Source organism: Paramormyrops kingsleyae, chromosome 8, assembly GCF_048594095.1.
Source record: "Paramormyrops kingsleyae isolate MSU_618 chromosome 8, PKINGS_0.4, whole genome shotgun sequence".
Classification (NCBI taxonomy): Eukaryota; Metazoa; Chordata; class Actinopteri; order Osteoglossiformes; family Mormyridae; genus Paramormyrops; species Paramormyrops kingsleyae.
The window spans coordinates 4017225-4301158 of NC_132804.1; the positions used below are offsets into that span (position 1 = coordinate 4017225).

At 43.3% G+C, this 283934-nt stretch overlaps 13 protein-coding genes, 10 long non-coding RNA genes and 5 other non-coding genes across 49 annotated transcripts; 16 read left to right on the top strand and 12 right to left on the bottom strand.

Annotated features, from left to right (window-relative positions):
• Positions 1-371: 371 nt before the first annotated feature.
• LOC111834581 (band 4.1-like protein 1) lies at positions 372-57959 on the bottom strand. 11 transcript variants are annotated; one of them, XM_023794043.2, is made up of 27 exons: positions 57807-57959; positions 45164-45580; positions 32353-32489; positions 31450-31617; positions 28292-28396; positions 26144-26186; positions 25399-25474; positions 24570-24788; positions 24066-24153; positions 23779-23931; positions 22624-22721; positions 21942-22117; positions 20452-20651; positions 18916-18951; positions 18195-18230; positions 17383-17532; positions 14598-14684; positions 12304-14106; positions 10614-10664; positions 9553-9903; positions 8233-8361; positions 7563-7637; positions 6002-6061; positions 5529-5624; positions 5189-5269; positions 4690-4806; positions 372-4444 (listed from the first exon to the last, which is right to left on the bottom strand). In XM_023794043.2, the coding sequence occupies exons 3-27, from the start codon at positions 32470-32472 to the stop codon at positions 4439-4441; spliced, it is 4524 nt and encodes a 1507-aa protein (XP_023649811.2). In that variant the 5' UTR covers positions 32473-32489; positions 45164-45580; positions 57807-57959; the 3' UTR covers positions 372-4438. The 11 variants fall into 11 exon arrangements, with proteins under 11 accessions (XP_023649811.2, XP_023649810.2, XP_023649812.2 ...); XM_023794042.2 differs by lacking the exon at positions 45164-45580; XM_023794044.2 differs by lacking the exon at positions 45164-45580 and having other exon boundaries at positions 20452-20648; positions 57807-57958.
• A 4436-nt stretch (positions 57960-62395) lies between these two features.
• Positions 62396-63844, bottom strand: LOC111834563 (uncharacterized). The gene is made up of 2 exons (XR_002836034.2): positions 63809-63844; positions 62396-63601 (listed from the first exon to the last, which is right to left on the bottom strand). It is a non-coding gene; the product is annotated as an uncharacterized lncRNA (long non-coding RNA).
• Positions 63838-70845, bottom strand: LOC111834562 (uncharacterized). The gene is made up of 5 exons (XR_002836033.2): positions 70684-70845; positions 69553-69698; positions 66789-66863; positions 65968-66114; positions 63838-63869 (listed from the first exon to the last, which is right to left on the bottom strand). It is a non-coding gene; the product is annotated as an uncharacterized lncRNA (long non-coding RNA).
• Positions 70846-85112: 14267 nt separating this feature from the next.
• On the top strand, positions 85113-96382 carry LOC111834560 (bactericidal permeability-increasing protein-like). 2 transcript variants are annotated; one of them, XM_072715006.1, is made up of 16 exons: positions 85113-85200; positions 87066-87176; positions 87585-87699; positions 88469-88600; positions 88683-88838; positions 89039-89102; positions 89219-89279; positions 89499-89590; positions 89854-90030; positions 91112-91171; positions 91265-91432; positions 91515-91582; positions 91678-91720; positions 91841-91904; positions 92802-92878; positions 93021-96382. In XM_072715006.1, exons 1-16 carry the CDS (start codon positions 85182-85184, stop codon positions 93087-93089), a joined length of 1476 nt encoding a protein of 491 aa, XP_072571107.1. In that variant the 5' UTR covers positions 85113-85181; the 3' UTR covers positions 93090-96382. The 2 variants fall into 2 exon arrangements, with proteins under 2 accessions (XP_072571107.1, XP_023649758.2); XM_023793990.2 differs by having other exon boundaries at positions 93048-96382.
• Positions 96383-97605: 1223 nt separating this feature from the next.
• Positions 97606-122014, top strand: LOC111834559 (bactericidal permeability-increasing protein-like). The gene is made up of 17 exons (XM_072715005.1): positions 97606-97655; positions 100553-100663; positions 101453-101567; positions 102056-102187; positions 102278-102433; positions 108056-108119; positions 108718-108778; positions 108963-109054; positions 109294-109470; positions 116484-116543; positions 116637-116804; positions 116886-116953; positions 117036-117078; positions 117162-117245; positions 117453-117516; positions 120255-120331; positions 120460-122014. The coding sequence occupies exons 2-17, from the start codon at positions 100561-100563 to the stop codon at positions 120499-120501; spliced, it is 1506 nt and encodes a 501-aa protein (XP_072571106.1). The 5' UTR covers positions 97606-97655; positions 100553-100560; the 3' UTR covers positions 120502-122014.
• LOC111834565 (uncharacterized) lies at positions 116362-123613 on the bottom strand. 2 transcript variants are annotated; one of them, XR_002836036.2, is made up of 4 exons: positions 123437-123613; positions 120428-120525; positions 118486-120316; positions 116362-118133 (listed from the first exon to the last, which is right to left on the bottom strand). It is a non-coding gene; the product is annotated as an uncharacterized lncRNA (long non-coding RNA). The 2 variants fall into 2 exon arrangements; XR_011992514.1 differs by lacking the exon at positions 123437-123613 and adding an exon at positions 122264-122644.
• Positions 123614-124399: 786 nt separating this feature from the next.
• On the top strand, positions 124400-137262 carry LOC111834561 (bactericidal permeability-increasing protein-like). Its single transcript, XM_072715007.1, has 16 exons — positions 124400-124466; positions 127575-127685; positions 130654-130768; positions 131230-131361; positions 131444-131599; positions 132022-132085; positions 133161-133221; positions 133415-133506; positions 133755-133931; positions 134734-134793; positions 134887-135054; positions 135137-135204; positions 135305-135347; positions 136189-136252; positions 136474-136550; positions 136720-137262. Exons 2-16 carry the CDS (start codon positions 127583-127585, stop codon positions 136759-136761), a joined length of 1422 nt encoding a protein of 473 aa, XP_072571108.1. The 5' UTR covers positions 124400-124466; positions 127575-127582; the 3' UTR covers positions 136762-137262.
• A 2319-nt stretch (positions 137263-139581) lies between these two features.
• LOC111834564 (bactericidal permeability-increasing protein-like) lies at positions 139582-149322 on the top strand. Of its 2 annotated transcripts, XM_072715009.1 has the most exons (11): positions 139582-139703; positions 139873-139926; positions 141301-141419; positions 142003-142113; positions 143680-143794; positions 144937-145068; positions 145161-145316; positions 147123-147186; positions 147311-147353; positions 148734-148810; positions 148960-149322. In XM_072715009.1, exons 4-11 carry the CDS (start codon positions 142011-142013, stop codon positions 148999-149001), a joined length of 732 nt encoding a protein of 243 aa, XP_072571110.1. In that variant the 5' UTR covers positions 139582-139703; positions 139873-139926; positions 141301-141419; positions 142003-142010; the 3' UTR covers positions 149002-149322. The 2 variants fall into 2 exon arrangements, with proteins under 2 accessions (XP_072571110.1, XP_072571111.1); XM_072715010.1 differs by lacking the exon at positions 139873-139926 and having other exon boundaries at positions 139588-139703.
• A 5990-nt stretch (positions 149323-155312) lies between these two features.
• Positions 155313-161029, bottom strand: LOC140592231 (uncharacterized). The gene is made up of 4 exons (XM_072715008.1): positions 157920-161029; positions 157444-157537; positions 157086-157173; positions 155313-156969 (listed from the first exon to the last, which is right to left on the bottom strand). The coding sequence occupies exons 1-4, from the start codon at positions 157969-157971 to the stop codon at positions 156439-156441; spliced, it is 765 nt and encodes a 254-aa protein (XP_072571109.1). The 5' UTR covers positions 157972-161029; the 3' UTR covers positions 155313-156438.
• Positions 161030-165904: 4875 nt separating this feature from the next.
• Positions 165905-175232, bottom strand: cdk5rap1 (CDK5 regulatory subunit associated protein 1). Of its 3 annotated transcripts, XM_023806358.2 has the most exons (13): positions 174677-175232; positions 174460-174563; positions 174339-174373; positions 174144-174244; positions 173783-173993; positions 173548-173668; positions 173069-173299; positions 168045-168142; positions 167858-167913; positions 167430-167560; positions 166440-166589; positions 166200-166340; positions 165905-166084 (listed from the first exon to the last, which is right to left on the bottom strand). In XM_023806358.2, the coding sequence occupies exons 1-13, from the start codon at positions 174948-174950 to the stop codon at positions 165995-165997; spliced, it is 1743 nt and encodes a 580-aa protein (XP_023662126.2). In that variant the 5' UTR covers positions 174951-175232; the 3' UTR covers positions 165905-165994. The 3 variants fall into 3 exon arrangements, with proteins under 3 accessions (XP_023662126.2, XP_072571113.1, XP_072571112.1); XM_072715012.1 differs by lacking the exons at positions 173069-173299; positions 173548-173668; positions 173783-173993; ... (2 more) ...; positions 174460-174563; positions 174677-175232 and adding exons at positions 169417-171080; positions 171355-173060; XM_072715011.1 differs by lacking the exons at positions 165905-166084; positions 166200-166340; positions 166440-166589; ... (8 more) ...; positions 174460-174563; positions 174677-175232 and adding exons at positions 168526-171080; positions 171355-171475; positions 172403-173060.
• A 261-nt stretch (positions 175233-175493) lies between these two features.
• Positions 175494-179589, top strand: ghrh (growth hormone releasing hormone). The gene is made up of 6 exons (XM_023806376.2): positions 175494-176544; positions 177033-177123; positions 178410-178514; positions 178766-178870; positions 179085-179213; positions 179339-179589. The coding sequence occupies exons 2-6, from the start codon at positions 177041-177043 to the stop codon at positions 179424-179426; spliced, it is 510 nt and encodes a 169-aa protein (XP_023662144.1). The 5' UTR covers positions 175494-176544; positions 177033-177040; the 3' UTR covers positions 179427-179589.
• Positions 179590-179995: 406 nt separating this feature from the next.
• Positions 179996-190462, bottom strand: rpn2 (ribophorin II). 2 transcript variants are annotated; one of them, XM_023806371.1, is made up of 19 exons: positions 190444-190462; positions 189974-190056; positions 189106-189293; positions 188828-188923; positions 188320-188495; positions 187640-187715; positions 185687-185821; positions 185179-185355; positions 184962-185080; positions 184743-184848; positions 183438-183529; positions 183229-183343; positions 182874-183068; positions 182681-182767; positions 182508-182603; positions 182262-182337; positions 181766-181895; positions 181373-181466; positions 179996-180639 (listed from the first exon to the last, which is right to left on the bottom strand). In XM_023806371.1, the coding sequence occupies exons 2-18, from the start codon at positions 189984-189986 to the stop codon at positions 181415-181417; spliced, it is 1929 nt and encodes a 642-aa protein (XP_023662139.1). In that variant the 5' UTR covers positions 189987-190056; positions 190444-190462; the 3' UTR covers positions 179996-180639; positions 181373-181414. The 2 variants fall into 2 exon arrangements, with proteins under 2 accessions (XP_023662139.1, XP_023662140.1); XM_023806372.1 differs by lacking the exon at positions 181373-181466.
• Positions 190463-191082: 620 nt separating this feature from the next.
• Positions 191083-200757, bottom strand: mybl2b (v-myb avian myeloblastosis viral oncogene homolog-like 2b). Of its 2 annotated transcripts, none has more exons than XM_023806363.2 (15): positions 200630-200757; positions 198731-198827; positions 198476-198547; positions 198228-198320; positions 197795-198015; positions 196523-196658; positions 196299-196343; positions 195909-196124; positions 194518-194790; positions 194209-194351; positions 194005-194104; positions 193758-193865; positions 193437-193547; positions 193223-193354; positions 191083-192361 (listed from the first exon to the last, which is right to left on the bottom strand). In XM_023806363.2, the coding sequence occupies exons 1-15, from the start codon at positions 200647-200649 to the stop codon at positions 192233-192235; spliced, it is 1896 nt and encodes a 631-aa protein (XP_023662131.1). In that variant the 5' UTR covers positions 200650-200757; the 3' UTR covers positions 191083-192232. The 2 variants fall into 2 exon arrangements, with proteins under 2 accessions (XP_023662131.1, XP_023662130.1); XM_023806362.2 differs by lacking the exon at positions 200630-200757 and adding an exon at positions 199479-199771.
• Positions 200758-202646: 1889 nt separating this feature from the next.
• Positions 202647-207678, bottom strand: ift52 (intraflagellar transport 52 homolog (Chlamydomonas)). Of its 2 annotated transcripts, XM_023806359.1 has the most exons (15): positions 207532-207678; positions 207079-207233; positions 206881-206968; positions 206558-206687; positions 206372-206447; positions 205767-205838; positions 205477-205603; positions 205265-205348; positions 205081-205149; positions 204850-205004; positions 204609-204696; positions 203750-203858; positions 203450-203595; positions 203205-203275; positions 202647-202901 (listed from the first exon to the last, which is right to left on the bottom strand). In XM_023806359.1, the coding sequence occupies exons 2-14, from the start codon at positions 207195-207197 to the stop codon at positions 203225-203227; spliced, it is 1314 nt and encodes a 437-aa protein (XP_023662127.1). In that variant the 5' UTR covers positions 207198-207233; positions 207532-207678; the 3' UTR covers positions 202647-202901; positions 203205-203224. The 2 variants fall into 2 exon arrangements, with proteins under 2 accessions (XP_023662127.1, XP_023662128.1); XM_023806360.1 differs by lacking the exon at positions 203205-203275.
• A 647-nt stretch (positions 207679-208325) lies between these two features.
• On the bottom strand, positions 208326-213348 carry srsf6b (serine and arginine rich splicing factor 6b). The gene is made up of 6 exons (XM_023806366.2): positions 213134-213348; positions 211968-212101; positions 210357-210478; positions 210056-210258; positions 209653-209730; positions 208326-209570 (listed from the first exon to the last, which is right to left on the bottom strand). The coding sequence occupies exons 1-6, from the start codon at positions 213238-213240 to the stop codon at positions 209117-209119; spliced, it is 1098 nt and encodes a 365-aa protein (XP_023662134.1). The 5' UTR covers positions 213241-213348; the 3' UTR covers positions 208326-209116.
• Positions 213349-216032: 2684 nt separating this feature from the next.
• Positions 216033-221716, bottom strand: acot8 (acyl-CoA thioesterase 8). Of its 2 annotated transcripts, none has more exons than XM_023806369.2 (6): positions 221574-221716; positions 220827-220963; positions 220501-220726; positions 220227-220384; positions 219128-219319; positions 216033-218889 (listed from the first exon to the last, which is right to left on the bottom strand). In XM_023806369.2, the coding sequence occupies exons 1-6, from the start codon at positions 221654-221656 to the stop codon at positions 218774-218776; spliced, it is 912 nt and encodes a 303-aa protein (XP_023662137.1). In that variant the 5' UTR covers positions 221657-221716; the 3' UTR covers positions 216033-218773. The 2 variants fall into 2 exon arrangements, with proteins under 2 accessions (XP_023662137.1, XP_023662136.1); XM_023806368.2 differs by lacking the exon at positions 221574-221716 and adding an exon at positions 221263-221477.
• An 848-nt stretch (positions 221717-222564) lies between these two features.
• On the top strand, positions 222565-224166 carry LOC111840976 (uncharacterized). The gene is made up of 4 exons (XR_011992462.1): positions 222565-222704; positions 223132-223266; positions 223610-223735; positions 223984-224166. It is a non-coding gene; the product is annotated as an uncharacterized lncRNA (long non-coding RNA).
• Positions 224167-229232: 5066 nt separating this feature from the next.
• LOC111840973 (uncharacterized) lies at positions 229233-229749 on the bottom strand. Its single transcript, XR_002837558.2, has 2 exons — positions 229514-229749; positions 229233-229426 (listed from the first exon to the last, which is right to left on the bottom strand). It is a non-coding gene; the product is annotated as an uncharacterized lncRNA (long non-coding RNA).
• Positions 229750-233342: 3593 nt separating this feature from the next.
• Positions 233343-242824, top strand: LOC111840977 (uncharacterized). Of its 3 annotated transcripts, none has more exons than XR_011992517.1 (4): positions 233343-233579; positions 234041-234178; positions 234371-234493; positions 234584-234768. It is a non-coding gene; the product is annotated as an uncharacterized lncRNA (long non-coding RNA). The 3 variants fall into 3 exon arrangements; XR_011992516.1 differs by lacking the exons at positions 234041-234178; positions 234371-234493; positions 234584-234768 and adding exons at positions 242097-242234; positions 242427-242549; positions 242640-242824 and having other exon boundaries at positions 233345-233579; XR_011992515.1 differs by lacking the exons at positions 233343-233579; positions 234041-234178; positions 234371-234493; positions 234584-234768 and adding exons at positions 241449-241652; positions 242097-242234; positions 242427-242549; positions 242640-242824.
• On the top strand, positions 239440-239550 carry trnal-caa (transfer RNA leucine (anticodon CAA)). The gene is made up of 2 exons: positions 239440-239477; positions 239505-239550. It is a non-coding gene; the product is annotated as a tRNA-Leu (tRNA).
• Positions 242825-247491: 4667 nt separating the features above from the next.
• Positions 247492-247602, top strand: trnal-caa (transfer RNA leucine (anticodon CAA)). The gene is made up of 2 exons: positions 247492-247529; positions 247557-247602. It is a non-coding gene; the product is annotated as a tRNA-Leu (tRNA).
• Positions 247603-249498: 1896 nt separating this feature from the next.
• Positions 249499-250868, top strand: LOC140592173 (uncharacterized). The gene is made up of 4 exons (XR_011992463.1): positions 249499-249704; positions 250149-250286; positions 250471-250593; positions 250684-250868. It is a non-coding gene; the product is annotated as an uncharacterized lncRNA (long non-coding RNA).
• Positions 250869-255539: 4671 nt separating this feature from the next.
• trnal-caa (transfer RNA leucine (anticodon CAA)) lies at positions 255540-255650 on the top strand. Its single transcript has 2 exons — positions 255540-255577; positions 255605-255650. It is a non-coding gene; the product is annotated as a tRNA-Leu (tRNA).
• Positions 255651-257536: 1886 nt separating this feature from the next.
• LOC140592174 (uncharacterized) lies at positions 257537-258893 on the top strand. Its single transcript, XR_011992464.1, has 4 exons — positions 257537-257752; positions 258194-258331; positions 258524-258646; positions 258735-258893. It is a non-coding gene; the product is annotated as an uncharacterized lncRNA (long non-coding RNA).
• An 11027-nt stretch (positions 258894-269920) lies between these two features.
• On the top strand, positions 269921-270031 carry trnal-caa (transfer RNA leucine (anticodon CAA)). Its single transcript has 2 exons — positions 269921-269958; positions 269986-270031. It is a non-coding gene; the product is annotated as a tRNA-Leu (tRNA).
• Positions 270032-271891: 1860 nt separating this feature from the next.
• On the top strand, positions 271892-273309 carry LOC140592175 (uncharacterized). The gene is made up of 4 exons (XR_011992465.1): positions 271892-272155; positions 272610-272747; positions 272940-273062; positions 273151-273309. It is a non-coding gene; the product is annotated as an uncharacterized lncRNA (long non-coding RNA).
• Positions 273310-278651: 5342 nt separating this feature from the next.
• trnal-caa (transfer RNA leucine (anticodon CAA)) lies at positions 278652-278762 on the top strand. The gene is made up of 2 exons: positions 278652-278689; positions 278717-278762. It is a non-coding gene; the product is annotated as a tRNA-Leu (tRNA).
• Positions 278763-280645: 1883 nt separating this feature from the next.
• Positions 280646-282026, top strand: LOC140592176 (uncharacterized). The gene is made up of 4 exons (XR_011992466.1): positions 280646-280864; positions 281309-281446; positions 281629-281751; positions 281842-282026. It is a non-coding gene; the product is annotated as an uncharacterized lncRNA (long non-coding RNA).
• The last annotated feature ends 1908 nt before the right edge of the window (positions 282027-283934 follow it).

Below are 283934 nucleotides of genomic sequence, written 5' to 3' on the forward strand. Positions count from 1 at the left end.
GGAGCTAGCAGCCGTACCTCAAATATACTGCTGCAACAGTGGAGAACTGCTCATCTTAAACGTTGTCTTTTTGCGCTTGTTAATTGAAAAACAAGCATGCAGAAATATGGCTTTATGGTGGAGACACAATCGGATTTAGATATGCAAACCAACTGCATGTATAATCAGGGGAATTCAGCCATGCCGAAAGCCAATTTAAAAGACGAAAACGCAAATCTCCAGCAGGTGGCGCAAGCATAAGTTTTCATTACGGTACATTGTATCATCTCCTCTCATCGAAAAAATCTTATTTCATTTTTAAATTATTTTTAAATTATTTTAACCTCATTTTGAACTCTCCAGTACAACAAATGAGTAATAAAAGGCAACCATTTCATTAAAATTTATATATTTGACATCATTCACACAACTGTATACTGTTCTGTTATTTCAAAATTAATATGTAACAAATAGAACATGTCAAACCTCAAACCTGTGAACTGACAATAGTTTTTTTGGCATAATACTTGAGTCCATTAAAGTTAGACTTTTTCCATTTCTTTTATTATCTATGTTACAAAGCTAGACTATGCGGCGGTTTGAACAAAACACCCAATCACATTATCATAGACTCTCATATGGTTGCATTAAAAAAACATCAGATCTTACTCAAATGGAGACAATTATTAATGTATGCAAGTATGTATTTATTTATTCCACTTAGACTCAATGCAAATACAGAAAACACACACCACCAAGCACTAGGGGGCGATGTAGAGAAAGAGGACTCTCTTAGAAGGTAGGAGGACTGTCAGAGAAGAGAGCACTTCTAATAGCCGTGCACAGAGCCGTGAGGGTCGCATTTGGATTCACTCAAGTCTACTGTCTCATTTTTTTTAGGCAAACAACTGTTTCAATCCAAATTCACTGAGGTCTGGCCACTATCATGTAAACCCGACATACTGTGTAGCAAACCGTGTGGGGGCATCTCGTAACTGTCAGCAATGATACGCGCCGCTCTCCCATCATCGCACCCCGTGGCATTTAACCCAGCCTAGTCTCCACGTATGAAATTGTTCCATCTATCTTCACAAGCCAAAGCAGGTGCTCTAATCCACTGGCGGAAGCAAAAGTGCTAAAGAGCCTTTCAACAGCTATCCAGGTTCAACAGAGCTGATAACAAGAGGCCCCTTCACAGATACGCCACCAGGAAATCTCCAAACTCTCACACCGTCGCTTCCGCAGCCTATTCTGCCAAGGCGACGGCAACTCAGGTAGCTAAGCGACTGATTCCGTACCGTAACAGAACCAGCCAGCAACGACTGATTCAAATGAGCCAGAGGAACGTTCTCTGGACAAAACGCAGCTAAGTTTACCCATGAATCAATTTCCCCACAAGCCAATAGTTTAAAAAAAGGAACCTCATCAGCATCGTGAAACAAAGAAAAAGCAGGGGATCTGTCAGCAAGCAGAGGGGACCGTACTGGGGGGGGGGATAGTTCTGGGCCATGAGGAGAGCTTGATGCGCTGAGGTTGACTGATTCAGTGATGCTATGTACACAAAGATAGCCTGCGTTTGCATAAATGAGTAGAATAACATTTTAGTTATTTGGAAGGGCCCTAATTTTACTCATGAAGCAAAACTCTTGCTATTATAAAATAACCCAGAGAAATGGACCTGCTGTTTTTATTTAAGCAAATAAAACTCATAACAGTTACTACTGTAGGTGGATAATGATTAAGTGAAACCTAGTTAAACAAATCATTCAATGGGATGTCTGTTTGCTCTGCAAGTGCTTTCATAGTTAGGCTCAGGTATATATTTCGCTTAGCTAATTGATGTAAACAACGGTGTCTGTGAGGTAATTAAATGTATTTGTTTGTACAAATTCAAGTAGGTATTTCAATAATACCTTAGATTAGCCTCTGCTCATATTCCACCCTGTATTAATTGTTGTATTTTATGCAGACAGTAAAACTACAGAGAAAATAAAATCCCATTTACCATTTCAATTCAAATGCTTAACATAATGAACTCACTTAGCCCTCACTGGCTATCACCATGTATTTTCAGGTACATATATTTAATGCAAAACAAAGCTCTTGTGTTTTCGACACAAGCCAGTATCCAGTCACAGAGAGGGGAAAAATCAGGCACGTTTTTCAAGAGACAACAAACAACGCTAGAATCTGAGACATCTGTACAGTATCATTGCTGACAGTGATGCAAGCAAGTGCCCTGACAGCAGTAAAAGGCTCCAGTGTTATTTGACCAAAACATAGGAATCAATAGCTAATTAGATTAGGTTGTTTCAAAAAGAGAAATACAATTCAATAGCATGTAATATGAGTCTGTAGTGTATTCCCTTTACCGGTTAAGCTCCACAGAATGAGAGGACAAGGAGGAGGAGAGGAAGAGGTGATTCTGAAACCGGCTGTGAATATGCTTATGCGAATGTTCATTGTCAGTACTTTGAAATCCCAAACCAGCAGGATTGTTTTCCATGTAAATTTTCCCATGGTTTAAAATCTGACAAAAAAGTTACTTAATATTACAATGATACCACCAAAATGAGCCAGAGTTATTGCAACAAGTGATACTGCAGGCAAATTTAGAACATAGTGTGAGTGTTCTCTGTACATTGTTTAAAGTCACAGTTCAGCCTGTGTATGTACAAATGTTAGTAGAAGTGGTTATGTTTGTACTACGTTTAAATACACAGCAACAGCAGGGCCGTGGGTCCTGAGCACAGGTGAAGAAATATGTACTTCTGGGTGACATGAGAGTGACCCGGAGGTCCCTCTTAAAACTGCTGACTTCTCTGTCCCACCAACTTACAGCACGGATGGTGCAAACGCCCCAATGTGCTGGGACTCCTGGTGTTACCACTATGCGGACGATGAATAAGCAGGACACAACGTGATGCTTTTCAGGGAAAGAAACCGCAGGACTCATTCTCTCTTATAAATACCATTTCCAAATTCACACATCGCAATGTAAAACTAATGAGAATCAGCTAAGGAAAACTGACTAAGGTACTGTCTAAAAATGTTAGGGACAGGATGCACAATGGACTGCGATAAAAGACAATGAATATCCAAGATGTGGGTAGAGGGGGAAGGAGATAGGGACTGAGAGAGGAACCCAGACGCAAACCACGTCCAAAAAAAAACAGTCTTCGGGTTTCCTCCTTTCAGTGGCTGTGCGGCTCTGCCTTGAGTCTCAGATTATAAAGAAGTCATCTTGTCACAAGCTCAGCCCAGCCTTGCTGATGTCTGATGTGATCTTCTACTGCTGTGGCTGCCACAAACTTTTTTTTCTGTGAGCCCGTCCAGGCAGAGAAGCATCAGGAGTAGCCACACCAACTGCCACCTAATGCACCTATGCATCGCTGCTCTTCTACCAATCATGTTTTGTTTTGAAGACCTTGTCAGGATTTTCTATCATACATGCATACAGGTATGCAAATCTAATTTGGTACATACATTTTTTTACCGCTGACGAGCAAATACTGGACATAAATTATCAAAAATGTTTCAAAAGCAAACAGGATTGTTGTCAAATTGATGACAGCAAGCATCAAAGCTAGCTGTAATGATCCTCCCATATTACCAAGTACCCATTTGGGACACTATTCCCATGCTTCATGCATGATGTTAGCCTGGGTGGAGCAGATGGATGTGAGATAACTGTCATATTCATCCATATAGTCACCCCCCTACGATAGGGCTAAGAGATAGATAACTTTTGAGAAGTTCAAGCGTCCTTAAAGAAAAAATATGAAAGCTCACGATATGTCACTGAAGAATTCAAGAATAGATTTTCCCAACCCAATTCGGTCATTTCGCTATAACAGGATAATTCATTATTCAGCTGAGACCATGTACAATACTAAGGCTAAACAGGCTAAGGCCAAACAATCTTTAATCTTTAAACAGTGAGGCCTACAAGATAAAATGGAAGCAGTCGAGTGTCTCTGTCAGAAGGCTGGCAGATCCGGGCAGTGCTCCACTCCCAGTCTAATCCTGATAGCAGTCAAATCGACAAGAGTAAAGGCGTATTTGCATCTCAAATGTGGGTAAGATTTCTGAAGGGCTGAAAACGTATAGGCTGTTCAAGTAGACTTGTAGGGTAAGCACCCCTTGAACAAGTGTAGAACACGCTGAGTTGAATGTAGGTTTCGGCTTGCAGGGGAGAGCTAAAGTGTCTTTGACATAGTCCTGCAGTCGCTTTTGGCAGGGGGGATAGGAGAGGAAATATTTTCAGCTGGGGCAAAGACGGGTGATTTCTGGGTGCAGGTAATTTTTTTGACTTGGTGCAGTCCTCTTGGGAGGGCACAGCAGAGAGTGGAGGGTGTTGTATGGTGTTGGATAAACCGCGGCAGCCTCTGAGTGGTTGTGAGCCGCGCTCCATTCCTGTCCCCATTCCCAGGAGCCCATCTGACACAGGTGCCAGCGATCAGGACTGCAGGAGAGGAACACACAGATACCTCTGTTTTACACAACAGGAGCTACCCAAACCTCTGGCTGTAGCTCTTCTTGTTTTGAAAGGGCAGACATTTCTATGTATGTTTCGATTGAAAGTAGTCTCTCTTATGTTGCCATTCCTTCAGAAGTCATATTGGTCAATGTTTTTAAGGTAACTGTCTGATCTTTTGGAGCGAGTGAAATAACATTTGAAGTTGGCGGATGCAAACTGTATTGGCATACCTCAGATTTCGTTCGTTTCTCTTCAGCAGACGATTCTGTTTCCCTGACAACTACAGCCTTAGTTACCAGCATGTCGGGGTGCTGCTGCCTGGCTTCCTGTATTGCAATGGCGAGGGCCTAGGGGAAAAAGTCAGGCAATGCTATCAACATCCTGGAGCAACTGTCCACTTGTGACACACTAAGCATGAACCATGGTCTATGGGTAAACAGACACAAAAGCCAGCAGTGGGAGGTAAAACACTTTCAGTTAGTTGTGGGTTTGACAGGTGTCGGTCGTTTTAAAAAAGGCAGGGTAATTGGATGAGGTGGGGGAAATGGGGGGGGGGGGCAATGTCATTTGACAAGACGACTGACTTAACTTCATTGTGCCATACTGATCGTCATTATATAATACTTCTTGCATTTCCATGTCATATGGTTCTATTCAACAGCTCTTCCAAAAGAAGTCTTACATGCTCATTAACAGTCAATCTCCAGAATTTCTTTAAGAACATCTCACCTGATCCTGGTCCACATCATCATCTCCTGTGATGATAATTCTCTTCTCAATCCTAGTCTCTGAGTAGCCCCCTTTCACTGTCTAGAGCACAAAGTATAAATTCGAAACATCCTCATATTTAGCAAAAATGACAATCACATTAAATAGATTGTACAATCAAAGCTCAAAGATAAGTTTGGACTTGCTAAACTCTGGACTTTAAATTGCCACTTTGCACTGCAAAGTCTTTTTATTGTCGATAAACCCAGAATTGAATCCATGCAGCAAATGTCCCAGTCCCCAAAGCACCCATGTCACCTATCTGTGAATTATTAACAAGGAGGACACAAGCAGTCGTTACCTTGGTAACATGAGTCGTGGTTGCTGAGGTAACATTTTCTGCGGCGATGGTGAGAGGGGAGATCGTGGCCTCCCTTCCCACAGCATTTGACTTTACCTGCAGAAGGGCCACTTTGTTGAGTCACACTATTAAAAACTTTCATGTTAAATAGTGGTTTTAGCATTGCATACTCACTTAAAGAAGTTGTGCTTTAACCAAAGGCCTGTTTAGAACTAATTTGATTTACAAAAAAAATTGTACGTTTATTATGACTCACAAAGATACCAAAGTTTAAATTTGATTGAAGTATGAATTTTGAGAAAACAGTAAAAGTACTCTTCAAAAGTATATATTCAGTAAGTCACTTTGCATGACTCCTACTCTGTCATGCGAAAAAGCTATTAGACATGAAAGCTTATGGAGTGTGCATCTGTGTGTGTGTGTGTGTGTGTGTGTGTGTGTGTGTGTGTGTGCACAGGCAGTGTTGCACTCACAGGGGAGACACACTTAAAGCCAGGGGAATGGGGCTCTTTCCCTCTACTCACGCCATGGCTCTGCAACAACAATACAGCCAAATATGTTACAAGACACCCATCTAGTGGTTACACAAGCTATTGCAAGTGAATTCCTTAAAACGCCTGCTTGTCAATCACTGATCTTCTACTTTACTTCCTTTACATTCCCTTTTATAACCTGGATGATATCTGAATAACTGTATCATTGCATTACAATTTTCCTTGTATGTTGGCGATTGTAGTTGTAACCCGATGTTAATGTTAATTTTTGTTACTTGTTAAAATATTATTCAATATGAGTTTAAAATATCAAATATTATTCAATATTATTATAATATTTAAACTGCTTATCTGTGATATTTATATATATAGTTTTCATTAAAAGTATTAGGTATGCAATGATATCAGACTATTTTACTCACCTGATACGGGAAACCAATCAACAGCCAGAGCGAGGTCCGGGCGGAAGAGCGCGAAAAAAAAATCAGAAAACGAGGGATGAGAGAAGGAAGAGTCACGAGCGACAGATGTTGCAATAAAACTATATCCTCCTGAGACCCCACCCATTCATTTATGTCCATTGTAGTGGACATGTTGTTTTTGCATCTATCTTTTCACTGATGTAAGGAAATATATTTATTCCTGTTGTATACTAAAAATTAAAAATAAAAATAAATTTGAAAAAATCTAGATTGTAAGATGTCTAATTTCCTCCAAAGACAAAAATCCTATAATTGAAGGATACTTTCAATTATATACTAATTATATAGGTATTTCATATCATCACTATTTCATATCATCACTATTTTTCAACATTTGTTGATCCAGTTGGTTATGACTTAAAGGGTGATGAGGCCTACTGTCATTTAACTGTTTAACCTAAATGGTGTGTTTTTAGTATAAGCTTACAGGTAAGCTAACAGATAAATCAGTGCATTTTAACGTTCTTGAGGGTCGCTATAAATAACATTTATACATTTAAAACAAACAAAATAATTGAGTTAAAGAACTGGGGGTAGCGCCCTCTGACGTTAACGGCCATTATGGGGCGCTGCATCGTTAACAGGGGGCATTGCGATCAAGGCATCCCCAGCCCTGTGCTGTATTCTGCTTGGGATAGGATCCAGGCTAGTATTGGATGAATGGATGGATGGATGGATAGGAGATTAAAGAATGTATTGTTCATGCTGCTCAAGGAATTTAGCAAAGACCACCTATCCCATTTGGTGATAGGTCCACTTTATTCAATTCTGGCAAGCTGATTTCATTATTGAAATTTTAATGAATGATATTGCTGCGATGTAAGCAAGCTCTCACTGCCTACTGCAAAGATACGGCAAACGGCACTCGCATGTCAAAGAGCCAGTGATGGACAAAATTATGCTTCGTGAACCATTTGCTGTATTTTTTGACCCCACTAGATGGCGCTCTCTGTTCAAAAAAGGCACAAAGTAAAGCAGGAGCACCACCTACTGGGGTCAAAATACAGCAAATGCTTCATGAAGCATCATGATAGGCTAAAAAAATAAAAACAACTTGCCAGGTCATTTACAGACTCCAGAGGCTGTGCGACGCTGGCGCTGGACACTTTGGACTCCTGCAAGCTGCTGCCCTCCTGCACCAGTCACACATAGATAAACATCACACTGAGCTCCACCACACAAATCGGCTCCCTAGAGATACCAAACTGCTACCTGCAAACTGTTGTTTAGTGTGTAAGTACGGCAGAGATCATACTCATGTATCATAGATGAGAGCTGGTAATTAAATCTTAATTACAGAATTGCACACAAGCTTTATGAAATGGGCCTGTAAATAACCAAAGTGACCAGATGTTCCGTTTTTATTGATTAATTTCCAGTCAATTAACAATCAGCAATACTATCTGTTGATATTGCAGCAAAATACAGTGCATTGTCAAGCTGCAGTCTAATACCTAAGTAGGACTGATCTTAATTAATCAATTTTAAACAAATAGATATTTAATTTAGCTTGCCATTGAAAGCATAATGAAGATTAAAGTCAGAATTATTAAATTATGTAAGCTATTATTATCCATGGTATAAGCCTCAATCTTATCACAGTCTATCTATCCAGCTTCATCTTTTAGTTATTAATGTTTTTTAAATATTTCCCCTCGATATTTATATGGAAATTCACAGCTGTTTGTTCATTATTTAACTCTCAGCTGTGACTGAACTGTGACTCACCTGGTCTGAACTTTCCATTCCGTCAGCAGAAACGTCAAATTCACTGTCCGGAACCCCTGCCTTGGGTTCAGTCCGCCTTAATGATTTTGCTGTGCTAATAGCAGTGGGGTCTTTTTTGGCAACAGGGGGCTGTGGGGGAAAACAAAACTATTGATCACTACATTATCTTGTCTAGTTTAAATCCAAAGTACTACAGTACCATACATATTTGCAGGGGAAAAAAAGGCCTTAATATCAGGAAAACTCAAGGGCACTCGTCCACTTTCAATAATCATTCATCCAGCGATGTGTCACAGTCAGCATGAGGCCATATCCTATTGAGCGAGATGTATAAGATAGGGAGCATCTGACAGGACAGCAGCCAGTCGCAGGAAACACACTGTAGATGCTAATTAACAGATTACAATACAACTTTCTAAATGTCTCCTTGTAGTGTGGGAGAAACATAGAATCCCTGAAGAACTATGCAAACATGGGTTGAACATGTTAACTCCACACACACATATTGTTATTCATTGTTTTATGGAGACCATATCTGTGGGCATGACCATAATCCAAACAAGGATAACCTTAACACAGAGAGGCTGGTAGCCCTAACCCTGTAGGTAACCATGTTACCATAGGACAGCATCTTGAGTCAAGCACATAATTAGCCCTAATGACAACTCACTACAAATTCTCTATTACATACAGAGTATTATTTATCAATCCATCCATCTTCTAACCGCTCATCCTGATCAGAGTCACAAGGAGTATTATTTAGGTGCCACAAAATGTTTAAATGCTGAATTCAATATATAAAAGTACAGTGAAAACAGGGTTGATTAGGCAGATTTGTATCGTTTACCCAAGTATGAATACTGTACGTTAACAAAACAGTATTTTAACAACACTATGACACCCTTTTCAAGGGTAGGAAGGATCATTCAGTGAAAACATTTAGTGCACACTCGTAAACAACTCATTAGTCTAGTTTAAATAATTTTTTGTTTTACAAATTCAAATCTGTCTTAGTGTAACAACATCAAAAGCTTAACAATGAATGTGTAACGAAAACAAACAGGATGTATTAAAAATGAATGTATAAAAATAGGGTGGAAAAATATGTAATTTAAAATGGCATGCACAAGTAAGTTTTTTTAAGTCAACAAACAAAGAAAATAAATAAATAAAAAGTAAATAAATAAATTTGTGCTTCTTCTTGGTGGGGGGTGGGGGAAAACTGGATGGTTCAACAAAAAAGTGCTGAATGGATCCAGATCACGAAGATCACTGGCAAGGATGGTCCTAGGCTTGGAGCAGTACTGCTGAAGGGTCTACCTCATGGGGCATGGATTCTTCAGGATGCATGTCTTCAGTAGGGGATCTGTCCTGCATGCCCATAAGACGGGCTGAGTAGAAGCGTGATGTCTCCTCAAAGTCCTCCCGTCCAACATCAGGGAGATGTTCCCTCTCACCAAGCTCGGTCATGCCCCGGGAGAACTCCTCCACACCCGAGTGGAGGTCCATGACGACAGTGAAGTCAACCTCGGCCTCCAGGCTGGATGTGGAGCTGACTGTAATGCTCGAGGACTTGCGCTCAATGCCTAGGTGGGTCTCCTTCATGTAGAGTGTCTCACGCTCCTGATCATCTTCCGAGGCGGAGCCTGGCCTTCTCTCCCAGGGCTCTCTCTGGACAAGGACAAAGTGACACAGAGAGTCCAAAGACCAGGTCAAATATCTGACCTAGCAGCTGTTCAGAGATGACCAGGGAACAAGAGATGGCAACGAACAACAAACAGGGCTTACTCCTCTGAGTACAAAAGCCCATAATTGGTTTCACCCATCCTTGTAGACTCTTCATAACATCTGTTTTTCAAGTTGTTAATCGATGATACATAAACAAAGGGTGAAAGTTACATCACCCTGCTGTGAAGCCTCAATGTACATTCAGTGAGGAGAGAATAAATGAGGTCTTATTGAGGACAGTGATGAGATGCAACAAATAGCACAAGACAGCTTCTCTCTCTTCCTGTACATCAAGGAGAAAAGGGGGTTTTCATATGAAGAAACGTGCATACATTCAAGTTGTAGAGCAGGTTTTTCTTTAAGTACTATTTTAGACACAGCTCTTAGAAATGGTTATCATAGACATTCCTAAAAATGAGCTATAATCATCAATTATGGTTAAGAGATGACGCATGCAAGACGAGCAGAGTGCTTTTCATCATGCAAATGGAGAGATCGACAAGGAGGAAGCTGACAGAACACTGGGAGCTTGCAGGAAGTACATGAGGTATAAAGGTGGTCAAGCACGTGTTCAGACAATATGATGGTGTAGTGAGGGATGGAAAGGATGGGTTTGAGGTTATGCTCTTAAAATCCAAGGAAAAATGAGAAACCTGCACTTCATCTAGAGGTTCTTCATGAATGGCGGGAGTAGAGGGGGGTTCCTGCAAAATGAGAAGGAAAAAGCGTCCCAGAGTTACTCTAAGCTCCCGCACATTAACTGAGGGTGAGAATCGACAAGCTTCCTGCTACTGCTGATGTGCATAGGGGATTTGCTACTAGAAGACAGGACAAGCATGCTTGGTTTAATGATGATATGACTGTATAATGGTACTGTACCCAGACTCCGAACAACTCCAGCCGCAACCTCCCAAATCCATAATGATTCTGACGGTAGGTCAAACAGAATCATGATTCATAATATCAGTATCAAACACAGTAACATACCTTGACCAACTTTCATGACCATACGTAGTACATGCAAATGGAACACTTACTTAGGCAAACTAAAGAACAAGACTCTAACTACAATCCAGATGAATGTGTCCGGCTAATAGTTGGGTGAATACAATTCATGAGATCAGTTTACATCAGAAAACTACATGTTGACATGGTTGGTAGAGAATCACAAAAAATACCTTCACATCCTAAATCAAGTCCACAAATTCATCGTGCTACACTAAGCAGATTTAAACAGGGTGACTTAGTGGTGACACAGAAACATGAGTCTACTTCTGTTTCTCAGCCATGAAAGACCTGCCTTTTCACTGCAGCTGCTCTAAACAGCAACGCGCACTGGGCACCCAGAATGGAGCTATTTGTCTCATAATTTGCCTTGTAATCACATGCTTGCCCTAACCCTAACCCTAACCCTAACCCAAACCCTGGGCTGCACCACTAAATAGAAAGGAAAAAAGAGGAAAAACTCAAGTCCATTACAAGGTCATTAATGTCTGTTTTTATCTTATCCTCTATGAAATATGACCCATGTACCATATCTTCAAGAAAAGGAAGAAGGTGATTTTAGCCGCTTGTTCTTCGTTTAGCTGTTAATGACTTGAATTGACTGTGTCGGATTTGTTTGTTGGTTAATTTTGGCATAAATGCATGTTACCACAAGAATATACGACATAACCATCTATTGTTTTCTGGCACATTCATCCCATGATGCACTAGTGCTGAAGCATGCGGCAATCACAGCCTATTCAGACCATCTACATACACGCAAAACATAAGTCAGAACCATCCTCTGCTTATGCATCTCGAGCTCAGAGTACAGCAAAGGAAATAGGTCAGGATGACCTCACAGCCATGGCAACGGGCAGAAGTCTTTATTTCCTTGCAGCCCTCAAGGAACATGAAGACTAAATAAGTACTTGTCAAAGGAGGAGCCGGAAGGAAAGAAAACTTCGATTGGGGTGAGTGGAAGGGGAGACGACGGCAAATGCCAAAGCATGGTAACTGGATCGCTAAAAGACGTGGTGTTCTGTCTTCTACCATTAAACAAGCAGTCATTATATGGGTTGTTGTGGCGTGCAGGAGGACTGTGGAGTAAAGGGCACAATGGGAGAACTGGTTCCAGAACTCATGAGCGAGGAATGTGCTGATGGATACTCTATGGCATCAGCTAATGAGGCCGAATCCAAAATGTGTGGCTTAACCTTTGCCCTCCCTTTGGCACATAGGTCATGTGTATGTTCAAGTCAATAGAAACAAGTAAGGAATGGAGTGCACTACTTTCTGAAGCTCATGCGATGTGTTGCTTCCAATGAGTTAAAAAAAGTGGATGCAGAGCAGAGTTACCGCTTGCTTCTTCACGGCTGCCTCCTGACCGATGTCCCTGCAGCGGCTGTTCCGTAGGATAAGCCCCGACTCCCTGGCTTTTTGGGTTTTAAGTGGAGGTGCTGGTGGAGCACTTTTGTGAGATGCTGACGACTTTAAGCTGATTGCCCTGCTTTCTGTGGGGGTATCGCCATCACGTGAAGGGCCTTCATACAGCAGATGGATCTGTTTGAAAGTCTCCATTTCAGGAGTGACTGTCTTTTTAACTGGCTTCACTACACCCTGTGACAGCCTTCCCTGCATGTAGAGGGGGACATCCTTCTCCTGAACATTGTGAAAACCACCAAAGTGCTCTTCAGTACACTGCTCTTCAGTTGTGATCAAACCACTATGTACTGAAGAGGTCACAATGTTTTCTGCAATTTTGCTTGTGTCAATAACTTTCTTTGTAATTTCTTGAATTAATTCTGTCTGGTGACTCCTGCTCTCACTGTCCATATTTGCTTGGATATCTGTAAACATTTCATCTTTACAGCCAGAGTTCTTTACTCTCTCAGGTTTTAAAGGAACAATCCTTGTTATTTCAATGTGTGTGTTCCCTGTTATTTTATGCACTTGCCGTTTTTCCATTTCCTCCAGCTGCTCCTCTTCAATTCTGGCAGTCCAGTCCTCTTCAGAATCACCTGTTCCCGTCGATGCGATACTAACAGTAATTTCCGGTTCTCTCTTCATTATTTCCTGCTCCTTATTCTCTACCACGGACAGCTCCTTCTCCACATAATCTAAATGAGATTTTCCTCTCACTTCCTCCAGCATGTTTTCTTTGCTCTCAGTAAGTTGACACTTTGTTGACATTTGATCATTTTTCTCTTCTTGTTCTGATAATGTACTAGTCTGCTGCACATCAAACATCAGGAATGCCTCCCCCACCTCCTCTGCTCTTCCAGGACAGTATTCAGAAGCCACGTCATCTGCCATATCTTTGGTTGTCTTCTCCTCGGTGGTCTTCTCTGTGTAATCCAAAATGGCTGTTTCCATTAGGTGTTCATCGTCTTCCCCTGCTTCATGGCCTCTTTCCTTTTCACTGCCCAAATGAATGGTTACAGGAGAGAGAGACTCATAATTCTCCCCGTGTCCTACATCTTCTGCCGTCTTCATATTCATCTGCAAGAGCATCCCCTCAGACCCCTCCTCTTCACCGCATTGGGTTAGCCCATCATCTTCACTTGGGATTGGCAATTCTTCCAGCATAGCTCTTGAAACAACGGGGCTCTCATCACTGTCTGATCTTTCAGAAAATACACTTTCTTTCTCATACACAAATTCAGGTGACCATCCCAGGTTCAAGCTCTGAGGCCTGTTGTCTCTGCGCACTCTGTGAGAAGCTCCTCTCTTTGTCCTCTCTTTAACAGAGGCCTCTCTCTCCTTCTTAAATGCAATGTTTTCTGCAGAAAGTGACTTAACTTGGGATTTCTTTTCAATGAATTCAGATCTGGCTTCAGTTTCAGAGAAAACATTTTCATTTTCAATATGACCACTGTTCTTTATCTTAAATTCTACAAGTTCTGCTCCATCATTTCCAGAAGCTAATGGCGATGGAATACTGTCCATTTGGACTTCCTTATCTTCGTCATCTTCACCTGTAACCTCAATAAGGATCATTTTCTTAGCTTCCCTGTCTCTATCCAGTTCTTTTTTTCTTTCCCAAAGGGAATCAGCAAGTACAGGAGTTGTACAAGGAAGAGGTTTGCTCCGTTCCACTTTTGACTCATGATCCTGTTGGCTAGCATCTTGTTTTTCAATCAATACCCATTCCTCTGAGCCCTATATATTAATATAGATTAAACACAGTTAGATTTGTGTTCCAGAGTTTTTGCGCAAGCTGTAAATCGCAGTCTTCAACTCGCTTTCAGGAATAATGCTTAATGCCAGTGTCAGTGCTAAAATTTGAATTAGTATATGCTATACCGCAGAAAAATGTTTACTGAAAATCTTGGGTACCTAATTAAGAAAAAGCAAATAATGTAAGAATATGCATTGCTTACCATTATATAAAAACACTTCCATACCTTTGTACGTCACTTGCTATTTTGCATTATTTCAAATGAGGTTTTTTTTTTTTGTTAAATCAACTGATTGCTCACAAGTGTATTATACTTACAAATGGCCTGTCTTTTGATATATATAACAAAATTGTATTCAAAACCTGCTTTAGCCACATATAACCACCCCGGGTTGCTGATTAGCTGCCGTGTCATTATAATGTAGCGTATGCAAAGAAAGTAGCAAAGAGAAGTACAAGAGAGAAGAGCAACCTCTGGAGATGCCAGCACAGTCTTCTGGATGAAGCCCTCCAGAACGTAGCCGTTCACAGGCTCCTTTCCCCCTGCTCGTCCCGATCCCTGACGGGGGATCGAGCAAAACCCGCCAGGAGAGGGGGAAAGAGAGAGGGGGGAGTCATCGTTAGGGCCTAGCTAATTCCCAGTGTTGTATTCTGCTGCTTCCCTTGCTATGGAGAAATTCTGTTTTTTCTTTTATCTCAGACAAAAACAAGCTTTGCTGTATTAGCCTGTCAGAAAATCCCAACCCCAAAGGCAACATGAGTAATGTCCAGAGACAACATATAGAGAATTTCAAATCTCTTCATGGTCAACCTCTTAATTTTTAAACAATAACAATGATCTTAAAACAGTATTTTTGCATCAAAAACTCAACACTATCTCTTACACTCTAATTACAATAACAATCTTAATGCCTGGTTTGAACATATATGTCACAGTTAAAGTAACTAAATACAAGTTCATGGCAAAAAAGCAAGTGAGTTGCTTGACACTTGTGATGAATAAATCTTCATATCACCTCATTTTGTTCTCCACTAACAAAGAGACTCGTGTCTGTCATGGAACATGAATTTATAAAAACATTGATTTCTGTCCTGAGGGAACAGACCTGTTATGTAACAGGCAGCTTCAGATTAAAGTGCTAAAATGCTTCTAGGGTTTTAGCGATGAAGTCAAAACTGCATTTTCATATGCAAGTCAGTGATGTTTGGAAAGAGGACTATTACGCAAAACAGTTATGAATTATACATCAGCCAAACTATTGAGTAATGTTAAGAGGAGAGCTTGGTTCCAGAATGAAGAGGCTTTTTTAAAATACATAAACACTATAGCTAGACAGCTGCTATTCCACTTTCACGCTTCTTCAAGCAGCCCCCTAGTCTTCACTTACAAACTGGGCAATTAAGCATAATTTTCAATGCACTTGAGTCGTCACAAAAACAGTTGAGTATGAAATATTCATTAGCCAAACTTCTTAAACACCTCTTTTTGACTTGCTGCATTACTGACTAGTTCTTCATTTGCATATTTCCATTTGCACTTGGACATGCAAAGTGCAGTCAGCACCTCAGTTTCCTTTGTAGTACAAGAAACAAATGACCAAATCCTGATAGCTGTTAATACAGCATTTTCACACAACCTCAAGTAAAGAAAAAAATCCCTGTAAGATATGTGTGCACATATGAGTAATGCCTACAGTACACAAAGCTTGAAACAAATTCATATTTCTGACCTCTCTGGTGTATACCACACTGATTTTTCATATTTACTGAATATTTATCGAAAAGAATGAAAAATAAAATTATGATTACATAAGTGTTCTACTTCATACCAAATGCGACGGTAATTGTAACTTAGTTTACCAATACAAATGAGTTTCTGCCCCTGCTTGCTGATTTTTTTTTTATCCCTGTCAGATGGCTAATTTAAGTTCAAGAACTTCCTACAGATGAAGCTTGAATAGGAAGAAAACAGCCCTGGCGACCAAATGCAGCAGAAATCACTGAACCAATGATACTTGCATGGATTTAGCTAAGCTGTGAAAACCATTTCTATAGGGTTTGAGACAAAACACTAAAGTGATACCGCAAACATGGCTGGAATGCAAAGGAAAAAAATCCAGCAAACATTATCAGTAACCTGAAGCATGATAAAGCTTAAAGACTAAAGGAACTAAAGGAAAATGGATGTGGATGGGAAAATCCTACTGACCCGAACACTAAAACTAAAACTCTAAACACTGAAAACATGGACTTACATTGAGGTATATGTACTGTATATGCATGTACATTGATAAACCTAAATTGTATACTATGGAATGAAGTGCATTATGTAACATCTTCATGTAACTAAAACGCGAAGAGTAATGTGTCAAACAGTTAAAAACCTGTAGTTTGTTTGGTTTGTAAATCAGCTGGATCCTAAGTTGATTTTATTAAAATGAGAAATATACAACATTAGCTCACTATTCAACTATGCATTGCTGAAAACAGATTTAGCCAGAGTGGGCACATCTTTGTGTATTCATAATGGTAGCGAAAGGCACACATTTACTATCCACACTAATTGCTATTTTATATTTCAATAAAATATTTATCTAGTTGGCAACGTGTATTTATCTAGATGTCTGCAAGTATTAGCCTACTGTGCACTCCCACCACACTAAAACAGGCCAGTCTCAACCAAGGGCATGTCCCTCCAGGACCAAATTGCAGTAAATCTTTATATCAACAAATGTGAGATATGGAAAAATGGAACTACCAGGAACAAGACAATTCATTTATCTGCCCCATAAACACAAATACAAGTCTATGATCCATATCATAAAAATGTGATGGATGGTTACCAAACACAACGGTACATATGCTGGAACAAATCAACAAAATTGCCCGATTATTAATGATGCACGAAACCATAGCTTTTTAACCACGACACTACCCCTGCTGTTCCATGGCATGACACAGGCAGTGCAGTCTTCAGGACAGGATGGCACACAGATGATGGGCAAAACCCAGACAAGAGTAGCTGTGTGCATTCCATCTAGCAGCCTCTGCATAGTGTATGGCTGATCTAGAAACACTGGATCTATGCTGGCCAGGTGCAATGAATAAGTAAATCAGAATTGAGAGCAGCTAATGTAAAGTGGATAGTGGACAAAATTCAACCCCAAATGTTCCAATGCAGTTTTGTGTTGTCGTATGTGTGGTTCCCCTCCTGCATGCATTCCCCGCTTCCCCTCGGACCATTTGCCCCGACTCACAGCCTTTTTCTCTGGGGTGCTGCCTGGAGATGCCCCCGACAGGCGCTTTTCCCTGTGCATCAGCTTGCTGTTGGGCTCCTTCAAAGCCCTCTTCAGCTCATTGATACTGGCCTGGTGCTTCAGCAGGACGTCTTCCGACTTGTCCAGGAACTAAGGATGAAAGGCGTTGGGGTGATGGGGGGACCGAGGGAGACGGAGGTAAAGCGAGAAAGAGGAACAAGAGAGGAGAAAAATACCATCAGTACGCTTTCTCATGTCACACATCATTCCGTGGATCAAAATAAGCAAGTTGATGCAGAGGAAAAGCTGAAAGACCAATGGCAGACATCATGGAAATAATTCTGTTGATGCAATGAACTCTTGCTGTTCGCCAAGACAGCAAAACATTAAGGATCGCTGATGTTAATGTTTGCTGATACTGGAACTGAGTCCCTGTCATGCGTCATGTGAGACTCCCATAAAGTTCTGCTGAATGACCTAGCCGCCTTCTGAAAAACATTCACAATCATTCAAGAAGTCAAAAAAAAAAAACAAGCCTAAAATAGGATAAAATGAAAGAAAACTAAATAAAGCACACATCTGAATAAAGCACACTCATCGTGCTTATGCATAACACCAGGTATTTTTCCTACTTAATTAATCTATGATCACGTGCTTCAGTCCATGAGGGTGTAAGATAAGATGAATGAATCAAAGAGAACTGACGAGGGACAGGCAGAACCATATAAAACACAGACGTCCCCCGGACGAGCGGAGATCAGAGTGGCCGACATGAGACACTGGAGACAGGTGCCAAGAGGAGAGGGAAATACCTCCTGTTTGTGTCGAGGAGTCGACTCCTGGTCCGACTGAGGAGGCCGTCAGGGATGGGGTAAAAGTGTAGTTGGGGGTTTGGGGATGGTTACAGAGATAGAGAGGGAAAGCGCAGGCGGTAAGTTAAGGGAGCAGGCAGGCAGACAGGCAGGCAGACTCAGGAGGGCATGGAGACCCACGTGGATGCGTAAGTCAGCAGGCGTACAGTGTGATGGGAAACCAGGCGGGATGGACAGTGAAACACATTCATAACCTAAACATTTGAAAGGTAAGGGGGTACGATTTCCCACACAAATTAACGATATGCAGAAAGCTTAAAAAAAAAAATCACAACTATACTTGTAAAGGCAGTCTTTGCTGTTAGACATTAAAAAAGTCGTTGAAAGTGATGAATTTCCAGTAAATGATGCTGCATTGTACCACAGAGATGATGTAAGGTAATTTTGAGGCAGACAATAGAGTAAAGAAAATTACGTAAGGCATCGATTATTACCATATACACATTTTCTTTTTTTTGTATCTGGAATACAGACCAAAAGTAGATTTGGAGTAGCACACATGGTAAAAAAAATTATTCAGCACTAATTGATTAATTAAAACTAGGCAGTAAGCATGAATTCAGATCCAAACGTTCCTTAATGATGATAACAGTGACCACTGACAATGGAGAACCACTGACTGACAAACAGATACAGACACAGGTCACCAGGGACTAGGTACCTCCTGTTTAGTGTCAACTAGTGACTCAGCATCCTCCTTTTGTCAGCAGGGGGGGTTTAAGAGAAAATGTTAGTTAATTAAAAGCACATACAGAAATTTAGAGCTTAAAAAACAGGAAAGAGTCTCTTGTAGGTTTTGACTTGTAGCAGAGAGTTGTGAGTTAGTCTGGATTAGTTTCAGAGTGAAGCAGGAGATGTACGGAGGAGGGGGGGTTAGTCTGATGCATTCTCGCTAAGGATTCACTGCAAATCCAGAGGGACCCTACTGCAGATTATGCAAAAATGTGTCAAAATGAGCCTGATTAGCTAATTGATCTGATCACCCTTGAGGATAAGTAACTTACATGTGCTGTAATATGGTCACCACAAAACATAACACTTACTACTACTAAAGACTATAGCTATATTATATCTACATTAAAAGCTTTCTGACAGAAGGGGAATAAGACACAGATACTGTAAGGCTCATCCTAAACCGAAAAACAGCCCATCTTGGTTCTGAAAGTTTTCATCGTTGCCACATTTCACAGGATAAAATACACACACTCGGGAAATGACAGTATCAGTAATGCACTTGGGGACTGAATACTAGGGACGTCCAGAGGGACAGACCAACAGCATGTACCTTGAGTTCACCTTGTACCATTTCTGTTCCCTCAATCTTTGATAGTCTACTCATGAAATTAAAAGTACTCCAAACTCACAAAGGCTCACACAGAGTGCCTTTTTACCTCTGTATTACTCTTTAATATGTGCTGCCCTTTCGTTATTTCACAGGAGACGCATATCTGTAGGATTGCGACCATTTTCATCACTACAGTAAAAGTGTGAGCTACACTTAAACTGACAGAACAGGTTCTCCTATTATAACCCACTTAAACAGAAGGGAGAATAAACATAAATGATTAATGAAATTAATGTAATAATGAACTACAATACATTCACCTGGGACAGACCAGGCCTGACAAGCAAGATACTGACAAACTGGAATGTTAACGTCCATCAACAGGGCAGGTACTTAAAGAGGGACATGAGAAGAAATTTCTATTAAGGTACAAGAAATTGATCCACAAATGCATTATATTGGCTGGCAAACAGGAAATGAGGCTAGCTGATACACGGTACACATCCTTCAGAATGCAGTTATCTGTTTTTCAGTTTGACATCGAAACATGGGCAGCCATGAAGCTCACATCACCCCACGGGAAGCCCTCCACTGCAAGGTCTGTCGCGTGAATCAGGAATCAAGATACGAGGCAAGAAGAAACAAATCTGAACCTCGAAATGCAGCAGTTTTCTCTTGGCAGTTTTCTTCCCTTTTCGGGGCCCTAAGCCATCTCTGATTAGCCTAACTGTCATTTGTTATCTCCCTTCCTATTCTGACAGGCTGATCAAATAGGGGCCCCCTAGTGGCCACTGTGCTGGATGCAGCCGCTTATTTCACTTATGCCTTGGAGCGGCGCTGCGTGTAAGTTTGATATTTTCAAAGGGCATTCATCAGCATTACAAAGCGAGGTCTCCGTTAGCTGCTATCTACCTTGAGCTCCTTCTTCCTGGTGGGGGTGATGAGGCCATCTTCGTCCTGACTGGGCTCCTGCAGTGTGTCTGGCTCCGGCCACCGGTCTGGTTCGAGCCCCTGCTCATCTGCGGACAGGCAGCGGGTACGCTCGCTTCTGCTGCGCCGCGGCGCCCCCTCCTGGCTCTCCCCCAGGGCTGAGGCTGAGCGGGAGAATTCTGCTGGTCAGAGGTATGGGGAGGATAGGGGCAGGTGAGGGGGTTGGAGGGGGCACGTGTTTGCCAAAATGAGCATGAAGCACAACACCATAAACATGCTGCTGTATTCTGTAGCACCACTCAGTTGTGGACTGGTAAACACGTTAATATTTCTTTGCTTGTGCGAAAGTTCATTTACTAGGAAAATTACCTTCTTCTGAGCTTCTGAGCCCAACTAATATACAATTATGTTGTGTCATTCCACTTTATAAATGGGTTTTAATACATAGGTGAGATGTATTGCATATTTGACCGAAGAACACAATGTACAGCACAATGCTCTTCACAATGTACAGCATAACTAGAACAGTACTGCTGTCATTGGTGGCTGTGCCCGTGTGACAGTAGAACGCCACATGAAAAAGATCACAGCAACCTACTGGAACCAGAGTGACACAAAAACTGGGATGGAACTTGCTTGGTTAATAATTACAGTTTTTTTTTTTTTTTTTAAATTCACACTGGCACAAGCAGAAATAATCAAAACTTTAAATCACATTTCGTTCAATCCCCCACTCTGTCAGCTGATATAAATGATTTTCTTCAGGGTGATCTCCATCTTGTCAAATGCCAGATGTAAAGGAATGACAAATTAGAATGAGGACTAGCACCAAATTACAGTTTCACTCTTCAGACACGTTAAAAGAATTATTCAAATGAAGTTCAAAAGCATATGTCATTTTTATTCCTTTTGTAGCACCTTCTTTGAGAGCTCCACGCATTGTTGAACAGAACACACAGCTACGCATAGTAGAGGCCATCTATTTCAACTGAATACAACTGAATAAATGGTACATTTTACAGCTAAAAAATCTTAAACAAAAAAGAATAATTGCATTGCTTGCTCTAAAACCTCAAAATTCCAAACTGAATGGACAATGGAAAAACAAACCAGAAATTTAAGCCAGTAACTTACAGAGTATCACTTAGGACAAGAATCAAAGGATAAAGGATAAAAGAGATGTAAACATGTGAGCTTGATTCACTCGATATTACAGAGACATTGATGATTAGACTCTCATCTGTTGTATGTAAATCTCAAAAAAATCTCATCAGAAATTCTGATCAGCTCCAGCACAGTGGGTCATCCAGGCCTAAACAGGACTCTCATTAATAAATTCTCAAAGCAAATCATTAGATGGATCAGTCAGTCTGAGGGGAGATTAGTGTGGAGGAGATAATGATTAAGGGTTTTAAAGAACAGAAGGGCCGCGTGGTACGGAGGGAGGGTCTGACAGAGATGCTGGTACCCACCTCCGTCCATGCTGCGAGAGAGGAGATACCTCCTGCTGGCAGAACGTTCAAAGTGTGGCGCAGGGCGGTCAATGAGGGCACTGGCCTGCCGGGTCTGGGCCTGGGTCCGGCCACTGTAGCGGAACTTGGAGCCCATCACCAGGAAGCCCTTAGGTGGGGGCTCAGGGGACACCAGCCTGAAAGAGGGCAGCAGACCGATCAAATCCTGCTTAAGGAAATGTCATATGTATCTCACTGCTGTCAGCTGCCATAAAACAAACGAAAAGTTCAGTTTTTTCAACTGAAAAAAAGTGAACTTTCCTCTCTGGGAACATTCTAGGCCTTCCCACACATAAAGTCCAGGGTCAAAAATTAGTCTCTCTCTCACACACAATAAATAAACCCAAATCCTGAAACAAAGAGATTAATCCTTACGGAGAATTTCCAAAGCGGACAGAAGTCTCAAAATAAAATGATGGCACATATTCGAATGCACCCTGATCAGTATCAGTATCAATTTGAAGATGGATGGACATAAAAGTGCATATATTGTCGTTTGCTGTTCCATCCCTGTACAGAAGGTGGCAGCACAGTTGCTTTACCTGAGAGACTAATGTATAACATGCAACCAGATGGTGCACTGTGTAGTACTATTAAGTGCAGTGAGACCTACTGACCAGAAGGGGGCGAAAAAGCTCTATACCTGAAGAAGGTGTGGTGCTCAATGCAAACTTTCCACAGCCTCTTAGCAGCGCGATGGTTAGGCAGCTTGAAGCCGATGGTGCTCTCAAACTGCTCGTACTGAGGGAGGGGAGGCAGAGGGAGAGAAAGGGCCACTCTGAGCACTATATATGGCAAGCGGTTCATGATTCAGCATGCTGGGTCAACCTCGATCTAAATAAGGATGACTGAATGTTTGGATCCATCCCACCCAGGCTGAATCACAGACCATTTTATAAACAAAATGAAAAACAAAATTATAAACAAGCCGTTTCATAAACAAGAACTATGGGAAAATATTTATAGCAATGCCTATAGTACACATACCTAGCACAACGATGATTCTCTCCAATTACTCATTTCCGTTCATTTTTCATCAAAAAAAGTCGTCTTCTAAATACTTAAGTGAGGCATTATAAATACAGTTATTGACAGTGAAGGTATGAGGATGAGGCACCTCAAATGCTACTTGAGTGTTTCACCCAGAAGAGCAGAAAATGATTTGGTTCACAAGGGAAACAAGTGTGGTCAAATCAGTGCCGTAATCAAGCCATGGATAAAGGAGCAACACTCCATGTAAAGAATGCCAATTTTCCAGTGGCTTGTTCCAGCTCAAATCCCAGCCCTGTACTTCCCAGTTGGGTGCAGGGGTTCTGCAGGGCCCATCGCTTTCAGCTTTCAGAGTCCGGCGTGATCATGGAACTTTAATGCTAATGCATGAGTATTTTTTTTATTTTTTTCTGCTTGTATACTGGAAGTGCTGGTCACTGCAAGCGCAGAATAAAATGCCTTCTTTATCCATCCCCACACAAGAACCCTGTGTGTGTGCTGTCATTGCTCTGAGCCAAATGAGCGTTCCTCTCCCGGCCAACCGAGACAGTCTACAGAACTCAACTGGCACAGCTTTCACTTATAAGGACCACAAGTTCCCGCTCACTGGTTCTGCATTTCCTGCTACAACTGCTCCGTTTCCCAAGACTGCAAAGTGCTGATGCCCAGCCCAACCCAAATAGCTGCACAGCTTCATGCGTGTGAATATTTTCTGCATTGCTAAAGGATAATAACATGTTAGAGAGTTTGTTGCAGTTGCATAACACTCCTGGGTGTCATCACAGATCTTCCCGCCTACTATACTCACCTCTCCCGGACGGATCTTGATGTAGAAGTTACTTCTTTTATAGGAGATCTTGAGGATTTTGGGCCAAGCGAAACGATTGATCCGCAAACGGTCCCGGTAAATCAGCAGCCCATTGGCACACACTCCCAGCATGATCTCAATCCCTTCTGAGTCCTGAAGGAGATTAGCAGAGGGATGAGATGTTACAGGAAAGGAATTATGGGGTAAAGGGGCATCATTAGCAGAGTGGTTCAGCAGAGCAAATATGGTATATTGCAATGCTCATATAACACACAAGGCTTGCCTACCTTAGCATGATGAAGATCTACACCATACATGGACAGTTTCTTGGCATTTTCCAGGAAGTTAATCTCTGCCTCGGCAGGAGTCATTCCCCTGAGCCAGAAGATGCAAAAACAGTTTTGTAATATTTCTCTAAAAACACTCAGGGCAGTGGGCCAAGAATATTACCATACGGTCAGGTCAGGTGTCAGGTGTCAGGTGTCGGTATCACCTAAGGTGAGTACACCTTACTATCACTCCGCCACAGCCAAGACAGATGTTGCGACATTGTGAGAGTATGTGTGAGTATGACTGTGAGTGTGGTGTGACATTGCATGGGGCAGGCATAAGGCCAGGACCAACGGGACACATCAGAGGAGGTGAATCAGCATCAGGACGAATATCACTGATCCTTTGGCAAACGGAAGGTGACAGGAACCGGAATAAATGTACAGCAGGCCTGGGCTCCGGGTCCCTACGGTTAAAGCCTTGTTCTTTGCTGCGGACTGGGTAACATGATGCCAAATGACCTGTAATTGCGGTGTAGTTCCATCACCCGCTCCTCCAGCTCCCGTGTCTGGTTGGGAGCGAAGTGGAAATCGCTGACGTAGTCGGTGCCGTGCTCGTCCTGGTCATAGTCACCCAGCTCAGCCTGGACGGCGTAGGAACCCAGAAGCGCATGCGTGGCGAAAGAGCACGGCAGGCGTCCTGACAGGATATCGTCCCGCAGTTGCAGACACAGGTAATACCTGTCCGAGGCAGAGAGCAGAAACACCGGGCCTGACTGGGTACAAGCTTTGACATGTGCGCAGAAGAGTAGCACATAGAGTGTAGAAAAGGAACACGCACTACCAGCAGTGCAGAGCAATTGTTTATATGAGCCACAGTGCTTCACAGCTCGACTTTGTACATGATCATTTCCCTGGGAAGAGGAACGCTGCTCATATTCAGAAAGCTGCCTTGTAGGTAGAGGGAGGGTTACTGCTCTTCCTGATACCCATGAGTGGCGCCCACATTTTTCCCATGTGATCCTTGCTTGCTGTCACTTTACCCGCATTAGTCTTTCCTATACTGACCTTTCCCACACTAGCCTTCCCAGCAATACCCTTCGCCTCTGAGAGCCTAATGTGTGCTTATGTTATTTGCACAGCCTCATGCTCGCTTTGCCTGTTTCAGCCGCACCCGTGCCGCTACCCGTCCGCGCATCTAGACTTGCCCTCGCCACCCTAACTTACCGGTCCTGCTAGTTCATGCCTTAGCTTGTGCAAACCTTCATCTGGCCGTTACTTCTGCCAGCTTTGCCCCCGTCAGACGTTCCCGTGCCGCCTCGCCAGCAGTAGCTGCCCCTTTAAGACGTACCTTGTGATGTCCTCTGTGAGCTGCGAGGGGTCCGGTGGATAGAACTTCACAGCAAAGGCAAAGTGCCAGGGAGCAGCTGAACATGGAAAGGAGAATGAACAGGGCGTGAATGACATTTGGGACAGGAGACTGCTGACTAAAGCTCTACACATCCACACACCTAACTGTTCTCCATATACAGCAGTACATCAGAGAACAAGTAGACAACATATGGAGGGGGACACTTAACACGTGCTGTGAATGCCATTATCACATTCCACACCACAAGAGGCCGCCAGTGTTACTGATCTTATATGCAACGTATTATCTCTAATAAAATCTTTGGAGGGTCATGGATTTCTTCCCACTGTGTGTATAAAATAACTATTTTACAACATTAAAACTCAATTGTGTACAACATAAATGGTGTATATTTTGAAGCAAATTCTTGGATGGTTTGCTGTGGAAACGAGAGACACAACTGATTGTATTGCCTGATCACGTGAGACAACTGGTATACAACCAAGAAAAAAATCTGACAATGTATAATTAAAATATAAGCGTAACTCTAAGCAAATACTTAGTAATACTGTAAGCAAAAAAAATGCTTTATTTCTTTTAAGTGGAGGATCAATATAGGTCACGATTTATTCTAATCTTTATTCTAAACTTTATCATCATTACGGGTGTGTGTGTGTGTGTGTGCGCGCGCGCATGTGTGTGTATGTGTGTGTTAGAGGAAGGTCAGCACTGTCAGAATACTAACCACGCATCTGTTTCTTGATCTCCTTGGAAGGGTCCAGCCAGTTCTGGAGGGAAAAAAGGGCTATATCACACTGGCACAGAGCAAACTCAACATCCATTACCTCACTAAATGTCTGAAAAATTGTGGGGTGTCTTTCCCAGTAGAGGCCTTTTCAGGTGAAGAAAAAAACAACAGGAAGTCCCCCCTCCCTACTGCGATTTTCAATATGAGGACATGAGTGCAGAATTAAGCATCTGCCGTCACATTGTGATGCCAAATTACCCTGGGCTACATTATTAAAAATGTCACAGAGTAAAAGTTTCTTGCATAATAATCTCTACCACTAGGGGCACTATTTGCAGGACACACATAGCCAGCAGGCTGATGATTTAGATATCGAGTTTTATGACTGTGGCCATGAAATATTCTTTGCAGCATGGAATAGAGGAAGAAAATCATAAAGAAGGGTGCAAATTAGTGACATCCAATTTATTTCCACACTGATTGCTCCTGCTAACAGCCCTTCAGGGAGGATGAATCAGTTTTCGGTATTTTATAAAGGGAAGAAGAAACCACATTAAAAGAACAAATGTCCATCTTAAAAGAAAACCCCAAAACCACATGGGTTTGAAACAAATAAATTACCATTATCAGCCAGAAATGACATCAGCCAAATTGATTTGAAAATTCTCATTCTCGTGTTTGATTTCAAGTAGAAACTGGAACATCTTGTAGGTAATGATGAGATATTGAGAGGATACTCTGCAATGTTTGCAGCTCTAAGACATTAACCTACCTACCTTACATGGAGCTACACTCTAATAAGCAGTCACCTAATAATTATACCAAAAATAGTAGAGTAAACATTATATCCCAGAGGCAGTACCAGGCAGGCAGTGACACAACCAATAATGATAGTCCACCTTTTCACCTTTCACGTCATACTTCTTCTCCCAGACTTCTACAATCTGACCCTCCAACGGGACACAGTTACACCTTCAAACTGAATAACTGGACGATAATTCAGAGAAAATCTGGAGATTCCTCAATTTTACTCCACTCGCCCAAGGCAGCCTGAAATGAAGATACTACCAATACCCATTGAGTACCATCCAAATATCTTGTCTAGCGGCAGTATAATTACCGTAATTTCACCGAAGAAATGCAATTACTCTGCCTTCAGTCCACAGTGATCAAAAAGAGGACCTGTTCACACATGATCTACAGTTATATTATAAGCTATACACCCTTTTCAACATAAAGCACTAATGAGCATTTAGTGGAAAAACAGAATGTATTACCCTCATCCCAGCACTGACTAATGGAATGGTATCTGGCTAACCCAGCCTCGACCCTAACCCTGCGCTACGCACCCTTCACATCATAGGTGATAGCTGCTGACCTTTCCTCTTTGCTGTTTTATATTAGCAGGGGTTGACATAACTGGTACGCAAGTACGCATTCACCTTTAAAAGCGATACGTACGGCAATCGATTGTTGTGACAGCGTGAATACGTACGTATTTTATGTGCATTTGCGCCAATATGGCAAGAAATTATCGTGCATTTTAACCTTTCTATGCTAATTCGTACTTCATTTGCGGTATAGAGGTTAAAATGCACAGTAATTTCTTGACGCATTCACACTGTCACAACAATCGATTGCCGTACGTATCGCTTTTAAAGGTGAATTCGTACTTGCCTACCAGTGATGTCAGTCCCTGTATATTATATATGAAGACACTGGCACTGCACTCCTCACCCAGTACAGAAGGCGGCAGTGATGTGCCTTAATTTCTCTTAATTCATAGACAAAATAAAGCCCTGCTGATATAGGTGGAAAAGGTTTGAATGTTGTCCATCTCCTGGACATCAACAAGGCACTGGAACAGTCTAGTTGCTGTTGGGAATTTAATCAAGAATGACTGCATTCCTACCATAATTCTGCTCCCTTTATCCAAGCAAACATTGTCATACTTCAAAATATTGCACACTGGTTCAGATTTCAGCTAGTATAATTAAAGTTGTGCCAAAACAGCGGAAAACATTCCACTGTGAATTAGGTCGAGCAAGTCACGCCTTGGCCAAGATATTGAATTAACACACAGTGGTAACAAGCGTAAGCATTACCAACAAAAAACAAGGATGTAATTTCCGAAGAGGTCCAGACCTTTTGGCTGTCTGCATCGCAGAAAGTCAGGCCAAAGTAGTCTTTCTCCAGCAGGTTCAGATGTTCACACACCATATCCAGAAGGTGTTGCCCTCGGGCGTGTTTCTGCACAGACAAAAACAAATACACAAGGAACAAAGTTGCGCCACCAAAACAAAACCCAGGTACCAGAATGCATTTTGCACAATATAATACTGCAAGATCTCATCTGTTGTGTTCATAACAAGACAAGCCATGTGTCAGAAACTTGTCAGACTGGTATTATGAGGAGTGATGAATGAGCCTTTTCATTATATCTACTAATCAGAAATCTTTGAGATCTTTTCCTGCTTACAAATAGTAATTTTCCCCAAAGACTAATAAAAATCTTTTCTTAAAATATAATCTTTTTATCCATTGTTATCAAATCAAGTTCAGCCCTCAACTCTGTCCCTTCTACGACTGATGTACCAAAAGGCCAAATGTCTTTTTCAGTTCCAGAAAGGAAATTAAATGTGAAAAAAGGAAATGAACACATGAGAGAGACTATTGCATGTACAATATGGTATGTTTATTGATATGTATGTTGTAAATACCCAAATATCGCTACCCCTTCATTCTGTTATTTAATGTAATTTACTTTCTGTTCCTGTTCCACAGTGCTCAGATTAATGCACACACTTCCTATTAATAAGCTTTCATGCAGCCATATGTAGAAATGTGTCGTTTAATGAATCCCATACAAAATATTTCAAAGGAGCAAAGACATACTGCCTGTGAAATTTAACGTGACTCTGAGCGACTCTGGAAGGAGATGCAGGCATAGCCCTGAACAAGGGGCTCACCAAACATCACAATGCCAAGCTTCACTGGACCTCTTCCTGAGGGCGGAACCACAAATTTCTGCATGCAGCTCTCTGGGGCAGACAACACAACTGACTGCCTGCCTTCCAGGGAGCCTGGTTTCCGCGGTGACAGGGAGACAGAGCAGTAGTTGCCAGGGCAACAGAAGTAGTGTGCATCATTTCCTTTTTATAGTTGCCCAATTTCTGGAGGCAAGTTCACAAGGAAAAATGCCATCCTGCCTCTTGCGCTGGCTACGGGGATGACCAGTAACCCCTTAAGAGACAGGCGAGGATGATAGATCTTCAGAACACTCTCCCAACGACCTCCCGAGAGCATCAATGTGTGACAGAGGCCTGATGGGTAAGGAGCAGAATCTGTTTAAGTTGTCATTATGATATTCATTATGATATTTGTATCCCCATAAGGTCTGAAAAGGGGTGCCTTCAAGAGAATTGAATCAAACATGCAATGTCTAAGAAACAGGATCTCCTTAATAGTGAGCAGCTGATTCAATTTCACTTTTGATCCAGCTACCACAAATCACATTTTTCTACATGTGAGATTTCCTGTGGAGAAATAAACTGGAGCTAATATATTCAGGCGTAGATCTAGAGCGCATTTCAGCACTTGCGTGGGCGAAGTAAGTAGCATGAAAACAATGCCTGTCCTCGGGTAATAACCCGCCTGGCAAAGATGCATAAAGTACAGAGCCAACAGGAGACTTGAGAAACGCGGCTGCAGTTGCACGTGCAACAGGCTGATTTTTGCCTGGTCCCGGCCTAAATAACTAGAGTAGAATGGGAGCATAATAACATTATTTACATAGCACCTTTCCCGCAAGCAATGCAGCTCAAAGTGCTTTACAGTAAAGAATATACATGAAAACAGACATAGAGAAAATACTGGATGAGAAGAGGAAGAGGGCACATAATATCACAGCAGGAGCTCGCGATTATAAGGCCATATATGACAGCTTCCCCAGCATAAGGTGAGTGTGATAATAATGTAAAGCGCGCCAGAGTATGAGGAAGGGGAACATAAAAGGTGCCAAAGCAGATTCAGGAACAGAGAAGAGCCACTGTTTGGCCCATCCAACAGTGTTTAGACTTTTCTCTTACCATTTCCTGAAATAATGGTAATTGAGTATAAACGGTACAGTGCTCTGCCTTACAATGTCCAAGCCTTCTGCTCTCTTATAGTAAGTATGAACAAGACTGTATGAAATGTAAATATTTCAATATGTAACAGAAATAGAGAGCTCAATAATTTCAGATAATGAAGAGCTGGCATGACTGTATGTGTACTTTTAGTTATTAGCTATAAGGTACTGTATGCAGCAACATTGTGATTAATTTATGACCTTTTTGGGAGGAGGAAGAAATGAAAACTGGTACCAGTTTTTTGTTATATACACGCACATTTCGCAATGTGCAAACATTTCAAATAAAATCAATGTCAGTCCTATGCGAGGCCATCCTGTGAACCACCAAGAACATGAGTCACGCCACTCAAGCTGCACCTTCATGGTCGGTGGACGTGAATGTGGCCGCATTCAATCACTGAGATGGTCATGAGTAAATCGGGGGCTGCACAGGACAGATAAGGCATGTAGGCCAAGTATGGACAAGCTCCAGCAGATAGTTATGAAGACTGAGTAGACATCCCCTTGAGGGACTTGAGGACAAACCTTCACCCTCAACACCAACAACTCCCAGATTACTGCACCTAATTTGCTAGATTTGGTTTTCCACTCAGAAACAAGCAGGTTGAACGTCCATTGTCACGAGAGCAGAAAAATGTGTGGAGATAATGATTACGAAGGTTATTTTGTAAAAATAATTCAGTTTAATTCTCATATTTCTTTCTTTACTTGGGCTTCTTATACACAATAGTCAAATACTTCACACACACCCTGATACTTCTTTGCTTTGCTTCTCCCAGAAGCCAAAACGATAAAAACGAGCATCTAGTCCTACTTGAGAGCTGATTGGACCTCGAAGGACCCCTCCCCTGTCACTCACCGACTCAGAACACATCATTGGCTAATGATAAGGTAAAATGAAAAGCCAATAACTGCCCCAGCTGCACTACATGAATAACTGAAACATCTCTGACAGCTCTGAGTTCATTTGTCTTATGTGCTTTTTCTCTTTTCCTCTTGTGATCGCAAAACAATTTGCCCCAATATTACTAATTCATGCATTTCCTGCATTCCTCCAGTAGTCCAAAAACATGTGCATAAGTAAGCACTCTGGCTTCCCACGACCTTGTACTCGATAAGAAGTTATGGTAGATGGATGGATATCTTATCTGCGCATAGGTTGACCACATACCTCAATTCCAGCTTCGTAAACTGAGGTATCCAGCAAGGTCACCTTGAATGGTGCAGTCTTTGGCCGTTTTGACAATTTCTGGGGCGATTTGGGGATCTTGCTGGGGGTTGTCTTCTCTGAAGCATTATCACCATCCTTGTGGTCGTCTGGAAGCCTGGTGCTGTGATCCTTTCAGCAAAGGTAAGTAACCATCAATCAAATTTTCTCATTGTAACTTAATTTGCAATATAATACAAACAACATTCAATCACATAACAAACAATACTACATCATATGTTGTATTGTTCAGCTGATTGATGCCATTTGTTTCAGATTAACATCTTGGAAGCAACTGTCACTGACAGAACTACCACACACTGTTAATACTGTGCAAGTTTTAAATAAAGAAAACTGTCAGTCAAGTGGCAAAAAATCTCCCTCCAACACCCAACTTACAAAATCACACAAATAAATAGACAAGGTCTACTGCATTATGGGTAATATGCCTGGCACAATATGCTGAAACAAATTAGAAAACTAATTACAGCCTAGGTCACAGTCTCATGACTGGAAAATAAAGGGTCACATTTTTTTCTACATATAAGCCCAAGTCATCCATAAACAAACAAGGTGGATCTTCACCATGTGCACCGCGGGGATAGCTGCTAAGATATCTGTTGAAATATAAGCATGAGCGACATCTGGAGTGATAAATCCAGGTATAGCCAGGAATATGCAGCCCTCACGATACCTGGCAGACTGAGGCTTATTTGAGTAATATAATAAAATTGGCAGACTGGTAAAAGCAAATGTCACTGTTGCTCTGTCACTGTAATAGAGCTTCTTAAATCACAGCTCACTAAACAGCACATCACCATAGACAGCTTTGCATTTCATTCTCGTGTAGCGTGGAGTCCGTCCCACCTGCTTGCCCGTCCTGCCGTCGGCGGCCGAGTCCTGCATTCCACTGGGTGCACCTTTCTGCTGGGGGGGTTCTTCTACTGAATTCTTCACCTCTGACTCTGGGCCTGTCTCTGTGGTCATGGTAACTGTTTGGTATCCTAAGATAAAGAGAACCAAGAAACAGGATTCACTGAGGACAGCAGATGAATATAGTTAGTACCTGTTACTGCGAGAATGAAGGTCTTTCCAACAGGCCGAGCTTCAGACAGGAACAATCAATCACAGAACTTGGAAACACCATGACAAACATCTGACCCCATGACAACTTTATGTAATGCTTTTCATCCATTCACAACACAAACACAAAAAACACAACAGTGAGACAGTTTTTGTACAATTTGTGACATATTTAACTGCTCTGATTTAATAGCTGAGTAAGATGGACTCCTAGCTTACCCCATAACACATGAAATTATATAGGGAAATGGACGGTGGGCATGCAAATGAGTCCGAGAAAGTGTACAGATGGACGTCAGCAGTCATTACAGATGCAATCCTTCATCCCGTCCTTCCGAACGCATTTGCAGTGGTGCACAGGGACACATTAACCAGGAGTCAGGAAAGGTTCCTTGCTGAAGTGGAACGACTTTATCCAGACGTTATGCTGGCACTCCTTAGCACCCAGTTTTAACTGCATCATCTTCAGCGCTGTTACTGTTTGCATATCCAGATTTAAACTGAGGCATCCTGTCATAAGATAGAATCCTTCCATCCGCATGATCTGAGCTTCGTCAATGCTGGCTTTGTGACCTTTCGCGTGTAAATGAGCCAGCAAGCCTTTTATATCTTCCCTACTATAGATCTCCCACAAGGATTTCATAACGGTCCCACTGGGTAAAGAAAAAAAAAAGAAGACAAATGAATATAGCTACTCCTGGCAAGAGGAGCACGGGTTATGAACCTGCTTCAAGGCGAATTTTCTCTGGCTCCGATTCAGAGAGGAATGTGGCCCTGAGCCTAATGGTAAATTAGTTTTTACTTTCATTGCTAAAACGTGAAAATTACTGAATATTAACTTGACGTTGTGGAACAGAATCTATAGTTCATGTTTTAAAGCAGGCCAGAGACAACATTGTTTCCCTACAGCACCAACACCTCCTAACCGTTGTAGAAGACTAAGCTTTAAGTGGATTTATTTAGGCTGCCTATCAATCTATATACAGAATGATGATGCTATTATTTTACAAGCAGTATATCCATACTTGTGCCAGACTATATTTGTACGATAACTGACCCAGAGGTATGTTAGGATCTGCATGAGCAGGTCCATGTTACTTCTGGGATGTTCACAGACACTTGGCAGAAACACTTGAAGACCACATCTTCCTAGATTCCACCATTGCTGGCATGCGATTCCCTGTCCTAAGACCGGCTAGCGCAGTGCGAGGTCACATCACCCTGCCCATGTGTGATCCCTGACGGGGGCTGCTCCTCACCCCTCCCCTGCAGTGCCCTGGAGCCTCACAGGGGCCAATACAGGGATATGGCTACAGTGGAACTAGTCCTACTTGGGAGCTGATTGGACCTCGAAGGACCCTTCCCCTGTCACTCACCGACTCAGAACACATCATTGGCTAATGATAAGGTTGACCCCTCTGTATGAATTATGGTCCCTCTTGTGCCCCCCATATAAAAAAAATCCTAGAATCGCCCCCCGAGCTACATGATTTACAGCATTACTCAAGGCAGCATATGAACAGAGGCAGCATATGAACAGAGGCAGCATATGAACAGGGCAATCCCATCATCCTGCACAGGAGCCAGGACACTGCAAGCAGTCTGTCAGGGTCTTCCTGGGTCTCCTTTCCAGGGAATCCTAATGTATTGGGATTTATTACCAAAACAATAAGCATTACTATGGCAGACTGAAACATGCATGCCAGGTGCGATGCTCTTTATCCTATATTCATGCCTCACTTCCTGCTACAGTCCTGCTCTCAGGAGCAGAGGGATGCATGGACCTCAGCACACGAAGAGACACAATAGAGAGTGACAGCCAAGGACATCCGATGCATGTATAGCCAGTGCCCTTGCCTGTCCAGCTGCGCTGGGCTGAGCAGAGACTCATTGAAGGAGACAGAAGCAAAGTAAAGGGTTTGAGTGTCCATTGCTGGCTGAGGCACCATTCGAAAAGGATCAGTGTGTCTAGAAGAAGAAACTAGAGTTTTAATAAAATGAAACCTGCAGCTCTGTAGCTGTGGTCAGTCTGTCGACTTATTAATTTATTTTTAATATTCCTTATTGTACAGCATCCATTACTACTCTGTTTCTCTCCAGAAAGAAAGACTGCAAAGAGAGAGAGTGTGTGAGAGGGAGAGAGGGTGGCTGGGAGCAGATATTCAGTTGCCATAGTAACAGCTCTGAACATTTTTTTTCTATGTAACGCTGAGAGTGTGACAGAACTGTCAGCGGAAGGAGAGAAAGAAAGAGGGAGGCTACAGCAGTGTGAAAGAGGGGTTTGGCTATGAGGAGAAGACAGAAAACAAAAAGAGGAGGAAGAGAGAAATAAGACAAAGAAGTGGTGGAGGCAGAAGCAAGAAAGAAGAGAGGAAAGGACCAAGACTGTCTCCGGTCATGACCCCCGAGCGGCCCGTAACACAGATCAGCCATTGGATGGCTCAGGTCACCTGCCCCTCACTCACAATACACCTCTGTATTTCATCCTAATGAGAACAGCAAGGCCTGGTAATCTGCAGAAGAACCAGCAGCTATGAGCGATGGCCGGAGCAGAGCCGTACTGCTAAGCAGTACCGCAGAAAAGAAGCTCTTTGGGACACTCGACGCGTCTCTTTGACAGGTCAACCACGGTGCTTCTTCAGCCCCCGAGTGGCCCTCGCTCCAATCGAGCTGTCTGAACTTTCCTGGGGAGTGAAAGTCCCTTAAAAAAGCAGCACAGGTAGTCGGCTTAATGACACATTCGCTAATATCAAGCAGTGCCCCTACTGACTCTACAAACCGCGTCAATTTAAGTTAACACACAGCACAAGTGCTTATTTATATTCCGCATGTCTGCTTAGAGCATTATAATATGCAGCAAGACTAAGATACAAGCGGCCCACGGCTTTTAGCTATATTTCTTCACGGACTGACATTCCACGCCAGCTGCCTCTCCGTGCCTCTTCCAGTTTCCCTCGCAGCTCCTTTCCCCAGTGTGCTGGGCTGTGACAGGCAACAACTGCAAGCAACACACTGGGGGCAAAGAACATTGCCGTAAACATCACTGTAGCCGTACCCCTTTGAATTGCTTTCCATCCCAGCACACCCACCGGGAAGAGGTCCTCATATAATGAAAGCCCCAAATTAGCACCATTATTTTAAACCAGCTTTGTAATGGCACTCCCTCCACACCTCACAGCTGCGACGACGCCAGTGGACGTGATCAAACGCTTTAAACATCCTCCACCAGTGTTATGCAGAGAAGAAAGTGAACCGGGCTGAGGCCTGGTAGCAGGATTTGGCAGATTGCCGCAGACGAATGAGCACGAAACCACCCGGTGATATTTTGTTGCGGAGATGAACCGCAGCTCCAACCTCCATGCGAAACGTCGGACAATCCATCTCCCGTCAGCATTCTGCAGAGGCAGCTGAAAGCGTCGCTGGTGCACTGGCAGGTCCCACCCCTGCCAAGCCCTGCTGCACCTGCTCACCGCAAGCAGGAAGCCACAGCCTTAGAAAGGCACATACAAGGCTTTACACCCAAGATAATTAACCAAAGAAGCCCAGGGATGGAGCACAGGCTCCGCGGTTAAACCTGCAGCTCAGTGGCAGGGGTTTGAGTCCCGCCTCCTGCACTCTCCTGGGCATTCCCCCAGTCCATTAGGTAAACTGGCATCTTCGCATCGCGCTGGGTCTTTGTGCCCCTGTTAACCCATCCAGGACGTGCCCTGTGCCCGGAATTGCTTGGGACAGACTCCATGTGACCCTGATCAGCATAAGCAGTAACAAGGTGGCTGGATCGCAGCCTGGTCTCTACTGGTGCTCGAAAAAAAAACACCTTCTGTATGCCACAGCAGTAAAGCATCTTTAAGACATTAATGTAAACGGCACAAGCAGGATTTTTCTACAAAAGTCACCCCAATGATCCCAACAACATGTGAAAGGCCAGCGGTAGGTGTGACTGAAAGACTGAAGACCCTAACTGCCCTCAGAAGCACATTAATCCAAGTGCCCCCCCCCCCCTCACATTCTGACGCAGCCGACATCTTGTCAGAAAAACATTTTACTGTTCGCAGGTTTTCCTGGGATTGCGAAGTAGCTCCAGGCATCTATGGGCTCAAAGGGATGTTTTTGACGTGTGCAGACAGCGACACCCAGGAAGATTTAAATGTAATTAGTGGGCGTTTTCCCAGGTCGCTCATGTGCGGCCCTCCGCCCTCGGGTGCGAGCCACACCCTTTCCCACACGGCCTACAAACTCCGCTGAGGCTCCCCAATTGTAAATAACAGATCGAGCAGCGAGGGACTGCACTGCCGGCCCCCGCCCTTATACAGCAAACCTCAAGCGCGAAGCAAGAGCAGAGCGTCTAATCAAAATACTTCCACGTATGAGTCATCAGTAGAAAGATCCTACAATATACCTGCCTCCCAGACTACTGCGTGGCTCATTATAATACCTGTCTGCCGCTGAATGAGGTATAAGACACGTTGTGACATTTAATACCTCCCGCCTGTCCTACTCCTTAATAGTGGCTCATCCATAAAGTATCTGTCAGTCTCTCAGCAACAAAACCAAATCAAAACAACTCTCTTTCACACATACTGCAGCAAATCTCATTGAGCTTGTTGATTCTAAAGGGGGAGATTCAACAAGCGCAGTTTGTTAAATAAATTGGACATCTTGTGTAATTTTAAGAAAATTAAATAACTAACACTTGAAACTGGGGGTCAATTCAACCATGAGATACAGTGCTCAGAGTCCCTTGTATGTTAAGATATTCCTTCACAACAACCCAACACTCTGCTCTTAAAGATACTGGCCAATTTCCCATCATTCTTTAGCTAATGCGTTACAGCAAAGACATGACTGGAACACAAGAAGCCGGTGGATGATGTCAAAAGAAGACATTTTTGTAGAGCAGAAGCGGGACTTCTGTTAGGCATCTCTGTTCTGAAGGGCCACACTCCGAAGGGCCACACTCCGCTCAGCAATTACAAGCCGACGGTAACCGCAGGGACATCAAAGCGCGGCAGTACGGCTGCTGGTGTTACCGCTGTTGTCCTCCTGTTGTTAGAAGTAAGGCCACATCTCGGCAATCTGAGCCACTTCAAATGCTTTGTAGTACCTCCGTCTGATGAATTACAGCAAATATATGCTGATTGCATACGAAACAGGGAAAATTATCATGTTTCCAGAGAAAATAAGTGGCTAGAAGCAAAAATGAACATACGGAGACAAAGATAAAGTTAGAAGGCCGCATTGTTAGAGTTATAATGTCATGAAGTGAGTCGATTTATTAATCTTGTGAAAATAATTGCAGTTGTAAACAATAAAAGGATAACATGGCTTTAACTGTTACATGAAAGGGGAAATTTAAGCAGCTAAACTGCTTTTCTACAGAAGCGTTTCAGCGTTTTAGATCCACCAGCCATTCATAGCTTATAGAGCAGAAAATATGTTGGTTCCCAGAAAAATAAAAGAACTGATTCATTCATAAGCTTATTTAAAAAACAGCTTCCAAATTGTTTTATACATACCTTGGTTTCAATGTCCATGTGTAAACCTAGGAAAGGATCGTTAAGAAGGAGTCTGCGAGCCCCGTTTCATGGCCGCGATTGGGCAGTACCACAATGCCATCTTTGTTCCCAGCTCAGTCTGCTTAAGTACGGAGATTATTTTCACCCAAAGTAAAGTTTGTCCCAAAAGAATAAATTCTAGCCTTTAATATTCTAACATCATGGAACAGGGCAAGCAGGGAAGATGACCATCCTTCTGCGTTCAAAGCCAGACACAGTAATTATGAACTACTTATTAATAAATGAAGAGAGAGCAAATCTATGAGAGGTTAAAATTGAGTTGTGCTCCAGAAAACCATCCCAACAGCAGAATGTCAAAAGTGCAATAATTCATAGTTTCAGTAAATATTAACGTTTCAGCTGAATATGTTATTGAAGAAGCCCCCCCACCTTCATCTTGCACTGAGGCACACGCTGCCTTTCTTGAAGACCCCCTGCAGTGATCAGCACATGGTGGCCTCTAGAAGGCCCTCTCTAATTTACGATGCTGCTCTCCACTGGATCCCGCCTCTCCACCCCATACCTCACGCCGTACCAGTTTAATCACGCTGTCCCACTACAAAGCAAACAAATCATGAGAGACCATGCTGTTAAAGCCCAGTACAGCCATCTAACATAAATCAATAAAACCTAAAATTGTAAATCATAATGCCACTTGGTACAAGCATTAAAATGTAAAAAACTCTATCTGCTTCCCTTCCATTGAGCCATAATCTCTTCCTATCTGCCCAACCCATGTTTGATTAGAACTTATGTACTTTCAGACGACGAAGGTGAATGCTTATAGCTTGTACATAGTTGCACATCACGGCATCTCTCCTATTTTCGTCTTACAAGATGATAAGACATAGGCAGGCTGTTAAATTAAACATGCCGCGTAGATGGACAGTGCAGGCCTCGTCACAGCAAGGTCCATCTCCTCACCGGCGTTACAGCAACATGTTCACACTGTGTTTATTATGGCAAATGCTATGAACGTCAACCAAAGGGAGAGGAGATATTTCACACCACAGACCAGGAGCTAGATGACCAGAACAACTGGGGTAAGATCCTGTCTGAAAATCCCCCAGGAACAAACAAGTGATTTGTCACTAGCTGCATCACCAGGTATGTCAACCTGCTGAGACAGATGCTCAGAGGGACAGGAGAGCATCTCCTTGCCGGAGCAGGTGGTGTTATTGCACGCAGGGTTTGGGGCAGGGCGGAGCGCAACCCTTGTGGACCGGCTCGTTAATGTGTCATGCGAAACACTGCAGAACTCAAACTGCATTCTGAGCACGGAACTGCAAGTCCAAGCGACGGAAGTAAAGGCAGCCAGAAGCCACAGGGGTATTCTGTACCAAACACCCTAAATCAAGCCACTGCTGCAAGAAACCTCGAGGGAGGCATTTTTATTTCCTAAGAAATGCTCATTAGACGTTTTTAGTGCGTTTTTTTCTCTGGAAGAAAGTCAGGATATGAGGATTGAGTTTTGTTTTGGGTTATTTTTGAGAGCATTTGAGATGTGACTGATGCAGATGCACGTCCTCATTGAGGCCTCCCCGCTCCATATGCAGCACAGACAGAACAGAGTGGTAATCACACTCTTACAGATGCCTGGAATGTCAAGAATCAGGATGAATTGTATGCAGTGAAGCTTAAGTAAGTGCAGAGTCATGGCCCACCCGCGTTTCATTTTTATTCCTTTTTAATCTGTGATTCTCCCCTTTCTTTTTGGATTTTCATCAGGCCATACTGGATAAAATTGTTTGGAGGGACAAAAATGCAACTCATGATGTAACTGAAAAGTGATGAACCCATTATACAGACCCATTGTGGCATTAATATCTGAATTGTAAATCCTACCACTTCTGAAGCAGCACCTCTCAGCAAACTCCACATGCAGTTTCTTGCCGAAAGCAGTGAACATACTGTATATAACATCAGTGCAGCAGCTACATGTCCACAGTGGCTCCGCAGTGACTCCGCAGTGGCTCTGCAGGTAGCACTGTACAATTTTAATGCAGGTGTTGTGGGTATGAACGCTGCCTCAGCTCACTCTGGGAGGGTTCTGCGTGGGTTCTCCCTGCATCCTGAAACATACGGATATGTGGACGCATTTATCCCTGGCAGGTTACAGTTTTTACACTCTGCCCATTTCACGGATAGATTTCAGCATCATACTGATTACCTGCTTCATGGTGGTACAGTTTATATTGTCACAGACCAAAAGGAGAACTCTACAAAGTACACCACACTTGCGCAAGCTACAGGAGTCCTCCTTTTATGGGAGTTTAAAATATGGATTTTTAAAATATCCTAAAGAATATTTCTTGTAAGTTTTGAGTCAAAAAAGGCAAAATCACATAATTAGCCCATTTTAAGATATCTGACTGAAATACTGTATATGATGGTTCCCAGAATGCTTCACTCTTAATGAGGTTAAAATGTTAAAATGCTCCTAAAAACAATGTATGACCGCACTGCAGTTTGTTTCATTCAGCTAATGAACATTGTTAGGAGAGCATGCAGAGTCTGGTTGTTCATTTATTTAAACAATAAAGATACCTGTTCTAAAAGGAAGGAACAGCACTGGGCTCCGGCGGGAACCTCACTGTGAAGAGGGTCAACATTCGATCATCAACTGCTCCCTCTAATGGGCTGATGCAACGTTCAGAAAGGAGAGAGCGGGAAGGACCACCCTCAGCCGCAGATCTTCACAAAGGGAGGCAGGCCTACTGTGCACCTTCCAGGCAGGTAGGAAGAGCACCAGGACGAATAAAGCCAGAAGGGGCAAAGTCCAGGTGTGCTTTGGCCCGATCCTGACACAGCCAGTGAAATGGCACAGGGACCTTTAAATGCTGCATGAGATAAAATTCACTGCATAAATTGCTGTGAAGACCTGCAAGAAAAGTTGTTTAACCTGACATTAGCACCGCAGAGCTCAGGGGAATAGGAAGAACTCACCCATTTCTGTGACAAATCAAGATTAAACGAGGAAGGCTTAAAAAAAACACAGAATGCCTACAAACACGGAACAGAGATTGTTAACGGCAGAAGCCAGCAGGCACCATGGGGCGAGGGGGGGCGAGGGGGGGGCCTCTGGGCCGCTTTTGTAGGAGGACAAAGCGTCACAGCAGGAGTACGGAGCGCACTGGGACTCCACGCAGGCCGATTAATTCATTTCAGTACAGTGGAAGCCCCTGTGGATGGACTCAAGAGAACCTGATAATGAGCAAGAACGAGAGGTTAAAGTGAACCACTTCACGGCCTCGGGGGGGGGAGTTGGGGGGATCGCCCGCTCGTTCCTGTGTGGCACGTGCCTGTTTTTGTCAAGGTCACCTGATAGCAAATCCACAATCAGCTCCATAACTAGAAGAAGATAACAACCTTGCAGCTGCAACAGACCACAGAAATGTTTTCATGCTGTTGCGGGGTGACACTGTAATTACAAGTCGCTAGCGATGCAGCGACTCACACAACAGGAAGCTATGCATGGTGTCTAAGCGTGACGGCAAGGACGCCCCTTTAATGTTTAGCTTTCATATTGCTAATCCACGCTCTTTGTGGTAATCCTCGAACCCACGGCCCTTCCAGTCTCGGCACCGATTCACATGCACACACTCCTCCGCTTCCTGGTCGAGGCGTGAAGTCGTGCCAATGAGTCGGTCACAGCAACCATTTCGAATGCTGCCATCTACATTCAGATGCTATATTTGAAGGAACTAAACATATTAACAAGTGACTGGATATCACACATCTAAATTACTCCAAGCGACGCAATAAATGTGATGGACAGGGACGTAAAGGGAAATGAATTAACCACAGCTGTTATCAACCTTCGTTTCATGAGGTCGCTTGCATGCACAGAGACGCATAACGAATCAGAGCAGCCTTGACTGGTATTAGGGATCCGTGCCACAATCTGTGCTGATGTGAAGGCCGACCACTGCAGAGCAGGAGTGACACACCTGAGCCAGAAGCTGACAGTGATGAACGGAGCGGCCAGACAGCCATGCAGCTCCACGCCCGCAAGGCACACGACAGGAAGCGGCACGCTTTTCCTTTTACGTTTTCTTTTCGGTGTCATGGCAACAAAAGACAAATGTGCTGAGATCACACTTAATTTACAAGTGGGGCGGCTGAGTCCATGCAAATAGCGAAGCCTGATTCTGCATGACGCGCTCATGTCATGGCAATCAGCATTCAAGCAGCCCAAGACGGCGCCAGAGCAGCATTTCGTTCGCTCAGTCTCATCTGACTGTCTGCTTCTATAGACCTAAACAGCAGGTACTCTGTAGACAAAACAGACAAAAGACCCAACTAGCCTGGTTAAAATGCCTAGTGCTGCGTCCCATTTTGTTTAAGCTCTTAATTTTAAAAGTATGTCTCTGGGGCGGTGTGGGGCTCAGTGAGTTGGAACATGTGCCAGTGAGCAAGGGGTCACTAGGTCAAATCCCCCGGTCAGCTGACTGATGTCACCGTGGGCCATTAACCCCTGACCCTGCTCCCTCAGTTGTAGTTATTCAGATGAATGTTTCTGCTAAACAGATTAATGCATTGAATATGCAGTGCATTCCTAAGGTTATATAGCCATGTACATGCAGAAAGCAAACATGAATTCACTTTGCCGTTAAGTCATTACATGTGCTAATTGCTAATTGGTCTCCTGCAGTCTTTTGAGAAAATGTAAACAGCTGCTCCATTCAGCTGCTGAAGAAATCAAGGCTGCGTGTCGTTAGATCCTGGGCTATGACAGGGAAGAGGCCTACTGTATGCATCCTCTCCTGACGTGTCCTCAGGTCTCCTTGAAAACCTGTGCGGGACAGCAAACACAGGCAGGGACCAAGGCTTCGAGTCGGAGGGATGCACAAGGTGTGCTGTGCTGCGGAGCTGGTCACCAAAGCTGCGAAGAGCTGACACTTAGACGTGACGTTCCCTGAGCGTACCTGAAATGTGCGTATTCAGGGAAAAGTGCAGCTTTCAGAAATAAGTGGTTTCACAAACGGCATCCTCTCACAACTGACAGCACTATTATGTCATCTAATGACCGACCGCTGTTTCAACAACACTCAGTCTACGCAAGGCTTCAGTACCATTCAGAATCTAAAGGCCATGATGCTATTAGTCTTGGCAGAAACTTGTTGTTTATTAGAGGGATTGCATCCATATTTGAAATGTGATTTTATCTATTTATCGATACTGTGGAATTAGACAAAATGCACCCACAAGCTCAAACAAAGGGATCAACTAATGCCAGAATGATACTTTACTGCCAGGACAGTGAAAAGCAGGCTGTGCATGACTGCCCTGTCTGTCTTTCACCAGCGTGTGTCTGGACCTGAACAAATAAAAAGCAGCACTGAGATATCCTACAGCACCGGGGAGATTTCTGCCTGTTACGATACCTACTGTAAGTGCTCGTCATTTGGAACTGACAGGGACTTAATCGTGACAAGGCTCGCTCCGAGACGCCGTAAGATCAGAGCAGAGTGCTTTAGGAAAGGCTCAGTCACAGAGAGCGAGAGTGACAGAGAGAGGAAGAAGAGAGGACTCCTTGAGAGGCACAGCCTTGTATATATGACAGCCAGCACCTGTAAGGATACACTGGTACAGCCTGGGCCGAGTCCAGCGCAAAACAGCCTAAGAGCAGGACACCAGCACCAAGACAAAGTCTCAAAAATCGACATTGGCTGTGCTTTTCAGAAAACATGACACTTTACAGCAATAAAATACTCCTTGTACTAAGCAGTGTATTCTGTAAAACACAGCTGTCTTTAAATCAAAGAGGTCAGCAGAATTACTGCAGTGCCATCGGCAATAACTTTATTCAATACTTTTCTTAAGAATGATTAGTGAGAGTATGTTAGTGTTTCTGCGATCTAAACTGTCACTGGCGCTTTTCCATGTACACGAAACATCTGATAAGATACCGAAACGCAACGTTGGTTTACAAATATTAACCTACGCAAAGAAATGGTTAAACCGTGTTTGATCACACAGTGCTGTGCATAAAAACAGGTCTAGCTTTTGTGCACTAAACACTGTCTTGACCTTTACATGCGACTTTAGAAAAAGCTATTTGAAATATTGCAGAAAAGTTGTCATTTGATTTATATTTTGCACTACTCATTTAAAATAGACCAAAAGAAGATGTTTTTTCCTGTTTATTTAAGCAGCATAGTCCTAAGCGTTGAAGACGGCTGGATGGATAAATCTGCAAGGTTTCAGTTGCAATGGCTGCTGGATTAAATTATGTGTATGCAATATAAACATGCTTCAAATCTACAAGAGCTACGATGAAATGTAATATGACCAGGATTTAGTGCAATTATTCGCTTGAATAATACCTGTTAGCAAGAGATATGTTTAACTTGGTTAACCACAGACATTGGTTAGGCTTCATAGTTAAACTGTTTGAACTGATGTTTATTGGATTAATAACAATACCATATGCAACATTAGTACCATTAACAATACATTCTTGTTATCTTATAATATGTTTGCTGTATCAGAGTAGGTCCTAACATTGTATAAGTGAAGATAGGGACACTTTTCAGTGTAACGTCCACAAACTCTTCAAAGTGTACCTAGTATTAGAGCAGGGTGTAATAGTACTCTTTGTAAACAGATATTCAGCTCTTTCCTGGGCAATGTTCCCCGCAACTGCCCATTCAGATGAGACATGGGGCAACTCATCTAGATCTGGATGATCATGAAAAGTTGCCCACTGCTGATCCAAGTTCTACAAACAGGAATTTGTTGCCCAGTATCAAAAAGAAAGTGTCCGAGGTTTACCAGTCAGTGACATATTCCGCGAAAAGGTGTCGTGTGCATCACCACCCTAAGACTTCCAACAGACATAATGCCACTTATACAGTATGATGGTTCTGTGATATTATGCAGCTTCTGTGTGGCCATAAAATAAAATGGATAGCTACCCCAACGGTGCATTCAAGCTTACGAAGGAGTGTGCGAACGAATCCCGAATTAATTCAAATTCAGATAGAGCCAAAGAGACAAAACGAAGACGAGCAAAGAAGGCGAATGAAACTGCTTACTAGTGTGGTTTTGTGTACGTTAAGCAGAGGGGTGAGCAGCTGCCGTCCAATCACTGCCCGCTGGTCGGTCTACGGGGCTGCCGTCCAATCACTGTCCGCTGGTCAGTCTACGGGGCTGCCGTCCAATCACTGTCCGCTGGTCAGTCTACACGGCTGCCGTCCAATCACTGCCCGCTGGTCAGTCTACGCGGCTGCCGTCCAATCACTGCCCGCTGGTCAGTCTACACGGCTGCCGTCCAATCACTGTACGCTGGTCAGTCTACGGGGCTGCCGTCCAATCACTGCCCGCTGGTCGGTCTACCATCCCAACTGTCTCCATGCCAAATCCTCCAGGAGCATCAGCGAGAAACATTACAGCTTCACCTCAGCATTCCTCCACTGGTGGCCTGGTGGCACAAGCCTGCTTCTGTCTGAAACCTGGGGGATGCGAGAAGATTCCAGAAAGCTGTGCCACAAAAAAAAAACATCCAGCTGTATCTTCACTAATAGTGCGCGGCACGACTGCTGCAGAGTGGCAAATAAAAGCATCAGGGTGCCAAAGCACACGTGCGCTATACCAACCAACGAGTTACTCACAAGAGGCATCAGGTCTGTTGTACAACACATAGTATTTCTGTGACTGTGATTTCCCACTTCATAGTAATGACCCTTTATACATGGTAAATATCTCCCCCAAAGATTATTTTTCTTGTGTTGTCAGCTGCGTTCTGTCATAGATGTTTATTTCCTTTTTGTGCATGCAAGCACAGAAAAGTCAAGTCCTGCAGCCAGCAACAGCGCTGTGTTTAAAATTCACTCCTGTTTAATTTTCCCCTGCTTTTCAATGAACGGTGGTCAGGCCTGACAGAAAAAAAAAATAAAATAAAAGAACAGCTCCTACAATTCTGACACTGTTCTGTTCTGTTTTTTTTTTTTTAACCTTTGGTTCACAGCCTTCTTGGGGATAAATAAAACTGGCTAATTGTCTTCCACCATAGTAATCAATGGTCCCCTGTGCCCCGTGTCAATACGCGATTTACGGAGGAGCCGCCGTACTGACCAGTTGTGTTGCAAGGCGAATAGATGAGCAAATCTGCTGAACTGGAAACTACATAGTAAAAAAGACCAGAGGAGAAGCTGTTAGTGCAACTGCACAGCCACCAGCACCATTCATACGATAAGCTATCGATAAGGGCAAGCCAAAACAAGACGGCATGTCAGTGAATATGTGATGCCTGCACATCCATCTGCTATTATTATCTGTTAAATGAATAAAGTAGTACTGCAGTACTCAGGCTACGCTATATTGATTTTTTTCTTCCTGCCAGCACAATTGACCCACAAGGAATGCAAAAGGCAGCCTGCTAATTCATTAACTTTCCCATTAAAGGTCCTTGCAGATCCCTCCCACAAAGCACAGGGAGAGTAAAGGTCAACCAGATTTGGTGTTTAAGACAGCCCCTAATATTCTGTCAGGACCTGCCACGGGTGGGACAGTGAAGAAAAGCATGTGACACAGATATGGGAGACATGAATGAGGATTTTATTTGGGGATGGGAATGGAGATGGGATTAATGAAAACAGTAGGAAGGAACCGGAACAGACAGTCATTCCAGAGTCAGCATGTGGGAAACCGCAGAAGGGAATACAGAAAATGGAGCACTGGATTATTGGAAAGGGGGTGTGCGTGTGGGTACCTCAATCCGCATGTGTTTGGGGGCGGAGGCGTCTTTATAGGGAGTGGAGATAAGGGCTGGCTGAAGTGAAGATCTGCATTTGCATAACAAGCTGAAACACATATCATCCCATCAGACGGTGTGGCCAGATTTCTTGCCTGAACCAGAATGCCCAGCAGCACGGTGCAGTGTTTGTGTGTTTACATCATAAACGGAAAGTGCCCCTTAAGCTACCTTCTACCTTAGCAACTCGGAAGCCACTGCGTCCATGGAATGAGCACAATTTGAACTCCCTTTGTATGCTTGTCGTAAGGCTGAGCAGAAAAATGCGCAGTGGATAACGCAGTGCAAAACAGGCAAATAGGTGCCCTGCGCTTCCAGGCACAGGACACAGGCTCACAAGGACCCTGTATCCAGTGCAAGTGTAAGGCTCAGTTAAGCTGCCTCTTAAGCTTAAAGCGCCAGTCACACAAATACGTCGCCAGCATGCTTCATACAACAAAATCTAAGATTAGGACAACAGCAGCCTTTTTGTCAGGCAGTTGTCATGGCAGCCTAACTATTAAATACAATAACGAAAATTAAAAAAAGAAAAACTCCTGTCACTGACTGGCACAATCTCAACTGCCAAGCAGGAAAATAGCCACAGAAAATGCTATTCCAACTCTCCGTGAAAAAGAGAAAAACAATAACTTCATACAGAGCCTGTCATTTTATGACAGCCACTTAAGAGGCGTTTAAGCAAAGAAAGCCTTATTCAGATAGCTGATGCACGCTCAGTGGTGTGTATGTCTGTGTGTGGCGGCCGGCTGGCCGTGGTGCCCCTTAATGCTACTGCGAGGCCCCTTCTCTCTGAGCTAAAGGTGACAGTGTGCTCCATAATCACAAATGGCACATATATGAACTATAAAGCCTAGTAAGCAGGGACACAGATCCAGATTCAGCTCAGTATTTTGAGTAACACTTTACTTGACAGGGCAGAAGTACTTAGCAATAACAATTACTACTGAAGTACAAATCATGAACAAATATAGTCGCTACTTGAGATCAAAAGATCACGCGTCATGATTCATTAATGATGAACAAACATGAGATCAGTATTTCACTTGGTTCATTCATTATTCGTTCCTTCAGTAGTTCACAAAGGTTTACAGAATTAACAGATATAGCAACAAATATAGTAACTGCTTGAGATAAAACATGCATCACAATTCATTAATGATGAATTTACATGAGATCAGTATGTCAGTAAGACATAGTTTGTGGTTAATTAATACATAAGAAATAGCGTAATACTATATTATTCGTGCCCCATCAAGTAAAGTGTTCGTGTTTTTTGCTGATTTCGCTTTTATTCCTGTTAGGATCAACTGTGAAAAGTGATGCAGTCGTTGCACGCTGAACTTGGCAAGGCGCCGAAAGAACACAGCACACACAAGGACTCTGTAAACGCAAGTATCTATATAAGAATCATGCATATTAACTCCTGATTTATGTCCTCCGAATTCTGCCAGAACGATGGTATAAATATTCATGTAGAATATCTCTGCACCTGTAATGAACTAGACAGGATGGTGCTGGAGAGGAGCGTGGACTGACTCGCTGACGCAGTGCCACTGCAAGGGAAAGACGTTGCTGTGAAAGGTTAACCTGCAGTTGTCATAAGCATCAAGGAGCGGGAACGTCCTTGTCGGCCGCAGATGCAGGCCATACTCAGCACAAGGAAAGACTGGGCAATAACAACATCTCCTTCGGGGACTCAACAAAACAGCTAGAAGTTTGCAATTACAAATGCTGCATGACGGCAATAGAGTTTTCAAGGAAGAGTTAGAGTAATATCAACAATGACAATAAGATGTTGCGGTTTATTGTTTTACATTTTATTCTATGCAGCAGAAGCTGCATCTGTACACTCCTTCCATTTATACAGCTGGACGTTTACTCAAGTGATGAGCGGCATTTTGACTTTGGTGGCCATACCTGATGCTGACGTAAATCAAGCTGCACTGCCAAAGCAGACATGCTGAAGCACAGGAAGGCAGACGCATCCCAACCTGTACGGGTCTAACCTGTTCGCAAGCCGGCGGCAAACGCTAAAGGCTAGTGATGAGAGTCCGCGCAAATACGCGTCCGCCTTCTCTATCCTGAAAAGGGGGCAGAAACGTAACAGCATTTCGCAGAGGATTCGTGAGATTAACTAATCCCACATCGAGAATTCACCTAAATCCAGTTTCCATTTAAGATGAGACAGAGCTCCGGTGAGCTGGGAATCACACTTTAAATAAAAGCGAATGCCAGTGATTAAAATGTGCTGGTCTTCCTTAAGGGTAATTAAGTCATGGATACTTTCAGTGTGGGACCACAGGGACTCTGCTTGCAGAATAGAGTGAAATCAGGCTCCTGATTTCTCAGTCTTTTGTCTGTCAGTCACAGTCTCTGTATACATCCTGAGCAATGAGAAGCTCACCCACTCAGTAACACCTTGAGGACAAAACAACGCCCTCATGCTTGTCAGATTGACCAATCAAGATATCACCACTATGTAGCGATCTCGTTGTACCATACAGATGTGCCGAGGACGGAAAAAAACAGTGAGGCAGCACGGAGGAAGAACAATCCGGATAAAACATTTCAATAATATGCATGAAGCACGTAAATAAACAAATACTAAAGGGCGAATGAGAAGGAAAATGGAGACATTAAGTGCTCTAAGAAAGAAACAGGGAGAAAAGCCATGATCATTTTGCTGACTCATAGCAAGACGACTGAATGGAGCGGCAGAGAAATCTGTAGGGTCTGTAGATCTTCTGAAGGACAAACACTGCTCATCAACTGTTACTCTCATACTCCCCCGCGAGGACAACGAGCTGGAGTAAGGAGCTGTGGCACATTCTGCTGTGCTCTTCAAATGATGATAAACCTACACAACATTAGGGCAACAACTCACATGCTGCCAATCACAGATACTCCAGCTTGCATGTTTTTTTTTTTTTACCTGCTTCTAACTGCTTTCTATGCATATAATTTTATCTTTATAATTTGGTCTTGAAATTGCATTACGTAGCACAGTTTTGGATAACATAAACCTCAAAACTACATTAAGATTTTATTTATTTTTTATTTTCAGAAAACACTTTGACAAATCATACTCTTTCAACATTGTGTCATGTGATCATTATTATCAGAGATAATACTTAATAGGACAGAGGACTGTTACCCCAATCTGGGCTGTTTCCCAAAACCATTCAGTTGCATGATTCCAACTATGTAAGTTGCTAATGTAGTTAGCAACTACGCTTTAGGGAGACGCACCCTGGTTTATCCTTTGATCTTCCAACCACTTAGCCTTGTCTGGATTATGGGTGAGCTGGAGCCAGACCCTGACCACACAGGGTACAAGGCTGTGGTTCAGCCTGGACGGGATGCCAGTCTGGTTCACATACTATGAAGCAGGCATTTCAATCATAATTAGAAGGAGCTGTCGCAATTTGTATGTTGTATCATTGCCCCCAATAACACAAAGGACCCATGATTCCTCTGCTCTCCCTGAGGTGATTTGTCAGGGAGAATCTGTGTGAGGAAGGCTGTGATTGGGCCAGCTGGCAATCCACACAACATAGCATCACCGCAGTGAGAAGGCAACATCGAGGGCCAAGCTTAGCCGCTGACGTCGCCTCGTTCTGTTTGACTGGCCTCATCTTCCTAATACAGGCACACATTAGCGTCCTGCCGCTGTTTCTGCTGCGCCATAGCAAGTAAACAGGTCACGCTGCAGTGATACATTTCCACACATCTCTTATTGTGCAAGGACAATAACATTTATACCCTCATTACAAAACTATACGCTTTCCAAACAGTGAATCCAATGAAAACTTTAGCAGATCATGCACACATATAAAAGTATTTTTAAATACTTTCAAAATATGTACCCACTAAGAGAGTGTTTCCCAACCCAGTCCTCGGGGGCCCCCAGAGAGTCTGCATTTTTGCGACCTCCCAGCGCCCTAACGGTTCTGCCCGGGGCCCCCCGAGGACCGGGCTGGGAAACACTGTACTAAGACACAGTTCTGAACAAATTGCCCCCGAGTGGCTGAAAGCTGTTTACTTTATTTCAAGTCCACTGAATAGTTTTGGTTTATTTGACCATTAGCAGGAAAAGCAGCACAGGAGCTGCTTATTGCATGCGCAGTGCATTTAGGAGTATTAACTGCATGATTTAGCGCAGCTCCCATGCGAGCTGGAAATGAAAAGGGTCTTCATCTGAAGGACATAAACTTATGCTCAGTGTTGCTGTATGTCCAGCCCTTTGATGTCTTTATTATGGCATTGTGGCTAGTATCCCTCCCTCTCATCTCAGCATCGCTCCAGCTGACATAGTGTGGGCTAGATCGTCACTGACGGTTAACAAAAATAAAATGTATATTTTGAAAATATATGACAACAGCAATGTGTCAAATCATCTAGAGGATCATAGAAAATCATATTTTCCCTTTTCACACTCAGCTTCTCAAGCTCATTTGCGTATGACTGTTTTTAAGGTAATATAACTATACAGCAATATTAGGCTGTGTAAGAACACCCCCCATAATTCTTACATTCAATCCCACTCCTGCTCTAAGATGTGTTAGTATTCACTAGTAGCCTGCACATGCAATGCGAGCTTGCAAGACGGCTCTCTCCATTCCTCCCAAGAAATCTGCACTCTGTGAGGAATGCACCATCTGCCCCGCTAAAAGAGTTACTCCTGAAATACTCTTCAGTTTTTTTCTGCACATCACCAGTCTGCCCCAATGCCTCTAAAAACCTGCAGCTGTCGTGAGAATAACTGGGTTCAGGAATAATGCAGACGAAGGAAACAACGTTATGGCTGCAAGGACAGAGTGTGGCTCTGCAGGTTACGGCTCTGCGATCATGACCGGAAGGTCGTCGGTTTAAATCCCCTACGCAAGGCCCTACACCCCAATTGCTCCGGGAACTGACTGACTCTGCATTCTCAAGTACCCGTCACTTAAGATAAAAGCATCCGTAAAATGTAACAGATAGAGGTCACTATCACATGCATGCATACCAAGAACCACAAACTAATGACAAGCCGAGCCCAGCCCACGCGCCTGACAAGACACCAGGAGAGTAAGCGAGCGAGTCCCAGCAGGTATCTCACTGCGGGAATGCCGGGGGGGGGGGGGCGGCCCACAGAGGGGGTGTGTCTCAAATGGGAGCAGCTAAAGCAGAGAGTGGGGGGGGGGGGGGCACCAGTTCAGCACAAGCAGAGGAGATGGCAATATGAGGAGGGGGGTCCAGGCAAAGAGACTGCACAAAGGTGACCGGAATCCTCCGGAACTCCTGCCCGTCTTTCATTTGCCTTGCAAATCACTAGGAGAGAGAATTCAGCAGCACTCTGTAATTCCAGCAGCCGATTCAGACACTCACAAGCACTGAGGCACACAGACACATACATGCATAAATACATTAGGGAACTCGCTGCTGGTACCTGTAGGAGTCCGGACTCAAACAGATGGGCCACCACAGCTTTCAAAGCACAGCAAGCAGCTTTGAAGTTAACACCGAAAGGGGGATATGGGGATAAGGGAGGAGAGAGCTATACATATCCTAAAGGGGCCCCCCCCAGCACAGCAACCTGCAGCGATATGCCCCCAATCCACAGGCAGGAAGTGCTAAGGAGCATGAGGTGTTAGGAAAGCAGAAGCTGAACACTGTCGGTTTCACTAAAGTAAATCAGTCACCTAGTCGTTACACCAAGGCATCTATACCACCAGCAAGAAAGGCTGGTGGTATAAAGAGTTACATTATTCAACAGTTAATGTGACTGAGATAGCTACAATTTGTCCGCCATGCTGGACAGTATAGTTATTTTAACTGATAAGTACCATATACTGTAGCAGAGTTCCACTCCGGTCCTCGGAGACCCGCAGACCGTCCACGGGAGCTGGGAGGCAGAAACAACATGAACCATCTGTGGGGCCCCAAGGACCGGAGTGGGGAACACGGCTATGTAGAACTACTCAGATATTTAAAGTGGTTTTCATGATGAAGTTTATGATTTAAAGACGTCATTACTAAACTGCTTTCTGTCTCCTCGTTTAAATGAAAAATCATGTGTAAAATGCATTTAGTCATATGGCAGGCGACCGCTGGAGAATGTTCTCTTGTGCCTTGCTGGATGGGCTCCAGTCTCCCACTGTTTCCTTGTACTGGATAAGCTTTTGAAAAATAGATCGATGAATATATGAAATAACCCTTGTATCAAATAAACTCATGTTTCTTGTGCTTAAAAAATCACTCTGTAATCTATCCTTTAAGCATAACATTCCCATATTGCCGGGAGTGTGAAAGTTCAGGGAAAAGCACTGTTGCCCACAGGTGGAAAGCTCAGATCCAGGAAGCACAAATACAGACCAAAATTTTGTTCCAACCAACCAGTTGCCTATTTTGTGAATGTGACTCTTTATGCTCAACTGGTTGGTTGAAACAAAATCTTGGTCTGGATTTGTGCTTCCTGGATCTGAACTTCCCACCTCTACTGTTGCCTCATACATGTGCGGATCGGGTCAGAATCCCAGCTCCACTCTAAACGATGAAGATTTGCCATGTTATTCCAGTACCACATAGGTTTCCTCCCACAGTCAAAAGGCATGTTACCGCACAGGTCGCCCCGCATGACCATGTATGTGGACTGGCTTTCCATCCTGGGTGACCCTTTGCCCTGTGCCCAGTACCGCCGGGGTTCGGTCCCAGGATCCACCAAAACCCATTCCATTGCAAGATGGATTTCCACAGTGCTAAATTTGAATATAATTAAATAGTTTTCCACACCTACTCTGTTGCTACAGTTTAGTGTGGTTATTAAGAAAAACAATAAGGTGCGTGCAAATGACTAATTCAGAATATGAATGTTTCTTATGCTGTTTCATAAGCAGCTTCATTAGAGGCCTATTTGCCAGAAAGCTCGACACAGAGCATTAGCAACGGTAACTATGGTGACACGGAACCTCCTCATTGACAATCTCTGATTTGGCAAGTATGACACACTAAGCTGCTGCATTAATACATCACAGTAAGTGGATGGCAGTGTTTTATTACAGGGACAACTGGGCACATTCAGTGCAGGAGCTGCAGAATGTCACATACCTGCTGCAAAAGGGAGTGGCACAAACCCACAGGAGTGGCAGAGCTCCGTACCGAAAAGATGAAGGCCACTCCGTTTAAGAAATACAAACCGGCTGGCATTTCCAGCAGCAAAAATGAATACTGTATATACTGTAGTTTATGAACAAACACAATAACCTTTAAAACTCTAGGAATTCTGTCGCATACAAATTATATAGCTTTATTTAGCAAATAATTTTGCCCCCTTAGAAGCGAGGAAAATACCTACCTAACTGGTTACCTCTAGGACCCAATACATAACTATGAACTTAACATCTTTTGTTTACTATTGTTCATTTCATAAACTACTGTTCAGAAATGCATTCCCTGTTTTGGCTTTCCTGTGCCAGGAAATCCAGGAGAAAGAAAAAGCATTATTGTTTCTTTTTCCTAAAAAAACATTATTATTCCATTGTGGTTAAACTCATCATTTAATGCATTAGCTCAGTTATCGGTTTTAAATCATGTGCACTAAATTAAAATGATACATTTCATAAACAGGGGAATTGGCATTTTGTGTTTATAAATGTGGTAAAGTCATGTTCATTTTAAGATCAGGAATTGAAATATAGCGAAAACACAAAAATGAAAAAATTCCCAGTATTTACTAGGATTTTGCACTTAAAATTCAAGCCTGTAACATTCTGTACTGAGTGTTCCACGAATTTACATATTTCAATCATATGTCAAATGCCATCGGATGATTTCTGCATTGTAATAATGTTCTTTCCAAAAATTAAAGCAACAGCTGAAGTTGAAATAATAACTTAAAGTCATATATAGGCATTGTTTATGCCGATTGCTGTATTTTAAAATCAGCAGGAAGTGTAGCACTTAAGGTTATTAATTTTTAACCAGTTTCCAATTCAAATCCCAGAACAGCTAATAAGTAAATGTAAGACAGGAATAGGAAGTGGACATGAAATGATACTTTGTAGAAGGATTATAAAATAATAAAAATAATAAAAGCACTGTTACATTTGGAAAGTCACATTACATTCTGACAAGGTCTTTCATCTCCATTTGTGGTTTTCCAGTGAGCAGACGCATTGTGATGGAGGAAAAAAAACGTCACGTCATCTAAATATATTACCCTGATTTCAATGTATCTTTTTCCTGAGCTTTATTGCACAAATATAGTTACTGAATGCTCTATGAAATGTCTAGGTGACAGACTTCTTTCAGATCTGAATCTCAATACCAACCTCTCCAAACAGTCAGTAAGCACAAAGTACCTGTTACTGTCTTTCACCCTGCCAAGATTCACTCTTTCTTAATTCTAATACAAAAGTGCATTTGTATATCCCTACCTGCATGCATTGATGTGTATCATTGTGTAAAACACATCAATGTTTATGAGTCCGTGTAAAGAGTAATTATACAATTTCTCTCTAGTGTGAGTGATTCCAATGCTTGTTTTGCTTTGCCAATTCACCAAACTGTGTCTACAGGTCAAAATCATAACCGCAGAAGCAGGCCAAATCAAAACAACTCCCTGTTGCCTTTCGTCTGAGTTACAGAGTGTGATTACGCCGACATCGGCCTGTCTGTGTGTCTGTGTCACCATGACTGTGTCTGTCAGACCCCAGTGACCACTGACTCCAGACCACAAAGGAAGCTGTCAAGGCTGAGGTGTGAGATCGAATTAACCTTAATGGTTAGCCCTGTTAGACCCCCACAGCACTGGCAGTCCGTGTGACCCCTCCCACCCACACTGGCTGGCAGGCATTCTCTCCATAGTCAGACACAGCTGGGATTTCACGGGACAGACCAGGCCATCCACAGGCATCTCTGACAAAGACTAGTTTGATTGAATGCATGATTGAATGCACTTCAATATAGTGTCCTCTACAGTCAGTGGTCATTTCATTAGGTACACCTGCTCTTTAACACAAACAGCCTCCATACAGCCAAACATGTGGCTGAAATGAATACAACCAGAATCACACACACACACACACGGAGTCAAGAGGTTTACTGTTTGGCTGGGCATGTGTAGCTGAGCATTCCAATGACCAAGACGCCCAATCTACAAGGAAATTTGGAGCCCAAATGCTTTCAAGCCAGCAAGACACAAATAATGTACATCTACAACTATGCTTCATAATTTTTAGTTTTATATGAACCCAGAAAAGCAACAGACCACCTTATTTGCAACATCTTATTATTATCCAAGATACAGCTACAAATTATTAGATCTTCCAAGGGTCGTTTGGTGCTAATACAGTGCAGCGAGGGTATTACAGGCAGTTGCGTCAAATATCTGCAGAACTCAAACCCGTGAGTGTTGTTAGGTCGAGATTCCTAGAGAGACCACTGACCCAACGGTCCTCCTTGCTGCTGAACACAGACACCAGTTCACACTGCCTACCTGGGAACTGACCAATCGTAGGACACTGGAAGCACTGGCCAGATGCACATCTCCACTGCCAGTACCAGCTCCAAAGTCACTTACCATCTTTCACTTTGTACATTCATACCTTTTTATATATTTCACAGAGATTAAGGCTAAATACATGGATTTTCAACCCAGACAAAATTATGAAAACATGGAGAAAACAAATGCTGATCTTGTTTCCATTAATTAAAAATGATAAATGTGTATTATTTGGCTAAATTATATCATTTCATACTTCTAGATGTTTCATGCTACCCAAATGCAGTTCCACGCCACCTTTGTTAAAGGAATAAACATAAATGTATCCGCAAATATTGTACATCCTGACATTTTTTGCAATAGTGCTATTTGCCTATTAAGTAATTGCACATTATTATAACTATACCTCAGTTTTATGAGATCTAGATGAACACTATTAGATTATTTCTACGATTTCACCGAAAACTTTCCTAAGGCCACCTGCGACTACAAATAGAGCAATCCAGAGGAAATCCAGCTATCACGTATTGGGAGACGTAAAGAAGGGGGGGGGGGGAAACATTTTCACTCTGTTTCATCATTGCAACTGTGTTTGCTGCCCCCCCATAAATGAACTCCTGTTAAATTCCCATGACCGTGACATAATAGGCACGTGCCTCTGTCACTGTCCTTACGGCTCTTTTCCTCTTCGACCCCCCCATCCCTCCATCCCTCCGCAGGGACTGCCTCTCCCTTCTCAGCCTGGTAGGGGGGTAAGGTGGAGGCTGTCAGGGCGCGGAGTAAATCGCTATGCACGCCTCCATTGGCGATCGCATGACCACCGCCGTCAAAATCACAAACGCCGCTCTGCTGATCGGATCACAGTCGAAGTGAGACAGACTATCCGCGGCTTCACGTCGCATTATAGACGCCACACTGCTGTCGCTCTTTCCTGTTCAGTCGCTCATGCACGGAGCTCCCGTCCGCGATTTTCTATTCCGGCGTATTTATGTAATTATTACGATGTCACCTAGATTTCACCATTACTCAACATGTAAAGAACACACGAAACAGCACGACACGCATTTACCTTACGGGGTAATTTATCTAAATCCAGTCGTAAGATACAGGATAATTTTCCGCAAAACGACCCTGACATTGCGTTGGTATGACCAACATAAACGTAAGGGCTACATAAGGACGGGAAGGGAAACAAGAAAAATAAACTGACGCATAATCATAATGACTGTTTTCCAAAGGGGGCGTTCATAGTGGCATTAATAAAACGAAGCATGCAACTATTGAAGTACCCCTTTTTCACTACACTATAAGATAGGTTGGCGCAATATGTCAAAGGAATAAGCTTTAGATTACTATGACGGTATTTAAACAAGAAATGAATATTAACGGCACGCATCGCAAAAAAAAAAAATGCCCACATGCGGAGCATAATATCGGCACCTACCTTGGCGGAGAGGACTGTCACTCCCTCGCCCAGTTGCGGACCATTGAGGACACCGGGGCTCAGCGAGCTGTTCAATCCAGAGAGCTGCTGCTCGACGACAAGGAAGCGCTTGTGAGCGAACGAACGCGCTTCCCAGGGAGAGAAGGAGAAAGAGGGAGGGATGGAAGGAGGAGGGCCGGGCTTTGGGAGGAGGGAGAGAGGGCGAGAGCCCTAGCGATCTTTCATGAGCGTCGGTGTATGCTAACAAATATCGAAATAGCAGAACTTCGAAAAGTAATTTCTTAATGTGCAATTATTTTTTATACCGTCTCAATGAAAATAATGAGCAAGCAACTGACCGTCAGCACTGTTGGCTGATAGAAATACACTTGCTGATTAAAATACAGCACAGCTTGTTTAAGGTTAAGGTTAACCTACGAATCTTTGGTGAAATTTTGTTCGTAACTATGGAAGGGTAACTGTATTGTTTGTTCTACGAAAAAAATGGAATTTTGCTGTGTCTTTTAAAAACAAATGAGAACAAATCATGAGGACTGCTTTTACATTTCTGGAAGGTGTGTCGAGGCAGGAAAAGGGTTGGGAAGCACTGACCAGACAGACAGACAGACAGAGAACCGGGTTCTGGATAAACTCTGACTTTAAGGAACTAATAAGCTCTGTGTTTGGTATCACAGAACTACGTTTCCATTGCATTGGCACAGAACCCTGCTTTCTGCCTGAGCTAATGTGAGAAAGAGAGGTGATGCAGGAATGATTTATTGCTCGCTTATTAAATCTTCCCGTAAACACCTATATGCAGAAGTGTCTACCTTTGGCATTACTTACTGCTAATTTACAGTAATCATGGTAAATGGTATGAAACTCAGCCCACAGTTATCATAGAAAGTCTGTGAATATACAAATAAGCGTACATTCCAACATTCATAGCTGGATTTGTTTGGTATCATTAATCTGTTCAACAGCACTGGTGGAACACTGGCGCAGTGGCTGGTACTGTAGCCTCCAGGGCTGGGGTCTGAATCCAGCCCCTTATTTACGCTTGTGTGTTTCCTTGTATTTTGTGGCTTTCGACCTGCAAGCTGTCAGGCAAAGTCAGGCAGATTGGTGTGTCTGTTTAGCTCATAGTGGGATGGCTGGCATCCTTTGCGGGGAGTCCCCAGCCTTGTTCCAGGGCTTCCTTTGATAAGATCCAGGCCTTCGCCCTGGTTGGAAGATGGAAGATCCTGCTTATGGGGTGAATGAGGCAGGTTGTAAGTGACGCAGTGCCTTCCACTCTGCCCCTAGCATCAGGGTCTGCTCTGACCAGGCACATAGCTAGGTATAGTAAACGTACAGCTTTGAACCCCGTCAAAAGGCTGTGGGCCTGCTCTTTCAGGCTTTGTCTGGCCAGTGTTCTTGCCTCACTCCCAGACACAGAGAACTGGGACCGAGCACAGTGAAGGGGACTACATGACCATCCCCTATGCAGGCTACTAGCATACGCATTTTCAAGATGGCAGTTGTGTTGTGTTTCAGAGGCAAGCTATTTGCATAACCAATCGACACTCAACACGTCTACAAGTCCCACCCCAAAGTACTGAAGTACCAAAAAAGTACCTTAGCTGGTTTGGTACTTTAGGTACTGGAACTATTGGTACCGGAACTCGACCAGAAGTCAGTGGAAAAGGGCAAGTACAGAAAGTACTGGGTACAGTGCCCTAGCATCCCTGGGAGTTGACGCACAGAACCAGGTGCTGCCATTTTCACATAGGCGATGTCATTTACATACAAACGTAGACAAAATTGTTGGTAGCCTTACAGCTCATTGAAACAACATTTTATTTCTCCTGATATGTGATTCAGTTAAAAGCAATTGTCTAATGTATACCTGCATGCCTTTAGTACTGTATGTGATCGAGTAAACCAATAAAATTATGAAAAGAAATGATTTGTTGTTTATCTCACAAAGATATGCTAAATAGTATGGACGGATTTGTTGGTGCCCCTAAAGAGACTATTTATCCTTGCATGATAGTCATGTTTCAAACTGAGTGTTTAACCTTTAGTATTACAGGTGACTTCAAGCGTTTCATCAGCCATTCAGCCAATTTAAAGGGGAAGAACGTGCTACAAGGTTATTTGGTATCAATGTGTGTGCGACACTGAACATGGACGAGAGAAAGCAAAGGAGAGAGCTGTCTGAGGAGCTCAGAGAGAAGATTATAGGTAACCTTGTTAAAGGTAAAGGTCATAAGACCAACTCCAAGCAGCTTCATGCTCCTGTGACCACGGCTGCCAATATTATTAAAAAGTTCATGGGACTGTAGCCAAACTCCCAGGACGTGGACACAAGAGGAAATGCAACCCCAGGTTGGTCAGTAGGATAATGCAGATGGTAGAAAAAGAGCCAAGGAAACCATCCAAAACCATTGTAGCTGAGCTCCAAGGTCAAGGTACGTCACTTTCTGATCGCACCATCCGTTGCATTTTGGACAATAATGGGCTCCATGGAAGGAGACCCAGAAGGGCTCCTCTACTGACAGAAAATCATAAAAAGCCACAGTGGAATTTGCCAAAATGCATGATGACAAGCCCCAAAGTTTCTGGGAGAATGTCGTTTGGACTAATGAGACAAAAACAAAGCTTTCAAAGAAAAGAACTGGCCCTCCATGAGCCCAGATCTTAATCCTATTGAACATCTATGAAAAGATCTGAAAATTGCAGTGTGGAGACGCCACCCTTCAAATCTGAGACAGCTTGAGTAGTTTGCTCAGGAAGAGTGGGCCAAACTACCTGTTGGCAAATGCAGACGTCTCACTGTGAAGTACAGAGATCGCTCGTTGGCAGTGATTGCTGCAAAAGGTAGTCCCACAAAATATTAAAATAAGGGTACCATTGTCTGTGCCTTTTTCATTTGTTTAATTATATAAAATATTCAACTGAATCAATAATCAAAAGCAAAGTGTGGTTTTTGTTAAATATGGAGTAAACAACAGGGGATGCCATTAAACTTTTGTCAGCTTCAAGTTAGTTTTTTATTTTTTGTGGAATGGTACCAACAATTTTGTCCACATCTGTAAATAAACAAATAGGAAGCATTAGAAGCACACCTCATAAACACAATAAAATCATAATACTAATGGAGCTTTTCCACTGGCACCAGGAACCGAGCTACACTGCGAACTGACGGTTTTCCAGTGCAAAGTATGTGAGTCGTACCTGAGCAGAACTGCGAACCAACGGTCTTCCATTGTAAATTATGTGAGCCATACTCAAGCTGTACCTGTGCTGACTTGGCCTTGCTTACTAGCAGGACCGAAAACGTGGTGGTTACATCACCACCATGCAACCTTGGTTGAAATGCAAGGAGATACCGCGGTTCTGTGTAAATATACATGGATTATCTGAAGGAAAAAAGGGCCTATTCTATATATTATTCACTATTAGTAGTATTGCACATCATGATGTATTGATGCAATCTTGAAACTTGGAATTTCTACTTAAAATAGTAGTATAGAACAGCTGAAAGGAATGGATTCATAATTTTAATTTACACAAGCGAATGCTACTTCTGCTAGCATTTCATGCTAACATAAGATGGTGACTCTCACAGACTTGCTGGCAGAAATTAGCACTGTGTGTACAGTAAATAAGTGTCTCTTTGGTTTTACGTCACTGCGTCTCTCCAAACCCAATGCGGCTTGGTTCCTGTATGCCAGTGCAGAAGTGCCGTAAATTGTAACAGTTATAACATACTGTTAGTCTACTGCAGGATAACTCCTGTTATCCAGTTACCATTTCCATCCATTAATCTTCCACCCACTTCGGTCCCAGGCAGCACAGACTAAAAGGCAGAGTACAGTCTGAATAGCATGAAAGTCCATCACTGGGCACAGACATGCTCAGTCACACTGTGTCATTGGTGGTGAGACACATGCACAGTCACACGATGTGATTGGTGCTGAGACACATGCACAGTCACACTATGTCATTGGTGCTGAGACACATGCACAGTCACACTATGTCATTGGTGCTGAGACACATGCACAGTCGCACTATGTGATTGGTGCTGAGACACATGCACAGTCACACTATGTGATTGGTGCTGAGACACATGCACAGTCACACTATGTACTGAGGCACACATTAACCTGACTACATGTCTTTGGACTGGTGGAGCAAATCTACACAACAGAAAGTCTTGGGACGTTTGCTTAATTCTGTAAAAATGTTGCAAATTTATTGATTTTATAACAAAAGTCCATTGACAAACATTTCTTAACATATCTGCAAATATCTTCCGCACAGATATTTTCTTTTTATTAAACGTCATAACTTTTTTGATCGACTCATTTAGCCATTTTGCTATTAATTGCAACTGTAGTCAGTGGCTGCCAAAGGAATACTAAACACAAATGTTTGGCGTTTTATGTTATTGTAAAGGTGTCACTAATTAAATAACACCCAATAAGGCTGTGTGTCAATGAACTTTTTAACTCAGAACAGCTTTTTCAAAACTATAATTTGGGTTTCAGTTTATTACTACTTGAAATGAATGTTTTATTTCAAAACTTTCTTCTAAACAAATGAATAAAGTAATGACGACCAAAACATTTGCAGTATTTTTATTGAATTGAGTGAGCGTCCCAAGATTTCAGTGAGTGCTACAGGTAAAACATACAAACACTGCACAAACACAGCAGAGATTAAAATCCCGACAGTGGAAGTGGGAAGCAACACTGCCAATCACTGAGCCACCATACCCTTCACAAGCATGCTAATAAGGACTTCGTTTAATTAGCAGCTTTGTACTGCTCTATAAATAGCAAGCATGCAATTACACGTCCGTAAAGAAACGAAAAAATACAAATCGTTAATATTTTCTGTTTATGGCAGGATACATACTCACTCACATGACCTCTAGTCTTTTAGGCCGTAAGATATTTCAAAAATTCCTGTGCACTTCTACACAGATTCCTGTTTGCCCAGGAGTTCGAGTAAAGGGCTCTGTGTAGGAGATTCACATTACAAAGAGTTGGAGGAAAACAAAAAGCACTATTTCAAAAGGTTTAAAACAATTGAATTGTATTGTTTTTTGGCTTTAACACCAGGAATGACATTCTCGTACAGGAGAAGGTGTGTAAATGTGCAGATGAATGCATATTATTGTGTAAGAAAGGGATGGAGTGGGAAGAGAAAAGAAACTGATACAAAATAAACAACAAAACCACAAAGAAAACATACAAGGTACAAGTCGTGACATTAAACACGGTAGCACAGGAGACTCAGAGACAGACGCACAACCATAGGCAGACTTTTGTACTCATCTGGCTTTTAAATACCATCGGATTCTGTCAATAGCATTGTGTAATTCGGAACCTGTTCCATAGCTCTGTAACCATAACGCACAGATTCATAATGCTTAGTCTTCCTGCTGCGCCTGGCTCCACCAGGATCAGCTCCATCAGGATCAGCCCCATCAGGATCAGCCCCATCAGGATCAGCTCCACCAGGATCAGCTCCATCAGGATGCCGCAGTCAGTGTACTTTAAAAAATCAGCTTCATCAGCACCTGGCATCTGTCTCCGGCACTCCAACTATGTTCAAATCCTCTTTTACCTTGATAGCATCATTTGTTTTTGCCTGACCTCTAAATTTGTCGGAAACAATTGTAACTTCTATATTCGGCTGTTACTCCTGGTGCCCTTGGTTTTTATAGATTTCATAATGGTCCGGAAAGTCTAATCTGAAGTAAAAAAAATTAATAATAATCACAAGAGAAAAAAAATTTCTTCCTTCAAAGCTTCAAAGATGCCCTGCAGAGTGAAAATAGGGAAAAAGATTAAATGATAAAATGATAAATGATAAATACACATACACATATATCTATGGATTCAGGGCTATAAAGGCTACAGATATATTATACTAATATGACAGTGATTAATCTGGAACAATTATGTTATGTGTTGAAAACCTATAATGACATTAAAAAGGATTATGACATAAAATACTGGTTACTGTACCTCGAGCTAGAAATGGGTGTGGCAATATGATGACTGCTGGTGGTTTGACACACATCACGTCCTACAGAGAAGAACAAAAGATCAGAAAAGTTGGTGCTGTACTGTAGTTAGAGAAGATATGAAGCCTATCGAGCAGGACGCCTCCCTCATCTCCCACCCCTTCAGCAGTCCTCACCAGTCCTGGATGGGCCTCTATTTTGAAAAAGAAGGACACTGTCCAGGCAGCATGGATCACAGACCTTCTTGGAAGGTTGCACAGTACACTGCGGGGCCCAAGGGACCGTAACAGGAACACCACGACAGACTCAAAACCACATTCCGCCTGTCTTCCAGAATCCAGCATTATGATTACCGCTTCTGTTCACAACAGATGCTTTAGTATGTTTCTGAAGATAGTAAAACAAAATTAATTCATTTACTAAACATAAAACATAAAGCTTGAACTTAACACTACTGATTAGAGCTCATGCCTGTATGACACGTCTGCTGAGAAACAAACCTGTACGATTTTGTAACGTGTCTGACTATGTCACTCTGTCATTGTGACTCAAACTTTATGACTGAGAGGAGGAGACACTGCCTATCCTTCATCTAACACAAAGAAATGCCACTCTTCCGCTGCTCTCTGCCGAGAGATAATGCCACTTCAACATAAGCAATCGCACTCTTCACTATAATATTTTTTTTTCCTTTAGTAGCATTACCTGAATCGTTTGATGCCCGAGGAACCTCTCCTTTTACCAACAGGTGTCAGTGCCACTATCAAGGAGTAACTACGGATCCAGGACACTAAGGCTTGCAAGCGGAGGTGGAAAGTTCAGGTCCAGAAAGTACAAATCCAGACCAAGGTTTTGTTTCAACCAACCAGTTTAGCATAAAGAGTCACAGTTACAGAGCACTCAACTGACTGGTTGAAACAAAATCTTGGTCTGGATTTGTACTTTCTGGACCTGAATTTTCCACCTCCGCTAACAAGAGGCATCATCACTAGCCAGTGTATGTAGCTTCTTTTATATGACACCTTACAGTCTTAAAGAACATGCAAACTTCCTCTATCCACAACCTAACTGTGGATGTAATTACTGTTATAATTGACTCTCCTTGACAAACACTTGGATTAGAAAACTTGATTTGAAGGATTTTTCCACACACTACATAGTACTAGCTTTTGTGTAGACTACGTACAAATAATACACATATGACCTTGATTAGAATAGGGATATTCATTCCCCCCCATGGGGAGTCCGGGCTGTCACTGATCCCTTCCCCATTTTGGGGTCAGGATGGAGGATCTGCTGGCGTCCAGCAGCCCCGGGACAATGGGGGTTAAGAGCCTCACTCAAGGGCCCAATCATGTCATTATTCTGCCGGCCGCAGGATTTGAACTCGCAACCTTCCAATCAGACACTGTTTTCCAGAGTGCACGGCTAAGTAAATTATACATCCCAATTTCATAGACATTATGTTAAAATGTAATTAATAACTTGAATGTGAAATTGGCACGAAGCGATTAGTTTCAGGTCTGATCTGAAAGGATGGCTCCGGTCTGGAGTCATGAGAGCAGAAGATACAGACATATAGGGATATCAGGCAGTCCCAGCTAAGGGGGGGGGGGGGGGGGGGCACCAAATCATACACTTGCCCCCCTGCCCCACCTTGGGAAAAGTAGGATGGTTAAACTTATTGAATCTAATCTGCAGATGGATTTACTGGCACGAGCACCTCCCCTCCGATTAGACAACGTTTAATCTCAGTCCCCTGTAGACATTCATTCTGCTCATCCAACAATTCAAAGCAGAAGCTGGGCTTTATGTTAGGAAACACTTACACTCATCTGATTCTCACTCCCAGCTTGGACAGCAGGTCAGACCCTCCAACCTACTCTCACAAAAATAAATCCTGTTTTACAAAATGGAATCTTGCAAACTATTTACGTTTCTTCATTTTTTTTTCATGGCACCTGCTCTGTTTAACCCTCTAGCTTCATACCGGCGGCATTGGGGGGGTTGGATCTCCTTACAGTGTTCAGGCTGTTTGCATGTTTTATCTTCAGACACTATGTTTTCCAGACACAGTGCAAAAACATGCAGATTTGCAACTTGAAACTGCCTAGAATGTGTATGTTTGCAAGTGACTGACTTTCCAAGGTGCCTCCTTGCCTTGTGTCTGGGGTCAGGCTCCAGGCTCCAGTCTCCAGGCTCACCCTGTACGGGGATGATGGATGAAAGCTTCTCTCTGCCAGGTTCATGCCTTGCCTTCCACATCCTTATGTACTGTAAGCTTCTGTCTCGCTGCAGCCTTGTGCTCTATGGGAAGTTTTGAGAAAATGAAAGTGTCTCATTTTATAAAGCTAGAAATGTTCACTTGTTGGTTTTTTTAATACTTAGATTAAAACTAATTAAAAACTAAAAATAAGGCATAGGTCAAACCTTGCATAGGTCAAGCTGGTATAGAAAATGGATGGATGGTTGGATGGATGGATGGATGGATGGATGGAAAAAACAGTTATACATAGAGTTTATAACAGAAATATAACCAAGTAGTAAATTATATAACATTGTTTTCTCTGAAGTATCACGTACATATAAGGGAGGACTATGAATTAATGCAGTAGCCTATGATTTTTAGTGTTTTGGAAAGCGCTAGCAATCTTTCAGATTGGGTTTCTTCCACAAATGTATCCAACAACTTGTATCTTCCGGTCCTTGGAATATTTCCCTCTCTTCATTTATTTTCTTGTGGCTGGTCGTGTCCTTTTAAGGCCATTAAAGGCAGGAAACTAGACCCTGAGATCGCAGTTCCCCCGCTGTCAAAAATAGAATCATCTGCTTCTCATTCATGTGTGCAGCTATAATCCAACCATCAGCGGCAGGGCAGAGAGCAAAATGAACCTAAGACAGGCTGTTTAGACCCAGGGTGCAAAGAGGGCACGACCTCCTTTTGGATGTTCGTTTTTCAAGGGGGGTCAGCTGAGACCCACCCAGTTATGTTCCATCGCTCATGTGTGTCCCGTCCAGACGGTGTTTCCACTTGGCAGGCCGGGTCCCTCTCGCAGCTGCAGAGGAAGTTTGTCAGTGAATCCAGCACCCAACATACTGGCCTTGGCCAACGTCCAACCAGTTAAAAAACAGCTACACCCAGTATCAAATAATGCCGGGACACTCAGCTGAATATTTTATCCAGTGTGATCGGTATGTCTAAATTAAGAAACATCGGTCGGGTCCTATGACTCAGAAGGAATGTCAAGACTGATCTGAAATGTGGTATTCAAATAATAGTCTAAATATGTAGGTTTCATGAGTATTTCGAAGAACAGGAGAGAAGTCAAACCACACATGTGTATTACACATCTAATAATTACCTGTCCGTCTCCTAACCCCTTCACATGATTAGGGTCACATCTAGGTAGATATCTAATAAATATGTTGTATCATAATTATTCTCATAATTCTGAAGATTACGTTGCAATTCGGCCGCTAAGCCTATTGCCCACTTATGGTCTTTTCATCACATCATTTTTTTTTATTAACTTGAAAGAGTTTGTAATTCTATTCAACCCGCAATAATGGATTGAGAAAACATACTTATGGCTATTTTGACATTTTATTTTCCACTTTAATACAAGTAAGCATTGCTGTTCACTAATTAGTCACAGTGCATGTAGCAGATTGAAATGGTTTGGGGTAAAAATAACAGTAAAATATATTAGCAAGATTATTGTTCATTTGTTTGAGTGAAACAATTGTTTGTTTTGCCTTGTTATTCATTTAAAGATGGGGTGAAATGGTGGTGTCACACCCCACAATTAGGGGGCATTGATTGGCATGTTCGCCCAATGTTGTGCAGATTCAAGTACATGGGGTTATAAGTTAAACTGTCTCTTGCTCTCCGAAATGCTGCCTGCAGTCCTGTGTCTGTTCTTTGCTCTTTAAATTGCTCAGAATGGGATCAGTTCCAGGCTCGATGTTTCTCCATCCAGTATAAACTGTCGTAAGATGGAAGGATAATTATTTTAAAGTGAACATCCCAGCAATAAACACATCTTTCCCTCAAAAGCTTTTATCCAGATAAATGTTGGTTTGTAAAAGCATAATGAGGACAGAATAGCAGCACTTGAATGTATACAGGCAGAAGGAGAGGACACAGAGTTACTGCTCTAATATGCTATTCAAGTTATTCTTCAAATTCAGAACAATGAGAGGAAATCCTGGAAAGGAAGACAAATATTTCCTTATGACATCCTTTGATGATATAGTTTTTGAGTCTTAACCATATGCTGTTACTTTTAATAACTGTGTTAAATTGTTTCAATTTAAGCATGATACAAAATAAATGAATGTGGGTTTTTATGCTAAAATGGTACATTTTTTCTCCATCATTACCACTTTTCTGTGCAGCAATCTGCGTTTCGCCTAATGATCACCCGTATGCTGCATCCGTATCTCTGCCAAATTGATTGCGTACTTTGAAAGCTCAGTGTTTTGCTGGGAAACTGCCAACAGGGAGAACAGCCTTTCTTTTGCAGCTGGAGAGCAGAAAGCCAACACATCTGTTGAAGGTGATCGTGCAGTTAGTCAGCAGCATTGCCCTTGTTAACACAGTCCTCTGGCCTCCTCTTGACAGAACCCTAGCAAGCAATCACACTCCCTCACCGCAAAACTCCTTAAGACAATCACACCATCTTACGTAACAGGCTGAAATGTAGCTTTCAGCCTGCAGACTGAACTAAAAACCACACTGCACAGACAGTCATAGGGCAAAGAATAAATGCTTCAAATCCTTCTGGGAATATCGTCAATCGGTGCTCTGTTGATCAAAGCAATTGCGGCCTATTTTAGCACAAAGGGAGATTTTTTTTTTTACTTTAATAATATAAGTTCTTTCAGCACTGTTGTCTTTTAGGGACGCAGTGAGGTGATCTGTGCAGTCATGAAGACAGAGCCCCTGGCACTGTATCCAACATGACAAACATAGCGGACCGCTGACTATGAACACACCACACAAAAATCCTGTGTGACAAGAGGAATATCAGGAGTGCCCTTATACCAGACACATCGGTCTGTGTGCAGCTTTACGGTAATCAGACAGCCTGTAATGAAGCTTTATTGCTTTTGAAACAGAGGCTTTTAAATAAAGATGCTGATCGGAAATCATCCACTGAGGTGAACGTTTGTATATTCCTTTTATTTAAAGACACCCAAAAATTATTCAGTAAATGGTTCATGTACTAGAAAATTTACCGTGTCCAAATAAAATTGCACATAAAAGTCCATCACTTTAACAGCCATATGTAAAATCTTCATTAACAGTGGATTAATTTTTGAGAAGCATTCATCATTTGACATTGAAAATTTGTATTTTAACATTTTTCTCATTTCAATATGCATCTTTCTGAGTGCTTGGATTCTGTGCTGAATGTCTTGTTAATTCCATCACTGTGAAAGCTTTCTACTCACATGGTACAAAGGCAAGGGCCAGACAAGACCAAGGGCACAGATCACACTAATCACCAGCTGGCAAAAGAGTTCTAGCCCACAGTTTGAGAACCCAAGATTCACCAGGTCAAATAGCCCAAGATCAGGATGAATTAAATCCATAAAGCTAATCAAAGGGAATATGCTTTATTGATCCCAGTGTGATCAACGGTGGACAGCTGAGAATGGTGAAGCTTTAGTATAATCATTACCTTGGATACAGGCTTTAATAATACTTTGTTTCAAAAATATTTCAGTTTAGTGTCTTACATTCTGAAGTTCTGGGTAGCTGGGTCGGCCAGGACAAAGCGCTCTCGGTCCCTCAGAGCGGTTAGCTGATCCAGGGTCATGCTATGGACACCATGAACGTGGAATCCTTTGCAGCCGTTCCAGAATTTCAGAAGGCCCAAGCATGCCTGAGGGGTAACAAATGCAGCATGTCTCCAAATGATACGCATGCCGAAGCCATTTGGAGGGAGGGGCACATGCCCCCGGCCTGCTGTACCCCCCTGACATATCAGGCTGGGTGTGCTAGTAGCTACGGGCTATCCAAGGCCCCTCCCGGCAGAAAATCCTCCTTGCGGCCTAGTTTAACAACAGTGCACTATACAGTCAGCTCTTACTTTACTAGACATCAGGTTTACGATAATTTAATGTTGCGATGCTCCAACAATGACCATCAATAAATAATCAGAGATAATCAAAACTTTCGTTTTTCACTAGTGATCAGTTTGGGTAGTAGGCTGCCTCATAGTAAGAAGGTCCTGGGTTCGGTCCCAGGTCCTTTCCGTGTGGAGTTTGTACCAGCGGCTCTGGTTTCCCCCCACAGTCCAAAAATGTGCAGGACTGGTTGATTGACCAGTTTACATTGGCCCTGTAAAAGTGTGTGTGTCCCTATCCTGGGATCCATTATCCTGGGATCCATTATCCTGGGATCCATTATCCTGGGATCCATTATCATGGGATAGGCTCCAGTCCCCCTCCAACCCCAGTTGGGATCAAGTGGTCAAAGTGATGGATGGATGGATGGATGCATTACCTGTTGTGTGTCTGCATTGATCTACATTAATAACAAGTATGTAAATACAGTTGAAGAGCTGAGAATTATGAACATTAATTTATACAACATTTAATTTGAAATTCTAAACTTAATAAGCGGAGAAAATATATATCTGTGTGTGCATGTATATATAGAAAAGTATACTTGTATTGCCAACATAACTGAGACCTGAGGCCTGAGAATTACGATAAAACATAAAAGTCCCACAATGATGATATGGACTTAAACAAATTATGTAGCCCCATAAAACATTGCTTGGCTGTGAAGCAAACTTCCAGATTCTCAGAAACAAAATGACCGTTAGGAAACAAGAATGAAGAGGCCAAGACGAATATAATCACGCGATCAGGGTGTCGCTGGAGTGCTGAGAGGTGAGTGAGTCCCCGCGATGGCACCCTCCTGCCCGCTGCAGATGGCCCAGTGCGTCTCCTGGAGCTTAAGGGCGGCTGGCAGAGGAGTCTGGGCCGGGAGCAGGAGGCCCAGACCGGCCTGCCGGAGGCCTCCGTCGGGAGAGAGCCTCCAGGGGACATTCTGTGGAGGCCTGCCCAGCGTGCCAGCTGCACGGGGCGGGGCCTGGGCGGGCCGTCTCCAGTGCACATTGCTTCCTTTGTGCCGTGCACACTGGAGCATTGATCCCCAGTGGCCTGTGCCACCAGAGCCGCGATGCACCGACCTGAACAGGGACTCGGGTAACAAGCGCCAGGGAAAGATAAGGAACAGCTAAATACAATGTTAATAAACATTTGCCCTTCGAGTTTTCGCTTAAAACTCAAATGCAATGAAGAACGATCTCCTGATCCCCTGGTGCCACATAAAGCAGCCAGACATAAGTCTGGACTTCGAAACGAAAACGATTCTGTTCTTTTTTGAGCTGATTCTGGGTAGTATTCAGTGCCGTATTTATCCATCCCACTGATTCGTTGAGGTCACTCAGGTCTACTATGAAGAACTAAAAATACCTGAAGAATTTGCTCTGTTCCTCAGTACTGTTGTTTATCTTTTTTTAAATGTGTGCGACATAGAATCAGGCATATAAGCACCAACGAGACAGAGCACTAGAAGTGAAGCAGGAGGCTGCAGTTCTGAAGCCCTGGAGCGACTTAATGGTGAGACAGTAATGTGGAGAGACTGGGCACACAGGCTACGCCCCTTTGCGTCTTTATTCCTAGAGACAGCATGGAAATGTTTTTACCTTGGATGCCAGATTCCAGGTACAAACTGTGAAATTGGAGCCTCAGAATAGGGGAAAAGCCAGTGAAGGGGGGGGGGGGGACACAAGATTCATTTCAAAAGTTGGGAAATGTAGATGGCGCACAGATCATAACAAAGGTCACGTTTCAGGTGGTGTGTATACCTCGCAAGGAATAGCAGCTCACATACAGAGACCAGTAAAAACCAGTGGTCCAGTGTTATGAAGTTTGGAATTCAACTGAAGAGTCTGGGATGCAGAGTCATAGAATGAAACACTGAGGTCACGCCTCACTAAGCAGCATTGTACCTATACTCCACACTCTTCACTCTGTCTAAGAGACAACACCACTGGCTTGGCAGTGCGTCACAAGGCACTGCAGACTGCTTGGCCGTCACAAGGCACTGCAGACTGCTTGGCCGTCACAAGGCACTGCAGACTGCTTGACAGTCACAAGGCACTGCAGACTGCTTGGCCGTCACAAGGCACTGCAGAGCGTCCTGTAAGAAGATAGAATGCTAAGGCCTTTTGGAAGTCCTCAAGCACCTCTTGATAAAAGCTCTGCCCTGAACTCCAGGTATGAGAAGCAGATGGTGGCTGGAGTATTCAGAGGGGGAGACATTCCTCAACTGGCTGTTTGCTTCACCTCTACGGGACCCGCAACTTGCCCCTTTGCAGCTCTGAATGACGTGCTGAAGCATAACGCTTATATGACTTCAAATAACTGCATGGTATTTAGCCTGTACGGTATTGACACCTTTTTGGTTATTCACATACCATAAGGTGCTCAGCCCAGTTGTACTGCCCCACGATCATCTTAGATATGAATCCAAAGAAGTCAACATAGCTTTAAGAAAATTTCCCTCATTTCATTTTTCATTTAATTTCCTGTCTGTTATGCTATTTTTTAGACCATCAATCCTAAGAAATCCTGAAAAGTCAATTATTACATGTTTTCTTTCTCTGCCCTTTGGGGGAATATTATATATAGGCAAACCCATCAGCACTGACTGGTCACCAGCATAATGAGGTGAGTGTATTATTCCAGCATGACGAATAGCAGCAGTCTGGATTAATGAGGGAATTTACTGTGATATAAGAAATAAATCATAATAAGATGTGAAGAATTTGAGTTATATGTTTTATGGTAAATGTCAGTGTCTATATCATTTATATTTTAGAGTGTCAGAATTGTTCTTACTCTATTGTACCTGAATTCTGACAAGGAACATTAATAGACACCCCATTAGACTTTGTATTGCTTTAAAATATTGTATTATATTGTGAAGATAAAGAAGTCCTTCTTCTTCCCGGCCTCAGTACCAGGTTCACTGTATAGCTCCACTATGGCATCCATTCGCATGCATCAGATCTGAGTCGCTTACCAATATCTGTGCATGTTGTTCTTCAAAGAGCCAGCATGCAGGTGACAGAGTCACTGAACTGGTTTTAAGGCATATCCCTTAGGCTATAGGGATAGGCAAATCTAACTGCTGTAGTTTTAATTTCGTCCATTGTAAGTTACATATAAAAGTACGCATTTTATTTCTACTATAGACTTGTAAATTCTTTTTTGTTTCTTTGGCTATTTCATTATAACAATTTGTAGCCAATCATTGCAAAACTCACTGCGTAATCCATTTTATGTATTCTGAATTAATAGTTCAGTCTGTTACAAAAAGGAATATATATATATATATATATAAATTCAAATCTTGAATTTAGATAATGAAATCAGTGTCAAAGCTAAGTTCACAGACACACCTCTACAGCACAATTAATCAGGAGAACACTATGGTATTACAGCTAATTACATTCATGCATGATTCTCCAAAACACAATGGAGAATTTTCTGCTACTTAAATCATGATCAGTTGAAATCTTGACAAATATTACGGGGATGTGTTTGTGATTTGAAGGTCACAGGTTCAAATCCCATGGCCAGCAGAGTGTTTCAGCAAGGTTCTTGACCGCAAAAACTGCCCCTAGGGTGTGTGTGGGTTGAATGGCTGACACCGCACTCTGACTCCAAGCTCTGTGTTCTGCTGTGCAGACCAACTAGCAGTGGTATTGAAATCCACCTTCATCCTCTCCCTATCACTGGCCACTGTCCCCAACTGTCACAAATTCACCACTATGGTCCTGAAAGTCTTCAGACCGGTTACACTCACCTACATTATTTCCAGATGCTTAGCGCGGCTGGACCTCTCACACCTCAAAGCCACAATTCCAAATGCCCTAAACAAGCACCAATATGGCTACAGACCTAATGGGTCCACAGAGGATTCCATTGCCACCATTCTGAATAGAGCTCTCACCCGATTTGAACACCCAGGGTCATTTGTGTGGATGCTTTTCATTGATTATAGATCCTCATTTAACACCATCATACTCTCCCGGGTCTACAGCAAGCTCTGTGAGCTGGGTCTTAGCTAACCTATCTGCACATGGATCTGTGACTTTCTAACCAACTGCCCCCCAAACAGTGAAACTGGGCCCCCACCTTTTATCCACCCTTACGATCCGCACCGGTGCACCCCAGGGCCATGTGCTCAGCACGTATACGCCCACGACTGTCTTCCAGCCCACAGCACAAACACCAATGTGAAAGTTCGAAGATGCCACAACAGTGGTGGCAGTGGATTGCAGACGCCGATGAGTCAACCTGCAGAGACGAGGTACACAGGCTGTTGACATGGACTTCAGAGAACAATCTGCCACTAAACACCGTCAAAACCAAAGAGCTCATTATCAGCTTCAGGAGAACACACACTGATCCCACTCCCATCCATATCAATAGTGCCACAGAGGATATTGAAAAAATTCCCCAGATCCAATCTCCTGGAGACCCATATCAGGGATGAAGTCATGGTCCAACAACACCAGAGCACTGAAGAAGAAAGTAAAACCAAGGTTGTACTTCCTCCATAAACTAAAGACAGTCAGCTTGGAACTGCAGTTCCTAAAATCCTTTTACAGTCGCTCAATCAAAAGCATTTTAAACTATAACATCACCACCTGGTTTGATAACTGCACTGCAACAGACAAAACCGCTCCCCAGTGAATCATCTGGAATGCAGAGAAGGTTACTGCCGCTCTACTATCTTCCCTTGCAGACATGTATGCTTCTCACTGTCCTCATAGAGCCGAGAGCATCCTAGGCGATGCATCAAACCCTGGACACCATTTGTTTGAACTGTTGCTATCCTGTTGAAGGTACAGGGCATTCAAACCCCAACTACCAGATTTAAGAACAGTTTTTGCCCCAGTGTGGTAACCAGGTTGAATCAGGCACTAGTGAATAAAAGGGGCTCACACTACAGTGATAGTGAACCCCTGACACCCACCACACCACCATAAATTACTTATCCATTGTACTTTGCACATATTTACTAACAATTCTGTATTTTTACACTTTGTCACTCTGGGAGCTGCTACCTCAATCTCACTGTACTGTCATGCACAACAACAATAAAGAATTGAATCTTGACTGTTGGATCTATGTGTGTCTTTCACAGGAGAGCAAGATGGGATATGCTAAGACTGAATTTTCAATGTTAATGTCACACCCGTTCCATCCCATTCCTCATCTACTTAACACAGCGCGATCAGTAGATCGACGCAAGGTATTGTCCCTTTTCTGATGAGGTGTGCTGAACCATCTAACCTGTGTTCTCTGTCTAACTCTGAAACACTCTGCTTGCCCTGCCGATCAGCCATTGAACCCGGACCTGCTCCCCTCATGCCCGCCTTCTCAGGTTCCCCGGTGAACCTCCCTCTCTGACTTTTGGGCCCGAGCCTCCCCGGTGCTGACCTGCTTTCGGGATAACGACAATTCTGCTGTGTACAGGCTTCTGTCTGTTACAGTTATGTGCTTTCTCCTTGTACAATTACAAAAAAGGTATTTTATTAAAATATTCCACACTCACATTCGATTCTCTATAATACATACAACTTGTGCATAACCAGAGATGGAAAAAGTGATGCATCATGAACCATTTGCTTAATTTTTTTTCCCCACTAGATGGTGCTCTTGGTTTGCTTTGGGGCAGGCTTTGTGTCTTTTTTTTTAAGAGAGAGCACCATCTAGTGGTACTCTCTCTTTTTTTGTTTCCACCATTTTTTTTACAGTCCCTAACTATGAAACATAACCAGTTCCTTCTGTGTGATGAAAATCAAAGATCCACTCACAGTTCAGGACCATATTCTTGTTTGGCTACTTGATGCTGTGACCTATTGGATACTCAACAAAGTACAGTTACAAATCAAGGACTTAAAACATTCGAAAATTGATTTAAATTTTGCCTTAAACTGAAACATTTTACTTAGCACATGAAACCTGTGGGACTGTAACAGCTGAAATCATGAAATGATGTAGCTCTTAGAAATAGTTGGTAAATAATTCCATTGCCTCATTTTCACAGATGAGTTGTGTGAGTCTAAAATTGAGCTTGAGAGCTAATCATTCACTTCTAATTATCTCTGGTCCAGGAGGATAAAGGAGCCATATTTCTCTCTTTCTTTGTCACATCATCCTGCAGTACTCCACTTACACAGAAGAAGAAATTCAGCACATACAAGGCATAAATACAGATGGTAGCCCAAAATAATTACAATCCACAGGGTGGCCAACTTTGGTCAGATGGCGCAAGTGAGATTTTCAATTCGAGACAAGTCTGCACTCACATACACATGCACTTACATGTATGTAACAGTTTTATTACCTTGTAAATCGTCTGTATAGTTTGCAAACTATGCCAATGTTTTTGATGCAGCTCATTTTAGGGTAATAGCGGAATAATATTGATTTGTCGTAAGATTTCTTGCATGAGTGTGAGAGTCTGAAAGCGTGAGTGCCCCACCAGATGCATGAGAGTCGACGATTCTGAACCTATATTAGCTTCTCATGAACAGAGTATTATTTCTATATGCTGGACATACAGGTTTTGTCTTATGTGTAGGACCTGTATAGCTGTTGTGGCTTTTGCCACATAATCATCCATGTGGTGTGGCCAGGATGATAGGCTGCACGATTTAATGGAAGTGGTTTAGAACTGAGCAAAAGCTTTCAAAGTCAGCACTGTGCTCTCCAAAGGTGCATGGCAAAGAGAGTGATGCATAAATCTATTGTTGTTTTTTTCTGCTCAGATAACAAAGTTGTTTGGAAATATTATGAATTGGGATAATGCAGTCTACAGTTAAAATTAAAGCAAATCTCAAGTTAGACAGTAAGATTACACACATACATGGATAATTTGTGGTTTAAAGTTAAATTCAAAGTATAGAAAGAAAATAGAGAAACTAACACAAAAAGGTGCGAATAGCCTAAGAGTAAGTTCTACTATGGAAACAAAATCTGGTCTTTAAAGGTGTTTCTTAAAGGATGATATTTAAATAGAAATAATCCATTCAGGGTGTCCCTGTCCTGTGCTTCCTGAGTCATGTGGGAAGGTTACTTTTGAAGTGTAATACATTATAGATTTCTAGTTACCCTGTTAAAATGTAATAAGTAATGTAACTATTGATTACTTTACCAAAGTAATGCAAACATTACTTTTTGATTATTTTTCTAAGAAATGTTTTAATATAACTGAAAAGTCTCAATACTTTGTTGAGCAGCATTGTCTGGAAATATGGCAAACGAAGGCATTGCAGCAAAGACGTAAAGCAACAAAATGAATGTTATATTCCACATTCAATCTCATGTTTGGCTCCCGTCTGATCCTGCCCTTCGTGTCTCTTCCCAGTTTGGCCAGTAGGTGCCACTAGCCATCCTGCCTTTTCACTCCCTGCCTGAAAACCCGTGTGTGCTTCCCCTGCCTTGTCAGGGCACCGCTTGGCTCAGTGGGTTGAGCATTTGGCTCTAATACCAGGTCTCTGCTCTTATGGTTTTGAGGCTGGACTCACCTGTTTAGTAGTCATTTGTTAATTTTCTCTTCCCCAGTATTTATTTTTGTTTCTTAGTGTTCATTATGTAATTGTTTCCCTGTTTTTGATTTATCCTAGCAGCTACAGTCTAGTCTTTCCTAGTATTGTTATCTGTTTGCTTTGTTTCTTAGTTTACAGTTTTGCGATTTTCCGTGTCCTTGTTAGTATTTTGTTCCTGTGCCCTCCTTAATTGGTTGATTAGATTGTGATTTACACCTGTCCCCTGTTTACCCTGGTTTCTCCTGAGTATATTAGTTGCTGCCTTTGTTCAATTCCTTTGTCAGTCATTGTATTATGTGCTGATGCTCTGTGCTGTGTTATGGTACCATGTGTTGTTGCTGCGCCTGTTTCCTAGTTCCGTTCCCTGAATCCCCGTGTTGCTTGAATACATACCAGTATATGCTCTTTGTGGTTTCTTGTAGCTAATACTTGTTTTTCTCCATTTTGTTGAGACCCCTTGTGTTCCCTTTATTTTGCGCTTCTCCAGTGTGTTTCAATTTGTTTAATAAACCCCTTCAGCGGATCATCGCCATCTTTCCGTCTGTACCGTGCCATGCCACCGAGACATTTAAGCTTTTTACTGAAAAGAATATATTCGGATGTAACCCCTTTGAAATCACCAACATTTTGATTTATAACTGGAATTATGTATTTTTCTCAGTAACTGTAATGCATTACAACTACATTTATTTTGTAAATTAATGACGTGATGCTATAACATGTAACGATTATTCCCCAACACTGTTCCTGAGACAAGCTCCAGACTCACCACAGAATAAGCAGTTATAGGCAACAGACAGATGGATGGATGGATAACCTGGAAGCCAGAATAATACAGTGGTACCTTGGTTTACGAGCATAATTCGTTCCGGAAACATGCTGTAATCCAAAGCACTCATATATCAAAGCGAATTTTCCCATTAGAAATAATGGAAACTCGATATGATCCGTTCCACAACTCAAAAATATTCATATAAAAATTATTAATATAAAATATAAAGTAAAAATACATAAAACAAATAAACCTTTACCTTTGAAAAGAATCGTGGATGGTGTGAGGGAGACGAGAGAGGAGAAGAGGAGGGTTATTTTGTAGGACGACTTTCACTATAATTAACGGAATCACTGCTATCTGTTGGCTCACTGGAATCTTTTTCTGTTTGTGCGACTTTAACAAGGAACCCATCCAATGACAGCCTCTGTTGCCTCCTTTTCGATTTCGCAAAAATGTGGACATTGCATTGTCGTTAAACAGATTCATCGCTCGCACTGCTACGCCCTTATTCAGGTGATGCTTTTCTACTAAATTTTGACTATACGAGTGAGGCATGCCGACTTAGACCGAGCATGGGAGACGATTACCCACAATTCCGCAGCGTGAGAAAGTGAATAATCATTGGTTCAGTTGTGATGACGTGCGCTCGGCATCAAAACAAGAACCGCACGCATGCGCTTCCTGTTTTGAAGCTGAGCGCACGTAAAAACAAGAAAAACAAGGAGCGCATGTGTGCCATATGATTTTTGATGATACTTGGTGCTCGTAAACCAGGACTTGCTCAGTTTCCAAGTCAAAATTTATTAAAAATCTTTGCTCAACTTGCGGAACACTCGTAAACCGCGTTACTTGTAATCCAAGGTTCCACTGTATACTGGTTGCCTTAATTTGCTAACATATTTCAATGCTTTCCTGAGCTGAGACTAAAGTGCATCAATTATAGTGTCTTTCTGTTGTGAGTGCAATACTTTAAAATACTTATATATAAGATTCTATAATACTTATCCTATGGAGGGCAACGTATGGCTCAATGGACTAAACTAGTGATGGACAAAATGATACTTATGTATTTTTGACCTCACTAGATGGTGCTCTTGGCTTGCTTTGGGGCATGCTTTGAGCCCTTTTTTGAACAGATAGCACCATCTAGTGGAGTCAAAAAATACAGAAAATGGTTCATGAAGTTCATTTGCCCATCACTAGACCAAACCTCTGTGCTTAGTTGCTGGTTCAAGCCTGGTCTTGGCAGAACAGCCACATTTCCATGGGCTCTTGAGCATGGGCACCACTGCATGCGGCTGCTCTTCACTGCCAAGCTCGCTGTCACCTATGTGTGTCTGTGTCACGAACAGCAAGATGGGGTGGGAAAAAAGAGAATTTACCCCCAAGAGATCAGTACAATGACATTATTATATTCACCCACCTATTAATTTATCATCTTTATATGTAAGATTTTTATACAGAGATTATTATATGTGGTACTGTGTACTGTCTGTTTCTGTCATATTGTGTGGTTGTGCAATGTGCAGTCTCACAAACAATTCCTTGTGTGATGATAAAATTTCAGATTCTAAAACATGATAATGACTGACTTCAACAACCACTACCTCAAAATTCCACTGGGTGTCACTGTTTGTTTATTTTAAAGCATTTCAAGAATATGCAGTGGAAGTGAGGACTCAATTTAGCAAAAGCAAACCATGATTTTATCCTTCAAGCCTGATTGCAAATATTTTATATTAAGCGGTATGAATATATCTGTATAGATAACTAGTAACCGCTACTCCTAAGTTTTAAAAGCCAAATATACACTCACCTAAAGGATTATTAGGAACACCATACTAATACGGTGTTTGACCCCCTTTCGCCTTCAGAACTGCCTTAATTCTACGTGGCATTGATTCAACAAGGTGCTGAAAGCATTCTTTAGAAATGTTGGCCCATATTGATAGGATAGCATCTTGCAGTTGATGGAGATTTGTGGGATGCACATCCAGGGCACGAAGCTCCCGTTCCACCACATCCCAAAGATGCTCTATTGGGTTGAGATCTGGTGACTGTGGGGGCCATTTTAGTACAGTGAACTCATTGTCATGTTCAAGAAACCAATTTGAAATGATTCGAGCTTTGTGACATGGTGCATTATCCTGCTGGAAGTAGCCATCAGAGGATGGGTACATGGTGGTCATAAAGGGATGGACATGGTGAGAAACAATGCTCAGGTAGGCCGTGGCATTTAAACGATGCCCAATTGGCACTAAGGGGCCTAAAGTGTGCCAAGAAAACATCCCCCACACCATTACACCACCACCACCAGCCTGCACAGTGGTAACAAGGCATGATGGATCCATGTTCTCAATCTGTTTACGCCAAATTTTGACTCTACCATTTGAATGTCTCAACAGAAATCGAGACTCATCAGACCAGGCAACATTTTTCCAGTCTTCAACTGTCCAATTTTGGTGAGCTTGTGCAAATTGTAGCCTCTTTTTCCTATTTGTAGTGGAGATGAGTGGTACCCGGTGGGGTCTTCTGCTGTTGTAGCCCATCCGCCTCAAGGTTGTGCGTGTTGTGGCTTCACAAATGCTTTGCTGCATACCTCGGTTGTAACGAGTGGTTATTTCAGTCAAAGTTGCTCTTCTATCAGCTTGAATCAGTCGGCCCATTCTCCTCTGACCTCTAGCATCAACAAGGCATTTTCGCCCACAGGACTGCCGCATACTGGATGTTTTTCCCTTTGCACACCATTCTTTGTAAACCCTAGAAATGGTTGTGCGTGAAAATCCCAGTAACTGAGCAGATTGTGAAATACTCAGACCGGCCCGTCTGGCACCAACAACCATGCCAAAATTGCTTAAATCACCTTTCTTTCCCATTCTGACATTCAGTTTGGAGTTCAGGAGATTGTCTTGACCAGGACCACACCCCTAAATGCATTGAAGCAACTGCCATGTGATTGGTGGATTAGATAATTGCATTAATGAGAAATTGAACAGGTGTTCCTAATAATCCTTTAGGTGAGTGTACATATCATGTATATTTTCAAAAATGTGGCTTACATTCTTCTTAAAGATGCATGGCGTAGCTATGGCAAGACTTTTAACATTAAAGATACATTATCACTAACAAATAGTATCTATCACAAATATTTGATCAATGGATAGCAGTAGTGGGAAAAAATGAGGATGCTTATTTCAAGGAGAAAAACATGCTCATGCTCATAAAATGTATAATGATAAATGTAATACATGCATATATATACAGTCATGTGAAAAAATTAGGACACCCCGATAAATATTTAGTTCTTTATTAAGAAATTTCAACATATCAGTATTAAATCTTCTTTCAAATTATATCTTTAGATAAAGGTGATGTAACTGAATCATCTAAACAAAAACAAGAAACAAATTCACTCGTTTTTTATGAAAAGAAATTAACAAAGATGCTGATTTCCACTGAGGAAAAAGTTAGGACACCCTCACATTCATCACTATTTAAAATGCCTAGAATTAGGTTCAGGTGGCACCATATCAGGTGAAAATGATTAGAACATTGTTACAGAGCTTTTTGGTGGAGCCCGTCTTATTTAAACCACAGACATTGAGTTTGGTTTGCTCTTAATTGTTGAAATGAGTGATATCACCATGGTGAGATCCAAAGAGCTCTCTGATGCCTTCAGAAAGAAGCTTGTAGATGCATATGAGTCTGGGAAGGATGTAAAAAGATCTCAAGAGAGTTTGGAATCAGCCATTCCACTGTCCGGAAAATAATTTACAAGTGGAGAACATTTAAAACAACTGCCAGTATGGCCAGGATAGGCTGTCCTAGCAAGTTCAGTCCAAGAGCAGACCCCAAGATCCTGAAATAAGTCTCCAAAAATCCTAAAATGTCATGACAGGTCATACAGAAAGCTCTTGCCACAGTTGATGTCAAGGTACATGCATCAACCATCAGAAAGAGACTGCACAAGTTTGATTTACATGGGAACTGTGCAAGGAAGAAATCTTTGCTGTCAAAAAAAACATCTGAGCAACACTGAAGTTTGCCAGAGACCCACCTAGACAAAGACCAGGACTTTTGGAACAATGTGCTTTTGAAAGATGAATCTGAAATTGAATTATTTGGGTGCAGTGACTGGGCATGTTTGGCGTAAACCAAAGACAGCTTTTGAGGAAAAGAACCTCATACCAACTGTGAAGCTTGGGGGTGGAAATGTCATGGATTGGGGACACTTTGCTGCAGCAGAACCTGGCCAGCTCACCATCATAGAATCCATTATGAATTCTTCATCATATCAGAGGGTGCTTGAGGACAATGTGAAAACATCTGTCCAGAAGTGGAAGCTGAAGTTGGGGTGGACCATGCAAATGACAATGACCCAAAACATTCCAGTAAATCTACCAAGGATTGGCTTCCAAGAAAGAAATGAAGAGTTCTATAATGGTCAAGTCAAAGTCAAAGCCTGGATCTGAATCCTATTGAGATGCTGTGGGGTGAGTTGAAGCGGAAGTGCATGCAAGACACACTTCAAACATCACATAGCTTAATTCTGCATTAGAGAGTGGGGAAAATTTTCTGCCAGTCGATGTCAGAGATTGATAGAAGGTTATAGGAAGCGTCTCACTGAGGTTGTTTCAGCTAAAGGAGGAAATGCCAGCTCTTAGGGCACTGGCATCTTAGTTAATTTACTTTGTTAAATAAGTGAATTTGTTTCTTGTTTTTGCATAGGTGATGCAATTACATCACCTTTATCTACAGATATAATTTGAAAGAAGACTTAATATTGATATTTTGATATTTCTTAATAAAGAACTAAATATTTAATGGGGTGTCCTAATTTTTTTGCATGACTATGTGTGTGTGTGTATATATATTTAAAAGCCTGATGTTGCGTTATACATAACAGGATGATCACAGTGAGGCAAAAGCCTGCAGCTTATTAAGTAAACACTGCTGTCGGATCAGTACTCTGTATTGGCTGAGATGTAAACCCAGGTATCAGTATCAGCACAGAAAATGTGGGATCGGTGCATCCCTTCTAAAAAGTACCAAACAACCAACAACACAGGTAACAGCAAAACAATGCAATGAGGTCGGATGGCAGACAGTGAGGTGTGCACACGCACACACACACACACACGCACATGTACACACACACATACACACGCACACACACATACACACGCACACACACATACACACGCACACACACACACACACGCACATGTACACACACACATACACACGCACACACACACACACACGCACATGTACACACACACATACACACGCACACACACACACACATGGTGGGTAGTTGACACAGCAGCTAAAGACACATGGGGGTTAGACAGGATTCACACATGGCAACAGCAAACACATCAATCGGGAAAACAAGTGTTTACAATAACAAGTACAGGGCTATTTACCAAACCTGCAGAGCATGGGGGGGGGGTGTTAATGAGCCCCACTATGTGCCGCTATCCAGTCAGCACTACACTATTATACTGTAAAAGTGGGTCGCCAGGCACACACACACACACACACACACACATACACACATACACACACACCAACACGCTATCTACATCAATAAACATTCAACACTATACGTGGCAGAACAACACAGTACATTCACATAACAACACAAGCGACTACAGAGAACTATTTACAAGGCTGGCATCGGTACCTCCGCACTACACTGACCTCCCCTAGGGGGTTCTCCACCCCGGAACCTCCACAAAGTCCCCGGAACCACATGCTCCCCTTCGGGTCCCGCCTGTGACTGCATAGTGCCTAACCCCACGTTACTAGCGTCCATGTCCAGGATGAAAGGGAGACACGGATCCGGATAAGCTAGCACAGGGGCATCTGCAAGCGCCACAGAAGCTGGTTGAAAGCCGTAGCGCAGGCATCCATCCACGTGAAACCATTTCTCTTCTCTGAAAGAGGGTGCAGCGGTTTTGCAACGCTGGCGAAGTCCTTCACAAAGCATGAGTAGTAGGACACCAACCTCAGGAAGCGGCATAGCTCTTTACTCTTCACGTTACACGAGGTCGGCCATCTTTTTCGGGTCGGTGGCCATGCCTTCCCCGTTGATGATGTGGCCCAGGTTGCGCGTCCGGCACTGAAGAAGGGAGCACTTCCAGGGGTTCATCCGTAACCCTGCCTGCCGGATCGTGGAGAACACAGTCTTGAGGTCCCCTGGCATGGTAGACGATGCCCTCAGTTTTGGGGACAGGACACGCTCCATGAGCACATGCTCTGTGGCTAAGACATTGCGCAGGCTGAAGGGCATCAACTGGAAGTACCATAGTCTGTGGTCAATGGAGAAAGCGGCCTTAGGGCAAGCTTTCGGAGCCAGTTCAAACTGGCAGTAGCCAGTTTGGAGGTCTAGGGTGCTGAACCATATTGACCCAGCAATGTAGTCCAGGGCATCATCAATGTGTGGCAGTGAAAAGGAGTCTTTCCTCATCACTGCGTTCAGTTGTCAGTAGTCGCCCCAGAACCACCATGACCTGTCTTAGTGACATGACCTGTTTAGCGACAAGGACTGCTGGAACAAATGGAAGGCATGTTTACAGTAGATGGAGGAGATCAGGCAGCTCTCAGTCGTCCCACATCATATACTTTCTGTAGGGGGTGTATATGTAAGCACAGTGTTTCATCCAAAAAGATTTTTGACTGCATGACCAGCTTTGGGACCATAACAGCACTTCCCTTATCTAGTGAAACTGAAACTGTGACAATGTGGTTACCTAGTTACTGCAACTGCATTGAGTGACCTTCTCTTTTTGTCATGTGTGACATTGTGGGATGATTCACATTTAAGTATGCAATCATCTCTTCCGGGTCAAGGAGAGTGATTTAAGGGCTATGGTTAGTGTCTTCCTCTTTCACTTCTTCCTGCAGCGACCCCAGTCAATGAAGAGCAGACTTAACTCATCATGGACATATTTTCACAAGGTAATAAAAAAACAAACAAATCAAGCTTCTTCTTATTTAGCGTATCAGTTTTACACAGCTGTATGCTGAGCACATTGTACAATCTATTGCATTAATTTCATACAACCACAGTATGATTAACATTGTATATTACAGTATATTCCCGGTTCTTCAAATGTTTTCTGTGGTATTTTTGCAAGTGTTATGACTTTTTGACACACAGCCATGCATGTGATGAGGGTGTCGGCATTGTGTAGTGATTTAGTCTTAAAACAAAGCATTGTGCTCTCCAAAAAAGAAGTTACTTGAGACATATACTTCAATATTTACTCAAAACAGTATTTTCTTGACATAGAACCTTAGAACCTTTGAGGAAATTATGTTTAAGACAGGGACAGAGCAATGAATAGGATATACACAAATAACGCACAGTTTGAAGCTTGAAGAAAAGGCATTATAGCATACTCTTGTGAACACCCATCCATCCATCCATTGTCCAACCCGCTTATCCTACTGGGTCGCGGGGTGTCCGGAGCCCATCCCGGAAGCAATGGGCACGAGGCAGGGAACAACCCTGGATCTGGGGCCAGCCCATCGCAGGGCACACTCACACACCATTCACCCACACATGCACATCTAAGGGCAATTCAGCAACTCCAATTAGCCTCAGCATGTCTTTGGACTGTGGGGGGAAACCGGAGTACCTGGAGGAAACCCCACGATGACACGGGGAGAACATGCAAACTCCACACACACGTGACCCAAGCGGAGACTCAAACCTCTTGTGAACACATAGTATAAATATCCTTGCAGTGCTACTCAATTGCTACTCTAGAGACCAGACATTCCAGTTTTAATCTTATGGTTTAACTGAATGATAATACTTGAAAAGTAATGATGGAAAGGAATGAATTTAATTTTCTAAATCACTACACAAAATATAATTTTATAAATTGCTCTGCCAAATGCCGTAAATGTAAATGTAACAATTCAATTCACCACTGACTAAGTTGCTGTAAGTGGTCTCTGGTCATGTGGTCACCAGCACTGCGAGACACATGCTAACATCTCACAAAGAGGTCCACGTTATGTTCATCTACGTGCATTACCTCAGTCACGTCCGCAGGATATCATTCTGGGTTGTATTGTGTCTCTCATCTTTGTGCCAGAACAAAGTGGTGGCGTGTTAAACTGGTAACTTATCCCAAGATGTTCTTCTGCTTTTAGATTTGCCAAGAGGAGCTGAGTATAGCTGCAGTTTTGCACTGTCAGTTTGTGATGAGTAGTGAATTTTAACCATAGAAATTTGTGCTGGTTTGTTGCGGAACCTGGAACTTACACAATGATCTTTTGGTATACTCCCATACATAAGAAAAACATATTGTGCAATGATGACATTTTTTCATTATAACAGTCTTGCCAAAATTTTAGCTGCACACAGTCCAGTCTGGTTGGTGGGTTTAATCACCTGGTAAAACAAAAGTAACATTTTCATAAAATGCTTAATGTTCATGTGTTAAATATCTATCAATTATGTGAAACCAATATTATATAATAGATAGATATTATATAGATTGAAGGTCAAGGATATTGCAAAATGTGCAAGTGTCTAAAAAGAACCATATTAAAAGAGTGTTCCAACGTAACCTGGATGTCTTACAGTAAGTAAATGGTATCATGAGCTGAAAAAAGCAATGCTGTTTATATTTTTAAGTCTCACACATGCAGTTGAATTCTTATGGGTGTGTTACTCTGGATTGGTGCATGCAATACTCAGCCACAGTAAGGTTACTTTGGGTCATTCTGCCAATTCTTACATGATCTGGAAGTTAACATGGTACTGTGTTGCTGAGACAAGAGACTGATGTGCGTGACTGATTCCGCAGGAAACACAATGCCTTTGTGGTGCTTGCTGGTGCTTTTGGCTCTCCCCGACCCAACTGTGAGCACCAACCCTGGAGTCAAGGTCCAAATTACCCAGCAAGGCTTGGAGTATGGTAGGTTCACATGCTATAGCCAAGTTAAAAGCTACATGCCAGATGCCCAGATGTCAGCCTATGGATAATCCTTATGCACCCTTTTAAGCATGCGGTAAAGTATGCTAAACACTGATAAATCGTCATTTTAGACAGGATTCATTTGAAATAGATTTGCACATTTGAAGTATTACAAGCAGCTGTAGTTTGTAATGAAATTAATGGTCATAAAGAGTACATTAGCATTCAAAGCTGTATAGTATATCAAATGGCTCTGGAGTAGCCCTGGAGTAGCCCTAACCCGATCCCAGACAACAGGGTTACATGACTGCAGCTGAAACTATTTTGGTGATACAAAGGCAGCTTCAGCTGACATACAGCAGGCTACATCTTTCAGTAAATGTTCATTCCCTTCTGGTTTCTCTGCAGGCCGACAAATTGGAATCGCGTATCTGCAGGAGAAGCTGAAGTCTATCAGCATCCCTGATATCTCTGGATCAGAGAAGGTTTCTCCCATTGGCAAAGTCGAGTACAGACTCTCAGGGTAGAGATACACATGCTCTCTATGCTTTGGGAATTTCAAATTTTGTTATGTTTCAGCCTGATGCCAAAAATGTCTGAATTCATTATTTGCTCATTGATCTACACTCCATCACCACAAATCAAAAACAGTATTTTAGAAATTTTTGCTAATTATTAAAAATAGAAATTAAGTATTCAGACTCATTGATCTCAGTTCAGACGCATCCCATTTCTATTGATGATTTTTCCTAAATTTTTGACATTTTTTTTTATTTCACCAGTGGTTAATTTAACTGATTGGACATGATTTGGAAAGTTACACAACTGTCTTTTTAACGGTCCCACAGCTGACAATTTACATGACTTAAAATTATTTTAGCATAAGGCTGCAACATAAAATGTGAATAAAGTGTAGGGGTGTGAATACTTTCAGAATCCACTTTATGTACCAAATATCTGAGCTCTCAACTCACAATAGCTGATTTTCTACATCCATCAGTGATTTCCTACATGTGTTACATTATTCAGTTACATTTCTGAAACATTTTTACAACTTAAAAATATATTTTAATTTGCTTATTCATCCATACATTTAGGGTCTGTGCTGAATGTTACCCATAATTTAATCCCCAGAATGTGAACTTTCAGCCTGTTGGCAGCACAGTTGCACAGCAGACCAATCGCGTTGCTTTGCCCCCAGTCTGTAGTGATCAGGGTCATGGTTCTGCTCCAGGCGATGCTGCAGGCTCCTGTTTTAGTCACAGTGTGTCCCGGTCTGTTGCTTCCTCCAGTATGAGAATCACAGACTTGGGCCTGCCGCAGTCCTCTCTGGGCCTCGTCCCCGGCACTGGTATCAGCCTGTCCATTGGCAACGCCTTCATCAATCTGCACGGAGACTGGCATGTCAAATATCTCAAATTCATGTGAGTGGCACCGCACTCCTCTTCTTGTGCACAAACTTTTTGCAAGCTGGATGAGAACAATGAGCAATTTTTCACACTGCAGAAAAGACAGTGGCTCCTTTGATTTGGCCGTAAGTGGTCTGACCATCAAGGCCACCATCAGTGTGGGCAGAGACGAAACGGGACGACCCACCATAAGCAGCAATGGCTGCACGGCCAGCGTGGGTGGTGTCCGTGTCAAGTTTCATGGAGGAGCCAGGTATGGATAACAAACAGTTACATTGAGGCAATGAATTACAATAACTTCCTCAAAGATTACCATAAATTCTCCAGTGTCTTATCATGTGCTAGAAGCCACAGTTATGTTATAGCAAATGGGGAACAAATGTGCAACACAGAATATGTTGTAAGAGAAAATAATGTATGTTATAAATATGTCATTTGTTTTTTGTTTCCCAGTTGGTTGTACAACCTTTTTACAAGCTTCATTGAAAAACAGTTGCGCAGATCTTTAGAGCAAAAGGTGAATATCAGCAATACACTAGTGTGTCTTAATGTGTAACAAATTATGTATTGGATAGACTACATTTTCATTTTCACAGTGGTGATATCATGAGAAGACACTGCTTTCCTTTTCAGATCTGCCCTTTGGTGCATGATGGCATATCTGATCTAAACCCCCAGCTGAAAACTCTGAATGGTATGATCCACACAACTCTACAGTTTGAAGCAGAAACATAAGCCCAACTAATCTGATGCTTTTAATATTGATAATTAATACATTTACCAAAGCAAAGTTTTTCTTTTATTTCAAATGAGTCATGTTGAAAAGAGAAAAGTTCAGTCATTTTCTTCTGACCAAAGTTATGCTACAATAAGATGCTGGTGATGTACCACATTGTTTTTGTTCATCTTCTAGTGCTAGCTAAAGTGGATAAGTATGCTGAAATTGAGTACTCCATGGTTACTCCTCCCTCCATTTCAAACTTCCTCATTGAGTTAAGCTTAAAGGTAAGATACTTTTCTTGAAAACACTCATTTGTCTAGTTATCCCGTAAAATGGTAGTTTATAAAAAGTCATATGGGATACAGTAGCATTTTTATATGTTTTTGCATTTGAATTCTGATAATGTGACATATAAACAGCTTTCTGCTTTAGCAGAAACCTTTCAACTAAGAATACGTATTTTTCATTTCTTCATCCTAATCGTTTATTGAATTCATGTTGACTATCTATCTGACCAAGAGCTCTGCTGGTTCTCATGTACCTGCAGGGTGAGTTCTACAACATCGGCCAACACCAGGAGCCTCCCTTCTCTGCGCCGCCTTTCTCCCTGCCCCCCCAGACGAGCAGCATGCTGTACATCGGCCTGTCCTCCTTCATGGCCAATTCAGCAGGCTTTGTCTACAACAGAGCCGGAGCTCTCAGCCTGTACATCACCGACGACATGGTGAGTGAGTTCCCAGTGAGCCTGCCACATTATTCACTGGCAGCTGCTTTTAACCAAAGCCAATCACACTTCCTACAGTCTGATCATGCTTTCCCCACTATGCTCGCAAAATTTCTAAATCACTGGTAGCCCTTCAGCCAGGCATTACTCAGATTTTAGTAGCCCGAAATGAATTTTGACTAGGCCAGATTTAAAAAAAATATATGTATGTGTACTCGAAAGCAATAATAATAATAACAATAATAATAATAGTTGTGTAATGTACGACGGGGCAACATTAGTTGGGCACCAGCAGTGAACTTGGGACACAGCAGTCTGTCAGCATCACAGACATGAAGAGAGGAAAGCAAAAAGAAACGACTCCTCAGACAGTCCCTGCAGCCGCACATCCAGGGACACAATAAATCGACCAACAATTTGCCTTTGAGGCACTTATGTGCGATCAAATCAGATTTGCTGTAAGAACAACAACAACAGGCAGAGCACTTTAATGTTGACATCGCAGCATAGAGCAATGGAATAGCTTAGCATTACCATTACATGATGAAAATAATGATGAACAATATTTAATAATAAATTAAAATAATAAGCATGAGATTTATACTTGTACTTGCCTATGAATACACCAAAATATTTCCCCCACACCTTTTTTTGTTGCCCCCCCCCCCCCCCCCCCATGTTACCCATGACGTTCAAAAAAATCAGACAGCTGGCAGCTCATAACTACTTTGCTACTCTGTGCGGGTCCCATCCAGTAACATCCGTTTTCTTTTTATATCATTTGCCTGTGATTTTCTTTTATATAAGGTTTATATAACAATATTTTGCATTATTGTATACAGTGTACTGGTCCATATTTGACTTAACTTGCTTGCTTTAACGTGCTCTACTTTATTACCATGACTAACCATTTCTGTTAGTCCATCTGGCAGGATGTTGTTACATCTTGGTAGCCCGATGGGAAAAATTGATTATCCTGGAACATCGGGCTAGCGATTTTGTGAGCCCCACTTCCTGTTGGCTACACTCCCAAACCTGATTTAATGTGTGACCAAGGTGCTTTTCCCGTCTCTGTGAGCAGGTCCCCTCAAGCTCTCCCATACGGTTGAACACCAAAACATTTGGAGTGTTCATTCCAGAGGTAAGCCTGTCTCTCCCTATAGCATCCATGAACCTTCTGATAACAAATGACGTAGATCAGTGGATGTGAGATTCAAATCTCCCTGTTCCTTAGATCTCCAAACGCTTTCCTGACATGATGATGAAGCTCCTGCTGAAGACATCCACACAGCCCAACGTGACCTTTGAGCCCAATAACGTGACTCTGCAGGCCACGGGAACTCTCACGGCCTACGCCATCCTGGCCAACACCACGCTGGAGCCTCTCTTCATCCTCAACATGGTTGGTGAGACAGAATGAAATTGTAAAGTTTTTAGATCACATGTGGCAGGAAAATGACTCCCACGGCCCATGATCTCTGCAGGATGCCAGTGTCAGTGGCAATTTCTATATAAGTGGACTGAAACTGGTTGGATCTCTACAACTGAACGGGTCAGTATGCTTGAAGCATAGGCCAATGTACAGTCAAATGACAGGGGAAAAAATAGAAAGGCCAATTAATCAAATATTGCAACTTTTCATTGTAGATTTGACATGTCACTGGGAACTTCATATGTGGGAGAGTTTCAGGTGAGAAAAATACCATTACTATTTCTACAACACTATTCTCACTATTTTAGCAGCACTGTCAATAGTGTGTGCAGTTTGCTAACATATGAACTGAGTAATGTCATCATGACCCTTTTACAGGTGAAACCTCTCCACAACATCTTCATGTTGGTTATGAAACTGGCTGTAATACCAAAAGTTAACGGTAAGAGCAAGAATTTGTGTGACAGAAGTCTCCTTAAGGCTAACGAAGGAATGAAAGAGTGCAAATGACAAAGATCAGAAGGGTTTTGGGATTAGGAAAACCCAAGGTAGTACTATACAATGTATCCATTTGGTTCTTTATATTCAGCTACTTGTGATTATTCATTATATTGGTGCAAAGGTATGACGGTACACTGTGATTAAAAAATCTGAAATAGTTCATTAATGCAGTTTAAACTATGACATCACAACACATTAATATCTGTGACACTTATAATACACTAATAAAGTACTATTATCACAGGAAATATGCATTACTGTTATTATTATTGAGTACGACTTTGTAGAGTATGTGGTATGTAGGTCCATAGTTGTGAATAGTGTGTGCGTGTGAGTTGGCAACTTGGCACAAACTCTTCCACGTCCTGGGTTGCTTGGCACTCGCTGCTTTGGCACTCGCTGTTTCCAGGATTTTGCGTCTAACTCTGCACACTTCATAATACATTAATACATATTTTATCACTTTTTCTGGTAGTTTTTTTGTATTCTCTATTTAATTATTTATCTTAACTTCTCCCTTTACAGATTATATATGTTTAAGCACAGTGATGGAGGTGTTAACATTTCACTGCCATTGTACTGTACAGCTGTGCATGTGACAAATAAAAATCTTGACTTATCAGGAGTCGGACACCTGCAACCCTAAATAAGAAAAAGCAGTATATAAAATGAAAGAATACATTACGTGAGTCCATAAACCATGATATATCAAAAACCACGATACTGGTATATATTACCAGCTCACCGTGGTTGCTCTGTTGGCCCACACAATCATCACCTGTTTCTCTAAGCGAAACCATTAATGCAGTAAAGTTATGAACAAATCCTGCCTCCACAGAATACCTTCAGCAGGGTTTTCCTCTTCCAGCCATTGGTAGAATGAACCTCATCAACAGCAAGCTGCAAGTCCACAAGGTAAGACTAGTCACACCCCTGAGCAGTTTTATAACCTGACAAATGCTCTATGCTGAAGTTACATCTCTGCAGCTCATTGTTCCAAGCAGGTATTTCATAGATATGGAAGCTGAAGCCCTAACCTTCCATTCTGCTTTACAAGTCAGCTCTATTTGCCTCACTGCTCCAGGACTACATGCTGATTGGGACAGACGTTCATTTCACAAAGTGATGTCCTCACACCCCATGACTGGAGATGTGTATCTTTACTGATTTTCTAACGGCTCACAACAGAAAGATAATTATATAACAATGTATGAATGTTAAGTTTTCTCCATTTGTCGTTTGTAAGAGAGTATTGCAAGAGGAGAATTTTAAAGTTTTTTTTTTTTTACTCTATTCCAATGATTTATTAATCTTCTTTGAATATTGCGATTCTCATGTGTCCATACTGCATATAAATGCATTTATATCTTTTCAAAATGAAGAGATAAATAACATTTCATATTTCCTTATGCTCGGCTGCAACAAGTGTCATGTTAGATTTCCTCACAAGACACACAATATACAGTTTATACGCAATAGTTTTTTTATTCTTAATAAAATAAAATGTGTAGGTGGAGGTGTGGAGGCAGAACAAACATAGTGCACAAAACTGTTTATACTACCTGAGCGTATTTACAAGTTTGCTCACCACAGTATAGGTACAGACTTCAAGAGTAAACCAGGCCAACACAACAAAAACAACCGCATCGAGTGCCAAACTAACTCACCTACAAAAGAAAAATGAAACAAAAGACAATCGCTCTCACTTTCTCCCTATCCAAATACACAAATAAATCGAACAAATAAAAACCGTCAATCATTCTTTACACCATACACGATACACACGCAGCATGTCAACACCAGGGACTAGGCTTCCTCGTAGTCAGGAACACGGGCAAAATGGTCGCTAGACAGGAACGGCAAATATACAGAACAGGCGATCAAAAAGCAGGGGGCAAAGCAAAAAGCGATAAACCAGAAAACAGACCGGAGTCATGCCCAAGCAATTACAACAGGATAAAGCACGAAGTACAAGCAGGGCAGCAACCCGGAGGACCCGGGGACTTCGGCGTCGTCGATCCTCTTCTACGTATAACCTGGAAATGACGACATCCGTCAAGAGAGACCCAGGAGTGGGATATCTGCGTTGGCCGGAGCCAATGAAACACCAGAACGTTACAGACGCAAATTACGCAATCCGTAATAAACGCATATCCTTGCGGTGCGAACCCCCAAAATCCTCACGGCGCGTAACAGTTGAGGCATAGTCACATACAGGGGACAAAAAACATATTGTGGCGTGTAGTCGAGTCGTTTTTGTAAAGAACATGACAGCTCTTTTAAAATTAAATACTCTATTTAACAGTCAGTATCGGTTTAATTATAGTATTACCGGCAGCACAGACAAGGAAACCATCAGTTTGCATGACATTCACGATTACACGCTAATGAAACACAAGGATTAAACGGCAAACATTACACAGTAATGACATTTATAATTAACATAAATACAAATAAATACAGGCAATATGGTGGTCAGTTAAGGTTATACAAAACAACAAACAATGAGCTTTTATCCAAAAGAACACTTGTGTTTGGGTCTGAACATTTAAAATATTGGCATTACAGAGCTTACATGTCATGGACCGAGTCTGGAGTACCATCACTGACACTCTGACAACCTCATCAGTCCACTCATAACCAAATCTGACTGTAGTGCAATTCAGACACTTTCAAAGTCCACCATAAAAGCTCACACTGACAAAAGTTATCCTACATCCAACACTAGCCCAGAAGATTAAGTGCGGGAGGAGTACCTGGGATTATTCTCTGTATGTTTGCTACAAGCTCCAGGTTTGCTTCTGTCATGGTTAAAGAAACACAAATAAGCATTCATATTATACAAAATTTAAAACTGTACTGTGAAAATACACCTCAGTTTCTGTTTCATTCATCTGTCATCGCACAGGGCACAAGGCAGGGGGCGCCCTGTAAAGAAGGCCAGTCCATTGCCAGGCATGCACACATCCATAAACTAGGGGCAATTTAGAAACATCAAATAGCCTAACTGCATGTCTTGGACTGCAGGAGAAAACTATCTGGAGGAGACCCATGCAACCAAGGGACGTTTTAGAGAGTAACTCCTAAAAACATGACAGCGAGTGACTTCAGCACTCACTACCACAGAGTACCAGGTACTTTAGGAATTTTCCATGTTCCTGCATGAATATGACTTATAATCAGATCTTCACACAAGTCCAAAAAGTAGTTGAGAGAACAAAATTGAACAAATGAGACTATTTAAAATGATCCAATGTCACAAATCTGTCAGTGGCAAAAGTATGTGTCATTTGAAGGTGAGATAAGAGTCAGGTGCTGTCAATCAGTGTCGTGGTTGTCAATCAAATGTGATGACAATCAGATGTTAATGGGCACCCTGTTTATATTAAAACAGCTACATTTGTGCAGCATCAGTGTATTATGCCATGGACCTCAAAAAAACAATTGTTGATGCTCATTGTGCTGGGAAAGGCTACAAAAACATCTCTAAAGAGTTTAGAGACAGATTGTGTACAAGTGGAAGAGGTTTTGATTAAAATCCTCTGTCACATTGGTTAACCCTTTGAACCCCATCCATTTTTGAGCGTTTTTCTATCTCTTTGGTATTAGGCTTATTACATGGTATGTACCTGAGTTAGCCACATATCCTGTATGTTTTTGTTTTCGTGACATTCTGGACTACTCAGATATGAGTATAAAATATTTGATGTGTGAATACTGACAGTCTTGATGTCATCCTGTTTATGAGGAAAAACTACCTGCACCTATTGAAATTTCTCAAGTATTATGGACTGTATTTGCTGAAAATAAGATTTTATGGAAAATATTAACTTGCACTAAAACCCTTGTATAGTTCACATAAATGATGCAACGTTACATCATTTTATTTTATTCTGTGAAACATGAAAAATCGATTTGCTGGGCTGGTTTAATAATAAAGTATAAATATGTCACAGGTTGAATAAATAAAATAATGTGGCATTCGAGTGGCGAGGAGATCATGAGGTGGACTGCAAAGTCTAGTTTTTAGCAGACTCTTTCATTGCACGATCCTTAAAAGGACAGTGGTAAAACAGTGAACATGAACAAGGAATAAACTCACTCACACAGAGACAGGGAGCCTTAAATCCACAAAACGAAATACAGGTTAAACCTTTACTTTACTTTCACTTCTGCCTACATAACATTTCTGTTCCATTCTTTTTTGAAACTGGTGGAAATGCGGGCTGGTTCTCCAAAGGCACCAAGCAAGAACCAGCCCAGCACCAGCACCAACTCTGTGTTGGTGGAAACGAGGTAAAAGTGAAATTGACTGTGAATGTACAATTTTTGGCAAAGTTGTGTTTTTGGTTTTTCTCCAATGATTTATTTGTTTAAATCTGTGTATATTATTGATTAAATGTTGATTCTGATAATACATTTGTGTTTCCTTTGTTTATTTGGTCAAAATGTTTATGTAAAAAAAATTTTGGGCTTGAAAAAAAGTCATAATTATTAAAAATATCCTGTAGGAAAATACCTCCCACTTTACGAGTTCATGATAAATGACTGAGGAACTAATTAGCTCATAAAGTCAAGAAATACCTGTATATTGTTTATTAAATCATCAAACAGAATTAAACAATGAACAGTCTTTATCCCTTCACTCTAATTGTTTGTGTATTTGTTTTGGTATTGACTGTAGTGGTTGGCATGGTGTGGGGGGGTAGCTGACAGCAGGTTCACCCTGAGCACATGTGACAGATGTGAGAGGGTCTGGAGAAGCCATGGAGAGCATTATGCTGCCTGTAACATTGTTCAGCTTGACTGGTTTGGTGGAGGGTCAGTGATGGCCTGGGGAGGCATATCCATGGAGGGACACACAGACCTCTACATGCTAGACAACGGCACCTTGACTGCCATTAGGTATTGGGATGAAATCCTTGGACCCATTGTCAGAACCTACATTGGTGCAGTAGGTCCTAAGTTCCTCCATTATGTTTCGGTCCATCCAACACCTCCAGGTTGCACCTCAAACTGTCCAGGAGCTCAGTGATGCCCTGGTCCAGATCTGGGAGGAGATCCCCCAGGACACCATCCGGCGTCTCATTAGCAGCATCCCTGATGTTGTCAGGCATGCATACAAGCACGTGGGGGCCAGACAAACTACTGGGTATGATTTTGAGTTGCTGCAATGAAATTTCAGTAAAGTGGACTAGCCTTCCACGTCATTTTTTTTTCACTTTGATTTGAATTCAGCCCTCTGTAGGTTGATCATTTTTATTTCCATCAAACAATGTAACATCCTTTTGTTCCTAACACATTACCCAGTCCATATCTGTATGGATACCCAACATGACTTCTTTTCCAATTGATATCTGATGTGTTTTCAAAGTGTTCCTTTAATTTTTTGAGCAGTGTAAAAAAAAAAAATTACCCTTTGTTCACTGGTGTTGCCTTGTTCCATTCCCCAATCTGTCCCTTTATCCCATGTCCTTTCCCTTTTAATTCTGTTACACTCCAACCCTAGACTGGAGCTCATGACACTGAAACTGTGACAATGTGTTTATCTTGTTTAATTATGCGAGAATCTCTTCCTGGTCCAGGAGAGTGATTTAAGGGCTGTGTGTCCATCTTTCTCTTTCACTTCTTCTTGCAGCAATCCCAGGTAATGAAGAGCATACTTCACTCATCCTGGACATAATTTCACAAGGTAATCAAAAAACAAAATCAAGCTTCTTCTTATTTAGCATATCAGTTTTACACAGCTGTTTACTGGGCAAACTGCACAAATTGTTTTATTTACATACTACTACATATGACTAACATTATATATTACATTATATTCCTGCTTCTTCAAATGATCCTGTGGTATTTCTTCATCTGTTATGGCTTTTTGGCACACAGCCAAGCTTGTGACACACACTCATGTATGTGATGAGGTAGTGGTTGGCAGGTATTCTTGTGAAGTGATTTAGTCTTAAAAGGTGTGCTCTGCGAAGCAGAATTTTCTAGAGACGTACACTGCATATTAACATTTATTCAGGACAGAGTATTTTCCTGAAATACAACTTGTTACGAAACTTAGACTTCTTCTGCAAAGAGAAAAATATATATAAATAGGATATACACAAATAATGTCCAGTTTGTATTTTGAAGTTAAAATAAATAAATAAGGTTCAACATTGTACAAATGAAAGTACCATAAAGCATAACACTAGAAATATCCTTGGAATGTAACCCAGCTGCCGCTATGGAAAATACGGCGCTAAAGGAGGGCAAATAGTTTTGTTAATTTGAAAAAAGGAAGTTTTGATGTACACAATAGTGTATTCAATCTAAAAATAAGTGTTTGAAAGTTTTTTTTTCCTTTTTTCCAGTTTAAATGTTCTGGATTTTTTAGGTAGATGTTTTATTTCCACTGATGATGATGATGATGATGAAACCCTTTATTGCTGTTGCAATACACCATGTCACTAGTCACAAGTACCAGTGAAAAAACTGCCCATCAACCCGACTATACATATACACAAACATCACATTATAGGGGGTAGACAGGTCAGGAAGACGGGGGATATAGGAAGAACAGAGAAAACAGAATTACATGAGGAGAGAGGAGGAGAATAAAAAAACAGCCCCAGACTGTACTCCAGTAGGGAGGACATTGTAGGAACAGAAAAACACACCTCAGCAACATAAGCACATGGTCACTACACCTTACAACATAAAAAGTCATGACTTGCAACAGGGGAGGGGAATGGGGAGGTGGAGGTAGGCCAGCATAGACAAACAGCCATCCGGTCCTGCAGCCATAGCCGGCACTGGCCACAGACCCACCTGTTCACGCTGGGGGTATGAAGCGGCGAAGGCGTGGGAAGGGGGGAGGCTGCGGTAGTTTGGAGAGCAGAGTCTCTCAAAGTATAAGACAGTAGACTTGACAAGACGAGAGGAGCAAAGCAGGGAAGATAAGGGGAGGGAGAGGGAGAGAAGTGCGTCCGTCTCCGCTGAGATCCAGAAAAGAATCCAATACATATATATTGATATTCAAGGTCTTATTTTTTCAGTCAGGTCTGTGACCAATGTTAACCAATGTGAGAGAGGCTTTTAGTTGCTCAGAAGTTACCCTTCATTCTTTTGTGACTTTGCGGACAATCATGCACCTTGCCCTTGGAGTGATTTTTGTTGGTTGACCACTCCTGGGGAGAGTAACAATAATCGTAAACTTCTTCCATTTTAACACAATCTGTCTTACTGTGGATTAGTGAGGTCCAAACTCTCTAGAAATGGTTTCGTAGCCTTCCCCAGCATGACGAGCATCAACAGTACAGAGGTCCTCTGAAATGTCCTTTGTCCGTGGCATAATACACTGATGTGTAATATAAACAGGGTGCCCATTAACATCTGATTGTCATCACATTGATTGACAACCATGACATTGATTGACAACACCTGACTTATCTCACCTTCAAATTACAAATACTTTTGCCACACAGATTTGTGACATTTTAAATGAAATGTGATCATTTTAAATCGATGACCAAGTATGATATTTTTGTCTCATTTGTTCAATTGTGTTCTCTTCATCTACTTTTTGAACTTGTGTAAAGATCTGATTTTGTTTTAAGTCGTATTTATGCAGCAATATATAATATTTCTAAAGTACCTGGTACTCTGTGGTAGTGAGTGCTAAATTCAGTCACTGTCATATTTGTAGGAGTTATTCTCTAAAACATCCCATGGTTACATGGGTCTCCTCCAGATGTTGTTTTCTCCTGCAGATGAAAAGTTCAGATGAAACAATTTAGTATCACAATTATAGTAACCAAAATTATGTTTATCAATGCTATTGCGGTATTATTAAAATGTGCAAAACATCTTAAAAAACTACTGATACACAAGCTGCAAGCATTTCACCAAGTTTTCTACTGCAAATAGAATTAGCAACACTATGCAGTTTTTGTTTGTATAAGCATCAAAATAACATACCTATATAAACATATGACAATCTCCTAAGAGTTCAACTATTCACTGAACTTCAGACAAATACAAATGATGCCATTATGCTGCAAAATCCATGCAGAAGAAGGAAACTGGTCTGAATTGTTCTGTTTCAAGAATGTATAAATACAAACATACACAGAATTCAATCTTAGCAAATGGGCGTTAAACCAGCTCTGAAGCTGAAGCAAAAAAGTGCCGCTTCCCCTACACCACTGTAATGGTGTTCTGACAGGAGAAAGCATCACTGAAGGCTTCATTTTACATTACTGACAAACTATTATCAAGTCTCAGTTCTGTTAACATTACAGAATAAATAGATAGTACATAGATTTAAAATCCAGGATATTACAGAATATGGATATACTACATAAAGAGCAATCAAGTGTTCCAACTTATGAAGACAGTGTTAAGAAGGAAAAGGCAATGCAGTAAATTCATATTTAATTAAGTCCTACACAGGTAAGGGCATCTTACTCTGGATTGGTGCATGTAATACACAGCTACAGTAAGGTTACTCTGGGTCATTCTGCCTATTCTTACATGATCTGGAATTTAAGGTGGTACCGTGTTGCTCAGATGAGGGACTGATGTGTGTGACTGATTCCGCAGGAAACACGATGTCTTTGTGGTGCTTGCTGCTGCTTTTGGCTCTCCCAGACCCAACCGTGAGCACCAACCCTGGAGTCAAGGTCCAAATTACCCAGAAAGCCTTGGACAATGGTAAGTTCCTATGCTATAGCCAAATCTAAAGGTACATGCCTTTCTATTGTTGTCAACCTATGGATTTTGCACCATTTCAAGCATGTGCTTGTTAGGGTGGGGCATGGTGCAGGCAGGAAAAGGGGTGACTATCCACGGGGCAGTTCCAAGACCACGGGGGTTTCTTAATAAAAATGAACACACTGGGGAAAATTATGAAATAAAGTGATCACAAAGGGTAAGAACTAAAAGGAGGAAGAAAAACAAAGTAAAAGTAACCACAAAGAAAGTCAACAAAACACAATGGGGTGGGGGGGCAAAACTACAAACACACCGTAACGTGCAATGACTCACTAAAGAACAGAAAGAGAGTGAGCACTTAAATACTCAGATAACGAAAGGTAGGTGTGAACTATCACAAAAATCAGCCGATCAATAAAGGAGCAGGACAACAAGCAACCGGTGAAATAAACAGGAACTAAGGGACAAAGGCAACACTGAGGGCTAACATTAAGGAAGGTTAGCAACAAGCAGAACCAGAATAAAACAGGGCACATGCTGAGTAAACCAAAGCAGGAACACAGAGATAAACCATAACAGACATAGAAAACCATACCAAACACTAAAGAAAAATAAAACCAAGCATGTATTAATCAAAAGGTGAGACTAGCCTCTGGCTTACCCGATCCCAGATAACAGGGTTACATGACTGCATCTGAAAGTATTATGGTGATACAAAGGCAGCTTCAGCTGAAATACAGCAGGCTACATCTTTCAGTAAATGTTCATTCCCTTCTGGTTTCTCTGCAGGCCGACAAATTGGAATCGCGTATCTGCAGGAGAAGCTGAAGTCTGTCAAGATCTCTAATATCTCTGGATCTGAGGATGTTTCTCCCATTGGTGACGTCGAGTACAGACTCTCAGGGTACAGATACACATCCTGTTATGCACTGTGCATATCTTTATAACAATCTCCTTTTTAAACAAACATAACACTTTATCTATGTACCATTTATGTGACTTTGCTACATTTCTTACATTACATCAGAAACATTTTTCCCACTCAAAAAGTATACCTCGATTTCCTTGCTCATACATACATTTAGGGTCTGTACTGAATGTAAAATTTTATCAATGTACGGTTTATCATACTTTTGTACATGTTTACAACACAGTTTAACAGTTTACCTCGATTTCCTTATTCATCCATACATTTAGGGTCTGTGCTGAATGTTACCCATAATTTAATCCCCAGAATGTGAACTTTCAGCCTGTTGGCAGCACAGTTGCACAGCAGACCAATCGCGTTGCTTTGCCCCCAGTCTGTAGTGATCAGGGTCATGGTTCTGCTCCAGGCGATGCTGCAGGCTCCTGTTTTAGTCACAGTGTGTCCCGGTCTGTTGCTTCCTCCAGTATGAGAATCACAGACTTGGTCCTGTCGCAGTCCTCTCTGGGCCTCGTCCCCGGCACTGGTATCAGCCTGTCCATTGGCAACGCCTTCATCAATCTGCACGGAGACTGGCATGTCACATACCTCGGGTTCATGTGAGTGTCACTGCAGTGTTCTTCTTGCGGACAAACTTTTTTTCAGGGTGGATGAGAATAACAAAGACTTTCTCACACTGCACACTACAGACAAGACAGTGGCTGCTTTGATCTCGACATAAGTGGTCTGACCATCAAGGCCACCATCAGTGTGGGCAGCGACGAAACGGGACGACCCAGCGTAAGCAGCAATGACTGCGTGGCCAGAGTGGGTGACGCCAACATCGATTTTCATGAAGGGGCCAGGTATGGATATTGAACACACTTTCATTGAGGCTATGAATTACAACAGCTTCCTGAAAGATTACCATAATTTCTCCAGTGACTCATCATGTGTTAGGTGAAGCCACAGTTATGTTACTGCAAATGGGGAACAAATCTGCTAGTGCCTGGGATTAGCAGAGGGAGATTCAGTGCAACAAGAAATATGTTGTAAGCAGTGGCATCAGAAGGAGTTTAATATGGAGGGGGGGTGTGCAACCACATACAAAAGGTCACATCATGAACAGGGATAAAATGGTTACCAGTTTCATGATAAAATTTCTGACAGTTACTATTGTTACGACCTGGGGCCTGTACTACGAAGTGGGGTTACTGGCTTATTGGGGTAACTTGTCGGATTTAAGGTGGTCTAGGCAAAATGTAAGTGAACAAATATGAAGTCCATTTAGACCGTGGTACCTTAAATCCGACAAGTTACCCCGATAAGCCAGTAACCCCGCTTTGTAGTACAGGCCACTGGTTCAGGGTCGAGGCGTAAACAGCGAGGAGAACAGGGAACAGGGAATGCGGAGGGAAAGGATGGAGAAAGGGACGGAAAAGAAATGACTGACAGAAATTGCTATAGTTAAGAAACGATATATTTTGAATATACTTTGATATGTAATATGAAACACCAGGGTGTTAAATAATAAACAAAACAAGTGAACAACCTACTCGCGCACCAACAAAAACTCCCCTAAACCAAAAGAAAAGAAAACAAAAGACAAATCGCTACCCAAAGCCTTACTAACCGCAAAACAGAGACAAACGATTTACACGCAGAAAACAAATGGCAGTCACACCACCGGGTACCACTCATCTCCACTACAAATAGGAAAAAGAGGCTACAATTTGCACGAGCTCACCAAAATTGGACAGTTGAAGACGTTGAAGAAAATGTTGCCTGGTCTGATGAGCCTCGATTTCTGTTGAGACATTCAAATGGTAGAGTCAGAATTTGGCGTAAACAGATTGAGAACATGGATCCATCATGCCTTGTTACCACTGTGCAGGCTGGTGGTGGTGGTGTAATGGTGTGGGGGATGTTTTCTTGGCACACTTTAGGCCCCTTAGTGCCAATTGGGCATCGTTTAAATGCCACGGCCTACCTGAGCATTGTTTCTGCCCATGTCCATCCCTTTATGACCACCATGTACCCATCCTCTGATGGCTACTTCCAGCAGGATAATGCACCATGTCACAAAGCTCGAATCATTTCAAATTGGTTTCTTGAACATGACAATGAGTTCACTGTACTACAATGGCCCCTACAGTCACCAGATCTCAACCCAATAGAGCATCTTTGGGATGTGGTGGAACGGGAGCTTCGTGCCCTGGATGTGCATCCCACAAATCTCCATCAACTGCAAGATGCTATCCTATCAATATGGGCCAACATTTCTAAAGAATGCTTTCAGCACCTTGTTGAATCAATGCCATGTAGAATTAAGGCAGTTCTGAAGGCGAAAGGGGGTCAAACTCCGTATTAGTATGGTGTTCCTAATAATCCTTTAGGTGAGTGTATACAGTATATATATATATATATATATATATATATATATATATATATATATAGACACACACACACAGGTTATTTACAAAGAAGAAACACAGGGCAACCGAGTCCAAAACGCAATCCAGAGGGAGCCGTCAATAACCAAACAGCAGGTCAAAAGAACCAGCAAATAACAAAAGGGCAAAAGAACCAAAACCAAATTGAAATCCAAAAGAGAAAGTACCGAGGTCATAATGGAAAGTCAAACACATTAATCGCAAGCAAATACAAAGGCAGCAAAAGCTGTAAGACAAGGTTGTGGGGCTTCTTCTGTAGTCCTTACGGCTGGGAGGTGGGAGACAGGAACAAGGCGATGAAAACCAGTTCATCCAGTTTTGACATGGCACTTGGCGGGAGAGATGGAAAACGTGGAACCGGATTGGGTGGTTGGATGGGATCTGAAGAGAAAATTAAGAGACATACACACCCACATATACGGACGTAACACTATTACCATTTCAAGCATTAATTGCATTAATTGCAGCACTTTGAAGAATTCACATTAAATTCTGTCCAGCATCAAATATAGTTAGCAGCATCCAACATGAGTTTGTTTTGTCTCAGTGAAAACATGGTGGGAGGCAGTGACATGGCTCCAGGATTTTAAAAGTTTGGTGTGATTTTCATATGTTTACGAAGGGTCTTGGCTATATTATTTTAATGGTTATGCAAACAAAAAGTGCATAGTGCTTCTAATTTTAATTTGTAGTTTTCAATATAATTTTTTTTGAGTTTGTGTAAGAGTACTTTTTGGAAATTTTCAGCACATTTTAACAATACTGCGATGACTGATAACCTTGATAATTTTGGTCAATATAATTATGACATTTATATTTAATTTAATGTCTAATATGATGTGAGAAAGATTTTTAAATAATTTAAAAATAAAGATTTCATCATTTCAAAAATACTAACAGTATTTAGAGTGCAGTCTCACAGCTAAACATCACTTAAAAACCAGATCCATATGATAAAATCATTTTGTCTAATATACAAGTACAAGGTGTCAAACTCCAGTCCTGGGGGGCCGGAGCCCTGCACATTTTTGGGTCTCCCCTCATTTAACACACCAGATTCAACTCCTTGTACTAATTACCACACAGCTCTTGAGCTGAATCATTTGTGGTGGAACAGGGAAAGAACTAAGCTACACAGGACTGCAGTTTGACACCCCTGTCATAATGTATATATGGCTCTGTTTACACTTGAGCCCTGTTTACACTGGGTTTCAAAATGCTTCTTGGCTGGAGAGGTTGACAACTGAGTCACATGACCATTTTTAGTAATCTCCAGAAACCATTCATGTAACATAGATAATAAATACAATGTTTCTAATTTTCCTGAAATGTTTGGAGAAATTGATAACTATTATTCCTGCAAAAGTGTTGTTTTATCTTCGGAATAGTTTATTCTGTCAAAAGCATGTGTGGTAAAATCAACAAAACTCAGGGAAGCCTGTCCACCCAGCCACCGTCCCTGAGGCTGGCCCGAAGAGCGGCTTTCAGGGAGCAGTGAAAACGCTCGCACAGCCCGTTGGCCTGCGGATGGTAGGCTGTGGTACGATGGAGGGAAACCTCCAAAAACCTGGGCCACTGCAGCCCAGAGCTCGGAGATGAACTGGGCTCCACGGTCCGAAGACACATCAGACGGAACCCTGAAATGAGACACCCAACCACCAATGAAAGCCCTGGCTGCGAACAAGACCGAGGCTCTCAAATGCAGCAAACTCCGCGCTGGCGATGGCCAATTTACCCGCATCGAGGCGTCGGGCTCGGGCATGGACCGGCGGCCCTGTTGTGACAATGTGGTGTTCAACACCGTGCTTAGCTGTGACAGATGTAAAAGTGGGCCGGGTGATCCGGGTGATGCCTGGGAACCCCACCAGTAGGTGGGCGATAGTGTCAGTTGCCCCCCAAGGCGCTAGACAGCTGAGACGAACCAGCCCTGTTGCGCGGCCACAACACTGAATGGAAAGTCCTGCCGTCAACCAGGCGGTGCTGTTTTATGTTCACCAGCAGGTTTTTAGCGCATAAAAAAACCGACGCCCAGCAGGGGGGTGGACACCTTCGCCAGCGCTAGACTGCCTCGACATGAGTGCCATAAATGTGAATATTGCTGCCATTAGCGGCCTCCGAGGTCTGAACTGCAACAAGATTAGAGTTGCAACTGAAATTGTGTGTTGTGATTAGACAAGACAGAAATTGAGATTTTTGGCTATGCCCATCTTCATCATATTTGAAGAAAAAAGGGGACTGCATACATAGAATGGCACCTCATACCCAGTGTAAATTATGACTCTTTGATGCTTTGGGGCTGTTTTGCTATCCCGGGCCTCTTGTTAAGAACAGCGGCATATTCGATTTAATACCAGATAATTTTAGCCCGAGATCTGGTTGCCTCTGCCAGAAGGCTGAAACTCGGCCGTGGTTGGCAATGACCAAATGACAATGACCAAAAGCACACATCAAAAGAGATAGAGTGCTGTCACTCTCACCAGGTCAGACTCCACCAAAGACTGACATTTGAGGTGCTAATATTTTTGGAATCTGCATTTTTAATTTTAAAAAATGTGTTACTAAAGGAAAACTTTATTTTGTTCCTAACCCATTTGTTTAACCCCAACAAATCACCTATTGCATGTGTAGTTATTTTATATATTAATTTTATATATTAATTTTTGCTCATTTTCATGAAGGGTGCAATAATTCTGGAGTTTACATTTTTCATGTAAAATGTGCAACTACCGATATCAGGGAAAGACATTTCAATAAAGTGTATAGTTATTGGTACCTGTTCATTTTATATCCATGTCCTAGTGGACAGGGGAGGACAGTAATGACGTACATGTAAAAGGACGCGATTGGACTGTCATTGGGGTCAGAAAACAAACAGGGGGAAATAATGAATTAACTAAAACCATGAAACACAGCACAACTATGGAACTAAGCAAAAGACAGGGAATAAAACTGGGCAGTAGAACAGATTAACAAACAAACAGTAACATTCACAATGACTAGAATGTATTTTAGCGTACATTAAGTAGGCACGTTTGCAAAGAGCAAGCACACTCATTTTCGAATATCTATTTTATGAAGCTATCTAGTATTTTAAGATTACTAACTTCAAGCATACCAGTTGTGGCCTTGCAATACAACACTTCCATTCTTGACCATATAAAAGGATCTTGTGCCTCTCGACTTAATGGGAGGACCGTGCAGGAAGTAAGGCATTAACACAGGATGTAAGACATTAACACAGGATGTAAGGCATTAACGCAGGATGTAAAGCCTTAACACGGGATGTAAGGCATTAACACAGGATGTAAAGCCTTAACACAGGATGTAACACATTAACACAGGATGTAAGGCATTAACATAGGATGTCAAGCCTTAACACAGGATGTAAGGCATTAGCACAGGATGTAAGGCATTAACACAGGAAGTAATGCATTAACACAGGATGTAAAGCCTTAACACAGTATGTGAGGCATTAACACAGGATGTGAGGCATTAACACAGGATGTAAGGCATTAACACAGGATGTAAAGCCTTAACACATGATGTAAAGCCTTAACACGGGATGTGAGGCATTAACACAAGATGTAAGACATTAACACAGGATGTAAGGCATTAACACAGGAAGTAATGCATTAACACATGGATGTAAGGCATTAACACAGGATGTAAAGCCTTAACACAGGATGTGACGCATTAACACAGGATGTAAGACATTAACACATCGATGTGTGTGGAATGATTGGAGATGTGAGGGATGCAGGGAATCCGCAGGAAGGAAGCATGCTGCATGACAGTTTGACACTTAATCTAATCATAGCCAGAAATTCTCTGACACAGCGTTGTCATTGTCGGGCAATTTTATTATTTACACAAATCAAGACAAATATACTTTAACACATAATTTAATTAATTAGTTTGCTGGTTTGTTTTTGGGGAGGGGAGGTCTGCCAATATTAGCGTCTGTTTCCGTCGCCCCTGGCTGTAAGAGGAAATAATGTATGTTCTAAATAATAATGTCATTTCTTTTTTTCCCAGTTGGTTGTACAACCTTTTTACAAGCTTCATTGATCAAGCCTTGCATGATTCTTTAGAGAACCAGGTGATTATCAACAATGCCCTAGCATGCCTTAATGTTCAGTGCTAGTCAAAAGTTTGGATACACCAACCCACGTCGCATCACATGACCTGGCAATCTGGCCATAACCCAGTCGAAATGGTTATGGAGGAGTTTGACCAGAGAGTGAAGTAAATGCAGCCAATGAGAGCTCAGCATATATGTGAAACCTCCTTCAGGACAGCTGGAAAAGCATCCCAGGAGGCCACCTCATGACACTGGCATAGAGGAGACAGTAGGATCAGCCAGTCCCTGGAGCAACAGGGGATAAGGGCCTTGCTCAAGGGCCCAGGGATGGGATCACTCTGCCAATCCAGGGATTGGAACCGGCAACCTTCTGAGTCCCAACCCACAGTGCTGCCCCCTCAAATATATATTATTTATATGTTATTCTATAGTTTTTATGTCTTATATAATATTATTATTCTAAAATGTAGAGGATAATACAAAAGAACCTTTCTATGGGTGTGTCCAAACTTTTGACTGTTACTGTATAAAGAATTACAATATAATGGACAGACCACATTATCATTTTCAGAGTGACAATGATTTTGTCACGAGATCACACTGCTTTCCTTTACAGATCTGCCTTTTGGTGCATGATGCCATATCTGATCTAAACTCCCACCTGAAAACTCTGAATGGTATGATCCACACAACCCTACAGTCTGAAGCAGCAACATAAGCCCAATTAATGTGATACAGTTATTATTTTAAATATGATATCTTGAAAAGAGAGAGGTTCAGAAACACATGTTTCCTTCTGACCAAAGTTACGTTACAATAAGATGCTGGCAATGTACCACCTGGTTTTTGTTCATCTTCTAGTGCTAGCTACAGTGGATAAGTATGCTGAAATTGAGTACTCTATGGTTACTCCTCCCTCCATTTCAAACTTCCTCATTGAGTTAAGCTTAAAGGTAAGATGCACGTTTTCCTCAAAACAATCTGCCTAATTACCCAGTAAAACTGCACCTTATGAAAAGTCTAAAGGAATATGATTGCACCATCTTTTTTGTGTCATCAGAACCATTTTCTGCTTTAGTAGAAACCTTTCAACTAACCACGTATTTTTTAGTTTACTTTTCCTAATCGTTTATTGAATTCATGCTGACTGTTTATCTGACCAAGAGCTCTGCTGGTTCTCATGTACCTGCAGGGTGAGTTCTACAACATCGGCCAACACCAGGAGCCTCCCTTCTCTGCGCCACCTTTCTCCCTGCCCCCTCAGACGAGCAGCATGCTGTACATCGGCCTGTCCTCCTTCATGGCCAATTCAGCAGGCTTTGTCTACAACAGAGCCAGACCTCTCAGCCTGAACATCACCGACGACATGGTGAGTGAGCTCACAGTGAGCCTGCCACATTATTCACTGGCAGCTGCTTTTAACCAAAGCCAATCACACTTCCTACAGCAGTGGTGTCAAACTGCAGTCCTGGGGGGCCGGAGCCCTGTGTAGCTTAGTTCTTTCCCTGTTCCACCACAAATGATTCAGTTCAACAGCTATGTGGTAATTAGCACAAGAAGTTGAATCAGGTGTGTTAAACGAGGGGAAACCCCAAAAATGTGCAGGGCTCCGGCCCTCCAGGACTGGAGTCTGACACCTGTGTCCTACAGTCTGATTGTCATGGTTGCGGGTGGCTCGGGCACGGGAACATGGCATAGTGCACACTGAAAAAGGGCGGACGACCCACTGGCAGCTCCAAGAACAAAAAGGGGTTTATTAAATAAAACAGAAAACACTACAAACACAATGAAATCAAAAGGACCACAAGGGGTTAAAACTAAAGGGGATAAACTAAGACTAAATCAAAAACCAAATACACATCAAACACTGAAAATCGCAAAACCATTGAACATCGCAAACAACACAGCACACAGACAACAATGAACCACTGAGGAACTAAACAGAAGCAGGAACTAAAATACTAAAGGGGTAACGAGACTAACACAGGACAGGTGAGACTAATTAACAAAGACTAGGGAAACAGGGCACAGGTGAAACTAATAAACTCAAAGGAACTAAAAAACAGGGAAACTAAGAACTAACCAAGGACACAGGGAAACAGAAACCAACACTAGGGACTTAAACAGGTAAAGACACAAGCAGGGGCACAAGGAACAAAACCAAACCCAAGTACAAAATCAGACAAGAACTAAAGAAACTAAAATGAAACACTAGGGAGCAAAATACAAAAACAGAGGAGGTGGGATTCAAACACAGGACAGAAGGGTACACAGACAACGACATGCTCAACACATAGAGCCACATGACCAGACAGGTAACAGGGGAGAACAAAGACTAACAAGAAGGACGGGATGACCAGCGACACCTGCTGGTCAAACGGGGAAGGGACACAGTAGGACCACAGCAGGGGCTGACCCTGACACTGATAATGCTTTCCCCGCTATGCTCACAAAATTTCTATATCCCTGGTAGCCCTTCAGGAGGAATTATTCAGGTTTTAAACATAAGAACATAAGAACTATACAAACGAGAGGAGGCCATTCGGCCCATCGAGCTCGCTTGGGGAGAACTTAACTAATAGCTCAGAGTTGTTAAAATCTTATCTAGCTCTGATTTAAAGGAACCCAAGGATTCAGCTTGCACTACGTTATCAGGAAGACTATTCCATACTCTGACTACACGCTGTGTAAAGAAGTGCTTCCTTAAATCCAGTTTGAAATGTTCTCCCGCTAATTTCCAACTATGGCCACGAGTTCTTGTATTTCAACTAATGCTAAAGTAACTATTCGGTTGAACAGCATCCAAACCTGTTAGAATCTTATAGACCTGGATCATGTCCCCCCTCAGTCTCCTTTGCTTGAGGCTGAACAGATTTAGCTCAACTAACCTTTCCTCGTATGACATTCCTCTAAGACCAGGAATCATTCTCGTGACCCTACGCTGCACCTTTTCTTTCTGTCATCCTAGTCCCAACGTCGGGTGTTGGGCGCCCTCTGGAATTGCCAGTCTGCTGTAAAGAAGGCTGATTTCATTTCCGCCCTTGCTTCCCACCATTCTCTTGACTTTCTGGCTCTAACTGAGACCTGGATATCCCCAGAGAACTCGGCTACACCAGCTGCTCTCTCCTCTGCTTATGCTTTCTCTCACTCTCCAAGCCAGACTGGCAGGGGCGGTGGCACAGGTCTGTTACTACCTCGGAACTGGTGCTTCACACCCCTCTCTCTCCCCCAGCTCAACATTTCATCCTTTGAATTCCATGGAGTTGCAGTTTCCTCTCCATTCAATATTCTTATCATTGTTGTCTACCGCCCTCCTGGCCCGCTAGGCCACTTTCTAGAGGAGCTGGATACTCTCCTCAGTCTCTTCCCCACTGACAGCTCCTCTCTCATTCTCCTTGGTGACTTCAATCTCCCCCATGACAAGCTCCTTTCTTCTGGTCTCCTCCCTTTTCTCTATTCCTTTTGTCTGACATCCAACAACTGCTCTCCCACACACAAAGGAGGTAATGTTCTCGACCTGGTTTTCAGCCGCCCCTCTCCAGCCACCGACATCACCACTACCCCTCTTCACATTTCTGATCACCACTTAGTATCCTTTACCATCACTCTTCCTGTCTTGCCCAATCCTGGCTTTCAACATTTCTCGCCCACTAGACCAAACCTCCACTCTGTCTCCCCTTCAACTGTTGCTTCCTGCACCCTGCCCTACCTTCCTGACCTTAACTCCTTTTCCTCCCTTGCACTGGAGCCTGCAACTGATACTCTCCTCTCCTCACTTTCCTCATTCATGGATCACCTCTGCCCACTGTCTTTTAACCCCAGGAAAACTCGCCTTGCTCCTTGGCTTTCAGCTGCATTATGCAGCAACCGAAGAGAATTGCAGGTAGCAGAGAGGACATGGAAGAAATCTAAACTTGATGCAGATCTGTCTTCCTACCATACTCTGCTATCCAAATTCTCTTCGGATGTGACTGCAGCTAAAACTGCCTTTTATAAGGAAAAACTAGAGCTATCCTCACATGATCCTCGTAAACTCCATAATATCTTTTCATCACTACTCAACCCTCCAACTCCTCCTGCTCCATCCTCCCTGACTGCTGAAGACTTTGCCAACTTCTTTGATGAAAGGATTGGTGAAATCTGCCAGACATTCTCTCCCTCCCCATCCACTAAACTACACACCCAGGATTTCCCTTCCCCCTCACTGACCCAGTTTTCCAGTCTTACAGTTGATGAGATCATGAAAGTCATCTCATCTTCCAACCCTACTACCTGCCCACTGGATCCAATCCCTTCCACATTGTTCCAGACAATCTCTCTGGACCTTCTCCCCTTCATCGCCACTATCATTAATGGCTCCATAACTTCTGGTCATGTACCAACAGCATTCAAAATAGCCAGGGTCATTCCCATCTTGAAAAAATTCACTCTAAATCCCTCGGATACTTGCAACTACCGACCAGTATCGCTTCTTTCCTTCCTTTCAAAAATCCTCGAACGCACAGTCTACAACCAACTCTCTCTTTACCTCTCTCAGAACAACCTCCAGGATCCTAATCAGTCTGGCTTCAAAGCAGCTCACTCCACAGAGACTGCCCTCTTAGCAGTCACTGAGAAGCTGCATGCTGCTAGGTCAGCCAAACTGTCATCTGTCCTCATCCTTCTTGACCTATCAGCAGCATTTGACATGGTTAACCACAAGACTCTCCTGTCCATCCTTAAGAGTCTTGGCATTGGTGGTTTGGCTTGGCAATGGCTTGCATCCTACCTCGAAGGCCGATCATACCGAGTGACATGGAAAGGACTCACATCTACCCCACGTAGTCGCTTCACCAGTGTCCCTCAGGGCTCGGTTCTTGGCCCACTCCTGTTCTCCCTCTATACCAAATCTCTTGGTGAGGTCATATCCTCTCATGGCTTCTCTTACCACTGCTATGCAGATGACACTCAACTCATCTTCTCCTTCCCTCCTTCAGACACTCATGTCTCCACTAAGATATCTGCATGTCTAGCAGATATCTCATCTTGGATGACCGCTCACCAACTGAAACTCAACCCTAGTAAAACGGAACTGCTGTACATCCCCGCTGACTCATCCCCCCTCCTGGACCTTGCGATCTTCCTCGACAACTCCCTGATCCGTCCTTCGGTTACTGCTCGCAACCTTGGGGTTACCATGGACAATCGTCTGTCCTTTTCCTCACATATCGGCAATGTTTCCCACTCTTGTCGGTTTCTCCTGTTTAATATCAGAAGGATACGTCCATTTCTTTCCACACAGGCTACCCAGATACTCGTTCAGTCCCTCGTCATCTCCCGCCTTGACTACTGCAACTCGCTTCTAGCAGGTTTACCACTGAGCGTCATTCGTCCCCTCCAACTGATTCAGAATGCAGCTGCTCGACTTGTTTTCAACCTTCCCAAGTTCTCTCACACCACTCCTTTGCTGCGCTCCCTACACTGGCTTCCTGTGGCTGCCCGCATCAGATTCAAAACACTGATGCTCGCATACAAAGCCAAAAATGATCTGGCTCCATCCTACCTAAAAGACCTCATCACACCCCGCACTGCACCACGATCTCTCCGATCCTCCAGCACTGCTCGACTGGTCCCACCACCCCTCAAGGCACAAGGAAGACACACCTCTCGGCTCTTCTCTGTTCTGGCACCAAGTTGGTGGAATGAACTCCCCCTAGATGTCCGAACAGCTGAGTCACTGAATGTCTTCAAAAGACGACTTAAAACACACCTTTTCCAGAAATACCTGAATTAGCACTTCTGGCATTATACTCAGTTTTTTCCTTTTATAAAAAAAAAAAAAAAACGCACTTTCCCAACAGAGTATTAGATCGATGGTATTCATAGCCTTGGTTTTAATGAGCTATTATCGGGAAAAATTCATTGTAGAGTCTTCAAGCACTTATGTAAGTCGCTCTGGCTAAGGGCGTCTGCCAAATGCTGTAAATGTAAATGTAAATGTTCTAAGGCTGCAATATCCTTTTTAAGATATGGTGACCAAACCTGCACACAATATTCTAGGTGAGGTCTCACCAAGGAATTGTATAATCTTAGCATTACCTCCCTTGACTTAAACTCCACACACCTGGAGATATACCCCAACATCCTATTGGCGTTTTTTATTGCTTCCCCGCACTGGTGAGAATGAGACATGGAAGCATCAACATACACACCAAGGTCTTTCTCATAATCAGCTACCTTTATTTCAGTAGGTCCCATAAAATACCTGTACTTTATATTTCTGCTCCATACATGGAGTACCTTACATTTGTCTATGTTAAATTTCATCTGCCAGGTATCGGCCCAGTCACTAATTAAATCAAGATCCCGCTGTAGCTGCTGAGCCGCTAGTTCAGTATCTGCTACACCACCCACCTTGGTGTCATCTGCAAATTTCACCAGTTTACTGTATATATTGGTGTCTATATCATTTATGTAAATTAGGAACAATAGTGGTCCTAAAATTGAACCCTGCGGTACCCCACTATGAACGCAGGCCCACTGTGACATTATGCCTCTTATAACTACTTGCTGCTTCCTATCTGTTAACCAGTTATCAATCCAGGTTCCTAAAATACCTGTCGCTTTGAGTTTAAGTAAGAGCCTCTTGTGGGGGACAACATCAAAAGCCTTTTGGAAATCTAAGTAGATGACATCATAGGCCTTCTTATCATCAACTTCCTTTTGGTAGCCTGAAATGAATTTAGACTAGCTTAAATAAAAATCAAAAAGCAAGGCAATTCAAGAAAAAAAACGTTAAAAATTTAACAATTTATCATTTCACATCAGGCAAACCAGATGATAATAATATAACAATAAACAATATATAATTAATGTAGTCTATGGAAGCCCATTTCCACCAGTAAAAGAAAAAAAAATAAAATAGAAAGTAGAAATTACAAGATAGAAAGTCATAATTACGAGATAAAAAAATAGAAATTACGAGACACAAAGTCATAATTACGAGATAAAAAAGTCGAAATTACAACACAGAAAGTCGAAATTACGAGATAAGAAGTACGCATGAGCCCCAGTCTAGCTGAAGGCCTGTCATCGCCTCATTGGCGTCAATGTGAAGAGACGCAATTCAAACGTAAGCCATTACAAGTGATGCTTTTAAATGTTAGATACAACTGCCAGACTCTGAATCCCTCTTTTCACTACATTATTGTTAGTCTTGCTGGACTGAGTGTCTTGACGAGACATTTGCAACTGCTGTACAATAAAGGTTACCACCTCAGCCACATTGGTTTTATTCTTCCATCGCTTGCTTCTTGCTTAAAATCCTCTCAAGGGTGTGTTTGCATAATACAATGGCATGCAATTCAACAAGCAAATTAAGTATTTCATTTGTTGTAAAGCCACGTTTAAAGTAATCCTCAATGTAGTCATCCATTCCTATGTCAAACTGAATGAGACCTCAAGACAAAGATATGATATTTGGACTGGTGTGTGAAAGCATATGACTTTTTATCTCGTAATTTTGGCTTTTTATCTCGTAATTATGAGTTTTATCTCATAATTTTGACTTTTTATCTCGTAATTATGACTTTCGATCTCGTAATTATGAGTTTTTATCTCATAATTTCAACTTTTTATCTCGTAATTATGACATTGTATCTCGTAATTTTGACTTTCCATTTCGTAATTTAATTTTTTTTTCTTTTACTGGCGAAAATGGGCTTCCATAGGAGTCCACACTATCCAGCCAGAAATAAAGAAACTTAACCTCCAGTCTTTTTGTCGCTTTCATTTGCTTTAGTGTTACCCATGACGTTTAAGAAACCAGATAATTAACGATATCCTCATTACTGATAGCGGGCACCTCAGAACCATTTTGTTTTCACTGTGTATCAGTCCCATCCAGTAATATGTTTTCTCTTTATGTCGTTTGCCTTTAATATTCTTTTATATAACACTTATTTAACGTTATTTCACGTCACCATATGCAGAGTACCAGTCGATACTTGACTTAAGTTACTTGCTTTAATGGACTCTACTCACCATGACCAAAAATTCATCAAGATGTCAGTGCAAGGCGATTGCACAATAAATAAGCCCTTCTATAAATCAAGACTTTAAGCGTACACTTCATAGAGGACAAACCATCATCATGATCAACAACTCGGTAGTCAAAGTATTTTTCTCCAAATAAAAAGAGCAAAAAAGGCAAATAAAGGAGGGAATTTTATTTTACTGATATCCTGTCCAGCTGGTGTTGTTACATTTTGCTGCCTGACAGGAAAACTTCATTGTCCTGGGGGCATCTGGCTAGCGATTTTGAGAAACCCACTACCTACTGGTTACACTCCCAAGCCTGGTTTTAATGTGTGACCAAGGTGCTTTTCCCTTCTCTGTGAGCAGATCCCCTCAAGCTTTCCCATGAGGTTGAACACTAGAACATTTGGAGCTTTCGTTCCAGAGGTAAGCCTGTCTCTCCCTATAGCATCCATGAACCTTCTGATAACTAATGACATGGATCAGTGAATGTGAAGCTGAAATCCCTCTGTGCCTTAGATCTCCAAACGCTTTCCTGACATGAAAGTGAAGATTTTGCTGAAAACATCCACGCAACCTAAGGTGACCTTTGAGCCCAATAACGTGATTCTGCAGCTCATCGGATCTTTCACGGCCTACGCCATCCTGCCCAACACCACGCTGGAGCCTCTCTTCACCTATAAAGTGGTTGGTGAGATAGAATGAAATTGTAAAGTTTTCAGATACACGTGACAGGAAAATGACTCCCATGGCCCATGATCCCTGCAGGATGCCAGTTTCAGTGGCAATTTCTGGATAAGTGGACAGAATCTAGATGGATCTCTACAACGGTACAGGTAAGTATGTTTGAAGCATAGGCCAATGTACAGTAAAATGGCAGGAGAAAAAAGTAAGTACAATCATATCTTTTCCTTGTAGAATTGACGTCACAATGGAAGCTTCATATTTTGAAGATCTTCATGTGAGAAAAATACCATTACTATTTCTAAAGCACTATTCTCACTATTAAAGCACTGACAATAGTCTGTGCATTTGCTACCATAGGGCTGCCATGTTATTATCTCAGATGGCTGGACCACGATTTTCAAATCAGGACAATTATGTGGACACATGCCATCGGATATGTATGTATGTAACAGTTTTATTACCTTATAACTTATCTGTAGGGTTTACAAACAACCCCAACTCTTTTGATGTAGCTATTTTTATATATAATGGAATAACGTAGATTTGCCATAAGGTTGAGTCTGAATGCATTAGTGTAATGCCAGATGCATGAGAGTTGACAACGTTGTACCATATACAGTGAATAATGGTATCATGACTGTTTTACAGACAACATATCTCAAAGACATCTTCATGTTGGTTATGAAACTGGCTGTAATACCAAAAGTTAACGGTAAGGGCAGGAATTTCTTTTACAAAATTCTCCTTAATGCTAACAACGGAATTAAAGAATGCAAATGACAAAGATAAGAAGAGTTTTGGGATTAAGAAAATCCAAGGTGGTACTATACAATGTATCCATTTGGTTCCTTACATTCAGCTACTTGTAATTTTTCATTATAGGGGTGCAAAGGTATGACAGCATACAATAATAATCTGAAATAGTTCATTAGTGTGGTTTAAACTGACGTCACAACATGTTAATGTCTGTCACACATGCAAAATGCTAATAAAGTAATATCACATGAATGTAATATACATGACTAGCAGAGGAGTAGACACAAGGCAGCTGTGGCTGGTCAACAAGAGGGCAGGAACAAGATGTAAGACTAACAAACTTCAGGCGTGACAGATTAGCAGCCACACCCAAGGGAAACGGGGGAACAGACAAGCAGGGCGGGGCTGCACGTCACCATATCCTCCCCCAAAGGCACGCACTCTGGGCATGCCAAGCAAGTCTGGGAGGGGACCCAAGGGATTGGCTGAGAGAACGGGCACATGGGACCAGAACACAAGGCAGGACCAGGGACGCTGGACACGGTCGAACGCCAGCTGCTCAGGACTGAAGACCTGGGGAGAAAAAACAGAACCAGAAACAGGACTGGGCAGAGTATACCTAGGAGATGACGGCAGACATAATAGGGGATACCTAACAGGGCACACCATGGGACAAGATAGAATGTTACTTGAACCAGGGGACAGACAGAAACAGGACAAGGGACTGCAGGGACAACAGGTTGGATTGACAAGAAGACAGAGACAAGACACAGGTGGAGGAACCACAGGGACAACGGGCACAAGTGCAGACAATAGGGGCAACGAGCCAGGGCAAGACAACCAAACAGGGTGCAGACCAGGAGAAAACCACAACAAGTCAGGGTAGAGGGACAGACACTCAGGCCAGATTGGGCTTCTGAAGTACCCCAAGGTGCTGGACGTCCGTCCCAAGACCCGGATCCCCCGAGGTGTCTGTGGGCTAATGGGATCTGCTGGCACCATGGGAACTGTAGAGCTGGAGGGTGTTGAGTGTCTTGGAGACTACAGGAGGTGGACTAGGATTGGGGTCACGGCAGGAACCAGGACTTGAGGGTCCTGAAGGACCTGCAGGGCATGAAAGCATTTCCAGGCCCACAGGGCTGGGAAGATCTGCAGGACAGGGACAAGAGGGTGCCGCCGGGACTCCTGGACAGGAAAACACTGCTAGGTCAGTCTAGTCTGAGTTCAAGGGCGCTGGGGATTCACCTAGTCCAGAGCAGAGACCAAGACAGGGGCTGGGACAGGAGGACCCCGAGGGGCCTACAGAGCAGGAACTGGATGGGACACAGCTGGCACGGTGTGTCCCCATGTCCCTTTTCAGGAGACAGAGACTCCGCCTATTCTCCCTTTGGAGCCCCCTTGACATCGGTGGCCCTTCTTGAGCCTGGCATCAATGTTTCATGGGGTCACATCGGGGGCCTACGAAGTGGAACTCAGGGCATTCCCACTCAAGTTCCTTCTCTGGACCTGACTCATCTTAGCTGGGAGTGACCAATATGGTGGTCGCCGAGTGGTCGGCTGCTAATGTGTCAGGAACAGGGCTTGTGACGGCCAGCAGAAGCCGCCGATGACGCGTCCCCCAGCCATCCTGTGGAGGGCTCTGGGAAGGAGCCCAGTCATGACATGGTGTACTCTAGCGAGGGGCCTGGCGGTGAAGCACAAGCCGATGAGACTGCTCCCACCTGCTCGCCTGCTTGCCTGCGGCCCCCGTCTGCTGGCCTGCCGCTGTTGGCACGTTGTTGCCTGCCTGCACTCCTGCAACAGCGCTTCTCATGGGCTTCTGCCTGCTTGCCTACCTGCTAAACCAAGACCGCCTCCACTTCAGCTCCTGCCTGCTCGCCTGCAGCCATCGCCTCGTCACCACCTACCTGCTCACCCGCCTGCCTGCTCACCTGCGGTTGTTGCCTCGAGGGCTCAACCAAGGAATCACTACCTCTGGGGACTACCACAAAATGGGTTCCTCTAATAGCTCTTGGAGAACCTCGGGGGTAAAAGAAAAGTCTCTCTCGCCTCGCCTTAGCCCAAAACAGACACGCTGGCTGGCAGCAGAGCAACTGCTGGAGTAGAAACTGGAAGTGTGATTTCCAGAGGAAGCAGATCCAGATCGCTTTCCTCATGGTCGCTGGGGCAGTACAGGCGTCTGTCGCACAGGTAAGCGTTTTTATGGACAACCCGGGGAATCAAGTTAATCAAGTCCTCGTCTGGAGTTGGAGAAGAACAGGTCATTTTTTGGGTTCAGTCATTTTGACACATCTACAGCAAGAGAAGGATGACCCAGATGTAGGGTGTGGGTGAACAGGGCCCTTGCAGGGGTGTTAATTATGGGGAATTGGAAGGATGACATATGTGAACAGAGAACAATGACTGAATAAGAAGCACAGGACTAAGGGATGCTGATATACATGATTATCAGAGGAGGAAACACAAGGCAGCTGTGGCTGGTTAACGAGAGCAGGAACAAGTGGTCAGACTAATGAGCTTCAGGCATGGCTGATTACCAATCACGCCCAAGGGAAGGGCAGAGATCAGGCAAGTAGGGTGGGGCTGGACGTCACAGTCGACACGTTGGTGACCACTGTTTTAGGGCCAAAATCTCTGTTTCTCTAAGCAAAACCATTAATGCACTAATGCTATGAACAAATCCTGCCTACACAGGATACCTTCAGCAGGGTGTTTCTCTTCCCGGCATTGGTAGAATGAACCTCATCAACAGCAAGCTGCAAGTCAAGAAGGTAAGACTACTGACACCCCTGAACAGTTTTAAAACATGAAAAATGCTAAAATTACATTTCTGCAGCTCATTGTTCGAAGCAGTAAACTTGATTTACCTCACGCTACTCTATTTCCCTCACTGCTCCAGGGCTACATGCTGCTTGGAACAGATGTTCACTTCACACAGTGATGTCCTTGTACTCAACCCTGGGGACTGCAAATGTGTATAATCTTTGTTGATTTCCTAACAAATTACAACATAAAGACAATTATATATCAATGTACAGTACATTGCCAAAAGTATTGGCACACCTGCCTTTATACACATGTGAACTTTAATGACATTCCATTCTTAATACATAGGCTTTAATATGGAGTTGGCCCACCCTTTCCAGCTATAACAGCTTCAAGTCTTTTGGGAAGGCTGTCTACAAGGTTTAGCAGTGTGTTTATGGGAATTTTTGACCATTTTTCCAGGAGAGCATTTGTGAGGTCGGGCACTGATGTTGGACGAGAAGGCCTGACTCGCAGTCTCCGCTCTAATTCATCCCAAAGGTGTTCTGCCAAGTTGAGGTCAGGGCTCTGTGCAGGCCATTCAAATTCCTCTACACCAGACTTGCTCATCCATGTCCTTATGGACCTTGCTTTGTGCACTGGTGCACAGTCATGTTGGATCAGGAAGGGGCCGTCCCCAAACTGTTCCCACAAAGCTAGGAGCATGAAATTGTCCAAAATGGCTTTGAATGCAGCAGCATTAACAGTTCCTTTCACTTGAAGTAAGGGGCCAAGCCCAACCCCTGAAAAACAACCCCACACCATAATCCCCCCTCCACCAAACTTTACACTTGGCACAATGCAGTCAGGCAACCATCAAACCCAGACTCATCCATCGGATTGGCAAACAGAGAAACATGATTTGTCACTCCAGAGAACACATTTCCACTGCTCTAGAGTCTACTGCATTTGACGCTTTGCATTGCATTTGGTGGTGTAACGCTTGGATGCAGTTGCTCGGCCATGGAAACCCATTCCATGAAGTTCTCTAAGCACTGTTCTTGAGCTAATCTGAAGGCCACACAAAGTTTGGAGGTCTGTAGCTATTGATTCAGCAGACAGTTGCTGACTCCTGCACACTGTGTGCCTCAGCATGCGTTGTCCCTGTTCTGTGATTTTATGTGGCCTACCACTTCATGGCTGAGTTGCTGTTGTTCCCAATTTTTATAATACCTGGTTTGTTATAATACCACTACAAATTGACTGTGGCATATTTAATAGCGAGGAAATTTCACTAATGGACTAATTGCATAGGTGACATCCTATCACAGTACCACACTTGAACTCACTGAGCTCCTGAGAGTGACCCATTCTTTCACAAACGTTTGTAGAAGCAGTCTGCATGCCTAGGTGCTTGGTTTTATACACCTGTGGCTGTGGAAATGTTTGGAACACCTGAATTCAATGATTTGGAGGGCTGTCTCAATACTTCTGGCAATATAGTGTATAAAGGTTGTTTAAATTTTCTACATTTGTCCTTTGTAAGACAGTATTGCAAGAGGGGAATTTTAATGGTTTTTTAGACATTATTTCAGTGAATTCTTATTAATCTGATTTAAATGTTGCAATTCTCTTGTCTTGTTTTCCTCCATACTGCATACAGTATAAATGCATTTATATCTCTTTATACTTTATCTCTCTTTTAAAATAAAGACGTAAGTAACATTTAATATTTCCTTATGCTTGGCTGCAACAAATGTCATGTTAGATCTACTAACAATAAGACACACAATATACAGTATATACAAAATAGTTTTTTTGTTTTCAACAATATTTCAAAAATTTCTGATGTCCTGTTTTTGCTTTGTCAGCATAGATCAATGACAAAAAATTAAACAATTTTAGCATAAAGGTACAGCATAAAATATGAAAGCAGGCTACAATTTGCACGAGCTCACCAAAATTGGACAGTTGAAGACTGGAAAAAGGTTGCCTGGTCTGATGAGTCTCGATTTCTGTTGAGACATTCAAATGGTAGAGTCAGGATTTGGCGTAAACAGAATGAGAACATGGATCCATCATGCCTTGTTACCACTGTGCAGGCTGGTGGTGGTGGTGTAATGGTGTGGGGGATGTTTTCTTGGCACACTTTAGGCCCCTTAGTGCCAATTGGGCATCGTTTAAATGCCATGGCCTACCTGAGCATTGTTTCTGACCATGTCCATCCCTTTATGACCACCATGTACCCATCCTCTGATGGCTACTTCCAGCAGGATAATGCACCATGTCACAAAGCTCGAATCATTTCAAATTGGTTTCTTGAACATGACAATGAGTTCACTGTACTACAATGGCCCCCACAGTCACCAGATCTCAACCCAATAGAGCATCTTTGGGATGTGGTGGAACGGGAGCTTCGTGCCCTGGATGTGCATCCCACAAATCTCCATCAACTGCAAGATGCTATCCTATTAATATGGGCCAACATTTCTAAAGAATGCTTTCAGCACCTTGTTGAATCAATGCCACGTAGAATTAAGGCAGTTCTGAAGGCGAAAGGGGGTCAAACACCGTATTAGTATGGTGTTCCTAATAATCCTTTAGGTGAGTGTATAAAGGAGGCAGGAGCAGCCAGATAGTGGTCAGTTAAAGGAGCTGGCACTGATTACAGCGTGTTGCCGCACCCACCACTCAACAAACCACCTCAGGCATGAGAACCTGAGTGATACCTCAGTTCCACACTAGTCCAAATGGACCAGTGTAAGTTTTTTTCTGGTGGCTGGAGTGCCAATCCTGCCACCAACCCCCAAGCTATTCCCTATAAGTTGGAGGACCTCCTTATAGGTCTGGATGTAGATTAACGTCATACCCAGGATGAAGCAATTGCAGGTTAAGGGCCTTGCTCAAGGGCCCAACTAGGTAATATAAAGAAACAAACAATGCAGTTTTACCCAAAAGAACGCTGGTGTTTGGGTCTGGGTATTTAAAATACTGTCATTACAGAGCTTACATGTCATGGACCCAGCCTGGAGTACCATCACTGACACTATGACAACCTCACCTGTCCACATATAACCAAATCTGACTGTAGTGCAGTTCAGACACTTTCAAACTCCACCATAAAGACTCACACTGACAAGAAACTGCCTGAAGTCGTCCTACATGTGGGGCAGCGTGTGGCTCAGTGAGCTAAGCTTGTGTGTAATCAGATGGTCGCTCGTTCAGCCTCAGCACATCTGCAGGTTCTTGAGCAAAGCTCTTAACCCCCAGTTCCCTGGGTGCTGCTATAGGTGGCTGCCCTTCGCAGACAACTTACTCTACAAAAAAGAGCAAGTTGAGGGAGGTGTAAAGGCAATTTCCACACAGGTATCAATCGTTATTATTACATCTTATTATTTATTATCTAAAAATTGGGCTGCTCTTGCCAACATTAACCCAGAAGATTAAGTGTGGGAGGAATACCTGGGATTATTCTCTGTATGTTTGCTACAAGCTCCAGGTTTGCTTCTCTTGTGTAACTCTATTGGTTAAACAAACACAAATAAGCATTCATATTTCACAAAATTAAAAAACTGTACTGCAAAAATACACCTCAGACTGTTTCATTCATCTGTCATAGCACAGGGCACAAGGCAGGGGGCGCCCTGTAAAGAAGGCCAGTCCATTGCCAGGCATGCGCACATCCATAAACTAGGGGCAATTTAGTAACACGAAATAGTCTAACTGCATGTCTTGGACTGCAGGAGAAAACTATCTGGAGGAGACCCATACAACCATGGGACGTTTTATAGAGTAACTCCTAAAAACATGACAGCAAGTGACTTCAGCAATCACTACCACAAACAACATAACTGATTGCATGAATAGCTTTGGTACTGTAACAACAGTGGTAGCCAAATCATTTGGGTTATACACGTATCATTTTCATTGTCAAACTAAAAATGATGGCACTGTGGTTATCTGGGACCTGCAACTGTATTGTGTGAGCTTCTGTTTTTGCCATGTCTGACGCTGATGATTCACATTTAATTATGCGAGAGTCTCTTCCGGGTCACGAAGAGAGATTTAAGGGCTGTGTGTCTGTTTTTCTTTCACTTCCTCCTGCATCAGCCCTGGGTAATGAAGAGCAGACTTAACTCATTCTGGGAATAATTTCATAAGGTAACCAAAAACAAAGTCAAGCTTCTTTTTATTTAGTGTATTAGTTTTTGGGGACACTGGGCAAACTGTTTTATTTACATACTGCCATGTATGACTAACATTGTATGTCACATTATATTCCTGCTTTTTCAAATGTTTTCTCTTGTATTTTTGCAACTGTTATGGCCTTTTGGCACACAGCCATGCATGTGAAGAGAATGTGGTTGGCAGGTATTTTTGTGTAGAGATTTAATCTTAAAACAATTGTGCTCTTCAAAGTAGGCATTACTTGGAGATGTTTAATGCATATTAACATTTACTCAGGACACACAGTACTTTCCTGACATACAAGTTGTTACAAAACTTAGAGTTTTTGTGCAAACTATGGTTAAGAGAAGAAAAGAGATAAATAGCATATACACAAATAATGCCCAGTTTGTAGTTTTAAGATAGAATCACAACAAAAGAATAGACATTCTAGAATGAACAAACAGTAGAAATATCTTTGCAGTGTAACTCAATGCCAACTATGGAAACCAGACATTCTGGTTTTAACTGTAAGACGGTATTTGAAAAGGAAATAATCTGGGAGTTAGCACAGAATCATTTTTCAAAACCAAGCATTTTCCAGTCATGCTGTTGGCTGTGACTAATGTGCAGGGGAGAAGAAAAGTGAGAACATAATTCTGTCTAATTTTAGACTTGCCAGAAAAAGTAGCTTAAAGCTGCAATATGAGTCTATGATGAGCAGTGTGTTTTAGCCATAGAAAGTTGTTCAGGGTTACAGACCCTTCAGGCTATGTCAGTGTTTCGTGCTATAGCCAACATGTCCAGGAAGGTTTCAATGCCCCAAATGGGAGAAATTCTGGTCAAATATTATCGGTTCTTATCATCAGTGTTAATTTTGACAGCAGATTTCAATTTAGTTTTAGTCATAGTCTTTTGACTAAAATGCAATTTTAGTTTTAGTCATATTTTAGTCATCTGTTTTGTTTTAGTTTTAGTCTAGTTTTAGTCGACTAAAAAGCATAAGATTTTAGTTGACTAAATCTACTGTAGATTTAGTTGACTAAAATATATTGGGTTTAATTTAAATGTAATTTAGTTAAACCGTGGTAATATACAAAATATTCTAACTTAAAATTAAATAAAGCCAAGTCTTATTAAATATGTGGAATATCGTCTTTCCATAAAAACCAAAAATTAGATATGCATTGTTTAGAACTTGCATATGACATTCTTCATTCTGTAAAGCAAAAGTGCAACTCCAAATTATTTAAAAGAAAAACTGTATTTGGCAGTAATGCCATTGCAAATACTGCATGACCTGAAAAAATTACCTTGCAGATGTCGCTTTAGATTTGTTGTATTTTTACCAGCGATTTCCGCTCCACACGGTTTACACAAGGTCTTGTTTGTCTTGACATCAAACGTGAAATTATTCCATATATCTTCTCTTCTTTTTCTCCCAGCCATTGCCATGTCATTTTAGTTTAAGTCAGACAGACACCCACCAATGTATGCAAGATGTACTGTCGCATCTCGCGTCGCAAGGTGAATCAGTATCTTAATTTTCCAAATGTGCGTGTGCGTCTCACCGCGCCACGCACCAAGATTAATTCTGATTGGATCATTTCCAAAAACGTCCCTCACTCACATTTTCGTCTCGTTTTTATTAGTTAACGAAAATGTCAATATATTTTTATTATAGTTTTCGTCATCATCACTTAATTTTTATTTAGTTATCGTCTCGTTTTCGTCAGTGAAAATTTGTCGTTGACGAAAATTATAACGAAAATATTTCGTCAACGAAATTATCACTGCTTATCATTGAGCTTAAAAACTGATTGATGGGCAAGCTATATAAAGAATGATATCATCAAAAGATGTAGATTTATAATATTTTATTGAACAGTAGGATATTTCAAATAACACAAAAATGAATAAATATTACGCAAACCTAGAGCTGAGCGATGGCCAAAAATGTCATCACAATAAAAAAAATCATATTGGTCAAGTCCTGATATTTATCATGATAAATGTCAAATCATTATTTAAAGGCTTATATTTACTCCTGAGTTAAACTGAAGTAACCAGATTGTTACTCGTACTTATAAACTTTTCATTATCCTCAGAACGTAACAAGCACTTGCCCAACAATAGTGATAGTAAAAATGACGCTTTTGGAACAATTTGCTCGATTTCCTGTCCCCACACTAGTCTCACACTCAGCACCACACTAGTCCAAATGGACCAGTGTTTTTTTCCATTAGCTGGACTGACAATCCTGCCACCAACCCCCAAATTACCCTGTATGTTAAAGGACCTCCTTACTGGACTGGATGTAGATTAACATCATAGCCAGGATGAAGCAATTGCACATTAAGGTGCTTGCTCAAGGGTCCGGTGGAGTAGTATCACAGGACTCAAACCAGCAACCTTCTGATGGCTGGCACAGATCCCTAGCCTCAGAGCCACCAGTACGCCTGCCAATAGAAGTATATGCAAAAAATTAATTTTATCCTATTTTACTACAATTCAAATTGCACTTTATTTTCAGTTTATTCAATTGCACTATATTTTCAATGGACATTCAACAGATTTTTCCAGTCAAATTCTGGTAATTATCAGGTAATGGAAAATAACGTATTGTGGTGACATTGCCATACATAAGAAAAACAGATTGTGTGATGAAGGACGCTTCTCATTTTTTCATTATGACAAAATTTCCAAAATTTAGCGGAACTCAGTCTGGTTTGTCTGTTCACTCACCTGGTAATACAATAATATAATTTCACAAAAATGCTTGAATATCTTTAAGTTTAATATCTCCCGGTTCTCTGTTAATATTACAGAATGAATAGATACTGATACCAAAGATTATAGCCAATGTGTAAGTTTATAAGAAGGAGGCTATGGAAAGTGCAGACAAGTGTTCCAACTTACAAAGACAGTGTTATGAAGGAAAAGACAATACAATAAAGTCATATTTAATCTGGATTGGTGCATGCAATACACAGCTACAGTAAGGTTACCCTGGGTCATGCTGCCAATTCTTACATGATCTGGAAGTTAACATGGTACTGTGTTGCTGAGACAAGAGACTGATGTGTGTGACTGATTCCGCAGGAAACACAATGCCTTTGTGGTGCTTGCTGGTGCTTTTGGCTCTCCCCGACCCAACTGTGAGCACCAACCCGGGAGTCAAGGTCCAAATTACCCAGCAAGGCTTGGAGTATGGTAGGTTCACATGCTATAGCTAAATGTATCTCCCATGTGCTGGTGAACTTGCACTGGCTACCCATACTGGCTACATACTCTTAGATCCTCCGATCAGTCGCTGTTATTCATTCCCCCGACCCATTTAAAATTTAAGGGCAATCGGGCTTTTTCAGTAGCTGCTTGCAATCTTTCGAATGCACTACTGTTTTACATTAGGTCACCCCCCCCCCCTTGAAACACCCTGATGCTGTGTCACTGAAGACCTGTCTGTATATATTTCATTTTGCTTTTAACCTTTTATTTTCAGCTTGTGTATCTGACTATATGCATTGCGCAGCACTTTATGCAACAAGTGTTGCTTTTAAATGTGCTTTATAAATAAATTTCACTTGATTTGACATGACAAATGTGTAACTAAATGCAAGATGACAGGCCTGTTCACTGTTGCCTACTGCTGGATAAACCTTATGCACTATTTGAAGCATGTGGTAAAGTATGCCAAACACTGATAAATCATCATATTAGACAGGATTCATTTGAAATAGATTTGCACATTTGAAGTATTACAACCAGTTGTAGTTTGGAATGAAATGAATGGTCATAAAGAGTACATTAGCATTCAAAGCTGATGAGTATATGAAATGGCTCTGGAGTAGCCCTAACACTAACCCGATCCCAGATAACAGGGTTACATAACTGCAGCTGAAAGTATTATGGTGATACAAAGGCAGATTCCTCTCCTGGAGCCGACACCTTATCGTGGTGGAGGGGTTTGCGTGTTCCAATGATCCCAGGAGCTAAGTTGCCCGGGGCTTTATGCCCCTGGTAGGGTCACCCAAGGCAAACAGGTCCTGGGTGAGGAACCAGACGAAGTGCGGCTCACAAGACCCTTCATGATGAATGAAATAGTGGAACCACGGTTTCCCTTGCCCGGACGGGGGTCACCGGGGCCCCCCCCTGGAGCCAGGCCTGGGGGTGGGGCTCGATGGCGAGCGCCTGGTGGCCAGGCCTGTACTCATGGGGCCTGGTCGGGCACATCTAGGGCAGAGGCAGCTGACAGGTACCGGCAGGCCAAGCGGGATGCGGCTTTGGCGGTCACTGAGGCAAAAACTCGGGTTTGGGAGGAGTTTGGTGAGGCCATGGAAATCGACTTCCGGACGGCTTTTAGGCGATTCTGGTCCACCATCCGGCGGCTCCGGGTTGGAAAGCAGTGCAACATCAACACTGTTTATGGTGGGGATGGGGTGCTGCTGACCTCAACTCGGGACGTTTTGGGTCGGTGGAGGGAGTACTTCGAAGACCTCCTCAATCCCACCAACACGCCTTCCAATGTGGAAGCAGAGTATGGTGACTCGGGTGTGGACTCCCCTATCTCTGAGGCAGAGGTCACTGAGGTGGTTAAAAAGCTCCTCAGTGGCTGGGCCCCGGGGGTGGATATGATCCACCCAGAGTTCCTTAAGGCTCTGGATGCTGTGGGGCTGTCCTTGTTGACAAGCATCTGCAGCATCGCGTGGACATCGAGGGCAGTGCCTCTGGACTGGCAGACCGGGGTGATGGTCCCCTTCTTTAAGTAGGGGGACCAGAGGGTGTGCTCCAACTATAGGGGATCACACTCCTCAGCCTCCCTGGTAAGGTCTATTCGGGGTTCTGGAGAGGAGGGTCCGCCGGATTGTCGCACCTCGGATTCAGGAGAAGCAGTGTGGTTTTTGCCCTGGCCGTGGAACAGTGGACCAGCTCTATACTCTTCGCAGGGTTTTGGAGGGTTCATGGGAGTTTGCCCAACTAGTCTACATGTGTTTTGTGGACTTGGAGAAGGCATTCGACTGTGTCCCTCAGGGAGTCCTGTGGGGGGTGCTCCGGGAGTATGGGGTGCCGGGCTTCCTTTTAAGGGCTGTTCGGTCCCTGTATGACCGGTGCCAGAGCCGGGTCCGCATGGGCGGCAATAAGTCGGACTTGTTTCCGGTGAGGGTTGGACTCCGTCAGGGCTGCCCTTTGTCACCGATTCTGTTCATAGTTTTTATGGGCAGAATTTCTAGGTGCAGCCGGGGCATTGAGGGTGTCCGGTTTGGTGACCTCAGGATTAGGTCTCTGCTTTTTGCAGATGATGTGGTTCTGTTGGCTTCATCGGAGCGTGATCTTCAGCTCTCACTGGGACAGTTCGCAGCCGAGTGTGAAGTGGCTGGGATGAGAATCAGCACCTCCAAATCCGAGACCATGGTAGTCAGCCGGAAAAGGGTAGAATGCTCTCTCCGGGTCGGGGATGGGGTCCTCCCACAAGTGGAGGAGTTTAAGTATCTCGGGGTCTTGTTCACGAGTGAGGGGACGATGGAACTGGAGATCGACAGGCAGATCAGTGCGGTGTCCACAGTGATGCGGGCGCTGCATCGGTCTTTCAAGGGGAAGAAAGAGCTAAGCCAAAAGGCAAAGCTCTCGATTTACCAGTCGATCTACGTTCCAACCCTCAGCTATGGTCACGAGCTGTGGGTAGTGACCGAAAGAACGAGATCGCAAGTGCAAGCGGCCGAAATGAGTTTCCTCCGCAGGGTGGCTGGGCTCTCCCTTAGAGATAAGGTAAGGAGCTCGGTCATTCGGGAGGGACTCAGAGTAGAGCCGCTGCTCCTCCGCATCGAGAGGAGCCAGATGAGGTGGCTTGGGCATCTGCTTAGGATGCCTCCTGGACGCCTCCCTGGTGAGGTGTTCCGGGCATGTCCCACTGGGAGGAGGCCCCGGGGAAGACCCAGGACACGCTGGAGGGACTATGTCTCTCGGCTGGCCTGGGAACGCCTCGGGATTCCCCCAGAGGAGCTGGATGAAGTGGCTGGGGAGAGGGAAGTCTGGGTTTCCCTGCTGAGACTGCTGCCCCCACAACCCGACTTCGGATTCAGCAGGAGATAATGAATGGATGGATGGACAAAGCCAGCTTCAGCTGATATACAGCAGGCTACATCTTTCAGTAAATGTTTATTCCCTTCTGGTTTCTCTGCAGGCCGACAAATTGGAATCGCGTATCTGCAGGAGAAGCTGAAGTCTATCAGCATCCCTGATATCTCTGGATCTGAGGATGTTTCTCCCATTGGCAAAGTCGAGTACAGACTCTCAGGGTAGAGATACACATCCTCTTATGCATTGTGCATACCCTACAACAATCTACATGACCATCCATACATCCATCCATTTTCTGTATCTGCTTATCCTTTTCAGGGTCGTGGGTCTGCGTGACCTTTTGAAATAAATATGCTACAGTTTACCATAAAATTATATAAATGTACAGTTTACCTGACTTTTCTACATTTGTTACATTATTTCAGAAACATTTTTGCAACAAAATTTATCATTATTCCTTGGTTTCTTTATATATACATTTAGGGTCTGTGCTGAATGTTACCCATAATTTAATCTCCCAGAATGTGAACTTTCAGCCTGTTGGCAGCACAGTTGCACAGCAGACCAATCGCGTTGCTTTGCCCCCAGTCTGTAGTGATCAGGGTCATGGTTCTGCTCCAGGCGATGCTGCAGGTTCCTGTTTTAGTCACAGTGTGTCCCGGTCTGTTGCTTCCTCCAGTATGAGAATCACAGACTTGGGCCTGCCGCAGTCCTCTCTGGGCCTCGTCCCCGGCACTGGTATCAGCCTGTCCATTGGCAACGCCTTCATCAATCTGCACGGAGACTGGCATGTCAAATATCTCAAATTCATGTGAGTGGCACCGCACTCCTCTTCTTGTGCACAAACTTTTTGCAAGCTGGATGAGAACAATGAGCAATTTCTCACACTGCAGAAAAGACAGTGGCTCCTTTGATTTGGCCGTAAGTGGTCTGACCATCAAGGCCACCATCAGTGTGGGCAGCGACGAAACGGGACGACCCACCGTAAGCAGCAATGGCTGCGTGGCCAGCGTGGGTGATGTCAGTATCACATTTCATGGAGGGGCCAGGTATGGATAACGAACAGTTACATTGAGACAATGCATTTCAATAACTTTCTCAAAGATTACCATAATTTCTCCAGTGACTCATCATGTGTTAGGTGAATACAGCACTTCCATTCTTGACCACAAAGAATTATCTTATGTCTCTTGTCTTAATGGAAGGACCGTCCATGTTGTAATAATGCATTAACATGTTAATTTGAGTTGGCATGGTCATAGGTGAAGGACTTTCTTATTTCCATAAATCAAGGCAAATATACAATAAGACTTTATTTTAATTTGTTTGTGTCTTTGTTTTTGGGGAGGGGGACCCTGCCAACACTGGGGGGGACACTCCCCACCCCCTGCTCCCCCCATTTCCGACGCCCTGGGCTGTAAAAGAAAATAATGTATGTTCTTAATAATAATGTCAGTTGTTTTTTTCCCAGTTGGTTGTATAACCTTTTTACAAGCTTCATTGATCAAGCTTTGCGAGATTCTTTACAGAACCAGGTGACTTTCAACAATGCCCTATGATGCCTTAATGTTCAGTGCCAGTCAAAGGTTTGGATACACCAAGCCTCCTTCAAAGTTGAGTGTTGCATCACATGACCCGGCCACCTAACCTAAACACAGTAGAAATGGTTTCAGAGGAGTTTGACCAGAGAGTGAAGCAAAAGCAGCCAATGAGAACTCAGCATATATGTGGGACCTCCTTCAGGACAGCTGGGAAAGCATCCCAGGAGACCACCTCATGAACCTGGTGTAGAGGAGACATTAAATTTGACCAAGCAGTAAGGCAACACAAACACAGGAGCTTAACTAAAGAAACAGGGCTTTATTGACCCCCAAAATACAAACAGTAACAAACTCAAGACCTTAACATTACAAAGCAAAGTATTAACTGAAACAAACTGACCTTTCGATAAGGAGACATGAAGGAACATATACAGTATAGTGGTTTGGCCAAACCAATTAACACACAAAGGGGTAAACCAAATAAACACTACATATAATTAAACAGAGCAAAACAAATCTAAACCCCAACTCCCCCCTCTAGCTATGGCAGCACATGGTTCACTCCTGCTCCAGGGGTTGTCCTTTTAAGAGAGCTCCGCCCTCGGCCACACCTATATGCTGAATAGAAAAGACCACCCCCACAACCAAAGTAACTGCAAACCAAACAATGAATTTAGACAATCACTGCACACAACCCTACAATATCAAACTATGTACAGTACACTACACCCAACACAAAAGGCAAAACACATCAAGTAAGACCTATGAATTATTACTATAAATAAGGCAAAAAGCATACAAAGTAAATCATCTAAGGATGTAAGAATGTTTCAGGTCTTACTGTGTGGCTGTAGCCATCACACAGTGCATAATTTTATATTTAATATTTTATAGTTTTTAAAATCTTTATAATTACTCTAAAACAGCACAAATAAACCTTTCTATGGGTACGTGTGTCCAAACTTTTGAATGGTATTGTACAAGGACTTATACTGTAATGGATAAACTACATAGTCATTTTCACAGCGGCGATGATTTTGTCATGGAATCACACTGCTTTCCTTTACAGATTTGCCCTCTGGTGCATGACGCCATATCTGATATAAACCCCCAACTGAAAACTCTGAATGGTATGATCGGTAACATAAGCCCAACTAATCTGATGCTTGTAACATTCATAATTAATACACTTAGCAAAACGTTTTATTTCAAATGAGTCATGTTAAAAAGAGAACAGTTCAGAAACACATGTCACTTGCTTCTGACCAAAGTTATGCTACAGTAAGAGGCTGGTACTGTACCATGTGGCTGTTTATCTTCTAGTGCTAGCTACAGTGGATAAGTATGCTGAAATTGAGTACTCCATGGTTACTCCTCCCTCCATTTCAAACTTCCTCATTGAGTTAAGCTTAAAGGTAAGATGCACTTTTCCTAAAACAATCTGCCTAATTACCCAGTAAAACTGTACCGTAGAAAAAGTCTAAAGGAATATGATTGCACCATCTTTTTATATGAGTCTTTGTGTCATCAGAACCATTTTCTGCTTTACTAGAAACCTTTCAACTAACCACGTATTTTTTACTTTACTTTTCCTAATCGTTTATTGAATTCATGCTGACTGTTTATCTGACCAAGAGCTCTGCTGGTTCTCATGTACCTGCAGGGGGAGTTCTACAACATCGGCCAACACCAGGAGCCTCCCTTCTCTGCGCCACCTTTCTCCCTGCCCCCCCAGACGAGCAGCATGCTGTACATCGGCCTGTCCTCCTTCATGGCCAATTCAGCAGGCTTTGTCTACAACAGAGCCGGAGCTCTCAGCCTGTACATCACCGACGACATGGTGAGTGAGCTCACAGTGAGCCTGCCACATTATTCACTGCCAGCTGCTTTTAACCAAAGCTGCTTTTAAACAGTCTGATAATGCTTTCCCTGTTATGCTCGCAAAATTTCAACGTTTAAAGTTTAACTGGTGCGATGATAAAGCTGTACTTGCTTGCTTTAATGCGTTCAGAGTATTCTTACTATAACTGAAAATGCACCAAGATGGCCACGCAAGCCAATAATAAATTGCTACCCTCAGGTTTTAAGCGTACACTTCCTAAAGGACAAACCATCATCGTGATCAACAACTCGACAGTCAAAGATTTTCCTCCAAACAGAAAGTCAAAAACATCAGAAAAAGGCCAATAAAGGAGGGAATTTTATTTTGCTTTGGAGATAATTTCTGATAGCCCCTATCCATTTTCTCTTTATATCATTTGCCTTTAATTTTCTTTTATATAACATTTATATAATGTTATTTTACATCACCAAATGCAGTGTATACTGGTCCACACTTGACTTAACTTGCTTGCTTTAACATGCTCTACTCACCATGACTGGCAATTCACCAAGATGGTGGCATGAGCTGATTGCACAATAAATGCTCAAATAAATCAAGACTTTAAGCTACACCTTATAGTGGACAAACCATCACCATGATCAACGACTCGGCGGTCAATGTTTTTCTCCAAATACCAAGTCAAAGGAGCAGAAAGGGCAAATAAAGGAGGGAATTTTATTTTACCGATAGCCCATCCAACAAGGCTAAACTCCCAAACCTGGTTTAATGTGTGACCAAGGTGCTTTTCCCATGTGAGCAGGTCCCCTCAAGCTCTCCCATACGGTTGAACACCAAAACATTTGGAGCGTTCATTCCAGAGGTAAGCCCGTCTCTCCCTGTAGCATCCATGAACCTTCTGATAACAAATGACGTAGATCAGTGGATGTGAGATTCAAATCTCCCTGTTCCTTAGATCTCCAAACGCTTTCCTGACATGATGATGAAGCTCCTGCTGAAGACATCCACACAGCCCAACGTGACCTTTGAGCCCAATAACGTGACTCTGCAGGCCACGGGAACTCTCACGGCCTACGCCATCCTGCCCAACACCACGCTGGAGCCTCTCTTCATCCTCAACATGGTTGGTGAGACAGAATGAAATTGTAAAGTTTTTAGATCACATGTGGCAGGAAAATGACTCCCACGGCCCATGATCTCTGCAGGATGCCAGTGTCAGTGGCAATTTCTATATAAGTGGACTGAAACTGGTTGGATCTCTACAACTGAACGGGTCAGTATGCTTGAAGCATAGGCCAATGTACAGTCAAATGACAAGGGAAAAAGGCCAATAGAAAGGCCAATTAATCAAATATTGCAACTTTTCATTGTAGATTTGACATGGTACTGGGCACTTCATATGTGGGAGAGTTTCAGGTGAGTTTCATTACTATTTCTGAAACACTATTCTCACTATTAAAACACATTCATTACTGTGTGCTTTTAGATACTATATAGGGCTGCCACTAATGACTATTTTTCTACTGATTAATCTATGGACTATTTTAACGATTGGTCGATTAATCTAAACAATTTTCCTCCATAAAATCACATCGACCATTTCATTTAAGTAAATTTTATTCTGACAACCACAATCTGTATGTGATTGCAGGGCTAATGGAGGCTGGCTTTTCTACAATATATGGACATTGAATGCGCATTGTGATGCCCAAAAGTTATTAATCTGTATAAATTTGACATATCCTTATGCACATTGCATTTGGTTAACGAAGCATGGCACATGTTTTGGTAAATCATGGAAGCGATAAACACTGAAGTCACAGGACAGATCAGCAGCCACGACATCTTTTAAAAGAGAAGATATTTTGGCTAAACAAAGTAAAAAGACGGTGGTGGTGTGCAAGTGCTTTTTGCCGATTAACGTCCAACAATTTCTGTGTGTTTTCTCGTTCGTGGTACTCCTGCCGCTGTGGTATGCCATCGAACTTTGCACAGTGTACAAACCACCGCTTTGTTTTTATGATAATTTTAACTACTCCCATAATTACATAGTGATATTGAAGAAAAACATTTCTTATAATGAATTGAAGCGTTTTAGAAATTATATAAATGTAATTTCATTAAAATAAAAAAAGATATATCAGTATAAAATATTGTCATTTATGCATTTTCAGCGTCAACGTCATCAACTATGTCGACTAATCGCAACAGCCCTACTACATATGAACTGAGTAATGTCTTCATGACCCTTTTACAGGTGAAACCTCTCTACAACATCGTCATGTTGGTTATGAAACTGGCTGTAATACCAAAAGTTAACGGTAAGAGCAGGAATTTGTTTCATAAAAGTCTCCTAAATGCTAACAAAGGAATGAAAGTATGCAAATGACAAACATCAGAAGGGTTTTGGAATTAAGTAGCATATATTGTATTAATTTGGTTCCTTATATTCTGCTACTTGTGATTACTCATTATAAGAGTATGAAGGTATTATGGTATACCATGATAATGATAATGTTCTGAATAAATCCTGCCTCCACAGAATACCTTCAGCAGGGTTTTCCTCTTCCAGCCATTGGTAGAATGAACCTCATCAACAGCAAGCTGCAAGTCCAGAAGGTAAGACTAGTCGCGTCCCTGAACAGTTTTATAACCTGACAAATGCTCTATGCTGAAGTTACATCTCTGCAGCTCATTGTTCCAAGCAGGTATTTCATAGATATGGAAGCTGAAGCCCTAACCTTCCATTCTGCTTTACAAGTCAACTCTATCTCCCTCACTGCTCCAGGACTACATGCTGATTGGAACAGACGTTCATTTCACAAAGTGATGTCCTCACGCCCCATGACTGGAGATGTGTATCTTTGCTGATTTCCTAACGGCTGACAACAGAAAGACAATTATATAACAATGTATAAATGTTGTTAAGTTTTCTCCATTTGTCGTTTGTAAGAGAGTATTGCAAGAGGAGAATTTTAAAGTTTTTTTTTTTACTTTATTCCAATGATTTCTTATTAATCTTGAATATTGCAATTCTCATGTGTCTTGTTTTTCCTCCATACTGCATATAAATGCATTTATATATTTTCAAAAGAAAGGTAAATAACATTTAGTACTTCCTTATGCCTGGCTGCAACAAATGTCATGTTTGATCTTCTAAAAATAGACACATACAATAAATATACAATACATATATACATATGCAATATATATAGAATACAAACAAAACTTAAAAAATTGCTAAATTTAATAAAATTGCTAAAATTTCTGAAGTCCTTTTTTGATTTTGTTATTATGTACTGTGTATACATTAATGACATAAAAAATTAAACAACTTTATCAACATAAAATGTGAAAAGTGGTCTGAATAGTATACACCATGAATTGTGTACATTCTGAATAGTGTACATCCTGAATAGTGTACATTCTGAATAGTGTACATTCTGAATAGTATACACCATGAATTGTGTATATCCTGAATAGTGTACATTCTGAATAGTGTACATCCTGAATAGTGTACATCCTGAATAGTGTACATGAAATACGACAAAGGGAACCCCGGACTCTTGAGCAGTTGAAACCCTGTATGAGGTAAGAATGGGACAACATTTCATTTTCAAAACTGCAGCAACTGGTCTCCTCATTTCCCAAACGCTTACAGAGTGCTGTTAAAAGGAGTGGTGATGCAACACAGCGGTAAACATGCCCATCTCCACTTTTTTATCTAGGGTTGTGGGCCAGTAATATCCATTTTCTCTTTATATGATTTGTTTTTAATTTGGTTTTATATAATGTTTATATAACATTATATTGCACCACCATATGCAGTGTATGAGATACAAGATTTTTATTCGCCATTTGTGCATAAAACCAACATTCCAGGCACATTGGAATTCTTGTGCAGAGCTCTCTCAGAGTCAAGTTAGTAGAACACTTATATACAAAAAAAAAGATGGGGAAGTAGGACACTTCTGTCTACTACTGGAAAGATTTCCTGACTCAGAATGCGGACAACTCCACATCACAAGATTGTAGAAAGTGGACTTCCAGACTGATAGAATTGCAAGGTCCAATGTTACATCCTCCATTGTTTTTCTGTCTGATCTGTGTACCATTCATGTGTCTGATGGTGGTAGGCTGGGTGTCTTGGGTGTATGTCTCAGTATGGTAGTTGACTGTATTTGGTTTGTCGTATACCCATTTTAGGTTCTCTTCCATTGCTGAAGACCAGTTCCAATACTAAGAACTGAAGTATAGAGGACCATAAAAATCTCCGGATGTCGTTCTTACCCCGCTCCAAATATCAAGGATGCATCGGTTGCATCCTCACCAAACAAGACCGATCCCATGATTCATTGTGTCCCAAGTTCGTTCTTGGAGGCAAGTCAGCAGGACCGCTCTCGCCGAGGCCACAAGAACAAGCTTCACATTCTTGGGCTGTGCCCAAATTCAGGGACTGTATTCTTTGAAGGATGCGGTACATGTAGCCTTTGTAGGCTTCGATTGTCCATGCAAATAATCTTGGGATATGCTTACTGCATACACATAGCCTAATATGTCATAAATGATGGGAGAAAAAACTCTTAGTGCTTTATCTAGCCTACTGTCCTAGTGAGAAGCTCTCAAACAAGTGTAATTTTGAATTTATTAATTTATTGAATTTTTTAATTTTTTATTAATTGTAGGCATTTTGCCAAGCCTTTCGGCCTTAGAAACTTTGTGAGTAGGGTTAGGGTTAGGTTTAGGGTTAGGGTTAATCCCTTTTCTGTAGAATTCAAAATGGTAATCACATCCGATGTATCCTATGTACTTTTCCTCCTACAAGCCTCTGAAAATGGCTACAAATTTTAAATCACACCCCTTTAAGAGCTTCTCAATGAAACAGTACACTAAATAAAGTGCTCAGTATTTTTCCTGTCATTTACCATTGCATTACTGTTTTTATGTCCTCATTTGACCATTTTGGCAGTTTTTATGTTTTCCTATTTTTGCGATGTATTCAGGGGCGGACTGAGACTAAAAAACAGCCCTGGACTTTCTCCCAAATAGACCCAGCAGCTGGACATGTACAAACAGCCACTAGCAGGGTTCTCACAATAATATACTACATAAAATATTCACGCCAAGTAACATGTCAACCAGTGGTGATGATTGCGGCTGTGTTTATTAAACCTAAGTCTTCAAATACAAATACGTACAAAGAACAGCAATATACCTGTTGAGGCCACTTACCAGTACCTCTTCCTCCCATGAAATTTCCTCTGCTGTCTGTCCCTCGTGACCAGTCTGTGGATGCTCAACAGGTTCAACTTTCACCTGGTCTTCAACACTTGCTGGGTGATTTAGCGTTTTGATCTACATTACTGCTGCTGATGGCAGTTGAACTGCAGCCAAAAAGCTCTGTGAGCTTTTTTCATTTTGACGCATCATTTTCGAGAGACTTGGCTTTCTTTTCTTTTAACTTTTCCCATCCTCCTTTCTCCTTTGATATACAAACACCTGTGAATTTTTTCAAGCAATCTGAGAGGGTGACCTGGGGAATTTTTGGCAGACTTGGTGATCTGATATGGAATGACTCAACTGCATTGTGTGAGCTTCTGTTTTTGCCATCTCTGACGTTGTGGGATGATTCACATTTAATTATGCGAGAATCTCTTCCGGGTCCCGAAGAGTGATTTAAGCGCTTTGTGTCTGTTTTTCTTTCACTTTTTCCTGCAGCAAACCGAAGTAATGAAGAGCAGACTTAACTCATTCTGGGAATAATTACACAAGGTAACCAAAAACAAAGTCAAGCTTCTTTTTATTTACTGTATTAGTTTTACAAAGCTGTATGCTGGGCACACTGTACACATTCTTTTATTTACATACTACCATGCATGACTAGCACTGTAGATTACATTATACTCCTGCTTCTTCAAATGTTTTCTCTGTATTTTTGCAGCTGTTATGTCTTTTTGACACACAGCCAGGCATGTGAAGAGAGTGTGGATGTCAGGTATTTTTATGCAGCGATTTATTCTTAAAACGATTGAGCTCTCCAAAGCAGAAATTACTAGAGACATACATTGTATATTAACATTTACTCAGGATTCTCCTGAAATACAAGTTATTATGAAAGTAAGACTTTTTCTGCAAACTATAGTTAAGAGAAAAAAAAGATAAACAGGATATACACAAATAATGCCCGGTTTTGTCATTTGAAGTTAAAATCAGAACGAAGAGTACACATTCTAGAAACTTAAGTGCATGAAAGCATATACCTATGAACAAAAAGCAGAAATATCCTTGCAGGGCAACTCAACCGCCACAATGAAAACCAGACATTCTGGTTTTATGAATGAATGAATGCCTGTATTTGCACAAAGCGCTGGTGCAAGAACGAAAAAAAAAAAAACAGTATGAGAAATGAAAACGTTGGATTGGTGCATCCCTGCTTTGGACTCCCTGAGAAGAGTCCCACCACAGTCACGTTATCAGTGAACGTGATGAAAGCCTTGCTGGAGTGGCTGGGGGTGCAGTCACATGTGTTACAGGTGTAAAGCAGGGAGGGGGTTCAACACCAGTGGTTCAACGCCAGTCTGAGGGCAGAGGAGAAATGGGAGCCAACTTTAACTCTCTGAGAGTGCTCAGTCAGAAAGTCCTTGATTCAGTGACAGACAAGTTGGGAAAGACCCACGTTCGTTAGTTTGGTGGCCAGCCTGCAAGGAATGATGGTATTAAAAGTATAGCTGAAATCTACAAAGAGCAACCTAGGTGTAGTAGTGCTGTTGCCCAACAGCCATTCTTAATGTTAGAATTGGCTTTGTCCAGTGTATTTATGATCATGGTTGCACATTTAATGTGTTGCTCCAGTGTGGGAAATACTAAATCTAGATCAGCATTGTTGAAGTCTCCAGCTATGAATTGCACTGCTTGAATATAGATGTTTTGTGTGATTGCTTAAAGCACTATGTAGGTGTCTGAGAGTTATGTTAGCATCTGCATTGAGTGAGATATATACTGCAGTAACTATAACAACGGTAAACTCAGGTATAAATAGGTCTGTATTTAACAGTCAAATGTTCCAGATGAGGGGAACAGTGACTTTCTAGGGTCTTTGTGTTAGCAGACCAGTTGCTCTGTGCGGAAATGCCTAACCCCCCTCCTTTACTCCTACCCGACTCTTTGTTCTGGTTGTGGTGGTGAGCTGTGCAGCCTTCTAGCTGTATCCAGTATGAGTAAATAAAGTCAAGTCTCATTTACAGAATGCTGGAATCCTCCATGAGTTTGTTCACAGCGATATGTAGCGACTGTTCGTCCATTTTGTTGTGGATGGATCTGGTGTTGGAGCGACAGAAGCTGGGTTGCGACAGTGTGCTTGTTCTTGTAGCCTAGCGACTGTGCCAGGCCGGCAGCCTCGCTTTTGCTTCCTGTGTCTCCGCCATCGTCTTCTCCTGCCAGTGCTGATAACAATCCAGGGAGAGCCTGAAATCCTGGCCATGTCCTAAGGTATGTTGTGTGACTAAAGAAATTCAGTTGTAATCACATGTTTACTCTGAAATCCTATGTTTAAAAGATCTGGGAGACTAAAGATGGGATTCACTAAACTGAATTTAGCACTAACAAATAGAAACATAAAAAACAGCAAGAAGAAGAGCACAGAGTCGCTCTCTCTCCGTGCAGGGCGCCATCTTGGTTTTTTATTTTAAACCTGCACGGTTTCCTTATGAGATATTTGAAAGAAAAATTATCTGCGAGCGAGTGGCATTTTCCCATCATGCTGTTGGCTTTGAATAATGTGCAGAGGGGACAGAAGAGTTTGAACTTCATTCTGTCTCAAGCCCATTATTGACTCTACCACCATGGACATAAGCGGCCCTTCAAAACAAACTCTCTATAGGAAACTCCTTGAGGTCTGTCTTGTGTATATTTAAAGTGCTGCATGGGTAAGCGCATCTTATTCTGAATTAGTGCATGCAATATTCAGCCACAGCTTAATCTGGGTCATGCTGCCAATTCTTACATGATCTGGAAGTTAACATGGTACAGTGTTGCTGAGACAAGAGACTGATGTGCGTGACTGATTCTGCAGGAAACACAATGCCTTTGTGGTCCTTGCTGGTGCTTTTGGCTCTCCCAGACCCAACTGTGAGCACCAACCCTGGAGTCAAGGTCCAAATTAACCAGCAAGTCTTGGACTATGGTAGGTTCACACACAATAAGATGTATAGCTAAATGTCAAATAACAGGCCTGTAAACTGTTGTCAGCCTATGGATAATCCTTATGCATCATTTCAAGCATACAGTAAAGCATGCCAAGCATTGATAAATGATCATATTACAGAGGAATTATTTTAAATACACTGCTTGAAAAAATTAAAGGGACATTTTTTAATCAGAGTATAGCATCAAGTCAATTAAACGTCTGTGATATTGATCTGGTCAGCTTTGGTAATAAAATTAACAAAAGGGCCACTAGAGGGGCAACAATGAGATGACCCCCAAAACAGGAATGGTGTAACAGGCCACTGACATTTTCCCCTCCTCATCTTCTCTGACTGTTTTTTCACTGGTTTTGCATTTGGCTACAGTTAGTGTCACTACTGGTAGCATGAGGTGATACCTGCACCCTACAGAGGTTGCACAGGCAGTCCAACTCCTCCAGGATGGCGCATATTGATGTGTCATTGCCAGAAGGTTTGCTGTGTCTCCCAGTACAGTCTCAAGGGCATGGAGGAGATTCTAGGAGACAGGCAGTTACTATAAGAGCTGGACAGGGCCATAGAAGGTCCTTAACCCATCAGCAGGACCGATGTCTGCTTCTTTGTGCAAGGAGGAACAGGACGAGCACTGCCAGAGCCCTACAAAATGACCTCCAGCAGGCCACTGGTGTGAATGTCTCTGACCAAACAATCAGAAACAGACCTCATGATGGTGGCCTGAGGACCCGACGTCCTCCAGTGGGCCCTGTTCTCACTGCCCGGCACCATGGAGCTTGACTGGCATTTTCCATAGGATACCATAATTGGCAGGTCCACCACTGGTGCCCTGTGCTTTTCACAGATGAGAGCAGGTTCACCCTGAGCACATGTGACATAAGTGAAAGGGTCTTGAGAAGCCATGGAGAACATCATTCTGCCTGTAACATTGTTCAGTAAAACCGGTTTGGTGGTGGGTCAGTGATGGTCCAGGGTGGCATATCCATGGAGGGACACACAGACCTCTACAGGCTAGACAACAGCACCTTGACTGCCATTAGGTATCGGGATGAAATCCTTGGACCCTTGGGGGCCATACAAACTACTGAGTACAATCTTGAGTTGCCTGTCGCATCATTTTTTCACTTTGATTTCCAGGGTGTCTTTGAATTCAGCCCTCTGTAGGTTGATCATTTTCATTTCCATCAAATGATGTGACATCCATTCGTTCCTAGCACATTACCCAGTCCACATCAGTATAGATATCCAGCATGATGTTTTTTACCTTTGAGATACAATGTTTTTTCAAATTATTCCTATAATTATTTGAGCAGTGTAGTTCTGTGGATTTGAAATATTACAACCACCAGTAATGTGGAATGAAATGAATGGTCATAAAGAGTACATTAGCATTCAAAGCTGATGAGTATATCAAATGGCTCTGGAATAGCCCTAACGCTAACCCGATCCCAGATAACAGGGTTACATGACTGCAGCTGAAACTATTATGGTGATACAAAGGCAGCTTCAGCTTTTCAGTAAAACTTCACTTTCCTCTGGTTTCTCTGTAGGCCTACAAACTGGAATTGAATATCTGCAGGAGAACCTGAGGTCTGTCAAAATCCAGGATATCTTTGGACATGAGGACGTTTTTCCCATTGGCAACTTCAAATACAGACTCTCAGGGTACAAAAATACATCCTCCTATGCATTGTGCATATCCTTATTGTTGGACAAAGAAAGCTTTTGAAAGTCATGCAAAGGGGTTTATTATCAGGACCAAGCAACCAAACAGTGAACTGATGAGCAGAATCGAAGTCGTGAGTTTGGTGGTCAGAAGCCAGGTGCTTGGGAATAGGCAGAAAGACAGATGATTGGCGGGTAAGATCCAGATCGGGGTCACATTGCGGAGAAGGTCAGGAGCCAGGAGAATCAGTCCAATGAACAGCACACCAGACGTGGGGTAGACACACAGGTGAGGTCTGAGGGATGGCAGGCAGACAGAGCGGATCAGGGCTGAACGGAAGACAAAGGGCAATATGCTTGGTATATGACTCATTTCCTGGCGCGTACAATTTATATTAGGTCAGCGTTCGACTTCTGATATTCAGATCGAGTTCTAGGTCAAACTGGTTTGTTCAACTTTCAACAAATTCGAGTTCTAGTGAGTTCGAGAACCAGAGTACCACTGTATTTATAAAATGGCATAACACATTATGACCATATTTATTATGCATTATGACTGCCTTATGAAACTCATCTATAATGCAGTATAGAAACGTTTATAATGCAGTACAAAGCATACTTAATGCTTATACCAACCATTATAATGCATTATAAAGGTATCTGTACTGCATCATAGATAAGAGCTTCATAAAGCATTCATAATGCATAATAAACATGGCTTTAATGTGGTATGACTTTTCATAAGTTTTTATAGTGATATTTATGTTTTATGAATGCATTATTATAAGTTTATAGATTATTACAAACTAAAATGTCCTTAAGTAAAGTGTTACATAAAATTTTATGTAAGTACCATTTATCTGATTTTTCTATATTTGTTACATTATTTCAGAACACAATACAATTTAAAAGTATACCTTGATTTCCTTATTCACATATACATTTAGGGTCTGTGCTGAATGTTACCCATAATTTAATCCCCAGAATGTGAACTTTCAGCCTGTTGGCAGCACAGCTGCACAGCAGACCAATCGCGTTGCTTTGCCCCCAGTCTGTAGTGATCAGGGTCATGGTTCTGCTCCAGGCGATGCTGCAGGTTCCTGTTTTAGTCACAGTGTGTCCCGGTCTGTTGCTTCCTCCAGTATGAGAATCACAGACTTGGGCCTGCCGCAGTCCTCTCTGGGCCTCGTCCCCGGCACTGGTATCAGCCTGTCCATTGGCACCAACTTGATCGGTCTGCACGGAGACTGGCATGTCACATACCTTGGACTCATGTGAGTATCACTGCAGGCTTTTTCAAACGGACAAACACTTTTTCAGGCTGGACAAGAATAACTAAGACTTTCTTGCACTGCTCACTATACAGGCAAGACAGTGGCTGCTTTGATGTAGCCGTGTTTGGTCTGACCATCAAGGCCACCATCAGTGTGGGCAGCGACGAAACAGGACGACCCACCGTAAGCAGCAATGGCTGCACAGCCAGCTTGGGTGGCGTCAGTATCACGTTAAATGGAGGGGCCAGGTATGGATAACGAACAGATAGTTTCACTGAGCCAATGAATTACAACAGCTTCCTGAAAGATTACCATAAATTCTCCAGTGACTCACCATGTGTTAGGTGAAGCCACAGTATGTTATAGCAAATGGGGAACAAATCTGCTAGTTTCTGGGATTAACAGAGAGAAATTCAGTGTAACAAGAATTATGTTGTAAGCAGTGGCATCAGAAGGGAGTTTAATATGGGGGGTGGGGCCGTGGGAATAGCTCTGCTGCAGCTGGCCACAGGATGGCTGCACGCCGCATGAAGGGGGTGGGGGAAATAAGCCAATGGAGATAAGCCTGGTGGGGATCAGAGCCTGTCGCGTGGCGTTGCCTGCTGTGTGGCAGCACTTAGGTCCTAATCTGAGGTGGCCCATCCGGGTGCGTGGAACATCTTATCTCTGAGGAACGCAGACCTAGGAGTGGCCAGATCTTTGTAGGTGGGTACTCCTGTTATCACTCTGATGGCTGCCATACTCAGGGAGTAGCTATGGCTGTGGCAGATTGGCTTCTCCCTATGGAATCTAATGTCACTCCGTTCAACGAGCATATCATGAGGCTCAGGTGAAGACACTCTCTGGGTGTCTTGTCTATTGTCTCAGTGTATACTCCAACTGTGATGAGTGATGTCTCGATGAGGGAGACATTTTATTCACTACTTTGCTCGGTAGTTGATGGGTGCCCAATAGGTGACAGGTCTCTGGTCATGGGTGCAACCACTGGCACTAACTGGGATGGCAGTGATGATGAAAGTGACTCCATGTAATTGACTTTTCAAAAGGTCGGCAGGTCACTGGATCATGGTTCCAGTGCCCAGTTTGTGAACTCTGACCACAGAATTGTTGTTGCTACTCTGAAGGTTCAGCTTAGGTCCAGTAGGCTATCACCTAGTAAGAGAATGAGGCTGGACCTGGCCAGACTCCAAGATCAGGCTGGTTCTAATGAGTTTGCATGCAGTTTGTGTGAGGAATTTGCAAACTTGGGTGCGACTGCCAATTGTAATGGGATATGGGAGACGTTCTCTGACAAAACCCTGATGTTTGCTGAAGGGTGTGTTGGTGTTGCCTGTGTTCCCCGAAGGAGATGCTTCATCTTGCAGGGCACCCTGGACGATATTGAGAGGAGTCGTAGCGCATGGCTTGATGGCAACTCCAGTCTCTACCAGGAACAGAGAAGGAGCAAAGGCTCTGAGTACAAATAAAGAGGCATTTGTTAGAGGGGGTCTGTGAGCAAGTGACACACCACTTATGGTCTAGTGACCCACATCTTGGATACAGAGGAATCAAAGCATTATGCGCATCTGAATCATCCTCGGAGAGTCACACTCAGTGATGGGAGGGTCCTTGACATCCGGGGATTTTTATCCGTCCTCTGTACTTCTGTTATTATGGTATCGGAACCGATCTTCTCTGATGGAAAATGACGTAAAACAGGTACACGAGAACTCAAGTATGGTGAAGTGCACATATTTAAAACCCTTGGTTTTAAAATGCGTCTTAGCTGATCGGATCCCAAGTTGACAGCTGATCATGTATCTTCACGGTGTCCAGCTGATCATTTGTGTTCCTATTTTGTTACTGCCCCGTGAAGTCGAGGATGCATCAGGACAAATTTGCATTTAAACTACAAAAGATATGCGGTCAAATGCAAATTCTCTCGCATACTGTTGTCATTATTGGAAGACTTTATTAGTTACATAAATCAAGAAAAATAACCAGCACCCCAGTTTATAAGAGGAAATACTGTAACATATGTTCTAAATAATAATGTAATTTGTTTTAATTCACAGTTGGTTGTACAACCTTTTTACAAGGTTCATTGATCAAGCTTTGCGCGATTCTTTACAGACCCAGGTGATTATCAACAATGCCCTAGCATGGCTTAATGTATAAGGAATTATAATGTAATGGATAGACTACATTTCATTTTCACATTGACAACACTTTTGTCACGAAAACCCACTACTTTCCTTTACAGGTCTGCCCATTGATGCAAACTGACCTCCTGAAAACTCTGAATGGTATGACTCACACAACTCTAGAGTTTGCAGCAATAACAAAAACCCAGCTAATGTGAAATATTAATAATTAATATATTTTGTAAAACAGAGTTTATTTCAAATGAGTTAGGCTGAAAAGAGAAAAGTTAAGAAATACATCATGAAAGTGACCCTGTCGTATTGGTCTGGAGCATCAAGCACCAGACCAGCAGGCTCCAGGACAGTTTCTTCCACCAGGTCACCACCCCCACTCCCCACTACACTAGTGGATGCCTCTGGTTCACTAAAGTGTACTGTATTACACCTACAGTCTGTCTGTCTGCCCCATGGTATATTGTATGTATGCTTGTATTGTATTGTGTGCTGTATTGTTTCATTTGTGAATATGTAAAGTTGTATACTGCTGTAGAGTTGTTTTATGTACAGTCTTGATGTGCAGTGCTAGATGGCTATGCTGATTAGTTGTTTCACGTAGTTTGCATTTAATGCACTGCAGTGCTGATACGAACTCGTGACCCCAGATTTTCACTCACCAGTTCACTCATTCTAGTGATGTGACAAAAAAAAAGTGATTTGATTTGATTTTGATGCCGCATTCCATTTGAACTTGGAAGTCGGAAATGCGGAGGAAATACGGAGGAACCTCTGCAACCCCGACGTCAGAATTCCAGAAGGTGGCACCCTTTATCAGCAAAAGTGAAAGCTGTAGTTACATACTGTTCATTAGCACTTATGTCTTATACGTGTTTCATTAAATTAGTCGTACACCCAAGACTATCCAACCTCAATCTGTGGACATGTTGCTGTGGTGTTTATATGTGCAAAATACCACGTAGCAAGTTGTTATCAACTGGTATTGCTAACAATGGCTAACAAGGAACATTGGTAGAACTTGGCTTGTTTCAGAAAGCAGGATTTCGTCTGGCTAATCACTAAATATTATGATTTAACCAAGCACTGATATAGACTAGCTGCGGCCATTTGACGTCTTGTCTTATACGTTGGTTCTATTTTACAGCTTACTTACAAACAGTCCGTAAAATGAACGTATAAACGTGACCCAGTTGGGTCATGAAAAGAAGTGGTACAAATCGCGCACCTGATGTAAATATCTGAAGATTTTGGAGATTAGGGAAAACACAAGGTGATACCATACAAATACAGACTGCTCCTCTACTTACGAACAAGTTACATTCCGAACGGCCGTTCGTAACTTGAAATGTTCGTAAGTCGTTATTCAACATCATTTTAAGGATATACGTAAGTACAAAGAACTAGGATGCTGAGAGTACGCACGCTACGCTGCTGCGCGGTGGGAGTAGCGGCCAGAAGTCTGAAAATTTGTTTCTCTAAGCGAAACCATTAATGTAATAATGGTATGCACAAATCCTGCCTCCACAGAATACCTTCAGCAGGGTTTTCCTCTTCCAGCCATTGGTAGAATGAACCTCATCAACAGCAAGCTGCAAGTCCAGAAGGTAAGACTAGTCACACCCCAGAAACCAGACAAATGCTCTATGCTGAAGTTACATCTCTGCAGCTCATTGTTCCAAGCAGTTATTTCATAGACATGGAAGCTGAAGCCCTAACCTTCCATTCTGATTTACTACTTCCCTCACTACTCCAGGACTATGTGGTGATTGAAACAGATGTTCACTTCAGACGGTGATGTCCTCGTGCTGAAGTCCTGTGCCTGGAAATGTGTATAATCTTATAATAAGATGATTTCCATGCTGCTGACAACAGAAAGATTTTTTGATACCAGTGTAAAAATATTTACCGTTTCTACATGAATACTTAAGGATTTTTCAAATTTATTCAAGCGATTTCTTATTAATCGTCCTTTAATACTGAAATCATTATGCATCTTGTTTTCCTCCATACTGCATATAAATGCATATTTGGGGACCAAAATGTCCTCATTTTTCAGGTCATACCTCAATTTTATAAAAATCTGTGAATGCAATAAAACAAATGCCAAATGCCAAAAGTCTTGCATTGTGTTTTGCTTACTTGTGGTTATGGTCGTCATTGTTTGGGATTAGGGTTTTTCCCATAAAATGAATGGAAAGTCCCCATTTAGATAGGTACACCAATGTGTGTGTGTGTGTGTGAATATGTATCTTGAATTATGTCACTCAGATTTATCATTAATATGGAATTTTAGTAGCCTAGTATGTTATAAAACTTTGCAGTCCTCTGGGTGTTGGGCAATAGAAAGGAGTACAGGCATATGCATCGTAATGGATCACTGTGAAAATAACAGACAGGGTGTATTTTCCACAAATGTGCAAAATATGGTTCATGTGTACAAATTCCTCCATATTTTTGTGGAAATTTACAAAATACATATTTGTGGAACTAATAGCTCAGAGTTGTTAAAATCTTATCTAGCTCTGATTTAAAGGAACCCAGGGTTTTAGCTTGCGCTACACTAGCAGGAAGACTATTCCATACTCTAACTACACGCTGTGTAAAGAAGTGCTTCCTCAAATTTGTTTTAAAATGTTCTCCCGCTAATTTCCACTTATGGTCATGAGTTCTAGTATTTAAACTAGTGCTATCAAACGATTAAAAATTTAAATCAGATTAATCACAGGGTTGCTGTGGATTAATTTCGATTAATCACGATTAAATATCATTCATTTTTAATTTATATTAATCACATTTAATTTTGCATGAGCAAACCGACTCAAGAAAAAAGGGAATATACAGTCGAGCACGATTATTACGATTTTCTGGGGCCGGCAGATTTCTTTCGTTATAACTGTAACAATGTGATCATGTGACTCATGTTGTAGCACGGACTCTTTAGTATGTGACACTGTGTTTAGGAAGATAACATGGCTGTTCAGTAAACCGAATGTTATAACCGCCCTGGTAGTTGCCTGAGTTATTTATATATTCACTCTTGAGATTGGAACGAGTGAAACATGGTGGCAGCGGTGGGATTTCATTTTTCTTTTTTCTTTTCTCTCTTCTCCCCGACCGCGACTAAGTCGAGTTTTAGTGCTTAGCCGTGCAGAGCAGAGTTCGCCGAAAAACAAAAACGTGCTTGTGAAAATACGAATCCTGAAGCGCTGATACGAGTCTCGTCGGACAAGATGGACGGCACACTCGGACTAAAACCACCGCCAACATTGACGCTGGACTCAAGCAATATGGCAAAGACATGGAAGGCGTGGAAAGAGGAATTTCAGCTGTACCTGGATCTGACCCTGTCAGGGGCGTCGGAAAGCACGAAGGTAAAACTCTTTTATTACTTGGTAGGAGAAACAGGTAGAGAGTTATGCGAAACCTTACTGGGCTCATCAACGGAGGGCAGGACAGTGAAGTCACTAATAGAAGCTTTTGATCTACACTGCAACCCAAAATTAAATGAAACCGTTGAGAGATATCGTTTCTTTATGAGAAATCAAGGAATGGATGAAGGATTCGACAAGTATGTGACTGAACTGAAAATGCTTGCTAGCACATGTAATTTTGGCGACATAAAAGATTCTCTAATACGGGACAGGATTGTGTGCGGCACGAATAGCCCAAATCTGAGAGAGAGATTGTTGAGAGAGGAAAATTTGACTCTGCAAAAGTGTGTACAGGTTTGCAGGGCTGCTGAGTTGTCCAGAGAGAACAGCAAAACCATTGAGGGAAAAGTGGTGGAGGAAATTCATGTTTTAAAGCGGGTACAGGCACACAGGACAGGGGAAGATGACCAACGGAAAACGGTCATTAGTTGCAAATTCTGCGGGAAGACGCACGAAAGAGACAAACGGAAATGTCCAGCTTATGGGAAAACATGTCGGAAATGTGGCAAAGATAATCATTTCGCCGCTTTGTGCAAATTAAAACGTGAACAGAGAAAAGTTGTACACAATTTAATGGAAACTGGGAGTGAGCAATATGAGGATATATGGAGCGTCACGACGGCAGCTGTGAACAAAGTTACTAAGAGCCAAGATGGGAGGCCGTGTCAACTGTTCGCCGCTATGCTGCTCGAAAACAGTTTAGTCAAATTCCAGTTGGATTGCGGTGCAACGTGTAACATTATCCCAATAACTTTAGTAAATCCAGATGTACAAATACGGAAGACGGACCAGGTGCTTGTGATGTACAACAAAAGTACACTAAAGCCAGTAGGCAAATGCCATCTGAAATTGAGAAATCCGTGTAACAAAAAACTGTACAGACTGGAGTTTATGGTCGTTGATGCACACTCTGCAGTACCATTACTAGGAAGCAGAGCAGTCCAGGGCATGAAGCTGGTTGAAGTACAATCGGAGAATATCCTGGAGGTGGATAATGTTATGACAAGGTTGGACAGTGATGGCACGGTCGGGCAATGGACAGTGAAACAAATTACAGGAGAGTTCATTGACGTTTTCACAGGAGATGGCTGTCTACCAGGTCACTATAAGATAGAGATAGATAAGGGGGTGGAGCCAGTGAAACTGCCAAAAAGGAGAGTACCAGTTGCAATGATGGGACCACTAAAGGAGGAGCTGAACAGTCTCCAGGAACGAGGTATAGTCACACCGGTAGAACGGAGCACGGACTGGATAAGCAGTCTGGTTGTCGTGAAGAAACCCAGCGGCAAGTTGAGGATCTGTATAGATCCTAGACCGTTGAACAAGGCTTTAAAAAGGAGCCACTTCCCTCTGCCCACAATTGAGGACATTTTACCTGAGCTGTCAAAGGCAAAAGTATTTACAGTCTGCGATGTAAAGAACGGTTTCTGGCATGTCCAATTGGACGATCCGTTGAGTTATCTTACAACGTTTGCAACGCCCTATGGGAGATACAGGTGGTTGAGAATGCCTATGGGAATAAGCCCAGCACCTGAGGTCTTCCAGAGAATGCTGAATCAGGCATTAGAAGTACTTCAAGGTGTACACATAATCGCAGATGATGTGTTGATAACGGGGGAAGGTGAGACACAGGAAATGGCGTGTAAGGACCATAATGACAAATTGAGATTGTTTTTAGACAGATGCCGAGAGAAGAATATTACGTTGAACGTCGACAAATTCAGACTTAGACAAAGTGAAGTGACATACATGGGACATTTGCTCACGTCGGAAGGCCTAAAAGTAGATCCAGAGAAAGTAAGGGCCATAAAGGAAATGCCAAGACCAACTGATGTGAAGGGTGTACAGAGAATTCTGGGCATCGTAAATTATCTGTCCAAGTTTTGCGGACACCTTTCTGATCACTGTGAAGTGCTCAGACAGCTGACACACAAGGACAGTTTGTGGGACTGGTCTGAGGTTCATGAAGAGGCCTTCGAGAACATAAGAGACCTCATAACCAAGGCACCGGTATTGCGCTACTACAGTCTCATGGAACAGCTGGTTCTACAGTGCGATGCCTCGGAAACAGGCCTTGGTGCGGCATTATTGCAAGGTGGAGAACCTGTTGCTTTTGGAAGCCGCTCACTGTCTCTGACTGAAAGGGGCTACGCCCAAATAGAAAAGGAGTGCCTAGCCATAGTGTACGGCATGGAGAAATTTCACCAGTACACATATGGACGACCGGTGATCATACAGTCTGACCATAAACCTCTCGAGAGTATTGTCAAGAAGCCACTGCTGAGTGCACCCAGGAGGCTTCAAAGGATGTTAATGAGACTGCAGAAATATGACTTCACCATTACATATGTTCCGGGAAAGGAGATGCTGCTGGCTGATGCGTTGAGCCGAGCGTATCTGGAGATCACAGCACAGGAAGGCTCTGTGGAAAAAGAGATTGAAAGTGTGAACATGATTCAATTCCTCCCAATATCGGAAGAGAGAATAAAGGCGATCAGAAGTGAAACGGACAAAGATGACACACTTCAGACGCTAATACAGACAATAAGAGACGGATGGCCAACAAACAAAAGAACTATACCAGGTACAATAGATCACTACTACTCAATCCAGGACGAACTGTCCATACAGGATGGTATTGTGTTCAGAGGGGAAAGAGTTGTGATACCAGATGCTCTCAGGACTGACATGATACAACGAGTTCACTCAGCACACCTGGGTATTGAAGGATGCTTGAGGAGAGCGAGAGAATGCCTCTATTGGCCTGGAATGAATGCGCAGATAAAGAGATACATAGAGAAGTGCGATCTGTGTAGAGCACTGGGACTAAAACAACAGAAAGAATCACTCTGCCCACATGAAGTGCCTGAAAGACCATGGTCTAAAGTGGGCACTGATCTGTTTGTTTTCAGTAACCGTGATTATCTGATCACTGTGGACTATTTCTCAAATTTCTGGGAGGTGGACTACTTGCAAGACACAAAGTCTTCCACTGTGATTAACAAGTTGAAAGCCCATTTTGCCAGGCAGGGCATACCGGACATTGTGTTTTCAGACAATGGGCCACAATATACGTCAACCGAATTTCAACATTTTAGTAGACGTTGGGAGTTCCGGCATAAAACATCCTCACCTACTCACCCGCAGAGTAATGGGAAGGCGGAGTCGGCTGTCAAAACAGCAAAACGTTTGATGCAGAGAGCCAAGATGGCGGGACAAGATCCCTACCTTGCGATGTTGGATCACCGAAACACTCCGTCACAGGGTCTAAATGCAAGCCCTGCTCAGAGACTGTTAAGCAGGAGGACACGGACGCTACTCCCGACACACAACAATCTGTTGAAGCCGAAAGTGATAGACACAACACAGGGACTGAGACATAATCTACAACGACAAGCAATGTACTACAACAGACACGCGAAGGACATGACCACACTGAAGCCAGGGGACCACGTAAGAGTGCAACCGACACAGCCACAGAGGGTCTGGCAGGAAGCTACAGTTATAGAACCGGTCAACACCCGGTCTTACAGGATTAAACTGGACTGTGGAGGTGTTCTGAGGAGGAACCGCAGGTACCTAAAGCACACGGGCCGTCAAGACCCGGTCATGAGACAAGAACAGTGTGCTGAGAGCACTAGCTCAAAGGATCCTGGTACGCCACCCAGTGGTGACACTAGAGATGCTGTTACTACCAGATCGGGGCGGATTTGTGCCAGGCCACAGTATGTAACATAAGTAAGACTATGTTACATAAGTTATGTGTTGACTGTTGTTTGGTTTTGTAGTTTCTGACAGTGTATGTATACCAGTTGGGAAAAAAAAAAAAAAAAAAGGAAGGATGTAACAATGTGATCATGTGACTTATGTTGTAGCACGGACTCTTTAGTATGTGACACTGGGTGTGTCCGAAATCGCGCACTTGCCTCAGTGCACTGAGATGTAGTGCGTAGTGCGCACTGCGCACTTCCTCCTGTAGTGCACACTACCATGGATAAGTGCTGTCCTAAATGGTTTTGCACTTACCGGAAGTGACGGACTAGCATTTAGTCGCGATTCTCCAGCGCGCCAAAACATCTGCCGTGTTTTGTCCAAAATGAATTTCCTTGTGGTTTTATTCGCTTTTGTTTATCCCCTATTACACCCCACCTGTAAACTGCGTCGTATTCAGCGTCGACGTAGGATCCTCCTCCAATTGGCTGAACATGAGATGGTACGTAATGTTCTTTTTTGTATGCGCGTCTGACGACAGCGCCGCGCGGGTATTAGGCTTACCTTTTCAGATGTCTGTCCAACGAAGTTCTTTGCACAGTTGTATAAATGCCCAAATCAAAATAAAGTTCATATACGTTTTTTGCATGTCATGGCCTGCATTTGTGTAACACAGTACAGTGGACTACAGTGTATTACCTCACGTTATAGTCGATAATTAAAAGCCCATCAGCATACAAATTCATGTCTGTGCATGTCTTCCCCATACCTATTAGTATAAAGTGCAATTCTTTGCTGAATTAATGTTCTTTAAATTAATATACTTAATTATACTTATTCTAAATTGATGTTTACACTGATACATTACACAACTGGCAAGATAAAACCAATTATAGTTAGAAATCATAGTTAGAATGATTTATGCAATGAAAAAGTGCCATGAAGTAAGGAAGATGCTAAAACACAGGGATGCAGCAAACTTTTATTGACAAAATTCCTCTCTTGCCTCCCCCTCAACTCCACAGCAGCATCTCAACCCCAGGCGGTACAGCCAAATTAATGTGTCAGTGCCACTGCTGGCACGGTACTTTGATGGCCACAGTGATCTATTGTACCTGAAGGATCTGCAGCCTTCAACAGAGTGGTAGGAGCCATTGATGGTTGCCACATTCGGGTGAAGCCCCCTGCAGAGGACGCTGCCTGTTATTTTAACAGGAAGTTGTTCCACTCAGTCCAGCTGCAGGCCATCTGTGACAACACTGGACGGTTTCTGGACGTCTTCGTGGGATACTGTGGGTCAGTTCATGACGCCCGAGTCCTGCAGAACAGCCCCATCTACTACCAGCAGTCTTACCCCCCACCAGGTTACTGCATCCTTGGAGATGGTGGCTACCCCTGCTTGTCCCAGCCCATCTGCCTCATGACACCCTACAGGCAGCCTGTCCGCAACCACCTCCAAGCACGATTCAACTGCCACCTTTCAAAGGCAAGGTGTGTTGTAGAGAGGTCATTTGGGGTCCTGAAGACCAGATGGAGGTCCATCTTCCTCAAGGCCCTGGAGGTGGATGTGAAGTATGTGCCAGAGGTCATCGTCTGCTGCACTGTGCTCCACAACATCTGTATGAGCAACGGGGACCTGCTGGAGCCAGATACTGATGCTGATGTCGGGAGGGCAGTGGACCAACCAGCACCAGGACCAGCACCTCCAGGAACTGTCTCTGGGGCCGATGAGAGACAGAGGATGGCAATGACCTGTTACACCCCAGATCATGACTACATTTAAATGTACCCCAGATCATTCCTACCTTAGAATATGCTTTAAAATGCAAACAATAAACAATTTGGCTAATTGGCAAATTTGTGTGTGTGTGTTTTGTTACATTTGTCAACAATTTGATAAAAATGTAAGTCACTTTCGATAAAAGAGTCTGATGTAACTAAGCTCCATTTAAAAAACAGATTGAGTAAGTAAACAGAATAAAGATACACAATGCAAATGGATTTATATATTTAACAATTCTTTATTTGTAATGTAATATTTTTAAATATGTAATACTGAACACATCTGACACAAAACACCGAACATAAAACTATTTACACAATTTTTCCAGGATGGCCATGAGGCGCTCCTCTCTTCCTGCTGCCTCCCTCTCCCTCCTCTCTTCCCTCTCCCTCATCTCTCTATGAAACCTTTCCTCCCTTTCCACCGCCTCTCTGTGTCGCCTCTCATCCCTCTCTACAAGCTTCTGGAATCTCCACTCCTCCCGTTCCACTGCCTCTCTTGCCTCTCTCTCCCTAGCCTCATCTCTCCTCTGCTGCTCCCTCTCCATCTCCTGCATGGCCTCCTCATGCTGCCTATCACTTTCCCTCAAGGCATTAAGGAGTTCCTCCACCCTGTCTACCCGCTGTCTTTTTGGGGTAGAGAAGGTGGAGGTAGTGCCCCTCTCCACAGGAGGGGGTGGGGTCACTGCCACCTCCCGGCTGGATGAGGCAAAGAGGGCAGGCGGTGTCACCGATGGCCTGCTCCCTATTGCCTCATCCATATGGGTATACCACTTCCAAGAAGCGGCAGTCACCCCACCCCCCTCTGTGCTTACCCCAGTACGGGGACGCTTAAGGTCCTGTAGATAAGACAGCCAAAGAAAACATGCACTACATATTTAGATCATACCTACATATCGCTGTGACATATTTAGACTATTTTACTGTACCAGGGCAAGTATAGTGCATATCTCACCTTATATTTGGAGGTAAGGTTCTCCCACCTTTTCTTCAGGGCCTTTGCATCTACCCTCCCCTCGAGGCCTCTTTCTTTTAAGAAGACACTGGTGAACACACATTGGCAATTTATATAAATAGAGACATAATTTATGTTTATGGGTACTTTGCAGACTCTTGTCCAAAGTGATGTACAATACAAATACTACATTAAAAAAATTGTTTGGTTGGAGTTACCAAGAACAAAAAAATGCAGTTTAGAGTGGATTACACTATTTCATAATTGAGTTCAACCTATAAATAACTATGATCTGCCCACATTAATTTAAAATAATTCAGCACCTACTGTGAACAACTACGCATACAATTATACTTACTTGTATGCTTCCACGCTGGCATGCCTTTTGCCCGTAAACAAAGGCCGATTTACCGCTCGCCACAAGATAAGGGCCTGGGTGTCCTCGTCTGTCCCTGCAAAATCCAAAATACCTCGACTTCAGTTAAAAAAAAATTAAAGTAAAAGATTAATTATACACCTACAAAGACATAAAACAGGGATTTGCCAGCACATAACCTAATTGTGATTTCGTTGTGACAGTCGTTCAAGGTAACGTTACGTTACTGCAATGCTTAATCTGGAGGTTCAATAACAACGAGTAAGTAACATTTACAAACTTCAACATAGAACATTTATAACCTATCTAGGACCGCCTAACCGGCTAAAAAACTAACATTTACGTGTGCGACATAATCGCAAACTCAAACAAATTATCTATAACTGTCGTCAGAGTGTGACAGGCTACACATTGCAGTATACATCAGTAAAATAATTTTATTAATTAATGTTACTTACATTTATATGACGCAGTTGCCGCTTGGTTTAGCGTGACTGCGTTGTCCGCCATTATTCAAACTTGCCGAAAGTCCCTCCCCTTCCGCTACGTAGTCAAAATGGCGTCCGTTTAGTGCGAGTAGTGTCCATCGTTCTGCACTGCGTTTTCTGGCCGTTTTCAGTGCACCATCCGGGTACTTTCAGTGCACTGAATTTTGGCTTAGTTGTCAGTGTGAACGCACTACGCCCTAAAATCGCGCACTAAAAGTGCGCAAGTGCGCGATTTCGGACACACCCACTGTGTTTAGGAAGATAACATGGCTGTTCAGTAAACCGAATGTTATAACCGCCCTGGTAGTTGCCTGAGTTATTTATATATTCACTCTTGAGATTGGAACGAGTGAAACAATAACCGAATTTCGTTATATCCATTTTCATGTAAGATTGCTATGCATTATGACTGATCGCTAGGCACATGGATTATAACTGTATAAAATAACACTGACCTTCTAGTTCTGTCTATGAAGCTTTGTTTCATGTAATGATCAAAATAAAACATCTTTTTTACTATCAAGCAACGTGTATTTTGTAATTCAACAACCATTTAGTATGGACCACGAAATCGATAACATATTACATGGTGGTAGAACGCTACGCACAGAAAAAAGGTACATAGGCTATACCGGTACATCCATCAGTTGAAAATGAACTCCCCACAGTGATTTTCTGAAAATATTTAAATCGCTATTATTTTCCTTATCAAACACAATCAGATTTCATTACAATTGGAGCCCCCATTAAATTTAATAGAAAATTCAAAAAATACCCACAGATGTTACTGTAATCTTCTATTCGTAAGCGATATTTGGGCGCCATCACATGAAGCGCAGACGGCTACTGCACAGACCATTTCTGCTACGCGATTAAGCTGACGTCGGACTTATTTTAAACTATTAAATCTGGAATGATTGAGGCAAATCGTTATAACCGAATAAAAATTCATTGAAATATTTATTTGGGGAAGACAGTAGACATCGTTATAGCCGAATTTTCGCTATAAAAGAATCGCTATATGCGTGTTTTCTTTAAGGAATTTAACGTTACTGAAGGTCGGGGATTTGGAATCGAAGCGTTACAAGCGTGTTTTCGTTATAAGCCGAATCGTAATAAGCGTGCTCGACTGTATATGCACTTAACATGTTTATTGAACATCTTGAACATGAGTCGGATGCATTCCATCTGCCACAGGAGTGCAATACCATGGACCCATATCAAAAAGCAAGATTTTTTGCTTAGCCGGACAACTTGTCGGAATTAAGGTACCTCAGTTTAATGGTCTTTATCTTCGTTCGCTTACAATTAGCACGAACTACCGTAAATCCGACAAATAATTCAACTAATCATGAAGTAAAATTTTAGCCCGGTTAATTGCCATTGTTAGCAATATCAGTTGATAACACATTACGTGCGGTGCTTTACATATAAAACTCCGTAGCAACACATCCACAGATAACTTGGACGGTATAGCGTGTGCGACCGATTTAATGAGCCACAAATGAGAAGTAGTGCTTAAACAGTAAAACTACAACTTTCCCTTCTGTGGATAAAAGGCGCAACTATCTAGGATTCTGAACTCGGGATCCTCTTTGCTGCTCCGAGATATTTCTCGGATGTCCGAGAAACGGGAGCGCATGTAGTCACTTCCGGCTTCAAAACTCCGGAATCCAACTCGGAATACGAGTTCCGAGGGCAAAAGGAACGCACTAAAACTGCCCGAAATGGGCTGACAGAGACATTTCAGGGATTTTGAATCATTCTGCGCTGCAGATGGGTTAATTGCGTTAAAAAAATTTAATCAGGTTAATTATGATGATGGTTAATCCGCGTTAACCTGTTAATTTTGACAGCCCTAATTTAAACTAATACTGAAATAGCCATTTTTCTGAACAGCATCCAGACCTGTTAGAATCTTATATACCTGGATCATGTCCCCCTTAGCCTACTTTGCTCAAGGCTAAACAGATTCAGCTCAGCTAACCTCTCCTCATAAGGAAACGAGAGGAGGCCATTCGGCCCATCAAGCTCGCTTGGGGAGAACTTAACTAATAGCTCAGAGTTGTTAAAATCTTATCTAGCTCTGATTTAAAGGAACCCAAGGATTCAGCTTGCACTATGTTATCAGGAAGACTATTCCATACTCTGACTACACGCTGTGTAAAGAAGTGCTTCCTTAAATCCAGTTTGAAATGTTCTCCCGCTAATTTCCACCTATGGCCACGAGTTCTTGTATTTAAACTAATGCTGAAGTAACTATTCGGTTGAACAGCATCCAAACCTGTTAGAATCTTATAGACCTGGATCATGTCCCCCCTCAGTCTCCTTTGCTTGAGGCTGAACAGATTTAGCTCAACTAACCTTTCCTCGTACCTTGTTGTTCTGTATACTACTACCGACCGCTAATAAAGTACCAAGTCCTGTCTACCTGCCCTGGTTACTGTGTGTCTGTGCGTGGAGTCGACCGCAGGCACACCTGTGGACGAGCAGGGTAACCCTCAGACGAAATCCTCCGAGGCTGCACTCATCGCTTCCAACCAAAAACCCAGCTCATCACAGTGGCGCCCGAACAGGGACTCTTGGATGGACACGGACTCTGAGAGTACTTTGGCAAGTTGCCGATAATTTTTCTTTTTTTTCCCCCCTTAATTCCACGGCGCAGCCCGAGATATATATATTATTTTTATGGGTGAAGGGACATTACCGTTGTTAATAATGCGTTGCTGCTTTTCGCGCCACACGGCTTAGAGCCTTGGCATAAAGGCAACGTTTTTTTTCCCCATCTGGAATACGTTTTAGAATGGCGTTTATGCTTATGGCACGTTTTTCTATTTTTCTCTTTTCTTCTTTTTCCCTTTTGACTTGGTTGGTCGGATTGTTTTTTTGTTTGGACTGCCTGGGACGTGACTAGTTTCTGTGCGGGCTCATGATCAGTTTTGGTTTAGCCCCATTTTGCCGTGCTATGCACGCGTGCCGCCATTAAGTGGTCTAAGTGATTTTCCGCCATCTTGGGTGTCCCCAGTGAAGATCTGCTGGTGTGAAGAAGTTTTACCGTCGGCTATTGCCGGTGCGGAGAATATTTTTCTCTGGACTCTTAAATGGACGGTGAATGCCGCTAAATGGCAGTTTGTGTTGCGGGAAATGTTTTCTTTTGTTTTTTTTTTGGTTTCATTGTACTTTTGAAATAATGGTGTGCTCAAGTGTTTGCTTGCAGTGGCTTGATTCTCTATTAGCATGTGTCATTTAAAGGGTGCGCAAGTGAATGTGTTCTGTGCTTGTACCCTATCTTCTAGATCTGTATTTGCTTGTGCTGCAGTATGTTGGTTCCTACCAGTGTGTGTTCACTGTAAAAAAAAAAAAAAAAAAAAAAAAAAAAAAAAACAACCGGTTCGTAGTTATTCCTGGCCTGACTTCTCCTGTTATTCTTGGTATGGATTTCATGATCAGGGCCTCACTGAGTATCCACGTTCCGTCTCGTTCTGTTACATTCGGCGAGGGGTGAGCACACCTGCTTCAGGAGAGGAGGCATTCGCCGTGGGTGTTGAAGATCTAGGGGATGCTGAGACTTTGGACGGTCCCGTTGTGGCCTCTCTGTCATCTTCCTCAGGGCCGGAGTGTAGCGTACCAGGTACCGATAAGACTGACGTGACAGGTTTGCTCAGGGAGTTTGCCGACCTGTTCTCGGGCAGGCTCGGGCACACTGCCTTAGTAGAGCATGCCATTGAGGTGACTTCGGAGAAGCCTATTAACCTCCCCCCATATCGCATTTCGCCAGCAAAACGTGTTATCATTGAAGGGCAGATCGAGAAGATGCTCCGTGACGAAGTAATTGAACCATGTTCTAGTCCCTGGGCTTTCCCCATTGTCATTGTGCAGAAGCCAAGTGGTGAGGCCCGTTTCTGTGTGGATTACAGGAAACTGAATGATGTTACGGTGAAGGACTCGTTCCTGCTCCTGAGAATTGATGAGACACTTGATTTCCTCTCGCGGGGCAGGTTCATCTCTAACTTGGACCTATCCAGAGGCTATTGGCAAGTTTCTGTGGCCCCTAACTCTCGACCCAAGACAGCTTTTGTTTCTCACTGTGGCCTGTTCCAGTTTAGGGTTCTCCCTTTTGGTTTATGTAATGCCCCAGCCACTTTTCAGCGGCTGATGCAGTCTGTTTTAGCCGGACTGGTGTATAGAATCTGCGCGGTCTACTTAGACGACATTGTGGTGGTGTCCCACCTCCCTAGAGGAACATCTTAAGGATTTGAGGGCTGTGTTTACCCGGTTGCGTGATGCAGGGCTGATGTTAAAGGGGGACAAGTGTCAGTTCCTAAGGGAGGAGTTACTCTTCTTGGGTTACAAGATCTCTCAGGAGGGACTGAGCCCAAACCCTGAAAAAGTCAGGGCCATAGCAGAATTCCCCACTCCTGGCTCCGCGTTACAAGTCCGTCAGTTCCTTGGCCTGGCGGGCTACTACCGGAAGTTCTTTAGTCAGTTCTCCAGTATTGCGGAACCATTGATTGCTTTGACCCGGGATGGGATAGAGTTTAAGTGGGATGAGTCTTGCCAGAGGGCATTGGAGGAGCTGAAGGTGCGACTTACCTCATCCCCTATACTGCTGTTCCCTGATTTTACGAAACCATTTTTCCTCCACACAGATGCATGTAACTCTGGCCTAGGGGCAGCCCTCATGCAACGTGATTCATCAGGCAGGGAGATAGCAGTCGCGTTCGCCAGCCGTACCCTGCATAAGGCCGAGCGGAAGTACTCGACCTCCGAGAAAGAGTGTTTAGCTGTCGTTTGGGCGCTAGAGTATTTCCGGCCATATGTGGAGGGGTCTCTGGTTACTGTTTATTCGGATCACAACAGTCTGCAGTGGTTGATGTCTCGACCAGACCCCACAGGCCGTTTAGCTAGGTGGTGTTTGCGACTCCAGGAATTTGGTTTTAGGGTCGTGTTTAAGCCTGGGAGAGCGAACAAGGTCCCAGACGCACTGTCACGTAATCCTTTACCCGATGTGGAACACACTGAGCAGGAGCCTGAGCACGGTATATTGGGTGCTTTGAAATTAAGATCCGAACCACAGGTCTTGCTGGAGGACCGGGATCAGCTGAGGACCCTCCAAGCAGAGGACCCAAATATAATGAAACTCTTACATTTGCTGGGCCTGGACAATGCAACTAATGAGAAACTAAGAGAAAAGTTCTCTGTGCAGGACGGACTCTTGTATTACCATGACACTAAGAGTCTGACTCCACTTCGTCCTTCCAGGTCTCTTCGCTTGTATATTCCTACTAAGCTTCGCTCCACGTTACTGGCTTATTTCCATGACCACCCTACTGCTGGTCATCTGGGTATAGCCAAAACCTTTCACCGGTTACAAACCCGTGTTTTTTGGCCAAGATTGAGGCGAGACGTGAAGGCATATGTGAAATCTTGCACAGTGTGTCAGCTGATTAAACCGAGCCAGCAAAAACCTTCAGGCCTCATGATGCCAGTCGTGGCGTCACGGCCATGGGAGTATGCAGGGGTGGACTTTGTGGGCCCCCTGCCTCGGACCGCACAGGGTCATGCCCACATTTTGGTGTTCGTGGATTATTTCACGAAATGGGTTGAGATTTGTGCGGTACGGGAGGCTACTGCGGTGGTGGTGGCTGACAAGTTCATGGAGAATATTGTGGCGCGACATGGGGCGCCGACCTATCTAATTTCGGACAGAGGGACCCCTCATTGCTGAGGCGCCTTGGTACGGAGCATCGGCTTACTACCGCGTACCACCCTAAGACAAACATGACTGAGAGGGTGAATAGGACGCTAAAGACGGCGATCCGTGCTTTCGTGGGCGGGATGCATAGATCCTGGGATCGGTTCATCCCTCATCTTTCATTTGCGCTCCGCACTGCTCCTCATGCTAGCATTGGCGATACACCGGCGTTTCTTTTGTACGCCAGAGATTTGCACACTCCGCTCGACCTTCTGCTAACTCGCGATGCCGGCCCAGCCCCACAGAGCATGCAGGATTACAGGGAGGGACTGGTAGCTGCTTTGAAGGTCGCTTATGCCCGTGTACGGGACTGTCTCACAGAGAGCCACGCCATGCAGAAGAAGCAGTATGATAGGCGTCGGCAGCACGTCACCTTTAAGATCAATGACCTTGTGAAAGTGCGCGATCACCCACGATCGGACGGGTTGAGTGGATTCGCAGCCAAGCTTGCGCCAGTTTTTAAGGGCCCCTTTAGGGTCTCCCAAAGACTATCAGATGTGAATTACCGCCTTACCTCATTACAGGACGGTAGAGATATCGGGGTGTTTCACGTAGTTAACATGTGCCCTTTCTATACTTGGGACTCTGCCATCTCAAAAAGGGCGGTGAACTCACTAGTGCCAGACATGCCCGCTGACTCCGATGTGGGGGACGACCCAGACCTTGCTGCTTGGGACGCTTTGCCATTCAGGGACGATGTAGCTGTCCCTGTTGACTCAACTGATGCAAAAGCACCCACTGCGGTTCCAGATGGTGACTTTATCCCCGAACCTGACGCAAGTGACGAACTTGGTGATATGCTTTTCTCTGTGGCTCGGACCCCAGATGGTGAATTGGAGATGGCCGTACACCTGGACCCTGTTGCAAGTGGCTCCCCTGACCAGGCCCCCTCCCCAGGCTGTCCACATGGTTATGGTCTGAGGTTGAGGAGGGTGCCCCGTATCACTGCTAGTTGGGATGCTACACACTGGACTGACTCTTACCATGTCTGGAGACTAGACGTGGACTGATTGGATGGAGTAAGATTGTTTGTTCTGTTCTTGTGTTGCTGGTTGCCTTGTGCTTGTTAAAGGAGAAAGAAAATGTTAGAAATGGCAGGCCGTCGCAGTGTTAGGTTGTTCTGGTGTGTCTCCCTCTGTCTTCTGCGTCTCGTATCTGTCTCTATCTGTTGAGCTGTTTGATTCCTCCCTATCACCTTTGCTTTCCGAGATGGGTACATTATCTCATTGCAGTATTGAATTTCTTGCCATGTATGGTTATCTCAATTTCCCCCCCCCTAAATGTGTCCATGTGTGGTGCTGGGGTGGGTGATGATTGCTCTCTTGTGTTTTCTTTTATTGTTGGGCTGGGGTCAGCCCTTTTTCTTGGAAAGGGGGAGATGTAACGAGCTAAATATCAGGGTTAACCCCGTGACGTGGGAGGAGTGGGCGTGTGTGCACGCACAGCCGGACGGAGACGTAGGTGACGCGAGGAGGGGGCGTGACAGACCGGAGAGAGCAAGGGAAGAGAAGGAGACGTACCTTGTTGTTCTGTGTACTACTACCGACCGCTAATAAAGTACCAAGTCCTGTCTACCTGCCCTGGTTACTGTGTGTCTGTGCGTGGAGTCGACCGCAGGCACACCTGTGGACGAGCAGGGTAACCCTCAGACGAAATCCTCCGAGGCTGCACTCATCGCTTCCAACCAAAAACCCAGCTCATCACAACAGCGAGGTCTTTCTCATAATCAGCTACCTTTATTTCAGTGGAACCCATAAAATATCTGTACTTTATATTTCTGCTCCCTGCATGGATTACCTTAAACTTATCTATGTTAAATTTCATCTGCCAGGTATCAGCCCAGTCGCTAATTAAATCCAGATCCCGTTGTAGCCTCTGTGCCGCTAGATCAGTATCTGCTACACCACCCACCTTGGTGTTGTCTGCAAATTTAACTACTTTACTGTCTGTATTGGTGTCAATATCATTTATGTAAATTAGGAACAATAGTGGTCCTAAAATTGAACAACTGATGCTTTCACATATTTGGACCCTGTGCCATCTTCCTTCCACCATGTTGCCTAGTAATCCAGAAGGAAAATTTTAATCGATGTTTTGTAATCATGGAGTAATCATGACAGCTCAAATATGTAAAGTCTGTTTTTGTCTACTATAATCATTACCATATTCTCTATCACTGTTAACAGTAAGAATGTCAATATGATGATACAGCATTTATTTATTTGTGTCAGCGGTAAATGTAAATGACAGTGAGGAGAGGCCTAGATGGTGGTCAGGAAGCAGGCATCTGTCAGCCCTGCAGTGGGTACCTCCCCGTACAGCTCAGGGATGCGTGGCTCATGGCATGACCTCTCAGGCTCTGAGAGCTGGCAGATGTGATCTGGAGGGAAAACACCACAAAACATGTGGGCCACTCCGCAGGTAGCTGTACACTCTCTGCATGGTACAACTAGCACCTCTATTACACAGCTAAAATGAACAAAGACAGGTCATACCTTGACGAGCACATAACCACCAGGACTGATGGGAGCAGTGTGGGCGTCATCACCAAGCAGCGGAACATTGTCCCGCGGAAAGATCACCTTTATATTCCCCTCGTTTCTCCCACACAAGTCCTGTGAGGACCTTTTACTCTCCTGGAAAATTAAGATAATATAAAAACAGATTTAAACACCGACACTCTACTCAGAAACACTTTACGTTTATGAGCCTGAAACAGTGCTTGCAGTACTTACACCCTCCACTAGGATAAGCTGTGTGCTTCCGATCAGGCTGGTATTGATCCGCACTGCCTCCTCTCTGAAAACACTTATCAGTTCCTCTAGACGGCGCTGTTTCACCTCCACAGGCACGTCATCTTGGAGACGGTGAAAAGCATGGGTTTTCTGAATGGAAAATTTGAAAAAGAATAAAGAAAAAATGTGACCAGTAAAGAGATCTATCTAATCCATACTCTTCTCCAAAAAATGTTGTATGTCTCAGTTGACTTGTCTCAGTGTAAACAGGTTCACCGGATCGGTTCTTTACTGAGCCACCCCTAAGTGACATTTTGGTGCAATTTGTCTCAAAAATAGGCCCCACACCATCACCTCTGCAACGTTTCTGGGAAACTTGTAAAAATCCATCAAATACTTTTAGAGTTATTCTCTTCAAAAGCTCATATGTCTTCTGCAGCCTTCCTTTCCCACCTTTGCTGCCACCTAGTTCTACAGCTTCAATTTTGGTGCAATTTGTCTCAAAATGAAACCAGAAGTAGACTATCATCCATGTAATGTTTTATTGAAGTGTCAATAACATCCATCAAATACCTTTTGAGTTATCACATTCACAATGTCAAGTGTCTTTTGGTGTCACTCTTCTAATTGCTGTCACTAAGTAGAATTGGTTCAATTTTGGTGAGATTAGGCTCAAAATAAAATTAGTTCCAGAGCTTCTCCTATACAACACTGTTGTGAAGTTTGAAAAAGATCCAACAAATACTTTTTGGGTAATCACACTAAGGAGATGAGTATCTCCAGTAGCAACGGACCAATCCTAAAACTATGTGCATTCCCTGTCTGGAAAATACAATAAGACTATGAGCAGATGATACTTAAAAATCAGACCCAAAGGGGTTTAGCACATATTCACCACGTTCTTTTAACTAAACTAACCAATGCTCCTAATAATTAAAGCAGACAGTCCAAGTGGTCCTGAGGCTGAGAGGTGCGGGACAGGATGCTGACCTTCCTCATGCTGTAGGCAAACAAGAAAGCTGTCTGGTAGCGCACCTCCCTGAGCAGGGAGAGCGTTTGCTGGTGGTCCTCCTCCGTCTCCCCACAGAATCCAGCGATGAAGTCACTGCTGAGGCTCACTCCTGCCGTGAGAAGCACACAGGCCATTTCAGAGCAGATTCACACCCTCTAGTCATTACAGAGCTTACACAGCATGAGCTCAGCCTGGAGTACCATGACCGACAATCTCATCAGTCAGCACATAACCATCACTCACCAAATCTGACTTCTGTGCAGTTCGGACACTGTCAAAGCCCACCATAAAAGCTCACACTCACAAAAAAGCTGTCACTTACAAAAACTACCTGAAGTCATCCTACACCTAAGAATAGCCGGCTCTTGCCAACGGTAGCCCAGAAGATTAGGTGCGGGAGGAGTACCTGGGATTATTCTCCGTATGTTTGCTACAAGCTCCAGGTATGCTTCCCTTGTGTAGCTGTCATGGTTAAACATAAACAAATAAGTATTCATATTTCACAAAATTAAGAATTATACTACAAAGTACACCTCAAACTTTCATTCAGTGACCTTCCAGGGGCGGGGGCACAGACGCATCTAAGTCCTCACCCCCGTCGCATGGCCTGCAGCACTTGACTGCTGCCACTCTGCGCCGGTAAGTGCAGCTGCCTGCAAATGTTCCCTCTCTCCTGGATCAGCTGCAGAACCTACACACACACACACACACACACACACGGTACCCATAACCATTGCCTCCTCTTTCTACCGCACAGACAGACAGGCTAACACTTGAGTGCTCATACAAACCATGAGGCCTGTTTCACAGAACAATTCCAAAAAAACTCTATAGCAACTGACTTCAACAGTCACTACCACATAGTACCACTGGGTGTCACTGTTTATCAAATTTAAAGCATCTGCAAATTATTATGTGGCAGTGGGGATTCCTTTAGACCCATGATATTATCCTTGTTGTTGTAGTCAGTGGCGTGCACAGACATTTTGGGGGGCAAGTGCTCCAGGGGGAAAAAAGGGCACTTTTTGCATATGTGGAAAACCTTTTCTTTTTATAATAAAAAAAACGCACAGGTTAAATGCAATTTGACTTTTATTTCAAAACATTCTCTAAAAATCAAAAATCACACCACAAAAAGATAAAATCTGTATCCAACTCTAAACTATATACATACATATTCTCAAGTGTCCATTAAATGGAGTGTACTGCTCTAAAGAAGCATCCTTCTTGGTGCCATGTCTTTGTAGATGTTGATGACCTCGTTGTAATTGATCTCCACATCTTTCTCAATGGCCAACAAGAGGAGATCAGACAACCTTTCTTCTCCACACAAACTTCTTCTTTTTTGATTATTTTTAGCTTTGAAAAGGATCTTTCAACTGTCGCAGTTGTCACTGGTAGTGTTGCGTAGATCTGAATCATTTTGACAAAGGCAGGAAAGATCAGCTGGCCATTGTTTTCCCTCAGTATCAGAAATATTTCTCTGAGGTCTTTTGAACTAAAGCTGGAGTGGAAGACCTTTAATTCTGTTTTGAGCTGGTCCTCATCTTCTCCATAGAATTCACAGAGGATGTGGACAGCTTCAATGGCTTCTGGGTTTGGTGGGCCTACCCAGTTAGCATGCACAGTTAAGGGCTGGAAGGACTGAATGATTCTGGCCGTTGGGCTTCCAGTATTGTCCCCTTTGAACCTCCTGTTCAGTTCCCCAGTCATGATGTCCAGAAAGGTGAAATATACACCACTCCTGAAATATGCCTCCACTGACTCAAACTGAGCACCTACTTGAGACACTGTGGTGCTGTGTTGGAAACGCACTGGAACTTTCCGCTTTCTCTCCTGATCAGGCACCACGGTAGGTACTGGAATGTTGAAACTCTCTGCCTTCTCTGATGCACATCTAAATATCTCTCCAAATTTCTCCTCAGACCTCATGGTTTGCAATGTGTGAAGCACACCATCAATTACCTTGTAGGCAGTGGAATGGTCCAACCCTTCTTCCTGCAGAGAATCTGATGCCAAAGCAGTGACTTCGAATACTGGTGTGGTGATTTCCATGCAGAGAATGAACATAAAATTAATGGCATTTCTGTACATCTGAGCATCACCTTGGGCCAGGTTAGGTGGGTCACTGTCACTGATGTCATCAAGGAGCATCAAAATGGCTTTCAAATTTCTCTGAAGTGCCTTCAGTGCTTTTTCCCTGCAAGCCCATCGAGTATCTGACAGCTGCTGGAGCTCCATAACACGTTGTCCAGGAAAGAGAGACTCCTGAAATTTGACCAAGGCAGCATGACGCTTTGGGGAGCCTGAGCAAAAGGCATACAATTTCTCCACCAAGTTGAAAAATGTCACAAAATGCTTGCTGGACTTTGATGCCTCCACTAGTACCAAATTGAGGCAATGGGCTTTGCAGTGCACATAGAGGGCCTTCTCATTGTGTGCACGGATTCTAGCTTGGAGACCTTTATACATGCCACTCATGTTGGCTGCTCCATCATAGCCTTGACCATACATGTTCTTCATCTCTAGGCCATTCTTTTGCAGAAGCAAGAACACTGTATTCTCCAGCTCCTGGCCTGTAGTTGTATCAACATTGCACACTTCGATGAATCTCTCCTTTATTTGCATATGATGAAAATATCGCACAACAAATGACACTTGCTCTTTGTGTGAAACATCAGAGGTTTCATCAAGTAGAATGGAATACATTTCAGCCTCTTTTATTTCACGTTGTATCTCCTTCCTGATGTAAGTTCCTAGTGCTGCAATGATGTCATTTTGACTTCTGTTGGAAAGCAGTGACACCTGGGGCCTTGTCTTGGTGGCTTTAACTGTGGCAATTTTTTCCAAATGCATTTTCAGCACACTATCGTAGCGGGAAAATACATTGACTAATTCACGAAAATTGCCACGGTTATCACTGGACTCACTCTCATCATGACCTCGGAATGCTTGTCCCTGACGTGCAAGATACACTGTTAGGTCAACTTAATCTTGTCAGGATTTCTTTGTTTGTCTGCCTCTCTCGCTCTCTAACTTCCACCCCTTTTACGTCTGAAACATCAAATGCAGACTGAAGGGCCTTTTTCTGGAAATTGATCCATCTAACCATGCTTGTCATGTGCATCTCTGCGCTGGAGTGTTGTTTGATTTTTTCAAGAGCAGTACTCCACTTTCTGATGCCATCAGTTGTCCAGGCTGTTCTGCTTTTATATTTTTCATCCGAGAGGAAAAGCCGACAACTAAAACAATGCATTGAATTAGCAGTGGGTGAGTATTCCAGCCACACATTAGCAGAAAACCACTGTTTCTGGAATGATCTCCCCTCAGTTTTTGGGTAAGGTATATCAGGCTGACATGGGCCCACATTGCAGCACACGTATCTGTCATTGCGCTTTATTTTAAATGTATGGATGTGTGTTGGATCTGTTGGGTATTGTAAAGCTGCTAACTTTGACATTATGTGATCGATCTGTTCTTCCTCATTGTGGTCTTCAGAGAGCACTACATCAGTGTCTATAGGCCTAACTGAACCTGTTGCTGCATTGGTCGCGGCTTCATCTGTTTCTATATCTCCCTCATCTGCTATGCTGGTAGATGGCATAGAGCTGCTTCCCTGCTGTGACTGACTACAATGGAACAACAATAATAATAATAATAGTATTATTATTTATCATAATAATAAGCTTAAACAGATAGTTTTAATAATAACCCATACTGCAAGTCTTGTAACATAGAAATAACTTTCGTAGGTACAAAATAATAGTTAGCTCAATGCCTGCTGATTAAGTTCATTAAAAACTAAGTGTGAACAGCTTTTAAGATTTTTCAATAGAATTAACTGCAAGGAGCAGGTTACATTAAAACATTAAAATAGAACCTGACTCTGCCCTTGACTCTGACCTTTCATCTTCATTTTCCTTTGCTTTCATCCAGGAGAGCAGAGAACTGCTTCCCTGGGCTGCCTGTTGTAGATCCCTTTCTTTCTCCTTTCTCAGCCTCTCTTTCCTAGGCATTATGCTTGCTGAAATTAGTAAATAAATAGACCAAAATGTATGAGAACGAATAAGACTGACTGTGGTCATTACAAGAACAGGGCAGAATGGTCGTTTTCACAGGCAATTGGGAACTGCCTATTTTTCCTTTAGCAAATTAATGTGTTAATGTTGCCAATATGTTACACCAAAAAAAATTAACATGTCTAACCAGTGCTTCTCAAAACTTTTAACATGCACCCCCAACACCGTACCCTTCAAACTACCAATAACAACGTCACTGTTCTGTCACAATCAGGTCACAACACAGTGCGTAAATGTCTGCGAGCATCGCTGAGTCAGTAACAACCAGTTAGGCTAAAGACTGCATCTTTAGACAGTTGGACGGTGTTCTAACTTTCTCACAGGAGACACCTACTAAAGACAGTCAAAGACATTAATTTCAATCTTACCAAAGTAGGACAGTAGTTGACGTTAGTTATGGAAAGGCTAATCCACAAAAACGGAGAAACATCCATAATTCTATTATTCATAATCATGTCAAGGTTTTAGGTTTTTCTGCAGTTCCATCTCTAAAAAGTGTGATGTCTTCCCGTCACTGACTTCAGTTTGAAAACTTTGTATTTATTCACAGATTTCCGTGAGATCATCCTAAAATTTGTAACGAAAAATGGGCTCAAAAGAGCTCTCTGCCTAACGGCATGTAGCCTATAGCATAACGTGATATTTTCAATAGTGTATGCAAAAAGGTCGGAATTGATGGAGAGTGGGGTTGCCTAAATGGTTTAGGTTACATTTTAAATGTGTCGTTTTTTTGTTTATCCATATGGATGGATGGAGGGGGCAAGCTGGCAAAGTTTGTCATGTGCAGTTTCTGACAGGCTACTTCACAACAAAACAATTGCAGGTTGGTCTTAGAGGGCAAACAGAATAATTTCACTCGATTCATGGGTTACCTGACTGGTTGGGAAGGGAAAGAGCTGCCGTGTTGTCCGCCGTGGCTCCCAGTCGCTATAGTTAGCCTACTATGCCTACTCCAAGTAGTCCTATGTCATGCCGCTGCTACACGCCTCACAACAAATGAACTGCAAGCGTGTTCACGTGACACGGTGACAGTGAAAAAGCGACAGGGTTCGGGTGTCTTTGAAGAAGGGGCACAAATCAAGCCATTATTTTCACACCTTTTTAAATCGCGCAGCTTTAAAAAAAAATAAAAAATCACGTCTTTCAAAAGGGCACTTTTTTGGACTGAGGGCAAAAGGGCAAGTGCTTCAGCACCACCTCGTCTCTATCTGTGCACGCCAGTGGTTGTAGTTGTATGTTATATTATATTCATACATGTTATATTAAACAGTATGAATATACCATTAAATAAGAGAAATATGACTACTAACTGTTAAGAGATAAAAATAGTTTTATGGCCAAACTGAATATTGTGTATATTTTGATGATTTACAGTTCAGTGTTGGACACTTTTTGTTTTGTCCTGGTATTGATGCATCTTGACCTGTTACGTTGCCATTTAACGCATACAAAAAAAAATAAACACATGGAAAGGCAGGTTTGCAATAAAATTCAGCCACAGTAGTTGTGGTTCAATGTGATGGAAGTAGTCGGCATACCTCATCCGGGAAGTCCTTGGGATGTGGGGAAGTGAATCGGATCCTCATGTCTGGATCAATGAGGGACACCCTGTCCAGCAGGTCTGCGAAGCGCAGGCCTCCCGGGCGAGGCCGGTACACCGTGCTAAAGCCGCGGCTGAGCGGGGCTGCCTCCGGCCCGCAGAACCGCAGCTCTGACGTGTCCCTGTAGCTGTTCACATTCTGACCCAGCAGTGTCACCTCCTTCACCCCCTGCAGGAAAATGGCAAACCTCACAAAACACGCTTACTTACAAATGCATGCATGCACATCATGAACGGAGCACATTCTGTTGGCAGGACAGGAACATTTACTATTTAGAATTATTACATTTTTAATATGAAGCAATGTACAGAAAGGTCTGTTTTTATGGTTCATCTGTTCATACTGACTTTTTTTATATAGATATCATACAGGTTATATTCCTTTGGTAAAAGGCACAGTGCGGTTCCTCCACACACCTGCTCAGAGAGAATGCGCACTTCCTGCAGGATGGAAGGGGCAGGTCTGCTCCTCTCCCGGCCACGTGTGTACGGCACGATGCAGTAGCTGCACATGTTGTCGCAGCCACGCATGATGGAGCTAGAGCAGGACCACCGATAGAATCGAGGCGCAGTGACTAACTGCAATGCAGTAGAATAGCTCAAATAAACAGTAAGTGTTAGAGTAACCATATGGTAACAGTGCTATACTCACACAAAGGCACTGTGACCCTGAGTAACGTGATGGATGGGCATGACATCTGCGTAAGTCTCCTCCAGGGAGAGAAGAACATTGCTGCCCCTCTGACCGCCATGAGCCAGCGAGAGAAGGCGAGGCAGGTCCCGATACGCATCTGGGCCGACCACAATGTCCACCAGCTTCTCCCGCTCTAGAAGATCGGTTTTCAGCCTCTCTGCCATGCAGCCTGGACACACACACAGATTTGACATACAGATCAGTACACGTAACAAAATAACTTCAATGTTATTTAAACAAGAAATATACGCCTAGAATAAACTTGCTCATCTTGCCATCTCCTAAGGCGGATGACTTTGTCAACAAGCAACTCAGTCACCTAAAATCCCTATTTTCATCGGAGTTTCAGCTTTTGGTCGTCTCTTTTTCTGGGCTGCAAGTTGTTGCAGTCTGTTCCAAATGGCCTGCTCTGCCTTCTCTCTGAAAATACCAAGAAAACACAAAACAATTACTTTAGAAAGATATGTATGCACTCTGGGTGACAAAGATTTCTTCTGCAAGAGCGAAGTTCTACCTTACAGAACAAGTTACCAGAAGGACCACGTCTGCCTGCAAGAAAATGAATCATTTCTGAATTTTTGAAAGAGCCGCAAAAACAACTTAGCACCACGTGACTATCTAAGGTCTTCGGTTACCTGCGAAAGCTCGCTTGTGCGCTGGTACCCTGTCCTCTGCAGAAAGGACCACGCAATCTCTGTATCGTTCACATTCATCTGACAGCCGTAGGTTTCGAAGTACACTGAAACGATTCGTTCGGTTCTGAACAGTTACAGACGGCTGGATAAACACAACTATTAAGACTAATAATAACATGTACTTTGTCTCAATTTAGGTCAGAAAATAATGGCCAACCTTTCCTTGAATTCCCCATGTGCGGGTCCTCTGAAAGATAGGGAGGCATGTCCTCTAGCTGTTGTTGATTTTTAGAAAAGTTTTCTTTTAACGAAGCATTTCTTATAAAATCCTGGAATTTTGGGCCGGTTGCTAATTTAGTCTGGATATTATTGGCATTATTTGCTGTTATTTCTTTTATTGTCGAGCAGCAATACCGTCGCTTTGCGGGCAATCCTACAAACCGCTGCTGTAGTACGCACATTAAAGGTCTTACACAGTACGTGTTATTCATATTTATTCCAAAACGTTATAAAGTAATAGGCATTACTTTAAATTCCTGTATGGCTATTTTGATTTTCTTTCTGTCTAGCTTGCCAAACGGGCAGCGAGCAGTTGATGAGCAGAAAGTTTTTCAGCAGCTGAGGTAATTCAGTATTATGATTGTAACCCAAACGACTTGTCACCATGCGACACAGCTGTCAAACTGCCTTATTCGTGTCCCTCTGTGTAAATACTCCGTAAGAAACGCACTCTGGTGTCCTACCCGAATACCTTCCGGAGTGATGCGTGGAACGACGAGACTAGAGTACCGTGTTTCTCTGTTATATACTGCAGAAGTGCTACTTAATAGTATCTATATGGTTCATATTAGATCAGGTGTCCTCTCGACCATGCCCTGGATGCATACCTGTCAAGTTTTGGATATGAAAATAAGGGAAATTTTCCGGCACCCACCGCGAGCCATCCCACCACCCCAACCAAGCTCCAGTATCCCTTACATTTTAAGACAGGTGTACAAGAAATCTAAAATAACCACTTGTCATTTACATTTTATTTTCATTTCACATTTTCTTTTAATTTCTCATGTTCACTCCTGTGGCTCTCTGGCATTCACTAATGACTTATTATACAGATTTGTTGCAGACTTTGTATCCTTGTTGAAGTCGTCACAGAAGGTGAAAGTAACGTTGTTTTTGGCACACAGCATTGCCATTTTAACCTCCGCATTTATGACCTGGTTAATGTTGTGAATGACCTGAAGACTACTGCAGGTGGCAGTTCTCGCGAGGCTACTGACAGTTCAGTTTGTAGAGGCAGAGGATTTTTTTTATGATATTATAATACGGGAAATTTACGGGAAAATACTAATACGGGAGGACGGCGGGAAAGAGGGGTAAAATACGGTAGTTTCCCGGCCAAAACGGGAGACTTGACAGCTATGCCTGGATGAGCGGTTGGAGCATGGGTGGATGGACTATTTAGGTGTATTGACTATTTAGTAATTCAGTATGTTATAGAAATAGTAGTAATAATAATATATAATATTAACCTAAGCCAATACAATGGAAACGTGAACATTTTTCAATAACTGATGTAAAAACATTATAATCAGTACTTGAGTTAAATTGGATTTTATTTTATTTATTTAAATATACACTTTGTATTACTTTTATACGAACTTCACCAAAACAGCCTGCCTACAACATTTTTTCTGAGTCCACATTATGTTCAGTCCTGACATTCTGTAAATTAAGGTGGAGGACAAAAGATGTTTAATTGTCTCCCCATTAAAGCCAAATAGCGCGCATATATTTGTATGAGACAGAATGTGAAATGGTTATTGAAGCATTTGCTGTAAAGGTGAGAAAGTCCACGTGTGATGTCACAGCACCTCCGTAATTAGAGGATTTAAAAGGCGACGGTCTGAGGTGAGACCATGAATCAAGCTCCTTCAGACCCTCTCTGGCTGCAGAGATTAGTGCTGTGCCCATCAGCTGGGGGAATTAAGAGTGTGTAAGGATGCGATTTATCTATATGGGCTGCTGTGGACTAGAGTGATCAGCAGAACAGAGTAACAGTATATTCCGGAAAGTCAAAGCACTGGGGTAAGCACCGATAAAACTTATTGTTGTCTTTCTTCTTCTTTTTCTCTCTGCTTTAAAACTGTGAAACTTTTCAGAGAAAAGTAAAATAGTTGGTTTTCTTAGAATTATGTCTATTATGTATAAGTATGTAAAGCCTTATCAAAACTGCTTGATTCTATATATATAGAATACTACACTATAGGCACCTGAAATGCTATGACCTTTTGAGTCTTGAACAAGAACAAGCCTACTTTTTGACCTCACTACAGAGGACGTGACAGTCGTGTCCAGTGGTTGATTGGCTGGTGTGGTTATCTGTCTTCTCTGAATTCCTTTTGACCATGAAAACACTGCTTTCAACTATGCAGGATGCTGCCCAGTTATGTAAAACACCCTGTTACACTAGTGTTGTCGGTTTCCCCTGTAGTAAGCTAATAATTTGAGTGAAAAATACGAGCTCAGTGTTTTAATAGTAGTATAATTGCCATGGTTTTTTTTGCATTTTTTAGTACGATTGATGATGATGCATAAAGCTACGCTGCTGATGTTGTGCTGCCTGACAGTGCCTACATCCTGTGCCACACTCTACCCCGGTCTTAGGTATGTTCACCACATTCTAACAGATATGTTAGCAATGTTTCAGATTGTTACATTTGATTTTAATACTCTGTTAAGTCTGTAGTTCAGCTATGAATAGAGCCGTACACTTACACTGACATGCCGCTAATACAGGCATCTTATGTATAGTTAGCATCATTTTAAAAAACAAATCATTCGCTAACTTTAACATTCCTGGACCTTCTTTTGTCAGTTTTCTGAAAAGAAAATGCCATGTCCTAGGTCGGTATCCAGTGACGTGTCCCTAATACAGTCTAATAGATAATAGATAGTAATTTAAACAAGAAGCTTTTGAAATTGTGGCTAAAATGCCCATTTATACTATTGCACTGGGAAATTTAGGTTATATTCTCAGTCCATCAAAACATTCTGAATCAGATTTAAAAATAATTTTGATTAGCCTACCTTTTATGACTTCTCTGGTCATTAACATACCAAGGTGGCAAAGAAAGTGGGCACCTCTTGGCTTTCTGACACAGCCAAAGTGTGACCTCATTGTCTCAGGCTGTTTAAAGCAGAGCCTTAAGCAATTACACAGGCCTGAACCCTGAATCACAGCCTAACCTCACGGGCTCCAATCATACAGAGCTGTCAGCTTCCTGCTTTCTGCAGACATGCAAATACAGAAGCACGAGGCTTTTTTCACCTAGCATCTCTGATTTAATGAACCCGTGGAAAGTGCAGGTGTGGGCTTCCAAATTTCAAGAAAGTGCTTCAAAAGAAATTAAATTTAAGTTCTTATTTGCCTTGTTCTCAAGTCTTTCAATGAGCCCCCTCTATCTGTGTCATATAAACTGGACACTACACTGAACAAAAAAAGACTGGATACCATTAAATGGTTGATCTATCCAATGAACTTGATGTGTCATTATCAATGCAAAAAGTGCTAGGTAATGAAAAATTACACAAAAGGTCTTCTAATATTTATTGAATGTGAAGTATGTGACCTTGACATGGGCCGATGGGTGGATGGATGGATGGATGGATGCACGGACGGACGGACGGACGGATGGATGGATGCACGGACGGACGGATGGATGGAGTTTTTAGTGCAATGTAGTTTACACTTTCATAGACACATTGATACTGGTGCCCTGCAATGGGTTGGCACCCCATACTGGGTTGTTCCCTGCCTTTTGCCAGTAGCCTCCGGGATAGACTCTGGACTCCACATAACCCTGCAAAGGACAAGTGGTTACGATGGATGGATGGATGGATGGATGCACGGACGGACGAACATTGATACTGTGTGATGTCATTTGTTCCAGATTCGACCAGAGGGCTCTGGCTTCCTTCTTGCTCAGCTCGTCCGCAATGCTCCCCAACCAGCTGCCTCACGCCGAAGACAAGACCAAACAAGCAGCTGACCACCGGTGAGTGACACTCAACCCTTCAGCAGTTACCATGCAGAAGCTGCAGCATCTCTTGCAAGTTCATTATTGTTACATATGATTTCACTGCCAAACCGGTTTGGATAATGAAGACAACAGAAAATGTCAAATTGCACTATGAAAACTGTAAAGCTTGGCCATTTCCCTTTTGGCTTAAACATCCCCTCCTGGGGAGTGTTAAATGGCATGTAAGAGAGAATCATGCGATGCATTCCGCCTGCCCCCTTTGCCAGAGCCACCAGGCATGCTGATGCCATCTTTACCAACAGCTACAGGAAGGTGCTGGGCCAAATTTCAGCTCGAAAATTCCTCCAAACAGTAATGGGGAAGCGATTTGGGTCAGTAGCTTCACTCGCCACATGATCCTTTCGAAATGTATAATGTACATTTCTACCTTAAGGTATATAACTTCAGAATGGCTTGTTTATGCTACCAATCGGCATATAATAAACATATGCACAGACAAAAACACACACAAATGAATTCCAGTTTAATACCCTGTTAATTTGGAAATTTAAGTGTAATTTCTAGAATGTTGTTTTTATGTACTAGTGTGGCAGAGGCAAGAGACAACGTGAAACGTCAGTCAGGCATTTGCAAGGACACGTACAAGCAGGACCTTACTGCCATCTTGAATGAACAGAAGATCAGACGGTGGCAGCAGGACGTCACGAGGCACAGGTTAGCGGCAGAGTGTCACGTTACGATCTCAGCCAGGATCAGCGGCTCACAGCCACAGAGCAAACTAACCTACCAAGCATTAAGACCAGTAACCAACAGGATACCCCCCTCTCTGGTTGTTTCAGCTGCAGCGGGAGTACTTGTGAGCGGAGTGAGACGGCGTTTTCTTCTCCTGGGGGACGGAGAGGTGGAGCCAGCGACATTGATCATTGATCACACCGCTGCTGTTAGTTTTCATTTCAGTACAATCAGGGCATTCTGAATGAAGAAATACATTGCGGGAACCCACTGTAAATAGACATACCTTACATTTGCATAGTTCTTCATTCTTTGATTTTGAATTGTTTACTCAGAATAAAGCAAAGGAACCAGCCTAACTGGGGGTTTACTGGCTGACTTTGGCTGTTAGGCGCCTCAAACTGTAGTTAAAAGCCATTTACTAGTTGTGTTGAATATATTCACAACTTGACTACAAAAAGTTAATGAGGGGAGCTCGACAGCCTTAGACAAAATGAGCCATTATTACATGGGGGGGCGGCACTTCTGGGACCAGCATTCTAGCCCCCACCAGGGCTCTGTGGGTGTGGGGTTTCCTTCAGGGTCCCCCCCCCAGGTTGTTCCCTGCCTTGAACCCATAGCCTCTGCACCGCCCCTGACCCTGAATAGGTCAAGTGCTTTCAGAAAATGGACGATTAGATGTGACATAGTGGTGATCTGAAATCACGCAACATTGCAGTTGGATATTTATGCTGTGAAAAAAAAAAAAAAAAAAACACACCTCATTTCATTTATCCCCTTTAATTACAAAAAAAAAAAAAACCCAGGTGTTGAATAATCTTTTGTGGACAGTCTGATGGCGGCCTTCACAGCAGGGGGAGGATAGAGGATGACTGACATTGCACACATGTGGCTGAGATACGTCCTGCTTCATACACACAAACACAAACCGACCAACAAAGCACGTCTAAACTGCCGACACAGCAGAGTGCTGAGGCAACATGCAGAGCGGGAACAAACGATGTACAAAACCAGGAATGTACAAATGATAAAACCCAGCCGAACACCCTCTCATATCTGTATCTTAAATACATAAAAATCTTTTACGGCTCATTAAAAAAAAAAAAAGTACAAGTCTAGGTCATAAACAGATTGAATGTTCCTCCTCCTAAGTGGTTAAGTCACCGCCAGATAAAATGCATTCATAACAGAGCATTGCTTTACACTAGACTGCATTTATACACAATTTTCCAACAGAAGCTAAATCCAAATTTCTTTAACACCAACAGCTTGATCATCCAAAACAAAAAAATGGGATCGAATTTGGAGAGAAAGCTTAATGGCAACTCGCCAGAAGCACATATTTGTCCAAATATGGAGAAGTAAAAATGACAGGATTCCCAGGCTTTGTCATCATTTGCTTCCAAGTCTGAAAGACAAAAGTAAAACATTTTTTTAATCAGTCTTGCAAAATGTAGAAAAAAATGACCACAAGCACATTACAGACACCTGTACCCATTTTACACAGTGACAGCTGAGGATGTTACCGGGGTCTCATGCGTGTTAAGCGGGGGGTGGGTGTGTGTGTGTGTGTGTGTGTGACCATTTCAGTGAGAAGCCTGGTTAAATGTGCCGCTTATGGCAAAAGCATACAGTACCTGCCAACATTTATGTAAGCAAGCAGATAAATATGGATGCGTATGTAAATAGAGGAATAACCAGATTTGTTTGTTTGTTGGATTGTGCATCTACATTGTATTTCATAGACGATCTGGTAACTAGGGTAACATCAGAGAGATGTACAAAACTCATGAATCTGTATGATGAATCTTCATAATGAAGTTTGAGGGCCATGCAAATTTCCTAGGATAAATAAAACAAGAGGGTGCTGGGAGATTGAGCCTGAAATACAGGAGAAAGCCGAGGGGGAAAAAAAACGGCAGTATTGGCAGGTTTGGGTGAAAGCCAAACCCAGCACATCGGACTAAGAGGTCCGACACTGGTGCAGGTAATGTAAAGATCAGTGAGGGACACGCATGAAACAGGCAGGCAGGGACTGGACCATGGAGGATGGCGTGACATTTGGCAAGGTCCATGAAGCCACACACTACATGGGGGGCGGGGCAATGGAGATGGGGGTAGAGGTGGCAGGCAGCCCTTACTTCAGGCTGCGGCGGGGCTGCACTTTATTAGAAACGGCATCTTTACCGCAGACTCCTATATTTTGCCAACCTACTACTTTGCTCTGCAGCAATCCTAAGAGAGAGAGAGAGAAAGGAAACAGGCGTGGACAGGAAAGCTCAGGATACAAGCAGTACAGGAGACAGGGGTTTAGGCGGAAGGAGGTTCAGGAACCACCCGAGTCGACACTGAGCCTGGAAAGCCTCTACATGACCCATGGGGTTCGACGTTGGAGCAGCTGACAGCAGAGCGACAGACCGCTTTAAATCCACCAGCCGCACTCGCGCCCCCCGACCCGCCGGCCGCACTCGCGCCCCCCGACCCGCCGGCCGCACTCGCGCCCCCCGACCCGCCGGCCGCACTCGGGGACATACCTCTTGACGGCTTTCTGGGCCAGCATGCGGTTGCCAACCAGGAATGTGAAGCTGCCGCTGATGGCCAAGTACTTCAGCGTCTGGAACATGTCGAGGTGGGTCCAGTATATGTACATCAGGCCCAGCATGGCTGAAACGGGCAAATGGGACATTCTGAAACAGAGCCCTGCTTAGGTAACACAAGCTCGGGCTGGTACGTGGCTCTGCAGGTTGGCCCTCTGTGTCAGTGAGCAGAAGGTCACTGGTTCGAATCCCCTGTCCAGCAGACTGATGCTGCTGCTGGGCCCTTGAGAATGGAGCCCCCAATGGCTCCAGAGACTGGTTAACCCTGCCTCCTCAAGTGTATGTCACTTTGGACAAGAGAGTCTTTTACAAGTATTTAAGTGGCTTCAGTAAGCACATCGTCAAAGACAAAACCTTAGTTGCACAGAGAACATATTTAATCAAGCTATTGCATGTTCATAATACGAGCAAAACTCCGGCGTTTCTCACTCACCTGCATGGCCCAGATGGAACAACACAGAGCTGGGAGAGAAGCTGAAGTTGGAGATATTTGCTCCAAGCCTCACCCACTGGATGGATGAGGAAAGACCACAATAAACAACCGGCAGGCAAGGTTTCTACATGACAATCTACTGATGAACAAAAAAAAAAATCTTACTAATATGTTAATGAAGATAATTAAGTTTATTTTGCTTCCCCTCCCCAACGCAGAGAGCAGAACAGGGCATAATGGCCTCACCAGGATGAGCAGCAGGAGTAACGGAGAGAGGACCAGGGCTGTGAATGTGCTGGACACTACAGTGGGGGGCTTCTTCTCCGGCTCCCGAAACAAATGCTGTGCAGAGACGCAGTATCAGCACCACCTCCCATCAGGCATTTTTGAAGACCGAAACTCATTTACCGCTCATTTACCTTGATCTCAGGCTTGGGTACATAGAGTGTTTTGGACTGGATCACAGACGGAGCCTCTTCATCCAGAAACTTCAGCACAACATCAGCCTTGACACAGAGTTCAACTCCCATTAATACACGAAAACTTGTCAATTCGTGCACAAGTAGATGAATATGAAAGTAGGCGCCTCTCGATAGGAACCGTGACACTCACCACGTTCCAGAGAACGGGGTTCTCCAGCGTGGCATCACCCACAATGAGGTAGAGAGCATAGGTGCCCGAAATGGAGTCAAACTCAGACTTCCTCTCCGCCGTGTCCAGCTCAAACTTGTACACATTTTTATTGTCTGGCTCGGCCACAAATACCACCTCCTGACCAGTTTTCTGATTATGTAGCCTCACAAAGGTCTACAGAAGGAAAAATGCAAAATCATCTGAATACGAACTCATGAGAAATCACTGGAGGAACAAGAGCATTCATCAGTGTGGGGGGGGGGGGTATGGCTGTGAGCATAGAGTCATGCTTTGGGTGGGGGAAGGATACATTTTTTCGGTATCCTCTACATACCTGGTGAGGTGTGAGCTCTCCACCTGAGTTGACGTCAACCAACTGGAAGGACATGGCAAAGTTCTGGTGGCTGTCGGCTGTAAAGGAGGTCTTGGCTTTGGAGGGATACTCCACCCTGGACAAGCAAAACACGCAGCTTCACACGGTGTCCCGAGCAGCGACTAAGGAAGCAGGCAGGACCAGGAAACCTGCAGATCTTGCGCACTAACCTGGTTGTCTTGGTGCCGATGCTCTGATCCTTGTCCACTACAGACAGATCCATATTAGTGATGGACACTTCAGTGGACACTTTCACTTTAAGCTAAAGAGAGAAAACCAAAAACCTTAGTTTGATGCAAGCCAGGTCTCCTGCAACTCAAATCACTTTTGAAAATTGTACCACAAGTCTCAGGTGCAAAGCAGCGCATTAAAATGGCAAGACGGCAGCATTTAAATGCAAATTGTATTCATTATTAGAGTCGAGGAAGGGTTTGTGATGAACGCATTAATCTGTCATGCCACAGTACAGTCCTTGAAGCATTCAAGAGTAAAAAAAAAAAAAAAAGGCTAATTTTCTTTCTTAAAAGCGCTTCTGTGAAGGCTACATCTATTCATGCAGATGACCTCTCCCCAAGGTCAGCTTGTGACAGAGAAATCCCTCTGTGAGTAGGACTGCACAATATCACACAAAAGATATGCCACATGTGCAATAATCACAGGGCTTTAGATGAAGGGAGTAAACATTTGTCCGAACGCTGGCTTTTCAGGTCCATACGGACAAGTAGCATAGCTAAAATACTGAGAGCCGTTCTGTAACATCCTACAGTTAGTCATCTGTATGGATTTGGTGTATTATTATGTTTAATAAACGTCAAGACTATAAAAAGCAAAAATTATGCCACACCACCGACGTCTACCTTGTTTATCCACAATATCTCCTCTTTAAAAAGATGGTTGCTAAGCTGTCCCGTAATTTACACAAATGAACTTTTGGGAGTCATGATACACCTCATTAATATTTTAGGAGTTCAGCTAATGTTCTTATCAAACTGTGGATGTAAATAAATGTTCATTCAGTACAAAAAAAGCTGGCGCTTATGCCCACCATGTAAAGCCATGGTGATTATTGCGTAGGAGCCATATAATTACGATTAGATCGCGATGTGATATCGTGCAGCCCTATCTATGAGACACATACATTTTGCTTATTATGAAGGGCTACACTGATGCCTTAAGTATGGCCAAAACGACCAAAATAAATTAACTGCATTACTCCAATCCTTAGCTGTAACAGTCCAACCTTTGGATCATTTTGAACAATTCTGCATTTCAACTAAAGATGTATAACTGACTAAGAAAGGCAATTATACTTAAAGAACACAACTAGAAAATGTTAGACTATAAACACCATATTGCCTCCCTAGAATTCTTATACAAAACATTAAAAACATTGGTTTCATTCGGAAAACTTGATCAGAAAACATACTGGTAACTCAGTTTCTGCTGCAAGAATGTATTGTGATTGGATAACTCACTTCCACATGGTTGGCCACCAAGCGACTGTCCCCAGTCACAGTCACAGAGAACTGGTAGTAACCACTGGCAGGTTGACTGGCCATAAAATTCAGCTCAAAAATGCCACTGGGAAGAAGAGCAGAGAGAGAGAGGCAATGTGACAACAGACAGATTTAAGACAGCATTCACTGGAGACGGAGCTGAATCTCATGGACACACCTTCCGGTGCGTTTACTCACTCTCTCTGGGTGAAAGGCTCCTGGCTCAAAACCACACTTTTTGAGGCCAAGGCATGTGCGGAATCCAACTGCACACTGACCGAGTTCAGAGGCTGTGATAGGACATCTGTGATCTGAAGCTTTTTTGGGGGGGGAGGGTTGGGGACACGGTCAGGATGTGAGGGAGAAGCACGCAAACGTTTCAGAAGCAGGGACCAGAGGCCAGCTGGCCGGTTACCTGCAGGACGGGCTGTCGGTGGGACACTGTAGCTGGGCCCTGGGAGCTGACCATCACGGGGATATGGAAGCGATTGCTGGAGAAGGCGGCCGCTGCACTGGCGACACTAAAGGCCTCCGACAGCGAGTCCCAGGACTTCTTACTGAAGATGGAGCTCACAAGCTGGATTACCTGATCCTAAGCAAACAAGGTAGAAATGAAACCACAGGCAGAGTTAGGGAACAACACATAAAGCACGTGAAGCATGAAGGTCTTCCCAGTGCAGATTTGGAGACGACAGCCTACCATGCCAAAGGAGTTCACATGAGATCAAGAATGCAAAATTAATGGATAACAACAACAAAAAAACACTTCACACTATTAAAGTTAACCAAGTTTTACAGGAACATATACAAGAATGTTGGAAATGTATAAAGCAACATTTACCCTCTTAGTAAACAGATTCTCTTTCTATAAACAAGGGTCCGCTTTCCAAAAAATCCCAACTGAGGGAGGGAAAGATGCGCACCTCTTTTAGGGGGGGTTCCATGTCCACGTGATCAGACAAGGCGTAGGCTGCAGTCACGAACAGAGCAGTGGCCTCAAGCCCCTCTTCAAACTGCAGGTAAACTCCACCCAAGTCATCCAGCCTCGCAGCCAAGTCCTAAGAGCAGTATGCAAGACATGGGGATTACATACAGCATTCATAGGGTTAATAACCCCACATAAATATACTGTAAAAACCAAAATAATCGGCGACTGGAGAATGAAGGGCCACTGCGAATTGGCAGCAAAGACAACTGCATGAAATGGCAGTGCCTTCAGAGTAGAGGTCGACCGATATATCGGCCGGCCGATATATCGGGCCGATATTTAGCATTTTTTAATGTATCGGCATCGGCCGATATCCGAGTGCACTACGCCGATTTTCAGACAGGCACGTCTACGGGCAGCCCAGTGTTATTGTTGCTGTGGAACACGTGACCCATGCTGCCTTGTGCAGGACCACAGCCAGAAGTTTTGGAAGAGTCCTGGGATAAAACGGTAAGGCTTAAATTCTGATCTTTCAATGACCTGTTTATTTAAGTAGTTAATTGCTATGAAATGTTGCTTTAAAAGAAAACGCGAATTACGCTATTGGGAACTGGGGTAATGATAATGAGCCTTCAACCAACTGTAGCTTACAGGTAACATTAAGGATCATTGATTCTAATAGAGTTCGTTTTGTGCGCTTATTGGTGGGCTCACAGACGTTTTTTAATCGTTAAAAATCATTTTAATTGTTAACATTTTAATTATTACCATATCAGCCCGATGTTATCAGTTATGCTTTTTTTCTTGTGTCGGAGAGTTTCACTCTGTGAGTGTGTGGGGCGGAGCAGGCAGCTCTCAAATACTGCAGCGTGTGTGAGAGTTGCGTTACTCTGCCCTGATCACAGACAGCGCCGTCCTCGGAGACACAGAGCTGCTAAGAACAATGCATGGCGGAGAAAAGTGTTTGTTCAAAAGCGTGGTTACCATTTACTTGAGCTGATGCTGACAATGGTCCTTCTGTGCAACTTTTTTTCATTTGAGACCGGAGATTCAAACAATTTGTCAGACGTCTAGATAAAAAGTGCATGACTTTGCGCAGTTAGTTTCCTCATTAAACATGTCTATCCTTTATACGGGCTTATACGTAGACAACGTCACAATCACTAGGGGCTTATGTTGTCCTTGCATACAAGGCTGTGCAATACGACAGTTATTTTATTTTATTTTCCGGGATCACTAGATTCTGATTGTGAATTTGGCTTTAAGCTATCTGTCTGCTAACAACAGAAACAACATGTTAGTGTACACTACTCATCATACCATGATGCACTTAGTGTTTTTTTTTCTTCAAAATGTATTAGAGTGTAATTGTTTTAATGTGCATGGAATACTGGAATTGTAGAATGAATTGAAGATGAAGGTACTATAAAAAAATTCTAACCTTGCATTTATTCTTCTGTTTTAGTAATTGCTGTCTGATGGCGGAACAAAAATCTAATCCTGTATGGCAGCATTTCACAAAGCCAACACCAGGAAAAGCCAGGTGCAATATCTGCAGCAGACTGGTGAGCTTGGGAGCTGAAGAATGAGTTTGCTGCTAAAGAGATTCTGATGCTGCTATCTTTATTGTTTATAAGTTTAAGTTGTTTATAAGTTGTATTGTGTTTTTGTTATTTAAGTTTATATTTAAATTTACACAAAGTCAGTATTCAATAAATGCTAAGTTGAGAAATTTTGTGTATCGTTTGTTATTATTAATGTGATATTTTATCATGCAAATAGAGGGGAAAACGTCCAATTTTCGGCCAAAAAATATCGGCAGCATATATCGGCCATCGGCTGACCCTGACTCCTAAATATCGTCATCGGCATCGGCTATTGAAAAACCCATATCGGTCGACCTCTACTTCAGAGCCCAGGACTCCCCGAATCCTGCTGGCACACTAACCTCGATCTCCTCCAAGATCCCACCCATCTCTGCTTGCTGTGAGAGCCGAGAGGCAGTCTGAAGAACCTGGATGATCCTGCGCAAAGATAAGCTACTAGTTAGTTATTCAACCACAATATTCAAAGCCTTCATGAATCAAATAAACAGCACTTCCTTTATCACACCTAACATGCTACTACTTACCTGTGACGTCCTAAATCTACTACAACTACAGCAGATGTATGCATAGTTGCACCTAGTGGTAGTAACTATTAAGACAATTATTTTAAGGAGAAAAACACCTACATACAGCAGACCCTCCGTATTCGCGGATTCGGCCAACCGTGGATTGACAATACTTAAGGGGGAACAAAAATCCCAAAAGGTCCAAAAAGCAAAAAAACTTGAATTTTCCGCAGGCCAAGTACCACACTGAATTCACGCGAATGAAGTGAAGGGCAAACATACCCGGCGTCTGTACTGAACACGTACAGACATCTTGGCCATTATTCCCTAAACAATACAGTATAACAACGATTGACATGACATTTACTTTGTATTTGGTATTATAAGTAATCTATAGATTTAAAATATATATATCAGGAGTGCATAGGTTATATGCAAATACTACACCACATATTCATATTAAATTTGATTAAAAAATTCAGACAGTTCCCTAGTAAGTGGCCTGACATACTTACGCCAAGACATTGTCTTCTTTGGTGATACGAGCCACAAGAGCACTGACTACTTCCTGTGAGGCCACAGGAAGTCCCAGTGAACTGAGTGCACTGACAGAACGGTGGATCTGTGTGACAGTGGAGTCCTCACTGACTGCGGCCAGCAGGAGATCACGAGTCTCATTGGATACTGGTATCTGCAAGTCACAAAACCAACAGATACCAGAAAGATAAAGAGCCTTCATGACTGTGAAAAGGACAATTTTAACAAAGTTAGAAGTCTAAATCAAGTTCTTTTTCCAACAGATACCAAAAACAAATAAAAAAATTTAAAAAGACTACGTAGATTGAACAGACTGAATGCGTTAACAACCTTATTCTGACAGAAAAACACTAATGTAGCAATCAGAGAAAGGTACCAGTACCAGATTCAGCCACCCTATTTAAAGACTGTTGAAGATGCTGTGAGGGTGAAATGAATAAAGTTATATTCAAAAATCACATGACCCCAACAATTAACCTATAGTACCTCACATCCTGAAAGTGCTTGGCTGGCCTCCGCAGCAAAGAAGAGTGAATCAATACTTGAAAGATCTAAGTGAGACTTCAAGAACTGGCAGGCAGCCTACATTGAGGATAAAGAGGAACAGCGAGTTAAAAGGTGGGACAAACAGAATCGATTAACTCAAAAACTACACACAGCTTTAAAAAAACGAATCCCACCCTTAAACTTTCATTTATTAAACCAACCTCAATGCATGTCTCCATACATTCACCCCATAAAAAGTTACACAGAGAATTCCTCACTTTTTCATCAGACACTGAGGCACCCAACTTGCTCAACCCTACAATGGTGTAGTATGCAGATTCAAGCTCCGTATAAGGCTGGTTCAAGAAGGATTTCAGTCTGGCCACATCCGCAGCAGATAGGTGATGAGAGGGAGTCAGTGCCTGGGCACCAAGTGCCACAGTGAGGAGGAACAAACCAAGCATCCCTGTGGATTAGAAAGGTTACTTTATATGTGGGTAACACCAAGAGCATCCTGCGTTCGTAATCATGACGTCAGCATTATGGTTCACCTTGTCACCCCCTTTCCCCAACTTCGAGACAAAAACAAGCATCCATGAATAGTTCTCTGACTGAAATAGAATAACTTATAACAAAAGAAAGGTAATTTTCTGTAACTTCTCTGCTTTTGCCGTCATGGCCCGTGTGACAAACTCACGTATACCTCCCTGACGGAATGTCTGAAACTCAATTATTCGATTTTATTAACATAATTATCAACAACGTGGATGTAGTATTGTCCACTTATTCATCTACCTGTCAAGAATAATCATAGCAGGAAAGATACGCGATCATTCATTCGATAGCTGCGAAGCTATTATAATCAGTACGAGCCGCTAAGCTATCAATACTGTCAAGTCGAGCAGAAGGACCAAGGGTACCGACTACAATAACCACGTTTGGATTAGCTAATTAAATCGTTTCGTATTTGCAGACTTCAACGACCTACAGATTAATGCTAAGTGCACGGGTAATCTGCTGAATTTCTGGAAATTATTTTACAGATGCGTCAACTGCAGTTCCTTTAGATGCACTACTTGCGTGGTATTTAAAGAAACATTACATTTCATTTTTACTGATTACCTATGTCAAACGTGAATTACTCACCATTCAGCGCCATGTTTCCGACTGGAGCAGAATTACGGCAGCGAGCGCTTCCGGGTCTTACGGAATGTCCTACTTAACATGTCCTGGGTACAAATACTCATTTAGATGAATGAGAATTTGAAACAACGATCAGACTTTGAAATCAAAACAAAGTCTAATGAGTTTAAAATAATTACAGTTTTTAGAAATATATTTATTTAAGCATTAGCCAATATATATTTTCTTTATATTTTAATTAAATTAACCTCCCTCTAAAATGGTACATTCCTAGACTTGGCAAAAGAATTACTTGATTCAAATGTAAAATGGAGAGAATTACTCAGGATGCAAGTTTATTTGCACATTTTGTGTCGCTGTAAAATAATGTATTTTATCATCTAAAAATCACGACTAAAAAAACTAGTTTGCTTTTTCGGAATTCCTCTAGACACGGAGGCGGCTATTGTGGCTGTTTTTCATTGGCTCCTTACCGCTGACAGTCATCTTGTGCCCGGCCTTCGTACCTCAGGCTGATCTCCGATTGCGTACGTGTGCCTTTGGCGACAGCGGGGCAGTTAAGCATGCGCCTTGCAGTGCAGGTGTCAGTTTACTCATGAAAAATTAGCCGGCTACTGGATAATCCTTACTTACTGTGGAATCTTCTTTGCATATTGCTCAAGGTAGAACTGTTAAATAATGTCTAAGGAATAGGCATATTTTAAATGACACGTTGAGTTTAGTTTTTAGAATTAATTTTTCACGCTCACGTTCTTAGCCATTATAGTAAATCAGCTGGGTACAGAACACTTTAAAGCATTCAGTAAGGAGAATCATATACTACCAGTTAAAAGTTTTTGCACATATTTCCATTTATTTAAAAAACTGCAGGTCTTTATCCTTGTTAAGCATGGGAAAGTTGACAACTATAAATGAAAATATGTCAAAAGAAGTTTCCTTATATCATGGACAGTGTGTAACAGTGCATGTCTGACAGCCTATTAACTGGTTGTGGGGTGATGGCATAGTCAAACGGTAAAGAACATTTGAGGCATTCTTTCTACAAGGGACATCACTGCTCTTTTTCATGGGATGAAACTGTTAACTATGGCATTTAAAGTTAAAGCACAGCCTTAATTTACAATTTGCACTTTTAATGTTTTTTTTTGTGTGTTCCACACATAATACAGTACAGACATATACAATGATTTAGATCAGGGGTGTCCAACCCATGTCTTCCAGAATCCCAGAATGCTTGCTTCCACTCAAGCTCTTAATCATTTTGTATTTGGACAATCAATAATTTTACCTAAAGGTTAAGGTGTCAAACAGTTAATAGCTAGTAAATTGCTTTTTCATTTGGCCAGTGAGACCCAGAGTTAAAACACCCCTTATTTAGATAATAATGACACCGTATCAGACATTACAATTAAACAATCAAAACAAAATTGCATCCTGAAAGTTACATACATCTGGAGCCTTATCAGGTGTCACTGTAGATGTTTCCTCTTTTTACAGCTGCATTTTAAGACCGACGCAGATAATGCTCTGGGTAACTGTAGCACCATTGCTGTCCTGATTGCTGAGGTCACTGTCAGAGGGTGTCAGGGTCCAGCGCACATGGCTACCTGAGACTTGGCTATTCCACTCAAATATACATATACACACAGTGCTTGTTTTTAAACAGTCCTTTTTCCCCTGACTATTTAAGTATTGCTATGGTTTGGGGAAAAAAAAATGTATAAAACAGTAGATCAATAAAATACTGTAACCTTATTTTCCTTAGAGAAAAGTAAACATTAAAGAAAAAGTCCCTGACCAATCTTTCAGGATAAACTGAACGCAATACGCTATAAATAAGCAAAATGTGAAAGAAATGTTGCATTCTAACTGCATATAGAAGCTTACTTTGAATTGTGTTACACTTCAGTGTTGAATAAGCATTAACTGCTCCTAAGCGTAAATGTTATAACAATCCAAGGAAAGAACCACTATGTTTAGAAAAAACCAAAGCACAACACCTGACATCATCAAATACTGCCTTAAGTGAGAATATGCAAGTTCTTGATACAAGACGTACCAATGAAGCAGTATTTGCTTCTTATACAGTACTTTCATCGATACAGTCTTTGCCAGAAAAACAATTTATAGTCATTCTGACCAATATTTATGGTTACTGGATCAGTTATTCCTTGGCAAGCTTGAATTATGCTGTACATGATGAGCAGAGGAAAAGGTAGACAAGGGAAAGCAGTGGGATTTGCTTCAGGGTTGTTATAAAGTCTAAGACAGGATGAGGGCACGGTTGGGAGGCTTGGGTTTCAATGCTTGAAGGTAACGCCGGGCTTTTTCAGTCATGATGAGCTGGTCTTTTGTCCGCCCACACGCCACTGCTTCCCAATCATGAGACATCTGTTTAAAAAGGAATTGTCAGTGAGAACAGCAACGTCTTTGTGGGCTTAGGCTACAGATCAAGCAAAGCCAAGCCCAGTCAGCTTTATGGTCATGACATCCATATACAGAGGCACGGAGCATTTTTCCACTGGATTATAGAGCAACATACAAACAGCAAGTGACAAGTACAGGATTTTCACAGTACTTAGTGCAAATCACAGGAAAGCGTAAATCAGGGGAGGTAAACACAAGGGTTTATATACAGTATTCACAGTCTTGGGAAACCTGCTAAAATTTTGTTAATTTTTTATAACAAAACCATTATTCATTTACAAAAAATATATATCCTGTTAGAAAATACCAATAGTCATTCATTCATTTAAAGTTGTAATGAACTGAAACCCAACTTATAGCTCTAAAAGAGCTGTTCTACATTAAAAAGTTTGACATGCACTTTCATTGGGTGCTTTACAATTAGTAACACCTTTGTATTAAACATTTGTGTTTAGAACCCCTTCGGTAGTCAATGACAACAATTACAAAATGGCAAGAAAAGAACTGAATGAGTCAGTCAAAAATTATTACGCTTAATAAGAAAATGTTTGCGTGAAAGATATGTGCAGATGTTAAACTGGTTGTCAATGAATTTCTGTTATGAAACAAATATATTTGCAGTGGTTAAAGAAATAAGCAAGTGTCCCAAGACTTTCTATGAGCACCGTACATGGTGAAATGTGCATGCAAGATGTCCATTCTTTAAGGTGTCTTCCTATGCTTAGAACATGTCCTTGATTATAGCATTCCTGACAAATTTCAAGAAGCTGAAACTACAAATAAATGCACCTCCATAACTGGACAAATCAAGTACTGTGGACTCACCGGTGCTGGGGGCACTACACTAGAGATGGGGATGGTCTCAGTTGGGGCAATAATGAAGCCCTGATTCAGAATATTCTCATCTTTCTTGGCACAGGAAGAAGAGTTGAGAGAGACTGATAGGGACGTCTCTGTCTGGAAAAGAATCCAAAAGAAAAACACTGAATCATAGTCCTGAAGGAGGATCCCCAGTCAAAGGCAAATGACTTCTCCATACCTTCATGTTGGGTGCAAAAGTAGATTTCGAAGGTCTGACAGGAACATTTTCAGTGCATTCCATAACATCCAGAGCCAGAGACTTGCGCACTTTTTTCATGGGAGGCCGATGCTTAATAAACAAAGCAAAGAGAGTATATTTCACAAAGCAGTAGAAGGTACGTTTTCCTAGTCAAATACGTCACATTTACATCTGTACCTAACAATCCACGGTAAAGGCAATGTGTGTCCAAGAACTAAACACGGCTGGTTTAAAATGCTTATTTTATCATCTAAAAACACTTTCCATTTGATATTTCCACTTATAAAACACTCTTGGTACCTGTTTACGTTTCTGTTCAGGGGGAGTTTCATTCTCCACTATCAGCTCGATTCCAGCCTCACTGCGCAGAACTTCCTTCAGATCTTCCTCTAAGTTCGGAGTTGGTGGCTATAGGAAAAGAGCCCTCCCTAATTCCAAAATCCGGTGCAGGTTCCACGTACAAGTAATTTACAACTGGAACAAAACATGACTATGGGGCCTACAGACTGACCCGTAAACACGAGTGATACAGAACCGGCAGTCTTACCAGGGGACGCAATGGGCCGTATTTTTCCAGGGCGTTTTTGAAGGGCGTGGGAGTGCGGGGCGTAATGTCCATATCAGACTTATGATTTGGAGTGATAAACCTGTAATGGAGATTCATTTTGTTACAGTTCTTACTCGAATTCTACACACCAAAGACGGGTTCTTCAAATGTACTGCAGACGACAACCAAGCTCTGACAACATACACAGAGCTTTCCTTCTGGGTGAGTGGAGTTTTGTCCCGGTGCAGAGGTGTAGTGACGATGGCTTTTTGGCTGCACACGGGGGTAGAGGTGAGGGATGGGTTCTCCAGGTCTAGGGTATCCTGCTTGGTCCACAGGTTAAGGAACTGAAAATTAAAGCCATATTGAGAGAAGTTCATCTCCGCAATACAGGCAATGTATAGAATACAGGCAATGCAGAGAACAGCTGTGACAACTAGTCAAGGAAATATTCAGCAAGGTCCAGGCTAAAAAGCATGAAAAGGTCCAAGTCATCTTTGTATGTCACGGTACCTGTGAAGGGGAGAATGGCAGGTTTTTGACCGGGGTGCTCTTAGGAGTCATGCTGTCGTTGGCGTCTGGGGACAAGGCAATGCGTCTGCGGCTTCGGCGCGTTAGAATGGAGGGAGGGGTAGCTGCCCCAGGGGAGATGGGAATCAGCTCCCCCCGATTGCCCCGGCTCAGCTCCTGCAGTGTGCCCTCCTCCAGACGGAACTGCAGCACCTCAGAGCCCTGGGTTTCTTCTGGCAGGTCAAACGCGGTCAGATCACACAAACCTTCCAAGTCCTGCAAGATAACAGCAGCTTTGGGTATCAGACTGCAAATTTCGGTGCCCCATTCTTCACTGCCACTTAAATGCCTGTCGATTAAATTTGATTAAAACTATTTTCCCTCTAATGTTAAGGACTGCAGAAGCATCATGAAACCTCACGTGCCACGACTAGCTAACATTACACTTTCTGTGATGTCGACAGACACCTAATAATACCGTTAGCAAGTACCTACCTTAAACAGATTGTTTACATTTAGGCATCCTATCTGAAGTTTGGCTGTATTCCACTCGAAAGGACTGACACCCAGATGTGCAACAAATGTTTAACCTACAAACAATTGTGTGTAAAGACCGGGGAATAAGTCAATTTATATTTAAGCATTTAAGACATAAAGTTAATATATTCAATTCAAAATTAAATTTGCCTTAGAAATGTAAAAAGCCGTTCTTTAAATGTTTTTTACCTTCGTTTTGTGCCTTATTTTTTGTTAAGTGTTGGTGCAGCCACCCGCACCATTATAAAAGTAATTTTAGCACTAGTATCGGAAAAAACTAAACGATACCCAACCATAGATAAGAGGCCAGATAAGTACTCGCTTAATTGCATCTGTTCCAATGTGTTAACTCTTTAGGTGTTGGTATATTAGTTTTAGGTAAACTACTACCAACTGCTACATGCAACAGTCATGTTCATCTTCTGCATACAAATGCACTCGCAACATTTAAAGTGCATTCACACTAGTGTGAAAAACACGTCTACACAGCACTGAGCAAAAGTGGGCAGGGTAAATTTTTATTCTAGCAATACCGAAAGGTCAATCCCACCCACACCATGCCTGATTGGTTGAGCTAAGTGAATTTGTGGGTCAAAGTTCAATTAAAATGAACTTGGCGCAAAATTGCTTCGCGGAAGCGCTCTGCTACCAAAAGTGAGGAATCTGATTTTCGCGTTGCGCAGCTATAATGGAAGGCAGCGAGACGGAAATGCTTTTGTGTTAGCGTAACTGCACCTCTAGAACCTACTATTCAGTGCAGATGGATGCTTTGCCCATAAGGGATGCCAATGTGCTCCAGGGTTAGGTTGCACAGCCGGAGCTTCAGCACCACTTCCAAAGCTCCAGACACCACTCACCCCTTCCATCAGCTCCATCACCTCCTTGAAAGCAGGACCAGATGTGGGTGACAGGAACCCTGAACTGTCCACCACCCAGCAGCTCGGGTTCGACTCTGAGGAGGTGTCCATCTCTGGTTTGGGTGTCGCCCCCCCGCGGGGCTGCTGAGGAGAAGTATGCTTTGATATTTCCATTGTGGGTGGAGCTTCCATAGTTGCAGAGGTGCATGGAATATCCTACAAGGCCAAAAACACACAAAAGTGGTTATAGCCAATATCCTGATGTCGTTTTAAACTGTAAATTCTCCCTTTAAACGGGTCCCATTGGACTCCCACATAACTACCATGCAATTCAGTAAAACACCAAAATCTGAGTGCAGCAGAGTTTGGTATAACCCATTTATCATTTACCTTTCCTGTGGATTGTGACACTGCAGCAGCATCCATAACAGCCACCTACAAAAAAACGAGCAGTCAGTGCCAAACCAGCTAGCAGAGCCGGTAATGATGTCATACAGAGACGATGTCATACAGAGACGATGTCATACAGAGACGATGTCATACAGAGACGATGTCATACAGAGACTAACACTCCCCACTAATGAGGCTAACAGAAAGCCATACAGCCAGCCTACCTCCTGGTCAGGATTTGGTTGGGTGACAACTGCACTCTCTTCTAAATTCAGGAAAACATCTTCCCCAGCATAGCAGCCCATCTCTACTTTGCGCTTGATAGTAGAGTTCCAGTGATTCTTCACGGCATTGTCTGTCCTGACATGGCAAAACATCTCCTTTATACAACCCTCTAACAGCCCTGGACAGTCCTTTAACCTCCATCTAGTGTATGTATGTTTCGTTTAAAAGTATAATATATACACATATATGCACACATTTTTAAAAACCCACACCCTTTTCTTTAAAGCACTAAATGTAAAATACAGATAAACAAACTATGATTTACAAAAGCACAGAGTAATTTAGGTTGGTTAGTTAGTTGAATTAACTAACATAATTCTAACACCTCAGAATTACTAATTAACCACACAGGGAGAACAAAGGAAATTAGACCAAGATCAGCTTAATAAAGGACTTTAGGTTGTTGTGCACAGAAGGGGTGAGTAATCATTGTTGAATGTTTGAGAAATAGTATAAAATCAGGGGGGAAAAAAAAAAAATCTTAAAATCAAATAAACGACCCATTTTAAATGTTATTTAACCTGCAGGATAATTAGCTGCAATGTATTTGTTCACTAAGTTTGGGGTTTACTTGTTCTGAAGTTTATCTTCTGGTCTTTGCATGAGCTCTACGAGCCAACCTTTTTCATTCAGGTTTACTCAGTGTGGCACATTTGTGAGAAATATAACAGAAATGACTGAGGCGAAAAACTGATCACCAGCAGACATCTGTCTTTCACTGTTTGAAAATATTATGGATTCCAGAGACTATATTGAGCAAAATTATTATTATTATTAAGTTATATCCCATCTTTTATGGAAAGAAATAAATATTTTGATCCACATCCCATACACGTTTCTGTGTATGCACTAGGGGTGGGCTGAGGGCAGGGTTAATCCAGTGTTGTTTTGAATAACAGCTGGCGAAATTTTAACAGTAATTCTGCCTGAAATTCCCATCCCTTGGGCACAGTATCAGGTTTTACACAAGGAAAACATTTGCTTGGTGTTTATTAATCCTGGTCATGAAAAAAATAACTCCATTATGTAATTACAAAATCATTTTCATTTACCCTTCAGAAACATCTTATACTTACCTTTAAGCATCGAAACCATTAACCAAGAAAAACAAAACCATGAAAAGTATAAAGCAGCTGTATCTATCTTGACTTCATTCACTCACGGCCAGTGAGGAGAGGGTTACCTAAATAAGCAAGGCACCGTGCAGTTACCTGCCAGGAAGAAGCTTGGCTATCTCAGCCCAGCGATTGCCAAGCACACAGTGTGCCTTGTAAATGACGAGGTCCTCCTCTGCTGTCCAGGAAGACTTCTTCACGTCAGGGTTGAGATGGTTGTGCCAACGCTCCCGACACTGTTTGCCAAGCCTGCCTTTCAGGTGTTTTGCCACCATAGCCCACTGCTTGTTGCCATATTTATTGACCAGCTGTATCACCTGAATGGAAAAAAGAAATGCAACAGACACGGAGGGTGTCAAATGAGATTTATGAATACAATAGCGATGATAGCCTGGGCATGGCAAAAAGTCCACAGTGAAAACTCAGAACTCTTTATTGCCAGTGTGCAGAGCATACAGGAATTGGCTGTGGTTTAGTGGAGAAGAAACCTTGAACAACAACACTAGAACACTTCTGTCCTAAGGCTTACCTTCTCATCTTCCTCTTTGGTCCAAGGCCCTTTGACCAGATCAGGATCCAGAACCTTAAACCAGCGATGCTGGCACTGGTGTTCAGTGCGATTCTGCAGGAACAGTCAGACATATTATACCTTATAAAGGCTGATACAGAGTTTCATGTATTTAAAGACGGAAATAATACATAGCAGATGTACTTCCTGGTCATGCACTAGTGAATCCACTTTAGTGGGAAGCAATGTTCACATACAAAAGTACTTACTGGTAAGAAGCTGGCTATGGATTTCCAGTCATGAGGGCCAAATTTCTGAACCAAAGTTCTGAGATAGTCATCCTGGAAGGAAATGTGTCCACCCACAAAGGAGACAGTATAACAACAGTTTAGAAGTAAAGGCATACACACGATTCCCAAGTTTCATGCAAAACACTGAATGTACCGAAACTGAAATAGGCAACGGTTCATTTAAATAGACAGTGATAAAGCCTACTGATGGAAACAGAATTCCCATTCACTTACCTCATCCTGTGTCCATTTCACCTTTACTTTACCACTGTCCCGCTGCTCAGCTACGTCGGAGTCTGTGTCCTGATAAACTTGCTCCTCCCCCTCATCACTGGAAATGCAAGACAGAGCTCAAACCTGGAGATGCAGTGCACTGCATGTTTTCACAAGTGTGCATTCCACGGGCTCAAAAGTAAAACAAATGGACGAATACTCCTGCACAAATTATTCGGATTCAAGAATGACATTAACATTAAACACACCACAATGGAACTTTGCTCAACTTTCAGTAACATTTAAATGGACATAATGTGACAGGTTATGCAATTTCACTATGCAAGCAGTTCATCGAGTTTCCATAATTGTTCTTCCAGCACAGCGCTGTGGAAGAACACGTAGGAGCAACACAACGAATTAAGAGTTAAATGTAGTGACCAGCTCTCTGACAGTTCATTATAAAGCCAAACAGCGTAACCAGAGCGGTACACATCTACACATTCAAGCATAACAATTAATAATAATAAAAAACACGTTCAAAAATAAAGGCGGGACACCGCGCGGCCCGTCGCGTTTGCCATACATAAACTTACTTAAAGCTAAGAAAATGACTAGGCACCAGCCTAAGCCATCATAATTTCAGTTGATGAGCAAGGATGGGTCTTTCACTGTAATTTTGACATATTTTTTCAACTCGGCTTAAGAGCCGGGTTTTAACATTTAACTCCCCCACCTCCAGAAAAACAATAGCAACAAGTATGCTTACCCGCGCGGCCACCAGGCCATTTCACTGCACAATTCAAGCACTCCTCACTTCCAGTTTTACTAAAAATCCCCCTGTCACAGTTCTGCCGTGCATATAGCTTTGTCAGGCGGCGTTTCCTATAGTCCTGGACAAAACTGCCGCATAGATTTTACCCGTCTCCCTTTTCCTCAACTACTCCGGCTGCCAGATACTTATCGCGCTGTAATTTCTATCTCGCGCGCAAGGATGCTCGCAGGCTTCCCGGTAGTGACGTCACTATAATGCGCATGCGCTCTTTCAGTCCGCAATTGCTAAAGCAGTCCTGTAGCGCTGCTCTGGTATTTGTCACAAACAATATCTTAATGTGATGTAATATGCTTTTTGAAGTAACAGTGAACAGTTGAAGTGAACAGAATGTTGGGTTATATCTCTAGATGTGTGGAATTTAAGTCAAGGGAGGTGATGTTACACTTATATAATTCCTTGGTAAGACCCCACCTAGAATACTGTGTGCAGGTTTGGTCACCATACCTCAAGAAGGACATTGCTGCCTTAGAAAAGGTGCAACGAAGAGCTACGAGAATGATTCCTGGTCTTAGAGGAATGTCTTACGAGGAGAGGTTAGCGGAACTGAATCTGTTCAGCCTTGAGCAAAGGAGACTAAGGGGGGATATGATTCAGGTCTATAAGATTCTAACGGGTCTGGATGCTGTTCAGCCAAATGACTATTTCAATATTAGTCTAAATACTACAACTCGTGGCCATAAGTGGAAATTAGCGGGAGAACATTTTAAAACAAATTTGAGGAAGCACTTCTTTACACAGCGTGTAGTCAGAGTATGGAATAGTCTTCCTGCTATTGTAGTGGAAGCTAAAACCATGGGTTCCTTTAAATCAGAGCTAGATAAGATTTTAACAACTCTGAGATATTAGCTAAGTTCTCCCCAAACGAGCTTGATGGGCCGAATGGCCTCCTCTCGTTTGTAAATTTCTTATGTTCTTATGCTGATTATAGGTACGATCAAATTGAAAGTCAAATCTGTTAACATGATTTGAAATATTTGTGAACCTTAACAATGGTAAAATCATCAAGATACCAATCAGTTGCTTAATTATAAGAGAAGATCCGGTAATAATAATCCAGAAATCTGCTAAAATCATAAAGACCATACCTTTCTTCATGTACCCACATTAACGGCCAAATGAATCACTACAATGTTTTTAACTGCATACACCAGGGTTATTCAAATCATAGTCCTTGAGGTCTGAGCACTGCTGGTTTTCCAGCCTTCCTTTACTTGTCAGTCAGGTGTGATTAGAGTGACCAGATAATCCATGTCAGGGAGGACACTCTGAGCTAGGACAGGAATTGTAAATTACCATTTCAATTAAAAGGACCTGGATTTCACTTCAGCACTGAGTTCTTTCTGTGTGCTGATTGGTCAGTCACCTATAATCATGCATGTGTCACTAATGTTAATGTGAAACAGCTGGATGAGTCTTTCAGGCAAGGAAACAAACCAGTCAAAGCACAAGAAGAGCTGAACTATTTAGCTGAGCACAGGAGTCTTTCAATTTGAAAGTAGTTTGTAAAACCCAAAGTAGCTCAAAGTGTCTCCCTGACATGGATTATCTGGTCACCCTAGGTGTGAAGCCTCTTTGGCCAATCAGAATCAGTAATTATTAAACTAACTACCTGGGAGAACTGAAAACAAGACCTGGATTTGGAATCAAGGTCCAGATTTGAAGAACCCTGGTATACACGAACCTCGAGGACAAATCACAGTCAGAATTTAATCAGCAGTATTTAAGCCTAATTAATTAGCAGTTAGAACAAAAAGTAGCATATGCAGTTCATCCACAGGATTGAGTTTTAAAGATACTAATGCATTGTAGTGGGCGTATCACTTGTGCTAGGTTGTACTACAATCCTTCTGTTTAAAATTGTTCAGTTGGTTTCATTATTTTAAATAGGCAATTCAATTCCTAAATGCTTGCTGATGGCGCTCCGTAAAGTGGGTGGGGTGGGATGGGGTGGGAGCCTATAAATGCAAGCTGAAGCTTATTAAGCTATTCCCATACATTCAGCTTGCCATGGAGAAGTTGCGAACAGTTTGTGGTAAGGGCGATTCTTTAAATTGTGTGTAGTACGACTTGATAAACAAATTATTAAATTTTGTTTTAAAGTCAATCAAAACTTTAAAGACTTTAAAGTTGATTAAGATGCTTTCTGAAGTGGTTTCTGCGTGTATAAGGGAAGTATCCTCATTAAGTAAAAGCAGCACTTTCTCTTTAATGCAAAAATTAAACTTAGTGGCTAATGTAGGGCTACTTTTCTTCTAGATCTCGATCTATCAAAGAGCAACGAGGCTTCCTCTTCTACAGATCTAAACCGGGGGTTTTTAGTGGACAAGAGCTTATCGGTGTCTGCTTCCCTGCTGGACTTGCCACCAGAAGGCCAAAGATGGCATATTTCTTGTTCTGGAATTGTAGTGGAGTATACTGAGGCTAGCCCTTCCAGCTTTGCCTCCTGGACCCACTCGCCCACCCTGCTATCCCCCTCTGTCTTTCCTGAGTCACATATTGGTCCGAGTGAGACACCAAAACTTAGTAATGCTATTCCTGTGGGCAGCAAGTCCTCTACTCCATGTGAGGGGGAAAATGTCAAAAAGATGATCCTGGGAGGTCCCGTAGAACACGCTTCTGTGGATCAAGCAGCCAGCCAGTTTTCCTGGGAGATCTCGCTCATCAAGTCTGGCCCCATCAGCTCTCCATGCAACCCGGAGTCAAGTCTACTTGACGAACCAACTTGGAGCCCCAAGTATCAACCAGCCTCTGCTTCCCTATTTGAGATTTCCTCTCTAGGCTGTTCTGGAATCTCCCCAAATGTCAGTGATGGAGCTCAGAGGTCCTGGAAGGAAGCCCCTGTCTTGAGGTCAAACCAGGCTTCTTCAGACAGGTTTTCTGAGCATGTCGCTGAGGTACGGTGGCAGAAACACACGGCAAACCTCTCACCCTATGCCTCAAAGACTAACTGGAGTTTGAGCAAGTAATCCCTGTCAACGATTCTGATATTCAAAATCAAGACTGTCTGTGGTATCAAATCAATATGGCTATGTGGTGGTTTTTAATGTTTAAAGTGGTGTACTCTTTGTGGTAACTTTAAATCAAATTCAATAAAACAATGTATTAACATCAATCTTTTTATTTTTTTTTACAAGATTAGCATTCTGACATACACAATTTACACTAACTGCTCAAATGAAAAGGCCTTTAGTGTTTTGGTTACAAAATGGTTCGGAAGCTAACAACTTTAATAGAGCATAAATTCTGCCTTTATACAAACTAGTGTCCTTCTGCCGCTGCTGGAAGAATGACAAGCTTTTTCCCCCACAACCTTCAGAATGGCGAAAATGCTGCTTCTGCTGTATCAATCTCATGCTCCTGTGATTGAAAATGGTAACTGTAAGGTTGTAATGTCAACAATTAACTTCAATGGCCACCTTACCTGAAACTGCTACAAATATACATCTCAATTTCATCGTAATTTATGGGTGCATGAAGAATTTCATTAAACTAGGCGATTCTAAGCAAACAATGTGGAAATGGAGAACAACAGATGGAAAAACACAAAATACATGACTGGTGGTGGTAAAGAAAGATCCTGAGAAGGTGAGAAAATCTAAAATGTTTTAATTCACTGTTGCATGATTTAGCAAGGAACTTCATAGTTTTAAAACAATTTACCTAGTTTAGTTGGAATGAAACTAGAATTGACCCTTGTCCAGTTTTGAGGAATGATCTTGTTCTAGAGCAACCTGAATATTAAAATACCAAATATCTACAGTTAAATACACAAAGCAGAGTATGGAAGTTACTTTAGTGGTAGTTGAGACAAGAATGAAATTAGTCAGTTTTCTTGAAACGATACTCTAAGACAAATGTGTGTTCGTTATGAAGTAAAAATGATTTTGCAAAACCAGCTGTCTAACCTGATTGAGTTTTTTGAACTCCACCACCTGGAAGAAGATGTGTTCAAGGATGTGTTTGGCTTCTCTCTGCTCCCCAAGCAGGTTTCCAGTTACCCCTAGGATGTCCCCGCATTTGCGGACATAGAACTCCAGGTCATCATCGGTGCCTGAATTAAGAATTAAAAAAAAAAATCAGATGTGAAATAGTTTTACTGAAGTTCCAAACTGGTCCACACTCTAAATCTCACATTATCTTTTGCTGGTTAATCAGATTATGTTGAAGTTGACAAAACATAATATTGGACAAAAGTGCGAACTCACATTTGTTGGACAGCTGTGCTAATCTGACCTTCTCAGATGAGAAAGTCTCGTCGAGATCAAAAAGATCAAGCATTGGAGGGGGAAGGTCCCTGAAGGCTGGCTGAAACACCTGGAGGAAATAGGCAGAAGGCAGCATTAGCTCCTTTAGCTAATGCAGCACAAAGGGCATTTCTGTTTGTCAGCAAAAGTGCTTTTAATGCAGGAAGACTGCAATCTGAACAAACATAAGATAAATATGGGTCAGAAAAAAACAAATATTTATGCCAAATGCTAGCTTTAGAGAATTTTAAAAGTATAAAATAACAATAAATATAAATATGAATCAGGGCTGAACAGTATCATCGTGATTACATAGTGCATGCAGAACGCCAGAGCTTTAGATGACGAGCATAAACGTTTGTCAGGATACCGGCTTTTCGGTGCTATACAGACGTTTACTTACGCTCACTATTTGGTAAGCAGATTAGTAGTATGCCTAAGATATTAATGGGAGGCATATTCTTAATGTTTATTGAATTTGGTTATTAGTATATCATAGAAGCTATAAACACTGGAGTGTATTATGAAAAGATATATAAAAAAAAAAACTAATCTAGTCGGAAAACAGAAAAAAACAAAAAGATAAGAACTGCATGATAAATTTTAAAAATATTTTGTTTTATATTCTAGGTCAACACGGATATAGTAGTGATGTGATTTTTTTGTAATAAATATTGGGGCGTTGTGATGTTTTTACGCCAATGGAAAAGCAACACCTTTAAGTACCATACTTTTGGTACTTTCTTGAAGTACCAAAAGTAGGGTACCTGGTGTGGTGGAAAAGCACCCAGTGTTGTGGATAACCATTAGTGTTCCTTACTGCTGGCTGAAGTGCGGGCAGAGGTGTCTCAAATTGAGGCTGGATCAGCTGAAGTGGTTCATGCTTCACATTTAGTTGCTTGTAGGTGCTGCAAAAGCAGATGGAGTATTGAGACCAGGGAAACCGCAATACTTCTCAGTTTATCCTGGAACTACCTCAAAGATGCCCAGAATACAGAGACATAGTGAATGCTTATCTTAATGATAAGTGTACCCAAGTGAGGGATCGACATCAAATGCACCTGATAACACGAGGCAGAGAGTCAGTGGACAACTTAAAAAGAGACATATCGAAGAGAGAGGTGAAATCTCTGGGGTTCTCATCTCCCTCTTGCAGACACACCCGTAGTCGCTCCGATAGACACCCAGTATCTGGCAGCATGGTGTAGTCTGTAATCTGCAAGGCACATACACAGGATCAAGGCCAGGCCCACGCAATGTGAAAGTAAGGACTCCTCCTAAGTCCCATTCACCTCAGGGTCCTCAGCATCTATCTGGTTCAAGTGGATGCTATCGGTCATTAGCCACTGGAAGACAACGTCCTGCAAAACGGAAATAAGACAAGGGCTTGGTAAGCAGATAGACATAACCCATACAACCATTCTGCACCATCGGTGAGACAATGTCATTAAGAGGCATAGCAAACTGCATGCTCACCATGATTTTACTGTTCTCCTCCTTGTCCAAGTATTGATCACTAAACATGTGGCATGACCCTAGAACAGCCAGCCTACCCGCCATCTGTACAGCATAAGACAAAAAAGGAGATCTCCTGTGAGAACCTGGAGTTCCTCCAGAGACATTATAGGAACAAGAGAGTCAATGTTATGGGCAAGAAGACAGGCGGTGGGTAGGAAATTGCTGCTCACCTTGACATCATAAAAGGCAAGAATGGGTCTGTTCAAAGGGAAGCAGACAGAGCCAGTGGACAACACAGCCACCGCCGGCTTCATCACATTCAATGTCGCTCCAAAAGGATAGACGAATGTGAGAGACCTGTATGAGGAAATGATTATAATTAACATCAGACAAGTGGGTATGGAAAATGAATGGATGGAAGATTAAAAATGATTTTGGTGTGGCTTTTAATTCATATCAAACAGGGTCAAAATTTCTCTAAAGTAATACGATTGGTAATATAACTGTAATGCAAACTCACCCTGCGTTGTTTCCTGTGCTTTCATCATCTATGACCCCCGTTATCGTTTTACCAGCTGCATGGCTGATCTCTCTGGGGGCAAAAAAAAAAACTTGAATGGATTAAACTGCAGCAGATTGGTAATTCAAAGTTATTTAATGCAGTATATAAGGAAATAGGTGAGAACCAATATTTAAAGTAAATGACAAACACTTGTAATACATTTCGAAATTTACCTCCAGACTAACTTTTCCCGCCTGTAAATCTCATCAATACACGCTGTGTGCTCACTCAGTACAGAGGTAAAGTTATTTTGCATTAGGTTAAATCAATGTACTGGTATTGCCCAATTAAACAGTATTTTTGAGCACATGCTCTTCACTAATATTAATAGTCAAAAATTCACCAATACCCAAACATGTCACATCTGTTCAGTGTAGGAATTCCAATGATCAAGTGGAAAGATAACTGAAAATTACTGTATTTAGAAAGTTTTAGAAAGTGATTTTACCATCTATGCAAAAATATCACGATTTCTATTAAAAATCCATTACCCAAGCAAGACTCAATGGACTTCATTGAATGCATGACAGAAGAGCATAAAGTATGAGACTGGACAAGTATACCTGTTCAACACACCATTGGAGACAAGTGCTTCCTTTGGGTGAAAGTATTTGTAATAAACATTCCTCACCACAGCATCTGTTAATGAAATGTTTAAAGACAGTCACACTTTAAACGGGCAGAACTGAAAGCTGTCATGAGAAGATTAGCAATAAGCTAATAATAAATTGCATTCAGAGTGCACTAACCATTGTTAACCATTATTCCAAACTCCTCGAGAAGGAAGTTAATGTTAGTGTCATACTTTGCCTCCCCTCCTTCACCCAGCATCACCAGGATATGTCCTCCACCACTGATGTACTGCTTGAGAACCTCTAACTGGATATCAGCAAATGACAGGAAACATGGTACTGAAAACAATGACGACAACAATAACAGAGAAAAATAATGACTGGTACGTTAAGAACTCGCTATCACTAAGTTTGAACAGAGAATATTAAATATTAATTAAAAACAAATATCAAATTAAAGTGATTACGAAAAAAACACATTTTTCCCCAATCAGTATAACCTCGGCTGCCGTGAATTTCTCTCTTGGTCCCGCAGTGATCCATAACTGCACACCACTGAGCTTGTCCAAAGACAGCTCCTCTTTAATACTGTGAAGCACAAGACATTCAAGAATTGAATTTATTTAAGAATTCTTAAACAGAATTGCAGGCACTGCACACATTACAATACACGTTTTAATAAAAACAAAAGCAGCTACCTCTGAATCCTCCACTGTGCCCGTAACTTCTTCTGCAGGGACTTGTAGCCACTGCTAGCCGTGAACAGCTCCTTTTTGGAGGCGTTGAAGGCTATTACGTTTCGCTGCTCTTTCTCCATTTTGTAGAAAGTTTAGGCTAACTGCATGCTAAATATCTGCAATGGCAGCAGAGAACAAAATGAGGCATAGCTCTCATAATGCAACTTTAGCGCACGCTATATTTATCAGGATTTTACGTTTAGTTTCCCGGTGAAGACAGGATTTAATTACAGTCTGCCAGTTCAGCTGGGTTAACTTTGATGTAAATAAGCATGCACGGAATCCGTAAAATATAGCTAGCGTTAACTTAAAGAACACGCAACAACGCTCCTTTTTACTTGATAGCTAGCTAGCTCTTAATTTCACTAAAAAGCAAGGTCGTGGTATCCGAATAATGATTGCATTAAAACGTACGTCTTCCAAATTCCACTTTAAAAGCGATTCCAAAAAGATGCCCCTGCAACAGAAATAAGGCATCCCTGCGTTACTTAGACTTTACAACACCATCTTCTCTAAAGCCCACCGACCATAAGGCATTGTGGGTAAGAATGTTACACTGTAACCATGACAGCTCACTCCATAGCAACGGCCCACCCAAGCAACGCGGAGTTCACTATACACTTTTATTGGAAGCGATGCCAATTAAAACTTTTCGTATTAAAGTTAAGGAAAATGATTTAGAATGATTTAAATGATTACGGCGTTTATTTCGTGATGTATGTGGCTCGTGCAATGAATTTCCTCGGGGTGTTTAATGGATAAAACCTCAGATGCTTTGAATCTTGCCATTTACCACAAATACAAGATTAGTGGTACAATCATCCATTGCCTATACCCATGGCAGTTTGTACTGATAACTGAGGAAATAGAATTACTGCAGTTAATTATAACACTAGCGATAATTTCCAGACATACCATGAAGTGTAGAAGTGTGTGTGTACTTTGTAAAAGCCTACTTGGAAATTTTGCTCCAAAATATACTTTAAAATGATTATTTTAATTTGTAAAATGTATTAAACCAATTAAGCTATTGCTTTCATTAGTATTTCACATAAAATCGATAAATCACAAAGTGACTCCACTTGATATTACACTATACCACCAACATCTTAAACCCAAAGTAATAAAATACCTCTAATATTTCTGTAAGCACTGCTGCAATGCAATTTTCCACTTACCTGCTGAACAAACGTGTTGACAACTGAACATTAAATCAACTATTTATTAAACTCATTTGTACATTACAAACAAAAGAGGTAAAGTATAAATGAATTTCTCTACGAAGGGAAAAAACAGGAAATGGTTTAACCTGATTTACACAAATTGATGATTCATTACACAGATTTCTAACACCACTGAAACCAGTTTAACAAATATTTAAGTCAAGAGAAGGCTGGGCTATCAAAAATGTACACTGCCATGTTTTGTACTGTTCGACAGAACAAACATCTTCACTATGACTGACGTCATGCACATCCCAAAAAAAAAAAAAAGTCTGAAAAACATTTATAAAACAGTAAAAAGGGACATTCCAAATATAAAGGTGGAACTGTTAGGAATTCTTAAGATAGCATGCTAGGTTACTGTTTAGAGAACTTCAAAACTACCACAGACACTGTAAGAATGATCCAACTGCTACAACCTACTTTTGTCACATCAGTCACAACTCAGTCCAGTACTAACGCCCCCAAAGCACGTTTTTTTTAGGTATTTGTGGGACAAAAAAAAAAAGTTAGATTTGGCAAATGGGAGGAAAAATAGCAGAAAGGTAAAGTGTGTTAACGATTTAGCTTCCCATCGGGTATACACATCAGTAACACAGCAGCTGTCCAACCTGACCACCCCGTGCAATATCTACCATTTTATGTCCAAACGTGATATTTGATTAGGTTCACTAGCAAGTATTTATACAAAAGGATCGAAAGTAAGAATACTAAACAATTTCAAAAACAGCCAGCCCAAATGAGCATCCAGCTAAGCATGATTGGATTACGTATAGTTAGTCCTGAGAGGCAGACCTCGAGCGAGACTTGGATCGCGATGGAGAGCGGGAGGGCGACCGTTTGGCAGGAGACTTTGAGCGACGGACGTCATCCTGGGGGGATGGAGAACGTGACGCAGACTTTGCTCGCTCAGCTTTAAAGTTTTCCATGGAGGATGGAGAGTGGGACTTCTTGGTGACGGACTTCTCCTTGGAGCGACTTCTGGAGGCATGGTCGGACCTCGGCTTAGAGCGACTCTTTGAGCGGGACTTGCGGCTATGGGAGCGAGACCGAGACTTGCGGTCCGCTGAGTGGCTATGAGATTTCCTGGTACGAGATCGAGAATGAGACTTGCGGGAACGGGACCGGGACTTGCGGGCCGGGGACTTGGACCGAGACTTGCGGCCAGACCTGGAGCGGGATTTACCGCCAGACCTGGAACGGGACCGTCGCTTGCTGCGGGAACGAGACCTGTTTAAAAAGGGCCATTATTTACTTAGACAAAATACAGTACAAATGTAAAGTGAATTTCAGCACTGCCAAAACATCTCACCGTGATCGAGATCGAGAGTTACTACGAGAGCGGCTGCTTCTGCGGCTTCTGCTACGCGACCGTCTCCTACTGCGGGACCTATAAGACAGTTCAAATGTGTCAGGGCAATGACTATGATGTTACTTTCAATACATGCAACATATATAAATTCTCCAGCAACTAAGCAAACATAAAATTTTCATGAAAATCTGACAGACAGTAAAGGCACACTGAAGTTCTGATGTCAGCACTGAATGCGTACTCCGAAATCATGGATTACTTTGCATCACAAATCATTTGTAAAGGGCAGAAGTGTAAAATAAATCAATGAATTTTACCGGAAGTTCAACTTTGTGATCACTATTAATTTAACTTGAATTCCTCTGATATTAGGTTTCAAACAAGCACGAGTCCGTGTGATTACCTAGATCGACTGCCGGAGTATGAGCGACGACGGCGTGGCTTGTCTTCTACCAGACGAATCCTGCGGCCATTGATGTCGGTGCCATCCAACTTGTCGAGGGCTCTCCTCATGTCTGAATAGGAGCGGAACTCAATGACGCCCTCATTCGTGCGCTCCTTGTGGGCGTCGGCATAAGTGACTTCTCCTGCTTGGCGCATGAAGTCCTAAAAAAAAAAACAATAATCAAAAATTCACCATAGCTCAGTAGAGAAACAAAAGATCTTCAAATGATACTGATGCTGAACAAGCAGCCGCTGCTCACCTTGAGGTCCTGCCAGCTGCAGCGACTGGACAGGTTCTCCACAATGAGACGGTACTCCGTACGGACGGGAGGGCCATATTTATCTCTGCCAGTACGACTTCTGCTGCTGTAGCCACTACTGCCTTTAAGGAATAGAGCAAAAATTAAATCAGTGTCGTAAATGCGGGCTCGCTAAGGAGGAGCTTACAAATGGTGACAAAGATAAGGACGATGGCAGAGGCTTCAGTTTAATTCACATTGAAGAGTGATTTCAAGCAATTGCAACATTTCTGCTCATTAATAAAAGCAGACAGAATGCTGGTTCACTTTAAGATCACCACCCAGATGCTGCTCAATAAATTGGAACTGATTAATATTGTCACTAGGTCAAGGGATAGTTTCCACTTTATCCCTGAGCCCAAAATATTTGAGGAGAACAATCGGGTATCATTATCCAGAGACGTCAGCAATCTGTGTGTCAAAATCTATCAAATGATGAGACAGAGCAGCATTACCACTGCCGGTGTAATAACTGTAAACCAACCACTCTTTTAAAAAAGTGTAAAATAGATGGCGGCAACATCACGTTTCGGCTTTAACCTTTCCATTATTTCTCAACATAAAAACCAACGGGATTCCTCACCATCACCCTGGTCTATTGGCAAAAGGCTGCTGTCATCATGGCTTCCGGTTAGGTCAGCCAAAGGGCCAAAGGGCAAAGGTCACACACACATTGTAAGGTGAAAGCCAAGGCCAAACGGGACAGGCAGTCATCTTAGCCTCAATGGACTCGAACTCAGCCCCAGCCCGCACAGGACTCTTTCAAATTGAAACATCAAGGACTTTGTTAATGTTGAAGTCAAGTGGAAGATACACAATGCATGTTCACAATCATAGCCACAGTTATTTACATGACAGCTGGACTCTTCCCTGAAGATAAAAAAAACCAAACTGTAGGCCTCCAAGAAAAAAGCTACACATGCCAGTTACAGTACACACAACCCAAGAACATTAAGTGAAGTAAATACAGCTGCCATGTAAATACGTGACCTTAAAAATATCCCCCCTCTTAAAGGACAAGAACACAATGCAACTTTTGTCCACCGTGGCTGTCCTTAAATAATTCCATAAGCCATCTTGTGATGTGCTGCATTGCAAATTCCACCCATCTTAATTCCTGTGGAGAAAGAAGACCCCAAACCTGCCCCCCCCCCCCCCCACACACACACACACACACACACACACACACAAGCACGCTCTCTCTCTCACACACATACACACACACACACAAACACACACACACACACACACAACCCAGCTACAAGTATGGTGATTAAACAATAACAGACCATAGAGATAACCAAGTTATAAGATCAAGCCTCAACTGAAATATAAATCAGGAAATGATATAAAGTATCTTATTGTGAAAACCCCCACTAATAATGCATGATGTATACAACTTACACCAATATACTATGCACTAAAATGTTCCAAAGTCTTGAAAGAATCGGTTTTGGGAGCTTACAAAGCAATACAACTGCATATCTACACACATGCACAAAACTGAGCTGCCTTTGTGCAAGCCAACTAGACGGGCTGCACTCACTGCACCCAGAACCCCATAACCCCCACCGTATCCATCGCGATCCCGCCGCGGTCCTCTCGCGTGCTCCACAATGACACGTTCTCCACACAGGTCCTTGCCGTTCAGCTCATACACAGCATCGTCTGCATCACGCGTGTCTTCAAACTCCACAAAACCATACCTGTAAGAGGAAGTTGCAAAAAAAAAGACTGATACAATTTACAGAAAAAAATGTATATTCTTTCATTACATTTCCTAACACCTAAATAGCTCCTTGTCACCAGGACCCTGTACTGGATAGTGAAGATGGATGGATAGCTCACTCCTCTTATTATACAGCAAACCAAAGTAAATGCTATAATAGAGTTTTAATGTTTACTGCAAACCTTTGTCATATAAAGCTGAACAGTTCTTATGATGGGGAAAAACACTTAATTGGAACCAATTGCTCACAAACCAGTAATGAGGAAATTTGCACTGCACATGCACAAGCCAGCCGGGGACACAATGCATAAATAGGACTTACGATGCAGTGAAAGCCCTTTCAAAAAGCAATAAGCACAAGTAACCAAAACACTACACTTTTGGTTATTAATTCTCTTAATGGCACTCACGGATATTTATTAAACTGAGTTGACCCCGAGAAATGTCCACACACGGTGAAAAGTAACAGGTTTTTATCATATTGTGGGGCCAGGCGGTGCAAACAATGAGACGCTACACATAGCAGGTACAAAAGTTGAGGCCTAAGTTTACAGGCGTTACAGCCCATTACCAGTGATCACTAACAATGTTACACTCATGCTGCTCGATGGGGGGGGGCAGCGGCCTGATCCTGACGCAGTTTTAATCACAAAACTAGGTCAACTGCTACTCGTCTGGTTTGATCCGTACATGTTAATTACGCTATTCTGGAACAGACCTACATGTACAGTGCATCAACCGCGCTTAATTTTACAGCTTTAATCAAGGTCCACATCCCTGCAATGCAGTCCCTCCCGTTACCTTCCCAGGACCACGTTTCCGTCGCCATTTTGTGGATGTGCAAACAAAACGCCAGAGTTGGGCTGCGGTCTCAGCCGCAAGGACACTTTTCATAAGCGTTGCTTTTCCAAAAGGCAGCTTTTTTGCAGCAGACATGGCTCATTTAGCCTACTAAACAAATACTCAGAAATCCTCACTCTCCCAGCTGCCGCCCTAAACATATCCTCACCCATTTTTCAGGTCAATCTCTAGCAGCTTCCCGTAGCCGCTGAAGAACCTCTGGATGTCCTTCTCCCGGACGTGGTAGCTGAGCCTCCCGATGTAGACGCGCGGCATGCTGGCCGAGCTCCTCCGCAGTGCACGGTGCGCTGTGCTGTGAGGCGGCCGGTCCGCGTAGCTCCAGCTCGCTCCGGGATTACCGCCCTGCTCCACGTCACCGGGCTTTGGGGGCGGGCTGCCCGCCCGCTGCCGCGCATCTGGGAGTTTCCCTGCTTTCAAGTTCTGTCGGAAAAATCGTAGAAATGATATGGGAGCACATGAACGCCGTTACAAAGTCGTATTTTCCAGTGGGCAAACTCGGGATTTTCTTTAAGCCCCGAGTTCCCGAGTTGGGGGTCATTACAACAGTCATGGCGGATAGCTCCACTGTGGAAGGCAAATAATTTTGAAAGTAGTAAATTTTATGTAGCATGTTATTGCAAAACTCTGAATTATTATGAATGTTGAGGAGATTATTAAATGGCGTACGGGAATGAAGCACCGGCCTAATCCTGACGTAGTCTTAATGGGTATGACATTAAGCGGTCTTCTAACTTATAGGGGGAAAAATGGGGGTTATTGGCGAGACTGACACTCCAGCCACCATAAAACAACTCGCAATAGCTTGAAATAGACAGGCACAATACCCTTCTGCTCTCTGCAGGTGTAGCTCTGCTGCAGCCACCCACAGGAAGGCTGCATGCATCATGAAGGGGATGGGGGAAAGCCTTTGGGAGTCTCATCCCTGGAAGAGTCGAAACTGTTGGAGAGCCAAGTTCAGGCCTGTTGGGGGTCGGGGCTGGTGTGGTGATGAGGTGTCGCCTGCTGCATGGCGGCACTCGGGTCCCAGTTTGAGGCGATCCATCCGGGTAGGCGCGTGGAACATCTTCCTCTGCTGTCGGGGGAGTTTTGTGAATTCCGCATTTTGGTGGCAACCAGGTGTTACGTGAGATGGATGGTCATTTACGGAGTATGGGACTGGACCATGTTTCTGTCTGGGGAGTCACCAGCTGGAATCCAGAGGAGTTTCGCCATGTGGTGGGTAACTGACCTGTAACGGGGAAAAAAATAATAGGATTTTTCTCAATATTTGATATGTAGCTGGTCAGTTACATGCTGGGATTATGACAAGGTACACTAAGGCAGGGGTTGTCAAAGCCCGAAGCGAGGTCCGAATGCGGACCACACCGTGAATTAATTCAAACCCAGCCAATAATGCACCTTATGAATCAATATGGTTATAGTCAAATGACTTAATATGGTTCAAAGTACAAGAATACAATGTAGAACCCCCAATCCTTGCAAACACATAACTCGTCATAATCCCCACCCCTCATCCCAATGACAGAGTCTAGACCAGAGGTCTCCAACTCCGGTCCTGGAGAGCTACTACCCAGTAGGTTTACTATCTAACCTGGCATCTGATGAGCCACACCTGTTTTTGGGTATATACCAGGAACAGGTGTCACTCATCAGAAGCCAGGTAGGACAGAAAACTACTGGATAGTAGCTCTCCAGGACCAGAGTTGGAGACCTCTGGTCTAGACAATCAGCGATCAGTATTAAACCAGTGTTTATGTTAAGTTCCCGTCGTTATTAGAGAAGAGCGACTTAAGTAGCCATACAATAACAATAAAAAATATTGCAAAAAAATAGATAAATAACTAATAACAAGGTATAAGAAAGTGTGTGCAGTTTACCTAAGGAGAAATAGTATTGTGCTTTATATTAACATCACAAGTAATTATTGTACAGTTATTTCACAGTAGTCATTATAATGCAGTTACAAATATAACAAAACAGGTGTTGATGGATATGCATGAGTTCATGTTTCAGTTTACTAACAAGAATAAAACCAGAACCAGTCTACTGACACTGAGTGACAGACACTCAGAGGGAGGAGTTGTACAGTTTGATGACCACAGGGAGAAATGGTTTCCTGTGGCATCTCCGTAGTGTATATGATGCTGAAGGAACTCCTATGATTGTCCAGTATGTCATGAAGTGGGTGTGAGACAATGTTCAGGACGGCCTTTAGCTTGGACAGCATCCTCCTATCCGACACTGCTCTCAGAGACTCCAGCTCCAGCCCCACCACATGACCAGCTCTGCGGATCTGTTTATTGAGACTCTTGGTGTCCGCTATCTTCAGCTTGCTGCCCCAGCACACAGGATTTCACAGCAAACAGGATTTCACTGGCTGCCACAGACTCATAGAACATACTCAGCATTTAATGACTGATGTAAAAGGGCATATATTATATATGATGTCTAATATCTAAAGCTAATTAATTTAAGTTCATGAAATGCTGTACTGTTACAGAAAATTGTTCTGCACCTCTGACTTTGAGCAAAAATCTGATGTGGACCATTGATCAAAAAGTTGAACCAACTGCACTAAGGTGTGTGATTAAAAATAAAGAATAGTTTAACATCCCTACTTATAATAAAACACCCTCTCTTCTCTTAGTGCCATCTGTTCATCGAGCCCTTTTTTATAAGCACTGAAATTCAGCTCATATTTGCGTGCAAGTAGGCCTAGTTTTTTTGCTGGAAATGAATAATCTGCACATTGCAAGTTTAAGACAAACCATTAAACAAATATTAAAATTAGTCATTTTCATGAACCTGAGAATTTTTAGAAAAAAAGATTATGGTGAAATAAGTGTTTGTTTTTTTTGTGTAGAGCAATTGGCATTAACTATTTAGATATATTAAAATGATGTTATTTGTTGCTCTGATTTGATGATATTTAACCATTTCCCCCAAATGTGTAGCCAAAAATTAGTAACACAAAAATACATGAACCGTTTTTAAATCTTTGACCTTTCTTGTACGTGACCCACAATAATCATCCAATCTGTATGATATGATGTATATTTTTGTTCAGTTTTTTTATTGGTTTTGTAATTTTTTCAGTAACTCTTGCCCTGGATTTGATTAAATACTTTTAATACAGAAATAAATGGTGACATAACAAATTGATTAACAATCACAGTGGTAAAATAGACAATTCAAACAATGAAGTTGCATAATTTGAATCTGTCTCCAAAGTGCTCCCCGACTTGTGTTAATTCTACATTAATTTGGGGATTCACCATATAAATATTTATGATTATAAGTTTTAATATTAGGTGCAATTAATCAAGATTAATCACAGATAATGATGAATGATTCGATTAATTAGTCAACTTCATTTATATAGCAATTTCACAACAGCCCTTGCTGACCAAAGTGCTCCGCATAGATCAGAAAATCACAGCATGGTATCAAGGCACAAGAGCGACATAAAACACAGATACACAGTCTGCTCTGTAGTACAATGAAGTCTCATCCAATGCTGAATACAGGTGAGTTTTAAGTGCAGATTTAAAGAACTAAAACTGAAAAAGAGCGTCTAATATGCAGTGGTAAGCTACTCCAAAGCTTTGGTGCTACTACTGCAAATGCAGGTCACCCACTGTTTTCAGCCGGGACCTTGGAGTGGACAAAAGTAGCTGGTGAGAGGACCTTGGTAATCTTGATGCAGTATATGTACATAAAATGGGCAATGATAAACTGTCTTGTACTGAACTGGTAGTCAATGGAAGGAAGCCAGGACTGGAGCTATGTTTTCCCTCTTCTTCGCATCATTTAAAAACTGCACAGCAGCATTTTGGACTAACCGCAGCCAGGCTAAGCATGACTGACTGACTCCATTGTACAGAGAATTACAGTATTTTAAATGAGTTTAAATGCAAGCATGTGTAAGTTTTTCCCTGTCATAAGAATGGTATGGCTATTGTTGAAATTGTCCTGAGCTGGAAAAAAACTATTCTTAGCAACAGCAGTTATTTGCTTAGCAAACTTGAAATCAGAGTCAGAAATGACACCAAGATTTTTGGCAAAAGGTTTAACACAGATAAGGCCCAACACCCAGATTTCCCACAATGCTTTTAGTCAGTATTGGGGGGCCAAATGACTTCAGATATACTGTCATTTAATTGTAAAAACTTTTGAAACATCCAACCTTTGATTTCACCCAAGCAATCATGAGGCCTCTGCAAGGACTCTGGATAATTCAGTTACAAGGACAGAAATATCTGTATATATCAGCATAAAAACGAAAATCCAGGTTATGCTTCTGAATGCTATCTCTCAATGGAAGCAAATATATAGATAAAAGGCTCCACCATAGACCCCTGGGGTAACACATATTTCATGGTCCACAGAGGAAAAGAACTCACTAATATTAACTAAAAAAGTTTGTTCTTTGAGGTAAGAGATAAAGAAATTTAGTGCTGCACCTTGAAGACCAACACAATGTTTATATATAATCATTGATACTTTATTGATCCCCATCGGGAAAAAGTGCTACTTTAAATCTGATCAAGTTTTCATTTTATCAGAAGAGGTTTCAGAACAATGGAATTTTTAAAACAGGAGGGAACTATGCTAGTAAACAGTGAGGAATTAAAATAGATGAAACACTATCCTGCAAAATATCAAACGTTTCTTGAAAAAGATTACATCAAGGGGAGATGTAGTAGGTTTCATGCGAAAGATTGTAACTTTCAGGCAAGAAAATGTGACGGGTTCATAGCGAAGTTCTATAAAGAAGTATCTATATGTGAGTTACAATGAGAGACATGAATAGCAGAGCCCCTAATGCTTTCTATTTCTCTTGCACAATTCAACAAATGTTTCAGGGCCATGAGTCATACAAGCATCAACTAAAGATTTAATTGTGTTGAACAAAACATTTGCTCAGTGAGAAGTTTTTTAGATGATTTGAGAAATATTTCATTCTTTCTGACCCAAGTTTCTTGAAATTTAGCTAGAGAAGTTTACATAGTTGTTTTTTATTGATTCCCAGCCCTAAACAATATAGAAAAACAAATTTTAAAAAGGTTTCATTGTATCTGCTAATCATATTGGGCCTGGATGTTGTTCCGTCCTAGACAGAGTTTAATTACTTTTTTCTTTTTCACAGGTTAATGGCCACGCCACCCCCTATGAAAATTGCATTCTGTAATTGTATTCCTTTTGTCTCCCCCCCCCTTCTCAAAACTAAACAAAACTCTTGTTTACATACCATATTTAGAAAAAGCAATATTTTTGCTGTTGGCCACCCACATAATCCAAATGCCCGCCCAAAGATGACATCCAGGTAACACCTATGATTGTCTTATTCAGTAAATAGTCATTTAATGTTTATCTGTAAATGTACTGGTTAGAAAACAATGGTAGTTTATTTTTTATATTCAGGTTATGAAATATAAAATTGCATTGCTGGGTATTTGAGTATTTGAAAGGGTTACAGATCAAAGTGAACTCAATAAGTTTGTTTAATGAAACTGTCAGTTTTATAATTCAGGGGTGGGACGTGATTACCTCTGGGGCTTAATCTGGTACAGACAGATGTTTTACCTCTATTAACTGGGCTTCAAAAAGTATTTGAAAATGATTCTAAACTTTCTTCCACAGGATTTGGCTTACTTGAATGTGAAAAACAGAAGTCTGTGGTTTGCTTCTGGCCTAAAAAGAAAGACTTTCTGGTCTCAGCAACTTCAAAATCATATTCTCTATCGCTGTGGCTCTGCAGGTTTGAGAAAGTCCACCACAATTACATTTACAGATTACTCTGTGCCACAGCTCTGACCCTCAGCACTCCTTCCTGGGTACAAGAGGCTGCCAGCACTCCATCGCGCCTCCAGAGTCGGCCATGAACGAACCCTCTGCTGCCCCCTGTAGAATGCACACATATTCATTTATTTGGTATTTATGCAGATACTGACAAGCCACATTGCTCTTTCTAAAGTGACAATCTATAAAGGCACTGTTTTGCACTTCAGGTTTACAATAATCAAATCTCTTTAGTGAAGCGTTTTTAGAAACAAATTAGTATTTATCAAGGAAGCTTGTATAAACAAAAACATACATATACTGTAACCATGGACAAGAGTTATTTACCACCATTACCTACCTGCCCAGGGACTCTCGCATTCATATAACATCCAGTGATCTGCACGAAAGGGATTGTGGAACCACATGGCGTGATCAAGGGAGGCCAAGAACTGAACCCGATAGCCTGGGTAAGGCAGCAATGCCGTCCCAAGGAAAGCGTAGTCAGATACGTAGGCAGCAACACAACAGTGTAGTTTCATGTTTCCTTCGCCTGTTAATAAAAATGCCATAAATTTATATTGTGGTATTTGCCAGCACAGAAAAACGATTTTAACAAATGGATATAAAAGTTTCCCTCAATAATGTATTTTCTAAAAATACTTAAGGTCACAAGGGGCAGGGCTGGAGTCTATCCCAGGTAGGACTGGGACTGGGGGAGTACACTACACAGCAGCCGTTCTCAAACACTGCGATCAAAGGTCCGCATCAGATTTTTGTTCAAAGTCAGAGGGCCGAAACACTTCTCAATAAATAAAAAAAAAATCCTGAATTTAAATGAATTAACAAAAACTTTCAATATCAATACATAACAATAATGGGATCTTAACGTAAAGACTAGTTTAATGCACACTGATCGTTTCCACTATTTGTGAATGTGGGGGCGAGATATGTGTGTGCAACGTTTGGTGGATCTACATTGTATTTATGTGTGTGCAAGGTTTGGTGGATCTACATTGTATTTATGTGTGTGCAAGGTTTGGTGGATCTACATTGTATTTTTGTACTTCAAACCAATTTAAGCTTTTTTGTGTTAACCACACTGATTCATAAAGTGCATTATCGGCAGGGTCCTTATTAACTTGTGGCTCTGTCTGTATCTGGACCATGGTCTGGAGTTTGAGAAACCCTGCTACACAGGATGACCGTCCATCACTCAACACACACACATTTACACACTACGAGAATTTTACAGAAGCCAATGTTATCAGATTGGGGGAGGGAACTGGAGTAATGGAAGGACACTGAACACAGAGAGAACAAGCAAACTCCACACACACACACACACAAGACCCCCCCCCCCCCCACCTCTTGATAATTCATAAAATCATAAATTTTTAATATACTGTACATTCATAGACTTTTCAATTTGTGGCACTTGCTGGAGATCTGAAACATACCGATATATCCTTTGGCTCGAACCCAGAATAGTTTTTTTGGCTCCACGGCGACACGTTTGTAGAAATCAGGTGGGTTGACTGGCTTAATCTCAATGGGAACCTCATCAGCCAAAATTTTGTTAAGTCCCAGCTTGGCATTCTCAGCCAAATCCGGATTACTATCAACACAGTACAAATTGGTAAAAAACACGACCTAACCCATGATTTAGAAATTGACAATTAAAATGCAGTACATTCATAGACAGAATGATGTTATGTAGGGACGGTAGTGTACCTCAGATATCGGTGGATCAGTTCTTCAATTGTCAGTAGTTCTTCAGGAGGGGGCACATTAGGCATAGTGAATTGATGTTGCAGAGGGCTGGGCTGCTGCGTGTGGAAAGAGGCTTGGCATATCAGAATAGGCTGACCATGCTGAATGGCCTTCACAGAGCGAACTGAAAAACTCTTCCCATCCCTTGTCCTATCGACCTGATACAAAACTGGAACTTTTGGGTCTCCTGCGAGTAGAATATGGGGATATGTTAAATCCTTACACACCATGGACAAGCTTGTTATGCACTGTTGCAAAAGAATTTTTGCAAAAGAATGTTAGCTCACCTGCTCGGACAAAGTAGCAGTGTAGAGAGTGAGCGAAGACATCTTCACTGACGGACTTAGCAGCGGCGACAAGCGCCTGGCCTACTATCTGGCCCCCAAACAATCGCTGACTACGGGGTACCCAGTGGTGTGTACCTCTTTAGGAAACGTGGAAAAACTTTAGATAGCTGATAGTCATGTTAATTACCACCATCTAAAATAATCAGTTATGTGTTCATTGAGATTAATTATATTCGCCATATTAAATGCATTATACCTTGATCGACATCGCATAACTTTGACATTGAATACTACTTTCAGCAATGGATAGCAAAACAGTATACTAATATTTTTCATTTCATATCTTCTATAAATGTCGCGACAGTAATTCATGTGTGTAAGCCAGCCAAACATAATATTAATATGAGATTATACAAAATATGATCTTCAGAGCTACCTATGTAGGTCTGTGTCGAGTTTCTCCAGGTTTAAAATACTTGTAACCAAGACACTCCGTAGATCAGGGTTATCTTCCGAGAGGGATTCTGAAGCATTTTCAAGTGAGTTAGCTGAGCCTGAACTTAACATACGCTGGCCGGCAGCACACACTGCCATTACCTCCGTGGCGGCCATACTGTTTCGCAAAGACTGTTACTGTGACGTAGATTTGCGTCACACCGGAAGTCCAATGACGACACAAACGATATTAAAACTATACAATAAAAACTACTAGAACAATTTCTATAAATGGTATAATGGTGCACACACCTTTGCGAAGAATACAGATCAGTAATGAAGCAGCCATGACGTAACGACAGTCCAATTTTATGTAATTTAATCCATCCATCCATCCATTTTCCAAACCGCTTTTTCTACTGGGTCGTGGGGAGTCCGGAGCCTACCCCGGAAGCTATGGGCACGAGGCGGGGAACAACCTAGGATGGGGGGGCCAGCCCAACGCAGTGTAATTTAATCATTAAAGTTAATTCCTACAAGAGACACAAATAGCAGAATAGCGACGTAAATATATAAGGTGGACGACGTAAATCGGCTCTTATTCGCATCATTTCTGATTCAGGCTGCTGGTGCATACGCGGGAAATCAACCGTACAAAAAATACTTTGTCAGTTAACTTACTTGTCCAAGTCTTTATTTTGATGGAACATTTCGTGTACTCAAGGGTAAAGCACATGAGTTGCTTCCCAGTATAGTGGCAATAGCAAATTATATTTCAGTTAAAGGAACAATGAAATATATCATATCTATTATATTGATAATGCTGTTAAGAATCGACAATTAAGAAAAAATAAATATTATTAGATATATGTGGTCTGTTCATGTATATATACACACATATAAAATGTATATATTTTCCTTATATATTAACATATATATCAAATACATTCGAACTGAACAAAATCAGGTGTACTGCAGTACAAAACAATTTTAAATCCCAGTAAAAAAAAACAGCTTTTGTATTTTTTTTTTTTTTGCTTTAATTGTGTTTTAACGGTGTCCGTATTCTCACGTGTTCGCAATTGTAGAAACAGGTATTTTGGTATATTGCAGTTTCAATAAATATATTCAACATTGAGACATATTTTAAATTATACAAGCCCTACATTAAGCGATAATTGAGAATGAAAAACTAAAAATACATTTTATAGTACGCTATATATTGTGCGAAAAGCGATGCATCAATGACAAATGTAGCGCCGTCCTTTCGCCACGCCTCTTTTTAAAGTTGCCTTTAAATTGGCGTTTTCCAAAGTCAGTACCACGCTAAGTAAAAAGCAATAGACGACAGGACAGCAATCATGCGGGTGTTTCTGGCGGTTATTGTCATGGCTGAGTGGTTATTTGCGTTGGTATTTGGATTCCAGGAAATATTCTGTATGAGTAAGTTTAACGCCCCCTCAGAATTAGCCTACGTTTGATTATGCTTGTTTATATTGATGGTAATGTAGAAGAAAACCTAACCCTACAAGTAGTCGTAGCTAATTGCTATGTTGACTGACACTTTCTTTTAAGTGAAAGGTGGCCCTTATTTTGCCAATAACCATTTGTAAAAGGTGACTGGGTTGTCTTTGATCTCAACAATGGATGAAGACAGATTTCAGTTCTGTTCATATTGCTGTATTGTCCAAGCAAATCCCTCCAAATCTGAACAAATTCCTGAATGAATGTTAAATTACAGATTTGGAATGATGTTTAAATGAATGTAACAATTTCTACTAAAGATGTGCTTGTGCCTTTGCATGCATTTTGGTTTTAGACTAATACAGTTACAGTATGAGTGAGCCTATATTATGGCTTTCCTATCTAGTTGGTAAACCTGGGACCTGTCCAAGAAGTATGGGGGAACTGCCATCAAAATCGTTCTGCACCTGTGATAATGAGTGTCCTGGCAAAATGAAGTGCTGTGCCTTTAACTTCAGTTACTGTGACCTACCAGCTCTTGGTAAGTACTTCCCTCCTTTTTTGAGTGATGAAAATGCACAAATGTGCTCCTTCTTCCCTAGTGACTGGGAAAGACTAGGGTGACCACTGGCATGACACTAAAGGACCCCCAACAGCAGTCTGGACTGGGCTAGATAACCAGATGGTTCAGCTGAAATCCTAGTAAAGATTCCTTCCTCCACCCACCCCCTGATGAACAGTGGGATTCATGTCCTGACTTTTGCATGCAACTTTCTCTTGGAGCCTCACTGACCTGAGTGCCAGCTTGTAGCTGGGCTGATAGGAAATGGTGGCATCTGTATTGGTGTAATGTTAATGCCTTTGTCTGATCTTTGCTTCTGAAGGAAAGCCAGTTCCATGTCGCATCACAAAGGCAGGGGACACAATATGTACTGCTAACAAAGATTGTCCCAAGGGCTGGAAGTGTTGTTCTAATGGCTGTGGTCACCTGTGTGCACCTCCAGCTACAGGTAATGTTGGGAAGGAAAGGAGTAATGGCTTCTGGTGGATGACCTGTCTTTCCTTGGGGCCTGCAAGGTCAAACCTTTTCCTGAGCCCAGGAATCCTGGACTGTGCATGAATAGCATGAATCGCTGTGCGATGTTAAACATGCAGTGGACCTACTGTCCCCTTCCATAGTTCACAGTATGGCTGTGATTTAAACCCAGAGTAACTGATGCTCTATGGATTATAACCCCGTTGCCTACTTCCTCTACAGGAAAGTGAGATTGACCCCCATCAAAGGGATGTTCGGTGGTCCCAGGATTCCTACTGTCCTGGGCCATTGCAATGCTGCCAGATGGGCTGTGGAAATGTACACTGCTTGTCCCTGTGACTTGGGGGGGCTTTCTGGTGCAATTCTGAATTGTGGTCTACTGAGCAATAAATGCTTTTGTGCAAAGCTTGCTGTGGGGTGCATTTTTGTGAGCTAGAAATGGGCTTGAGGGAACTCCCTTTGCTGTTCTCCTGGGGGTGGTGTGGCTTAAATTGACTGACTGAATTCAACTGTCATTTAATGCAAATATACACTGAACCATGTGGATCATTAGTCCACTGCAGATAATGGCTGCTCATCAATGCAATTATTATAGTAGCTGTGTCTTAGCTCTGGTGCTGCTAACTGTGGATACAGACTATTCAAATATCTCCTGCCCTTACTAGCCAAGACTTACATATTGCTTCCTGATCTTTGCTATGGTCTTTGTTACACAACCAAGGTGTTATTCCAAGGTGCTACTATGCTAAGGACAATAAAAGGAGCTCCCATCACCAACTCCTTTACCTCAGGCAAGTATAAGCATTCCTCAGTTTCTTCCTTCTAGGGAGTTTAGCCTTGCCACTGTCTTCTCTGGCTTTTTCATGGGGGGGGAGGGTTGAGTGGGGATGCTGTAAACTGCTTTGAGATGATGTGAAATTGCTATACAAATAAAATTGAACTGAATGGGCACGATTGCTGGCCCACTCAGGCCACAAATAACAACCTTGCATATGTCCCTGGTTGTTCCAGGTGGACCAGAACGGCATGAAGAGCAGTGGAGATAGTCGTCTGATCTATTGGTTCTGAATTCATATTGACGGGGGTCCAGTGTTGGTGGGAGAGCAGCCTACAGATACTGATTTCAGTATTTAAAAATCTGATGTTGGGCATATTCATTTTTTCAAAACGTATCATACAGCTTTTCCCCCCAACATTTATGTGAAGTTATTTAAACATCCTCACCAAGATAACAGGTGTGATTGTGTGTGATCACCTTGTAAGTGGTCCTCCTACTTGCAGGGGAAAATGTGGGGGTCGGTGGTGGGATTGTCTCTCCACCCACTGTAAAATCTTCACACAAAACACTAAAAAGCCAGTGGTCCAGAAAGTGGTTTTGTGTAAAAATGGCACCCAAAGAAAGTGGCTACGATACAGTGAAGAATGCAATGCATTGTTTTGCTCTGTTTGCATGGTGTATGGAAAGACCACCGCTTGTAGTCAATGTTGTATTGGAGGCATGTGCACCGGTGCACAGAGAGTCACGAAAAAAGTATTGGGCATAGACATTGTGCAGAAGCTTATTTTTGAAGTGCTTCCAAAGCTGATAGACAGTCTACTGGGTGGCAGTCAAATTTCTGCTCACAACGCAGAGGTTCGAAATAGAAGCCATGTTTTAGAGCGTGCAGTGGATGTGGTTAAGGTTTTAGGAAAGCAGGGGCTTAGCTACTGGCAAGCGCAAAATAAGGCTGCATACACTCTTGAATACACCAGTATAGACCACGGCAGTTTTTTAGAGAGGGTCCCTCATCACACTGCTTTCTAAAACAACTGTAAATTCAGTAATAGATACCGACACCTGATTCAAGAAACAATTTCCACTGACATTCAGAAGGCTTGAATGTTCACTGTTCAGCTGGACACAACTCAGGACACCTTACAGGACCAATGTGACTGATGCTGGCAATGAGAGGCTTGTGGCACTGGTTAAGTGTAATGCAACCACTGGTCAGTCTTTTGTCAGTTTGCTGACAGACATTGTAAAAAAAATAAATCTGAAACTCCACATCATGCGACAGGTGGGGCTACTAATATGCAAAACTTAAACAGGCATTTAGTTATAGATGTCTATTAATCATAGTCGTTGCTTGACCTATGTGTCTGGTTAATGTCTGGTCTCTCTGAAATAACATTTATTGGCATCATTTTTGGCCAATTGAAATGACCTTTTGACAAGACCACTTTGAATATCTCCCACTCCGTCCAGCAGAGACTCATGCCTCCACATGGCAGGGACTAATCCTGACATTATTATTGTGTGTCTACTTAGTATGTGCTTTTATTATAAAACTTCTAAAGATTTAGCTACTGTAAACTTGAATGAGCCTGAAACGATGTAAATATAATTCCCAGATGACAGGGTACGTTATCTCAAGATAATAGGACTCATTTTCACAACATAATCTTGAGGTACCTTGACACCGGTAGCGACTGATTTACGCAAAGAGCTTTAATTTGCTTCATTGTACTTTATCTCGAGATAATTAGATATTATAGCAAGATCTCGTTACCCTCGCCCGGACTATGATCACCGGGGCCCCACCCTGGAGCCAGGCCTGGAGGAGGGGCCCGTTGGTGAGAACCTGGTGGTTGACCCACCAACTGCAAGGGAAATGTCAAGGGTTCGGTGCGATGTTGATCGGGTGGCAGCCAAGGGAGATCCTGGTGGACCGATCCCCGACTGACTAACTGGCTTTCGGGACATGGAATGTCACCTCTCTGGTGGGGAAGGAGCCTGAGCTTGTGCATGAGGTTGAGAGATACCAGCTACATATAGTCGACTCTCCTCAACACATAGCATGGGCTCTGGAACTAATCTCCTGGAGAGGGGCTGGATGCTCTTTTCTTCTGGAGTTGGGGTGGTTGACTGATGCCGGGCTGAGGTGGGGCTACTGGTGGCCCCACAGCTCGGTGCATTAACATCGGAGTTTGCCCCGGTGAACGAGAGGGCAGTCTCCCTGTGCCTTTGGGTCAGGGAGAGGTCCCCGACTGTCATTTGTGCCTATGCGCCGAATGACAGTTCAGAGTACCCGGCCTTCTTGGACTCCCTGAGTGGTGTGCTGGTTAGTGCACCACAAGGGGATTCCATCATTTTGCTGGGGGACTTCAACACTCACGTGGGCAACGACAGTGTGGCCTGGAGGGGGTGATTGGGAGGAATGGACTCCCTGATCTGAACCTGAGTGGTGTTCTGTTATTGGACTTCTGAGCAATGCATGGTTTGTCCATAACGAACACCATGTTCGAGTATAAGCGTGTCCATAAGTGGACATGGTATGAACATGCCCGGGGCTACAGGTGAATGATCGATTTCATAATCGTATCAGCTGATCTGCGGCCTTCTGTCTTGGACACTCGGGTTAAGAGAGGGGCAGAGCACCACCTGGTAGTGAGTTGGCTCAGGTGGCAGGGGAGGAAGCTGGTCAGACCAGGCAGACCCAAGTGTATAGTGAAGGTCTGCTGGGAACGCCTGGCAGAGGCTCCTGTTCGCCAGATCTTCAACTTGCACCTCCGGCAGAACTGCAGCTACGTACCAGGGGAAGTTGGGGACATTCCGGACCTCCATTGCGGAAGCAGCCCCAACAGGGTTACTGCAAAAAAACATTCTACTATTACTACTGCAGGCGGTTAAGTCCGTCAGTAGCATTTCATATAGGCACAATAACAACAACATAATCACTCAAGAAGTTTAATGGCCTAAACGTCTCAAGGGAGCTTGTGTTCTTTTCAGGGGGGCCGAGCTCCCCTTAGCTACTCCATAATTCGAATTAGGTACCACTCACTTTGAACACTGAATGGGTGAACCTAAGTTCCATCTGGGGGGGCCCAGTACCACCCGGGCTCAGACAGCCTACCTCCCACACTAGATCCCTAGCAGTTTGCATACCTTTCCAGCAGGTCGACTGAGGACGCTGTATCCACAGCTCTTCACTCTGCCCTGACCCACCTGAACAAGAATAACACCTATGTCAGAATGTTATTCGTTGATTTTAGCTCTGCATTTAATATAGTCATCCCCTCCGATTTGATCAACAAACCCAAGGATCTCAGCACCTCCCGGAAACAAACACTTGACTTTCTGACTAACAGACTGTTAGATTAAACAACCTCGCCTCATCTAATCTGACCCTGAACACTGGTGTCCCAAAGGGCTGTGTGCTCAGTACACTTTTCTATTCCCTTTTAATTGATAATAATTAATACTTTATTGATCCCTGTGGGGAAATTATTTTTACGCCTCCCTCAACTTGCTCTTTGAAGAGTAAGTTGTCCATGAAGGGCAGCCACCTGTTGGGGCGCCCAGGGAGCTGGGGGTTAAGGGCCTTGCTCAAGGACTCACAGCCATGCTGAGGCTGGGTTTGAACTGGCGACTTTGTGATTACAGGTATACAGGCTTAGCCCACTGAGCCACACGCTGCCCCCATGACTGTGTTCCTGCACATGGCTCAAATACCGTCATCAAATTAGCAAACCACACCACAGTGGCAGGATTGATAAGTGATTATGATGAATCTGTCTACAGGAAGGAAGTCCAACATCTATTCAGTGAGGGGACATATAGTGAGGCCCGCAGAGATATAAGTTCATGCATGAGTATTTCACATGTCAGTAGGCCTATCTGACTATTTGCACTTGCTTACTGTCCTCTAACAGTGTTTGGCTGACCCATCTGAAGATGATGAGGCCCATTCACCATTCATGAAATTACTCCTAATGTCCTGTGTGAAGGTATGAAATTTAGACTCGGGATTAACAAAATGTTCTCTTCCTAGTTGACTGTGAAAGAACTAAACACAGTTAATCCGGAGAAGCAAATGAAGTGTTATCTCCAGATGGAGCATATTAATCATTTAATATTGCTTAAATATTAATTACCTACAAATTAATTCTTACTTACATACTGATCTCACGTTTGTTCATCATTAATGAATCATGATGCATCTTTTCTCAAGTAGCAATTATATTTGTTCATGATTTTTAATTCAGTAGTAACTGAGTTATTACTAAGTATTTGTGCCCAATCAAATAAAGTGTTATCAGAAAAAAGTCATTTAGAAACTAAATTGATTTAACGTCAGTTAAAAATGAAATAACAAGAAAAATTTAACTGAAGCTCAGTCTGACGTAAAGTAGAATTGGACTGTCAGTCTGAGCTATGAGTATATAATTAAGTTACTTACCTGTGCAAATTTACCATACGACGTACATTCCATATATAAATCCTTGAGTCATTTTGCTTGGACACTGAATATCATGACAGTGGACATTGTTAGGCCCTGTTAAGCTACAGCATATTGGGAAATAAAGTGTTGAATTGGAATGAAGTGTCCTGACACTACCTGCACATTAATGCTGTATAACGATTGCTTTTTCAAGTAACTTCCTTCATTTACTACTGTATTACAGTGATGAGAACGCGAGTAGGCATGCCGTCACAAATAAACAATCCTTTAATAAATGACAATTCAGTCCACAGTTATTTATTCTCAAAGGTTAATCCCCAGGGAATGAAATGTAGTAGCCTTTTCAGTAGTAAGCATACTCCGCGCATAGCTCGACACGCCGCTGCCAGTAGAAGACGCTTCCACGGTGCAAATCCATGGTATCCGATGTTTGAAATGAGAAGCTGAAAACGGGTGTTCAGATGAGATTAGATAACCTTTAATCAAATCGAACTTATTTATATTGGCTAGGGAGTGACGGGGTGTCTAACCGGAGCGGAATTCTCGCTTCTATGCCGACTGTCGCCCGCAGAAACGAATAGCCAAATTAACCTGCCCAACTCTGCCAACGCAACCGCACTGTAAACCCTGAGCTGCCGAAGCCAAACCGCTGTCCCGCAGGTACATTTAGTTCCTTTCGTCGCCACGGAGACTGAGTGACGCTCCGTCTGATCTCGGTCACTGGAACGGAAAGGGATCCGGTTCGCGCCATTAACTGCGGATTGCGCGCTAAACCCGCTGTCTGGAATACCCTCCGGTGTACCGCAGTCTGTTGTTAATCAGGCGGTGTGCGCATTCTCACGTGTTCCGAGCTTTAGAAATTAGTTTTGTCTTGATATATTGCAGTTTCGATTTATATATGTAGTATTGCGACATATTTTAATTAATCGAATCTTACATTATGTCACACCCTGCTCCGTCCGCTCCTGATGTGTGCCACGCCCCCTCATTATCCACGTGTGCTTTCCCGATCGTGCCCAGCTGTTCCTTGTTATTGTGGCTTGTCTGCTGTTACCCCAGATCCGTCATTGATGTTTATTGGTGTCCATGTCCTGTCGTCCCGAATAAACCCCGATTGCCTGCATCCTCGGCTTGCCTCGCCTGTTTCCCGGCTCGCTCGCTCACCGGTCACAACAGAATGACGGATCTCCCCAACGCACCTCCGCAGGTCGACGATCAACGCGTCGACCTGCTGCAGGAGGTCATCTACTGGCTCCACCAGCCGGAGGTCCGGGAGGACTCCGGACTACTGGCCTTAGCCAGCAAAAGCGGGACCCTCCTTCAGGAGGTAACCCCACTCACGGCGGCGCCTGTCATGGCGGAGGTTCGCGAGAACCTCCGACAGCTCGTCAACAGGGTGACGGAGAAGCGGCTTCGGCCGCTCGCCCTCTCCGAGACGACCCCGCCGCCATCGTCATGCCCCAGCCGCAAAAAGAAAAAGAAGCGGAAGGGGAAAGGAGAAGCAGCCGCCCCGACGCTCTTCTTGGGGGCTTGCTCCTTACTCCCCGCCTGGGATGACACCGCCGCTGCACCGCCTGCAGCAACAGTGCCTGCTGCAGCTGCCGCCTCTCTGCCCGCGGCTGCGCTGCCTGCTGCAGCTGCCGCCTCTCTGCCCGCGGCTGCGCTGCCTGCTGCAGCTGCCGCCTCTCTGCCCGCGGCTGCGCTGCCTGCTGCAGCTGCCGCCTCTCTGCCCGCGGCTGCGCTGCCTGCTGCAGCTGCCGCCTCTCTGCCCGCGGCTGCGCTGCCTGCTGCCGCCGCCGATCCGCCCGCAGCTGCTGCTGCTATTGCCGCCGATCCGCCCGCGGCTGCGCTGCCTGCTGCCGCCGCCGATCCGCCCGTGGCTGCGCTGCCAGCTGCCGCCACCGATCTGCCCGCAGCTGCACTGCCTGCTGCTGCCGCCGATCTGCCTGCAGCACCCCTTGACCCGCCTGTCCAGCCCGACCCGCCTGTCCTGCCTGCTCTGCCTGCAGGCCCTGCAGCTGCCACCACTCTGGCTGCGGCACCCGCCGCGGTGCCCCCTGCTGGCCGCGTGCTGGCGGCGCCCGCTGCGGCGCCCCCTGCTGGCCAAATGACTGCAGCGCCTGACGAGGCGCCCCCTGCTGGCCGCACACCCAAGGTGCCCCTTGCTGGCCACACGACGGCGGCGCCCGTCCTGCCGGCACCTGAACTGCCTGACTTACCCGTCCTGCCCTGCTCGCCAGCAGCCACACCTGCGGCGCCCCCTGCTGGCCATGTGATGGCGGCGCCCGCTGCGGCGCCCTCTGCTGGCCGCGTGACGGCGGCACCCCCTGCAGCGCCCCTTGCTGGCCGCACGCCCGAGGTGCCCGCAGAGGCGCCCCTTGCTGGCCGCACGCCCGAGGTGCCCGCAGAGGCGCCCCTTGCTGGCCGCACGCCCGAGGTGCCCGCAGAGGCGCCCCTTGCTGGCCGCACGCCCGAGGTGCCCGCAGAGGCGCCCCTTGCTGGCCGCACGCCCGAGGTGCCCGCAGAGGCGCCCCTTGCTGGCCGCACGCCCGAGGTGCCCGCAGAGGCGCCCCTTGCTGGCCGCACGCCTGTCCTGTCCGGCCAGCCCTGCTCGCCGGTCCTGCCCGTCTCGCCTGTCCTGTCCGGCCAGCCCTGCTCGCCGGTCCTGCCCGTCTCGCCTGTCCTGCCCGGCCAGCCCTGCTCGCCGGTCCTGCCCGTCTCGCCTGTCCTGCCCGGCCAGCCCTGCTCGCCGGTCCTGCCCGTCTCGCCTGTCCTGCCCGGCCAGCCCTGCTCGCCGGAACTGCCCGTCTCGCCTGTCCTGCCGGCACCTGAACTGCCTGTCCTGCCGGCTCTCGACCTGCCCGTCTCGCCTGTCCTGCCGGCACCTGAACTGCCTGTCTCGTCCGTCCTGCCGGCTCCTGAACTGCCTGTCCTGCCCGTCTCGCCTGATCTACCCGTCTCGCCTGTCCTGTCCGGCCAGCCCTGCTCGCAGGTCCTGCCCGGCTCGCCTGTCCGGTCGGCCCAGCCCTGCTCGCCTGTCCAGGCCGCCACTCTGCCCGCGGCCCCGCCTGAGGCTAGCTCTCCAGTCCTGCCCGCGGCTCTGGCTGCCCCGCCTGCGGCCACGCCTGCGGCCACGCCCGCGGCGCCGACTGCCCCGCCTGTTGCCTCCTTAGAGGCCCTGACTCCCACGCCCTTGCCTCAGCGAGGCCGACACCCCCCAGGACCCCGCCTGTCCGTTTCCCGTGGGGGACGGGGACACAGGCGTCGGGCCCGGGTCCCGCCCGCCCTGCCCCCTGGCTCGCCCGTGCGCCCCCTGGCCGTGGCTCGGTGGCTGCCTGCGGGTCCTACGGCTCCGGCTCGGCTGTCGCCTCCGGGTCCCCCTCCGGTGCCTCGTCGCCCGCCTGCGGTCCCTCCGTCGGCGCCTCGTCAGCCGCCTCCGGGCCCCCCCGCTTCGGCTGGGCGTCGGACGGCGCCTTCCCTGGCTCCGGCTGTGCCTCCGCCTGCTGCGGCTTCCCCCTTTTGCCTGCCTGCGCCGGGGTTCCCTCCTGCTCCCTCCTCGTTTCCTTTGTCGGTCCCTCCGTCTGTCTCCTTGTCCCCTGTGTGGTCCCCTCCTGCTCCGGCCTCCCTTCCGCCTGCGGCCCCTGCGGCTGCCTTCCCTCGCCCGCCTGGGTTCCCTTGGGCTCCCCTGCTTCCTCCTCCCTTTCCCTCCGTCCCGCCTGTTTCTGCTCCTCGTCCCTCTGTGTCTCCTCCGTTCCCTTCTGGTCCCTTTGTCCCGCCTGTCTTTGCTCCTCGTCCCTCGGTGTCTCCTGTGTTCACTCCTCGCCCTGTTCCTCCGTTTTCTGTCCCCTCTGTGTCTCCTTTCTCTGTCTGCCTGTCCGCGTTTCCTGTTCTTTGTCGGGTCCTGTCTTTCGTTTCGTCCTTGTTCTTGTTCTGTGTTTCGGTCTTGTTCCCTGTTCTTCGTTGATGGTTTTTGGTTTTGTCTTTCAGGTCCTGTTCCCCGGTCTCGTCTCGTCCGTCGCCTCCTCTCTGGCGCGCCCGGAGTGCGCGCCTTTGGGGGGGGGTTATGTCACACCCTGCTCCGTCCGCTCCTGATGTGTGCCACGCCCCCTCATTATCCACGTGTGCTTTCCCGATCGTGCCCAGCTGTTCCTTGTTATTGTGGCTTGTCTGCTGTATTTAGTCCGCGTCTGAGTCTGTTACCCCAGATCCGTCATTGATGTTTATTGGTGTCCATGTCCTGTCGTCCCGAATAAACCCCGATTGCCTGCATCCTCGGCTTGCCTCGCCTGTTTCCCGGCTCGCTCGCTCACCGGTCACAACACATTAAGCTTTACTTGAGAATGAAAAAATAAAAATACATTTTATAGTACGCTATATATTGTGCGAAAAGTGATGCGTCGATGACAAATGTAGCGCCGTCCTCTCGCCACGCCTCTTTTTAAAGTTGCCTTTAAATTGGCGTTTTCCAAAGTCAGTACCATGCTAAGTAAAAAGCAATAGACGACAGGGTTGCAATAATGCGGGTGTTTCTGGCGGCTGTTGTTATGGCTAAGTTGTAAATTGTATTTGGGTTTGGATGTGAAAAACCATGTCCTGGTGAGTTTAACGCTCCTTGTCCATCTCCTTGTTATATAGCCGTTGTGTTAATGTAGAAGAATAATTCATTAGGCCTGCAAGTATTTGTCGTGGTTCACTGCTTGGTTGATTGATTGATCCTTCCTTTTATGTGAACTGTGTCCCTTATCGTGCCAATGCCCATTTCTAAGTCATGGTTATGCCTAAATTGACTGACTGGGATGTCTTCCAGCTCACCAATGGGTGGAGGATCCACATGGTTTATTCAAAATGTACCAACAAAATGCTCCAATTGCTGTCTTGTCCAGTCAAATTCCTTGATCTGACCAGAAACTCCTGCATGAATCTGAAATGGCAGCTTCTGAATGTTTAGCTAAATGGCTAACAACTTCTACTAAAGATGTTCTTGTCTGCCTTTTGCATGCAGTTTGGTTTATTTACTCTATTGGAGTTGAGCCTATGGTATGGATTTTCCCATGTAGTCTGCAGAGCTGGTGCCTGTCCAACAAATGGGGGGAAGCTGCCATCAACATCAGGCTGTACCTGTGATTGCGACTGTCCTGGCAAATTGAAGTGCTGTGCATATGGAACTATCCGTACATGTGTGCAATCTACTTCTGGTATGTGTCCCTGCTTTTGTCTGATCGTGTGTGTAAATATGCTCCTTGTTCCCTAGTGACTGGGTAGGACTAGGGTGGCCACGGGCATGACTTGGCACTCACTCACCTGAGTGCCAGCTTGTAGCTGACAGGAAGTGGTGGCATCTGTATTGGTGTAATGTTAATGCCTTTGTCTGATCTTTGCTTCTGAAGGATATCCAGGTCTATGTCCCGTCATTACGACGAGTGCCACAACGTGTAAGGTTGACAGAGATTGTTCCAAGGGCTGGAAGTGTTATTCCAGTGGTTGTGGTAACCTGTGTGTACCTACAGCAGGTAATGTTGTGTGGTTGTAATTAAACCCAAAGTAATTGATGCTCTGTGGTGTGTACACGTATATAACCCCGTTGCCTACTTCCTCTACAGGGAAGCGAGACGATTGATCCCCTCAAAGGGATGTTCAGTGGTCCCAGGATTCCCACTGTCCTGGGCCATTGCAATGCTGCCAGATGTCCTGTGGGAATGTACACTGCTTGTCCCTGTGACTTAGGGGGGCTTTCTGGTGCAATTCTGAATTGTGGTCTACTGAGCAATAAATGCTTGTGTGCGAAGCTTGCTGTGGGGTGCATTTTTGTGAGCTAGAAATGGGCTTGCGGGAACTCCCTTTGCTGTTCTCCTGGGGGTGGTGTGGCTTAAATTGACTGACTGAATTCAATTGTCAATGCAACTATACACTGACCCATAACCCCATTTGGGGATGTAGGTCACTGGTCCACAGCAGAAAATGGCTGCTCATCCAATGCAGTTATTCTAGTAGCTGTGTCTTGCCTCTGGTGCTGCGACAATTGAATACAGATTTAAAGATCTGCTACCACATTGGGCCCTCAGATCAATCCATTTTAGTTCAATATTTTCGGATTCAAAAATCTGACATCAGCTGGTAGCGTTCAGAAACGGGAAACATAATTAGGTTCCTCCCCCGACATTTGTGTAGTTGTCACCGTACAGAGCAGACAATGCCCTTTTAAGGCAAAATTGTCATACATGGTTCTCTGAACAAAATGAGTCTTTGTATATTAAGTTGCAGAAATCAAATTCTTAAACCATGGAGTACGACTAGAGAACTTTAAAATGTTGTGTGGACCTGCCCTATAAATATTGGAGAAACTGTAAATAAAACTGGTGGACAAATTGGCAACACCTGTGGCTGGAGCGTCCTGCTATATTATACTTATTCACCTTGAACCATCAATCTGGTTTCATTAAATAACTGCTGTCTCAAACATGTTTTCTCTACAGACTTTTGGTTTCAATTACAGACCAACCAAACTCAGTCATATATTTTTAATTTCTTCTGTAGCTAAACACTTGTTTTAACAGCCGTAGCTCATTTTCTTAAGTACGCCAATACAAATACTTGACGTGGTTTTTCAGCTTCCCAATTCAATTCTTTTATTGTGTACAAGTATGAGTACCGTGTACAATGAAATGCTTGCATGTGCTCCTGCAGACAGTGAACATAGACAAGATGGATAGACAACAGGATGACAAGTGAATGAGTGAATTATAAGTAAATAAGACCAAAATCACAGGAATAAATAGACAGAGACAAAAATATGTGTGGGGGGGGGGGGTAACAGTGGAGGTGACACAGGTTACTGATTGTTCATGAGTCTGATTGCAGTTGGGTAGAAACTGTTCCTAAACCTGGAGGTGCGCGTCCGAATGGACTTCAGTCGCTCCCCAGATGGGAGGAGGGTGAAAAGTGACAGTGCAGGGTGGCTGTGGTCCCGTCTGATAGTTCACTTTCCTGAGACAGCGTTGTCTTAAAATGGATGAGAGAGGGATATAGGGCTCTCGAAGGAACAAACAGGCACGCTTAGGTTCACTCAAATACACTTTAATAAGTAATACAAAATGATCTCGCATTAACACCAATACTAAGCTATCATATTGAAGGCAATGCAAAATAACTCGTACTACAACGGGTATCAAATAATATATATCTTATAGCTAATAGTATTAGGTGCAAAGGTACGAATATATATATAGAAAAGAAGCAATAATACATAAAAGAAGCAAGGAAACATAAAAAGTTACGAAATATTATCACAAGCGGCAATAATTTACTCGCAACAATCAATGGAAAGCATAAGCAGTTGCAAAGCTATTTACACTCGGACGTGCTATCATCACCCACCTTCACACATGGACTGGGGAGCCCTTTCAGTCCTGGCAGGAGACCAACACGTGAGTTCCGAGAAAAGTGCCGGGCGATGCGTGCTCTATCCCACGGCTGAACTCCGGTCAGTACTGGGATCTCCCCCTTCCTTTATACTAAATTTAGAGTTGCGTGTGGGCAGGGGGTAAGCTGGCCAGGCTCACCTCTTCCCCCCAGGCAATATAGTGTGCTCCAATTGCCCCTTTTGTCCGAGTGATGCTGCTTGCGATAACATACTACAATAGGCGTCCTTGCGCAATGCCTCCCTGTTCCCCCCTAAAGGCAATATAGGGTGCTGTATACCGACCCCCCACCCTATCTCCCGAAACCAAGATAAGCATCCTGCATGCCGATCTAATGGCCCAGATGAGCATCCTGGCTTCTCTTTATGAGCCCAAGTTATTTATGGCAAAATTAGGTTTTACAGGGGATCGGTAAATAACATGTTCGTGCAGTTTAGTAACATTCGGGGTGAATCATGGACGATTGATCTGAATTTCAGGACGATCAGTCCACACGCGATCGGAATTAATCCACAATTACAACTTTCCAGAATATTATAGTAAAGTTAATTCCATGTCACGTGGGTGACGTAATCGTCCGCGAATTCATCCTAATACAAGCGTGTAGTGTGGATGTCGCGGATCGCAGGGAGCTGTGTGCCCGTGATCTTCTGTGCTGAGTGCACCAGCCGCTGCAGAGCTCTGTTGTCCTGAACAGAGCAGCTGCTGTACCAGGATGTGATGCATCCTGTCAGGATGGATTCCACAGTGCACCTGTAGAATCTGCACAGGGTTGTGGGGGACATCCGGGCTTTCCTCAGTCTCCTGAGGAAGTAGAGGCGTTGTTGGGTTTTCTTGACTATTGCCGTAGTGTGACTTGACCATTTAAGGCCATCAGTGAGGGTGACTCCGAGGAACCTAAAGCTGCTGATCTGCTCCACAGCCTCACCTCCGATGTAGGTGGGGCTGTGCTCTGTTGACTGTTTTGCGGAAATCCACAATCATCTCCTTAGTTTTGTTGACGTTGAGGGAGAGGTTGTTGTCCTGACACCATTCTTCCAGGAGTCTGACCTCCTCCCTATAGGCCGTCTCATCGTCCTCGCTGATCAGACCTATTACGGCGGTATCGTCAGCAAACTTCAGGATGGTGTTGGAGCTGTACTTAGCTACGCAGTCATGTGTATAGAGAGAGTAAAGCAGGGGGCTCAGCACACTGCCCTACGGGGTGCCAGTGTTGATGGTGATGACGGAGGAGGTTTTTCCACCAATACGCACTGGCTGACGTCTGTTGGTGAGGGAATCCGGTACCCAGTTGCACAGTGAAGAGCTAATCCCCAGATCCAGGAGTTTAGTGATGAGCTGGGATGGAATGACGGTGTGAAATGCAGAGCTGTAGTCCACAAACAGCAGCCTGGCATAACAGTTCTTGTTTTCCAGATGAGACAGGGTGGTGTGGAGTGTTATGGAGATGGCATCCTCCGTGGACCTGTTGCTAAGATAGGCAAACTGGAAGGGGTCCAGACTGTCAGGGATGATGTCCTTGATGTGTTCTAGCACCAGCCTCTCGAAGCACTTCATGGCTATGAACCGCCCAGTAGCGCTTACCATTAAGGCAGTCTGTTTTATTTTTCTTAGGGACAGGGATGATGGCTGAGTGCCTGAAGCAGGTGGGGACAGATGAGACTCTCAGAGATGTATCAAAAATATCCGTAAAGACAGCAGCTAGTTGGTCGCAACATGTTTTTAAGACGCGACCCGAAACTCCGTCTGGGCCGGGTGCTTTACGGATGTTGAGTCGGGAAAAAGTCCTCCTCACGTCATCCTCGGAGAGCTTCAGGCTGGAGTCTTGTGGCGCTGCTTCAGTCTTTGAAGCTTCTTCCACCTCCCTTTCGCTCAGAGCTTTCGGGATGGCCCTCACAGTAATGAATCGCACATATTCATCTGATTCATGTGCATGATTGTTATTGCAATGTTTGTGCTCATTCTCAACACTCTGAGATTCACTGCTGTATCCTTCCCCAAATATTGCTAACCATCCCCTTTGATGACAAACTCATCATATTCATTAGCATCTGATCCTAGTTTCACACTTGAAACCTGAAACTTTTACAGGTAATGGTTGACTAAATGAATAAGCAGACAATTTTCTCTCTGCCTCTGGAACATAAGTAGTCCACACCTTGAACCATCAATCAGGGTTCATTAATTGGAATCATAAGAATGGTATTTTCGTCCTATATACTTTCAAAAATATTTCTATACCATTACATTCATGGCACTTCTGAGCTCTTGCTGGGCATTTCGGGTCTTTGCCAAAAATGACCTGCACTTCCACGTAGCAATGCTGTTCTGACTTACTTTTCTGTGGGTGTTGTGGTCATTTGGGTTTTGCTTTGTTGTGTCTTTGCCCTGTGCAGTTCACACTTTCCTTCCTTGTCGATGTAATGCCTTCCTCGAACGTCGCTAACAAGGGCTCCTCAATCCTCTCGCAGAACGACGCAACTTCCAACGCCCGGCCGAGAGTGCATAGTCTCTAGCTGCTTGTCTGAGTCTATATGCAAATTGCTGCACTGTTTCCCCCAGCTTTTGTGAGAGTGCATGAAACGAGGGCGACACAAAATCTACCTTAACGTGCGATACAAAATAAGCATTCAAAGCCCACACTGCGGCATCATAATCGACCGCGTCGCCTGTATTCAGCAAGGTGGAGAATATGTGCTGCACGTCAGGCCCCGCACGATGTAAAAGCAACGCTCTCCTCTGCTGCCTAGTCACAGCTGTTGTATCAGCATTAACTATAAGTCCTTTCTCATTGGCAAAAAGTTCAAATGATGTTTGAACCATCTCATCCATTTTGCATCTGAAATAGCTTTAAAGCACTCGAACATCAGAACACTCACTTTATCCATATTGGTAGTACTCTCCCCTACTCATGACCACCCAGTTGTCATTGCCTGTATTATATTTTGTTATGTTTATTCACCTTGAACCATCAATCAGGGTTCATTAATTGGAATCACAAATCAAATTATTATTATTAATTGAACCAGTCCAAAGTCGTCAGGATGGCTGAGTGGTCTAAGGCGCCAGACTCAAGGTTCAATACCTTCCATAGAAACGGGTGTTCTGGTCTCCCACTGGAGGCGTGGGTTCGAATCCCACTTCTGACACAACCTTTTCTGAAATCAGGAAAGAGACTCAGGAGCATCATGGCCAGGACTGAGAGGCTTAGGAGGACTTTCTACCTCCAGGCCATAAGGTTTCTGAACCTGAACATGCCATTGCTCCTCACACCCTGATGTACATTGTGCTCTTGTATCCCTCACCAAATCCGCACTGCTACACTGGTCGCTTTATGTCTTGTTACCGTTCATTTTGAACATACTCCTCTGCTTGCATTTTTAGCTTGCTTTTTGCACTTTTTAACTTTAACAACTTGCACAGTCTACAAAAGAGCGCTTCAGGATGCATTTCACTACGTGTTGTACTTTGTATAACTATGTATGTGACAATTAAAGAATCTTGAATCTACGAGTAGAGAAGTAACCTGTGCAAATTTGTCATACGATGAACATTCCCAGATAGCAAAATCTTTCTGGCCCAGATGTGGCCCACATCACTCATTTTCATCTGGCCTACATATAGCATGGAATGATGGCGATCGAGCGGACCGCTCTAGGTTGCCGCATCAGGTTGGCACATGTGGGTCAGAGCAGGGCCTAATGTTAGCCACGAGTGGGCGGGCTCTGTTTGACATCTGGCCATATTGTGGCCCATTACCAGTTTCTGAACCTCACAGATGTTAACCTCATAAGAGCTACTTTTCAACAGGAACTGCATACAGTCCCTGATCATGTGTTTAAAACCAACAAAAGTCCAACGTCTTCAAGGATTTTAAATCTGAGGGAAAAAAAAAAACAATGTCCATGGACGTCTGGTGCTGGGTGGGTTCTGTCTTCTTGAGGTGGACACGCCCTTTACATTTACAGCATTTAGCATTAGGCCCATATCCACATGCTATCTGGGTTCCATCTATAAATCCTTTAGTCACGGCAAGAGCCTGGTCATTTTGCTTGGACACTGAATATCATTAGACAGTGGACATTGTTAGGCCCTGTTAAGCCACAGTACATTGGGAAATAAAGTGTTGAATTGGAATGAAGTGTCCTGACACTACCTGCACATTAATGCTCGTAAGGATTGCTTTTTCAAGTAACCTCCTTCATTTACTACTGCCTTCACAAATAAACAATTCTGTAATAAATAACGATGTATTATAGTACGTTATTCTCAAAGGTTTATCCCCAAGAAAAACAAAACAAACAAAAACATGCAGTAGCCTTTTGAGTGCTAAGCATACTCCGCGCATAGCCCGACACGCCGCTGCCAGTAGAAGAACCGCGGTAGTAGAAGAAGCTTCCAGTAGCAATAAACGGAGTTCAATACATACAGTTTGTAAAGATGCGAGTGCAAAGCCACGGTGTCCGATGTTTGAAATGAGAAGCTGAAAACGGGTGTTCAGATGAGATTAGATAACCTTTGATCAAATCGAATTTATGTATATTGGCTAGGGAGTGACGGGGTGTCTAACCGGAACGGAATTCTCGCTTCTATGCCGACTGTCGCCCGCAGAAACGATCAGCCAAACCAACCTGCCCAACTCTGCCGACGCAACCGCACTGTAAACCCTGAGCTGCCGAAGCCAAACCGCTGTCCCGCAGGTACATTTAGTTCCTTTCGTCGCCACGGAGACTGAGTGACGCTCCGTCTGATCTCGGTTTCTGGAACGGAAAGGGATCCGGTTCGCGCCATTAACTGCGGATTGCGCGCTAAACCCGCTGTCTGGAATACCCTCCGGTGTACCGCAGTCTGTTGTTAATCAGGCGGTGTGCGCATTCTCACGTGTTCTGAGCTTTAGAAATTAGTTTTGTCTTGATATATTGCCGTTTCGATTTATATATGTAATATTGCGACATATTTTAATTAATCGAATCTTACATTAAGCTTTAATTGAGAATGAAAAAATAAAAATACATTTTATACTACGGTATATATTGTGCGAAAAGTGATGCGTCGATGACAAATGTAGCGCCGTCCTCTCGCCACGCCTCTTTTTAAAGTTGCCTTTAAATTGGCGTTTTCCAAAGTCAGTACCATGCTAAGTAAAAAGCAATAGACGACAGGGTTGCAATAATGCGGGTGTTTCTGGCGGCTATTGTTATGGTTAAGTTGTTAATTGTATTTGGATTTAGATGTGAAGAACCATGTCCTGGTGAGTTTAACGCTCCTTGTCCATCTCCTTGTTATATAGCAGTTGTGTTAATGTCGAAGAATAATTAATTAGGCCTGCAAGTATTTGTCGTGGTTCACTGCTTGGTTGATTGATCCTTCCTTTTACGTGAACTGTGTCCCTTATCGTGCCAATGCCCATTTCTAAGTCATGGGTATGCCTAAATTGACTGACAGCTTGGCAATGGGTGGAGGATCCACATAGTTTATTCAAAATGTACCAACAAAATGCTCCAATTGCTGTCTTGTCCAGTCAAATTCCTTGATCTGACCAGAAACTCCTGCATGAATCTGAAATGGCAGCTTCTGAATGTTTAGCTAAATGGCTAACAACTTCTACTAAAGATGTTCTTGTCTGCCTTTTGCATGCAGTTTGGTTTATTTACTCTATTGGAGTTGAGCCTATGGTATGGATTTTCCCATGTAGTCTGCAGAGCTGGTGCCTGTCCAACAAATGGGGGGAGGCTGCCATCAACATCAAGCTGTACCTGTGATTGCGACTGTCCTGGCAAATTGAAGTGCTGTGCATATGGAACTATCCGTACATGTGTGCAATCTACTTCTGGTATGTGTCCCTGCTTTTGTCTGATCGTGTGTGTAAATATGCTCCTTGTTCCCTAGTGACTGGGTAGGACTAGGGTGGCCACGGGCATGACTTGGCACTCACTCACCTGAGTGCCAGCTTGTAGCTGACAGGAAGTGGTGGCATCTGTATTGGTGTAATGTTAATGCCTTTGTCTGATCTTTGCTTCTGAAGGATATCCAGGTCTATGTCCCGTCATTACGACGAGTGCCACAACGTGTAAGGTTGACGGAGATTGTTCCAAGGGCTGGAAGTGTTATTCCAGTGGTTGTGGTAACCTGTGTGTACCTACAGCAGGTAATGTTGTGTGGTTGTAATTAAACCCAAAGTAATTGATGCTCTGTGGTGTGTACACGTATATAACCCCGTTGCCTACTTCCTCTACAGGGAAGCGAGACGATTGATCCCCTCAAAGGGATGTTCAGTGGTCCCAGGATTCCCACTGTCCTGGGCCATTGCAATGCTGCCAGATGTCCTGTGGGAATGTACACTGCTTGTCCCTGTGACTTAGGGGGGCTTTCTGGTGCAATTCTGAATTGTGGTCTACTGAGCAATAAATGCTTGTGTGCGAAGCTTGCTGTGGGGTGCATTTTTGTGAGCTAGAAATGGGCTTGCGGGAACTCCCTTTGCTGTTCTCCTGGGGGTGGTGTGGCTTAAATTGACTGACTGAATTCAATTGTCAATGCAACTATACACTGACCCATAACCCCATTTGGGGATGTAGGTCACTGGTCCACAGCAGAAAATGGCTGCTCATCCAATGCAGTTATTCTAGTAGCTGTGTCTTGCCTCTGGTGCTGCGACAATTGAATACAGATTTAAAGATCTGCTACCACATTGGGCCCTCAGATCAATCCATTTTAGTTCAATATTTTCGGATTCAAAAATCTGACATCAGCTGGTAGCGTTCAGAAACGGGAAACATAATTAGGTTCCTCCCCCGACATTTGTGTAGTTGTCACCGTACAGAGCAGACAATGCCCTTTTAAGGCAAAATTGTCATACATGGTTCTCTGAACAAAATGAGTCTTTGTATATTAAGTTGCAGAAATCAAATTCTTAAACCATGGAGTACGACTAGAGAACTTTAAAATGTTGTGTGGACCTGCCCTATAAATATTGGAGAAACTGTAAATAAAACTGGTGGACAAATTGGCAACACCTGTGGCTGGAGCGTCCTGCTATATTATACTTATTCACCTTGAACCATCAATCTGGTTTCATTAAATAACTGCTGTCTCAAACATGTTTTCTCTACAGACTTTTGGTTTCAATTACAGACCAACCAAACTCAGTCATATATTTTTAATTTCTTCTGTAGCTAAACACTTGTTTTAACAGCCGTAGCTCATTTTCTTAAGTACGCCAATACAAATACTTGACGTGGTTTTTCAGCTTCCCAATTCAATTCTTTTATTGTGTACAAGTATGAGTACCGTGTACAATGAAATGCTTGCATGTGCTCCTGCAGACAGTGAACATAGACAAGATGGATAGACAACAGGATGACAAGTGAATGAGTGAATTATAAGTAAATAAGACCAAAATCACAGGAATAAATAGACAGAGACAAAAATATGTGTGGGGGGGGTAACAGTGGAGGTGACACAGGTTACTGATTGTTCATGAGTCTGATTGCAGTTGGGTAGAAACTGTTCCTAAACCTGGAGGTGCGCGTCCGAATGGACTTCAGTCGCTCCCCAGATGGGAGGAGGGTGAAAAGTGACAGTGCAGGGTGGCTGTGGTCCCGTCTGATAGTTCACTTTCCTGAGACAGCGTTGTCTTAAAATGGATGAGAGAGGGATATAGGGCTCTCGAAGGAACAAACAGGCACGCTTAGGTTCACTCAAATACACTTTAATAAGTAATACAAAATGATCTCGCATTAACACCAATACTAAGCTATCATATTGAAGGCAATGCAAAATAACTCGTACTACAACGGGTATCAAATAATATATATCTTATAGCTAATAGTATTAGGTGCAAAGGTACGAATATATATATAGAAAAGAAGCAATAATACATAAAAGAAGCAAGGAAACATAAAAAGTTACGAAATATTATCACAAGCGGCAATAATTTACTCGCAACAATCAATGGAAAGCATAAGCAGTTGCAAAGCTATTTACACTCGGACGTGCTATCATCACCCACCTTCACACATGGACTGGGGAGCCCTTTCAGTCCTGGCAGGAGACCAACACGTGAGTTCCGAGAAAAGTGCCGGGCGATGCGTGCTCTATCCCACGGCTGAACTCCGGTCAGTACTGGGATCTCCCCCTTCCTTTATACTAAATTTAGAGTTGCGTGTGGGCAGGGGGTAAGCTGGCCAGGCTCACCTCTTCCCCCCAGGCAATATAGTGTGCTCCAATTGCCCCTTTTGTCCGAGTGATGCTGCTTGCGATAACATACTACAATAGGCGTCCTTGCGCAATGCCTCCCTGTTCCCCCCTAAAGGCAATATAGGGTGCTGTATACCGACCCCCCACCCTATCTCCCGAAACCAAGATAAGCATCCTGCATGCCGATCTAATGGCCCAGATGAGCATCCTGGCTTCTCTTTATGAGCCCAAGTTATTTATGGCAAAATTAGGTTTTACAGGGGATCGGTAAATAACATGTTCGTGCAGTTTAGTAACATTCGGGGTGAATCATGGACGATTGATCTGAATTTCAGGACGATCAGTCCACACGCGATCGGAATTAATCCACAATTACAACTTTCCAGAATATTATAGTAAAGTTAATTCCATGTCACGTGGGTGACGTAATCGTCCGCGAATTCATCCTAATACAAGCGTGTAGTGTGGATGTCGCGGATCGCAGGGAGCTGTGTGCCCGTGATCTTCTGTGCTGAGTGCACCAGCCGCTGCAGAGCTCTGTTGTCCTGAACAGAGCAGCTGCTGTACCAGGATGTGATGCATCCTGTCAGGATGGATTCCACAGTGCACCTGTAGAATCTGCACAGGGTTGTGGGGGACATCCGGGCTTTCCTCAGTCTCCTGAGGAAGTAGAGGCGTTGTTGGGTTTTCTTGACTATTGCCGTAGTGTGACTTGACCATTTAAGGCCATCAGTGAGGGTGACTCCGAGGAACCTAAAGCTGCTGATCTGCTCCACAGCCTCACCTCCGATGTAGGTGGGGCTGTGCTCTGTTGACTGTTTTGCGGAAATCCACAATCATCTCCTTAGTTTTGTTGACGTTGAGGGAGAGGTTGTTGTCCTGACACCATTCTTCCAGGAGTCTGACCTCCTCCCTATAGGCCGTCTCATCGTCCTCGCTGATCAGACCTATTACGGCGGTATCGTCAGCAAACTTCAGGATGGTGTTGGAGCTGTACTTAGCTACGCAGTCATGTGTATAGAGAGAGTAAAGCAGGGGGCTCAGCACACTGCCCTACGGGGTGCCAGTGTTGATGGTGATGACGGAGGAGGTTTTTCCACCAATACGCACTGGCTGACGTCTGTTGGTGAGGGAATCCGGTACCCAGTTGCACAGTGAAGAGCTAATCCCCAGATCCAGGAGTTTAGTGATGAGCTGGGATGGAATGACGGTGTGAAATGCAGAGCTGTAGTCCACAAACAGCAGCCTGGCATAACAGTTCTTGTTTTCCAGATGAGACAGGGTGGTGTGGAGTGTTATGGAGATGGCATCCTCCGTGGACCTGTTGCTAAGATAGGCAAACTGGAAGGGGTCCAGACTGTCAGGGATGATGTCCTTGATGTGTTCTAGCACCAGCCTCTCGAAGCACTTCATGGCTATGAACCGCCCAGTAGCGCTTACCATTAAGGCAGTCTGTTTTATTTTTCTTAGGGACAGGGATGATGGCTGAGTGCCTGAAGCAGGTGGGGACAGATGAGACTCTCAGAGATGTATCAAAAATATCCGTAAAGACAGCAGCTAGTTGGTCGCAACATGTTTTTAAGACGCGACCCGAAACTCCGTCTGGGCCGGGTGCTTTACGGATGTTGAGTCGGGAAAAAGTCCTCCTCACGTCATCCTCGGAGAGCTTCAGGCTGGAGTCTTGTGGCGCTGCTTCAGTCTTTGAAGCTTCTTCCACCTCCCTTTCGCTCAGAGCTTTCGGGATGGCCCTCACAGTAATGAATCGCACATATTCATCTGATTCATGTGCATGATTGTTATTGCAATGTTTGTGCTCATTCTCAACACTCTGAGATTCACTGCTGTATCCTTCCCCAAATATTGCTAACCATCCCCTTTGATGACAAACTCATCATATTCATTAGCATCTGATCCTAGTTTCACACTTGAAACCTGAAACTTTTACAGGTAATGGTTGACTAAATGAATAAGCAGACAATTTTCTCTCTGCCTCTGGAACATAAGTAGTCCACACCTTGAACCATCAATCAGGGTTCATTAATTGGAATCATAAGAATGGTATTTTCGTCCTATATACTTTCAAAAATATTTCTATACCATTACATTCATGGCACTTCTGAGCTCTTGCTGGGCATTTCGGGTCTTTGCCAAAAATGACCTGCACTTCCACGTAGCAATGCTGTTCTGACTTACTTTTCTGTGGGTGTTGTGGTCATTTGGGTTTTGCTTTGTTGTGTCTTTGCCCTGTGCAGTTCACACTTTCCTTCCTTGTCGATGTAATGCCTTCCTCGAACGTCGCTAACAAGGGCTCCTCAATCCTCTCGCAGAACGACGCAACTTCCAACGCCCGGCCGAGAGTGCATAGTCTCTAGCTGCTTGTCTGAGTCTATATGCAAATTGCTGCACTGTTTCCCCCAGCTTTTGTGAGAGTGCATGAAACGAGGGCGACACAAAATCTACCTTAACGTGCGATACAAAATAAGCATTCAAAGCCCACACTGCGGCATCATAATCGACCGCGTCGCCTGTATTCAGCAAGGTGGAGAATATGTGCTGCACGTCAGGCCCCGCACGATGTAAAAGCAACGCTCTCCTCTGCTGCCTAGTCACAGCTGTTGTATCAGCATTAACTATAAGTCCTTTCTCATTGGCAAAAAGTTCAAATGATGTTTGAACCATCTCATCCATTTTGCATCTGAAATAGCTTTAAAGCACTCGAACATCAGAACACTCACTTTATCCATATTGGTAGTACTCTCCCCTACTCATGACCACCCAGTTGTCATTGCCTGTATTATATTTTGTTATGTTTATTCACCTTGAACCATCAATCAGGGTTCATTAATTGGAATCACAAATCAAATTATTATTATTAATTGAACCAGTCCAAAGTCGTCAGGATGGCTGAGTGGTCTAAGGCGCCAGACTCAAGGTTCAATACCTTCCATAGAAACGGGTGTTCTGGTCTCCCACTGGAGGCGTGGGTTCGAATCCCACTTCTGACACAACCTTTTCTGAAATCAGGAAAGAGACTCAGGAGCATCATGGCCAGGACTGAGAGGCTTAGGAGGACTTTCTACCTCCAGGCCATAAGGTTTCTGAACCTGAACATGCCATTGCTCCTCACACCCTGATGTACATTGTGCTCTTGTATCCCTCACCAAATCCGCACTGCTACACTGGTCGCTTTATGTCTTGTTACCGTTCATTTTGAACATACTCCTCTGCTTGCATTTTTAGCTTGCTTTTTGCACTTTTTAACTTTAACAACTTGCACAGTCTACAAAAGAGCGCTTCAGGATGCATTTCACTACGTGTTGTACTTTGTATAACTATGTATGTGACAATTAAAGAATCTTGAATCTACGAGTAGAGAAGTAACCTGTGCAAATTTGTCATACGATGAACATTCCCAGATAGCAAAATCTTTCTGGCCCAGATGTGGCCCACATCACTCATTTTCATCTGGCCTACATATAGCATGGAATGATGGCGATTGAGCGGACCGCTCTAGGTTGCCGCATCAGGTTGGCACATGTGGGTCAGAGCAGGGCCTAATGTTAGCCACGAGTGGGCGGGCTCTGTTTGACATCTGGCCATATTGTGGCCCATTACCAGTTTCTGAACCTCACAGATGTTAACCTCATAAGAGCTACTTTTCAACAGGAACTGCATACAGTCCCTGATCATGTGTTTAAAACCAACAAAAGTCCAACGTCTTCAAGGATTTTAAATCTGAGGGAAAAAAAAAAACAATGTCCATGGACGTCTGGTGCTGGGTGGGTTCTGTCTTCTTGAGGTGGACACGCCCTTTACATTTACAGCATTTAGCATTAGGCCCATATCCACATGCTATCTGGGTTCCATCTATAAATCCTTTAGTCACGGCAAGAGCCTGGTCATTTTGCTTGGACACTGAATATCATTAGACAGTGGACATTGTTAGGCCCTGTTAAGCCACAGTACATTGGGAAATAAAGTGTTGAATTGGAATGAAGTGTCCTGACACTACCTGCACATTAATGCTCGTAAGGATTGCTTTTTCAAGTAACCTCCTTCATTTACTACTGCCTTCACAAATAAACAATTCTGTAATAAATAACGATGTATTATAGTACGTTATTCTCAAAGGTTTATCCCCAAGAAAAACAAAACAAACAAAAACATGCAGTAGCCTTTTGAGTGCTAAGCATACTCCGCGCATAGCCCGACACGCCGCTGCCAGTAGAAGAACCGCGGTAGTAGAAGAAGCTTCCAGTAGCAATAAACGGAGTTCAATACATACAGTTTGTAAAGATGCGAGTGCAAAGCCACGGTGTCCGATGTTTGAAATGAGAAGCTGAAAACGGGTGTTCAGATGAGATTAGATAACCTTTGATCAAATCGAATTTATGTATATTGGCTAGGGAGTGACGGGGTGTCTAACCGGAACGGAATTCTCGCTTCTATGCCGACTGTCGCCCGCAGAAACGATCAGCCAAACCAACCTGCCCAACTCTGCCGACGCAACCGCACTGTAAACCCTGAGCTGCCGAAGCCAAACCGCTGTCCCGCAGGTACATTTAGTTCCTTTCGTCGCCACGGAGACTGAGTGACGCTCCGTCTGATCTCGGTTTCTGGAACGGAAAGGGATCCGGTTCGCGCCATTAACTGCGGATTGCGCGCTAAACCCGCTGTCTGGAATACCCTCCGGTGTACCGCAGTCTGTTGTTAATCAGGCGGTGTGCGCATTCTCACGTGTTCTGAGCTTTAGAAATTAGTTTTGTCTTGATATATTGCCGTTTCGATTTATATATGTAATATTGCGACATATTTTAATTAATCGAATCTTACATTAAGCTTTAATTGAGAATGAAAAAATAAAAATACATTTTATACTACGGTATATATTGTGCGAAAAGTGATGCGTCGATGACAAATGTAGCGCCGTCCTCTCGCCACGCCTCTTTTTAAAGTTGCCTTTAAATTGGCGTTTTCCAAAGTCAGTACCATGCTAAGTAAAAAGCAATAGACGACAGGGTTGCAATAATGCGGGTGTTTCTGGCGGCTATTGTTATGGCTAAGTTGTTAATTGTATTTGGATTTAGATGTGAAGAACCATGTCCTGGTGAGTTTAACGCTCCTTGTCCATCTCCTTGTTATATAGCAGTTGTGTTAATGTCGAAGAATAATTAATTAGGCCTGCAAGTATTTGTCGTGGTTCACTGCTTGGTTGATTGATCCTTCCTTTTACGTGAACTGTGTCCCTTATCGTGCCAATGCCCATTTCTAAGTCATGGGTATGCCTAAATTGACTGACAGCTTGGCAATGGGTGGAGGATCCACATAGTTTATTCAAAATGTACCAACAAAATGCTCCAATTGCTGTCTTGTCCAGTCAAATTCCTTGATCTGACCAGAAACTCCTGCATGAATCTGAAATGGCAGCTTCTGAATGTTTAGCTAAATGGCTAACAACTTCTACTAAAGATGTTCTTGTCTGCCTTTTGCATGCAGTTTGGTTTATTTACTCTATTGGAGTTGAGCCTATGGTATGGATTTTCCCATGTAGTCTGCAGAGCTGGTGCCTGTCCAACAAATGGGGGGAGGCTGCCATCAACATCAAGCTGTACCTGTGATTGCGACTGTCCTGGCAAATTGAAGTGCTGTGCATATGGAACTATCCGTACATGTGTGCAATCTACTTCTGGTAAGTGTCCCTGCTTTTGTGCGTGTGTGTGTGTGTCTCGTGACCTAGTGACTGGGTAGGACTAGGGTGGCCACGGGCATGACTTGGCACTCACTCACCTGAGTGCCAGCTTGTAGCTGACAGGAAGTGGTGGCATCTGTATTGGTGTAATGTTAATGCCTTTGTCTGATCTTTGCTTCTGAAGGATATCCAGGTCTATGTCCCGTCATTACGACGAGTGCCACAACGTGTAAGGTTGACGGAGATTGTTCCAAGGGCTGGAAGTGTTATTCCAGTGGTTGTGGTAACCTGTGTGTACCTACAGCAGGTAATGTTGTGTGGTTGTAATTAAACCCAAAGTAATTGATGCTCTGTGGTGTGTACACGTATATAACCCCGTTGCCTACTTCCTCTACAGGGAAGCGAGACGATTGATCCCCTCAAAGGGATGTTCAGTGGTCCCAGGATTCCCACTGTCCTGGGCCATTGCAATGCTGCCAGATGTCCTGTGGGAATGTACACTGCTTGTCCCTGTGACTTAGGGGGGCTTTCTGGTGCAATTCTGAATTGTGGTCTACTGAGCAATAAATGCTTGTGTGCGAAGCTTGCTGTGGGGTGCATTTTTGTGAGCTAGAAATGGGCTTGCGGGAACTCCCTTTGCTGTTCTCCTGGGGGTGGTGTGGCTTAAATTGACTGACTGAATTCAATTGTCAATGCAACTATACACTGACCCATAACCCCATTTGGGGATGTAGGTCACTGGTCCACAGCAGAAAATGGCTGCTCATCCAATGCAGTTATTCTAGTAGCTGTGTCTTGCCTCTGGTGCTGCGACAATTGAATACAGATTTAAAGATCTGCTACCACATTGGGCCCTCAGATCAATCCATTTTAGTTCAATATTTTCGGATTCAAAAATCTGACATCAGCTGGTAGCGTTCAGAAACGGGAAACATAATTAGGTTCCTCCCCCGACATTTGTGTAGTTGTCACCGTACAGAGCAGACAATGCCCTTTTAAGGCAAAATTGTCATACATGGTTCTCTGAACAAAATGAGTCTTTGTATATTAAGTTGCAGAAATCAAATTCTTAAACCATGGAGTACGACTAGAGAACTTTAAAATGTTGTGTGGACCTGCCCTATAAATATTGGAGAAACTGTAAATAAAACTGGTGGACAAATTGGCAACACCTGTGGCTGGAGCGTCCTGCTATATTATACTTATTCACCTTGAACCATCAATCTGGTTTCATTAAATAACTGCTGTCTCAAACATGTTTTCTCTACAGACTTTTGGTTTCAATTACAGACCAACCAAACTCAGTCATATATTTTTAATTTCTTCTGTAGCTAAACACTTGTTTTAACAGCCGTAGCTCATTTTCTTAAGTACGCCAATACAAATACTTGACGTGGTTTTTCAGCTTCCCAATTCAATTCTTTTATTGTGTACAAGTATGAGTACCGTGTACAATGAAATGCTTGCATGTGCTCCTGCAGACAGTGAACATAGACAAGATGGATAGACAACAGGATGACAAGTGAATGAGTGAATTATAAGTAAATAAGACCAAAATCACAGGAATAAATAGACAGAGACAAAAATATGTGTGGGGGGGGGGGGTAACAGTGGAGGTGACACAGGTTACTGATTGTTCATGAGTCTGATTGCAGTTGGGTAGAAACTGTTCCTAAACCTGGAGGTGCGCGTCCGAATGGACTTCAGTCGCTCCCCAGATGGGAGGAGGGTGAAAAGTGACAGTGCAGGGTGGCTGTGGTCCCGTCTGATAGTTCACTTTCCTGAGACAGCGTTGTCTTAAAATGGATGAGAGAGGGATATAGGGCTCTCGAAGGAACAAACAGGCACGCTTAGGTTCACTCAAATACACTTTAATAAGTAATACAAAATGATCTCGCATTAACACCAATACTAAGCTATCATATTGAAGGCAATGCAAAATAACTCGTACTACAACGGGTATCAAATAATATATATCTTATAGCTAATAGTATTAGGTGCAAAGGTACGAATATATATATAGAAAAGAAGCAATAATACATAAAAGAAGCAAGGAAACATAAAAAGTTACGAAATATTATCACAAGCGGCAATAATTTACTCGCAACAATCAATGGAAAGCATAAGCAGTTGCAAAGCTATTTACACTCGGACGTGCTATCATCACCCACCTTCACACATGGACTGGGGAGCCCTTTCAGTCCTGGCAGGAGACCAACACGTGAGTTCCGAGAAAAGTGCCGGGCGATGCGTGCTCTATCCCACGGCTGAACTCCGGTCAGTACTGGGATCTCCCCCTTCCTTTATACTAAATTTAGAGTTGCGTGTGGGCAGGGGGTAAGCTGGCCAGGCTCACCTCTTCCCCCCAGGCAATATAGTGTGCTCCAATTGCCCCTTTTGTCCGAGTGATGCTGCTTGCGATAACATACTACAATAGGCGTCCTTGCGCAATGCCTCCCTGTTCCCCCCTAAAGGCAATATAGGGTGCTGTATACCGACCCCCCACCCTATCTCCCGAAACCAAGATAAGCATCCTGCATGCCGATCTAATGGCCCAGATGAGCATCCTGGCTTCTCTTTATGAGCCCAAGTTATTTATGGCAAAATTAGGTTTTACAGGGGATCGGTAAATAACATGTTCGTGCAGTTTAGTAACATTCGGGGTGAATCATGGACGATTGATCTGAATTTCAGGACGATCAGTCCACACGCGATCGGAATTAATCCACAATTACAACTTTCCAGAATATTATAGTAAAGTTAATTCCATGTCACGTGGGTGACGTAATCGTCCGCGAATTCATCCTAATACAAGCGTGTAGTGTGGATGTCGCGGATCGCAGGGAGCTGTGTGCCCGTGATCTTCTGTGCTGAGTGCACCAGCCGCTGCAGAGCTCTGTTGTCCTGAACAGAGCAGCTGCTGTACCAGGATGTGATGCATCCTGTCAGGATGGATTCCACAGTGCACCTGTAGAATCTGCACAGGGTTGTGGGGGACATCCGGGCTTTCCTCAGTCTCCTGAGGAAGTAGAGGCGTTGTTGGGTTTTCTTGACTATTGCCGTAGTGTGACTTGACCATTTAAGGCCATCAGTGAGGGTGACTCCGAGGAACCTAAAGCTGCTGATCTGCTCCACAGCCTCACCTCCGATGTAGGTGGGGCTGTGCTCTGTTGACTGTTTTGCGGAAATCCACAATCATCTCCTTAGTTTTGTTGACGTTGAGGGAGAGGTTGTTGTCCTGACACCATTCTTCCAGGAGTCTGACCTCCTCCCTATAGGCCGTCTCATCGTCCTCGCTGATCAGACCTATTACGGCGGTATCGTCAGCAAACTTCAGGATGGTGTTGGAGCTGTACTTAGCTACGCAGTCATGTGTATAGAGAGAGTAAAGCAGGGGGCTCAGCACACTGCCCTACGGGGTGCCAGTGTTGATGGTGATGACGGAGGAGGTTTTTCCACCAATACGCACTGGCTGACGTCTGTTGGTGAGGGAATCCAGTACCCAGTTGCACAGTGAAGAGCTAATCCCCAGATCCAGGAGTTTAGTGATGAGCTGGGATGGAATGACGGTGTGAAATGCAGAGCTGTAGTCCACAAACAGCAGCCTGGCATAACAGTTCTTGTTTTCCAGATGAGACAGGGTGGTGTGGAGTGTTATGGAGATGGCATCCTCCGTGGACCTGTTGCTAAGATAGGCAAACTGGAAGGGGTCCAGACTGTCAGGGATGATGTCCTTGATGTGTTCTAGCACCAGCCTCTCGAAGCACTTCATGGCTATGAACCGCCCAGTAGCGCTTACCATTAAGGCAGTCTGTTTTATTTTTCTTAGGGACAGGGATGATGGCTGAGTGCCTGAAGCAGGTGGGGACAGATGAGACTCTCAGAGATGTATCAAAAATATCCGTAAAGACAGCAGCTAGTTGGTCGCAACATGTTTTTAAGACGCGACCCGAAACTCCGTCTGGGCCGGGTGCTTTACGGATGTTGAGTCGGGAAAAAGTCCTCCTCACGTCATCCTCGGAGAGCTTCAGGCTGGAGTCTTGTGGCGCTGCTTCAGTCTTTGAAGCTTCTTCCACCTCCCTTTCGCTCAGAGCTTTCGGGATGGCCCTCACAGTAATGAATCGCACATATTCATCTGATTCATGTGCATGATTGTTATTGCAATGTTTGTGCTCATTCTCAACACTCTGAGATTCACTGCTGTATCCTTCCCCAAATATTGCTAACCATCCCCTTTGATGACAAACTCATCATATTCATTAGCATCTGATCCTAGTTTCACACTTGAAACCTGAAACTTTTACAGGTAATGGTTGACTAAATGAATAAGCAGACAATTTTCTCTCTGCCTCTGGAACATAAGTAGTCCACACCTTGAACCATCAATCAGGGTTCATTAATTGGAATCATAAGAATGGTATTTTCGTCCTATATACTTTCAAAAATATTTCTATACCATTACATTCATGGCACTTCTGAGCTCTTGCTGGGCATTTCGAGTCTTTGCCAAAAATGACCTGCACTTCCACGTAGCAATGCTGTTCTGACTTACTTTTCTGTGGGTGTTGTGGTCATTTGGGTTTTGCTTTGTTGTGTCTTTGCCCTGTGCAGTTCACACTTTCCTTCCTTGTCGATGTAATGCCTTCCTCGAACGTCGCTAACAAGGGCTCCTCAATCCTCTCGAAGAACGACGCAACTTCCAACGCCCGGCCGAGAGTGCATAGTCTCTAGCTGCTTGTCTGAGTCTATATGCAAATTGCTGCACTGTTTCCCCCAGCTTTTGTGAGAGTGCATGAAACGAGGGCGACACAAAATCTACCTTAACGTGCGATACAAAATAAGCATTCAAAGCCCACACTGCGGCATCATAATCGACCGCGTCGCCTGTATTCAGCAAGGTGGAGAATATGTGCTGCACGTCAGGCCCCGCACGATGTAAAAGCAACGCTCTCCTCTGCTGCCTAGTCACAGCTGTTGTATCAGCATTAACTATAAGTCCTTTCTCATTGGCAAAAAGTTCAAATGATGTTTGAACCATCTCATCCATTTTGCATCTGAAATAGCTTTAAAGCACTCGAACATCAGAACACTCACTTTATCCATATTGGTAGTACTCTCCCCTACTCATGACCACCCAGTTGTCATTGCCTGTATTATATTTTGTTATGTTTATTCACCTTGAACCATCAATCAGGGTTCATTAATTGGAATCACAAATCAAATTATTATTATTAATTGAACCAGTCCAAAGTCGTCAGGATGGCTGAGTGGTCTAAGGCGCCAGACTCAAGGTTCAATACCTTCCATAGAAACGGGTGTTCTGGTCTCCCACTGGAGGCGTGGGTTCGAATCCCACTTCTGACACAACCTTTTCTGAAATCAGGAAAGAGACTCAGGAGCATCATGGCCAGGACTGAGAGGCTTAGGAGGACTTTCTACCTCCAGGCCATAAGGTTTCTGAACCTGAACATGCCATTGCTCCTCACACCCTGATGTACATTGTGCTCTTGTATCCCTCACCAAATCCGCACTGCTACACTGGTCGCTTTATGTCTTGTTACCGTTCATTTTGAACATACTCCTCTGCTTGCATTTTTAGCTTGCTTTTTGCACTTTTTAACTTTAACAACTTGCACAGTCTACAAAAGAGCGCTTCAGGATGCATTTCACTACGTGTTGTACTTTGTATAACTATGTATGTGACAATTAAAGAATCTTGAATCTACGAGTAGAGAAGTAACCTGTGCAAATTTGTCATACGATGAACATTCCCAGATAGCAAAATCTTTCTGGCCCAGATGTGGCCCACATCACTCATTTTCATCTGGCCTACATATAGCATGGAATGATGGCGATTGAGCGGACCGCTCTAGGTTGCCGCATCAGGTTGGCACATGTGGGTCAGAGCAGGGCCTAATGTTAGCCACGAGTGGGCGGGCTCTGTTTGACATCTGGCCATATTGTGGCCCATTACCAGTTTCTGAACCTCACAGATGTTAACCTCATAAGAGCTACTTTTCAACAGGAACTGCATACAGTCCCTGATCATGTGTTTAAAACCAACAAAAGTCCAACGTCTTCAAGGATTTTAAATCTGAGGGAAAAAAAAAAACAATGTCCATGGACGTCTGGTGCTGGGTGGGTTCTGTCTTCTTGAGGTGGACACGCCCTTTACATTTACAGCATTTAGCATTAGGCCCATATCCACATGCTATCTGGGTTCCATCTATAAATCCTTTAGTCACGGCAAGAGCCTGGTCATTTTGCTTGGACACTGAATATCATTAGACAGTGGACATTGTTAGGCCCTGTTAAGCCACAGTACATTGGGAAATAAAGTGTTGAATTGGAATGAAGTGTCCTGACACTACCTGCACATTAATGCTCGTAAGGATTGCTTTTTCAAGTAACCTCCTTCATTTACTACTGCCTTCACAAATAAACAATTCTGTAATAAATAACGATGTATTATAGTACGTTATTCTCAAAGGTTTATCCCCAAGAAAAACAAAACAAACAAAAACATGCAGTAGCCTTTTGAGTGCTAAGCATACTCCGCGCATAGCCCGACACGCCGCTGCCAGTAGAAGAACCGCGGTAGTAGAAGAAGCTTCCAGTAGCAATAAACGGAGTTCAATACATACAGTTTGTAAAGATGCGAGTGCAAAGCCACGGTGTCCGATGTTTGAAATGAGAAGCTGAAAACGGGTGTTCAGATGAGATTAGATAACCTTTGATCAAATCGAATTTATGTATATTGGCTAGGGAGTGACGGGGTGTCTAACCGGAACGGAATTCTCGCTTCTATGCCGACTGTCGCCCGCAGAAACGATCAGCCAAACCAACCTGCCCAACTCTGCCGACGCAACCGCACTGTAAACCCTGAGCTGCCGAAGCCAAACCGCTGTCCCGCAGGTACATTTAGTTCCTTTCGTCGCCACGGAGACTGAGTGACGCTCCGTCTGATCTCGGTTTCTGGAACGGAAAGGGATCCGGTTCGCGCCATTAACTGCGGATTGCGCGCTAAACCCGCTGTCTGGAATACCCTCCGGTGTACCGCAGTCTGTTGTTAATCAGGCGGTGTGCGCATTCTCACGTGTTCTGAGCTTTAGAAATTAGTTTTGTCTTGATATATTGCCGTTTCGATTTATATATGTAATATTGCGACATATTTTAATTAATCGAATCTTACATTAAGCTTTAATTGAGAATGAAAAAATAAAAATACATTTTATACTACGGTATATATTGTGCGAAAAGTGATGCGTCGATGACAAATGTAGCGCCGTCCTCTCGCCACGCCTCTTTTTAAAGTTGCCTTTAAATTGGCGTTTTCCAAAGTCAGTACCATGCTAAGTAAAAAGCAATAGACGACAGGGTTGCAATAATGCGGGTGTTTCTGGCGGCTATTGTTATGGCTAAGTTGTTAATTGTATTTGGATTTAGATGTGAAGAACCATGTCCTGGTGAGTTTAACGCTCCTTGTCCATCTCCTTGTTATATAGCCGTTGTGTTAATGTCGAAGAATAATTAATTAGGCCTGCAAGTATTTGTCGTGGTTCACTGCTTGGTTGATTGATCCTTCCTTTTACGTGAACTGTGTCCCTTATCGTGCCAATGCCCATTTCTAAGTCATGGGTATGCCTAAATTGACTGACAGCTTGGCAATGGGTGGAGGATCCACATAGTTTATTCAAAATGTACCAACAAAATGCTCCAATTGCTGTCTTGTCCAGTCAAATTCCTCGATCTGACCAGAAACTCCTGCATGAATCTGAAATGGCAGCTTCTGAATGTTTAGCTAAATGGCTAACAACTTCTACTAAAGATGTTCGTCTGCCTTTGCATGCAGTTTGGTTTATTTAGTCTATCGGAATTAAGCCTATGGTATGGATTTTCCCATGTAGTCTGCAGAGCTGGTGCCTGTCCAACAAATGGGGGGAGGCTGCCATCAACATCAAGCTGTACCTGTGATTGCGACTGTCCTGGCAAATTGAAGTGCTGTGCATATGGAACTATCCGTACATGTGTGCAATCTACTTCTGGTAAGTGTCCCTGCTTTTGTGTGATCGTGTGTGTAAATGTGCTCCTTGTTCCCTAGTGACTGGGTAGGACTAGGGTGGCCACGGGCATGACTTGGCACTCACTCACCTGAGTGCCAGCTTGTAGCTGACAGGAAGTGGTGGCATCTGTATTGGTGTAATGTTAATGCCTTTGTCTGATCTTTGCTTCTGAAGGATATCCAGGTCTATGTCCCGTCATTACGACGAGTGCCACAACGTGTAAGGTTGACGGAGATTGTTCCAAGGGCTGGCAGTGTTATTCCAGTGGTTGTGGTAACCTGTGTGTACCTACAGCAGGTAATGTTGTGTGGTTGTAATTAAACCCAAAGTAATTGATGCTCTGTGGTGTGTGTGTATATAACCCCATTGCCTACTTCCTCTACAGGGAAGCGAGACGATTGACCCCCTCAAAGGGATGTTCGGTGGTCCCAGGATTCCCGATGTCCTGTGGGAATGTACACTGCTTGTCCCTGTGACTTACGGGGGTGCTTTCTGGTGCAATTCTGAATTGTGGTCAACTGAGCAATAAATGCTTGTTTGCAAAGCTTGCTGTGGGGTGCATTTTTGTGAGCTAGAAAGGGGTTTGAGGGAACTCCCTTTGCTGTTCTCCTGTGGGTGGTGTGGCTTACTGACTGAATTCAGTTATTCAATGCAAATACACAGAACCATGCTGCTATTTTGGGATGTGGATCACTAGTCTGCTACAGAAAGTGGCTGCTCATCAATGCAATCATTGTAGCAGCTGTGTTTCAGCTCTGGTGCTGCTAACTTTGGATGCAGACAGTTCAAATATCTGCTGCCCTTAGCAGCGAAGACTTGCTGTCAAGTTATGGTAGGTTTCAACAGCTCAGCTCTTGCCCAAACTTGGAAACGGCCAGTCCAAGACTGAAGGAGGCAAGGGACAACTCAATTATTGTCTTACTTGGAAGCAAGATTAGGTCGATACCCGATTAGGTTGTTAACGTTTAAGGATAAACAATGGAAAATTTTGGGCTGGAGCGTCCTGCTATATTATAGTTATTCACCTTGAACCATTAGTCTGGTTTCATTAAATCGCAGGCATCCCTGGTTCTACTCTGGTCCCTTTGCGCTTCTTTCTTCTGCTTGCAAACATCCACCCTATAGTTCCCCCCCTCTTAAATGGATAACATACTGTTCAGTACATGGCTTTCCCCTTTTACTTGGACATAAACTGCTGTCTCAAACATGTTTTCTCTACAGACTTTTGGTTTCAATTACAGACCAACCAAACTCAGTCATATATTTTTAATTTCTTCTGTAGCTAAACACTGGTTTTAACAGCCGTAGCTCATTTTCTTAAGTACGCCAATACAAATACTTGACGTGGTTTTTCAGCTTCCCAATTCAATTCTTTTATTGTGTACAAGTACGAGTACACTGAAATGCTTGCTTGCATGTGCTCCTGCAGACAGTGAACATAGACAAGATGGATAGATAACAGGATGACAAGTGAATGAATGATGGTGAATTATAAATAAGTAAATAAGACCAAAATCACAGGAATAAATAGAGACAGAGACAAAAATATATGTGTGGGTAGCAGTGGAGGTGACACAGGTTACTGATTGTTCATGAGTCTGATTGCAGTTGGGTAGAAACTGTTCCTAAACCTGGAGGTGCGCGTCCGAATGGACTTCAGTCGCTCCCCAGATGGGAGGAGGGTGAAAAGTGACAGTGCAGGGTGGCTGTGGTCCCGTCTGATAGTTCACTTTCCTGAGACAGCGTTGTCTTAAAATGGATGAGAGAGGGATATAGGGCTCTCGAAGGAACAAACAGGCACGCTTAGGTTCACTCAAATACACTTTAATAAGTAATACAAAATGATCTCGCATTAACACCAATACTAAGCTATCATATTGAAGGCAATGCAAAATAACTCGTACTACAACGGGTATCAAATAATATATATCTTATAGCTAATAGTATTAGGTGCAAAGGTACGAATATATATATAGAAAAGAAGCAATAATACATAAAAGAAGCAAGGAAACATAAAAAGTTACGAAATATTATCACAAGCGGCAATAATTTACTCGCAACAATCAATGGAAAGCATAAGCAGTTGCAAAGCTATTTACACTCGGACGTGCTATCATCACCCACCTTCACACATGGACTGGGGAGCCCTTTCAGTCCTGGCAGGAGACCAACACGTGAGTTCCGAGAAAAGTGCCGGGCGATGCGTGCTCTATCCCACGGCTGAACTCCGGTCAGTACTGGGATCTCCCCCTTCCTTTATACTAAATTTAGAGTTGCGTGTGGGCAGGGGGTAAGCTGGCCAGGCTCACCTCTTCCCCCCAGGCAATATAGTGTGCTCCAATTGCCCCTTTTGTCCGAGTGATGCTGCTTGCGATAACATACTACAATAGGCGTCCTTGCGCAATGCCTCCCTGTTCCCCCCTAAAGGCAATATAGGGTGCTGTATACCGACCCCCCACCCTATCTCCCGAAACCAAGATAAGCATCCTGCATGCCTGTTACGACCCTGTCTAGGGGTTAGGGTGTAACAGAGGAAGGGAATGGGGAAAGGGGAACACAGGGTGTGGTGTACAAGGGAACACACGTGGACAAAGGGGATATTTTTATAGTTTTTTTATATATTTTATTCACGCAAGACAGACACATAACAGCAAACCTGGTGCAAGAGCTTCAGGAGTGATAAAGGCCAAAACAATAAACAAAACCCCAACTACCGAACGAAACCCAAGTCTAACTGAACTACCAAAGAACACAGAAACAACAAAACCTATACCTAACTCCCTATCCAAATCAGTGGACACAAAGTATAACAAAACAAAACGGCAACCACTCCCTACGCACCAGATACATACACAAACACACATACAAGCCAAAGCGTAAAGTCCGAGGGGCGCGCGAAGTCGTAAACCAAAAACCGGGCGAAAGATCGAAAACCAGAAATCAAACAAAACCAGGGCAGAAGTACAGAGAAGGGCAAAGCGAGAAATCGTAATCCGAGAAACCAAAACCGTCATACACAATAATCATTCAAATAAGCAAACCAAAACACAATCCAAAATATGAGCAGAGCTCTCGAGGGTACTTTCTGTCCGGCTTTTCACTTCCGCCGGACGGAAGTGACGGCCGGCTTGCGGGGAAAGGTGGGCGGGGTCCAGACGGGGAGGCGGAGCAAGGGTCGAGCTGAGTGGTCCTGGTGGAGGGGGCGGAGCGAACAGCAGCAGGACGTAACACCCCCCCCCCACAAGTGTGAACCTCATAGGTTCCACAAAACACAGTTAATTAGAAACAGGGTATATTACCCCAGTATATACAAAAAGGTCACATACGTGAGAGGGCGTCAGCCACCAAGTTACTGGCGCCTTTCTTATGGATAATCCGTAAGTTGAACGCTTGTACAATGAGGGACCAGCGCATGAGTCGTTGGTTGGAATTACACATTTTGTTTAAAAACACAAGTGGGTTGTGATCGGTAAAAACGGTCACAGGTTGGGGACTATCACCTACGTACACTTCGAAGTGCTGCAAAGCGAGTAACATCGCGAGGGCCTCTTTCTCTATCGTGCTGTATCCCAACTGGTGCTTCACGAATTTCTTTGACCAATATGAAATCGGATGGTCTAAACCCGCGGCGTCCTCTTGGAGAAGGACAGCGCCGGCTCCAGTACCGCTGGCGTCTACCTCCAATTTAAAAGGCTTTCCAAAGTCAGGGGCAGCTAACACGGGGGAACTAGTAAGCAGGGATTTTACCGAGTCGAAAGCAGATTGGCATTCAGCAGACCAATTCACTTGGGCGTCCTTACGGAGTAAATTGGTTAGGGGTGAAACGACATCCGAAAAATTTCGGCAGAAACAGCGGTAATAACCCGCCATCCCCAGGAAGCGGCGAAGGTCTTTCTTTGTCTTTGGTATGGGGAACGACGTAATTGCTTGGACTTTGGCGTCCACAGGCTTGACTGTTCCGTGTCCCACCAGTTTACCCAAGTAAGTGACAGTGCCCTGTCCGAATTCACACTTCTCGAGGTTTAACACTAACGAAGCCTCCTTTAATCTAGTAAAGACTAGGTCTAACACCGTCATATGGTGTTCCCACGAGTCAGAGTAGACAACCACATCATCTAAGTAAGCTTCACAATGTCTAACACCGCCGAGTACTATATTCATTAGTCGCTGAAATGTGGCTGGGGCATTACGTAATCCGAAGGACATAACCGTGTATTGTAGGAAGGTGTCTGGGGTAGCGAAGGCGGAGATCTCCGAAGCACGAGGGGTTAATGGTACCTGCCAATATCCTTTCAGGAGGTCGAGCTTGGTTACGAACCGAGCGGACCCAATGCGGTCCACACAATCTTCCATTCTAGGAAGCGGAAAGGCGTCGGGTTTGGTTACCGCGTTGACTTTCCTATAGTCGGTGCAGAAACGAGACGTACCATCGGGTTTTGGGACAAGCAAACAGGGTGAACTCCAGGGACTGGAACTAGGAACGGCAAGACCCGTTTCCAGCAGGTAATCAGTCTCCTTTTTTAATAGCTCCCGCTTATGAGGACTAACGCGATAGGGGTGCTGTTTAATGGGGATGTGATCTCCAACATCAATGTCATGTTCTAACACAGGGGTCTGCGAAGGGGTGTCGGAGAATAGCGACGGAAACTTGCGCACTAGGGCCTGGATATCCGATTGGGCGGCCCGGGGTAAGTGAGCAAGCCTTTTCTCGAGGACTTTAAGGGCTTCTGAATTTGGTAGGCGAGCGCATGGCAAACAATTTCTCCCGAGGTGCAGCTCATCGAGTTCGGGCGAGTACTCGCGCACCGGCACAGTAGCCACAGCAGAGTGGAGCAAAACAGAAGCGGACGAAGGAACGGGGTCAGCACGATCAACGTAAGGTTTTAGCATATTTATATGACACAGGCGAGTTTTCCGCTTGCGGTTTGGGGTCTCAATGATATAATTGGTGGGACTTACTTTTTCCTGTATACTATAAGGACCTGAAAACCGGGCTTGAAGAGACGAGCCAGGCAAGGGCAAAAGGACTAACACGCGGTCTCCCTCTTGGAACGACCGTTCTCTAGCTGTCTTATCGAAACGAGTTTTCATCACCTCCTGTGACGAACCTAACGAGCGCTTGGCCAAGTCCCTGGCTGTACCAAGGCGCTCACGCAGAGACTTAACATAGCCTAACACATTCCTAGTCTGAGGAGGTGGATTCGGGGACAACCACTGCTCTTGCAGTACCTTCAAGGGACCACGTAGCGTATGCCCAAAAACAAGCTCAGCTGGACTGAATCCAGTGGATTCCTGTACTGTATCCCGAATTGCGAATAAAAGCAAAGGTACTCCCTCATCCCAATCTTTTCCTGCCTCTGAACAGTAAGTTCGCAACATTGTCTTAAACGTTTGGTGAAAACGCTCGAGGGCACCCTGGGACTCCGGGTGATAAGCACTGGAGACCTGATGTCTAATTTTCAATTCCCGTAATACCTGGGAAAACAACCGGGAAGTAAAGTTTGACCCTTGGTCGGACTGTACATATCTCGGTAAACCAAATGTGGTACAAAATTTTATTAGCGCTTTCACCACCCCTTTTGTTTTTAAGCTCCGCATGGGTATTGCTTCGGGGTAACGGGTGGTGGCACACATTAGGGTAAAGAGATAACTATTCCCTGAACGAGTTTTGGGTAATGGACCCACACAATCAATAAAGACATGTTCGAAGGGTTCCCCAATCGCTGGGACTGGGCGCAGGGGAGCGGGGGGAATAATTTGGTTCGGCTTTCCGACTATTTGGCAGGCATGGCACGAACGACAGTATCTTTTTATGTCTGAATTTATTCCTGGCCAATAGAAGCACTTGGTTATGCGGGCGAGCGTCTTCCTAATTCCAAGGTGACCTGAACACGGGTGATCGTGAGCTAAGGCTAATACTTGAGGTCGAAGGGGACATGGAACAACCACCTGAAATACCGTAGCCCATTCCTTGGGAGACTGAGGAGGTGTCCACTTCCTCATTAGCACACTGTGATCCAAGAAGTAAGCTACTGCGTGGTCTGCTAAGTCTGCTTTCTCCACGGCCGAATCAAAGCACTCCTTCAGGGAGGGGTCAGCTTCCTGAGCGGAGATTAACTCTCCCCGTGTACATATGCTACCAGTGGCTTGGGGTGGAACAAGTTCTTCTAGTTCAGGTTCTGGACCAGAGCACGGGGGCAAAATGGTGATCTCCTGATCAGCCATAAAGGTGTCAGCTAGCTCAATGTCTGCAAATTTTCGAGCCTGGGACCGAGTGAGAACACAAGTGGGGAATACAGCAGGATAGTCAACATCCAAATTGTCGGAGCAGCACCCTGGCTCTGACGCTACCTCAGGTAGTGGAACTACCTTACCTCCCGCTATGTCGTTCCCCAAAATGAATGTAACACCCGAAACAGGAAGACGAGGTCGAACAGCCACTTTAACAACACCACAGAAATCATTGGTTTTCAAATACACTTGGTGCAGAGGCACTCTCACAGTTCCTAACTCAATCCCTTGCACAAGAACATCATAACCAGTGTACGTCGAGTCAGTAAAGGGTAACACATCGTCTAGTATAAAGGACTGAGCAGCTCCAGTGTCACGCAAAATGGTTACAGGGGTATTTACATCGGCATCATCGAACGAAACAAAACCAGAAAACACAAATGGTTGGAAGGCAGGTTCAACAGAGTGGGCTGGCGGCGAGACATCAATAACACAATCAGCAACATTTACCTTCCTAACAGCCGAACGGGTATTCTTGCGCCGAAGCGCAGGACAAACGGATATCAGATGACCAACTTCATGGCAATAGAAACATTCCCTGGTTTCTACGCGTGAGGTAGAAACAGCCGTCTCAGGGGTCGGCACCGATCTAGGGTGGAGTTTACGAGGCATAGGAGTAGGAACAAACACGGTTCGATGGGTCAGTATGAATTCATCAGCGAGGGTGGCGGCTTCCGCAAGAGACGTCACCTTTTGCTCATTCAAGTATATAACCACACGATCAGGTACACAGTTTTTAAATTCCTCTAACAAAAGCAGCTCTTTAAGATGATCAAAGTCAGTCACACCACTAGCGGTACACCATTTATCAAAGAGGAGTGACTTCTCCCGAGCGAATTCCACGTGAGTTTGCTGGGCGGATTTACAAAGCTTCCGAAAGTTCTGCCGGTATGCTTCGGGCACTAACTCATAAGCCCTTAAAACAGTGGCCTTCACCACATCATAATCTAGACTCTGTTCTAATCCAAGAGCCGAACATACCTCCTGAGCTTTCCCTACGAGTTTGCATTGAAGCAAAAGCGACCAAAGGTGCCTGGGCCAATTCAAAGTGGTCGCGATGCGCTCGAAGATAGGGAAATATGCATCCACTTCATTTTCTCTAAATATGGGCACGAGTCCAATATGGCGACTCACGTCAAATCCAATGTTCTCCTTTTCAGGAGTTCGAGTTAAACCCAGCGGAGATTGAGGATTAGGACGCACGTTCTCGTCCGGCGAACCTACACCGGCACGAGCGGTGGAGCGAGCAGTTTCAAGGGGCGAGCTTACCTTCCGCGGCGGAGGAACAGGCTGTGGCTGGCCTACCCTCGCCCTTTGCACGGCAGCGTCCCGCTCTGCTTCCATCTCCAAAGCCCTAATTCGTAAGATTTGGGCTTGGCAGTCCTGCTTCTTAATCTCCAATTCGGTTTCTCTCAGCCGAATTGTGAGGAGGATCTCCTCCTTAGACGAGCCGAGATTCTTGGGATCCATGCGAGACCCTGGCACCGGGCCTCCGGCTTCCGCCGTCGTAGGCGACCGGGCTGGGCTAGGTGCAACACCCGAGAGATCTCCAGGCTCTGGCAGGATTCCTTGCATAACCAACTCGTCGTGCAGGACCTGCTTAATCACCTGCTTCGAGGCACCGACAGGGATCACCACGTTGAAGAATCCCGCTATGGCTACCAGGTCAGACTTCCTGCAAGCCTCAAATTGTTCCGCTGTGGGGTTCAGCGTAAACTCAAGCAGGTCGAACGTAGCCATACTAAACCTAGTTACACAAACTATCCCTACCACAGATAAACCGCCAAGCAAACCCGAAAAACACACAGCAACCGAGTGACAACACAGAGGGATGATGCAAAACAGTGAAATCCCAGACAATGGGATCCCGGACGAGCCCCCAATTCTGTTACGACCCTGTCTAGGGGTTAGGGTGTAACAGAGGAAGGGAATGGGGAAAGGGGAACACAGGGTGTGGTGTACAAGGGAACACACGTGGACAAAGGGGATATTTTTATAGTTTTTTTTTATATTTTATTCACGCAAGACAGACACATAACAGCAAACCTGGTGCAAGAGCTTCAGGAGTGATAAAGGCCAAAACAATAAACAAAACCCCAACTACCGAACGAAACCCAAGTCTAACTGAACTACCAAAGAACACAGAAACAACAAAACCTATACCTAACTCCCTATCCAAATCAGTGGACACAAAGTATAACAAAACAAAACGGCAACCACTCCCTACGCACCAGATACATACACAAACACACATACAAGCCAAAGCGTAAAGTCCGAGGGGCGCGCGAAGTCGTAAACCAAAAACCGGGCGAAAGATCGAAAACCAGAAATCAAACAAAACCAGGGCAGAAGTACAGAGAAGGGCAAAGCGAGAAATCGTAATCCGAGAAACCAAAACCGTCATACACAATAATCATTCAAATAAGCAAACCAAAACACAATCCAAAATATGAGCAGAGCTCTCGAGGGTACTTTCTGTCCGGCTTTTCACTTCCGCCGGACGGAAGTGACGGCCGGCTTGCGGGGAAAGGTGGGCGGGGTCCAGACGGGGAGGCGGAGCAAGGGTCGAGCTGAGTGGTCCTGGTGGAGGGGGCGGAGCGAACAGCAGCAGGACGTAACAATGCCGATCTAATGGCCCAGATGAGCATCCTGGCTTCTCTTTATGAGCCCAAGTTATTTATGGCAAAATTAGGTTTTACAGGGGATCGGTAAATAACATGTTCGTGCAGTTTAGTAACATTCGGGGTGAATCATGGACGATTGATCTGAATTTCAGGACGATCAGTCCACACGCGATCGGAATTAATCCACAATTACAACTTTCCAGAATATTATAGTAAAGTTAATTCCATGTCACGTGGGTGACGTAATCGTCCGCGAATTCATCCTAATACAAGCGTGTAGTGTGGATGTCGCGGATCGCAGGCAGCTGTGTGCCCGTGATCTTCTGTGCTGAGTGCACCAGCCGCTGCAGAGCTCTGTTGTCCTGAACTGACAGAATCTGCACAGGGGTGTGGGGGACATCCGGACTTTCCTCAGTCTCCTGAGGAAGTAGAGGCGTTGTTGGGCTTTCTTGACTGTTGCCGTAGTGTGACTTGACCATTTAAGGTCATCAGTGAGGGTGACTCCGAGGAACCTAAAGCTGCTGACCTGCTCCACAGCCTCACCTCCGATGTAGATGGGGCTGTGCTCTGTTGTCTGTTTGCGGAAATCCACAATCATCTCCTTAGTTTTGTTGACGTTGAGGGAGAGGTTGTTGTCCTGACACCATTCTTCCAGGAGTCTGACCTCCTCCCTATAGGCCGTCTCATCGTCCTCGCTGATCAGACCTATTACGGCGGTATCGTCAGCAAACTTCAGGATGGTGTTGGAGCTGTACTTAGCTACACAGTCATGGGTGTAGAGAGAGTAAAGCAGGGGGCTCAGCACACTGTCCTGCGGGGTGCCAGTGCTGATGGTGATGATGGAGGAGGTTTTTCCACCAGTACGCACTGGCTGAGGTCTGTTGGTGAGGGAATCCAGTACCCAGTTGCGCAGTGAAGAGCTAATCCCCAGATCCAGGAGTTTAGTGATGAGCTGGGATGGAATGACGGTGTTAAATACGGAGCTGTAGTCCACAAACAGCAGCCTGGCATAACAGTTCATGTTTTCCAGATGAGACAGGGTGGTGTGGAGTGTTATGGAGATGGCATCCTCCGTGGACCTGTTGCTATGATAGGCAAACTGGAAGGGGTCCAGACTGTCAGGGATGATGTCCTTGATGTGTTCTAGCACCAGCCTCTCGAAGCACTTCATGGCTATGGGAGTAAGCGGTACTGGACGGTAATCATTAAGGCAGTCTGTTTTATTTTTCTTAGGGACAGGGATGATGGCTGAGTGCTTGAAGCAGGTGGGGACAGATGAGACTCTCAGAGACGTATCAAAAATATCCATAAAGACAGCAGCTAGTTGGTCGCAACATGTTTTTAAGACGCGACCTGAAACTCCGTCTGGGCCGGGTGCTTTACGGATGTTGAGTCGGGAAAAAGTCCTCCTCACGTCATCCTCGGAGAGCTTCAGGCTGGAGTCTTGTGGCGCTGCTTCAGTCTTTGAAGCTTCTTCCACCTCCCTTTCGCTCAGAGCTTTCGGGATGGCCCTCACAGTAATGAATCGCACATATTCATCTGATTCATGTGCATGATTGTTATTGCAATGTTTGTGCTCATTCTCAACACTCTGAGATTCACTGCTGTATCCTTCCCCAAATATTGCTAACCATCCCCTTTGATGACAAACTCATCATATTCATTAGCATCTGATCCTAGTTTCACACTTGAAACCTGAAACTTTTACAGGTAATGGTTGACTAAATGAATAAGCAGACAATTTTCTCTCTGCCTCTGGAACATAAGTAGTCCACACCTTGAACCATCAATCAGGGTTCATTAATTGGAATCATAAGAATGGTATTTTCGTCCTATATACTTTCAAAAATATTTCTATACCATTACATTCATGGCACTTCTGAGCTCTAGCTGGGCATTTCGGGTCTTTGCCAAAATGACCTGCACTTCCACGTAGCAACGCTGTTCTGACTTACTCTTCTGTGGGTGTTGTGGTCATTTGGGTTTCGCTTTGTTGTGTCTTTGCCCTGTGCAGTTCACACTTTCCTTCCTTGTCGATGTAATGCCTTCCTCGAACGTCGCTAACAAGGACTCCTCAATCCTCTCGCAGAACGACGCAACTTCCAACGCCCGGCCGAGAGTGCATAGTCACTAGCTGCTTGTCTGAGTCTACATGCAAATTGCCGCACTGTTTCCCCCAGCTTTTGTGAGAGTGCATGAAACGAGAGCGACACAAAATCTACCTTAACGTGCGATACAAAATAAGCATTCAAAGCCCACACTGCGGCATCATAATCGACCGCGTCGCCTGTATTCAGCAAGGTGGAGATAATGTGCTGCACGTCAGGCCCCGCACGATGTAAAAGCAACGCTCTCCTCTGCTGCCTAGTCACAGCTGTTGTATCAGCATTAACTATAAGTCCTTTCTCATTGGCAAAAAGTTCAAATGATGTTTGAACCATCTCATCCATTTTGCATCTGAAATAGCTTTAAAGCACTCGAACATCAGAACACTCACTTTATCCATATTGGTAGTACTCTCCCCTACTCATGACCACCCAGTTGTCATTGCCTGTATTATATTTTGTTATGTTTATTCACCTTGAACCATCAATCAGGGTTCATTAATTGGAATCACAAATCAAATTATTATTATTAATTGAACCAGTCCAAAGTCGTCAGGATGGCTGAGTGGTCTAAGGCGCCAGACTCAAGGTTCAATACCTTCCGTAGAAGCGGGTGTTCTGGTCTCCCACTGGAGGTGTGGGTTCGAATCCCACTTCTGACACAACCTTTTCTGAAATCAGGAAAGAGACTCAGGAGCATCATGGCCAGGACTGAGAGGCTTAGGAGGACTTTCTACCTCCAGGCCATAAGGTTTCTGAACCTGAACATGCCATTGCATCTCATACCCTGATGTACATTGTGCTCTTGTATCCCTCACCAAATCCGTACTGCTACACTGGTAGCTTTATGTCTTGTTACCGTTCATTTTGAACATACTCCTCTGCTTGCATTTTTAGCTTGCTTTTTGCACTTTTTAACTTTAACAACTTGCACAGTCTACAAAAGAGCGCTTCAGGATGCATTTCACTACGTGTTGTACTTTGTATAACTATGTATGTGACAATTAAAGAATCTTGAATCTACGAGTAGAGAATTAACCTGTGCAAATTTGTCATACGATGAACATTCCCAGATAGCAAAATCTTTCTGGCCCGGATGTGACCCACATCACGCATTTTCATCTGGCCTACATATAGCATGGAATGATGGCGATTGAGCGGACCGCTCTAGGTTGCCGCATCAGGTTGGCACATGTGGGCCAGAGCAGGGCCTAATGTTAGCCACGAGTGGGCGGGCTCTGTTTGACATCTGGCCATATTGTGGCCCATTACCAGTTTCTGAACCTCACAGATGTTAACCTCATAAGAGCTACTTTTCAACAGGAACTGCATACAGTGCCTGATCATGTGTTTAAAACCAACAAAAGTCCAACGTCTTCAAGGATTTTAAATCTGAGGGAAAAAAAAAAACAATGTCCATGGACGTCTGGTGCTGGGTGGGTTCTGTCTTCTTGAGGTGGACACGCCCTTTACATTTACAGCATTTAGCATATCCGCATGCTATCTGGGTTCCATCTATAAATCCTTTAGTCACGGCAAGAGCCTGGTCATTTTGCTTGGACACTGAATATCATTAGACAGTGGACATTGTTAGGCCCTGTTAAGCTACAGTGTATTGGGAAATAAAGTGCTGAATTGGAATGAAGTGTCCTGACACTACCTGCACATTAATGCTCGTAACGATTGCTTTTTCAAGTAACCTCCTTCATTTACTACTGTATTACAGTGATGAGAACGCGAGTAGGCATGCCTTCACAAATAAACAATTCTGTAATAAATAACGATGTATTATAGTACGTTATTCTCAAAGGTTTATCCCCAGGAAAAACAAAACAAACAAAAACATGCAGTAGCCTTTTGAGTGCTAAGCATACTCCGCGCATAGCCCGACACGCCGCTGCCAGTAGAAGAACCGCGGTAGTAGAAGAAGCTTCCAGTAGCAATAAACGGAGTTCAATACATACAGTTTGTAAAGATGCGAGTGCAAAACCACGGTGTCCGATGTTTGAAATGAGAAGCTGAAAACGGGTGTTCAGATGAGATTAGATAACCTTTAATCAAATCGAACGTATTTATATTGGCTAGGGAGTGACGGGGTGTCTAACCGGAGCGGAATTCTCGCTTCTATGCCGACTGTCACCCGCAGAAACGAACAGCCAAACCAACCTGCCCAACTCTGCCGACGCAACCGCACTGTAAACCCTGAGCTGCCGAAGCCAAACCGCTGTCCCGCAGGTACATTTAGTTCCTTTCGTCGCCACGGAGACTGAGTGACGCTCCGTCTGATCTCGGTCACTGGAACGGAAAGGGATCCGGTTCGCGCCATTAACTGCGGATTGCGCGCTAAACCCGCTGTCTGGAATACCCTCCGGTGTACCGCAGTCTGTTGTTAATCAGGCGGTGTGCGCATTCTCACGTGTTCCGAGCTTTAGAAATTAGTTTTGTCTTGATATATTGCAGTTTCGATTTATATATGTAGTATTGCGACATATTTTAATTAATCGAATCTTACATTAAGCTTTAATTGAGAATGAAAAAATAAAAATACATTTTATAGTACGCTATATATTGTGCGAAAAGTGATGCGTCGATGACAAATGTAGCGCCGTCCTCTCGCCACGCCTCTTTTTAAAGTTGCCTTTAAATTGGCGTTTTCCAAAGTCAGTACCATGCTAAGTAAAAAGCAATAGACGACAGGGTTGCAATAATGCGGGTGTTTCTGGCGGCTATTGTTATGGCTAAGTTGTTAATTGTATTTGGATCTAGATGTGAAAAACCATGTCCTGGTGAGTTTAACGCTCCTTGTCCATCTCCTTGTTATATAGCAGTTGTGTTAATGTAGAAGAATAATTAATTAGGCCTGCAAGTATTTGTCGTGGTTCACTGCTTGGTTGATTGATCCTTCCTTTTATGTGAACTGTGTCCTTTATCCTGCCAATGCCCATTTCTAAGTCATGGGTATGCCTAAATTGACTGACTGGGATGTTTTCCAGCTTGCCAATGGGTGGAGGATCCACATGGTTTATTCAAAATGCAACAACAAAACGCTCCAATTGCTGTCTTGTCCAGTCAAATTCCTCGATCTGACCAGAAACTCCTGCATGAATCTGAAATGGCAGCTTCTGAATGTTTAGCTAAATGGCTAACAACTTCTACTAAAGATGTTCGTCTGCCTTTGCATGCAGTTTGGTTTATTTAGTCTATCGGAATTAAGCCTATGGTATGGATTTTCCCATGTAGTCTGCAGAGCTGGTGCCTGTCCAACAAATGGGGGGAAGCTGCCATCAACATCAAGCTGTACCTGTGATTGCGACTGTCCTGGCAAATTGAAGTGCTGTGCATATGGAACTATCCGTACATGTGTGCAATCTACTTCTGGTAAGTGTCCCTGCTTTTGTGTGATCGTGTGTGTAAATGTGCTCCTTGTTCCCTAGTGACTGGGTAGGACTAGGGTGGCCACGGGCATGACTTGGCACTCACTCACCTGAGTGCCAGCTTGTAGCTGACAGGAAGTGGTGGCATCTGTATTGGTGTAATGTTAATGCCTTTGTCTGATCTTTGCTTCTGAAGGATATCCAGGTCTATGTCCCGTCATTACGACGAGTGCCACAACGTGTAAGGTTGACGGAGATTGTTCCAAGGGCTGGCAGTGTTATTCCAGTGGTTGTGGTAACCTGTGTGTACCTACAGCAGGTAATGTTGTGTGGTTGTAATTAAACCCAAAGTAATTGATGCTCTGTGGTGTGTGTGTATATAACCCCATTGCCTACTTCCTCTACAGGGAAGCGAGACGATTGACCCCCTCAAAGGGATGTTCGGTGGTCCCAGGATTCCCGGTGTCCTGTGGGAATGTACACTGCTTGTCCCTGTGACTTACGGGGGTGCTTTCTGGTGCAATTCTGAATTGTGGTCAACTGAGCAATAAATGCTTGTTTGCAAAGCTTGCTGTGGGGTGCATTTTTGTGAGCTAGAAAGGGGTTTGAGGGAACTCCCTTTGCTGTTCTCCTGTGGGTGGTGTGGCTTACTGACTGAATTCAGTTATTCAATGCAAATACACAGAACCATGCTGCTATTTTGGGATGTGGATCACTAGTCTGCTACAGAAAGTGGCTGCTCATCAATGCAATCATTGTAGCAGCTGTGTTTCAGCTCTGGTGCTGCTAACTTTGGATGCAGACAGTTCAAATATCTGCTGCCCTTAGCAGCGAAGACTTGCTGTCAAGTTATGGTAGGTTTCAACAGCTCAGCTCTTGCCCAAACTTGGAAACGGCCAGTCCAAGACTGAAGGAGGCAAGGGACAACTCAATTATTGTCTTACTTGGAAGCAAGATTAGGTCGATACCCGATTAGGTTGTTAACGTTTAAGGATAAACAATGGAAAATTTTGGGCTGGAGCGTCCTGCTATATTATAGTTATTCACCTTGAACCATTAGTCTGGTTTCATTAAATCGCAGGCATCCCTGGTTCTACTCTGGTCCCTTTGCGCTTCTTTCTTCTGCTTGCAAACATCCACCCTATAGTTCCCCCCCTCTTAAATGGATAACATACTGTTCAGTACATGGCTTTCCCCTTTTACTTGGACATAAACTGCTGTCTCAAACATGTTTTCTCTACAGACTTTTGGTTTCAATTACAGACCAACCAAACTCAGTCATATATTTTTAATTTCTTCTGTAGCTAAACACTGGTTTTAACAGCCGTAGCTCATTTTCTTAAGTACGCCAATACAAATACTTGACGTGGTTTTTCAGCTTCCCAATTCAATTCTTTTATTGTGTACAAGTACGAGTACACTGAAATGCTTGCTTGCATGTGCTCCTGCAGACAGTGAACATAGACAAGATGGATAGATAACAGGATGACAAGTGAATGAATGATGGTGAATTATAAATAAGTAAATAAGACCAAAATCACAGGAATAAATAGAGACAGAGACAAAAATATATGTGTGGGTAGCAGTGGAGGTGACACAGGTTACTGATTGTTCATGAGTCTGATTGCAGTTGGGTAGAAACTGTTCCTAAACCTGGAGGTGCGCGTCCGAATGGACTTCAGTCGCTCCCCAGATGGGAGGAGGGTGAAAAGTGACAGTGCAGGGTGGCTGTGGTCCCGTCTGATAGTTCACTTTCCTGAGACAGCGTTGTCTTAAAATGGATGAGAGAGGGATATAGGGCTCTCGAAGGAACAAACAGGCACGCTTAGGTTCACTCAAATACACTTTAATAAGTAATACAAAATGATCTCGCATTAACACCAATACTAAGCTATCATATTGAAGGCAATGCAAAATAACTCGTACTACAACGGGTATCAAATAATATATATCTTATAGCTAATAGTATTAGGTGCAAAGGTACGAATATATATATAGAAAAGAAGCAATAATACATAAAAGAAGCAAGGAAACATAAAAAGTTACGAAATATTATCACAAGCGGCAATAATTTACTCGCAACAATCAATGGAAAGCATAAGCAGTTGCAAAGCTATTTACACTCGGACGTGCTATCATCACCCACCTTCACACATGGACTGGGGAGCCCTTTCAGTCCTGGCAGGAGACCAACACGTGAGTTCCGAGAAAAGTGCCGGGCGATGCGTGCTCTATCCCACGGCTGAACTCCGGTCAGTACTGGGATCTCCCCCTTCCTTTATACTAAATTTAGAGTTGCGTGTGGGCAGGGGGTAAGCTGGCCAGGCTCACCTCTTCCCCCCAGGCAATATAGTGTGCTCCAATTGCCCCTTTTGTCCGAGTGATGCTGCTTGCGATAACATACTACAATAGGCGTCCTTGCGCAATGCCTCCCTGTTCCCCCCTAAAGGCAATATAGGGTGCTGTATACCGACCCCCCACCCTATCTCCCGAAACCAAGATAAGCATCCTGCATGCCTGTTACGACCCTGTCTAGGGGTTAGGGTGTAACAGAGGAAGGGAATGGGGAAAGGGGAACACAGGGTGTGGTGTACAAGGGAACACACGTGGACAAAGGGGATATTTTTATAGTTTTTTTATATATTTTATTCACGCAAGACAGACACATAACAGCAAACCTGGTGCAAGAGCTTCAGGAGTGATAAAGGCCAAAACAATAAACAAAACCCCAACTACCGAACGAAACCCAAGTCTAACTGAACTACCAAAGAACACAGAAACAACAAAACCTATACCTAACTCCCTATCCAAATCAGTGGACACAAAGTATAACAAAACAAAACGGCAACCACTCCCTACGCACCAGATACATACACAAACACACATACAAGCCAAAGCGTAAAGTCCGAGGGGCGCGCGAAGTCGTAAACCAAAAACCGGGCGAAAGATCGAAAACCAGAAATCAAACAAAACCAGGGCAGAAGTACAGAGAAGGGCAAAGCGAGAAATCGTAATCCGAGAAACCAAAACCGTCATACACAATAATCATTCAAATAAGCAAACCAAAACACAATCCAAAATATGAGCAGAGCTCTCGAGGGTACTTTCTGTCCGGCTTTTCACTTCCGCCGGACGGAAGTGACGGCCGGCTTGCGGGGAAAGGTGGGCGGGGTCCAGACGGGGAGGCGGAGCAAGGGTCGAGCTGAGTGGTCCTGGTGGAGGGGGCGGAGCGAACAGCAGCAGGACGTAACAATGCCGATCTAATGGCCCAGATGAGCATCCTGGCTTCTCTTTATGAGCCCAAGTTATTTATGGCAAAATTAGGTTTTACAGGGGATCGGTAAATAACATGTTCGTGCAGTTTAGTAACATTCGGGGTGAATCATGGACGATTGATCTGAATTTCAGGACGATCAGTCCACACGCGATCGGAATTAATCCACAATTACAACTTTCCAGAATATTATAGTAAAGTTAATTCCATGTCACGTGGGTGACGTAATCGTCCGCGAATTCATCCTAATACAAGCGTGTAGTGTGGATGTCGCGGATCGCAGGCAGCTGTGTGCCCGTGATCTTCTGTGCTGAGTGCACCAGCCGCTGCAGAGCTCTGTTGTCCTGAACTGACAGAATCTGCACAGGGGTGTGGGGGACATCCGGGCTTTCCTCAGTCTCCTGAGGAAGTAGAGGCGTTGTTGGGCTTTCTTGACTGTTGCCGTAGTGTGACTTGACCATTTAAGGTCATCAGTGAGGGTGACTCCGAGGAACCTAAAGCTGCTGATCTGCTCCACAGCCTCACCTCCGATGTAGATGGGGCTGTGCTCTGTTGTCTGTTTGCGGAAATCCACAATCATCTCCTTAGTTTTCTTGACGTTGAGGGAGAGGTTGTTGTCCTGACACCATTCTTCCAGGAGTCTGACCTCCTCCCTATAGGCCGTCTCATCGTCCTCGCTGATCAGACCTATTACGGCGGTATCGTCAGCAAACTTCAGGATGGTGTTGGAGATGTACTTAGCTACGCAGTCATGTGTATAGAGAGAGTAAAGCAGGGGGCTCAGCACACTGCCCTACGGGGTGCCAGTGTTGATGGTGATGACGGAGGAGGTTTTTCCACCAATACGCACTGGCTGACGTCTGTTGGTGAGGGAATCCGGTACCCAGTTGCACAGTGAAGAGCTAATCCCCAGATCCAGGAGTTTAGTGATGAGCTGGGATGGAATGACGGTGTGAAATGCAGAGCTGTAGTCCACAAACAGCAGCCTGGCATAACAGTTCTTGTTTTCCAGATGAGACAGGGTGGTGTGGAGTGTTATGGAGATGGCATCCTCCGTGGACCTGTTGCTAAGATAGGCAAACTGGAAGGGGTCCAGACTGTCAGGGATGATGTCCTTGATGTGTTCTAGCACCAGCCTCTCGAAGCACTTCATGGCTATGAACCGCCCAGTAGCGCTTACCATTAAGGCAGTCTGTTTTATTTTTCTTAGGGACAGGGATGATGGCTGAGTGCCTGAAGCAGGTGGGGACAGATGAGACTCTCAGAGATGTATCAAAAATATCCGTAAAGACAGCAGCTAGTTGGTCGCAACATGTTTTTAAGACGCGACCCGAAACTCCGTCTGGGCCGGGTGCTTTACGGATGTTGAGTCGGGAAAAAGTCCTCCTCACGTCATCCTCGGAGAGCTTCAGGCTGGAGTCTTGTGGCGCTGCTTCAGTCTTTGAAGCTTCTTCCACCTCCCTTTCGCTCAGAGCTTTCGGGATGGCCCTCACAGTAATGAATCGCACATATTCATCTGATTCATGTGCATGATTGTTATTGCAATGTTTGTGCTCATTCTCAACACTCTGAGATTCACTGCTGTATCCTTCCCCAAATATTGCTAACCATCCCCTTTGATGACAAACTCATCATATTCATTAGCATCTGATCCTAGTTTCACACTTGAAACCTGAAACTTTTACAGGTAATGGTTGACTAAATGAATAAGCAGACAATTTTCTCTCTGCCTCTGGAACATAAGTAGTCCACACCTTGAACCATCAATCAGGGTTCATTAATTGGAATCATAAGAATGGTATTTTCGTCCTATATACTTTCAAAAATATTTCTATACCATTACATTCATGGCACTTCTGAGCTCTTGCTGGGCATTTCGGGTCTTTGCCAAAAATGACCTGCACTTCCACGTAGCAATGCTGTTCTGACTTACTTTTCTGTGGGTGTTGTGGTCATTTGGGTTTTGCTTTGTTGTGTCTTTGCCCTGTGCAGTTCACACTTTCCTTCCTTGTCGATGTAATGCCTTCCTCGAACGTCGCTAACAAGGGCTCCTCAATCCTCTCGCAGAACGACGCAACTTCCAACGCCCGGCCGAGAGTGCATAGTCTCTAGCTGCTTGTCTGAGTCTATATGCAAATTGCTGCACTGTTTCCCCCAGCTTTTGTGAGAGTGCATGAAACGAGGGCGACACAAAATCTACCTTAACGTGCGATACAAAATAAGCATTCAAAGCCCACACTGCGGCATCATAATCGACCGCGTCGCCTGTATTCAGCAAGGTGGAGAATATGTGCTGCACGTCAGGCCCCGCACGATGTAAAAGCAACGCTCTCCTCTGCTGCCTAGTCACAGCTGTTGTATCAGCATTAACTATAAGTCCTTTCTCATTGGCAAAAAGTTCAAATGATGTTTGAACCATCTCATCCATTTTGCATCTGAAATAGCTTTAAAGCACTCGAACATCAGAACACTCACTTTATCCATATTGGTAGTACTCTCCCCTACTCATGACCACCCAGTTGTCATTGCCTGTATTATATTTTGTTATGTTTATTCACCTTGAACCATCAATCAGGGTTCATTAATTGGAATCACAAATCAAATTATTATTATTAATTGAACCAGTCCAAAGTCGTCAGGATGGCTGAGTGGTCTAAGGCGCCAGACTCAAGGTTCAATACCTTCCATAGAAACGGGTGTTCTGGTCTCCCACTGGAGGCGTGGGTTCGAATCCCACTTCTGACACAACCTTTTCTGAAATCAGGAAAGAGACTCAGGAGCATCATGGCCAGGACTGAGAGGCTTAGGAGGACTTTCTACCTCCAGGCCATAAGGTTTCTGAACCTGAACATGCCATTGCTCCTCACACCCTGATGTACATTGTGCTCTTGTATCCCTCACCAAATCCGCACTGCTACACTGGTCGCTTTATGTCTTGTTACCGTTCATTTTGAACATACTCCTCTGCTTGCATTTTTAGCTTGCTTTTTGCACTTTTTAACTTTAACAACTTGCACAGTCTACAAAAGAGCGCTTCAGGATGCATTTCACTACGTGTTGTACTTTGTATAACTATGTATGTGACAATTAAAGAATCTTGAATCTACGAGTAGAGAAGTAACCTGTGCAAATTTGTCATACGATGAACATTCCCAGATAGCAAAATCTTTCTGGCCCAGATGTGGCCCACATCACTCATTTTCATCTGGCCTACATATAGCATGGAATGATGGCGATTGAGCGGACCGCTCTAGGTTGCCGCATCAGGTTGGCACATGTGGGTCAGAGCAGGGCCTAATGTTAGCCACGAGTGGGCGGGCTCTGTTTGACATCTGGCCATATTGTGGCCCATTACCAGTTTCTGAACCTCACAGATGTTAACCTCATAAGAGCTACTTTTCAACAGGAACTGCATACAGTCCCTGATCATGTGTTTAAAACCAACAAAAGTCCAACGTCTTCAAGGATTTTAAATCTGAGGGAAAAAAAAAAACAATGTCCATGGACGTCTGGTGCTGGGTGGGTTCTGTCTTCTTGAGGTGGACACGCCCTTTACATTTACAGCATTTAGCATTAGGCCCATATCCACATGCTATCTGGGTTCCATCTATAAATCCTTTAGTCACGGCAAGAGCCTGGTCATTTTGCTTGGACACTGAATATCATTAGACAGTGGACATTGTTAGGCCCTGTTAAGCCACAGTACATTGGGAAATAAAGTGTTGAATTGGAATGAAGTGTCCTGACACTACCTGCACATTAATGCTCGTAAGGATTGCTTTTTCAAGTAACCTCCTTCATTTACTACTGCCTTCACAAATAAACAATTCTGTAATAAATAACGATGTATTATAGTACGTTATTCTCAAAGGTTTATCCCCAAGAAAAACAAAACAAACAAAAACATGCAGTAGCCTTTTGAGTGCTAAGCATACTCCGCGCATAGCCCGACACGCCGCTGCCAGTAGAAGAACCGCGGTAGTAGAAGAAGCTTCCAGTAGCAATAAACGGAGTTCAATACATACAGTTTGTAAAGATGCGAGTGCAAAGCCACGGTGTCCGATGTTTGAAATGAGAAGCTGAAAACGGGTGTTCAGATGAGATTAGATAACCTTTGATCAAATCGAATTTATGTATATTGGCTAGGGAGTGACGGGGTGTCTAACCGGAACGGAATTCTCGCTTCTATGCCGACTGTCGCCCGCAGAAACGATCAGCCAAACCAACCTGCCCAACTCTGCCGACGCAACCGCACTGTAAACCCTGAGCTGCCGAAGCCAAACCGCTGTCCCGCAGGTACATTTAGTTCCTTTCGTCGCCACGGAGACTGAGTGACGCTCCGTCTGATCTCGGTTTCTGGAACGGAAAGGGATCCGGTTCGCGCCATTAACTGCGGATTGCGCGCTAAACCCGCTGTCTGGAATACCCTCCGGTGTACCGCAGTCTGTTGTTAATCAGGCGGTGTGCGCATTCTCACGTGTTCTGAGCTTTAGAAATTAGTTTTGTCTTGATATATTGCCGTTTCGATTTATATATGTAATATTGCGACATATTTTAATTAATCGAATCTTACATTAAGCTTTAATTGAGAATGAAAAAATAAAAATACATTTTATACTACGGTATATATTGTGCGAAAAGTGATGCGTCGATGACAAATGTAGCGCCGTCCTCTCGCCACGCCTCTTTTTAAAGTTGCCTTTAAATTGGCGTTTTCCAAAGTCAGTACCATGCTAAGTAAAAAGCAATAGACGACAGGGTTGCAATAATGCGGGTGTTTCTGGCGGCTATTGTTATGGCTAAGTTGTTAATTGTATTTGGATTTAGATGTGAAGAACCATGTCCTGGTGAGTTTAACGCTCCTTGTCCATCTCCTTGTTATATAGCAGTTGTGTTAATGTCGAAGAATAATTAATTAGGCCTGCAAGTATTTGTCGTGGTTCACTGCTTGGTTGATTGATCCTTCCTTTTACGTGAACTGTGTCCCTTATCGTGCCAATGCCCATTTCTAAGTCATGGGTATGCCTAAATTGACTGACAGCTTGGCAATGGGTGGAGGATCCACATAGTTTATTCAAAATGTACCAACAAAATGCTCCAATTGCTGTCTTGTCCAGTCAAATTCCTTGATCTGACCAGAAACTCCTGCATGAATCTGAAATGGCAGCTTCTGAATGTTTAGCTAAATGGCTAACAACTTCTACTAAAGATGTTCTTGTCTGCCTTTTGCATGCAGTTTGGTTTATTTACTCTATTGGAGTTGAGCCTATGGTATGGATTTTCCCATGTAGTCTGCAGAGCTGGTGCCTGTCCAACAAATGGGGGGAGGCTGCCATCAACATCAAGCTGTACCTGTGATTGCGACTGTCCTGGCAAATTGAAGTGCTGTGCATATGGAACTATCCGTACATGTGTGCAATCTACTTCTGGTAAGTGTCCCTGCTTTTGTGCGTGTGTGTGTGTCTCGTGACCTAGTGACTGGGTAGGACTAGGGTGGCCACGGGCATGACTTGGCACTCACTCACCTGAGTGCCAGCTTGTAGCTGACAGGAAGTGGTGGCATCTGTATTGGTGTAATGTTAATGCCTTTGTCTGATCTTTGCTTCTGAAGGATATCCAGGTCTATGTCCCGTCATTACGACGAGTGCCACAACGTGTAAGGTTGACAGAGATTGTTCCAAGGGCTGGAAGTGTTATTCCAGTGGTTGTGGTAACCTGTGTGTACCTACAGCAGGTAATGTTGTGTGGTTGTAATTAAACCCAAAGTAATTGATGCTCTGTGGTGTGTACACGTATATAACCCCGTTGCCTACTTCCTCTACAGGGAAGCGAGACGATTGATCCCCTCAAAGGGATGTTCAGTGGTCCCAGGATTCCCACTGTCCTGGGCCATTGCAATGCTGCCAGATGTCCTGTGGGAATGTACACTGCTTGTCCCTGTGACTTAGGGGGGCTTTCTGGTGCAATTCTGAATTGTGGTCTACTGAGCAATAAATGCTTGTGTGCGAAGCTTGCTGTGGGGTGCATTTTTGTGAGCTAGAAATGGGCTTGCGGGAACTCCCTTTGCTGTTCTCCTGGGGGTGGTGTGGCTTAAATTGACTGACTGAATTCAATTGTCAATGCAACTATACACTGACCCATAACCCCATTTGGGGATGTAGGTCACTGGTCCACAGCAGAAAATGGCTGCTCATCCAATGCAGTTATTCGAGTAGCTGTGTCTTGCCTCTGGTGCTGCGACAATTGAATACAGATTTAAAGATCTGCTACCACATTGGGCCCTCAGATCAATCCATTTTAGTTCAATATTTTCGGATTCAAAAATCTGACATCAGCTGGTAGCGTTCAGAAACGGGAAACATAATTAGGTTCCTCCCCCGACATTTGTGTAGTTGTCACCGTACAGAGCAGACAATGCCCTTTTAAGGCAAAATTGTCATACATGGTTCTCTGAACAAAATGAGTCTTTGTATATTAAGTTGCAGAAATCAAATTCTTAAACCATGGAGTACGACTAGAGAACTTTAAAATGTTGTGTGGACCTGCCCTATAAATATTGGAGAAACTGTAAATAAAACTGGTGGACAAATTGGCAACACCTGTGGCTGGAGCGTCCTGCTATATTATACTTATTCACCTTGAACCATCAATCTGGTTTCATTAAATAACTGCTGTCTCAAACATGTTTTCTCTACAGACTTTTGGTTTCAATTACAGACCAACCAAACTCAGTCATATATTTTTAATTTCTTCTGTAGCTAAACACTTGTTTTAACAGCCGTAGCTCATTTTCTTAAGTACGCCAATACAAATACTTGACGTGGTTTTTCAGCTTCCCAATTCAATTCTTTTATTGTGTACAAGTATGAGTACCGTGTACAATGAAATGCTTGCATGTGCTCCTGCAGACAGTGAACATAGACAAGATGGATAGACAACAGGATGACAAGTGAATGAGTGAATTATAAGTAAATAAGACCAAAATCACAGGAATAAATAGACAGAGACAAAAATATGTGTGGGGGGGGTAACAGTGGAGGTGACACAGGTTACTGATTGTTCATGAGTCTGATTGCAGTTGGGTAGAAACTGTTCCTAAACCTGGAGGTGCGCGTCCGAATGGACTTCAGTCGCTCCCCAGATGGGAGGAGGGTGAAAAGTGACAGTGCAGGGTGGCTGTGGTCCCGTCTGATAGTTCACTTTCCTGAGACAGCGTTGTCTTAAAATGGATGAGAGAGGGATATAGGGCTCTCGAAGGAACAAACAGGCACGCTTAGGTTCACTCAAATACACTTTAATAAGTAATACAAAATGATCTCGCATTAACACCAATACTAAGCTATCATATTGAAGGCAATGCAAAATAACTCGTACTACAACGGGTATCAAATAATATATATCTTATAGCTAATAGTATTAGGTGCAAAGGTACGAATATATATATAGAAAAGAAGCAATAATACATAAAAGAAGCAAGGAAACATAAAAAGTTACGAAATATTATCACAAGCGGCAATAATTTACTCGCAACAATCAATGGAAAGCATAAGCAGTTGCAAAGCTATTTACACTCGGACGTGCTATCATCACCCACCTTCACACATGGACTGGGGAGCCCTTTCAGTCCTGGCAGGAGACCAACACGTGAGTTCCGAGAAAAGTGCCGGGCGATGCGTGCTCTATCCCACGGCTGAACTCCGGTCAGTACTGGGATCTCCCCCTTCCTTTATACTAAATTTAGAGTTGCGTGTGGGCAGGGGGTAAGCTGGCCAGGCTCACCTCTTCCCCCCAGGCAATATAGTGTGCTCCAATTGCCCCTTTTGTCCGAGTGATGCTGCTTGCGATAACATACTACAATAGGCGTCCTTGCGCAATGCCTCCCTGTTCCCCCCTAAAGGCAATATAGGGTGCTGTATA

Excerpts from the sequence above, each read along its gene's own strand:
- LOC140592231 (XM_072715008.1), bottom strand. The coding sequence starts at position 157,971 with ATGGCGGACAACGCAGTCACGCTAAACCAAGCGGCAACTGCGTCATAT. Across the intron at positions 157,538-157,919 it reads GGCAACTGCGTCATATAAAT|GGACAGACGAGGACACCCAG; the intron begins GTAAGTAACATT and ends TGGATTTTGCAG. Across the intron at positions 157,174-157,443 it reads GCCAGCGTGGAAGCATACAA|TGTCTTCTTAAAAGAAAGAG; the intron begins GTAAGTATAATT and ends TGTGTTCACCAG.
- rpn2 (XM_023806371.1), bottom strand. Across the intron at positions 187,716-188,319 it reads AAAGAAGACAATGTCTTGGC|GATCATCCAGGTTCTTCAGA; the intron begins GTAAGTATGTCA and ends ATCTTTGCGCAG. Across the intron at positions 183,530-184,742 it reads TGGTGGCCAACCATGTGGAA|CTTAAAGTGAAAGTGTCCAC; the intron begins GTGAGTTATCCA and ends TTCTCTCTTTAG.
- LOC111834561 (XM_072715007.1), top strand. The coding sequence starts at position 127,583 with ATGCCTTTGTGGTGCTTGCTGGTGCTTTTGGCTCTCCCCGACCCAACT. Across the intron at positions 135,205-135,304 it reads GGATCTCTACAACTGAACGG|ATTTGACATGGTACTGGGCA; the intron begins GTCAGTATGCTT and ends TTTTCATTGTAG. Across the intron at positions 136,551-136,719 it reads GCAAGCTGCAAGTCCAGAAG|GACTACATGCTGATTGGAAC; the intron begins GTAAGACTAGTC and ends TCACTGCTCCAG.
- mybl2b (XM_023806363.2), bottom strand. The coding sequence starts at position 200,649 with ATGTGGGTACATGAAGAAAG. Across the intron at positions 196,344-196,522 it reads AACCAAATCCTGACCAGGAG|GTGGCTGTTATGGATGCTGC; the intron begins GTAGGCTGGCTG and ends GTTTTTTTGTAG. Across the intron at positions 192,362-193,222 it reads GTGTAGTGCCCCCAGCACCG|ATGTCTCATGATTGGGAAGC; the intron begins GTGAGTCCACAG and ends CTTTTTAAACAG.
- srsf6b (XM_023806366.2), bottom strand. The coding sequence starts at position 213,240 with ATGCCGCGCGTCTACATCGGGAGGCTCAGCTACCACGTCCGGGAGAAG. Across the intron at positions 210,479-211,967 it reads GCGGGATCGCGATGGATACG|GCAGTAGTGGCTACAGCAGC; the intron begins GTGGGGGTTATG and ends TATTCCTTAAAG. Across the intron at positions 209,731-210,055 it reads TACTCCGGCAGTCGATCTAG|GTCCCGCAGTAGGAGACGGT; the intron begins GTAATCACACGG and ends ACTGTCTTATAG.
- acot8 (XM_023806368.2), bottom strand. The coding sequence starts at position 221,438 with ATGGCCGCCACGGAGGTAATGGCAGTGTGTGCTGCCGGCCAGCGTATG. Across the intron at positions 220,964-221,262 it reads CTCGACACAGACCTACATAG|AGGTACACACCACTGGGTAC; the intron begins GTAGCTCTGAAG and ends CGTTTCCTAAAG. Across the intron at positions 219,320-220,226 it reads TCGAGCCAAAGGATATATCG|GCGAAGGAAACATGAAACTA; the intron begins GTATGTTTCAGA and ends TTTTATTAACAG.
- LOC111834564 (XM_072715009.1), top strand. The coding sequence starts at position 142,011 with ATGCCTTTGTGGTCCTTGCTGGTGCTTTTGGCTCTCCCAGACCCAACT. Across the intron at positions 143,795-144,936 it reads TTCAAATACAGACTCTCAGG|TATGAGAATCACAGACTTGG; the intron begins GTACAAAAATAC and ends TGCTTCCTCCAG. Across the intron at positions 145,317-147,122 it reads ACGTTAAATGGAGGGGCCAG|TTGGTTGTACAACCTTTTTA; the intron begins GTATGGATAACG and ends TTTAATTCACAG.
- LOC111834559 (XM_072715005.1), top strand. The coding sequence starts at position 100,561 with ATGTCTTTGTGGTGCTTGCTGCTGCTTTTGGCTCTCCCAGACCCAACC. Across the intron at positions 109,055-109,293 it reads TCATTGAGTTAAGCTTAAAG|GGTGAGTTCTACAACATCGG; the intron begins GTAAGATGCACG and ends ATGTACCTGCAG. Across the intron at positions 109,471-116,483 it reads TGAACATCACCGACGACATG|ATCCCCTCAAGCTTTCCCAT; the intron begins GTGAGTGAGCTC and ends CTCTGTGAGCAG.
- cdk5rap1 (XM_023806358.2), bottom strand. The coding sequence starts at position 174,950 with ATGAATAACACGTACTGTGTAAGACCTTTAATGTGCGTACTACAGCAG. Across the intron at positions 174,374-174,459 it reads GCACAAGCGAGCTTTCGCAG|GCAGACGTGGTCCTTCTGGT; the intron begins GTAACCGAAGAC and ends ATTTTCTTGCAG. Across the intron at positions 173,669-173,782 it reads CAGGGTCACAGTGCCTTTGT|CTCCATCATGCGTGGCTGCG; the intron begins GTGAGTATAGCA and ends GTCCTGCTCTAG.
- ift52 (XM_023806359.1), bottom strand. The coding sequence starts at position 207,197 with ATGGAGAAAGAGCAGCGAAACGTAATAGCCTTCAACGCCTCCAAAAAG. Across the intron at positions 205,839-206,371 it reads TCCAATGGTGTGTTGAACAG|AGAGATCAGCCATGCAGCTG; the intron begins GTATACTTGTCC and ends TTTTGCCCCCAG. Across the intron at positions 203,276-203,449 it reads AGTTCAAAAAACTCAATCAG|GTTGCTCTAGAACAAGATCA; the intron begins GTTAGACAGCTG and ends TTTAATATTCAG.
- LOC111834581 (XM_023794042.2), bottom strand. The coding sequence starts at position 32,472 with ATGACCACAGAGACAGGCCCAGAGTCAGAGGTGAAGAATTCAGTAGAA. Across the intron at positions 18,952-20,451 it reads CCAGGAAGAAGGAGCTCAAG|GAGGATGCTGAGTCACTAGT; the intron begins GTAGATAGCAGC and ends TGCTGACAAAAG. Across the intron at positions 14,107-14,597 it reads CTGTGCTGGCATCTCCAGAG|GGCTCAGAGGAATGGGTATT; the intron begins GTTGCTCTTCTC and ends ATTAATATATAG.
- LOC111834560 (XM_072715006.1), top strand. Across the intron at positions 89,591-89,853 it reads TCATTGAGTTAAGCTTAAAG|GGTGAGTTCTACAACATCGG; the intron begins GTAAGATACTTT and ends ATGTACCTGCAG. Across the intron at positions 91,905-92,801 it reads TGTAATACCAAAAGTTAACG|AATACCTTCAGCAGGGTTTT; the intron begins GTAAGAGCAAGA and ends CTGCCTCCACAG.
- ghrh (XM_023806376.2), top strand. The coding sequence starts at position 177,041 with ATGATGATGCATAAAGCTACGCTGCTGATGTTGTGCTGCCTGACAGTG. Across the intron at positions 177,124-178,409 it reads ACACTCTACCCCGGTCTTAG|ATTCGACCAGAGGGCTCTGG; the intron begins GTATGTTCACCA and ends CATTTGTTCCAG. Across the intron at positions 179,214-179,338 it reads CAGGACGTCACGAGGCACAG|CTGCAGCGGGAGTACTTGTG; the intron begins GTTAGCGGCAGA and ends TGGTTGTTTCAG.